The sequence below is a fragment of the Myotis nattereri genome (assembly GCF_964212035.1).
Source record: "Myotis nattereri genome assembly, chromosome: 8".
Taxonomy (NCBI): Eukaryota; Metazoa; Chordata; class Mammalia; order Chiroptera; family Vespertilionidae; genus Myotis; species Myotis nattereri.
In genome coordinates this window covers 13015391-13220201 of record NC_138083.1, presented here as the reverse complement: position 1 = coordinate 13220201, position 204811 = coordinate 13015391, and the positions used below count along the sequence as shown (strand labels likewise).

The 204811-nt window shown below is 48.8% G+C and overlaps 3 protein-coding genes across 5 annotated transcripts; 1 reads left to right on the top strand and 2 right to left on the bottom strand.

Moving 5' to 3' along the window:
* The first annotated feature begins 1268 nt into the window (after positions 1 to 1268).
* LOC308523104 (somatomedin-B and thrombospondin type-1 domain-containing protein-like) lies at positions 1269 to 24504 on the top strand. The gene is made up of 5 exons (XM_081096779.1): positions 1269 to 1559; positions 13437 to 13631; positions 16912 to 16990; positions 19580 to 19756; positions 24022 to 24504. Exons 1-5 carry the CDS (start codon positions 1316 to 1318, stop codon positions 24137 to 24139), a joined length of 813 nt encoding a protein of 270 aa, XP_080952905.1. The 5' UTR covers positions 1269 to 1315; the 3' UTR covers positions 24140 to 24504.
* On the bottom strand, positions 22990 to 133836 carry KCNB1 (potassium voltage-gated channel subfamily B member 1). Of its 2 annotated transcripts, XM_081096775.1 has the most exons (4): positions 133167 to 133836; positions 49034 to 51450; positions 29044 to 29369; positions 22990 to 23411 (listed from the first exon to the last, which is right to left on the bottom strand). In XM_081096775.1, exons 1-2 carry the CDS (start codon positions 133731 to 133733, stop codon positions 49450 to 49452), a joined length of 2568 nt encoding a protein of 855 aa, XP_080952901.1. In that variant the 5' UTR covers positions 133734 to 133836; the 3' UTR covers positions 22990 to 23411; positions 29044 to 29369; positions 49034 to 49449. The 2 variants fall into 2 exon arrangements, with proteins under 2 accessions (XP_080952901.1, XP_080952902.1); XM_081096776.1 differs by lacking the exon at positions 29044 to 29369 and having other exon boundaries at positions 23187 to 23411.
* Positions 133837 to 150274: 16438 nt separating this feature from the next.
* PTGIS (prostaglandin I2 synthase) lies at positions 150275 to 189545 on the bottom strand (the record flags this gene model as incomplete). 2 transcript variants are annotated; one of them, XM_081096930.1, is made up of 10 exons in its annotated part: positions 150275 to 150419; positions 158080 to 158231; positions 158660 to 158841; positions 160718 to 160886; positions 166121 to 166302; positions 170983 to 171134; positions 174860 to 175003; positions 176969 to 177147; positions 178864 to 178987; positions 189472 to 189545. In XM_081096930.1, 10 exons carry the CDS (start codon positions 189543 to 189545, stop codon positions 150275 to 150277), a joined length of 1503 nt encoding a protein of 500 aa, XP_080953056.1. The 2 variants fall into 2 exon arrangements, with proteins under 2 accessions (XP_080953056.1, XP_080953057.1); XM_081096931.1 differs by having other exon boundaries at positions 174860 to 174988.
* Between the last annotated feature and the right edge of the window lie 15266 nt (positions 189546 to 204811).

The window sequence follows — 204811 nt, the reverse complement described above, 5'->3', positions numbered from 1 at the left end:
ATTTGTGTACCTTCTTTGGTAAGGTGTCTGTTTAGGCCTTTGGCCCATTGTTTAATTGGAGTGCTTGTTTTCCTGTTGATTTTCAAGAGTTCTTTGTATAATTTGGGTAAAAGTCCATCATCAGATGTGTTTTTTGCAAATACTATTTCCCAGTCTGAGGCTTGTCTTCTCATTCTCTTGAGTGATGTAGGTTTGTAACAGATAAATCCTTTGAATTAAAAAAATTAGTTCATTTGTGGAGAAATATTCAGAAAATGACATTCAAGGTGATAGGAATACAGCAAAAAATGAAGGTATATGAAAGGAACTCAGCTTTGATTAATACTTATGCCGCAACCAGAGCCTGGTACATAGCTTGGCTCCCAGGCTCCTTACCTGGCAATTATTATGGCTATTATTATTATTTTAACTAGAGGCCCAGTGCACAGTGGGGGGGGGGGGCAGGGCTCAGCCTGGCCTGCACCCTCTTGCAATCCAGGACCCCTTGGGGGATGTCCGACTGCTGGTTAGGCCCAATCCGGAAGAGTGGGATTGGGCTTAAACCAGCAGTCGGACATCCCTCTTGCAATCTGGGATCACTGTCTCCTAACCGCTCACCTGCCTGCCTACCTGATTGCCCCTAACCACTTGCCTACCTGCCTCATCACCCCTAACCCCTCTGCCTGCCTGCCTGATTGCCCCTAACTGCCTCTGCCTCAGCCACTGCTGTGGCTTTGTCTGGAAGGACGTCTGGAAGGTCATTTGGCTGTCTGGTCTAATTAGCTTATTATGCTTTTATTATTATAGACTAGAGGCCCAATGCACAAAATTCGTGCAAGAGTAGGCCTTTCTTCCCCCGGCTGCCAGCACCAGCTTCCCTCTGGCACCCGGGATCTGGGCTTCCCTTGTAGCCCTGGCTTCCTCTGGAAGGACATTGGTCTAATTAGCATATTATGCTTTTATTAATATAGGTAATATTGGTACCTATTACTGGTGTTATTGCTATTATAATTGTGGTATAGTGACTACTACTGTTATTATTGTTATAACAATAGATTGTTGTTTTATATTATTATTTATTGTTCTGATGAACCTCTGTGTCACCTCAATTTCCCTGGAACCTGGGGAAACCCTGCAAATTTGTTGCGATGATTCTCACCATTATCTTGACATTCCACCTCCACTAGCTGTGCAGAGTTTGGGTGGGAGGAACGGCGGTGGATATCAGTTCCGTGACAGGTAGGGGAGGGGTCGGGCGGGGAGCCTCCGCCCCAATACGGGGCGGGACGCTACGGTCGGTCCCCCTCGGGGTCCGCCCCCCAGTCTGCGCTCAGCGATGGCCCCTCGCGAAGCAGATCGGACCCTGCCCCTGGCACTCGCCCTGGCCGCAGTGGCCGCGGTGTCCTGGGCGAGAGGGCCGCCTGACGCACGGGGGCCGGGGCAGGGCTGCTCGGCGCTGGGCCGCTGCTGCCCCGGCCGTGACCTGACCTGCGCAGCCCGCGGGCCCCCGCGCTGCTTCTGCGACCAGGCGTGCGGCGCGGCGCGGGACTGCTGCGCGGACTACTCGCGGGCCTGCCCAGGTGCGCCCGGCGCGTTGCGGAGCGGGGCTCGGGGGTGCGGCGGGGGACAGAAGGGTGCCGATCACGCAGGGTTCTGGGCCTGGAGGTGCGCGCGGAGAAAGTTGCGCGAGGCATGGACCAGGGCGCGTGAGTCTCGGGGGGGCAGAATGGAGGGGGATGCTTGGAGAGTTGAGGGGTGTTCCAGAGAAGGGGGTGCAAGGACTACGCGCCGGATTTGGAAGGGGCTCGAGGGTGGGGGGCTCATGGAAGAGGCGCGCCGGCCAGGGCACCGGTGCGAGACGGACACTGAACGGAAATAGGCGAGTTGGGGACATGGAGGGGTGCGAGGTGGGAGAGGGCGCTGGGGTTGGGGTAGGGTGCCAGATTTAGCAAATAAAAATACCAGATGCCCAGTTAAACCTGAATTTCGGATAAACAACCAATACGTTTTTTTAAGTATAAGTACGTCCTATATATTGCACAGGCCACACTTTTAAAAGCCATTGATTATATTTTTCTGAAATTCAAATCCAACTGGGCGTCCGGTGTTTTATCTGGCAACCCTAAAGGGGTGGGAGTGGGGAGGAAGAGACGTGGGGCCTGGAGGGGTGCAAGGGAGGATTGGGTGCACGAGCTGCATTGCAGACATGGGGGGGAAGGTGTCACAGGGCAAATGGAGAGGGTGTTGAGAAGGCCGAGGGCTGGGTGAACCCCGAGGGCCGGAAGAACTGGGGGTGGGTGGGGGGAGGAGCAGGCTAAACCTTGGTTGGGCCAGCCGAGGTGGAGGTGACGCCTCCCTGTGGTCCTGGTGCTGGGAGTGGCCAAGGGACCACGGTCTAGGCATTTCCTGTAAAGACCCCGCCTGCGTAGTACCCACCCGGCTCTGAAATCAGGGGCTGATTTGTTGAGTTACTAGTGGGGAGGAGTCTGTCTTCTCTAAATCCCAGGTGTAAGTTTTTCACACCCACTGGAGACAAAAATCTACCTTCTGTAAAGTGGATATGACCCAATTTTGTCAGGCGATATAGCAACTGGACCCTTCTATCCTGAGACATCAGTGGTCCTTCAGGAATTTACATGGAAAAGAATTTACATTTAAAATGTAAGAATTTACAAAAAAAAAAAAAAAATCCTCACCTGAGGATATTTTTTCCCAATGATTTCCAGAGAGAGTGGAAGTGAGGGAGGCGGGGAGAGAGAGAGAAACATCAATGTGCCACATCAATTGGTTGCCTCCCCCCTGTACCCCGAATGAGCTGGGAAATCTGCAACTGAGGTACACGCCCTTGACCCAGAATTGAGCCCCTGACCTTTCTGTCAGTGGGCTGATGCTCTATCCACTGAGCCAAACCAGCCAGGGCAAGACTTTACAATTTTTAAAAACTCAAAATTGAAGGCACCCAACATTTATTGATCATTTACCATGTCTGTGCCCAAGAGCTAAGCTGGGTGTCTCATCAAACCTGCTTACTTTCTCACAGCACTCTGGGGCCCCTGCATATAATAATGTTCCCATTCAGCAGATGAGAAAAGCTGGGCTTGGAGAGGAGAAAGCTTTGGCCAGCCAAGGTATTCCAGCAGGTTTTGAACCTGGTCTGATCCTGTGTCTTCTACCATCCTGTGTCTGCTTCCTACAAGTTTGAGTGGCTAATGGTGGAAAGTCAGGCAACAGTGAGAGGAAGAAGTAATTTGGGGTGTTGTATCTCCCAAGTCATAGCAAATGAGACTCCCCCAGAATAAACTTGCAGAAGGACTGCCTTGGAAACACTTTTGTACTTGTCTGCTTTCTGTACAGAGTGCATGGGGTCATTCAGAGTGGGGCTGCCCCCATAGGGGCTCCCCTGCCTTAGCCCAGGGGTGGGGGACCCAGGAAGGAGACAGGCAGAGGGATCAGTGATACTTTCCCACGGTCTGACCCTTGTCCACAGTATCCCATGGTGTTATCAGTTCCCCAGCATTTTCCATTTTATAAAGAGCTTGGGCTGGTGGGCCCAGGAGCCTCAAAGCGTTGAGTCTCTCTTTGTTTTGCTCCTTTGGGAAGGTGTCAAAAAGGCAGCAGACCTAGGATCTGCCCGCTTGTCTGGGCTGGGTGGAGCCAAGGTCTTATAAATAGATCAGGAACAAGTTCAGTTTTCTACCTCCCAGAGGAGCAGGACGGGAGGGGACATGGTGACCAGTTAGTTAGGAGTCAAGGGATGGGGAGAAGTATGTTTTTTTATGAGTGATTCAGGGGGTAACGTTGACTGACTTCAGTAACTGATTGTAGTAGAAAGAGATATTAAGGATGACTTAAAAAAACACACCCTAACAATTACTGAGTACTTTTTTTTTGACTTTTTTTTTATTAAATCTTTATTGTTCAGATTATTACATTTGTTCCTCCTTTTTCCCCCCCATAACTCCCCTCCTTCCAGTTCCCACCCCACCCTCCACCCTCACTCCCCACCCACTGTCCTCATCCATAGGTGCACGATTTTTGTCCAGTCTCTTCCTGCATCTTCCACACCCCTTTCCCCCCAAGAATAGTCAGTCCATTCCCTTTCTATGTCCCTGACTCTATTATAATCAACAGTTCATTCTGTTCATCAAATTATTTATTCGCTTGATTCTTAGATTCACTTGTCGATAGATGCATATTTGTTGTTCATAATTTGTATCTTTACCTTTTTCTTCTTCTTCCTCTTCTTAAAGGATACCTTTCAGCATTTCATATAATGCTGGTTTGGTGGTGATGAACTCCTTTAGCTTTTCCTTATCTGTGAAGCTCTTTATCTGACCTTCAATTCTGAATGATAGCTTTGCTGGATAAAGTAGTCTTGGTTGTAGGTTCTTGGCATTCATCACTTTGAATATTTCTTGCCACTCCCTTCTGGCCTGCAAAGTTTCTGTTGAGAAATCAGCTGATAGTCATATGGGTATTCCCTTGTAGGTAACTGAGTTTCTTTCTCTTGCTGCTTTTAAGATTCTCTCTTTGTCTTTTGCTCTTGGCATTTTTTTTTTAATTTTTTTTTATTTTTTTTAATATTTTTTTATTGATTAAGATATTACATATGTGTACCCTCTACCCCCCCCCCCCCCCGCTCATCCCCTCACCCCCCCCCGTTGTCCGTGTCCATTGGTTAGGCCTATATGCTTGCATATAAGTCCTTTGGTTGATCCTTCCCCCTTGCCCCCACCCTCCCCTACCTTCCCTCCAAGGCCCAACAGTCCAATCAAAGCCTCTCCGTCTCTGGATCAGTCCTTGTTCATCAGTTTATGTTGTTCATTATATTCCACAAATAAGTGAGATCTTGTGGTATTTATCCGCTCTCCAGTTCCATCGATGCTGTGGCAAATGGTAAGAGTTCCTTTTTCTTCTTCCTCTTCTTAAAGAGTACCTTTCAGCATTTCATATAATGCTGGTTTGGTGGTGATGAACTCCTTTAGCTTTTTCTTATCCGTGAAGCTCTTTATCTGACCTTCCATTCTGAATGATAGCTTTGCTGGATAAAGTAATCTTGGTTGCAGGTTCTTGCTATTCATCTCTTTGAATATTTCTTGCCACTCTCTTCTGGCCTGCATGGTTTCTGTTGAGAAATCAGCTGACAGTCGGATGGGTACTCCCTTGTAGGTAACTGACTGTCTTTCTCTTGCTGCTTTTAAGATTCTCTCTTTATCTTTTGCTCTTGGCATCTTAATTATGATGTGTCTTGGTGTGGTCCTCTTTGGATTCCTTTTGTTTGGGGTTCTCTGCGCTTCCTGGACTTGTAAGTCCATTTCTTTCACCAGGTAGGGGAAGTTTTCTGTCATTATTTCTTCAAAAAGGTTTTCAATATCTTGCCCTCTCTCTCCTTCTGGTACCCCTATAATTCTGATGTTGGTACGCTTGAAGTTGTCCCAGAGGTTCCTTACACTATCTTCATATTTTTTGAATCTCTTTTCTTTTTTCTTTTTCGGTTGGGTATTTTTTGTTTCTTTGTATTTCAAATCTTTGACTTGATTCTTGGGATCCTCTTGTCTGCTGTTGGATCTCTGTAAATTATTCTTTATTTCAGTCAGTGTATGCTTAATTTCTAGTTGGTCCTTTTTCATGTCCTCCATGGTCTCACTATACTCCTTGAGGGATTCATTAAATTTATCGGCGGTTTCCATAAAATTCTTGACAAACCTTATAAACGTGGCCTTGAACTCTATATCCAGTCGTCTGTCCTCCTCCGTTTCTGCCAATTGTGACCTGTTTCTTTGTCTCCGCATTTTGGCTGCTTCCCTGTGTTGATAGAGTGGCCCTGTGCGCCAGGTGTCCTGTAGGGCCCAGTGGCTCAGCCTCCCCAGTTACCTGGGGTGGACACTCTTGGTGCACTCTTGGTGCCTTGGTTGTTGTAGGATCACTGGGAGGAATTGACCTCCAGGCCAATTGGCTGTGGGAAGCAGCTGTGTCTGAAGTGGGAGAATGGTCCCCCTCTGACCACTGGGTACAGTGGCTCCTGGATCTAAGGAGGTGCTAATTCAGCCCTTGCCTGAGGCCACACAGCCGGAGCCGCCACGAAGAGGCTCAGCTGTGAAGTAATGCAAGCCGCTGCGGGGCCTTGGGCCTTCTCTTGGAAGTTCCGGGTCTGCTTGGCTGGGCTGTAGTTAGGTACATTCACATGCAAAAGCCTCTGCCGCAGCCTGAGTGGGGCGGGGTCTCAGGGAGTCAAAAGTGCGGGGAAAGAAGCTATGGCTGATTCTCCGCGCCCGGAATCGCGCGTCTCAGTGTCCCGGTAACGGCTGCAAGCACCTCTGAGGGGAATCCGCCCTCAAGTTCGCCCGCTGCCGCCTGACGGAGCAGCCTCTCCCCGTATGAGTCCTGGGTCCCCAGAGACTTCCCAGAACCGGAGTTCAGAGCAGTCGGGAGCTTGTGATTCAAAAAGACAGCCGTGTCCTCAGGTGCCACCCCCTTTCCGCGCGCGCGAGCCGCCGCCGTACCTCTGCACTCAGCCTCTGCAGCTCCTCTGGCTCTCAGCGTGCTTTTCTTTTCTTCTAGTTGTAGAAATTACACTCAGCCAGCCTTCCTGTTGTTCTGGGCGGTGTTTGCTCCGTCCTTTGGGATATTTCTCAATTGTTGTGGGAGGCGACTATTTCCCGGTGTTTATCTATGCCGCCATCTTAGTTTCTCCCTGCTCTTGGCATTTTAATTATGATGTGTCTTGGTGTGGTCCTCTTTGGATTCCTTTTGTTTGGGGTTCTCTGCGCTTCCTGGAGTTGTAAGTCTATTTCTTTCACCAGCTAGGGGAAGTTTTCTGTCATTATTTCTTCAAATAGGTTTTCAATATCTTGCTCTCTCTCATCTTCTGGCACCCCTATAATTCTGATGTTGGTACGTTTGAAGCTGTCCCAGAGGCTCCTTACACTATCTTTGTATTTTCGGATTCTTTTTTCATTTTGCTTTTCCGGTTGGGTGTTTTTTGCTTCTTCGCATTTCGAATCTTTGACTTGATTCTTGCGCTCCTCTGGTCTGCTGTTGGGAGTCTGTGTAGTATTCTTTATTTTAGTCAGTGTATGCTTAATTTCTAGTTGGTTCTTTATCATAACATCGAGGGTCTCATTAGATTTCTTGTAGATCTCATTAAGTTTATCAGCGGCTTCTAGACAGTTCTTGAGAGACCTTAAAAGTGTGGTTCTGAACTCTATATCTTCCATTGACAATTTTGTCCTGTTTCTTTGTCTCCGCATTTTTTTTTATGCTTTCTTGGTGCACCCCCTAGTGGTCTTTGTGCGCAGTCTTGTTGTAGTTAAGCCTTGATTGTTGTAGTTAATACTGGGGGGATTTGACCTCCAGGCCAACTGGCTGTGAGAGTCAGCTGTGTCTGCAGTGGGAAAACTTCTGTCCTCTGGGGAGGTGCTAATCTAGCCTTTGCCTGAGGCTATCCGGCAAATGGCTCTGTGCAGGGCTTGGGCGGGGCGGGTCGCATGGGTTCAACAGGGCGGGCGGAGGGAGCAGTTATGGCTGCTCTCAGTCCCGTCCCCAGAGGCTGTGCCTCTCAGAGTCCCAGCAACTGCTGCAAACCTCGGAGAGAAAGCTGCCCTGGCGTTCTGACTGATGCCAGACAGTCCCGCTTCTTCCATTTGAGTCTGGGTCCCTAGAGACTCGCCCAGAACTGGAGCTCAGGGCCTGAGCCTCCCTCCCGATTGAAACAGACAACCGCGCCCTCAGCCACCAGCCCGTTCCACGCGCATACCTCCGCACCTTTGTATTTTCCACACTGCGCCTCCTCTGAGTCTCGGTATGCTGTTCTCTTTCCTTCTAATTGAAGAATTTCCCCTCAGCCAGCTTTCCTGTGGTTCTGGGTGATGTCCGTTTCGTCTTTTAGTTGTATTTGTGAAGTGGTTGTGCGGGGCAGCATTCTCCGGTGTTTACCTATACTGCCATCTTGGTTCCTTACTGAGTACTTACCAAGTGCCAGGGAGGTACTAGGTGTGTGTGTGTGTGTGTGTGTGTGTGTGTGTGTGTGTGATTTGAGATAAAGAGGAAGGGAGAGAGACATCAATTTGTTGTCCCACTTATGTATGAATTCATTGGTTGATTCTTGTGTGTGCCCTGACCAGGAATCAAATCCACAAACTTAGCATAACAGGATGATGCTCTTACCAACTGAGCTACCCAGCCAGGGCTTAAGTGCTTTAAATAAATTGGCTCCTTTAAACCTCACAAGAACCCTATGGAATAGTGTTTTCATGTCCATTTTACAGATGAGGAACTGAGGCACACCGAGGTAGTGACCTGCTCAGAGTTGCATAGCTATTAAGCAGCAGATCTTGGATTTGAAACCCAGTAGTCTGGCTCCAGACCACAACACTATATGGTTGCTCAGTAGGGGGAGGGAGACTTGAGCCTATAGGTGGAAGAGGAGCACCGGACATTGCCCACATTCAGTTCAGTCACACCGCTGGCCATCTGCTGTGTGCCCAGCTCAGCTAGAAGCCATGGGGCTGGGAAGATGGGGCTCTGACCCCCCTCAAGCTTATATTTTGAGAAGACGGAGTAGCCGTGAAAGAATTTTAATCAGAGCAAGATAGCAAGATGAGGCTTGGAAAGAATCAGTGAGGATGGGATGGAGGCAAGGAGAGGGTGGAGCTGGAGTGACAAGTAAGGCCTTAAAGGATGGACATCATTGCTTCCTATTTTCCAAGTTCATTACCAAATGTTTTCATGTATTTTATATCCTTTAATTCTCACTTGAGCCCTGTAAGCATCAATGTCCCCATTTACGCATTTATGTATCCATTGCCCTAGTCATTACTCTAAGGTTTGGCATAATTCAAATTGACTTAAGTTAACAAGGGAATTGATTGGCTCAGGTAACTAAGAAACAGTTCATGGATTCTGGTTTCAGGCATGGCTGGATCCAGGGATTCTGAGGATATCATCAGGGCTCTATCTCTCTCCACCTTTCAGCTCTGCTTCTGATAGCTTCATTCTCAGGCAGGCTGTCACCAAATGGTAGCAAAGGTAGTACCCAGTAGCTCTGAACTGGTGTCCCTAGTAGAATGAGAGCTTTCTTTCCCCATTTGTTCCAACCAAAATCCTAGGATGGTTTTCATGGGCCCAGTTTGGGTTATATGCTCATCCTTGATTCATTCACTGAGCAGAGGAGAAGGAATATGTCAATTGGCCATGTTTGTCTCACAGACGCACTAAAGGAATAAGGGATGAGGTCACTCTATTCAAACCATGTGGACTGAGAGTGGGGAGGATTGGTTCTTCCAAAGAAAACGGAGGCATTGTTACCAGAAGGTGGCAGTAAGGGGGCTGGGAGGGTAGAAATGACAGCTGCCTGCCACTGAGCTATGAGAGACTGTACATTTAAAGGAACTCGAAGTAAACTGGTGCTGGGACACTAAATAGAAGGAGGGAGTGAATGACCGAGGGCGTGTTGCAGGAACAACTTAAATTTTTTTTAAAAAATATATTTTATTGAGTTTTTACAGAGAGGAAGGGAGAGAGATAGAGAGTTAGAAACATCGATGAGAGAGAAACATCGATCAGCTGCCTCCTGCACATCTACTGGGGATGTGCCCGCAACCCAGGTACATGTCCTTGACCGGAATCGAACCTGGGACCTTTCAGTCCGCAAGCCGACACTCTATCCACTGAGCCAAACCGGTTTCGGCTAGGAACAACTTAAATTTTAGCCACTAGGCTTGGGGGTCTTTATGATCCACTATAAAAAACAAAACAAAAAAAAACCAAAAAAAACTTTTGTGAACCAGGTCAATAGGATATCGGAATCACTCAAGGAGTTCAGGTGACAGGTCAGAGCTGCATTCCAGAAAAATCCTTTTGGTAGACAGTGAGGAGGATGGACAGTCAGGGGGCTGGGCAGTGAGGTTCAGAGAAGAAGGTGGGGTTTGGATTGTGCAGAAGGGCATTTCCTGATGTTAGAGTGGGGGCAGAGGGATCCAAGGGGACTGTGGGAAACTCGGTCTGGCTCCAGCAGGCTCAGCTGGCACGATGTTATCTGGGTCCCTAGGGTGGGATGAGCAGCCTTTAAAGCTCCCACCTCCTCTGCCCCCTCTTTTTTAGCTACACTGATAAGCTAGAATTTCTCCTTTACTCAGAAAAAGGTGGGATGGTCTTTGCTTTGAGAAACACCGCCATCTGGTGGTATTTGTTACAATGCCAACCTGTGGTCATATTTCCTTTGTTGTTGCTGAGGCAAGCGTTGCTCATTCAGTATTCATTCACTCATGATTTACTGGGTCCCTATGTGCCAGTGACTGTGCTTGGTGTTGGGATTCAGCAAGGAACAAGGACTGAGCTTCCGTGGAGCCAACACGAGTGGCAGAGGCTGACAAGCCATGAATAATCACATGAATGTACTGAGTTGCAACCCTAGGTCTAGGTGAGGTGCGATGACAGTTCCCTGGGGATGTCACATGAGCATGCTGCTTGGTGACTTCACAGATGCCAACCACATGGAAAGAAGTGTAGGGTGGCATTTGCCTAATTTTCTGCAAATCTCTCATCTGCCTGACAGGCAGGGTAGGGCAGGGCAGGGCAGAGAATCATGGTGGGACTTTGGTACTCCCCTTTGATTCCTATAATAGTCATCAAAGCCCTGTATGCTATCACTGCCTTCTCCGTCTCTGACATCACTTCCTACACTCTCTCTCCTGCTGCAGCCACACTGGCTGGCCTCCTCACTATCTCTGCAGCATGCAACCTTGACCCTGCCCCAGGGCCTTTGCACTGCCCATTTCCTCTGCCTAGAATCCCTCTCCCTTACCCCCCACCCCCACCCCCCACCCCCCAGGTACCTACACAGTTCCCTCTATCAACTCCTCAGATGTTCTTTGTCTTGGAGGCCTGCCTCCTTTGACCCCTTCATCTAAAACAGTTTCTCATCATCTCACCCCTGCCGTTCTTATTCTGCTTTCTTGTTTCTCAGAGAACAGATCACTAGTTGAAATTACATCATAGGTTGTATTGTTTATTGCCTGTTTCTCCTGCAGAATGTCAGCTCCTCCAGGGAAGGGGCATTTTTTGCTTTGCTCATCTGTGTTCCTGTCAACCAGCTCAGTGCTTGGCACACAGTAGGCCCTAAATAGTTGCCAAACAAATGTATAAAGATCACCGTTTTTCTGAGCACTTACAGTCTCCTCAGTGCCTTGCATTCATCATTGCACCAGACCTGTGAGCCTGCAGTTCGCATCCAGGTTTGTCTAACTCCAATTCCTTGGCTTGATTTAGATATGCTGCCCCCTTAAGCTCCAGTTGCCTCTTCTGTGAGATGGTTTGACAATAGTACAAATACGTATAGGGAATCGGGGCCCTGGCAAGTGACAGATGGCATGCCCAGAATAATGAAGTGGAAGAGAATTTGATAAGGGCTCTATTCACAATGGGCTACAGGAGGAAATGGTGTTATGGGAGCCTGGTGGGAGCAGGATTCATGGCTGAAGGCGCCCCCTCACCAGGAGCCAGGCTGAGTCAAGGGGTGGGGGTGGGGGGGGCAACAAACACCTGGGCAGCACTCTCCTTCCTACCAGCACCGCCCTGCGCTGCAGTCCGGTGGCATCTGGGGTCAGGGAGCCTCTGTGATGCACAGGCTTCCCAGAGGGTACAGGACAAAGGGGGCCCGAGAACACACCATCTCCTAAGGCTGTTGTAAGGGTTACACGTGACTGCCTGGCTCAGCACCAGTGACATCATTGATGTCATTATCAGGTGCATGATGAAGCAATCATGATTGTTAGGTTGCCACGCTTGATTTTCTCCCTGCCTCCCTACTTCTCCCCTCCTACCTCTCTCATCCCTCCCTTCTCCCTCCTCCCTCCTCCCTCCTCCCTCCCTCCTTCCTCTGAGCATTTCAGCTCTGCTAAAAGTGGAGATCTGTGCAAGGCTACATGTCTTCCTGAGGTGCCAGAAGCAGCACTGTGTTTCCAACACAATAACCTCATTCCCTCAGTTCAAGGGTGTACTTTGTCTCACATTTTCATGTTGCCGAACTAGGACATGTCTCAGAGCTGGTGAGGGCTTTTCATGAGCACCCACCTGTCTTTCTGTTCACCACTGTGTCTCCTGACTCACAGTAGTTGCTCGGTAAATATTTGTGGAATGAGTGAATTAAGTTTGACGGTAGGAGCCCCCTGTGTGTGCATGAGTGTGTGTGTGTGCATGACTGTGTGTGGTGTGTGTGAGGCTTGGGACTCACCGCATCCGACTGGCCCCTGACCTGGAGCTTCTTGCTCTGCATGGCACCGCCACCTGCCGCCTCCATCCCAGAAGGCAGATTGAGTCTCGTTTGACATCAGCTGTACTTTGGGCGACTGGAAACTTTTGCTGTGTGTGAATGACAGCAAAGCATCTCAAGTATTGATTTGGGAGTTACAAGTAAATTTTAGCAAATAGGCAAATTCACAAATACAGAATCTTTAAATAATGAGGATCAACGTAGATATCTATAATAATAAAAGCATAATATGCTAATTAGATTGGACGTCCTTCCGGATGACCTTCCGGACAAAGTCGTGGTGGTGAGGGCTGAGGCAGAGGCAGCTGCCACTGCGGAGGGGGCCGAGATCCTTGCACGGATTTCATGCACTGGGCCTCTAGTGTTGCATATAATGCCTGTGGGAATGCTTAAACGTTGTGTAGCACTGTTTTGCAGGTTTTAAACTGTGTGTACATATGTCACCAGAAGCAACCTCTGTAAGAGTCTTCTTTCCACTCCATGCTGTTGCTGTAGCTGAGGCTCATGTTGCTGCAGCAGAGGATTAGCTGTACTTACCGAGCACTTGCTATGTGCCAGAAGCATGTGCTGTGTATGTTGTATCCAGTTGAATCTTCAAGGCCTCCCTATTAGGTGAATATTCTTTTTATTTCTATTTGACAGGAAGAAACTGAGGCACAGAGAGGTGAAATCAGTTGTTTTCAGTGCTTAAGAAATGTTTACTGCCCTGCCTGGTTTGGCTCAGTGGATTAGAGCATCAGCCTACAGACTGAAGGGTCCCGGGTTCAATTCTGGTCAAGGGCACACGCCTGGGTTGCAGGCTCAATCCCCAGTAGGAGGCGGCCAGTTAATGATTCTCTCTCATCATTGATGTTTCTATCTCTCTCTCCCTCTTCCTTCCTCTCTGAAGTCAATAAAAAATATTAAAAAAAGAGAAATGTTTACTGAAGGAATGAGTGGCAAGAACAACTTAAATGATCACCAGAAGGATGATGGATGAATAAAACATGGGAATGTTAAGTTTAGGTAGATGTATAAACGGTTATTATAGAGAAACTTTTGAGGAAGACATGGGCTTAGGGTTGCAGGAGTCCTAGTGCTCTGCATGGTGTTTTTGAGGGTTTGGCTTGTGGGAAGGTGGAGATCTGGCCACAGGCCAGCCCAAAGCCGTGCAAGTTGCCCCTGGAGACTCTACCTTCTCTTCCAGCTGTCTCCTGCATTGTGGCAGAGTGGAGTGGCTGGAGTCGCTGTGCCAAACCCTGTCAGGTCTCCTACCGTGTCCGCAGGAGGCATGTCCTGCAGGAGCCAAGGAATGGGGGTGCTCCCTGCCCCCATTTGGAAGAGCAGGCTGGCTGCGTGGAGTACCGGAGCCACCAGGGAGTGGAGTGCCAGCAGTCCTTGTGTGAGTTGGGTGGCCACCAGGGGACTGTCAGATCCTGTGTGGGGTCCAAGTTTGGGGTAAGACTTTGCCTTCCTTTTGCCCTGATCCCCTCTTCTCACTTTGTGGACAAGGTAAGAAGCTCTGATTTCCTCTGGGTATCTCGTCTTCTACTCATCTCCCAGTGTGAATCATCAGGACTTTGTATGCACATGATGGGAAACCCAACTTAAACTGACCTGAGCAAAAATGTGTGGCTCCCATGGACACAGACGATAGGGTGGTGAAGGCCTGGGGTGGGGGTAGGAGCAGGCTGGGAGAGATCAACAGTGAGGAAAAAGGGGACATATGTAATACTTCCAACAATAAAGGTTAAAACACACACACACACACACCAAAAAAGGTGTGGCTCATGTAACTAAAATTCCAGGGGATGGATTCATGGCTGGATCCAGGAGCGCAAGCAATGTGGCCAGGACTCTCCGTTTCTCAGTTCAGTTTTCCTTCGAGTTGGCCTCATTCTCAGGCCAGCTGGGGATGGTCTTTGATAGCTCCAGGCTTACCTCCAACCTAACAGCTGGAAGAAAAGGTCTCTTTCCTCATAGTTTCAGCAAATGTCCTGGGATGATATCTTATTGGCTTGACCTGGGTCATGTATCCACTGCTGAACTAATCAATATGCCCAGAGCGATAGAGTACACTGATTGGCCAAGCCTGGGCATGTGCTCCCTTTGATGCTGGGAGGGGGGTCAGTCTTATTTGAGTGAGATTAGGGGAGGGGTATTCTCCAAAGGAAAATTGGGTTGAATGATGCAGGGCAGGCACAACTACAGAAGTTAGCTACATTGCACACCTGGACAAAAGTTTTTATGCCGCTACAAAAAAATACGTGATGCCGGTTTTGTAGCTGAAGAAAGTGACTGAGAAAGTACAGCGGTTTTCCTGAAGGAGTAGAAGAGCAGGCAGCAGGGCTCCATGCTGCAGCCTGGTGGGGAGAGGCCATTCTACAACTACATCACAAACTTTACCCTGGTGTCCCCCCTCCTGCTTTCAATTCTCCAATAGTGACCCAGTGCCCTTAGAGTAAAACCCAAGTGCCTCATCATGGCCTGTAAGCTCTTGCCTCCTGTAACCTCATCTCTAAGCGCCCCTGCCCACATTTTATTTTATTTTTTTAAAAATATTTTTATTGATTTCAGAGAGGAAAGGAGAGGGAGAGAGAGAGAATCATTGATTGGCTGCCTCCTGCATACCCCATATTGGGGAATCGAGCCCACAACCCGGGCATGTGCCCTGACCGGGAATCAAACCGTGACTTCCTTGTTCATAGGTCGATGCTCAACCACTGAGCCACGCCTGCTGGCGTCCCACCCCCGCCCACATTTTAAAGGCTCATTCTGATCATCGTGGGGATAGTGGGTCAGGGGGCAGCAGGGAGGCCAAGGAAGAGGTGACTGTAGTGGTGCATACAAGAGAGGATGGTGGCTGGACCGGGTGGTGGCAATGGGATGATGGCAGTGGCAATGTCATTCCTTTTGCCTAAAATCCTTCTCCCTCTCCCCTGTCACCCGAATCTAATCTTGCCCCGCCTATTATTTCCTGCCCAGATGTCAGTTTCCTAGGAAAGCCTACCTGACTGCCCCTACTATGTACCAAGCACTTTGCCACATTCCTTGACTCTGTGAGGCCAATGATACTATTCTCATTTTTTAGAGTGGAAACCAAGGCTCATGGAGACACAAAACGTGCCCAAGATACATTGCTCACCATAAATCATCTTACATAATTCTGACAATAACTCTATGATATAGGTCAGTGATGGCGAACCTATGACACCCATGTCAGAGGTGACACGCGAACTCATTTTTTTGGTTGATTTTTCTTTGTTAAATGGCATTTAAATATATAAAATAAATATCAAAAATATACATCTTTGTTTTACTATGGTTGCAAATATCAAAAAATTTCTATATGTGACACGGCACCAGGGTTTTTCAAAATGCTGACACGCCGAGCTCAAAAGGTTCGCCATCACTGATATAGGTACTAGTATTCCCATTTTGCTGTTGAGGAGAAGGGCTCAGCAGGTGCAGTCACTTGACCAAGATCACTCAGCTATAAGAGGCAGAGCTGGGACTAGAACTGGGCTTCTCTGGGGCTTTCCTCACTTCCTTAGGCTGCACCAAAAGGAGCACCATGGATGTTTAAAGAGAGGAAGGGATTTCATACTAAGTGTTATGGCAAAGACCAAGCCCACAAAGGGTGTCTATGGCAGCAGCAGGAGAGGGGCTTGGGCTGCCCCTGTGTGGGCCTTTTCTAGGTCACTAGCATTAGTTCAACACCAAACATTAAAAAATTATTTTTATTGATTTTAGAAAGGAAGGGAGAGGGAGAGAAACATTAATGATGAGAGAGAATCATTGGTCAGCTGCCTCTTGCACACCCCTCTATGGGGATGGAGCCTGCAACTCAGGAATCAAACCATGACCTCCTGGTTCATAGGTTGAGGCTCAACCATTGAGCCACACCAGCCGGGCAATACCAACTCTTTGATTCAGCTCCATCACTCAGGGAATGGGGAGGAGTAGGGACTTCCTTTGGACTTGTTATTTTCCTAATGAATCACCAACCTCTCTTTTTCTGTGTTTTCTGTCTGTTCTAGAAAGGAAGAGACTTGGAAGTTGGCCCAACAAAATAACGTATTAATTCATTTACCTATCCATCCCTCTGTACCTCCTTTCTTCCATCCTTACATCTCCCCATCCATCCATCCATCCATCCATCCATCCATCCATCCATGTGTCCAGTTTTCCATCCATTTATTTTATTCATTCATCTCTCTATCTGTCATCTCCTCATCCATCTTCTTTGCATTCATCATCTCTGTCTTCTTTCTATCCCTTCTTCCCATTTATTTACTCATCATCTATCCATTCTTCCTTTCTTCCATCATTTTAGACATCCATCCATCCATCCATGCATCCATCCATCCAACCATCCATCTAACCAGTTTTTAATTCTTTTATCTGCTTTTTTACTCACTCATATATTTATAAAAATCATTCATTTGAAAAACTTTTGAGACCCCCCATGCAACTCACTGTGCTAGGCCCTGAGTCTCAGAAATAAATATGATCCTTCCTCCAGCATCACATAAAGGGTACTAGTGGGGACCACTTATCCAGTTTCAGGATCCCATAGTCTCCTTAGGGCTGCCTTATAAATGACTCAGAAGCTAGGAGAACCTACCTCAGCTTCCTGTGGCCGTGCTGAGTTACCTAACTGTTTTCTCCTTGGCCCACAGTCCCTGCTCTGATAACCACAGGCAGATACGGGAAAGAACGGAAAAAGCAAAGTGTCCCCAAGGGGCAGGAGATATTAGGGTAAGTTGAAGCAAATGAACCCAAAGTCAAACTAAACTTTGTGCACATTTTCATCATGTCTTTCTCTTACCTTGCCTCCCATTTCTTGTCCTGTTACTTTTGTAAGTTCATTAACATGCTTTTGAAGTCCTTAATAACTGGTCTCCATTAAAATTAATTAATTCACTCACTCAATGTTTATTGAGTGCCCATTATATGAAAGGCACTGTGATAGGCCTTGGGGCTATAGCAAGGAGCGAAAAAGGACAGGCATTACTTGTCTTCATGGAGTGGGCAGTCTAGTTGGAGGAGACAGACAAGAAACAAATAGCATGTCAATGGTGCTAAGTCCTATGCAGAGAAATAAGGCAGGGAAGAGGGTGGGAGTGCCAGTGGCCTCCTCACTGAGGAGACACTTGAACTAAGATCTGGAGAAGGCTTTCTAGAGGAAGAGCAGGTCTGCAAAAGGGACCAGAAAGTGCAAAGGTCCCTGGGCAGGGCATGCCTGGTGTGTTCAGGATCAGCCAGACCAGTGCGGCTGGAATGCAGGGAGAATGAGAGTGTAGGAAATAAGGTCAGAAATAGATCTCACTGGGCCTATCGGCTGTGGTGAGAAGCTGGACACTTTCTCATGAGACGGGAGTCATGGGAAGATTTTGAGCAGAGGAGTGACATGATCTCCCTTGAGTTTCCACAGGATCCCTTTGAATGATATTTGGAGAGAGGCAAGAAGGGAATCAGGGATCAATAGGGAGGCTATTGCAATGGTCTAGGCCAGTGGTCGGCAAACTCATTAGTCAACAGAGCCAAATATCAACAGTACAACGATTGAAATTTCTTTTGAGAGCCAAATTTTTTAAACTTAAACTATATAGGTAGGTACATTGTTATTAACTTAATTAGGGTACTCCTAAGGCTTAGGAAGAGCCGCACTCAAGGGGCTAAAGAGCCGCATGTGGCTCGTGAGCCGCAATTTGCCGACCACGGGTCTAGGCGAGAGAGGAATGTGGGTTGGACCAGGGTGATAGCCCTGTACCTTGTGAAGAGTTAATTGCAGGGACTGGAGGCAGGCCAGTGGGCTGGGGATGGTGGTGATGAGGTCAAGCTTCAGGATACTGCCTGGCACATGGCAGGTACTCAACAAATATCAATGGAAAGAATAAGGTCTGAACAAAAGCAGTGTCAATGGAGAGAGAGGGGGAGCTATATTAGTTAGGATTCCTTTTGTTGCAGGTGACAGAAGGCTCACGCTGGCTCAAGTGGAAAGGGGTATCGTTGGTTTATATAACTGGGAAGGAAGTTTTGAAATAGTGTTACTTCAATTATGAGGTCAAATAGTGTTGTCAGGACTCACTCTCGTATTCATTCTCTCTCTCTCTAATATTCTCCATGCAGTGGCCAGTGTGGGAACCAGCAGCCCAACATCCTCCCAGCTTAGCAATGCCAGGTCCCTTCCTCCAGTCTTAGTGTGTTATTTCTGGAGGAGAATTTGATTGGTCCTGCTTGAATCCAGCCCATCCTTGAACCAATCACTGTGGCCCGGAGGATGGGAACTCTGATTGGTCAGCTTTAATCATCTGCCCAGGCTAGTGGCAGGTGTGGGCAGCCAGGACCAGCCACCCAGATTGGTTGCCCCTCCACGATCAAATAGGGTGAGGGCAAGAGTTCCCCAAATAAACCACAAAAAGGGAAGAGAAAGTGTATTGGGAAGACAGAAGTTTCATTGATCACAGGCTTCTGGTAAGGAACAGATTCCTGAAGAGTTCTGGGGGCAGCTCAGAGAGGAAGGGACAGGTTTGGGGCTGTCCTAGGAGGAAACTGTCTCCTGCTGAGGCTTCCCAAAGGCTGCAGCCACCAGGGGGCAGTAGCCCCACACAGTCACCCCTGAGTCCTTAATAAGCTGCATCTCCTCCAGCAGGGGGTGCCATTTACTGCCATTTGTAGAAAAGTTGGGTAGAGGTAAAATTCTGGCAAATTGGCTCTTCAAATACCCCATCATGGGAAGTTTCTCTTTTAAATAATTCTCATGGAATCTCTTCTATAAAATAGGATCCGTTGTGAAATGAAATGGAGTGGTTAGGAGCGTCAATTTAGGCTTTTGGGGTTTATCGATGGTTCCATTTTAGGCGCAACCTCTTATTAGCTGTGACTGTAGACAACTTAACTCTCTGATCCTGTTTCCTATTCTGTAAACTGGGGCAACACCTACCTCACAGGAGTTCCTTATTGGAGCAAATGATTCATTCAGCACAGTTTTATTGAGCCAGTACTGTTCTAAGAGTTGGACACTATGGTGAACAGAACAAGCAGAAATTCCTGCCTTTTGGGGCTGACATTCTAGTGAGGAGACAGATGAGAAATGAACCATATAGTCTTTGGATGCAGTGCTTGGAAGAGGGCCTGACCATGGCCCTCAAGGAGGCTAACTTAAAAGCGCAGGAGCCACGCCTCTTGTTGAATGCAACCTGTTTTTGCAGATTGCGTTGACCCAAAGGTTACTATACCAGAGAGAAATTGTATCAGCCTGGGCCTGCATAGGGCCAGGTGCACTGGAGGTGCTCCATAAACGCTCACAGGTGCCTGGGATGGTGTCTCCCTGTGTGGCTGCAGGTACTGTGTCCAGTTCCAGCTGGGACCCATTCCAGGGAGCTGCCGGCAGGTGAGGGCACCCCATGCCCAGTGGACGAAGTATCTGACCCAGGGCCACCTGGTCTGTGTCAGGTGTGAGTGGCCTGCCCAGGATGCCAGGAGCCGACGTTGCCACGGGGACGGCGGCGGGGCCAGAGAGTGAGCAGTGGGACTGGGGCGTGGGAAGTGTGACTGCAGAGCCCAGGGCGTCTCTGCTCCGTGAGGGGTGATGGTGCCACAGGAGCCAGATGCTGCTGCCTGGTCAGGGCGGGGCCCTGGAAGGTCCTGGTCTCAGTGTCTGAGGAGGAGCAGCCCCTGCCACTTCCAGTTATGTGACCCAGGGCAAATCTCATCACCTTTCTGAACTCCAATTTCCTGAAAATGCAGATCGTAAGATGCACTCCCCATGGAGCAAAGGTGAAGGTTAAGCAAGATTGTGCAAGCCAAGGACTTAGCATATCTCCTGGCACCCAGAAAGAGCTCAAGAAAAGAGAGCTGGTATTATTGTGGAATCCTCAAAATTCCCTCGAAAGGCAAGTTTGGTGACTCTCATATTATAGATGAGGAAACCAAGGCTCAGAGAGGCAGTGTGCTGTAGCCAAGGCCACAAAGAAGGATTTGACCTAGACTTGGACGATATCAGTCCCCGCAACCGCTCCCCACAAGAACAGGTGTCTCAGGAAGCACTTAGCGTACTAATTATAATAGCAGCTAACATTTATTGAATGTTTACTATGTGCTGAGCATTATTCTAAGCTCTTTATATTCATTCATTCATTCATTCAATAAATATTTGTTGAGCGCTTACCATTGAGCGTGTGCCAGGCAATGTTTGGGGCACTGGGGAGGTGCAGTGAACAAGGCAGATGCGGTCCCTTCTCTTATGGAGACAACATTTTGCTGTGAGGAAACAGACGTCAGGCAGGTAAATTTGTCATTCGTCAGATGGGACACGTGTTAGGAAAAGAAAGCAGAATGAGAAGGAAGTTCTGGGGGTTGTTGCTTTTCAAGGAAGGTGACACTGAGGAGGTGACATTTGAACAGAGATCTGAAGGAAAGGAGGGAGGGAGCCATGTGGATATTTGGGGGAAGGTGTTCCAGGCAGAGGGAACAGCAAGGGTAAAGGCCCTGAGGTGGGAGTGAGACGCCACTGTGGCCTGGATGGAGTGAGAGAGGGGGAGCATGTTTGGAAGTAAGGGCACATTAACACACAATATGCCATTGAAACATTCCAAGAACCCAAAATGGATGCTTTTGGGATCCTTGGGTGCAAAGAGATGTGCAAGGTCACACACCTAGCCAGTAGTCAAACTGGGATTTAAACGTATACGGTTCAGATCCCTGAGCCAAGTTCTAGACTGTTTCCCTGGACAGTGCTTTTCTGGTGCAGAGATTATTATACTTACTGTAGGAATGAGAGCACCCTCTGGGGTCTGTTTGTCCAGGGAGTTCTCCCATTTCAAAGAGAATTTCTTTCCTTTTAAAATTGAGCAGCCCCACTCACTGCAGACCTAGAGCAGGGAATGCCAGTGACAAATAGGGTGTTACAGACAGACGTACGTGAACAAGAGGCACTGAGATGGCACAGATCCAGGCTCAAACCTCATCTCTGGCCCTTATTCGCTGCGTGACTCTGGGCCAGCCCTCCACCTGAACTTGACAGTCCCCACCACTTGAGTTGTGGGAAGGATCCCCTGCCCTTTGCACAGCACCTGGCCCCTCATAGAAGCGGAAGCTGCTATTGTCATGTCTAACATAAAATGGATGTAATACGTACTTTGTGAAAATGAGATGTAATGGATATAATGAACTTGGCACATAGTAGGTGCCCAATAACTAAATGGCAAAGAATACTATCACATTCTAAAGAGGCCCACTCTGCCCACCCCACTCTGATCGCTCTCCCACTTAGACCTGAGATTCTACCACTGGAGATGTGTTCTTTGGGCTAGACGCTCACTTCTGAGAGCCTTGGTTTATTCACCGATCTTTGGGTAAGCCTTTCTAGCCCTAACACTCAGATTAATCCCCAATTTCTCCTTTTGGATGCAAATATTTCAGGATGTGGGACATGGCACTCTGGTGAGGCTGAGATAAGGGTCACAGAACCTTGACTCCACCAGGAAGGGGCAGGGATGGAAAGCAGAGCCAGGGCTGTGCCAGGGAGAGCTGCCTCTCTCCATTCCCACCATACCCAGGCTCACAACAGGTGATGGAAGGTCTGATTGGGGCATGAGCTCACCAGGCAGGACTGGCAGAGGAGGAGGATCAAAGTGAGGACAGAGGGGAGCTGTCAGCTGGATTCTTTGTGTGGGCAGCTGGCGAGGGCAGGCTTGCAAAGGGCCAGGGCCGGGAGGGATTAGCCTGTCAGTTGGGGATTTTTAGGAGGGTTTATTTAGCCTGAGAAGTGTCTCTGAGTTTTGGACAAGCAGGAGGAACACTTGCCATAGTCACGCACCTGTGGTGTGCTGGGCACCAGGTAGGTGCTTTACACCATTCAGGCCCCCAAGCCCTTTAGAGACAAGAGACATTAGCTCCATTTTGTATCATGAGGATGACAACAATCCTTATATACTATCATTTGTGAAGCCCCTACTGTGTGCCAGGCACTGTGCTTAGAAGCTTAGGACAGTGCCCAACACTTATAATAAGCACTTGATCAGTAGTTATTACTATTATCATTATTTTGCCTTTTTTAAAATTACTTTTAAAATATATATATTTTATTGATTTTTTACAGAGAGGAAGGGAGATAGTTAGAAACATCGATGAGAGAGAAACATCGATCAGCTGCCTCCTGCACACCTCGTACTGGGGATGTGCCTGCAACCAAGGTACATGCCCTTGACCGGAATCGAACCTGGGACCTTTCAGTCCACAGGCCGACGCTCTACCCACTGAGTCAAACTGGCTACAGCTATTTTGCATTTTTAAAAAGATTTGAATTATGCCTACAGAGAATTGGCTAAAACATATATGAACAGGTTAATAAATGTTTAGAAAGGAGACACATGTGGGTAGTCACCACCCAGGCAAGGAACAGAACCTGGCCAGCCCCCCAGCCCCCCACACTGCTCCTAACCATAAAGGAAACCACTGTCCCGACTTTCATGGCAAATCATTGTACAGTTCTCTTAATAGCTCTACTCGGTGCAGATCCCTAAACACTATGGTTTAATCTTGCTTTCCCCCCAAAGTTTAAATACGTGAAATAATGCAGGCGTGTGCCTTTTGGAATCGGCTCCTTTAGCTCGCTATGAGGTTTGTAAGGTTCATCCATGTGGCTGACTTATAATAGCAGTAGAGCTTTCATTCTTATAGCTGACATGGTTAGTTATTATTGTCAATCATTTTTTTTAATCCGCACCAAGGATATTTTTCCATTGATTTTTAGAGAGAGTGGAAGGGAGGGAGAGAGACAGAGAGAAACATTGATGTGAGAGAGACACATCAATTGGTTGCCTCCTGCATGCACCCTGACCAGGGCCAGGGATTGAGCCTGCAACCGAGGTATGTGCCCTTGACCGGAATCAAACCTGGAACCCTTCAGTCTGCAGGCCAACACTCTATCCACTGAGCAAAACAGGCTAAGGCTGTCATGATCATTTTTATTTTCTCTGCACACAGCATCACACAGAACCTTCCAAAACTTCAGAGAGGCGGAGATTATGGATATCTCTTGTCTGTTGAAGAGATGGTAGAGACTCCTAGGAGCTGGGTCATGACACTCCTTGATTCCATGGCGCACGTGTGTGTGTGTGTGTGTGTGTGTGTGTGTTTTAATCCTCACCCAAGGAAATGTCTTTCTTTGACTCTAGAGAGAGGAGAGAGAGGGAGGGAGAGGGAGAGAGAGAAACATCAATTGGTTGCCTCACACATGTGCCCCAACCGGAGATTAAACCCATAACCCGGGTATGTGCCTTGACTGGGAATCGAACTTGTGACCCTTAGGTGCATGGGATGGCACTCTAACCACTTAGCACACTAGCCAGGGCAGAGCCTGTGTTCTTAATGACTCCACTGTGTTGAAAAGGGTCACAGGGAGGTTAAGCAACTTTCCTGGTTTGCCACCTCCCCGTACTTTAAGAAGTGAGTCTGGATTGCCCACGTGGCCTCTGGGGTGGGCACTGCGGCCGGCTCAGGGCCATTTTCCATCAGCCACAGTAGACATAGTGCCCAGTGCCTGCCCACTTTTAGGATCCAAGAAAATTTAAAACATTTAAAATTTCTTTTAAAACCAGAAGAAAAAGGATATAATAATCATGAAATGTAATAATGAATCTAGCCTGGATTATGTTCATCTTTATATAATGCTGCTGTAAACTATGACTTGAAATATTTTCTGCATGGAGGAAGGGGCCCACACAGCAAACGCCCTGGAGCCTAGAGATTCAATGCCACTGAGCCAAGCCCGTCTCTTGCAGGAACCAGCTGTTGCTGTGGCAAGCGGCCGGCCACCCCCGGTGCCGAGGGACGTGGGAGAGGCTTGGGCAGCTCCCGGACTGTTCCTGCCCAGAGGTCCATAACCTCATCTTCATCTAGCGTCTCGGCCCCATAACTGCCAAGACCCCTCCTTTCCAAGGCCTCCCAGGGAGCCTCCCGTCCCAGAGCTTGGGATCCACAGGGTCAGGGAGTGGGGAGGAGCCTGCAAATATGAGACTGAAGGAATAAGCCTTGTCCTTATGTTGACACTTATGTTATGAAAATAGCTTTATGTTTCTACTCAGTGCCAACTAGTCAGAGCCTTGCGAACATCTCCCCTTAGTTCCTGGCTCCCCAAATGTCCTCTCCCACACACACACTGGTGGCTTTTGCCCTGTCCTTCTCACCTGTACACTTACTTTTAACGGACTCTCCTCTCCTCCCCATTTTTTCCATTTAAATAAATTTATTTTAAAAGGCAGCTTAAATACGTGTGTTTAAAGAGGAATGTTCTATCAAGCTAGAAATGAAAATAAATAATAGTAGTCAACATTTATTAAGTGTCTACAGAGTGCCAAGCGCTGTTCTGGCTCTTTTCACATATTGACTCGTTGGACCCTGAGTTAGGTGCAATTATATCTCCATTTTACATGTGAGGAAAGGGAGGCACAGAGAGGTTAGACCACTTGCCCGAGATCGTCCAGTTCGTGAGTGGCACAGTGGGGATTTGAAACCCATGAGCTACATCTACTGCTAAGATTCCCTACACTAGTAGTACGTCAGCACCGTGAGGGCAGGGTTTTGGTCTGTCTTGTTTCCTGCACTGTCCCCTGTGCCTAGAACAGTGTCTGGCATGAAATAATGTTCAATACATATTTGTTGAATAAATGAACAAATAGATGAATGATCAGTTGCTATAATTAGAAGACAATTAGAAAAATGAACATAATGGAAACTAAACAAGTATGGCTAGGTATTGTTGCCTGTTCAAGGAGCTGAGCATAAAACCTGCTCTCTTCTTGTTCAAACAAGAAATTTGCGTGCGTGTGAGAGATAGTAAGGACCCCCTGGTATCTAATGGAGACTTGGATCCCTGACAAATTAGAAGAGTTACAAGACTTGAAAGGGGACTAATTTTCTCCTCTTGGGAGTCAACTGTTATATATAACTAGAGGCTCAGTGCATGAAATTTGTGTGTGGGGCGTGGGGAATCCCTCAGCCCAGCCTGCACCCTCTCGCAATCTGGGACCCCTCGGGGGATGTTAGATTGCTGGTTTAGGCCTGATTGGGCCTAAATCGGCAGTTGGACATCCCTCTCTCAATCTGGGACCACTGGCTCCTAACTGCTGGCCTGCCTGCCTGCCTGATCGCCCCTAACCACTTGCCTGCCTCATTGCCCCTAACCACTCGCCTGCCTGCCTCATTGCCCCTAACCACTCTGCCTGCCTGCCTGATCATCCCTAACTGCTTGCCTGCCTGCCTGATTGCCCCTAACTGCCTCTGCCTCAGCCCTGCCACTGTGGCTTCATCCGGAAGGATGTCTGGAAGATCGTTTGGCTGTCTGGTCTAATTAGCATATTATCCTTTTATTATTGTAGATTCTTTATTGTTGAAAGCATTACATATGCCCACCCTTTTCCCCCATGACCCCCTCCAGCCCACTCCTGTCTATTAATATAGATTTTAACAGCTTTATTGAGATACAATTTATATACCATACCATTTACTCATTTAAAGGGTACCGTTCAGTCCCTTGTTAGTATATTCCATGCTGTTGTAAACCATCTTGTAGTCTACTATTTAATGTCCCACCTTGGGCTGGTGTAAGACCATCTCAGATCGAGTTTTCCACTTGCCACTTGGGGAAGCACCACGGTAGTGGACACAGAGCTTTCGGGGAGTCGTGACTCCCGTACCTGGCTAGGGGTGTGCCGGCTCAGTTTCCCCTCTCAGTTTGGGAGACAGGCCGTTGGACCCAGGAGCACAGAGAATGGAGTTGGGGGGAAGGGTGTATCTTTCAGCTGTCCTGGAGGCTGGGCAGGAACTGGCCCAAATGTTGTTGCCTTTCCATCCTCCTTCCCGAACCAGGACTCTGGGTGCTTCCGGGAATCACTGTCTGTTCCCTCTCTCTGAGAGTGAATGAGTCACTGGGTAAGCTTTTCAGCAGCATCTGTGTATGCTGGTTTGGGGCGAGATGCTGGGGCGTGGAGAGGAGAGAGGTGCAGACAGCCAGGAGGCCAGCGAGTGGCTGCCCAACTCACATCCAGGCCAGGTTCTCGGGGAGCCAGCTCTCCCTGTCTCTGTACCTTCACTTGTTTTGGCTATAGGAGGCCGTTTTATGTGGAAATCATTTTATCTGTGTTTGTGCTATCTTCCCAAGCAGATTGTAAGAGCCTGAACTACCCAGGCTCTGTCGCGTATACTTTTTAGAGTCCTTCATAGCTACCATTTTTTCACCCCTAAACAGTGATACCTGTCTTAGTCCCTCAATGACCCTATAAGGTAGGTGATCTTTCCCCCATTTACAGATAGGGAAATGGAGGCTCAGGAAAGTCCTGTGACCTGCATGAGCTGTTGTGATTAGAAAACGCTGAAGCTGGGATTGGAACTGGACTCCAAAGCATGTGCTCTTGGCTGAGCAGGAAAGCAGAGGCTGTGGTGGGAACAGTTAGGGCCCCGCATTCTAGCTTAACGGACCCACGCTATGGCTTAGGAATGCATGGCCTTCGCAAACCCCGAGTTTGAACTTGGGACCGGACATCCAGCCTCCTGTTCTTGCCCATCCTGGCAGGATACAGCCTGTGATGATGGGAGAAGAGGGCTCTGAGGAGGTTTCTCTGTACATCTCCATCTATAATTGGCTCCAAATGAAATGATCTCATCCCTGAACACTGAGAAGGGGGGGGGGGGGGTAGGGTGAGGAAACAGCTCCCTGGCAACATCTGACATAGTCTGTGACTAACCCATTTCCCTGTAGGAGAGTGAGAAGAGTGCGAGGGTCCATTCTCTCAAAGACCGTGTAAAAGTTTGGGGAAAAAATAGTGTTGATAATAGACTGTAGAGGCTCCAGCTTTTTGGGCTTTTATGAGGCCCAAGGCATTTCTCCATTCCATCCAAACCAGGTATCTTCTTACTGTTGCTCACAAGTCAACTTGACCACCTGTCACTCATGTCAAACCCTGGCTGGGAGGAGGTGAGCACGGCCAATGAATTCATCCAGCGACTTATCTTGATGGAGTTCTGTGGCCAGCTGAAGCTCATTTAAATGCCCATACATTAATTTTGAAAGACGAGCTCCTAATCAACTTTTAAAAAGCTTGTCACAGCACCATCTGCTTGGCGTTTGTCACTATTGCATTACATAAGAGGAAAGACATTTTTAAAGAATGCGGCTGCATTTAGTAATTGGATCGCTGGAGAGGAGCCAAGCCGGGGTGGATGGCACCGCGATTCAGAAATACCATAGGCCCTTCTCGGGGCGTGGCGGCCTCCCCAAGTTCCACACGGTCGGGTCGGTCGTGGCAGAGACCTGAATGCAACCCAGTTTGGGAGACAGGCCTGGATGCCTGCCTTTCCTCTTGTCTTTCTCTCCCTCTTGTCTCTCTCTCCCTCTCTTATTTTACCCCCATTCCCATTTATTGTCCCTCATCCCTGCCACCTCAGATAATTCTATCAAGTACCAAATGCTTTCACTTCCCTCAGCCCCAATGTCCTCATCTGGAAAATGGGAATAATAGGATAATGCTGCTGCGAGGTTTAAATGTGTTTAGTACACACAATGGCAGCACATAGTGAATGCTTGATAATTGTTTCCTATTTTCACATAAAGCCATGCCTGACACCTTGTAGGTGTCATGTCCGTTTTGTCTCAACAAGTATTTAGGATTACCGAGAGGCAGGACTGGCTCCATGGGTGTGCAGCCCGGGCAGTTGTTTGGTATAATGCTTCGCAGCCACTGTCTTTAAATTCTTAATAATTTTTGAACAAGGGGCTCCAAGTTTTCATTCTGTAGCCGGTCCCGCCTAGACATCTAGAATGATGCTGATTTATTGGATTGCCTGATGTTTAAATTAAACAACTGAGTCCACGTTTTAAAGTCAGGAGAGTTCGTATAAAACTCTGGCGTATTTGGGAACATTGGAACATCTTGCCACAGTGGGTCCACGTTTCCAGGCGCTGCCACTGAGGGGCCGGAGCTGGGTTGCGGTGCCCCCTACATAAGGCACGAGCTTCAGCCCAGCACGCCTAAGAGGCTTTGAACCGAGTCCCCTTGCTCATTTACAGGGCACTGGCATGGCGGTTGGGGTCATGGCTTTGCCATATATGTTTTCAGCTTTGCCAGTCAATAGTATTTGACCTTGAGCAAGTAGCTCTTTGCCTTAGTTTTTCACCTGTGAGATGGAAATGATGATGGTAATAGTAACCTCTCTTTCACATGTAAAGATTAGGCTGGTTAATATATGTGAAGGATCTAGGGAATATATTATTATTATTATTATTATTATTTTTAAAACATATTTTATTGATTTTTTACAGAGAGGAAGGGAGAGGGACAGAGAGCTAGAAACATCCATGAGAGAGAAACATCGATCAGCTGCCTCCTGCACACCCCCTACTGGGGATGTGCCCGCAACCAAGGTACATGCCCTTGACCGGAATGGAACCTGGGACTCCTCAGTCCATAGGCCCACCCTCTAGCCACTGAGCCAAACTGGTCAGGGCGGGAATATATTATTAATATTAAAAATTATTTTTTGTTAGTCCTCACTCGAAGATATTTTTTCATTGATTTTTAGGAAGAGAAGAGAGAGGGAAAGACAGAGAGAAACTTCCAGTGAGAGAAACACATCGATTGGTTGCCTCCTGCACGAATCCGGGCCAGGGAGGAGCCTGCAGCCAAGGTACGTGTCCTTGAGCGGAATCAAACCCAGGACCCTTTGGTCTGCAGGCTGACACTCTATCCACTGAGCCAAACTGGCTAGGGCTAGAACATATATTATTATTGCTAGTTTTTTACTCTCACCTGGTGCAGAAGGTCAGGCCCAAGTCTGAGAGCTGCCCCTCCAGGAGCTGGAAGCTGGACCTGCAGCGGCCGGTTATGAGGTCACTTCCTCCTGCCGTCTTAAGCAACATCCCTTGTCAATGTTCACTCTCTCCACCTGCAGTGTTTGCGTTCATAAGTGGTTCAACTTGGGCTTTCTGCAGCCTTCCCCCTAGCTCCAGCAGTGGGCATGTAACCCAGGTGGCCCAATCAACACAGTCCATCCCTTGGGCTGTAGAGATTGGTTATGGGATGAACATATGATCCAAGTGGGTCCAATCAGAGTGAATCCTGGGACTTTTGCTGCCCTGTTGGAAAAAAAAAAGAAGCTCTCTTTGAACCAAGATTTCTAACTGTAATAATGCCATTTCCCTGGAGCTCCTAGTGAGGTCTACTATGTGGAGAGAGAGGAAAAAAACACACGAACAACTGAGCCCTTATGACATCTTTGGAGCCCCCGGATCTAACCATACCTGAACCATTACCCTAAGACTTCTAAGTTCTAAGAGGTTACATTTTCCCTCCCTTTAAAAAAACACACAACGGTTTGAGAGAGCATCTGAAATGCTGTGCTTGGGATCTTTACATGTTCTCTCCTGTAATTCAGATATAAACCCTGTGGAGGAGGGGCTATGATTATAAAGGAATGGCGCCTCAGGGAGGTAAGTGGCTTGCCCAAGGTCACACAGCAGGTCAGTAGCTGGTGCTTGGACTTGAACCCAGGTTTCTTTGACTCCAGAGCCTTTCTTCTATTCCACATTCTCTGAGTTCTGGACAAGAAGGTCTGGTGGTAAAAGACAAAAGACCTGAGTCCCATTTTGGCCACTATTTTGCTGTGTGATTTTGATCAAGGAATTACTCCAATATAAGCCTCCGTTTCCCCCATCTTGAAAATGGGGAAAAGAGTATTGCCTACCCCCTCAGGTTGTCGTGAGGGTTAAATGAGATAACCAATGTAAGTCAAGTGCTTAGAACAGGGCTGTGCATTTAACAGTGAACACGAACTGTTATTTATCAAGGCTCTTGTTTTTGAGGGAAGAAAGGGGGTCTGAGGACCTTACCCTCAGCCTGCAGCCGGCGTGCTCCCTGCCTCCCTGTGGGTCATAGGCTGCAGCAGCCTTGGGTGGCGCCTCCATCCATCTCCTGCCAGATGCACAGATCTGGCTCACTTACCCAGGAAGAAGGCACTTAAGGAGCCGCTTCTCCAGTTTCTCTTTTAATTTTCATTACATAAATTTCACATTTCCCGGAATAGAGATCTTGAACGGCTGGACTAATTTGGAAATCAAGTCAGCAAAGGGCTTCATTTATATTAATGGGGTCTTGAGTCTGGCTGGCTTGCAAGGAGGCGGAGACATGGATGGATGGATGGTAGTGATCCAGGCTGAGCTGCTCCAGGCTGAGTGCGGACCCTGCCTTAAATGAGCAGGTGCCTCCAGATTTAGGCTGGGACCATTCTCATTGTATGGGAGGCTCTGGGATGTAAGGACTATGTTGCTCCCTGGCTTAAACTCGCCAATGGCTGAGCGCTGCTCTCTGAGAAAACTCCACATTGTTCACCCTGCTTGACAAGGTGCCGTGTGATGGACTTCTGCTGATCTCTCCCACCTCCTACTCACCACTCCCCTCCTCGCTCATCCCTCTCCAACTAACCAGGTGTCCCGAGAATATTCCTGTCTCAGGGCCTATGCACTTGCGGTGCCTTCTGCCTGAAAGTCTGCTCTCCCAACTCTTCCTGTGGTTAGCTTCTCCCTGTCAATCAGACCTTGTCTCACAATCACCACCTCTGGGAGGCCTTCCCTGACTGCCCACTAGAGTAACACTCCCCAACCCTCTTATATCACCACCCATTTCATTTTCTCCATAGTTCCCCAGCAAAAGCCTATGTCTTCCTGCTTACTTAGCTGCCTATATATTTCTTGGCTGTGTCCCCTGTGAGAATATAAACCCCATGAGAGCATAAACCAGGTCTCATTCACCTTTGTCTCCCTAAGACCTGGCTGGGTGTTTGGAAACACAGAGAAGACAAGGTTGTTGCCTGCATGGAGCTCACAGTCTGGTACAGAGAGGGACAAGCCTCTAACTAACATTTATTTTTAATAAATAAGCATTTATTAAATGCTTATTAACATTTAGGGACTGTGACAAGGACTTTACAAGAGACGACACGTTTAATCCTCACTGTAGTTCTCGGAACTATTGTTACCAGTTCCAGTGATTAAGGCACAGGGACGTGAAATAACTTGCCCAAGGTCACGGAGCTAGAAAGTAGAGGAGCCAGGATTTGAATCCAGGCTGTCTGGTTCTCATATCTGCTGGGTTGACTAGATCACCTAAGTCATGGGGAGTTAGAGCCTGGTGATAGAAGAGGCTCCGAGGCTGTGGGAACCCAGAAGAAACACCTGATCTTGCTTTTGATGGGGGGAAGGGGTCGGCAAAACCTCTGCAGTGCCTCAGCTGTGTCTAGAATTATTTATTTCTAACTTTGCATTACAGCTGAAGAATTTTTAATATCTTCACATTATCCACGGTTAAAACTTTAAGTCATGCATATCATTCCAGCAAGAGGCAGTGCTATTCATCATTGTTGGGCAATAGCATGCTTGCAATTTTGATGTTCTCCCTAATGCTGCCAGGAACCAGTCCGTAAACTTAGTGGAGTAATGAAATGCTTCAGAACTCGGGCTCCGGACCTGAGTTCAAATCCCAGCTCCTCCCCTTGGCTCCCAGGGTTCTACATGCCTGGGACAAGGAGCATCCCCAAAGTCACAAAGGTGGTTAGATAAGTGATAACTAGAAGGCCCTGTCCCCTTTCACCCTCCATGCCTTGGTGCCAGGTGGGACCCAGGCTCCCCAGCTCAGCAGGTTCTTGGAAATTAGGTTGCTTTAAGAAAATAAAGAACTGTGATATTTCAACAAGGAACTAGTAACAACAGCTGCCTCTGGAGAAGGAAACTGGGTGGCTGGTAGACTGAGTGAGAGGGATATTTTCCTTGCAGATCTTTTCATACCTTTCCAGTTGGTACCATATGGAATTATTATCTAGTAAATAAACATTGAAAAAAAGCTTAAAAGAAGGAAATGCATTCTTTCTGCATATCTATCTGTGGACTAAGCTTTATAGAATGTATTCATTCTCTTTATTCACCTCAACGTCATGCGGAGTAGTTATTGTTGCCCCTGCCTGGCAAAAAGGACGCTGAGGCTCAGACAGAGGCAGCGACTTGCCCGAGGTCACATGGCGAATTACTGCCAGATCTGAAACTCCAGCCCAGGCCTCCTGACCTTCTGCTGAGGGAGCCTCCACTCACCAGGTGCCTCTTCCTTCATCAGGGGAAGCCATGTTGAGGTGTGGATGGAGGGGCAGTGACACCATTGCACTCATGTCATGTGATCTGGGTTCAAATCCCGGTCTGTCACTTGCCTGTTGTGTGACTTTAGGTAAATCATTAAACCTCTGGGAACTCACTTCGGTGGTAGCAGGGCTCAAAGATGAATCCCAATGATTTTCGTCCCCAAAATTCACTCCCTTGTATCGTCCCTTCTGCAGTGAATAGGGCTGACCTGTGTGACCAGTAAAATGTTGCAGAAGCGACAGTGAGTGTGTGACTTCCAAGGTTGGGTCATAAAAAGACAGAGTGACAATAGAATACGATTCCACCTTGAAAAGGAAGAGGATTCTGACACAGACTACCACATGGTGAACTTAGAGGACATTATGCTGAGTGAAATAAGTTAGTCACAAGAAGACTGTAGGACTCCACTGACATGAGGTAGCTCAAATAGTCAAATTTATAGAGACAGAGGATAGAATGGTGGTTGCCAGAGGACACGGGGAGAGGGGAGTGAGGAGTTATTGTTCAATGGGTACAGAATTTCAGTTTTGCAAGTTGAAATTCCTGGAGATGACTGGTGGTAATGGCTGCACAACAATATGAGTCTATTTAATATCTGAACTGTACACTTAACATGGCTAGAGATGGTAATGTTTGGGTTATGTGTGTTTTTCCATAATAAAAAGAATTGGGGGATAAAGACATTGCAGCTTCTGTCTTTCTCTGGGATCACTCACTCTGGGGGAAGCCCTCAGCGATATTGGGAGAACACTCAAGAAACGCCGCGAAGGTTTCCTGGGAAGAACTGAGGCCACAAGCCAACAGCTTCACATCAGCCTCCGGCCATGTGAGGGAGCCACCTTGGGAGCAGATCACCAAGCCCCAGTCAAGTCTCAGATGGCAGTAGCCCTGGCCAACATCCTGACGGTCTCTCCTCAGAGAACCATGCAGCTAAGTCACCCCTGAATTCCTGAGCCGCAGAAACTGTTAGGTAATAAATGCTTCTTGTCTTAAGCCACTAAGTGTTGGGGTAGTTTGTTATGCGGCAATAGATATTTAAGATAAGAATGATGACAATTTCATAGTTGCTGTTGATGATAAATTCATGATGGTACCCGTAATGATAATTCCATAGGTTTTATTACATAGGGTCGCTGTTAAGAATTAATTAGCAGATACATGCGAGGTGCCCGGAACTGTACCTGGGACACAAAATGCTAACTAGTATGATTTTATGTTCCATGATTTCTGGCGTTGTGAGAAGGGCATCCTGGACGATAATTCTCCATTAAGGAACAGATGTAGGCACCAGGCCGCAGTGGGAATAATAATGATGGTAACATTGAGAGCTTCCACAATTGAGCTCTCACTGAATACCAAGGCTTGGGCTAAATATTTTATATCTTTTCACTGAAACCCTCCAGCAGTCCTTTGAAGTAGATGATACTATTTTCCCATTTTACAGACTAGACAACCAAGGATCAGAGAGGGAAAATGGCTTGCCCTAGGTCACACAGCAAGGAAGTACTGTAGCCAGAATTTGGCCTCAGATACTTCAGACACCAATGTTTTTTTTCTGAACCACTCGATTGAGCTGCAGTTTGAAACCCCCGCCCCAAAGCCCACCTTCCCCTTTAGTAATTTCCTCTTGATTACACAGGACTCAGTGCCAACAATCTGACAGACAAAGAATTTGTTCCCTCAACCTCCCATCTACAGTGTGTCAGGCCTCCTTCCCCTTTGGAGACCAGAAAGTAGATTCCCTTAGACCCGTGGTCGGCAAACTGCAGCTCGCGAGCCACATGCAGCTCTTTGGCCCCTTGAGGGTGGCTCTTCCTAAGCCTTAGGAATACCCTAATTAAGTTAATAACAATGTACCTACCTATATAGTTTAAGTTTAAAAAATTTGGCTCTCAATTGTTGTACTGTTGATATTTGGCTCTGTTGACTAATGAGTTTGCCGACCACTGCCTTAGACCTTTTGTTTTTTGGTTCCAATATCCTTTCCCAGACTCTCTCCTTGGATATCCAGGATTGGGAATAAGAAGAACACACATACAGAAAAACTCAAAAATATCTGCCTGGCCTAAATTCCCCACAGCGCCTCATCAGAGGCAGTTTAATTAGCCCCAAACCTTTGCAGCCTGGCACCTCCAGACATGCCGCCAGCTGGCTCCGCACACACAGCTCTCCTAATATTTGCTGTGGGACATGTGGTCATCGGGAGGGGCATGTTCCCAGACAGGCGATGAGCTCAGGACATGAGCATCGCTACACCTGCTCCTCTCCCCAAGGAGGGTGGAAATAATTGTGTAGCCACTGACAACACAGCCTTTTTTGAACTTGGATCCTGTGTGTTGGCAGAAGGGCAGACAGGGGCCCAGAGGGAAGGACAAGGATGTTTGCACCTGCAGTGTGGCAGTGGCTGTGCTGGGCCTGCCTTCCCAGATATTTCTAACCACGAGTTGCAGGAAAGTATTTTAGCATCATGACCTGTAAAACACACACACACACACACACACACACACACACACACACACACACACACACACTTGAAATGAAAGTTTCATAAGTCTATACTCACCTTTATTGTGAGCAATGCATCCTGATCTATTCATTCTGGTCTAGTTTGTCTAAATTATTCATTGATTAAAAGAGTGCTATGACCCATGAAATAGATTTCAAAGTTTCTTAATGCAGGGATCTGGGTCTGTGAACTTGGGTGGGTCTGAATTCTAACTGAAATGTAGTCTTTCCTTCAGTTATGAATATAGGCAACAAATCATGGTAGTATTAGCAGTACTTGTGACATTGTCACTAATAAAAATCATAGATTATAGCTGTTGTAGATATCTCAAAGTAGCATTTGTGCTCTTCACTAGCTTGAAATGATGGTTACTATACCTACTACTAGATCTTGTTATTATATCCACTGTTAGATCTTGTTATTTTGATAATAACATATTGTTATATCACATATTTAAAAACATTTTGATAATTGAATTTCAATAGTATATGGTTCCTTTGTAAACCTATGTATTTTGTTTTATGCAATTAAAATTATTATTCTGAGAATGGGGTCTGTGGGATTCATTCAACTGCCCCTGGGATCCATAGCACATGAAATTCTCAATAAATGTTGTGGAAAGAAGGAAGGCATGAAGGAGGGGAAATGAAGAAAGAGAAGAAAGGAAAGAAGGAAGGAAGGAAGGGGAAATAAAGGAGGGAAAATGTTTTAATTTATCTCAGAATTGCAATACTTACCCACTGCTGACATATAGGTGCCAGTATGCGTTGAGTGAATGATTATTGCAGCTTTATAGTTAAGTCTTGAAGCCGGATAATGTCAGTTCTCCAACTTGGTTCTTTTTCAATATTGTGTCATCTAGTCAGGATCTTTTACTTCTCCATATAGATTTTCTTTTCTTTTAGCAATAATTGTGCCTCGGATAAACCTCATTGGCTATGATACTGCCACTGTGCAAAGCTCTCCATATAAATTTTAGAATCAGTTGGTTGATACCCACAAAATAACTTGCTGGGATTTTGACTGACATTGCATGGAATCCATAGGTCAAGTTGGGAACAACTGACATTTTGACAATATCAAGTATTCATATTTATAAACATGGAAAATCTCTCCATTTATTTAGTTCTTTAATTTTATTCATCATACTTTTGTAGTTTTCCTCATATAGAGTTTATATATACTTATTGGATTTACACCTATTTAATTTTTTGGTGTGCTAATGTAAATAGTATTGTGTTTTTTAAATTTCAAATTTCACTTGTTTATGATTGATATGTAGGAAAGAGGTTGACTTTTGTATATTAATCTTAACAAGTTCTCCCCCCCGCCCCTTGCTGCTTTCAGAATTCTCTTTGTCTTTAATTTTAAGCTGTTTTGTTATCATGTGTATTGGAGAAGATCTCTGTGGGTCAAATCTATTTGGAAGCCTATAAACTTCATTAACTTAGATGTCTATACCTCTCCCCAGATTTGGGAGTTCTTAGCCACATTTCTTTAAATAAGCTTTCTGCCCTTTCTCCTTCTCTTTTCCTTCTGGGACTCCCATAATGCATAAATTGTTTCATTTATGATATTCCATAATTTACATAGGCTTTCTTCACTCGTTTTCATTAGTTTTTCGTTGCTCTCCTCTGACTGGATATTTTCAAATGACCTGTCTTTGAGTTCAGAAATTCTTTCTCTGGATTATTTAAGTCTCCTGTTTATGCTCTCCATTGCATTTTTCATTTCATTGATTGTGTTCGTTAGCTCCAGAATTCTGTTTAGTTCTTTTTTTATGATTTCTATCTCCTTGTATTGTTTTCTAGATTTTGTTGATTTGTCTTTCTGTGTTTTCTTATAACTCACTGAGCTTCCTTAAAACAGTAATTTTGAATTATTTATCAGGAAATTATAGATCTCCATATCTTTTGGGTCAGTTACATGAAAATTATTATGTTTCTTGATTTTTTTGTTTTGTTCCTTAAGGTCTTGCATTGCTGTCCAGATTTGAAGAAGCAGTCGCCTTTGGGGAAAAAAATACCTTTACCTACCAGCCCCACTAAGGATTCAGAGGCTTTCCTAGACCTTGTCTATGGAAGCAACAGCCCACATTTCTTGTTACCTTTGGGAGGAAGGGGAGGTTCTTAAGATTAAGGTTCTTAAGATTCTTTAAAAATTTTTTTTTTAAAATTGATTTCAGAGAGAGGAAGGGAGAGGGTGAGAGAGATAGAAACATCAATGATGAGAGAGAATCATCGATCGCTGCCTCCTGCACACCCCCTACTGGGAATTGAGCCTGCAACCCCAGGCATGTGCTCCAACTGGGAATCAAACCATGACCTCCTGGTTCATAGGTCAATGCTCAACCACTGAGCCACACTGGCCGGGTGGTTCTTAAGATTATTTGCCTTCTCTCAATTATGCAAAGCCAGGTAGGGTGCTGACAGCCGCCCATTTGCTTTCCTTTGGGCAATGCTGACTGCTCAAGTCTGTGTGCTTTTTCAATCCTGTACAGTGAGGCCAGCTTTTTGTGTGAGCTCCCTAGTCATCTGCAAAGACTTGCACTTACCTCCCATGATGTGTGTGTGTGCGTGTATGTGTGTGTGTGTGTGTGTGTGGTGCATATAGCATTGCGTCTTATTTTTTGATCCACTCTGACAATCTTGTCTTTTAATTGGTATGTTTAGAACATTGACATTCAAAGTAATTATTGCATATTGGATTAATATCTGCTATATTTGTTACTGCTTTTTATTTGTTGCCTTTGTTTTTTGTTCCTATTTTTTGCCTTCTATTCTTTTTCTGCTTCTTGTGGTTTTAATTGAGCATTTTATGATTCAATTTTTCCCTCCTTTCTTAGCAAATTAATTATACTTTTCTAAACACCATTTTAATGGTTGCTTTAGTGTTTGCAATATACATTTACAACTAATATAAGTCCACCTTCAAATAATACCATACCATTTCATGGGTAGTATTAGTACCTAATAAAAACAAAAGAATCCTAATTTCTCCTTCTTGTCCTTTGTATCATTTCTGTCACTCACTTCACTTATATATAGCATACATAAACATATATACATTACATACATAAGATATACACATAAGCATACAAAATCAAATACATTGTTGGTATTATTATGGACAAATTGTTATTTGTTTGAGCAATTAAGAATAAGAAAAAGAAAAGTTTTTATTTTACCATCATTTATTTCTTCTTTATGATCTTCTCTTTTTAAAATGTAGATCCAAGTTTCTGACCTGTATCATTGTCTTTCTCTCTAAAGAACTTCTTTTAACATTCTTTGCAAGGCAGGTGTACTGGCAACAAATTCCTTCAATTTTTGTTTATCTGAAAAAGTTTTTATTTCTCTTTCACTTTTGAAGGATAATTTTTCAGGGTACAGAATTCTAGGTTGGTGGTTTTTTTCTTCCTCTCAACAGTTTAAGTATCTTACTTCATTGTCTTCTTGCTTGCATAATTTTTGAGAAGGCAAATAATTCTTATCTTTGTTTCTCTGTCATTGACCTGTTTTTTCCTCTGGTTTCTTCCAGGTCAAGATTTTTTTCTTATCTTTGATTTTTCTGTAGTTTGACTTGTAATATGCCTCAGTACAGTTTTTTGGTATTTATCTGAGCTTCCTGGATCTGTGGCTTGGTGCCTGGCATTACTTTGCTGAAATTCTCAGTTATTATGGTATCAAATATTTCTGTTGTTCTTTTCTCTCTTCTGTTTCTTGTGTTCCCATTATGCTTATGTTTTCTAGTTGTTCCACAGTCCTTGAATATTCTGGTGTGTGTGTTTTTTTCAGTCTTTGTTCTCTTTGCTTTTCAGTTTTTGAATGCATGTTCTATCGGAGGGAGAAATTTACATTCTATTGGAGGGAGATCAATAATAAACAAAATAAATAAATACAATATAGTGTGTCAGAAGGTGGTGAGTATTATGGAGAATAATAAAGCAGAGGAGGGGAAAGATTGTGAGACTTTTGTGTATATGTGTATGTTGTGTATGTGTGTGTGTGGGGGGAGGTTGTTATTATAAACAGGATTGTCAGCTAAAGGGGTTGCTGAGATTACACCTGAAGGAGGTGATGGAGTGAGCCATGTGGCTAGTCTGGAAAAGATGCTCCAGGCAGAGGGGATGGCCGGAGGAAAGGCCCTGTGGTGGCAGTATGCTCGGTGCATTGGAAAGTGGACTGGTGGCCAATATGTCTGAAGGGGAGTCAGGGAAGTAAAGAGTTGTAGGACAGGAGGTCAGAGAGGGTAGAAGAGTCTGGGATGGGGGGCTGGAAAGGGTTGCGTTAGGTGAGCCCACATGGGCATGTTTGAGGAACAGTGAGGAGGACAGTGACGATGGAGCAGAACACCCTCAGGGGGGAGCAGGGGGAGGTGAAAGCAAAGGGACAGGCAGGAGCCTAGGGATAAATGGCCTTGCAGACCATGCCAAGGACTTTGGATTTTATTCAACATGTGACGGGAAGCCTTTGGAAGGCTTTAATGGTGAAGTGATATAATCAGAGTGACAGGTTGATAGAATCCCTCTGGCCACTGTGTTGAGAAGAGCCTGAAAGGGATCATGGGTGGAAACAGTGAGCCTGATCTGGAGGCTGCTGCGATCATTAGGCAATAGAGAGTGATGGCATGGCCCAGAGCTGTGGCAGCGGAGGGGCAAGAAATGCAGATTCCAGATTTATTTTGAAGGCAGAACCCATAGGAACCACTGACAGGCCATTCATTTCAGCCCTGTTTGTTATACCAAAGTTTGGCAGCAACCTGAACGTTCAGCTTGAGGAGATTAGCGATTACTGTGTACAAGAGAACAAGGAAGCTCTTTGTGTACTGACACAGGATGATTTTCAAGATACACAGTATGAAATGAGGAAAGCAAAGTGCAGAGCACATACATATGGTACGTTGCTGTTTGGGTGGGGTAAAATAAAGAAAAACAAACACACACGCACATTCATAGTCCTTGGATATTCTGTTCTGTTCCCCTCCACCCTCCGAGTCTTCACTTTTTAGTTTCTGAATTTATGCTCTATTAGAGGGAGGTGAATAATCAATAAAATAAATAGATAAAATATATTGTTTCAGAGGTGGTAAGTGCCACGGAGAACAATGAAGCAGAGAAGGGGATGGACTGTAAGAGTTGTGTGTGTGGCTCCTATAGGCGTTGTGAGACATCTTTACGTGAGAGCGATACTAAAGCCAAGAATACCCAGGTATCACTGACATGAGAGCCAAATAACCAGAATTTGGACTTCGGTCCACGAGCACAGCATGGGGGTGGGTTACCACTCTTTGCACATTGGGATTACAAGGCAGTGACATTTTCATACTCTATCTTTCAGGTGAAGAGAAACAGCCAGGGCTGCCCCTCCAAGTCCCCCAATTCAGCCTCCCCTGCATACCTGCACACCTCTCCCTTCCCGTGCCCCCTAAGCAAAATAAAACAAACACCACCAAGCTTGTTTTCTCCATACCTCTTTATTGAACTCTGCAGACTTCATTAAGGGACCATTTGCTTAGAAATTCTTAAACATTTGGACATATTTTACAAGACAGGACAGCAGCTGGAGGTCACAATTTCATCTCATCACATGCATAAAAAGAAATTGATTGTTGTTTGTTGTTTGTTTTCCTCACGAGCGTGTGTGTGTGTGTGTGTGTGTGTGTGTGTGTGTGTGTGTAACGCTCATTTCACCTTTACAGGAAGGACTAGAGACGTCAACTGACCAGAGATGAACAGGACCTAAGAACACGACCCCAGAAAAGAGCTAAGGACATTGGTCATTTATGGCTAATGTGATTGGCTTGTCCCCCATCATGGGCGGGGCGATCAGAATGGCTTTGCTGGCATAAAAGCCTCAACCTCACAGGGTTCCTGGGAGAGACAGAGGGTCTTAGCTAATGGAACCGGGCACATGCTACCATGGGGGCATTGGGGCTCAGAACAAAGGAAATCCCTTGGCTCTAAAAGCTGGAGGAAAGGCCGGCCTTCTCTTCCAGCTGGACTCCCCTGGCTCAGGGAATGCAATCCAGTTTCCAGATGTCAGCTCCCATATTCCTGCCCCTAGCAAGTCTCAGACCCTTGGCTTTGCCCATTGGAAAACCACTCTGTGGTCTTCCTATGGGCTATGTGTGAGCTAAACTAGAGCATGAGGTTGAAAATACAGAGTAAGAGAGTAGGAAAGGAGGCTGGGGCTGCCCCAAATGATCCCCTGGAAGTGTAGCTCTGAAAAGGCCAAGGTCCTTAGGGCAGACAAGTGTCAAATTTGGACATCATCTTGGTCCCCAATTGAGTCAAAGAACAGATGCTGTTGGTGGGGCTGCTATAGGTTTTAATGGGAGAGGCCTCCCATTTCTCCTTCCTTCCCAGTTAGTACTACGTCAAGCCAGGTAAGAACTAATAAACCCCTCTATTCACTCACACATTCACTCATCATTCATTCACTCAGAAGTTAATCATTTACACATTTACTCAAACACAGAAGTTGAGAGACCACTGTGTGCTAAGGGCATACATCGGGGGGTAACCCTGAGTTCTTGGTGCAGAAAATGGTGTCCCCAGCTCTTGACCTTGGGTTAAAGCCAGGATAGGTCTGGGGAGCAAAAGGCCAGCTGCCAGCTCAGCAGCTGCTGATGTTCCTTTTCCCCACCTAGCAGGCACACCAAGGTCAGAGGTCAAGGTCATTTAAGAGAGAGCCCAAAGCCCTAGTAAAGACCAGGGGCCATGAGCCAAGCCATGGAAAGGTCCAAGTGTCTTGAGCATCTTCTCCTGTGCTTCCTGCCTGGTTTTCCAAACCTGGATTAGCTCAGGGAGGCAAGTCGGGTGGGGAGATGCATGCATAACTCTTGAGAGCATCCTAATGGGACAGAATTGGGAGTTTCCTTCCTTTTTCAAGACTATAATGTCATGGCAGACACTAACTTGAGTTATTCCTCAGGACAGAGCCTCAGAGGGGGATCTTAGAAATTGGCAGCTGCTCGGTCTATCCGTTCAAACATATCCTGCCTGATCTCATGATAAAACAACCTGAGACTGCCTGCACTGGGGGTCACCCTGAGGATGAAGCTCCACTTCCTCGAAACTCACCAAATAGAAATTAAGGGGGACTTTCAAACCTCTTTGTCAAATGTTCTCCTTGAGAAATGCAGCATCCAGAACTTGGGAAGGGGCTACAGATGTGGGAGATGGCATTCTGCCTGGAGGCAGCAGCAGCTTTGTCTTGCTGTAAAACTGGGTACAGGCGCCTCTCTGTTTTGGCTCTTCTGGATTTAACTTCATTGGGTGGGGACTTTCAGAAGATTTGAATAGACTTGACTGGGGCTGGTGAACACACAATAAAATATGCAGATGACGTATTATAGAATTATACACCTGAAACCTATATAATTTTATTAAGTGTATCACCCCAATAAATTCAATGGAATAAAAAACCCCAAAGGATTTGAATGGGATTTCCTATTTTATTTGCCAGGGGAATAAAGCCCTTTTGGAATAATGCCATTTGCTATTGCCTGGGCTGTTTGTTCATTAGGCAGGTGGCTAGTGGGTAAAAGATAATTGTGTCTTTTGTACCTAAATCCTCAGGTCTCTTAGGGCATAGAGTCTGGGCAGAAGGACAAGCACCGCGAGACAGCCAGCCAGAGATGGGGGATGATACCATGAGTATTATCCCACCCTGTGTGCTAGGGCACTGGGGATGGGTTGGATGGGTGGTCAACAGGGTCATTGAAATTGTCCAAGGTACGGAGAATGGGGAACAGGGTGTCTATCCTGTGCCACCTAGAACTCCCTCTGAGAGCTCCAAATTCTAACATTTGAGTTCCTGCTAACAGTGCTCCTTGCCTTTGCCTTGGTGGCTTGAGTCTGTGCCCCGATGTTCAAACCACCAAACACCTACACACACACACACACACACACACACACACACACACACACACACACACCAGGAGAGAAAGAGAGAGAGAGAGAGAGAGAGAGAGAGAGAGAGAGAGAGAGAGAATTTCCCTGGTTGTTTAGTCCAGTTGCTATGCAATGCTAGGGTCCCCCTGCAATACCCATTTTGTACATCATCTAGCCTCTCTTTAAACACTATGGTGTCACGATGGTCATTACCCAACATGGCATTCGAGTTCCATGGTTAGCAGCCCCACCCATTAGAAGTGCTTTCTTACTTTGAGCTGAAATCGACCACCCTGTCCTTCTCATGCAAGAGAACATTTCAGAGATCTGCATGCAGCCATCCTGCAGGCAGGTAATTTCTTGTCCAGGTGAACTGCCCCACTCCACCCCATCCTGGCCAGCCTTCAGATTTTTTCAGAATCTTTGCAGGGAGGAATGAAGAGTTAGAGTTAGAGGTGAAGATGAGGGGCTGCTCCATTAACAGAGCCCCTTCCAAATCCATTTCTTCAAGTTGGAATTTTGGGGTATTCCCAAGAAATTCCAGGTTAAGACAAAATCCGGGATAGTGAATGGATACCCAAACTATACAGCCTTTTTCTACATGAAAATGGCCACAAGCAAGGGTGTTTGCTTATTTGGACATCAAACCTAGCACATTAATGGGAAAACAACTTCCTTTTTGTTCTTGTGCAGAAGTTTTAACAAATCTCTGTTTTGTTTGGCTTTGGTTCAAACCAGGTTACCAGGAATTTGAGGGGGTGGGGGGTGGGAAAACTGTGATTAGGGTCTTGGTTCAAAAGAATATATTCACACTTGGATTAGTTTCCTCTTGGGGTTGTTCCAAAGGGGATCATTCACTGGCATCTGGGGGTCCTGATTTGGCTCAGATTTCTATTTGGGCAGAGGTGAGAGCCCTGAAGCTGACATGAGGTGGAGGTGGTGGTGGTGGTGGTGGTGGTGGTGGTGGGGGATGGTGGGGGGTGGAGTGGGGATATGAAAATCTAAATGATTACAAATTGGAGATTATCTGAGCTTTCTTCATCTTCCTGCATGAGTTGATAGATGGAAAAAAACCACTTTTTGCTGAAGATCCTGCTTCGTGAGCTGTCCTCTGCCAACCCAATGCTGGAAGCCACCTGGTGGAATTAATTATCAGGACAGTCCAGAAACTCCCTGAGGCCTAGTTGAGTGGAAGCTGCCTTTGCCATCAATCTCTGGCTCTATGAAGCCAGCAGCTGGAAAGGGAAGGGGAGATGAGATGGCAGATTCTGGGGACATGTCTTCTTGGGGTTTGGCTGCAAGCCTGTCTGGCCACTGTTTTTTTTGTTGAGGCTGCTGGCAATGGATTGAGAAGAAGAACTGATAAAAAGTTGATGAGATCTAAAGCCTAGCATGTTCTCTGAGGTTCTCAAGAACCAGAAAATGCTCTGTCCTTTGGATCCAATTGATGTTACAGGGAGCAGGGCACTAGACATGGCAACAGACCAGCCAGGAGGGGCTTGTGTGTGTTCTGGGTCTCAGAAATGCCTGTGGGAAGTTTGCTTACATGAGATTTTTTTGGTTCTGAAATCTTTGCAGATGAGAAAACCCAGTCCCCTCAGATCCCCAAAGGTGTGTAGGAATCAACTAAACCAGCCCACATCCCATCCTGATTTTGAGGGTCATCTGCTCTCAATCGTGCATCTGTGCCCTGGATTCTTAAGAACAACGAATAGGAGAAACACACAGACAGAATGAAGACAGTGTCAACAGACTCTAGGCTTAGTGCCAGGAAATGCCTGTATGAGGAAGTCAGACCCTAAAGTCTTTCCCCACCCCCAGAAAAATCAGAATTGAAAGAAAAGAAAAAGCAGTCCAAGGGACAATGGGAGTAAATGAAAAAGGCCAGAAAATATCAGCTACGATAATGACCAACCACAAACCTGCTAAAATGTTATTCTATATTACAAATGAAATTAGACTCCATGGCCCTATTATAAATTCGCTAAAAGTACATATATTTATCTGAACAGAAAAATGGACTACTCTGAGATGCGTGGACAACCTGTGATGTAGCCCTACACATCAGATACTTCTAGAGCCAGAAAAATGGCAACAGAAAATGCAGAGGTAACTCCTATTTCTGGGTGTAGCCAGGGCTGCTTTGGGTCACTCTGGCTGAGTGAACGATTTGGATGCTGTCCCATAGGCCGAGGGAGGCGAGGGACGTTCAGCTCATGGCTGGAGGCTCTTTGCTGTGCTGCTGGGGACTCCAGTGAGCCCCTTCTTCCTCCTGCCAGCTTCGCAGCCACAGAACAAGTCCTTTCCCAAAGGATCTTGGAGGCGGTTCACCATGTTCTCATTTGATTCAAAGTTCCTTGATTGGAGGCTGAAGCCTGGGACTAGTTGCTAGAGAAATAAGGAAAGGAGAGAACTAGAGACCTGGCTTTCGTGACCCTGGTCCCTGGTGAATTTTGAATTTCCCCTTGCCCATGGATTAGAGTCTAATGGTCGGCAGTGGTCGGCAAACTCATTAGTCAACAGAGCCAAATATCAACAGTACAACGATTGAAATTTCTTTTGAGAGCCAAATTTTTTAAACTTAAACTATATAGGTAGGTACATTGTTATTAACTTAATTAGGGTACTCCTAAGGCTTAGGAAGAGCCACACTCAAGGGGCCAAAGAGCTGCATGTGGCTCGCGAGCTGCTGTTTGCCGACCACGGATTAGACACTCCAGCCGTAACATGGAGCAAGACAGAAATATACAATAGTTACAAACATCAACAATACATTACAGCTTTCCTTAAGAGAATACTGTCATGTTTTTTCTCCTTAGAAAGGTGGATCTTATTAGGAGAAAGGGCAGAAATGAGGCTACGGTTACCAAGACACGGTGGAAGAGAGTTTGGGAATCAGTTTGAAGACGTCTATATTGCCAGCAATTCTCAGGGATGAGCCAGGTGGATTGAAAGGAAATGGCCTCCTCAGGATCTTGCCCGCCCCCTTCCCCGCCCCATCTCTTTCTTCGTTCTTGATCCCCAGTGCCTTTAGAGAAAGGGGCTTCCCGGAAACAAATGTTCTCTCCTCTTTTTTCTTTCCCCATTAAGTGTGCTTAAGATAAAATTCCTAAAGAAGGCACCGAGAAATCTACTGCACCAAAGTCCTGTTGTTTTTCTTTACCCTAAGAGAGAAAGAGGTTGCCCACCTCGTTCCCCTGGTCGCAGACTCTCCCCTGTTGATTGGGATGCACAGCTACCTGGTCCCTAGCCCTTTCTGATCATGGTGGAAGTTGGAAGTCAAGTTCAACTGGGTTCTGGAGAAGTTTCACGGAGTTCACCAAAAGGACCAGGCTTCCATCCACCTCCAGCCCCTCGTTTCATTTCTTTGGGTTGATTTGTTTTTTCTCCCCGCTTTCATTGGCTCAGTAATGGGTAGGACTTGGACCACCAAGATAAAGTGGTACCTGCTTCCAAAACTATTGCTTCCCTGTCCTCCATCAAGACCCGTCGATCAAGGTTAGCTTCTTAGTGGAGATTCTTAGGAAGATTTCCTAGTGCATGTACACAGGTACAGGTAGAATGTACACATATTAAAAATCTCAGTATGTTCCTTTCTGGCAGGTGGGGGCCTGGGTAAACTCACAGCACTTTATTGTGAATCGGACCCAGGGTAAAAGCTATATATATATTCCCATGATACATCCACAAGTAAAAGAAAAAAAAACAGAACACAATACTTTCTAAGCATAGTATATGCTGAGTTTCAATTAATTTGTTTCTATAAGAACTCTATAGGACTCTGGCTGTTCAGCCTGAATAGGTAGGTTCTTCATGATACTTCTGAATTCGTCCTTCAAAAGTGACTCAATAAAATGCTACTTTAAGGTCAGACAAAACACACGAGGAAGGAAGGGCTAGGTCCTGTGTGACCACACAAGGCAGAAAGGGCCTTTGGTTACAAGGAGAGTTGCACCAATTGGTTATTAGTTTTTTGTGGTTTTTTTTTTTGTTTTTGTTTTTTTTTAAATAGGAAGAAAGAATTTCCAATCTGTACACTTCTCGTCTGCTTTAACCAACAAATGAAATGCCTTGGTTTGAAGAAAGGGTGGTAAGTTCCTTCCCACTATATATGGCTATATTTAAACATGTTTACTTTCCTGATATGTAAAATAGACTATATTATTATTAATTTTTACACATAGCATCAGCTCTAAAAATATCTGAATCAGAAATCACAACTATTTACTTTTATCAAAAAGCATTTGTTTGTTTTCCCTGAATTTTCACATTTGTGCTGATGGCGGACGTAGATGGTGATGAAAACAAAGAAGAGACACGTGAGATGGTCCAGGGAGGACTGCTCCACGGCCATTCCTCAACAGGCCTCCAGCCCACACTGAGATCTCGGCAAAGCCCCCCGGGAGCGCTGCTGCTTCCTCTCTCTGGTATATCATCCAGAACAGGATGACCTCATTCTCTCTTTGTCCCTTAAGTCCCTTTGCATTTGCCGCCAGAGTACTCTGAAGATACTTCGGAAGAGTCAAGATACTCCGGCCCGCATTTTCTTTGTCAACGCAGCAAAGAACAGGACTGTCCCCTCGTGGAGAGATCCACAGTCCTTGGAGATGCTGAGAAGCAGTGTGAACCAGGCGCATATTCGGCAAAGAATACACATTTTTAAGGGCAGTAGGATGACCCCCTGTCATCATATCTGTGACAGGTGGCCCAACCTCATGCCACTGTGAGGAGAGCAGGCAGAACGACTCTGTGATATCTGTATACTGACAGGTGGATCGTGCCGTTGTAATAACAGGCAGATCAATAAACATCGTATGAAGGACAGCTAAACAACACCATGTTTCATTCCATCAGGAAGACGTATGCCTGTCACAGTTGATGACTGACAGATATACACGATTGTATTTGGGACATCATCCATCAGAACTGTATTAAGAGAACAACATCAGTCCATTGCATTAAAAACGGGCAGGTCCATAACATGTTATCTTTACTGACGGATGGGCCTACAGCATGGTATCACGCTAACCAGTGGCTCAACCCAGTGTTACTGAACCAAGGAACAGCCAGCAACACCATGCTGTCAGACTGAAATCAAGTAGACCAATGTCAGAGCATCAAACGAGGACAGGAACACCAACACCAAGAAACACACTAGAACTTATTGCTTTTGTCTGTACTGGCTGCATTGATGGCTGCGGAAAGGAGCTGAGCTTTTAATACAGACAGTGACACTGAAAACACACCGACAGCTGGTTGACAAGAAAACACCCAATGCCCAACCGTCTACCGTCTTCTTCTGAGATGCTCCTGTTTTCTATACACGTAGGTATAGAAGGGCCAGATACCCTTCTTTGCAATAGGGCTAAGGGGAAGCTTCAGAGGGGCAGGAAGGCGCCTGCAGACTCTGAAATGGCAGACAGCAATACCAGCACAATATCACCCACTGTGGTGGGACACAGGCATATAGCAACAACCCAACTAGAATCCCAAAAAGTGGCCCACGGGAAATAGTGCTTCTTTTAAAGTGCAAGATGGTGATGCTGTCCCTGGTAGAATCTATTTTTGAAAAACATAAAGTGCTTTTTATTTAAACTTTTTAAAAAACTTGAATACCACAGGAAACAAAAAAAGAATTTCTATTATAGTAGATGCTTTCCCGGCCGCAGCAGGAAGTATTCAAAAGTCTGAACAGGGCATTTCAATTGGGGACTTTTTTTTTTCCCCCTTTCATTGTTGCAGGTTAAAAAAAAAATCAGATTTTATTCTGTTCTCCAGTAACATACAGTCTCTTGGAATAAGCTATTTCTTTTGCATATTTGACACTTGCATATCTTTTGAGCCTACACTAGTGATGTACAGAAAATGCTTTCCCTCTACAACCCTAAAGCAATGCTCAGAGTTCATACTGTTGGCTGAGTGCCTGCCTCTGAGCCCTTCCCAGATTGCCAGGGGGCAATTAGAATGGAGTACAAGTAGTACAACTCAACCTGATGATGGCTCAAAATAAAATCTCAAGTACTACGAAATACTGAAGTCAATGAAGACATTTGAGTATGGGTTTTGCGCTGGGATTGTGGCTTATGGTGCAGAGATTTCTCCATGACACAAGCATTCTCTGTAGCCTCTAACAGTGGGATCCATCCAGGAGGTGATGGACAGGGGTTCCTAGAGGTGGCCAGGCAACACCCAATACCAAATTAGTCAACTCACTTTTTCAATATCAGCCACGTGTTCCAGCATCCTTCTCCAGCCAAGGCCAGGAGGGACCAAGATGTTGCTTTCAAAGGCTGATGGATAGCCATGAGAGAAGCATGGGGAGTAGGTGGCCTTGGTTATGTCTAGAATGTGGTAGTGGTGGCTGTGAGTTCTGCTCATGTCATCTCCCAAAGAGGGCAGTGGAGTTGTTACAAGGAGGTGCCATATTCTATGGCTTGGCCAACTTCATTCCAATAGACCTGCTGTGACTCTCAAGGTGTTAGGGAGCTTTCTTTGGAGTCTCTCGTCTTTCTGGGGACTTTGCAGAGCCTTTCTGCTTCAGAGTTCATGCAGAAAAGCTATGTGGCAGGTAAGCTGAGCGGCACTCCTCTTTCGACCTCACCACAAGTCTCTCCCTCATGTGGGGTAGTTCAGATGCTCTGATCCCGTGTGCTTCCATGGGCTCCTCCCCCAGGCAACACACGAACATCGGGGGAGATGTGGTTCTCAAGTTTGTACTTTTCCTGACCACTGGGGGCTTTTCCAGTCAATGCTTCTGTAGAGTAAATACAGTTCTGCCTTAAGAACTTAGGAGAGGTGGGTAAGGGGGAACTTTCAAAGTGGTTCTTCTCTGATCTTGTCCCAACACTGAACTTGGGACTGGTACTCCCATGAAGGCTCTTGGGAGGGCTAGAGTCCACACTGTACAGCACCTGTCCCTCATCATCTGTGTCTGCATCAATGTACTGGTGGATACCTGCTTCAAAGTTGAATGCTATTGCTGTGTGTTTCTCGGGCGACCGGGAGGGTGTCCTAGCACTTGCTGTGGTGTAGATGGAGGACTCTGGACTCAGCAAAGGCCTGTCCAGGAGTGTGGCACACTCCAGTCCAGCGACAGCAGCTGCAGCAGCCCCCCGGTTCCTGAGAGGGTCATGGTACATCCCCAGAACAGGGACTAATGGACTGGGTTCGCCTTCCACGAAGTTAACTTTAAGTGCTCGGAGCTTCAAGGGGTTGTTGGTCTTCATGGTAGCCTTGGGGCTCTCAATGAGGAAAGTAGAGTGATGACTGGCAGCAGGGCTGGGGTTGGCCTCCACAAACCTACCACCACTGGCACCCAGAGCTCCCTGCCAGCCTATCTCTGGGGCCAAGCTGCCCCCAGTCTTGCTGGGGAGCGACATCAAAGGGCTGTGGGAGAATCTGGTAGCTTCAGGGAAGTCTGTGGCACAGCTAATGAAGCTATCAATGCTCGACATGCTTCTCATGTCTATCACCCCTTCTGTACGAGTGGGCAGAGGAGCTATGGGGCTGGGGATACTCTCCATTTCAAGTTCTTCCTTTGGTTTGCTGTGTGTTGCTGACTGCTTGGTATTGAGGATGGGCTGGGATTGGGTCTTGGCCATCTTATTATACATGTCTTCCAACTGCTGGACATTCAGGTGTTGAGGACTAGAAGATGATCTGGCCTTCTCAGGGGATCCTTGCTCCTTGGTTTCAAAGGACTTACTTGAACTAGTTTCAGATAGTGTCCTCTTTGGCCATTTCCATTTGTTGGGTGACAAGTGGTTATCTTGTACTTTGTCCTTATTCTCTCCATTTTTCTCAACCACGATGTCCATTATCTCGATGCTCCGCGCAAAAGCGTCTTTCATGTTCATGGACACAATGCTGCCATTCCTCTTGGCTCTCTCCAGAGCCTCTCTACGCTTGATTGCTTTCTCCTGCCTCTTCTGCTCCTTGTAGAACTCAGAGAAGTTGTTGACAATGATGGGGATGGGAAGAGCAATCACCAGGACCCCTGCGATGCAGCAGAGCCCCCCCACAATTTTCCCCAGGAGAGTCTTGGGGTAGATGTCTCCATATCCAACTGTAGTCATGGTAATAGTAGCCCACCAGAAAGAGGCTGGGATGCTTTTGAACTTGGTGTCCTCCTCATCTTTCTCTGCAAAGAAGACAAGGCTGGAGAAGATCATGATGCCCATGGCGAGGAAGAGAATGAGCAAGCCCAGCTCATTGTAGCTCCGCCGCAGGGTGAAGCCCAAGGACTGGAGGCCAGTGGAGTGGCGTGCGAGCTTAAGGATGCGGAGAATACGCATGATGCGGAAGATCTGGACCACGCGGCGAACATTCTGGAACTGAAGCACACTCTTGTTGGATTCAGTGAGGAAGATGGTAACATAATACGGTAGGATGGCCAACAAGTCAATGGCGTTGAGTGGACCCTTGAAGAATTTCCACTTCTTGGGCGAGGAGAGGAACCGCAGCAGGTACTCCATGGTGAACCACGCAATGCACACAGCCTCCACATGGGCCAGCTGGGGGTTGTCTGTGGACTGGCCAAACTCATCAACGCCCTGCAGCTCTGGCAGCGTGTTGAGTGACAGGGCAATGGTGGAGAGGACGATGAACATTATGGAGATTATGGCAAGGATCTGTGAGGAGAAGAGAGCGGGATTTAGTTATCAACCACCAGTGGGATGATCACTCTAATACCCTGAGTCTGCAGAGGGCTCCTCAACATTCAGGAGCATTTCACATTTCACTAGTCACTTAATAACTGGAGGGTTGAGCTAAAAAGATGATTTATTCAAATCCATTTATTGTACAGATGTAGAAATTGGCTTGGAGAATTGAAATGATTTAAAGCTAATTATCTAACCCAGGGGTTGGCAATTTTTTTCTATGAAGGGCCAGATAATAAATATTTTAGGCTTTGAAGTCCATGAATTCTTTGTTGCAACTACTCAACTCTGCAGTTGAAGCATGGAGGCAGCCTTAGATAATACATAAATGAACATGTGTAGATGTGTTTCAATAAAACTATTGACAAAAAGAGGCAGTGAACTGAATTGGACTTGTGGGCCATAGTTTGCAGACTGGTGAGCTAGAACAGTGGTTCACCACTACTATGAGGTGGGGGCTGCGGTTCTCAACCTGTGGGTCGCGACCCCTTTGGGGGTCGAATGACCTTTTCACAGGGGTCGCCTAAGACTATTGGAAAACACATATATAATTACATATTGTTTTTGTGATTAATTACTATGCTTTAATTATGTTCAATTGTAACAATGAAATTGGGGGTCACCACAACATGAGGAACTGTATTTAAAGGGCCAGAAGGTTGAGAACCACAGCTATAGACCCTTTTGCTACACACAATCGCCTGATTTTGCAGGTTATTTCCAGGCAGGCAGGGACATCTTGGCTCCAATGTTATTAACTCCCAATTGGGACTATGAACTTTTTGAGGATAAGGGTCACGGCTTAATTACCTTTGAGTCCCTGGATCAAGAAGAGGTTTTGGCCCAGAGAAAGGGCTTATTGGACATTCGTTGAAACTAATGGAACCTAGGCCAGTGTGTACTTTATGCAGAAATGCAAGCAGATATAATACATTGCTCTCAGGGTCTTCTTCAAAACTACAAATCCAGCCGAAACTGGTTTGGCTCAGTGGATACAGCGTCGGCCTGCGGGCTGAAAGGTCCCAGGTTTGATTCCGGTCAAGGGCATGTACCTGGGTTGCGGGCATATCCCCAGTAGGAGATGTGCAGGAGGCAGATGATCGATGTTTCTCTCTCATCGATGTTTCTAACTCTCTTTCTCCCTTCCTCTCTGTAAAAATATCAATAAAATATATTTTAAAAAAAACCTACAAATCCAATCCCATCATCTCATTACTTCTCTGCTTACCAAGTTTCCAGGACATTTCAGGAGAAAATCCAAAGCCCCTAAACTTGTCTATCAGCCCCTCCCCTCTGTCCTGTTCTAAGGGACTGCCCCTCTCCTTCAGCTGCCCCTGCTGAAGGGCTGGTCTGGTCACTATGCTTGTACAATTTGATCCTGCCGCCCTAGCTGGTTTGGCTCAGTGGATAGAGCATTGGCCAGTGGACTAAAGGGTCCTGGGTTAGATTCCAGTCAAGGGCACAGGTTGTGGGCTTGATCCCCAGTGGGGGGCGTGCAGGAGGCAGCGGATCAATGATTCTCATCATTGATGTTTCTATCTCTCCCTTCCTCTCTGAAATAAAAATATTAAAAGCAAAAAACAAAGGAAACAATTTGATCCTGCCTGTTGCCGACTGGCCCAGACATGGATAGGAAGTCCAGGCTGGGATCAGCCAGCCCACCATTGAAAATCTGAGCTCGGGGACCAAGGGGATGAATGGTGAGTCTCTGAGTGAAATGGTCAAGTACTATCTAGGCTTCAACCAGCTTCTTGATAAGCCCAGGCTCCAAGCAAGTGTGTCCCAAGTGTCAGGGGACAGAGAAGATATAAAAAAAATCAAAGAAAGCTGACCCTTTGCAGGAAGCCTGAGAATAAAGGGAAGGGGCAGAGAGAAGGAGCAGTGAGGACACGGGAGGTTGGAGAGAGGATGTAAAGGGCAGCAGTTAAGAGCTTGGGCTCTGGTGTCAGAATACTTTGGATTCAAGTCCCAGCTCTGCTACTTTCTTACCTTGAGCCAGTTATTTAACCTCTTGAAGCCTCAGTTTCCTCATCTGCAAAATGGGATGATAATAACAATATCTACCTCAGAGAGCTGCTGTGAAGATTAAATGTGTCCACACACCCAGCACACTAAGGACAGCTTCCAGCAGAACACAGTGCGTGTAGAACACAGTGAGTGTCTGATACATGCCAGCTATCATCCTGGGGGAATATCTCAGCCCACCCTCCCCATCAGCCCTCTAGGTGGCCCAGCTAGTCTCTGCTTCCTGCTCTTCGGGAACCGCCTGCTGTATCCTGTAGGGAAACACCGTTGCTGTTTGGATGAGTGTGAGAGGCTTCTCTCCCCTGTAATGAATCCCCAGTCAGGACACGGCTGTCAGGTCCCTCTGCATTTGACTCCGACCCCTCTCTTTGGCCTCGCCTCCCACAGGTACTCAATCTTCACGCTTCCCTAGCCACATGCGCCTGTTGGTCTATTCTGCATGTCTGTGCTTCTTCCTCTCTGTCCAGTGAACTGTAATCCACCTTTTAAAACCCAGCCCATGTGTCCTGTACCCGCCCCTCAGAAGTCATGCCTACGTTCCCCAGGCAGGCTGGCCACGCCATCCTCTGGACTCCCCTATTATTCTGTCTTACCATGGGGTGCATATCACACATATCCCATTCCCGGGGAGGTGTGCATCCATCACTGCCCAGTATCTGTGAGCTTTGGGGGGACAGGGATTGGTTCTGAGGCTTAACTCTGCACACCCAGCACCTAGCCCAGGGATTGACACCCGCAGGCACTCCCAAGTGTTTGTCATCTGCTGCTCAAGGTCACAGAGCTGCAAGTAGGAGGGCCAGGACCAGCATTCAATTTTCAACGCGGCCACTATTTATTGATCATGTGCTATGTGTGAGGCACTGGGATACCACAGGCAGCAAGAGAGCTCTGGTGCCAGCTCAGAATAGGAATGTTTCCTCAATCTCAGTTGCTCTACCAATATCTTGATTTTCTTTTCTTTTTTTTTCTTCCCCCTAGTGGTGTTTTCAAAGAAAGCTCGAGTTTTATTTTCTTGATTTATAGTCATTGAACAAGAAAAATTCTGCAATCATTTTATAAAATAAAATATCCGACATGCACAAAAGTAGATCTAATTTGTACATATTTACGTGCCATAATCAAATGAGCACCTATGAAGCCACCACCCAAGTTAAGAAACAGAGCACGTGACAATAACACGGACCCTTCCTGTGTCCGTCTCCACCCCAGAGATGACCAGCACTTTTTCTCACCCCTTGCTTTTCTGGATAGAGTTTAATACACATGTATACACGCCCAGTCAAATGATGGTTTCATTTTGCTTAGGTTTTTTTTAAAAAAAATGTATTTTTATTGATTTCAGAGAGGAATGGAGAGGGAGAGAGAAATAGAAACATCAATGATAGGAGGGAATCATCGATCAGCTGCCTCCCGCAAGCCTCCTACTGGGGATTGAGCCGGTAACCTGGGCATGTGCCCCTGACCGGAATCGAACCCGGGACCCTTCAGTCCGCAGGCCGACACTCTACCCACTGAGCCAAACCGGCTAGGGCTCGTTTTGCTTAGTTTTGACATCATATTGTATGTGCTCTTTTGCTACCTGTACTACTTTTTCCTGGATAGTAATAAAATAAATAAATAAATAAATAAATAATAAAATAAAATAAACAAACCCACTCACCTTCTTTGTTTTATTTTACCCTCATCCTAAGAAATAAACTTCTGCTTTTGCATGTTAGAAATATATGTATTAAATATTCATTAAAATAAATATGTGATCATTGGAAAAAACCATTTTGGCAGCACACTTTGGAAACTACTGTGTTGGGGTTAGGAGCGTCACCCTGGACCTGGAATCCAGCTTTGCCTTTTGTGGGCGAGGTGGCCTCGGGCACCGAGACTTCCCTCCCCTCAGTTTCCTTATTGGTAAAATGGGAGACATACCAGTGGATGATCTTGACCTTCAGGGGACATTTGGCAAATTCTGCAGAAATTTTGATTGTCACAACTTGGAGGAGGGACAGCTAGAAGGCGGAGGCCAGGGATGCTGTTAAATGTCCTCTAATGCACGGGACAGCCCCACAATGAAGAATGAGCCAGTCCCCAAGTCAATAGTACCGAGGTTGAGAAACCCTGAGATGTAACGATAGTCAGGCCCGCAGGAGTTGTAGAGTGGGGGAAAGGAGACTGTGCATGTAAAGCTACTAACTAGCTCAGGTCTAGCCAGGCACAGAGCGGGTCTGACCTTATGAGGCAGCCAGCCAGAGCCTTGGGCTGAGCCCCAAGGTGGCTGCTGCAGCCTCTGACTCCAGCCAGGAGGGAGCCAGCAGGAGAAGGAGTAGATCCCTGGGGAGTCTGTTCCTTTAAGAGCTGGGAGGTCCCTTCTAACCCAGTTTCTAAGCACAGACAACTCTAGGAAAGGCTCACATAATTGAAGTCTGCCAACAGACCCATAAATTATGCACCCAGCTATTGTGTAGTCCTTAGGCCTGCTATTCGAAGGCAGGTACCCCCTTTGTACCTGAGAATGTGCCCTCCCCTCCCCTCCCCTCCCTTCCTTTCAGCCCAGGAAAGAAGAAAAGGCGGGCACAGGCCCTGCTGGCTCCTGGAAGTGGATGCCTGCTGCTCAGGGTTGGGTTGGGAGGGTCTGAGCTCACCAGGCCCCCTTTCCTGTGTGTGTGAAAGTATCAAATAAAATGTGCAACAATGCAGCCTGAAGGGCTCCCCTCACCCACCCCTCCCAACCCTGCCCTTACGGTTGGGACCCACCAGAGCCAGGGCCACACTTCCTGGCTGGAGAACTTCCTGATATGAGTTAAACCCTCTGTGCCACTGTTTCCTCATCTGTAAGGTGCGGGTGTATGTCAGTGCAGGGCTGCGATAAGAATTCAATGAGCTCATCAGGCTCTTAGATCAGCTTTTATTAGTCCACAGGCTTACACTTATTTATAAGCTGCTTTGGGACCTGAGCTTGAGTCCTGGCACTATTATTTCGGGCTGTGTGGCCTTGGACAAGACACTTCCCCTCTCTGAGTCTCCATTCCCTTATCTCTAAAATGGAGATGCAAGTAACCAGGCACTTATCACATAACGGTCACTTACTATATGTTATTAAATTAAATTACTATTCAGGTAATTCATTGTTGCCTCCACTACCCAACCCCAGACAGGTTGCTGTCGGAGGTCCAGGACTAGGTCTGTGGGCCCGAGGGCCCGGCTAAGGCAGTAGACATCCTACAAAAAGCCTCAAACCCAAATGCACAGTGTGGCTCCGGTCCCTGAGATGGGTCTCGGCAGTGGGGGAGCAGCCAGAACCCTGAGTCCTCTCAGCCTGAGCTCAGGCTCCTGACCAGGGCTCTGCATTTCCAGCCTTGCTTTCCTGGGATCGGAGCCCAATCAGGTTTGGGCAGGACTCCAGGAACCCGGGGAACAGAGGCAGGAGCCAGGACCAGGGACTTGGAGGCCATCCCTGAATTCCCTCCCTGAGAGGAGGCTCTGGATCACGGAGCCCACTTGTCTGCACCGAATGGGTGAGTGGCCTTTGGTGTTCTGGGAAAAGAGATCTGGGAGAAGCCAGGCCCTCTGCATCCTAACCGTCAGCTCTGGGGTTGATCACAGGGATGTCCACCTTTGGCTCCAGCAGTCAGCACAGACTGTTTATCATTTCTCTGCTTACTCCCCTGCCCGTCCCGGAATGTGGATGAGGCACAGAATGTCCATGCAGAAAAGGGCCCAGGCTCATCTCTGGAAGATGGGAGGACTCAAGCAGAGAAGCGAAGGGACTCGTTCATGGTCACACCGCCCACTGGGGTCCAGTCTGTACAATGACACTAGATGTTCTGGTGAGCTGAGAGCTGCATCTAGAGCTCAAGGATTGCAAACTGCTTTTCATGCACATGCATGTGCATGGCAGCATTAGTCATAATAGCCCCCACAGTGAAATCGCCCCAGATGTCTATCAACTGAAGATTAGAAAAACAAATTGTGCTATATCCATATCATACAACAGCATATTATTCATCCATAAAAAAGGAAAGAAGTACTGATACTTGACAACATTATGCTAAGTGAAAGAAGCCAGACATAAAAGGCCGCATGCTATATGATTCCACTTGATAAAATGTCCAGATAAAGCAAATATGTTAGAGATAGAAAGTGGTTTCCAGGGTGGGGATAGGACTAACAGTTAATGGGCATGATAAAAAGATCCTAAAACTGATTTAGGGGGATGGTTGCACAACTTGGCAAATTTACTAAAGAATTAACTTGCACACTGGAAATGGGTGAACTGTATGATGTGTATAATAAGCCTCACTAAAGCTATATAGAAACTTGCTTTCCATAAAGAGTATCCCCTTCCTTTTAAACCTCACAACCACACTGATAGGTCACAGGAGAGAAGCAGAAATCTGAGCAAGCCACAGCCCTGCTCTAAACCCTGCAGTGACTCCCATGCTCTTGGAGAAAGTTCTGATTCATAGCACTTACTACGTGCTATGCTTGTTGCTGGGGATGCAGCATGGATAAGAAAGAGTTTCCCTGGACTCAAGGAGCTGGTAGGGAGAGGCAGACCCAAAACCCATAAACCAATAAAGGAGCAAGATGATGTTGAACAGCATTATGTGCTACATGTCATTGAGTAAAACAAACCAGGGGGATCAATAAAGGAGCATTGGGGTGTCCACATGAGGTTGGGTGGTCAGGGCAGGCCTCTCTCAGGAGGTGCCCTGGTTGCTGAGACTTGAGGATGAGGAGTGTGTTGTTCAAAGATCTGAGCAGTCCAGACAAAGGTCCTGATGTGGGAATAAGGCTGGCATATCAAGCAACAGAAAGGTGCTCAGTGTGGGTGGGAGCTGAGCCAGCAAAGGGGAAAGTAGGAGGAGATGAGGTCGGAGAGACAGGAGGGCCTGATGAGGCAGGAGAAAGAAATTTGGATTTTACATTAAGATCACCTTTCTTCTCTCTCTCTCTCTCTCCAGGCCATTTCCCACTGCATATTTCATACTGAATCCCAGCAAAACCACTGACATTTCCTAAGCCATGCAACCAGGGTTGCTCACTCCTCCAGATCCTTGTCCATGCTGTTCCCTCTGCTTAGCGTGCCCTTCCTCCCCGCTTCTCCTGGATGATTCGTACACCCTGTTCAGGCCTCAGCACAGAGGCCCTTTGCTCCAGTGAGCTCTCTCTCACTCCCAGACCTAGGTTGGGTACGTCCATCCTCTGGACACCCACAGTCCCCAAGCTTCTGCCATCACAGCACTGATCTTGTCGAGCTGAATTTTTCTCCCCCGTGTCCCGCACAGAATGTCAGCTCCCTGAGGCCCAGCCATGCACGGCTGCATCTCCAGCTCTCCAAAGCCTGGCACAGAATAGGTGCCCCCCAAAATAGCTGATAAACAAATGAACAAGCAGGTGAACGAAATGGAGGCTCAGAGAATGAAGTCATTTTCCAGGGTCACACAACTTGTAAGCAGGACTCCCTCTCAGGTCTGTGGGTCTCCCAAGATGGTTTCAAGGACACAGGAGGAGGCGGCTTCTGGCTACCAACCCTTTTTTTCTCCTTTTATGGTGCTTCCGCTTCCCCCAGCTTTAAGGGGGGAGGGGGAATTACAGCCAGGGAGTTTTAATTATAAGGGTCACTGGCATAGATCCGATTAAGGGGATTGGGAGCAGGCTGACAGTGTTTCCCCTCACCTGCGATGAGAAATTGGAGTCAGGAGCCTGCAGGGGGCACTGCTGGGCAGAAAGGGACAGGAATTCAGGGATCTGTGTGCCTGAACGACAGGAAGAGGCCTTGGGGTGAGCCAGGCAATAGTGGCCTTCATCATGAGAGGGCAACCAAGTCACAAAGGGGGAAAGAAGGTGTGGTGGCGTTCCTGGGGGCTTCCCAGACGTTATAAACCAGAGGCCCCGGGGCTGAGAAAGTTATTTTTACTTATTTGCCCCACTTGGGAGATTTCACATGAAAAATTCCAGATTTTCAGATTTCCTTGGAAAATCAGATGATGTGTGTACACTCAACCTCACTCCAGGTGGCAGCCATTGGCTGGAGCCGAAGAGCCAGCCGCCCTGGGCACAGCTCCCTAGCTTGCCACAGGCCCTTTTTACTCTTCTATCTGTCAGGTCTCTGCAGGCACTGGGCTTGCAACCCTGGACTGGGGCAACTCTGAAGACAGCAAACATTCATTGACCTGCTACAGTAGATGAAGAACTTTCTAGACAAGATCTGCATCTATCTGCACAAACCAGGAACCCAGGGCTCACACTTCACACCTCATCACCCAAGGTGACCTGACTCTTTCTAACAAGCTCTGGGTTGGGCAACCTCGTCCTAACTGGTCAATTAAGTTCCCAGGAGCCTTGCTAAAGCAGGAATTCTGGGAGCTGGTGATGCTGCAACCTCTTGCCCATCTGAGGATAATGCTTCTGGTGATGGTGTGGGACCTGACTTTGGTCCCTGCAGAGGGAGGAGGTGATATGGAGAAATGGGGGTGGGGAATGTTCTTTCCTGTCTGAGTGATCACCAATTTCTCATATTAGCTGAGGGCATGAGGAGCTGAGGAAGGGACTGTGTCTGAACAGTGATGAATGGCATGAGTCCATCCCTGCTGTGGAGAGCAGTGTATTGAATCAAAAATTAGGAGCATAGGAAATGTTAGGCAAGGACAGTGCCCCCGGGTTCTGCTAAGCCAACAGCTGAGTCTGGCAGGATGGGGAGTGGGCAGTGTAGTCTCTGCAAGCTTGGCCAAGGTGGCCGAGGTTGCTAAAGGAAGCTAAATATGTCAGTCTGGATGCTGGAATTGGGTACCACTTTGGCTAACATCAGAATGATGGCTCTGTCAATGGTCATTCCTGACAACAGCCAGACTTGCTGGTTCATGTCCAATATACATTTAGAAAGAGACATTGGAGTGGCTTAACAATGTTGCTTCTCACACAGCATTTTTGTCTCACTAGAGATTCCTATTGAGGTGAAATGGATACGTGGATGATTGAGAGACCTACTTTCTAATTCTGACTGGACATCCTTAGAGAAGTATCTTCACATCTCTGGGCTTTCTCATGCAATAGCCACGGAGTCTGTTAGGTTTCTAGCACAGTTCCCTTCCAAGTGGTGACTCAGGGATCCAGTGGCTCTATCATCTTAGTATGTGGCCACCCCCCTTATCGTGGCAGGGGAAGGGACAGCATGGAGAACTCACATGTGCATGTGCCCAGAAGTGATAACTGTTACTCCCTCCTCTGACAGTGAGGTTTATGATCTATACCCTGGCTCCCTTACGGGGAAGTGATAAGTGCTCTGAAACCTCAAAAATGCTTCATGATTGGCTGAGGAGATGGTCTCCAACGTGGGTATGTGCACATCTGATGCGCTGGGGTGCAGAGGGAAATTACTGGCATTTGATAAATGAGTTCTGGAGTCCGCTGGACAACATTGTACTGAGAGCCAACAGTACTGCACTGTATACTAAATATTTTGTTGAGAGGGCAGATCTCATGTTAAGAGTTTTTCCCACAATAAAGTAAAAAATAAACATAAAAAACTGGGATAGATTTAAAAATAAAGTAAAAAGCACTTGAGGCAGACAAAATAGCAAGAAATCACTAGCATGTCTACTTTTTAACATTAAAAAATAAAAATAAAAAGAAATCAAGTTTTAGTGGCATTGAATCCATGAATCAACATTGCTGACTGCTCACCCTCTCTATCAGACTTCTCAGGGGAAGCAGAAGTGCCCCAAAGAAGGTGGGGGTGCCTCAACTCCATGGGTTGGCGAGGGAACTCTGGCATCTTCATCTTCGCCTGCAGCAATGCAGCTTGCACGCCTGCCTGGTGTGGAAGAGCCTTGGGCTGAGGCTTTTAAGAGTGGGTGTGAGGTCTCCACACTCTTTCTTCCTCTCCCCCAACAACAAGGAGCAACTAAAATCAGTGCCCTTTTTGGTTAGGACCATTTGGGTTGGGTTTCTGATCCTTGCAAATAAAAAGTGACCCGGCTAACAGAATTTTCATCTTCATTTTACAGGCCAGGTAACTAAAACTCATAGAGGGAAAATGACTTGCCCAAGGTTCACACAGCCAGAAAGCAGCCAAATCTCACTGAGCTGTAACACAGAAGGTACCTGGCATCTAATAGGTCCTCAATAAATGCCAGTTCCCTTCCTCCACAGACCAAGGAAAGGCAGAGTGGAGAACTGGAAGAGACATACCATGGGGAACCCCTCTGAGCTCCAAGCTGCTGGTCAGATTCCAGATTCCATCTGGAACCCTCCAAATCGTGCTGGGGTCTGGTAGGAGTGAGAACCAAAGCTTAGGAGTTGGCAAACAAATGGAATCAGCTGCCAGGATGTCAGTGTCTGAACAAAATCCTTGAGGATCCCACTCCCTCCAAAATATAACATCTGAGGGTCCTGGCTGCAAATCAAGGTTTCCAGGGAAGGGCCCGAAGTCCCAGCATTCCTTAGAGACTTACGCTTAGTAGGAGCTTGTACAAACAATGATCTCAGCATTGCCTAGGATTCTGCAGTCATTTGAGCTTTTCAAAGCTCCTACACTTTGAGGCTGGACGGAAAGCGTTTAGCCTGCAAACTCTGATGTTGGACAGAGCTGGTTGCAATCTTGGCTCTTGCCAGCTGGGTGACCTCTGGTCCATTCTTAGCCTCTCTGAGCCTTGGTTTGCCCTGGTGTGAAATGGGCAAGACTGGAGAAGAAATCAGACAAAGGTAGAAGCTCTTATCGCAGAGTCTGTAAGCTCTTTAGCTCTGTGGCTACCCAAGTGAGTTCTACCTGAGCCTCAGTTTCCTCATCTGTAAAATGGAGGTCAGAAAAGTCCCTGCCACACTAGCATCTGTGAGGCAGCAATGAAATTATGGGTGGAATAGGCGTACTCCAAGGACTGCCACTTGGTGCCAGTGAAGGGTGAGTGGCCGTGACAAGTGGCCACCCAGAGGCCACCCAGCCAACTGGAGGGTTCCAGGACCCATGAACGGATTTTTCTTTTTTTTTTGGCCCATGCAGTGAATTAGTTGCCAACATGTATCTCCCCTACGGATCCAGATTTCCAGCTTCTCAAAAAGAATCCGAAGCTCTGGCTACTGTGGGCCTATGTTCCTCTGTGACAGCGTCCTGGGCTGGAGCTGGGCACCAGCTCATCCAGGCCTGTGCTGTGAAAATCTTGCACGTGTGTTGTTTACGAGGCCTGCTTGGCCTCTGCAGGAATCTGGGTTTGCGAGCCTAGGAATAAATCATCAGAAGCGTGGCCAGTGATGAGGGAAAAGATTAAATCCTGCCAGGGGAACAGTCATGGGTTCCTTAGGGAATGCTGGGCCTGCAGCTGGGTCCACGGGGTGCTCTGAACGAGGGATGTGGGATGGAATCCTGTCTGCTCTAGCCCCTTACCCATCCGTGTTGTGGCCTGCTCTTCCTGGTCTACAGGAAAGCCACTTAGTTTCTTCCTTAAAGCCCCTATCTGCTTCCCCCGACTCCCAGCCCCACTTTCAGACCTCTCTGAAGCCTCCATTCTTTCTCTACTCCCCACTCAGCCAATTAAACAAAAACGATGGGATAAGAAACAATAGGGTGAGGAGGACTGACTACTTTAGTCTGCTGAGGCCTCTCTGAGGAGGTGTTTGAATGGAGATTTGAGGGATGCAAAAGAGCTGATTGTAGGAAGATCTGGGGACAGGGAGTTCCAGGAAGAGGTAATAGCAGGTGCAAAGGCCCTGAGGCAGAGAAGAGATTAACATGCAAGAGGAAGAGAAAGGAGAAAGGTATACCAGGGGCTGAAAGGAAGCAAGGGATACTAGAGATGAACTCAAAGAGAGAAGTGAGGAAGGCTTTAAAGACCTGATAGACGTTTTTGTTCTGAGAACCGTACTAGCCAAAGAGGGCTTCTCAGCTGGCTAGTGACATGACCTAATGTAGGTTTTAAGATCCTCCAGCTGCATTTGGTAACAGCCTGTAGGGAATAGAAGCAGAAATCTTGTTGGGCCTGGACAAGACAGGCTTGGTGTCTACAATAATCCCGGCTAAGCAGCCGGATGTGTAAGGATGTGTAATCCGAGGCCTGAGCGGCCTGTCTTGCCGGCTTTATCTTGACCTTGGCTGGGATGACCCAAGTGCCCCAAGGCCACCCAGAGCTGAGACCCTCCCCATAGTTAGGGACAGAGGCCAAAGGGAGCTCTCCTCTGAGGGCAGAGGGTGGCAGGCTCACCCAGGCCTCCCCTACCCTCTACCTCTTCCAGTTTGGGGAGTGCATCTCTGCACCCTGCCCCCATCCCCACACCTCTGCCCTAGAGTCCTCCTGATGGGGGCCATGCTGTACAAAAGCACTGTGTCAGGGAATGGAAGGGATTTAATCTTTCATTTAGCAAACATTTGTGAATTACAGCAGTGACCAAGACAGACCTTGTCCTTAGGAAACTGGCATTTGGGTGGGGGAAGCATTTATAAAATGAGGGACTATACTAGTAAGTTGAGGTACTACAAAGGCAAGAAAAGGGGCTAAGGAGTTAGAGAGTGACTGGGTGTAGAGGGGTAGGGTTTCTCTGAGGAGGTGACATCTGAGCTGAGAACTGAAGAAGGATCCAGCAATAGGCCGATCAGGAGAGGGGCATCTAGGACAGTGGTTCCCAACCTTTTTTTGGCCATGCCCCACCTAAACATCTCTAAAATCCTGATGCTCCCCCTCCTTCCATGACATATAATTCTTTTTTAAAAATTTAATATATTTTATTGATTTTACAGGGAGGAAGGGAGAAGGATAGAGAGTTAGAAACATCAATGAGAGAAAAACATTGATCAGCTGCCTCCTGCATGCCCCCACTGGGGATGAGCCCACAACCAAGGTACATGCCCTTGACCAGAATCAAACTCAGGATGCTTCAGTCTGCAGGCCGATGCTCTATCCACTGAGCCAAACCCGTTAGAGACCATATAATTCTTATTATTCAAAAAGTGAACTCCTATTCATGTGGAGGAAGCCTAAAAGGCCATTAACTTGGTTTAAACAAGCTCTCAAAGAATATGGCATCCATGAAAGAGAAAAATAAAAGAACAAAAGGAGCCCTGACCAGTTTGGCTCAGTGGCTGGAGCGTCGGCCTGCGGACTGAAGGGTCCCAGGTTCGATTCCAGTCAAGGGCATGTACCTTGGTTGTGAGCACATCCCCAGTAGGTGGTGTGCAGGAGGCAGCTGATCGGTGTTTCTCTCTCATTGATGTTTCTGGCTCTCTATCCCTCTCTCTTCCTCTCTGTAGAAAAATCAATGGAATATATTAAAAAACAAAAACAAAAAAACACACACAAAAAACGAAAGGACAGTTGAAGTACTGAGGAAGAAATCACTAAGAATTTTTTTTTTTAAAAAAAGAAGTGATATGAAAAAATAGCAAATGAAGTTTCAAAACACAATAGAGAACTGAAAATAAATATGTCACTATATATTTATATACTGTATATGAGGCCCCTAGAACCATAAGAAATGCAAAAAATTCACTGATAATAACTCATTCTTGAATTGCCCCCCTTAACAATCAAATTGCCCTCCTATGGGACCTGTGCCCCATGTTGGGAACCACTGATCTAGGAGAAGGATGAGATTCTAATCTTCACAAATCCCCAGTTGGCACTATTACTTCCATTAATTGAGCACTTATTTTGTGCCAGGCCCTGTTCTAAGCAATAAGCTGTTTATACTCAAAACAATCCATTTTTGTCATTCCATTTAATAGATGAGCCACAGGAAGTTAATTACTTCATCCAAGGCCACACAGCTAGCAAGTAAGAGATTTAAATGCAGGTCTGCTCTATCCTCCGATTTACAGTGGGGCCTTGACTTACGAGTTTAATTCGTTCCATGATGGAGCTCGTAACTCAAAATACTCGTATGTTAAATCACTGTGACGTTTGCTGCGCCAACTAGCGGTGGGGTATCTGAAGCTGGCTTGTAACCCGAATTTTAGCTCACAACTCAACTCAAAGCAAAAAATCAGCTGAGAGACGGCTCATATCTCGAAAAACTTGTTAGTCGGGACTCTCGTAAGTCAAGGCCCCACTGTATATGGGCTGTTTCTATCCTCAGAGCCAGGGAGGAGAAAAATTAATTGTTGAGCACTTACCTTTGACTTCTGTCATCGTTACCTGGCCTTACCTCTGAAGGCCACCCACTGGTCCCCTGCCATGCACACCTCTATCTTCCTCTTCTGAAAACACCACTCTGTCCACCTCCAGATCTGGGAGTGGCCATGTGACTCAGGCTGTTCCAATCAGCACATTCCAACCCTCCTTGTGAAAGTGATTGGCTAAGGGGTGAGCATGTGACACAAAAATGGGCCAATGAGAATGAGTCCTGGGACTCTGGCTGTAACTATTTGGGAGGAGGAACTGTCCTTTGAGTGGGACTCTCCAGAAGCCCAGAGAGCTTACTTGAGAATGAAGCCCACTCAGGGGGAGCCAGAGACAAAAGTTGGAGAGAGACTGAGTTGCAATGACAAGTCCTAACAATATGGTTCAAGGGCATGTGTATCTGGGCCAGAAGCCAGAGCTACTTCTGGACTTTCCAATTGCATGAGCCAATAAATCATCCTCCCTTTCTGTTCTAGCTTAAGCCAATTTGAATTGGATTTCCGTCACTTGCAACTGAAACCAGAATACTTTTTTCCTCCTGGAATGCCCTCCCTGCTCTTCTTTCCTGCTACCAACAGTATTATTCTTTCTATCACCATGAATATAACCACCACTGCCATCACCAATGCCATAACTACTTTCATCAATAGTCCTAGTACCACTGCCAGTAATAACACCATCATCGCCGCTGTGAACACAATGACCATTACCGCTCCTAGGATTGATGGCGGTACTACTGCTATTACCTCTATTAATGTCCCACTGTCCATTTGTAAACCTCTCCCCAGTTTACAACTTCACCATCCATGCTGGGTATTGTGAGTGCCATTGTAGGGAAAGTAAGTTTACAAAGGTGACAGAATCTGCCTACAGCCATAGGCAATGCGACTCAGACTTTTATTCATTCATTCACTCACTCACATGCTCATCCCTTTATTAAAGAAATGTCATTGACTGCCCTCTGTGTGAGGACAGGCTCCACTAGACGCTGGGATGCAGGGGTGAACACAGGCCTAGTTCCTGCCCTCACTGAGCTGCCAGTCCCATGGGCTCCAGGACATACCAAGGAGCCTCTCTCACAGGCCACAGAGGAAGCCTGGCCAGGATCATTCCCTCCTCCCCAGGGGTCTGACACTATAGCCCAGTTGGCAGGCAGAATTGGACTGTGGATTTTCCCTCTTATCTGAGCTGCCTTGGGCAACAGACTCAGCCTCTGAACTTTTCTCCCCAGCAGATAGTGAATTCCTTGTGTGGGGAGGGTGAGGGGAGGGAATCCTGCTTTTACTTCTGTCTGGGCGGATAGTAGGAACTCAGTAAATGCTTATTAATGCATTGTTTTTCAGAGGCAGAACTACACATCCTTCTTTCCACCCATGTACCTACCTTTCCATCCATCCATTTATCCAACATCTATTCAATTTCTTTCTTTCACCTATCTTCCATTCTTGTATTCCCCAAAATGCAAGCATCACCCATCTTCGTCCCTCTCTCTCCTTTCTTCCTCCCATCTATCCACCTACTCAACTTTCAATCTGTCCGTTCTTCCACTTTCCTTCTCTCCTTCTCTTCCCTCCTCTCTCCCTTCATTCTTTCCTCCTTCCACTCTTTCTTCACTTTTAATTCATCCATCTTCCATCCACTTATCCAGCATCAAACATCCTTTAGTTTTCTAAACAAATCCATCCATCCATCCATCCATCCATCCATCCATCCATCCATCCATCCAATGCATCCATCCATCCATCCATCCATCCTTTTCTCTCCCTTCATTTCCTGTATTTGTCTTTGTTTCCATCTTTCTTTTAATGAATTATTTACTCATCCTTTCAGCATGTCAGGCCTGGTATCAGCTGCTATGGATAAAGGGTTCACCACCTGACCCCTTTCTCAGAAAAAACACATTCAAACCAGACCAGGGCTGCTCAGGCCCAGGCCCCTTTCCCTGTCCCTATAGTCTTTTTCCTGAACCCTCCAAGGCACCTCAGCTCTCATTAAGGCATTTTTTTTCTTGCCTATGTTTGGAATCTTCCCTGGAGTTCTAGCCCATGGGCCAGGCAGAAACTATATATACAACCACCTTTTCTGGCTCTTTGTACAGCTGTTCTCAACCCGTCTTCAGAGAACACAGCCCTGGGCAGGGCCAAATTGCTGCACAGCTCTGTACAAAAACTACAATCCTCCTTGAGCATCTATTGTGTACTGGCGTAATGGGGGATGTTCCGGAAAAGATGATCTTCAATTTCTGAATCTTAAGGTCCCGTCTGGGTTCACCCCTTTCCTTTCACCCATGCTGGGGGAGGAAGCTGGGAAAGGGGAGCAACTAACCAAAGTCACTAAGCCAGTCTGTGGCAGAACCAGGACTGGATTTAGGGTCTCCTGACCTGGTCTTTCTGTCCCATGCCTGTCTCCCCCCATCTGCCAGTTCTCCTTGGGCAGTGAAGGAGGATTCCAGCCTCCAGGTTTTTGCTCCTGCTATGCTTCTTTCCAGCCCCCTTCTCCAGAAGGTTAACATTTTCCTGGCTCTTAGCAATTTGCAAAAGAGCTTGCAAGATGGAACAAACAGCTAAAACCTTGATTCTCTCAGCCGATTTTTGAGACACTCTGAGTTACTACAAGACTTGTCTTCCCTGAAGACCCAGCCCCAATCCCATTCTTCCTTTTAAAACTCTTCTTTCCGGGTTTCCTGAGCGGTGCTTGGTCCCCCCGTTACAGCCAGCCGGGGCTTGAACACTCAGCCTCCTTACAAACCATGATTTGTAGGCAAACAACTGAAGCCAGCCGCGTGTATATTTCCAGGAGGGGTGCTGGGCCACCTCTCACCAACTCCTGGAGGAAATAGAGGTGGCCCAAGGGTGGCCTAATTTTCCAGTTTCTCAAGACAAACGGAAGTCTATTTTGTGTGTGCGCGCGCGACATCTCCCAAATTGTTAATGTTGGCAATTAATTAAAATATGTAAATGCAGTTCAGTTCAATCAATACACATTAGCAGGCGGGATCTGCTCCCTTTCTCCCTCACAAGCTCATCTGGTAGCTGGGTGCCTCTTCCCCCACAGATTGCCACTGAGAGCCGCTCCAAGAAGAGCGTGTTGCTTTGAATACAAACGACATAATAACAGTAGCAGCTAGCAGGAACCGGACATCCAAACATGCGAACCACCCCTGTGAGAGGCTGGTATTGTCATTTTACAGATGAAGAAAACAAGAGCCTCAGAGAGGTTAAGGAACATGGCTAAGGTCACACAGCTAAGAGACAACCTGCATTTGAGCCCCGGTCTGTGTGACTCCAAAACTGTGATCTAGCCCCATGGAGGTGGCACTACCCCGTAGGAGGCATTTGGAAATGTGAAGGCGGACAGGTGTTGCTGATGGTTACAGTGATGGGGTGGGGGTGCTACTGGCGTTGAGTGGGTGGGAACCAGGGGTGAGGGGAACATCCTGAGATGCCCGAACAGTCCTGCATCATGAAGTCTTATCTAGCCCCCAATGCCAATAGTGCCCCCAGTTTTCTCTCTTCCCCCACAACGGAAGCCATTATTGAGTGCCAGCTGTATGCCAGGAATTTTAGCTTTAAAAGCCTGATAAGGTAGGTACTGTTAGTACCCCCATTTTATAGATGAGACAACTGAAGCTTGGAGCAGGGGGGTGGGAGGTTATATGACACCGGCAGCAGGGCCCAGACTAGGATGAAAAAATGTTAGGGTGCAAAGTTTAAGGGAATTCTAAAAAAACTCAGTAATCATGCAATGTTTTAGAAAATCATGCAAAACAATCCATGATGAACAAAATGTCTAAATCTTCCATAAAGACAGGATCTGCCATGTGGCGCTATAGTAGAGTCTGAGGGAAAAGGAGAAATTACTAATACTGATCCCGGATCTTTGTGCCCTAGCGGAGTGCCTCACCGGCCTCACCTTAGTCCTGGCGCTCTATGGCAGAGCCAGGGTTGGAACCCAAGACCATACTAAGTGTACCTTACTCCTTGTCACTAGCCTCAGTAAGATGGGGAGTGGGGGTCAGGCCTTGATTGTGACTGGTTAAATCATAGGCCCCGAAAAACCGCGATTTGTGAGGCAGAAGACAGGCCTTTAATTAGAGTCAGGCGGGTGGGTGGTGGCGAATGCTAAGTCCCCTTACAGGTGCTGTATTTATGAACCCGCTGGCTTGCTCACACGTTCTGGAGGCCTCTTTAGAAACCTGTTTGTAAAAAATTGGGTAAACAGTTATTTCTACCCTGAGAGAAGGAAAAGGACTTTGGAGCAGGGCGGCTGTAACAAAGGTGGGCTCTGGGGGCTTCGGATCTGGCATAAACCCCAGCCTTGCCACTGACCGGCTGTGTGGCCTTGGGCCAGTCGCACCCCTCTCTGAGCCTGTTTCCTCATCTGCAACGTGGAGATGAGAAGACCTACCTTGTAGGTGGCAAGGAAGACTAGAAATAACACAGAAGGCACACACCCCTTAGGGGTTTGGTTCCAAGAATAACCACGTGAGATGAACACTCATCGTTTACTTTTGAAAATCCCTACCTTTCAACTGTGAGCACCTGAAACTTGGCAGTTCAACAGGCCAGAGGCAATCTGATTTATTTCAGATGTGATCTCCCTCTAGGAGGCCGGGAAGTACATGTCTACTGAGGGGGGTGGTAGGGAAAGATGAAAGAGTGAAGGAGTAAGTAGAGAATGTTTCTCTTTCTCTTCAAGCACGAAAAATTCAGTTCTCGTGAATTAGACGTTGGATAAAGTAACCCTGTTCTTTTTTTTTAATAAATTTTTTTCTTTATTGATTAAGGTATTATGTATGTGTCCTTATTCCCCCATTGCTCCCCCCACCTTATGCCCTCACCCCCCTGGTATCTATGTCCATTGAAGAAACCCTGTTCTTGCTAAAAGTCTGTGACATCTCAACAAGATCATTCTGGTTCTGGTTCTAAGAAACCATCGGCAGGGGTTCCAGACCTCCCGTGCTGCCTGCTTCCGGCCTTAATCGCACATGGGAGCTGGTTAATATCCCCAGAGTGAGTCTGGACTGGCTGAGAATTTAGAGTGGATCCAGCCAGGGGCTGCGGGCTTCCTTGGGAGTCTTTAGTAAGGCTGGTTCAGATTGGTCAGGAGATCATTTGTGCTGGTCTTGCCTCTTTACTTCCAAGGATAACAACCAAGGATGTGCACAACTGGATAAAAAGACCAGCCACTCTGGGGTGTGCCAGGACCCTGATGATGGCCATGTAAGTAAACAACCATCAGGCCGAGAATGGAAAGCTCAACAGCTGTCAAGCATGGTCCTGTACTCAGAGGCTGGCTGTGGGCTGGAGGTTGGGTGCAGTGGTTCTCAGCAGGGTGATGCTGCCCACAAGGACATGTACTGGAAATCTGTGAGGAGGTGGCAAGGATGGGAGAGGACGCCTCAGGCACTGAGTGGGCAGAGGCCAGCATACCAGGCAACATGCCAGGCGACCTCTAATGCAGGAGACAGTGCTGCTTATAATTCCCCAAACCTCCACTCTGACTCCGTTTGACATATAAACACACCAAACATCTTCTGCCAAAGCTTTAACATCCCCTGAACTTTCCTGAAATGTAACCATTGTATAAAGTTCCGTTCAGAGCTTCACCAAGACTTATTCACCACGCCGGGAGAAATCAGGCAGCTGATGGCAATGTGCCTGTGGTAGCAGCTCTCAACACACCTGGAGCTCTCTGTGTTGGCCACGGTCACACGCATGATGCTTCTATGTATAGTGTGAGCACTGGACACCTTCATGGTGTTTTCCCGTGTCATTGTCAGGACCAGGCATTTACATACTGAAATGCCTACAAGGTTAGTATAGATTACTTTCCTTGTAATTCTTTCTAGTACAGTTAGGACATTCTATTGGTTTTGGGGGAAGTTATATTCGTATATTACCTACGGATACGAATTTCATTTTAGGGAAGCAGGTGGTGACAGCAATTAACAAAGTATTTGTTATCTCGAAAAGGGGCTTAGGGTTTGGGGGTAGAGAACGGTTACCCTGAATGGTGTGTGTGTTTATACATCTCACCCACTCAGGGCTGCCTTCCTTGAGCCTCTCCTCCCTCCCTCCCTGTTTGGGCCACATCTCTCTGCTTAAGTTTTCGGAGCATTTGCACCTTTTCTTTGCAGAACGGATTAGAACCAAAATGCAGGGTCTGGCTAAGGGTGAGAGTGAACACCTTCCTAAATTTTGTGCTCTGGGCACCTCACTCGCCTCACCCTCTTCCTGGCCCTGCCAACATGATTTTAGATATTTGTATAATTAGCTGTAATGCCTGTCTCTGCTCCAATGCGGGGGTTCCAGCAGGGACCACTCTGCTGTATTCAGTGCTCTACCTACAGCACCCTGCATGATACCCAATGCATTGTGGTCACTGGTTGAATGAAGGGCTGTATATTTCATATATCCTATATAATAAAAGCCTAATATGCTAAGTATCCAGTCGTTTGGTCATCCGTTCAACCAAAGTGTAATATGCTAATAATATGCTCAGGCAGCTCAACTGCTCATGACATGCACTGACCACCAGGGGGTAGATGCTCTGACCGGTAGGTTAGCTTGCTGCTAGGGTCCGGCTGATCGGGACTGAGCAAGATGAGCCAAACACGCCCTGGAGCCCTCCTACGGTCCCTCCCCGGCCCCAATCGTGCACTGGTGGGGTCCCTTGGCCTGGCTTGTGCCCTCTCATGATCCAGGCTGAGGGACCTCCTCCCCATCCCCCAGTGCACGAATTTTGTGCACCAGGCCTCTAGTATGAAAATAACAATTAACACATTTTAACTTTATAGCAAGTTTAAAAATTATCAGTCCTAGGCCTGGGCCAGGTCTGCAAAAGCTAGTAGCAGAAAGACAAGCAAATTATTGCAAAGTAGAGTGAGGTGGACAAAAGGTGAGGAGTGAGCCCAATGCCTGGAGAAACCAGGGTGCAGGGGAAAGGGAAGACTTCCGGCAGGAGGGACCACTTGAGTCATGGGGGAGACCAGTTTGCCAGGCAGCCACTGGCCATCCAGTCTAACCCCTTACCTACAGGGTGTCCAAAAAATGTATACACCCTTTAAAAGCTGATAGCTCAATTTTGAAAATAAAACATATTTTAATAAACACTGCCTTTATAATTATTCAAAGTGTGTGTATACTTTTTGGGGGTCACCTGAGACATAGATGGGGAAACTGAGGCTGATTCTAGGTTCAGCTCTGCCATGTTTATCGTGTCACATCATATTGGCCGTCTTTCTTCTTCTTAGGGCCGCAGTCTCTCCATCTGTACAATCAATGACCTCTAGGACAGCCTGACCTTCCAGGACAGAGGTCTCCAACTGGCGACTCTCAGACTGAATGCCACCTGCTGATGATCATTACCTGCCTGATGCCAGGACATGTTTGAGCTGATCACCTATGTCTGAGCCCTGCATGAGGGCTAAAGACTTTGTAAATTAGATGCCAACAGTTTAGGTTACACCTAGAAACACTGGTTATCAACCAGGGGCAATCCTACCCCAGGGGACATTTGGCTAAGTCTGGAGAAAGTTTAGGTTGTCATACCAGGAATGGGTGAGGGTTGGGGTAGGGTTTGCTACTGGCGTCCAGAGGGCAGAGGGCAGGATTGCTGCTAAACATCCCACAGGGCACAGGAGAACACCCACAACAAGGAATCCTCCTGCCTGAAATGCAATAGTGCCAAGGCTGAGATGCCCACCAGAAAAATGAAGTCCTATTTCTGGGCAACACCGGCTCCTGGGAAGGTCCCACAGGATCCTGATGTCTTTGTATTTGGTAATTAATTACCAGCATTTCCACTGTTGTCTGGAACTGTTCTCTGATTGTTCTTTCTCCATGCTTTCTTCCTGTGAGGCCTGGGCTCCCTGCTGGCCTCAAGTGCAGGCCTTGCCTCTCGTCTCTGATTCAAACCTCAAAGCACCCTGGACATACTCCCTGCCTATAAACCCCTCTTTTCCACAGGGGCAAATAGAAGCACAGAGAGTGTCATTGGCTTGACCGAATCACACAGCAAAGGAAGTGCTGGAGCTGGAATTTGAACTCAGATACCCTGACCCCCAGCTTGCTCTTTGACACTTTATTTCTGACAATTGACTTCCCTTGGGGTTCAAGTGTTCTGTGTCCTCTCTGCTCACTGCTCTCTATGCCTTTCTGGTTAGGACCAAGCTCTAAAGTTACACTGGAAACAGAAACAGAAGATTCTTTGAATTCCCTGCCTTGGAGATGTGCTGAGGCTTTGAGTTAGATCTCAGAAGGACTTCCTGACAGTGGCATGTTCGGGTGGAATGGAGGAGTGGCATGAATGGTGGGGACTCAGGTGGCAGCACAACACAGGGCTGAGCAAACAGGCTCTGGAGTCAGACCTGGGTTCCAGAGTTTGATTTCAGCCCAGACCTAGGACAAATTCCTTCCCCGCTCAGAGTCTGTTTTTCATCTGGGCCTTGGAGAGACACAGATGTGGCATTTTCCCCAGAGCCACCTGAGGCAGTGGGGCACGTGTGTATGGAGTAGGGGGGAAGGGGCAGGCAGTGAACCAGAAGACCCTGGGTTCAAATCTCAGCTCTGCGACTTACCCTGCTGGGTGACTTTTATTGAGAGAGAGAGAAAGAAGAAACACTTTTCATATTGTTTAAGCCACTGCTATTTGGGTCTCTATCACAACAGCCAAATCTATATCCTAAATGATTCTGAGAATGATGGGGGGCATACTAAGTAGGGTGATCAATAATGGCCTTTGTGAGAGGAGATGTTTGAGCTAAGATCTGACTGTGAGAGGAGTGTAAGGCAGAGACCACCCAGGCAGAGACCAGAAAGTGCAAAGGCCCTGGGGTAGGAGGACCTCCCACCCCCACCCCAGGGTTCCCATAGTTTCAGGGCACATCCCACCAACAGGCTGTGCTATGATTATCCTTAGGGTTCTCATCCTGTGGCTTGATTTCTCTGAGTCTTAGTGTTCTCATCTGAGAAGTGGGATAAGAACTGTACTTTCTTGATAGGGCTTTCATGAGGATTGGTTGAGTTAATACATATAAGGTTTTTAGGATGGTGCCTGGTGCATAATGGGTGCTCAATAAACGATGAATCTGTTCCCTGTCTTCACCGAAAAAGAGTTGGCCTCTTAACTGTATGCTTCCCAAAGTCAGAGGGGAGACTCGCTGATGACTTAATGTGCAAGAACAGCTTTCTCAGATGGAAATTCTCTCTCTCACACACCTCCCTCATCTCTCTTTTTCAATTCTGTCCATCATCCATCCTTTCATCCACCCATCCATCATCCATCTACTTAGCTACCATCTCTCTGTCTATCCATCCATCATCCATTCATCCACCCACTTGTCCATCTATCATTCATATATCTATCCACATAACTACCTGCTCATCCATCTGTCCATCCACCAATCCACCTATCTCTCTCTCCATCCATCCATCCATCCATCCATCCATCCATCCATCCATTACCCATTTATCTATTCAGTTGTTCATCTATTATTCATCTATCCATCCATCCACATATCCACCCAACCATGAACATATCCACCCACTCATCTACCAGTCCACTCACTCATCTACCTGTCTATCTATCCATCCATCCATCCATCCATCCATCCAGACAGCAATCATTTATGGAAATACTGTGCCAGATTCTGGGGATGCAGAAGCTAAATAAATCCAATCTATGCCCTTGAAGAGCCCAAGTCCCTCAGGCAGGGTAAGTACCTAAGTTGCCTTATAAAACATGACAGAGTATAGAGTTTGAACACCCCCTCTGCCACTTCTCTCATAAGACCTTGAGATAGTGATTTCACCTCCCTCAACTTTTACTTCCTATCAGTAAAACAAGGGTGATAACCTTTACCCCCAAAGATTAGATGAAATAAGGAAGATAAATTACCTTTTACCAGGCTTGGCACATGGTAGGCATTCAAAATATGGTTCTTATTATTCTAGTGGAAACGAGGGAAGGTTTCTTGGAGGCTTCCAGCCTTGACATAAAAGGAGGGAACAGCCCTAGCTGGTTTGGCTCAGTGGATAGAGTGTTGGTCTGAGGACTGAAGGGTCTCAGGTTTGATTCCCATCAAGTGCACATGCCCGGGCTGTGGGCTCAATCCCCAGCAGGGGGTGTGCAGGAGGCAGCCGATCAATGATTCTCTCTCATCATTGATGTTTCTACCTCTCTCTCCCTCTCCTTTCCTCTTTGAAATCAATAAAAATATATTTTTTTTTTAAAAAAAGAGGGAGTAAATATGGACATGTGAGGGTAGAAGAGGGGAGGGGAGTTCTAGGCAGAGGGCGCAGGAATAGCAAAGTCAGGGAAATTCAGGCTCATGGAGGGGCCAGTGGCAGAGGGATGCTCTGGTTCCCTCCCTCGGTGTTCTTGGGCAGCTGGGGCCAGAGAACTACAAAAGACAGGGGGTGGGATAGGATCTGAGTGGTGAGGACCTGCGGCCCAGGTGACCCAGATAGCCACAGGCAGACAGAACTGGGTCATGGGCATTAATCTCTGCCACACGACAGGCTCCCCTCCACCCACCATCTGGGCTGGTGGGGCCTGGCTGGGTGGGAGGAGGCTTGTTTTGACACTTGGCTGTTCCATGGGCTCTCAAACTTAACAAGGTCAAGTGGAGCTCTTGATCCCCTACCACCTGTTTCTAACTGGGTTCTTCCTGTTTTGGCAAATGCCACCTCCGTCCTCCCAGATCCTCAAGCCACAAACCTGAGAGCCTTCCTCGGCTGCTGTCTGCCCATCAGCAGATCCCCTGGGCTCTGCCCTCAAAACAGGTCCAGTCTGACCACTTTCCCCACTTCCACCGCCACACCCTTGTCCAGGCCACTGACACATCCCGTAGGACGACTGCAGTGGCCCACTCACGGGTCTCTTTCTTCTCACCCTTCAGGTGTCAGCTCAGGTGTCACCTCCACAGGGAAGCGGTCACTTCCCTAAGCCTTCCTGACCACCTTGGATTGAAGGACGCGCCTTCAGGGCTCTCAAAGCACCTGGTCCTTTCTTTCTTGATAGATTCACTGTAGGTTCTAGAATGCAGGTTCTATGAGGGGACAGGAATTGTGTCTGTCTTGATCCCTTATGTATCTCCAGTTCCCTGGAACACAGTAGGTGCTCAATAAATGTGTGTTGGATGAATGCATCCACAAGGCCTTTCCCAGTGGAGAAGATGAGGAGGCTTCTCAGAATCTGAATCACAGACTCATGGGAGTATTTTTGAAACATGTGAACGGTGAGCCTCCTAAAGATCATCATCGCCGCCCTAACTGGTTTGGCTCAGTGGATAGAGCGTCGGCCTGCGGACTGAAGGGTCCCGGGTTCGATTCTGGTCAAGGGCATGTACCTTGGTTGCGGGCACATCCCCAGTGGGGAGTGTGCAGGAGGCAGCTGATTGATGTTTCTCTCTCATTGATGTTTCTAATTCTCTATCCCTCCCCCTTCCTCTCTGTAAAAAATCAATAAAATATATTTTAAAAAAATAAATAAAGATCATCGCCACCATGCCCATTGTACAGATGTGAAATCTGAGGCCCAGAGAGGGGAAGGAACCACCCCTCAGGTACATAGCCCTGCCTGCAGTTGCGGGACCGTGGCTGGAACCCAGGCCTCTCAGCCAGGGCTTCTTCTCGGTCATGGCCTCACGGAATCCTCCTGATAGTCCGGGCAGCTTGCAGACCCTGACACACTGGCTGGGCCTCCTCACAACTGGTGCCAGACACCCCATCTTCCCCTGCCTCATTGGGGGTCTCTTCCAGATTTGTTGGCTTCTATAAGACCCAATAGGAAGCAGAAAAACCACAGCCTTCTGCCCTCTGAGGTTTCCCTTGTAACTGCTGGAGGGGGTGGGGGTGCAGCTAGCAAGGCAAGATGGGGAGTTTGTGCTGCCTCTGAGGTCACAGCTAAGGGTGGCCTATCCCCAGAGCCCTTGCCCAGGCTCTGTCCTATGTCCTGCCTCCTGCAGATTCTAGATGGCAGGGTGGGTGGTACTCAGGCCAGATCAAGACAATGCACCTCAGTTGGGTGGAGTGGCCTTGGAACAACCTTTCTCTGAGCCTCAGTCTCCCTCTGTGTAAAACGGGTTGAAACCATTGACAGGGAAGTAAGGAATCTTTCTTGCTTCCATTAGAAAATACCGGCAACCACAGTTTGAGCACCTACTGTATGATCTCTTCTAAGCGCTTTTATTGTAGCTCTCAAGCCTTTCAGAAGCGTTGCCAGAGATACAACCCAGAGAGCACACTCCCCTGAAGTAAATGCCCACGACTCATATCCTTATCATGATGACCACTCGGGCGTTTTGTTCTTGTTTTCTCAATGGTGGCTGGGACCCAATAAATTGATTTTATGACCTTCAGTTTGAAAAGCAACTGTGTTAACGCACTTAAACCTCACAAAACCCTACAAGAGAGAAACTATTAATACCCCCACTTTATAGATCAGGAAAGGGCTTCTGAGAATAATGGAGCAGAGAGGCCGAGCCAGACCTCAAACCCGTATCAAACCCGTAACTGGTGTGCTCCATGCCCCTTTAAGGGCTCTGTGGGTAAGCAGGGCCCCTTCCTGGGATGGGGCCATGGAAACCTTTCCACGATCCCCTGGCAACTCATTTGGTTTCCCTAAGCAAGATGTCAGGTTAGTAAAACAGATCCCAGAGTTTAATTAAAATAATGATCTGCGCCAGAGGAAGGGCGCCAGGGCCAGCCAGAAGGGGGAAGATTAATTACAGTTTTGCTAGAGGGAGAGGGGGAGAGAAGGTGAGCGAGTGTGAGAGATTATGGTAAGAGAGAAGAGAAAGGAAGGAAAAAAGAGGAAAGAAAGAAAGAGAGGGAGAGAGCGTGTGTGTGTGTGTGTGTGTGTGTGTGTGTGTGTGTAAGTGAGGGAGGGAGGGAGGGAGACGGGGAGGAGGAAAAGGGTAGCAATAGCAAAGGAGGAGGGAGAGAAAGGGCAAGGGGGAGAGAAGAGACAGAGAGAGCCTGTCTCACCTGAGAAAAGCAATAATGTTTTGATTAGGCTGTGTTCCACAATGGCCTCCTCCACCCTCCCTTACCCAAGATCCTTTCTACAAGATCCGATCTTGTCACCCTCTGCTTTAGAGCCTTCTATGGCTCCCTAGTGCCTTCAGAATAAACCCAGACTCCATACTGTGGCTCCCAAGGATCTGTCTCCCGCCACACCCTCCCCTCCTCTCTCTTTCCCACACTCCTCACCTCCCCCAGCCCCAGTTCCCTCTCCCCCTCTCCACACCAGGCTGTTCCTATGGGCCACAGGAGGGCTATGCTCTCTTGGCAATCATCGGGTCTGTGCTAACTCCAGCTTCTCTTTCAAGGTTTCTTTAAATATCACTTGCAGGCAGGCACCAGGCTGACCCTGACTGGCAACACCCCCTTCCTGAGTGCATGGTTCAGGGGAGGAGACGACAACACACAAGAAAACCAATCAAAGGAGAGAGGATTTAAGGCAGGGATTGGCGTCAGGTGGGACAGCAAGCAACCAACCTGTCTGAGCACCTGGTGTGTGCCAGGCCCTGCTCAGAATGCTGTGTGCATTTAGCTGTCTCATCTTGCTCCAGCCCTGAAGGTGGGAGCCTTCACTGCCTGCCCCCCTGTGAGTGGCCAAGCAGGCTGCCTGCAGCTTAGGAGGGCAGAGCCGGTTCCGCTTGGGGAATCTGGCTTTTGTTTTGATTTTTAAAATTTTTTAAAAAGTTGATTTCAGAGAGGAAGGGAGAGGGAGAGAAAGGTAGAAACATCAATGACGAGAGAGAATCATTGATCAGCTGCCTTCTGCATACCCCCTAATGGGGAGCAAGCCTGCAACCTGGGCATGTGCCCATGACCAGAATCAAACTGGGACCTTTCAGTCCCCAGGCTGATGCTCTATCCACTGAGCCAAACTGGCTAGGGTGAATCTGGCTTTTGAAACCACCAGGCTTCATGGTGGCTCTAAACAGCGGGGGTGAGTGGGTAGGTGGGTGGGGGCAAGGAGGGAGAGAGAGCTGGATATTTGGTGGCCCGAGAAGGTAATCTTTGAGCTGAGACAGACAGGGGGCTGGCCATGCAAAGATGAAGGAAGGATGAGTTGGCTGAAGCAGTGGGATATTCTGAGCCCGGCCCCACCTCAGCCCCCACAAGTTTCCATCCTTCCTAAAATGTGCTTGGCCCAGGCCAGCCTGAGTGTTGGGAAGGGCCAGGGCCAAGTCCACTGAAGGCCTTTGACAGGGTGCTGTGCGGTTTCCTCTCTGTGGGTGACCTGGGGAAAAGTCTAGGGGACCCAAGAGGGGAGGGGCCACCAGTCTTTCCAGCAACCAGAGGTCAGGAGAGGGCCATGCCTGTCTCTTGGAATATCATGTCTTTTCAGTTGTCATAGATGTGGCTTCATTCATTCGCTCCCTCCTGCCTCCTCATAGCCCACTTGCCCCTCTGAAGGCCTCTTTAACCTCATCTCCTACTACTCGCCCGCTCACATGTTCCACTCCAGGCGCTCTCCCAATATACGGAGCTAAGTTCTGCTTCAGGGCCTTTGCACTGCAGTGCCCTCTGCCTGGAATGTTCTTCTCACTCTGTGATGCTGTTATTAATGAAGCCTCAGCTTCAGGAAGTGGTTGGGGTGGGAAAAGGAGGGGTCATTATGTCCTCACAATCCTTCAGGGTCTTAAGTAGAGTTTTCAATATATAAGTGTAAGGTTGGTTAATCACTATATCATTGTTTACTAGATAAAAAAAAAATGTGGAAACAACTTCAGTGTCCATCATCAGGGGAGAAATTAAATCAACAGTGGGTCAGCCACACAGTGGAATACTATGCAGGTGTCAAAAAGATGGAGGGCATTCAATATGCACGGACAGGGAGTAATCCTTGAGGAATGCTGATGAGAACAACATGTGTAAACCAGCTCCCATTTCAATAAAACAAAGAAAAAAGAATATACACATATACGAATCTGGATTTCCTTATGTGTGGATAAATGATTTTTGGAAGACATTGGTAACAGTGGCTGACTCTGGGGAGTAGGACTGAGGACAAGGGTGGGAGAAGGACATGTCACTGTGTGCCTTTTTGAACATTTTGACTTTCATACTAAGAAAACATATCACCTATTCAAAAAACTGACATTCTAATATTTTTAGAACTTTGGCCTTATCTCTAAATGGGTTACGTACGTACACAAACAGGGACACCATGGTAGCGATGAGAAAAAACTGCATTTTCAAACCATGCTACCCTTGCACCCCATCCCAGACTCACTCCTAAGAAATACCACAAATTTAAAATATAAATACATAAGTAAACAAAACAAATTCTGTGGTTATCTTGTGAGCCTCACACTTCCATTGCATTGTATTTTCATGCAGGTGGGTCCAAAGCATGAATTTGTTGAACTCGGTATTCTAAATGTACCGCAACTTTAGGAATGCCTCGTTTCTTTGGAAAACAAATTGATATTCCAGGAGTCTCAAAAAATAGAAGTCTCTCAGGCTTCTCTTGGCCTGCGGGGACCCTGTCTCAGCTCTCCGTGGGGAGAGAGCAGGCAGGCTCAGAATACAGGAGCAGTAAACTCACGGTCCCACATTTAGCCTCTCCTGGGGGACCGGGACAAGTTCACCAGGGTGCAGAGGCAGGGTTAGGCCTGCCCCAGGGGAACGTGGCTCCTGGTGAATGTGGGTAAGAGGGAATTCCCAGCCTGTAAGGCTGGTCTTGCTACAAACTGGCGGGGGAGTGAGGGATGGGGGGGGGGGGGGTTGGGGGGACGACTGTCGTTTTCTGTCTCTTTTGGGAACAGCCCCTCCCAGGGCCGAGCTAGATGCTCCACCCGCACTGTCTAACTCCAGAGCCCAGGCTTTTTGGCCACGGCATCAGAGTGAGAGATGTTGATTTAGCCACAGCTGTGGCCTGACTCAAACCAAGGTCAAAGTTTCCCAACAGCCTGTGTGATGGTAGAAATGACCAAATGGCACTACTAATAAGGTATCTGAATTTAATCCATCTGTGAGCGTCACCCTTCGCTGTCTTCAGAGCTGTGTGCCCAGCCTGCATCGCACTTGATTCTCACGACCACCCTGGAGGCAGCAGGGTTGGTTTCTTAATTCCTATTTTACAGACAGGGGAGCTGAGATTCAGAGTGGGGCAGGGGCGTGTCTAAGGTCACAGCTGGGAGTGTTACCCGGGGTCAGGGTCTCCAGTTCAGAGCTCCCTCTGAGACACCACCTGGGGGAAAAGGATGGGCCTAGCTCAATGCCTCAGTCCCTAAGGCAGTGATGGCGAACCTATGACACGCGTGTCAGAGGTGACACGCGAACTCATTTTTTTGGTTGATTTTTCTTTGTGAAATGGCATTTAAACATATATAAAATAAATATCAAAAATATAAGTCTTTGTTTTACTATGGTTGCAAATATCAAAAAATTTCTATATGTGACACGGCACCAGAGTTAAGTTAGGATTTTTCAAAATGCTGACACGCCGAGCTCAAAAGGTTCGCCATCACTGCCCTAGGGCTTGGATGGGAGAGACCCCTTCTCACCAAACTGGCCGAGTGCTGGCCAGATGCCTTCAGTCCAGACCATCTTGCTGAGCCTGGTGGTGGGGGAGGCATGTTGAGCCTCCAGTGACAGGGAATCTCAGAATAGCTAATGGATCAGCAAGACTTGCCAGATCTGTCTCCAGGGTGTGTCTGTAACAGGCCCACCTCTCACCAGCCCCAAAGAGATCCCCTGGTCCAGGCCACCATCCCCTTCAGCCTAGATCACTGCAATTACCTCCTCACTATCTTCCTGCTTCTGCCCTGGTTTTCTACCATAAATCACAGTTCATTTTCCACATTCATCCAGAGGGGTCCTGTTAGAGCCTAAGCCACATCATTTCATTCTTCTTTGCTTGACCCTCCACCCCCATGTCTCCCAATACACTCAGAACAAAGGCCAAAGTCCTAACAATGGCCCACAAGGCCTTGCATGGCCTGGCCTCTCCTTACCTCTCTGACCTCTCTCGCCTCACTGACTCCAGTCCAGCCACACTGACATTCTTGCTGCTCCTGGAGCATACCAGGCACTCCTCAACCTCAGGGCCTTTGCACTTGCTGTTCCCTCTGCCACCCACATACATGCCCATCTCCTTTCTTCACATCTTTCAGGTCTCTGCTCAGGTGCCACGTGCCTGGAAGTTTTCCCTAACCCCTTTATTTCAACCTCCCATCGATACCTGTCCCCTTACTCCTGACGTATTATATCTATGCAATGCTAGTATATATTTAATTGTGTCTTATTGTTTGTTCATTGTTCTTTTCTCCTTCTAGAATGCAAACTTCATGAGCTATGAGTGCGGGGGGATCTTGATCCTTTTTCTGGATGGCTGTATCTCAGCACTTAGCAAGGGCCTGGTGTATAACAGATACTAAATGAAGACGTTAAAGGAACAAACAAGTAAATTCCAGGTCTTCACACAGACTCCTCCACACTCCTCCTGGACCAGCAGGCTCTGAAATGCCTCGCGGGTCTTTCTCTCCAAGAATGCAAACCCAACTTCCTCCTGGGGTTGGGCAGTTTCTCTGCTGGCTGCGTGTCCAAGTCACTGCAGTGACAGTACCCGACAGGATGCTTTGTGACTGGAGGCAAAGTACACTCTATTTCCTCAAGGCCGTCAAGCAAACACAGTGAGAACTTTTTAGAGCTTAATTTAAAATTTATAGAGTGACATCTTGCCCCCAATGCAGCTACAAGGAAGCAGAGAGGAACCAGGGTGATTTCCTTGTAAATAACAAATGAGATTTTATGCAAAGTTGGCTTCCCTTAGGTTGGCTCCCGTTTCAGAAAACCATTAGTATGCAGAAAGTAATTATTCATAATGATAGTCACCATTAACTGAGCAGCTATTAGGGGCAAGGCACTGTGTGGAGTACACTAGGTACACTGCCTACTTACGCCTCACAATATCCTTGAACAGTGTCTCTGCCTCAGGAAAGGACAGCGGGGCTCAGAGAAATAAAAAATGCCTTGCTTGATGTCCCACAGCCACTAAGAGGAGAAGTCGATATTCAAACCCTGGCTTTCTCACCCTGAATCCAAGAAAAGAGCCTCAAAGAACACTGGCACTGGCAATTTGCTGCTAAGACAGCCATGCAGACAAGCACAGGCCCGCTGGCCAGGGCCGGGAACGAATAAGGATTCCAGGTCATCCAGACACAAAGGTGGTTAGTCATGCCGTGCCCTGAGCCCAGGCTGGGGTTACAGGGCACCGCTGGTGTATGCCTGGAAGACGCTGGGGGAGCTGGCCATGTGCGCTGAGAGCTGCGGTGAAAGGTGAGGGAAGATGTGCTTGGAAGGGCCGTCTCTGGATTCCATTAAAGCAGGTGCCTAGGGGCCTAGACAGCCACATGCTCACTGTCCTGCTGACTCCCTCGTGGGTCTCCCCAATTCTGAGGTGACATCACAACCCAAGGCTGGGCAAAAAGACCCAGATTTCCTTTTTTTTAAAAAATATATTTTATTTCTTTTTTACAGAGAGGAAGGGAGAGAGATAGAGAGATAGAAACATCGATGAGAGAGAAACATCGATCAGCTGCCTCCTGCACATCCCCCACTGGGGATGTGCCCGCAACCAAGGTACATGCCCTCGACCGGAATCGAACCCAGGACCCTTCAGTCCGCAGGCCGACGCTCCATCCACTGAGCCAAACCGGTTTCGGCAAGAGCCAGATTTCCAAGTACACAGCCCCTCAGGGGTGAGGGGCAGGGACGTGAGGGGCGTAGAGAAAACAGGGTCGGGACCTGCTTCACACTTGGCCCACGAGGCAAAATGAAATTTGGGCCAAAGCAACTCTGGCCAACATAAAGTGGTAAGAGTATCTCATCATGGGTCGGGCCCTTTAATAGTCCCGTGAAGCATTTTCGTCCAAAACCTCCTGACCTGCTGACATGCCATGAACTTGACAGCCATGTGAGTCTTAAAACATCACCCCCACATTCTTCACCACTCCTCCATCAAGAAGGGAGGTGTACGTCCCTTCCTCTTGAATTTTGGTTCTGTAATTACTTGTTCCATGGACCACAGCTGAAGTGATGTGGTGCCAGTTTCTGGACCCAAACCTTGAGAAATTGGCATCTTTCACTTCCTGTTTCTTGGTATGACCACTCTTGGAACCCAGCCACCATGCTGTGAGGAAGCTCAAGCTACCAGGAACCACCCTCTGGCCGTGCGAGTGAGTCCCAGTCGAGCTGCCCCAGTGGACGCCATGTGTGGAGCAGAAATGAACCAGTCCCACCCACCTCTGAACATGTTGCAAATTCCTGAATGAATAAAGATTTGTTTCAAGCTGCTAAATTTTAGGGGCGGCTTGTTCCACAGCGTTAGGTGACATTCCCAACTTGGAAGGAAGTTCCTGGGTCTTTCAGGAACCCCAAGGCCAGATGGAGGACTTTAATAACAATAGAGGCCCAGTTATTTGAAGGAGGGCTCATAAGCCAGCACGGAACACTTCATCTGCCGGCTTCTCCCCGTCTCTCTGCAGTCTCATCAATAACGAGAGCTAAGAATAGCCTTGGACTCTTCGCTATTTGAGATAGAATCCTGTGTTAACCAAACACACCTCCAGGTCCTCCGTGGTCAAGGGTGAAGGTGGCTGAGGTAGAGAAGAGATGTTTTTTTCTTTAATTCGGGATTTTATATATTTTTCATGGAACATGGAGTTATCTGAGAGCTACAGTCCTCTTTGGAATGCCGAAGGAAATAAGGCCATTGTGTAGGGAAGCACAGAAACGTTCCTTGTGTCTCTTTTATTGACTGCGTGGTGCTGCCATGGGGATGGAACTGGGAAGAGGTCAGGGAAGTTCAGCTTATAAAATCTTCGTCAACATCTCTCTTTCTGGGGCTTGGACTGCCTCCAGGGAAGTAGTTTGCCTGCTTTTCATGGAAGTGGGTTTGTCATGTGATTTTAAAAGTCACTAAAACTCCACCTGCCAAACGGCCCCTCTCTTTTATTTTAAGTTAGCTACAAGTCCCCAAAGGGCCATGACGCTAGGACAAGGCTCAGGCGTGCCAACAGCAGACCTGAGCAGGGAGACTCAATGCCTGCTCTGTAATGGGCAGCTGTTATCAGCATCATCGTGGAAAATACTCTCAGGAACCCGGTGAAGGTGACTGGGTACAAGCTGTGTCTAGCCAAATAGTGGAATACTACTCAGCAACAAAAAAGGAACGAACTACTAATAAATGCTACACATCGGAGGAACCTTCCCAAACATCATGCTAAGTGAGGGAAGCCAGACGCAGAGGGCCACCTATTGCACGATTCCATTTCCATGAAATGTCCAGAAGAAGCAAAGCCATAGACAGAAAGGAGGCTAGTGGTTGCCTGGGCCCAGGGGTGGGATGGGGAGTGACAGCAAGTTGGCATAAGGTTTCTCCTCGAAATGTCCTGAAACTGGACCTAGAGATGGCTGCATAATTCTGTAAATTTACTATAAATTATTAAATTGTACACCTTAGATGAATGAATTTTAGGGTATGTAAATCATTCCCTGCTAGTGCTGTTTTATTTTTTATTTTTTGTCAACACTCACTGGAGAATATTTTTCCATTGATTTTTAGAGAGAGTAGAAGGGAGGGGGAGAGACACACAGAGAGAAACATCAATGTGTCTCACATCGATTGGTTGCCTCCCACACATACCCGGATGGGATCAAGCCTGCAACCGAGGTATATGCCCTTGACCGGAATCGAACCCGGGCCCTTCAGTGGGAAGGCAAATGCTTTATCCTCTGAGCCAAACTGGCTAGGGCTGTTGTTTTGTTTTTAAAAAAGAAGCCAGGGAAGGCAGAGGGAGGAGATGGGGTTGAGGCTGGGGGTTGTTAAGGAGATAAAAGAGTATGAACTGGTCAGAAGGGATAGAAGCTATGATTTTTACACCTAATTGGAGTTCATAATGCCTCTGACGTCCTACTAGTCAAAAAGAGATTATATTATGAGAGGAATGAAAGCTGAGAATAACAATGATAACTGCTAGCACTTATTAAGTGTTTATTCTATGCCAGGCACTGTACGAAGAACTTTCCATGTATGAATTCATTTGCTCCTCCCAATTCTCCACGGGTCTCTCAATGCCTGCATATCTTCTGAGCAAGAGACACTAAGAGCTTTGAAATCGACTATCTTCTCAGGGATGTCTGTACAGCAAACAGCCTGGGGAGGTAAAGAGTTTCTCCCTTCGGGGCAGAGGGCAGAGTTGTTTCCCCAACCAGTTTAATAAAAATATATATAAAAAAAATCAAGTCTCTCTGTGGGGCAAAGGCTGGGCAGGTGTGCCAGCAGTACTTCTTGTAAGACCGGAGTGTTTCCTAAGCGTGGGGATCTTCAGCTGTGACTAACTTAGGGGGTGCCACATCCATCTGGGCCATTTGCAGTGCTCCCATGGAACTTGGGGGCAAAGAGAACTGATGTGAACACGAAGCTCATGTTGTCTGCGTGCTGCAATAAAGTCCTTTGTCTCTGACCCACAAGTCTCCTGTCTTCTGCCAGCGTCCATGAAACAGGGGCACGCTGGCTCGTTAGCTTCCAAGCAAAGTAAAATCTCAGACCCTCCACAGTGGTTGACAGCTGACACTGACATCAGCCCCGTTTTTCAGATGAGCACACTGAGTCCCAGAGAATTGAAACTTCCTGTTTAAGGTCACACAGCCAGCAAGTGACAGAGCTGGGATCAAAACCCAGGCAGTCTGGGAAAGGCAAGAGAGAGGAGGTAATAGCTAGAAGTGATGGGAGCTGAAGGCTCCAAAGATACACAGGTAGTGCCTCTCAGCCTCCCAACTCCACCCTCCCACCCCCCCGCTACCCCCCCCCCGCCCCCGCCCCCGTCCCCCCCCCCCCCCCCCCCGCCATGCTGCCTGTCCCCACATCCGGCTGCTGGGGCTGAGCAGCCAATTTTGGATGGCCGAGATATATTTAACGGTGAGTCACCCTCCCCCCCCAGCAATCAGCGTGGCAGGCTCCGGAGGATGCAGGAGTATCTCTGGGAATCCATGCCTGAGGGGTCACCATGGCAACCCCACCCAACTTGCTTGCCAGCAGCTGGGATGCCAGCACCTGAATCAAAGCAGAAAATACTCTCATAGGCCAAGTGTAGCTGAGGACAGGAGCAGGCCTGCCACATGCCACCCCAGAGGGTTCACCAGAGGTTGCTGCGGGGGTCATGAGGACTCCATGATAAGGACGTCTTGGGGGTGCACTGCTGCGCTCAGAGTCCCGCATGGAGGCCTGGCGTCGCTGGCTTGCTGGGAAGAGGGTACTCGAGTTGATGGGTATTTTGGTGAGCACCATCTCTTTGTGGTACAGAAATCTAAAAGGGAGTAAGCTGGTTTGCTGGTCTCTCTCATAAGGACCTGCTCTCACAAAGAACCCCTCTCCATCTGAGGCTTCTAACCAAGTACCATTATAACAGCTAAGACTGATGGCAACATGGGATGTTAACCACAGACCTATCTTTCAGAATAATTCTCAGGACTTCAGAGCCTAGGACCAATCTGCCACACCCACACACCCACACCAAATAGAAATACTGCGGTGAAAGCAGTTTGGAATCCATCCATCCATCCATCCATCCATCCATCCATCCATCTATCCATCCAATCACTCATTCATGCCTGTCCTCTTAACTGTTCATTCTGAATTAAATTCAGGGTCCCACAGGCCCTATATAGATCTGGACTTGGTTATCTCTCTATCCTCATCGCCTTCCACTCTCTCCCTCTCCTACTCCACCCTAGCCCACTAGCCTTGCTGTTGTTTCTCCAACATACCAGGAGCTTTTCTGCTCCAGGGCCTTTGTACTGGTTCCTCTACCTGCTTGAAAAGTTCTTGCCCCCAGACAGCCATAGCCTGACTCCCTGACTCCCTTTAAGCTTTTGCACAAGTCTCATCTCTTCAGAGAGATATTATCATGACCACCCTAGGAGAAGGCACCTAATGTAGCCTCAGCAATAAGGCCAAATACATATATTCGTTCTTCTGATTGTAACCAGGAGAGAGAAACTGAACATTTGTCACCTGTAAACTGAACCTGGTCCACAGATAGGTTTTGTTTGGGCTAAACAGTGTTTCGAAAAAACTGAATTAGTTGCCAACGTTTATCAAATGTGGGAGACTTCATTTTAAAACCCCAATTTTCAACCTCTCTGAAAACACCGGAAGATCAAGCTATACGTTCCTGCATATGTAACAGCGACTGGCCAAAGGCTGAGCAGCGGCCAGCCCTTTAGACAGGTCACACGCACTCCTGTCTGCCAGGGGCCTTCTCATTCACTCATGTGCCCACAAACAGCCGCTGGCGTCCTTGGGCTTGCAGTCCAAGTCCCTAATCTGAAGTCTCTAAGGGTCTTTGGTTTGGGAGGAAGGGAGTGGAACATAGCATTTTTTTTTCTTTCATCAGTTAGAATTGCGTTTCTAGACTAATCCAGGCACTCCAGGTGAAAGCGCTGGGTAAGCGAAGGCCCAGAGGCATGACGATGGAGGGCAAGTTCTAGGACTGCTGACAAGGAGTCTGGAGTGGGAAGAGGCCAGCAAAGTCATTTGGGGCCAGAACCTGGAGGGCCTTGAATGCCTGGCTCAGTCACTTGAACGTCTCCGGAAGGTAATGGGGAGCCACAGGTGATTCTGGAGCAAGGAAAGGGACATGATCAGAGTGAGCAGGGATGTGGGGAAGGGAGAGTGATAATCATTCTGGATATCAAGCCCGGAGTGCATACGGGGATGACAGGGGTGGTGTCTTCCACCGACACCCTCGGCTCCCAGCTCCTTCCTCTGGCTGTTTTATAATAACAGTGTTTTCAGTACAGACATTCTGGGCCCCCTGCTGTGGATCACTCAGCTACCCTTCCAGAGACAAAACAAAAAGCGGTGTTTTTCCATGTCTATTTTAGGCTGCTGCCTACCTCTTTGTTCTTCTCGAGGAACACACACTCCCAGGAGGCCCCTTTCTCAGCTGTGGCCCGGAGCCGGGCCTGGACCACCAGACTGGGTTCCATTATGGGAAAGAACCAGCAGATGTAATGGAATCATGCCAATTAGGCCGGGAGCTGCATGGGATGCTGGTGTCAGTAAGTCCCAGAGATGAGGAGGGCGGGGGCGGGGGGGAAGGAGGGAGGAGAAGGTAGCTCAACCCAGTCCACATGCTTGCCCCGACGGACCATCTTTGATTATTCTGAGCGGCCAGGAAGAGCTCACCTTTGTTGTCCCCTGAAGATGCTGCCTGGAATTTGGGAGTCTTTACTGTATGGTACATTTATGCCCATTTTACTGATGGGCTGGGAAGAGAAATAGGGACTCTTCCGCACCTGGGTGGACCCAGGCCACCTATTTTACAGGTGGTAAAACTGAGGCCTGGAAAGGAAACACGGTGTGCTCTAGATTATAGAGCAGTTGGCCACATCTGTTACTGAAATAGAGGACTGTAAAATCTCAAAGGGCATGTATTCTGTCTGCCTTGGTCAAACTCTGTCCCTATCACATAACAGTATCCGGCAAATAGAGGCTTTTGATAAATATACTTTGGATGAATAAATAACATTTCTACAGCTTTTTTCAGCTTCTACAAAGAATTCTCACACATATTCCCTCATTTTGACCGTCACGATTATCTTGCAAGTCAGGAATGAGGTTTGTCCTCATTTTCCAGGTGAGTAAACGGAGGTTCAGAGCGGTTTAGTTGTCTACCTGAGACCATAAAGCCTGAAAGTGACAGAGGTGGGATTTGAATCCACAACATCATACTGTGGGCTGGGCATCCCTTACAATTTCCAGGTTGAGGAAGAGACCTTGGAAATGCCCCGATATGTATGAGGTAAAAGCCTTGGTCCCAAGGACAACTCTGACCTGAATTATGCTACATAGTCTGGGGGGAAGAGGGAGACCAAGGGAGCAGTTGCCATACGATCCACCAATTCCACACCTAGGTGTCTACCCAAGAGAGTGGAAAGCTGTATCCACACAAAAACGTGTACATGACTGTCCATAGCAGCAGCCTGCATAACAGTCAGAAAGTAGAAAGAACCCATATGTCCATCAACTGACGAAGGATAAACAGAACATTGTCTATCCAGACAATGGAATATTATTCATCCATAAAAAGGAACGAAGTATTGGCACATGCTTTACAACATGGACGAACCTTGAAAACATTATGCTAAGTGAAAGGAGCCAGACACAAAAGGCCATGTACTGTACGATTCCATTTCCTAGGAAATGTCCAGAAAAGGCAAATCTATAGACAGAAAGTAGATTAGCGGTTGCCAAGGGCTGAGGGAAAGTGGCAACGGAAAGTGACTGCTAATAGGTATGTGTTTCTTTTTGGGGTGATAAAAATATTCTAAATTTAGATTGTGGGGATGGCCACACCGCTCTGTGAACAGACTAAAAACTACTCAATTATACATTTTAAATGGGCGAATTTTATGCCATGCAAATTATCTGCCAACCAAATCATTTTTATAAAAACCAAGAGTAGCATTTCCATGACAACGGATTTTTAGAAGGGGGAATACACAAATGAGAAAATGTCCCTAGCATGGGCAGCCCCATGCTGTCTTCCTGATGTCTCAGGAAGGATTTCAAGATGGGATTTCAACCTTGAGCCCGAAGGATTTAACTGAAGGCTGGTTCCGAGAGAGCTGAGAATCTGTAGGACACCTTCTCCAGGCAGCCCTCCCAGATATCCCAACCAGAGATGAGAAAAAGAACCCTGTGTGATGACTGTTACTATTTGGGATACATGTGCTCTGCTTGGTAGTATCACACCCCCATTATCCAGGCAAAGAAATGGAGGCTCAGAGAGGGGAAATGATATGCCCAAGGTCACATAGCCAGTGTGGGGCACTCTCAGTTACATCATAATACCTGGGACTCGCCCAGACTGGGACCTGTGCCACTTGCCAGTCAAATTCTTCGGTCTCTGTAGGCCTTGGTTTATCCAATCTATCCTATCCTTCCTATCTAATAAAGAGGGAACATGCTAATTGACTGTCACACCCTCACAAAGATGGTAGCACACACAGCCAATAAAGAAGGAATATGCTAATTGACTGCTACGCCCTCAAAGATGGCAGTGCCCATAGCCACAAGATGGTGGTGCCCAGTCCACTCAGCCCTGCCCCAGGCAGGTCTGGCCGCTTCGTGCGCCTGCCTCTGGAGTTCCCCAGTCCCCTCAGCCCCCCAGCCACCCAGGGACAGCCTGAGGTGCTGGTAAGCCTTGGATGGCAGCTGCCCAGCTGCCCAGGGCCACCCGAGGCACAGGTAACCAGGGCCAGCTGAGGCTTGCACTGCTGGCAGTGGCAGCAGTAGAGGTGTGATGGAGCATCACCTTTCCCTGATCCTTGGGTCTCCTCCCACCCTTGAGGGCTCCCGGACTGTGAGAGGGGGCAGGTCGGGCTGAGGGACCCCCCCCCCCCCTCCAGTGCATGAATTTTCATGCACCGGGCCTCTAGCCTATACCATAAAATCCCAGCTCACTCCCCTTCACTGTCCTGGAGAGAGGCGTGAGCCAGAGATCTCCCCACCCTCTGATATGACGATTCTCTGCATTTCACTTGAACAAGCCAAATGTCTTTTCTCAGGGCCCCACCTGCCCAGGGATTCTAGGCTAGATCTGTGTTTTCTCGATGCCATCTTTCTAAAATGCGGCATAGCTGCTCATGCATTGTGGGTTGTGCAGCCACTTTTCCAATAACTCTGATGTTGGGGTTCAAGAAAGGAGACAAAGTTGCTGTTTTGTGAAGCATCTGCATGAGGCAATTTCATAGGCTTTCTTTCCTCAGTGCTAATGAGATGCTCTTCAGGGGCCCTCACTTTACCTCTGAGACTTTAGGTTCAGCTTTGGAGTCTGCAGGCCTGAGAAAAATTTCCCACCCAAGTCCAGAGGAAGAACTGCTAATACACACCCTTTCATGTCTCACCCATCCATCTTTCCATTCATTCACCCATTCATCTATTCATCCCTCCCTTCCTCCACCCATCCAGCCATTCATTTCCCCATTTACTTAATTCAACAAATGTATGTGGCAGGCACTGTGTTAGTCAGTGAGTACAGTGGAAGAAAAGATAAAACAAGCTCCATGTTCTCATGAAGCTCAGTCTAGTGGAGGAAGACAGGCCTTAGTAGACACACAAAATATCAACATACATTGGGACGAGTGCCACCAAAGTAAAGTTCAGAATAATGAGGGGGACCTGATTTCTACTGAGGAATAGGGAGAGCTCTCTGGGGAAGTTGATATGTGAGATAAGGTCTGAAATATAATCTATCAGTGAGGAATGTCCTTGGTTCAAGAAGTAGAAAATGCTGAGTAAAAATGGCTCAAACAAACAGGATTTATTAACCCACATAACAAAAAGTCCTAAGATGAGGTTACCCCATCACTGAGGGACTCAACAATATCAAGGACCAAGTTCTCTACCATTTGCTCCTACCCTCAGAGGATTAGCTCCATTTCTAGCCTGGCTCACCTCATGGACCCAAGATTGCTGCCATTGCTCCAGCCATCACATGAAGACATGACCACAGCCAACAATCGGAGAAAAATCCTTCTATCTTCCTATCATTTTCAGATAGAGGAAAACCTTCCCAGAAACCCTCCAGCAGACTTGATGGAAGGCATCCCACATCTACACCTAAACCATACAAGCAAAAGAAATGGGGCCACCATGATTGCCTCAAACCAGCAGGTCTTACCCAAGGGTAATTTTTCCCTCCAGGGAACAATTGGAGACATTTTTGGTTGTAATAATTGTGTGTGTGTGTGTGTGTGTGCTTGCGCGTGCAGGCTCACTATTGGCATTTACAAATAGAGGACAGGGATGCTGCTAAACATCCTACAGTGTACAGGGCAGCCACCATGACACAGATTTATCCAGATGTCAACAGTGCCAAGGTTGAGAAACTGCCTTAGACCAATCAGAACCAAATCCTGAGTCACGGGGACACCAGGCAGAAGGGCATGGGGAATTGGTGAGGGAAGGTTTCCTAGAAGCTACGACAGCTCAGCTGAGTCTAGGAAGATGGACATTGGCCAAACCAATCCAGGTGATGAGTCAAACCTAGCATCTGTCCGTGTGAATAAGCAGAAATGCAGACAACCCCCTCCACCGTTCTTGCCTCTTCCCGGGGGATGTAAGCCCAGGTGGGCAGGGACCTCACGTCCCGCTCAGTGCTCCGTCCTCATTCCCGGTTCAGGGCCTGTCACAGTGGTTGCTCAACATGCTGTGGTTAAAGAATAAATGAACGAAGCGGAGGAGACCTGCTCTTGACGGTGAAAACCCAACCCTGGACATTCCTAGGTGTCACACAGAGTGACTGCTATGGACAGCACAGGAGGGGCAGTCAGGCAGCCTAGCGAGATCCCAGAAAACAGTTCCATTCCGTCATGGTACAGACGGGGACACCAAGGCACAGAGAAGGCAAGACCATAGCCCAAGGTCACGCCTTCACTTGGGGCGCAGATGCACGCCAGAACCACTGCGACCCTTTCCTCACCCAGCATCAACACCAACAGGTCGGTCTGGATGGTCGCACAGACACATGATCCGCTGACCCCAGTTTCTAGCTCCTAAAGCCAAGTCTATTTTGGGAATTTGGGTACCTCCCACCTCCCATCTCCCTACAAATTTGTCCACCTCACGACCCCAAAAGGATGCTGAGTGGGGCCACTATTTTGTCAGGGATGTGCCCTGCTCAGCTTGCGCAACGGCCACCAACTGGCCAACCAGAATGGCCGGCCCATGAACATGGTTTGTTTGCCCCACAGGGTCCTTTAAAAATGTATTATTTGCCTTCTCTGCGAATCGTAAAAGTAATTGGGATAGTGCGCCTAGGATCCATATTTCCCACTTCTCTTAGGTGATCAGAAGGATTGGCAGCACGGCAGCCATTTCCTGGAGCTGGGCAGCGGCTGCCGCTTTAGTTAGGAAACATGTGCTCCATTCCACCCGCTGCCCTCCTGGCACGTCTCTCACGGACGGGCAGGCCTGGCCCCGAGAGGCATTCTGACACTGCCACCCAGCCCCAGCTGATGGGCACGCATGAGTAGGCGAGGCCATACGGGACCCGAGGCAGGACATATTCCCCTCTCTTGGTGGCCATGGGAACACACTGCCGTTTGCAACACATCTCCACCTGAAAGCAAGAGATGGCAAGTACATCTCTCCTCTCAGCTCAGACAACTTCAGCTCCCGGTGCCCCTAAAGCCTAAAGCCAGAAGGGGGAGGGGTGTGATCTGGGCCCCAAATGCAGATGCTCCCAAACATCCCCATTTGTTCAATCAACCCAGAGATGGGGCGTTGGGAGGGGCTGGTTTAGGTTCTATCTTATATAAAAAGACCAGAACATGTTTGATTAGGGACAGAGGAAGGCGTGGGCGTCTGAGACGGCTCTGTTTCTGGGCAAACGCTCACATTCCCCGGTGCCTCCCTCCCCTTCACTTCCTCTGGGCACCTTGAAGCTCAAAGCATCCATCTTCCCTCAGCCACGACCCCAGGACTCGCCAATCCCTTGGAGTCCCTAATGCATCCGGCCTGTTTCTAGGCTCCTTACAGGATCAGAAGGAAATAAGGGAATGAAATGAGAGACTCAGCCAGAAATAAGGAAATGCCCCACGCACCACTTGCCTTTGAAATGAAGAAGCTGAAACCCAGAACAGCGGCGGAAATCGAAAACCTCATTGAGAAAAGAGGCACACAGAGGCGTGAGTGCCGATTAGCACCCAGGCCCCCTCCTGGGAGTGTCATCCATAAATATTAACGGCCATAATCATCTGGTATTAGTCATAATGCCTTGGAAATTAAGGTCATTTTACTGGGAGTAAATAGCTGTGTTAATGGCAGCAAAAGGTAACTGTGGCTGGCTGCCTGCCAGGTGTGGCCTGCCAGGTGATGGCATAAATCAGAAGAGACAGGTGCAATCTGTGGAGTGGGGCAGCAGCATCTAGGGCAGGCGGGGCGAGGGGGCAGGGGTGTGGCCGACCCTCTCATTGTCTGCAGTCCCCCATGCAGGGCCCTGGGGCAGATCTGCTCCTACAGGGAACTGCGGCCCCAAGTGTGCAAACAGGGCAAACGGGGGGGGGGGGGGCGTGGGGAGGGGGCCTAAGGGCGGAGGGCCCACCCTTTCTCATTGCAGCCTTGATGTCTGCGCTATAAATCCAGCCCCTTCTTTTCTTCTCTCTTCCCCTCCTCTCTTCAGCTCCTCTCTCTGCCCCTCCTCCTGCCAGGAGACAGAGCCTGGGGCTCACAAGAATTCAGGGTCCCCTCCCCAGTGTTCTCATTTCTTTTATAATTAGAAGGATAAAAAAAAATGAACTTTTAGACTGCAGAAAATGTTTTCATATGCACCATGAATACACTCATCTTTATTTCATGCAGCTTAAATGATAAGGCTTGATTTTTTTTTTTTTTTTTTTTTTTATGGAGAAAAGCAAAAGAGCCTGCAGCCCACAAAATTCATAACGCGCCCTGCTTTCTGCTGCCTCCTCTTCTCCCACTCCTCCTTCCCTTCTCCTTCCCTCTCCTTCTCCCCTTTCTCTAGATCCTCCCCTCCTCCCACCAACCTTGGGATCTTAGGTAATCAGCATTGCCTGCTGGGGTCTCAGTTTCATCCCGTGCATAATGGGCTAACAGTAATAATAATAACAATAACGATTAAGTGAAATGACACAGAGAGGTGTTCAGCAGCATTAATCCCCTTCCTTTCTAGGAGGTTCTGGTATCCTGCGAGTCAGAGGCGTGACTTAACTGAAAACCTCAGGGACAGAGTCCTTGGTAAATGCCTGCTCCCCCCTCCCCCCTGTTAAATGCACCATCAGGCCCTCTCTGTTCCTACTTCCCGGGCATTCCGTTCCTCTAAGGGTAAATGCTTTCCTTGACCCTCTGAGGAAACTCACAAGACACTTGATTAGACTAGATAGAATAAATAATGCCTCTAAATTCCAGAGAAAGACAGTATCCATTACGGTTGGCTCGAGCAAAAGAGGGGGGCCTCCCAGCTCCCTGTCAACCAGGACCGGATGCAAAATGTGCAGAACCTGGTGCCAAAGGAACCCGCGGGGCCCCTTGTTTAGACATTATTCTGAATTTCAAGACAGTGGCAGCAGAGGATTAAGCAAAGGGTGGAGCCCTTCTGAGCACGGAGCCCGAGCTACTGCACGGCTTGGGCGCCCGTGACAGACCCCCTTCCAGCCAGCACAGAGCTCCAGGCCTGTGGGTGGGCCAGTGGGTGAGGCAGTGGGAGGAGCTGGGGGAGGGGAGGTGACGGAAATGATGCTGACTCTCATTACCCAGCTCCACTGTTGCCTAGCACAGTACCTGGCACACAGTAGGAACCCAACGAGTTCACTCACGCACGGTTCACTTGCTCACTCCTCTCAGTGCTGGGCCCACAATGTCAGATGAGACCTGTCCCTCCCAGCGGGCGGGCGGGCGGGGGACATCTGGCCTAGACTTGCCACCTGGGGGGTGGGCTGAGACTGTCTCCCTGGGGTCTGTGCCCTGGATCCTCTCCCTCCTCCACTTTCCCGCACACGGAATGATCCCTGCTTCCAAGTGATGCTGGCTGTAAGCACCACCCGCCAATCGCAAACGTCATAGGCCAGGGGTCAAAATAAAATAAAAATAATTGTCAAGGCAATAAAACCCCAAATTTTTCAAGCACATACAGCATGCTATTCTAAGTACTTGATACATCTTAGCCTACTTTAATGCTCACACCCACCTTCCCAAGTGGCGGCATTAATCCAGTTCCATTCCAAGGGGCTCGTCCCAAAGGATTATCCCCATTTGATGGCACGTGAGGAAACCAAGGCACAGAGAGGCAGTGTTGTATGTCCAGGTCACACAACCAGAAAGTGGCAGCCACAGGCTTCAATGGAGACGGATGTTGGACCAGGCAGGGAGGGGAAAGGGGCGGGCTTACTGCCTCTTTCCAGCCTCTAAGCAGGATGCCCACAGGCCCCCGGGAGATGTCTTTTCTTGGGAGCGGGGCAGAGAACATGAGGAGAGCATGGCCCCTGAGGGAGCACTGGGCTGGGAGTCCTGAGACCTGTTACAATCTGGGCTCCACCACTATGTCAACCTGAAAGGTCACTCTCCCTGATGGGCACTCCCCCGCCCCACCCCTTGCAACTTTGCTGACACAGTTATACCCTCGGTTCACTCACTCCGCACCAACCCTCGGGCCTCCCTACTGTTTCTAGAATCTACCAAGCTCATTCTCACCCCAGGACCTTTGCACTTGCTGTCACACCTGGAGAGCCCTCGGCAGCTGTTCCCATGGCTCCTTATTTTTCTGGTTTAAATTCAAGGACCAAGGAGCATGTGTGTGAGGGGAACATGATCTGTCTTCCCTGTGACACAGAGGCCTTCACTGACCACCTCGGCTGGTGATATATGGAAAGCGCTTCATAAAGCCCCTGACACTCGGTAAACATATGGAAGTGTCTAGTCCTATTATCATCATCTCAATTAAAGCCCCTCTACCTGTCACTCAGCTCTTCTGTCCTCTCTTTTTCCTCCCTGCACTTATCCCTCCCTGAAGTTATCTTACATGCTTGTCTGCTTGTGTGCCCTCTGTCTCTCCCATCAGAGGGTGAGCGCATTGGGCTGGGCTTTGGTCTTGGTCACAGAGTTAGCACAGGGCTCAGCTGGTGTCTCGAGGCTGGGGAATTACCTCTCTGAGCCTTTCTTCACCTGTAGAAAGGAGGAAACAGCCCTGCAAAGGCTAAGGGGCAGATAGAAGGACGGGAGACCCTGCCAGGGTTCTGAGCTGTTGACAAGGGCACCGCAGTGATGCCATGGTTCCTAGAGCTTAGCCCAAAACGTGGGCTACTGCTGTGGGTCAGCAGCCCCGGCTCAGCCCAGCCTGTCAGGACTTGGAGCCCACCGGGGCTTTTCACACCCAGCTGGCCACTGGCTGCCTGCGTCAGCCTAGGGGAGGCCTGGCCGTCTGGCCTGACCCAGAAGGCTCCAGCTTCAGACGGCATCCTGGGGCTCACCTGGATGAACCTTAGCCTGGAGGGCGGGGGAGGGGGCTCAGCCACACAGACCGCTGTATGGACCCTCACCGCACAGCACATCACTGATTCGCTGCCCCCCACCCCCACGGTCATGGCAGGTAACTGGTGGAACTGGGATTCGAACCAGCATCTGTCCGATGTCAAAGCTGTGCTTGTAAACACTTACATGCCACTGCTTCCCAGGCAGGCTGGATTCCAGAGGTTCTCCGCCAGGAGGGTGAGGACTCTGACCTGGCCTGTGCCTGAGAAGGGCCTTTGGGTGGAGCTGCGCAAAGACCCATGTATGTCCTAGGCTGGCTTCCAGCTCAGATCTGCCACTGCCTTGCTGTGTGAGCGAGTCCTGCCCCCTCTCTGGGCCTCAGTTTCCCCATCTGTAACATGAACACCTTGGAGTAGTTGGCCTCTAAGACCCTTTAACACTCAACTGAAAAATCCCTGAGCCCGAGGATCTCCAAGGAGCTGCTTTTTTCAGCCCCCAAATGGTAACTGTCTTCTGAGCAAGTTTTCCTCCATTCCTGACCAACCAGAGGTCAGCAGCATCCAGAGGTTCTATTTCCATCTGAAGACTAGGCCACGCTCCCTGGGGGAGGCAGGGCTGTGGGAGCAGGGAGCAGGCTGGCTGTCCCGTGTTCCCGGCAGAGCACATCATCTTCCAGCTCTTGCTGCCACCCGGTTCTCAGGGCAATGATTCCAATTATGGTTTCATATACTGAGAGCTTACATAGATCAAGCACTTGCCAAAGCTTTACAAATATAATATATACAAATCTGGAAGAAAGGGACTACTCTTAGCCCCAGACTATCTATATATATAAAAGCCTAACCGACCATTACAACCAGTTGACCAGTCGCTATGATGCACACTGACCACCAGGGGGCAGACGCTCAATGCAGGAGCTGCCCCCTGGTGGTTAGTGAGCTCCCACAGCCAACCTCCCATGGTGGGCCACCAACCTCCTGCGGGTCCGTCCCCCTCTTCCCCTCTTCCCCACTGGACTGGGCGAGATGGCCCCAATCACCGGCCAGGCCGAGGGACCCCATCTGTACATGAATTTGTGCACTGGGCCTCTAGTTACAGATAAGAAGACAGAGGCACAGAGAGGTTAAGCAACTTGATAAGGTCACTCAGCCAGTAAGCAGCAGGCCGAGCTTGGCCCCAGGAAGTCTGGTGTCAGAGTATGCTCATAACATGAGGTTTCTTCACCACAGCACTATTGACTTTTTGGACTGGATAATTCTTTGTTGTGGGGGACTGTCCTTTGCCTTACAGCAGCGGTTCTCAACCTGTGGGTCACGATCCCTTTGGCGGTCGAACGAACCTTTCACAGGGGTCGCCTAAGACCATCCTGCATATCAGATATTTACATTACGATTCATAACAGTAGCAACATTACAGTTATGAAGTAGCAACGAAAATAATTGTACGGTTGGGTCACAACATGAGGAACTGTATTTAAAGGGCCAGAAGGTTGAGAACCACTGCCTTATAGGATGTTTAGCAGGCTTCTACCTACTAGATGTCAGCAGCATCCATCCCTCTGGGTATGACAACCAAAAATGTCCCCAACATTGCCAAGTGTCCCTTGGGGGTCAATATCACCCCTGGCTGAGAACCACTGCCGTAACCACAGCTCTGGAGGAATGGATCCTGGGTCCATCCGGGAATTCTACCCTCTTGAGCCAGTGGAGGCTCCTGGGAGGCATTGCCAAAGGCCAAGGAAACCCTGCCAGAGGACCATGCCCTGTGCAGCTGATGGAAGTGGTGCAGGCAGCCTCTCTGAGGCTGGTGATGAGAAGACAAGGAGGGGCACTGGTAGGCAGGAGAGAAAACCTTTGGGTGGGGGAGTGGGTTTGGAGGTCAGCTGTGTGACCTTGGGCAAGTTCCTTGACCTCTCTGAGATGCAGTCTTCTCGGCCAAAATCAGAGATAACTACTTGCAGAGTTGAGGTGTGAAGTTTAAGTAAGAGATTGTCATGACAAGTGAGAAAAAATGAAAACCAGAAACTGCCTCAATACAGGGCCTACTTAAATAAATCTTGGTACGTCCATGGCACGGAAGATTATGCAGCCATTAAAACAAATGAGGTAAATGTATTTTTGCTGATGTGAAAAGATCTCTAAGATGTATTAATTTATTAACAGTTAAGAAGCAAGGTACAGAACAGTATGTATGGTATAATCTGTTTGAACTTTCAACACATCCTTATTAAAGACCTAGTACTTGCCAGGCACTGTTCTAAGTGGTAGGAATACAGCAGTGGAAAAAAACAGACAAAAATCCCTATTTCCACGGATCTGGTGGGATGGGAATATGAATGTACAAAACACATGAAGATTTCATAAGGATCTTCTAAGAGAGTGGTTTCTTCTGAGCCTGGAGAGGTGGGGGTGAGCTTCAATCTTTCCATGGTATACCCTTCCGTATTGTTTGCGTTAGTCTTTCCTGTGTGCATGGATTCATTTTAATGATCAGTTTTGAAAAGAATGAATAAAAAAATTAGAGGGACGGCAAAGCCAGTGCCTGGCCTGCTATAAAGGGTTGCTTTTATTATGATCGTGTGTTCAGTAACTGTTTCTTGAGCACCTACTATGTGTAGGTACCGTGCTGACTGCTGGGGACACAGTGGTGAGCAGGAAAGATAAAAATCTTGCCTTCCGGGAGTGGACACTCTAGTTGGGGGGACACAGCGATTAGAGGAGTAACTACAAGGATCATTAGTGTTGCAGTGGTGACGTCCATGGGGTTACGGAGCCATCAGGACCTAAGAGAGGGGAGGCCTACACATTTGGGGAAATTGGCTAGAGATCAGGAGCCTGGGCTCCAGCTCTCTCTCGCTGACATGACTTCCACCCTGGGCTGTTCACAGGGTGTGAGCCTTGCATCTCTCTGGGGCTCATAAGAAAGAACAGCTAAAAGTTGATTGAGAACTTTCAAGCAACCAGGCACTCTGTAAGCACTTTACATAGTTTAGCTTATTTAATGCTCACAACAAGTAAGCACTCTTGTTTCTTGTGTAAACATTCCCCATTCTACAGAAAAATAAGCTAAGGCACAGAGAGAATGGGTAACTCACCCAGGGTCACACTGCTTCTGAGTGGCAGAAGAGCAGAATTGAAACCAGGTAGTCTGCCCCAATCCCACACTTGTAACTACTGCCTTTTACGACTTTCTTATTTTTCTCCTCCTCCCTGCCTCCATGCCCTCCCCCAGACATGAGGATGGCCTGGTCCTGCCTCTAGTATAGCGGTTCTCAATCTGTGGGTCGCGACCCCTTTGGCGGTCGAACGACCCTTTCACAGGGGTCGCCCAAGACCATCCTGCATATCAGATATTTACATTACGATTCACAACAGTAGCAACATTACAGTGATGAAGTAGCAACGAAAATAATTTTATGGTTGGGTCACAACATGAGGAATTGTATTTAAAGGGCCAGAAGGTTGAGAACTACTGCTCTAATAGAACATCAAGAACTGGAGAATAACCCTCCGCACCCTCACCTGTCCCACGGACTCACAAGGCACCTTGGCTTTGCCCTCAGAACCCAGGTAGAAGAGAAATAAGGATGGACAGGAACTCCCAGTGGCATACTGGTCCCTCTGCCTGTCTGTCCTGTAGGTATAAGGACCTGAGTTGACTCTTAGAGACCCAAGGATCCAGGTGAATCTAACTCCAGCCCCTGAATGAGGCCTGACCTGGGTCACAAACCGAGTCCTAATCTTGGTCACACTGAATCCTGACTCTGGCCACAGATTCCATCATGACCCTGGTCTTCGTCTAAACCCTGAGCTTGGTCACAGTCTGAGCCCTGGTCCTGGTCACAGACCTGGTCCTAGGCTGGGCCATGACCAGGTACAAAGTGAGCTTGGTCTCAGACCAAGTCCTGATCCTTGTCACGAATAAGCCCTAACCCTCACTAAACACTGATCCCTGATCCCAGCCACAGGTTAACCATAGCCTTGGTGAGCCATGGCCTTAAACCTGGTTACATACTGAGCTTCACACTGGCCTCAGATACATTTCCAAATGCTGTTGCCTACTGTCCAGGGGTCTGAAGAACTAAGAATGTCCTCTTCCCAGCTCCCCCAGAGAGGTAGGGGCCAGTCATTCCCTGCACCTGTGCAAACACTGTCTAGTCTGCCATCTCCCAGGGCCTATCAGGGGGACCTGGAGAGCCCTAAGAAAGAGCAGGAAGGCACGATTTAGACAGAGCTAACTTCTTGGGAGGCCCCTTTCCAAATAGAAGGCTCTCACCTCCTATTTCTCCTCCCCCAACTCGGTCTCCCATGTTCATACACATGTTTATCCTGAAATAAACTCATCAGCAGAATTCTGTCTTTAAGAAAGGGAGTTCAGACAGCAGCCCACCCAGGAGCTGGGCAGAATTCTATTAACAGGAAGAAGTGCCACAGCAAGCAAGGACTGTGCCCTCTCCCTCCCTGCAAAACATTCCTCACTCTCCCCTGGCGGGGTGCGTGGAGTTCCTGAGGTGGAGGCAGCTGACAAAAGGAGCCTGTCTTTCCAGCAGCGGCCGGCAGGCCCTGTGCCCTCAGACCTGGGAAGCAGCCCCAGGACCTGAACAAGGCTATAAAGATTTGAAAAGGGTCCCCAAGGTGCTCCAAGGGGGGGCAGAGCCCTGGCAGGGCTTGTCATGTTTGGAGAATGTCATGTGACCTCCTTGAGGAATAATGTCGCCTCCTGAAGACCCCTGGGGGTTCCCTGCAAATGGGGGCAAGGGATGGGGTGAGGAACATACTTCTGTCATCCCCTCCCCCCCCCCCCCCCCCGAGTGCAAACATTTTAAATCAAGGAGACTGAGCAGAAGCTGTTTCCACCCAGCTCCTCTCCTTCCTCTGGAAGGAACAGGACCTGAGTCCCTCTGGGCCCAGGGGAGGGGCATGAAGGGGAGGAGGGGAGCATTGCTGAGGCTGGTGGCGGGGGGGGGGGGGGGGCAGGTTCCAGAAGTGTGTCATTTAGCCCTACCACTACCTGGGACAGCCTGTGAACTACGTCCTCAGTGGGGAGTCAAGAGTCAAATATGAGAGAGAGAGAGAGAGAGAGAGAGAGAGAGAGAGAGAGAGAGAGATATGAGATGAGATGAGATGAGATGAGATGAGATGAGATGAGATGAGATGAGATGAGATGAGATGAGATATCCATCAGTTGCCCTTCCCACACTCACCCCAATGGGAATGGAACCCACAACCTGGGTATGTGCCATCACAGGAAATCAAACTTGCCGCCTTTGGTGCACAGGACGAAGCTCAAATCAACTGAGCCCCACTGGCCAGGGCTGAGTAAAGAATTTTAGATTGGAAAAAAAAAAAAAGAGTCAAATATGCAGTGAGCTAGTCAGTAGGACATGAAAGTGGGAAAAACAGCCTGTCCTCCTGTCAGTCAGACAGAGACAGGCAGATGGTCAGTCAGTCACTCATGCACTTGATCAGGCACATGGTCAGCCAGCCAGGCAGACAGAGGGATGGTAAGTCAGTCCGTCGGACAAGGAGATGGGCAGATAGATCTTTCGTCATCATCTATTGTCAGATACAACAAGCAGCCAGAAGGACAGACAGGTAGACAACAGGCTGTCTGTCAGCCATCTTGTCAATCAGACATGGAGACAGCTAGCCAGGCAGACCAGGAGTTGGAGAGACAGTCTCAGTCATTCATCTAATCACAGCCAGCCAAACACCCTGGAAAACGGATAGCCAAACAGACTGTCAGCCAGGCAGACAGACATGGAGACAGGCAGATCATCCATCAGTCACTCAGCACTGGGTCAGACCACAGGCTGACAGACTGACAAATATGGTCAGTCAGTCAGATACTCCGAAAGGCATTTAAACAAGGAAATGGACAGAAGGGCAATTGTTATGCATCTAATTACAGTAAGTCCTTCCTTAACATCGTCAATAGGTACTTGGAAACTTTAACTTTAAGCAAAATGAAACCGATTTGACCACAGGCTAATTGATAGAAACAAGAGTAAGTTTCTAGGGCACATTTCTGGTCACAGAAACATCACCAAACTTCTACATAAAGGCCCCCAAACACTTCTAATGTTAAACACTGAAGTAAATGTGAGCTATACATACATTTAAGAAAGGTTAATAGCCCTAGACAGTTTGGCTCAGCGAATAGAGGGTCGGGCTGTGGACTGAAGGGTCCCAGGTTCGATTCCGGCCAAGGGCACATGCCTGGGTTGCAGGCTTGATCCCCAGTAGGGGGCGCGCAGGAGGCAGCTGATCAATGATTCTCTCTCATCACTGATGTTTCTATCTCTCTCTCCCTCTCCCTTCCTCTCTGAAATCAACAAAGAAATATAACAAAAAGAAAAAAAAGAAAGGTTAATAAAAACTAGTAAGAGAATTCCTTTCCAACCCACTTATTCCAGTCCAGGGTTGGGGGTGGTGAGCCAATCCTGGCAGCTCAGGGTGTAAGGCAAGACCCTCCCTGGACAGGCAGCCCTTCCATCACAGGCACTCACACACTCACTCAGACGGGGACAACGTAGACACGCCAGTTCATCTCAGGTGCACACCTCTGGGATGTGGGAGGAATATGGAGTCCCTGGAGAAAACTCACAAAGACACGGGGAGACCATGCAAACTCTACAGACAGTGGCCCTGGCTGGGAACTTATTTTTCCCCTCAACAATGTTATAACGAAACAACGTTGAACAAAATGATGGTGTTTAAGGACCTGCTGGAGTTAGTTATGACAGCCAGCCGGACAGGCAGGCAGAAAGGCAGTCAGTCAGTCATCCATTTACTCAGTCAGAGCTCTGATAATGTATTCGGACAGGGAGCCAGTTTTGCGTCTACCTAGTCTGATGTCCAGCCAGACACAGAGACAAACAGTTGATCACCCATTCAGTCAGACAGGTCAGTTTGACACCTAGGTGGACAGAAACACACAGTCATTCATCCCGCGATCGACCATCCAGTTGGTTAGACAGTGATGTAGGCATGTAATCAGTTTATTAGATGGACCATCAAGAAGGCAGGCAGCCAGTCCCTCAGACACTCGCCTGTCATCAGGAGGACAAATCAGACAGACACTGTCAGTCAGACCCCTGGCCAGTGACTCAGCTGGTCATTACGATGACATCCAGGCTGAGTCGAGTTATAACTGGACCCTGTGGGGGATGTTGGAAGATGGGACAGGTGGTCTGAACACTCCTCTCAAGACCCCGGCACAGCCTCCTCAGGGTCAGTGAAAGCTTCCAGAAGACGAGGGAGGAGGACCAGGCGCAACAGGCAAGAACAAAGTATTCCAGGTGGGCTAGCAGCCTATCCCCCCGCCAGGATTTGGGGCAATTCTCCTGCTTGGGTCTCCCCTTGGCCTAACCCCAGTCCTCTTTTAGATATGAGGTTGGGATCCACCTCCTGATCCTCACCGCGCCCTGCCCCATCCCAGGAGCCACGCACTCTCCCTCTGCAGCACCTGGAACGGCCTGAGAACACCCACAGGGCTAGAGAAGGGGCCGGTGTGTTTGGGGGTGTGGTGTGTGGAGTTTAAGTTGGGCCCCCTCCTTTCTCCAGGCTCTGCCAAGTTCTCCCTACCTCCCTCCTCCCCTGGAGCTGGGGGTTGGGAGGCCCTCCTAGGCCACTTCCCATTTTGGGAATTGGGCTGAGAACTATGCAAGGAGACAGAAATAATTCCTTTTTCGAGCCTGGCCAGGACCATCGCAGCCCAAACATTGGCACAAAACCAGTGCTGAGGAGGGGCCGTGGACGGGGCAGCTGGGGGCAGGGCTGAGCCCTGGGGCCCAGGCAGACAAAGACCTGGGTGTCTGCAGAAAACTTCCTCACCCAGCCCCAGGGCTGGACACCAGGAACCTCTAAGACTGAGAAGTTTCCATTGGGGAGCTGCCAGGCCAGAAAATGGTGGGGGTGGGGGTGGGGGTGGGGGTGGGGAGTGGGGAACAAGATGCAGAAAGAAAGAACAAGAGAGAAGTCGCAAAGGCCCACCAGCAAAGGCAGCTTGAAAAATAGACCATTTCTGGAAGTCAAGAAGGGATCTTTGATAGCCACTGACTGCATGCCCCTCCCCCCACCGCCCCCCCACCCCTCGCGCATGCTATGGGCAAACAGGCTGTCTGCAAAGTGGGGGCAGACCCACTGATCACTCCAGTAAGAGAGAGTGGTTGGGAAGCACTTGGCACACAGAAGGTGCATACTACATGCAAGTGTCCTGCTCGCACCCCTCCTAGTGTATGACCCTGGGTCAGCCACTCCAGCTCGCTCAGCCTCACATTTCACATCTGTAAAATGGGAACAATGACACCACCAACTTCTCAGGGTGGCTACGAGGACTAAATGACATGACGGTGTAGAAAATCTCGCACATAACAGATACGCAATGCATTTTAGTCCTTGCTCCTTTCTTTTCCTTCTCAAAGCATCATTATTATTATTTTAGAGGGGTCTTATGGCAAACCAGCCAAAGGCAGATCTCAGTCCACATCTAAGTGACACCCATCTGGAACCAGCCTCTTCTCTCTGAGCCTCAGTCTCCCCCTGTGTAAAATCATAGTGAAGACAAGAGGGGTTGTCCCCGAGAGCCCTTTCGTCATTGTCATCACCAGAGACCATCTGACTGCATCATCCTTCCCAGAATGCATTTCCCTGCCCGCTCTCTCCCTGGTCTGCTGGGGATCGCTACGGTCTTGAGGAAGCTGACTCCACCCCTGCCCCAATCAGCACATTGCATCCCCAGGATAAACACACTGCATCCACTAGACACAGAGATTGCTCAGAGTGGGCCATGTGACATAAACTAACCCATGAGATAGACTTCTGAGACTTTTGCTGGACCGGTGGGAGTTCTGTTTTCCTCTGGATGACATGGTATGCAAATGTGAAGCCTCGAGGTGCCTTTGGAGTTCCCATGAGGGAAGCCAGCCAAAGAGTCAAACTGACTCACAGAGAAGGGCATAGCAGAGTGAATCCCAGACATCACCAAGCCATCACGACACTTCCCCCCACTTCCAGTCACACCTCACTGGGACTTTTCAGTTATACCATCCAGTAAATGCCCTTCATTGTCTATACCAGTTTGATTTGACTTTCTGTTTCTTGCATTCCGATGCACCTTGCAGACATATCTCCTTTATCAAAGACTTTTTTTTCCTTTTTGGTTAATCCTCACCAGAGGATATTTTTTCCACTGATTTCTAGAGAGAGTGGAAGGGAGGGGGAGGTGAAGGGGAAACAGAGAGAGAGGGGGAAACATCGATATGAGAGAGACATATTGATTAGTTGCCTCCCACTCGAGCCCCAACCAGGCCGGGGATTGAACCTGCAACCCAGGTATGTGCCCCTGACTGGCAATCGAACACACGACACTTGGTGCATGGGCTGATACTCGAACCACTAAGCCAGTGGTTCTCAACCATGGCTGCACATTAGAATCACCTGAGAATCTTTTTAAAATCCTGATTTCTGGGCCTCATCCTCCGGAAATTCTGTTTCTTTGTTATGGGGTGGGGCCACATTAGTAACAAAGAAACAGAATTTCCGGAAGATGAGGCCCAGAAATCAGGATTTTAAAAAGATTCCCAGGTGATTCTAATGTGCAGCCAAGGTTGAGAACCACTGCATTAAGCAATACCAGCCAGGGCTCATGGTATTCATTTTTAAATATATTTTATTGATTTTTCACAGAGAGGAAGGGAGAGGGATAGAGAGTTAGAAACATCGATGAGAGAGAAACATCGATCAGCTGCCTCCTGCACACCTCCTACTGGGGATGTGCCCGCAACCAAGGTACATGCCCTTGGCCAGAATCGAACCTGGGACCCTTCAGTCTGCAGGCCGACGCTCTATCCACTGAGCCAGACCGGTTAGGGCTCATGGTATTCATTTTTATTGATTGATTGATTGATTTGTTTGTTTATTTTATTTTATTTTTTTCACGGTATTCATTTTTTTCTAAATTTTTTTTAAAATACATTTTATTGATTTTCTACAGAGAGGAAGGGAGAGAGATAGAGAGCCAGAAACATTGATGAGAGAGAAACATCGATCAGCTGCCTCCTGCACATCTCCCACTGGGGATGTGCCCACAACCCAGGTACATGCCCTTGACCGGAATCGAACCCGGGACCCTTCAGTCCGCAGGCCGACGCTCTATCCACTGAGCCAAACCGGCTTCGGCTCATGGTATTCATTTTTAAACTTGTCTTTCATTTGAGGTGATCAACTCAAATTGGCTTGTGGGGACCATCCACATTTTAAAACGGAAAAGTCCCTTGTCCAGGGAACTGCCTCAGTACTAGGCAAAAAAGGACAGGGACGGTCGGTCACCCTACTTCAATTTCTGTGTATCAGATATTACTCTTCTATTAATGGCAGGTTCCTTTGAAAAGAAACTTTAAAAGTGATCTTAGTGTAAGGGAAAATACAAAGACAATAATGGGACCTTTAATGAAAGGAAATGGCCAGAAACCATGAAAGCTGCAGGTGAGTGCCAGAGGGCGTTGGGAGAAACACAATGCCTCCCCATTTGAAAACCCAAGCTCAGTCTCTGGGTCCATGGCCGACTGGCTGTTTGACCCTGGATAAGCTGCTCGCCCTCTCTGAGCCTCTGCATCCTCCCCAGCTCACAAGGCAGCAGAGAAGACAGAGGCAGGGGTGGCAGGGGCAGGCAGGCTCTGCTCATACCCTTAAATTGTGAGCTCCGCCTGGGACAAAGCCTGCAGCCAACAGCAGCTCACAAATCCCCAGGGAGGCCCGTCATGCCCCGCTGTGCTTGGCTGATGGGGCCATGTCTGCAAATTAGCCTCCACTCAGCCTGGACGCCCTTTAGAGATGCTAATTGCCCTGTGCCAATGAGTCCCCACTCCTCCCTGGCACAGACGGCTGGCTGTCGATCCCCTGCCATTATTGTCTGATAATAGCGCTTGATTTGGCTACACAGACCAGGGCTCCAGCATGCAATTAGCATCTAGCTACGGCACAATGCGTGGAGTGCTGTTCATTGATGCTTGTGTACCTAGCACCCAGGCGCCGGCAGGCATCTATTCTTGTAGACACATCTGTAGACACATGTGCACCCTCATGCATGCCGCGTAGGTCCCTAAGTGTGGAAATGAGTCAGTGTACCTGTGCATGCATGCCCTATAAGCCACTAAGCGCCTGCACAGAAAGACCCCAAGACAGGTACACGCAGAACCGTTTACATGCATGTACAAACATGTATGCAACGTAGGTTGCTATGAGGATTAAACGACAGATGCCTGTAGGTACCTGGGACACTCCCCCCGCCCCAATATTCTCTTACCTACCAAGGTATAATTTACACATAATAAAGTGCACACGTTGTAGCCCTAGCTGGTTTGGCTTAGTGGATAGAGCATCAGCCCACAGACTGGAGGGTCCTGGGTTCGATTCTGGTCAAGGGCATGTGCCTAGGCTGCCAGCTCCATCCCCGGCCCTGCATGGGGCGCATGCAGAGGTAACCAATTGATATGTCTCTCTCTGTCACTCCCCTTCCCTTCCACTCTCTCTAGAAATCAATGGAAAAATATACTCACATGAGGTGTGAGGATTAACAACAAAAACAAACAAACAAAAATGCGCAAGTGTTAAGTGTTCAGGGCAATGCCTTTTGATAAACGGATACACCTGTGTAACCGCCACCCTAACTAAGGTATAGAACATTTCCCTCACCCAGAAACTTCCCTCAGGCCCCCTTCCAGTCAATTATCTCCAAAGGTTCTGATTTCTCTCACCACAGTTTAGTTTTGCCTGCTCCTGAAGATCATGTAAGTGGAATCATACAGTATGTTCTTCTCACCGACTATTATGCATGCTCAGACGCGTGCAAGCAAGCATGTGCAGCCACACATACGTGATTTGTGTGCTGGGAGCTCATGGACACAGCCATGTATATACTCAGAAAGGGGTTTTTCCAAGCTGCAGATCCCTAGGCCTCGTCTGTAGCTCAGCTTAGCCTCTCTAGTCCAGGTGGTTAAGGGAGGTTAGGGCGCTCCTGGCACTGGGTCCAGACCAGGGGGAGACTCCTTCAACATCTCCTCAGCCCTTCCCTTGGACTGATCACGCACTATATGCCAGGCACCGTCCTCATCCACTCCATCCTCCCAGCAACCTTAGAACTTAGATACAGTTATGACCCTTCTCTTATGGGTAAGGCACCTGAGGCACAGAGAGGTCCAGCCACTTGTCTAAGGTCACACAGCAGAAGAAGCGGCGGAGCTGGATTTGAACTCACTCCGGCTCCAGAGCCTTAACTTGCCACCATTACAGTCAGTATCCCTCCTCATGGTGAGACTATGAGGCTTATTGTCAAGTCCATGCCCTGGCACACAGCAGGTGATTAATAAATGTTAGATATGGCAACTCCCAAGGACATTTGCATCCACTGCTTCTGTGATGCCTCAGAACAATCCCTTTTGCGAATGAGGAGACTGAGGCTCCATCAGTGGCGAAGAATCCTGGTCCTCTAACTCTAAATCCCACCCTCTCTCTATTCTCCCCACTAGGGCTATCCTGTGCCACGAGAGAGATTCTGTTGTTCACTGCTTTGTCCCCAGCACCTGGGAGAGTGCCTGGCCCATACTCAGTACTCAGTGCGTATTTTCCCAGTGAATGGGAACAGCAGGGAGCTGGAAGGGATCGTTCAGCCCAAAGCCCCCCTTTACAGTTGGGGGACCTGAGACCTAGGGAGGGGCTGTGACTTGACCAAGGTCACACTGCTCAGCACCACTGAACCTATCCTTTCCCCCTGCCTGGCTCCCCCTCTCTACTTCCTGTCCTGAGCAGGCTGAAAGAGTTTGGAGCCCCAAAGGCACTCTCAAAGGCCACGTTAGTGGGAAGCTGGCGTGGAGCCTCTCCCAACTTCATTACGCCGTCCAAGGTCGGCGCGGGAGAATGCCAAGAGAAACCTCAGAAAATGCCGGGGGGTGGGGAAAGCAAACAAGGCCCGGCTTGCCAGAGCTTTCGCACCGGGGCTGGGGAGCGTTCCTGGCACGGAGGGCCGGGCCAGCCTTTAAAAGCCCTTTCAAACAAAGCCTTGGACTGCAGCCCACTCGGGCCATGTCCCCACCAAGTCAGCAGAAGAAGCAAAACCCTTGAGCCCAGGGGGACGGTGGAGCGTGGTCAGGGATAGTCCACCCGGAAGATGGAGGGAATGAGAGGAGGGGGGGCTGCTGGGCGGGGCAGACTGCCCTGGACTGGGCCACTCTTAGCCGTGGGTCCCTGGCACTTGGACACGGTGTAAGTTTCCAACAATAACCACTTCCGTGGGGTGGGTGTCCCTAGAAGCAGAGCCTGGGATGAGGATTCTCACGCACAGACTCATTGAGGAAGTACCTGTAGGAGACAGTCAGGCAGGGAAGCAAGTTCAAGTCTCAGCAGGAAGTGAGCTTCGGCCTGACCCAGCGGGAACCCAGGCCCGTGAGCTGGGACCTGCACAGTTGATCTCATCTTAAGAAGGCTGTACCCCGACTCAGTGAGTCATTGGCTACAGGCTGCCTGGGGTGAGGAGGGAGCTGTAGTAGGTGGCAGTCCCTGTAAAGGAGATGGGGGTGAGGCACCCACCACAGTGACTGCACCCTTATTGCATTAACTCATCATTATCTAAACCAGTGGTTCTCAACCTTGGCTGCACATTTAGAATCACCTGGGAATCTTTTTAAAATCCTGATTTCTGGGCCTCATCCTCCGGAAATTCTGTTTCTTTGTTACTAATGTTGTGGCCCCACCCCACAACAAAGAAACAGAATTTCCAGAGGATGGGGCCCAGAAATCAGGATTTTAAAAAGACTCCCAGGTGATTCTAATGTGCAGCCAAGCTTGAGAACCACTGCCTTAGAACAAAGATGAGGGAGAAAACTAAACTGAACTGAGTTTAAGTTTCCACCACCCTCCACTGAAGGCCATTGAATCTGGTGTTTGAACAATAACAACAGCAACAAAAATAAATTAAATAAAAAGGCGCTGTCCCACATCTGGGCTCGCGGAGGGCAAGTTCAATCTCTCCCCCTTGCAGACCTCTGGAGCCTGGGAGACACCGAGGATAGTGTGTCAGAACTGGAGCTCAGCCTCTGCGAGCTGTCCTGCCCGCTGGGGAGGACTCGCCGAGGACAGACAGGAGGGGCCTGGCTGGAGGATCACGCTGGGCCGATGAAGTTACAAGGTGAAGAAAGACAAAGCGGCCTGGCCAGGCCTCGGGGGAAGCCCCGGACGGGCCATGGAGGATGGCAAGATCTGATCTCGGGGGAAGGTGGTGGGGCAGAGCAGGTGTGGTGGGGAGAGGGTTCTGGGGAAGGGGAAGGCCTGGTCTGCAGCCCCCACCCCAGCTTTGAAAAGCACCAGACCTTCCAGCCCCGAGCAGGGCCACGCCTCACTTCTACCCACGGGAAGCTAAGGGCCCCTCACCTGGGCCCAGGACTCTACAGTGAACAAAAACACGTACTACTCAGCATGTTGAGGTGGGTGAGTCAAGGACTAAATTCCACAGGTGGGGGAACTGAGGCTGAGAGAGGTGCAGGGACTTGCTTCATGGATAAATGTTCATTAGTGTGCCCGGCACTGGTTCAGGTGCTGGGGTCCCTTAGTAAACAGGACAGAAGCCCCTCCACATGGAGCTTACCTTCAAGTGTGCCAGGCGTGGGGTGGGAGGAAGGTAACAATTGTTATGGGGAAAAACAAAGCAGGGGAAGGAGAAAGTGCAGGGGGTGGGAGCTGCCACTTAAAGATGGACCGTGAGAGGCAGAAGAACAGCAGCTTTGGAGTTAAGCAGGTTCTGCGTTGGAATCCCAGCGCAGCCATGTACTCACAGCAGAGCTTTGGGCAAAGGACTCGCCTTTCTGAGCCTCGGTTTCCTCACCTGTAAGGAGGCTGGGTCTCTGGATAAGAGGCTTTCGTGATGGACACCAGGGCATAGGTGCTCTGCTTTGGAATTGTACTTCGAGGCCCACCTGCGTCAGAATCACCTGAGATCCCTGGGCTGGTCCTGGGCTGCCTCTAGAGACGTTGATTCTGTCCTCTGAAGGGCAGGCCTCCTGGGGTTTGAGAGCCCATGGCCCAGGGCTTGGGTGTGGAGTTAAGGAGCCTGTGGCTGCTCCTTGATGAGGACCTACAGGTCCCCCAGGGGGGAAATGGCCTCAAAGATTACACAGCCCAGCAATGTGCTCCCGTTATGCAGACAAGGAACCTGACGGCCGGAGGAGCTGACTTATGAAGCTGAGGGACTTGTCTGAGGCCACACAGCTGGTACACAGCGGAGCTGGGTCTGGGACATTGACAGGTGGATGGAGAGGTAACAGTCAGTTCAAGTAACAAGCAGTCGGACCCCAGAGAGTTGGAGGAGGATCAGGGTGAGAGTTGAATTTCATCCCTGGAATCGAATCCCTCTGGATGGGAGATGGATGCATGTTTTCTTCCCATTGGAGAGTGTTAAATGACCCTCCCCGGACTCCTGCTCGGTTAATTTTTAAGAAATGGAGACACCCTGGCCAGCCCAGGCCCCCCCACCCCAGTCTCCCCGAGAGCCCCTTCCTGCCGCTCAGTGGCCTTGCCGAACCCCTGTGTGTGCCAATGTGGGGCACACGCCACTGGTACTAGATGCATTGAAATCTGAATTTCTCACCCTCACTGCACAGTGGAATCGCCCTGGGAGCTTTGAAAAATACCAACCCCTGGGTCCCACGCCTGGAGATTCTGATTTAATTGGTCTGGGAGGTGGCCTGGCATTAAAACTTTTAAAGATTCTCAGGCGATTCTCTTGTGTAGCCAAGATTGGTTTCGCTTACAGGGACAAGACGTCAAGTCACACGGATTCAGACTGAGAAGGTGCCAGCCTTTCCAATTTTCCTTCCAACCTTCAGGATCCCTAAAGGGGAAAGTCCCAGGCTGAAGCTAATGGGATTTTAACACTTCTCAAAAAAACATACATCTCCTCTTTTAACCGACGGAGAGCAGGTGTCAGGCTCCAGCATCTGGCTAGAATTTCATAATATGATTCCAATCCCTCCTGAGGTCAAATTTCCTCTTAAAACACCTTGATTTAAGCAAAATACACGAATTAATTTAAAGAATATTAACCAAGTCCCTATTTTAGGTATTTTCCTTGGGTTCCGTGGCGATCTATGACCCAAGCTGGTCCCCACACTTGTGTCCTCCTCTGCCAACAGAGATTGGTTCAGAGATGAGCGCTTGACCCAAGTGTGTCCAATCAGAGCCAATCCTGGGACTTTTGCTGGGAAAGCCAGGAATGAGAGCCTGGCTGGAACAGCCAGGATGGAGTCTGGAGACAATGTCAGCTCAGAGAGGGGATGTGGCCTGTCTGAGAACATAGACCCTAGAGTTGGAGCTGGGATTTAACCATGTCCACCTGCGCCCAAAGGTAGTGCAACTTCTAAGTAAATCTGGTAAATTCTCTGGGATCCTTCGTTTTAGAAGCTCCCTCAGAATTTGTTTCCTAGTTTAGAGTCGTCATATGGTGTTTGCTTAAGGAAAATTCAATAGCGTCCTATAAAATAAAAACCAAGTAGGTATCTTTAAACATCTGATAGAAGGCACTATAGTCATCGTCCAGCACACTGTGAGCACCGGAGGAGAAAGACACTTGGCTGTAAAAAAATGTGGTGTCCTCGTTCCTTTCAGACTGGGATGTTAAGAACCTTCTGGTTCGAGTTTCAGCTAGACATTCCAGACTATCTAATCCACTCCTCACTGAAAAAAAGTGTGATGTTAGCTTTCTGCCAACTGTGACTAGCCTCTGAATTCATTCATCCGTCCATTCATTCAACAGGATTTTGTGGAGTGCTTTCACAGAGGTAGGCACAGAACACAGCAGACGAGGCCTGCCATCTGGGAGCTCACAGTCCACTTGGGTGGGGAAAAGGCAGGCAGTAATCAGATAATCACTTAGATGGATGTGACTTTATAATGGAAACAAGGGCCATCCAAGATAGGCACATAGAACTTTGAAAACCATAAGTGGGGATCTGATCCATTCAGAAATCAGAGAAAGCTTCCCAGGGGAGGTGACATTCCCTGTGGGAGCTTCAGGATGAGTAGACAATACTGGGTGAAGAAGAGAGGAAAAGCATTCCAGGCACAGGGAACAGCATGTGCAAATGCCTGAGGCAGGAAGGACTTTAGTAAGTATGAGATGAGTGTGGCTGCACTCAGAAAGCCAGAGGGTTGTGGTAGGAGATGAAGTCAGAGAGGTGGGAGGCCTGGCCTCATGGAGCCTTGCAGGCTACTGGGAGGAGGTTTACCCTTTTCCTCCAATCCATTTACAGAGAATTGGGGAAATCTGAGAGCTATCACAAAACATTCACACAATTGGGATTGTTGAAAACTTGAGGAGTTTGGGTTCGTTAAGGGGAAGAGGGAGAACAGCAAAAGGAGGAAGGCCAGAGTCTAAGAATAAAAGGAAGAAGCAAGTGAGGGGAATGGTACAGAGAGGAGAGAAGAGAGGTGTGCCGGTTCGGGCCTGAGCTCGGGAGGTAACAGCCTGGCTTCAAACACCGCCTCCCAGCTCTTAGCTGTATCCTTGCATGTGTTACTCGACCTCTCTGGGGCTCAGTTTCCTCACCTGTAAAATGGGGATTATAACAGTACCTTCCTCATAGGGCAGTGGTTCTCAACCTTGGCTGCACATTAGAATCACCTGAGGATTTTAAAAAGGTTCCCAGGTGATTCTAATGTGCAGCCAAGGTTGAGAACCACTGTCATGGGGCGATGTGAGGGCTAAATGAGTTAATAACCCCTGTAGAGTGATGTACGAGTGTTAGCTGTGTGGGTGTCATCAGAGAGATAGGCTGGGTTGTGCCCTCTAAGCTCTCAGAGTCCTCAGGGAGGCCCCAGGCTCAGCCTGGACAATTCGAGGGTGAGCAGTGACTGAGGGGATAGAGGACCCCTCTAGTATGGGACAAGCTTTGGAGGGTGGCTAAGAAATCTCCCTGGGGGACCCAAACTCTTCCTCCCTTGAGTGAGAATGTTTCGTATCTGGGTGGGGGGCCAGGTTCTGCATTTTTTCTGAGTGAAAAGGAAGGGGCTCTGACCACCTCCCTCATAACGAGCCTCCAGTTCAGGGAAGATTATCCCCAAAGTAATGAATTTTGGGATCCAAAAGCAGTGACGAAATGCCCATCATAAGGGGAATGACATCAAGTTTGGGAACTCAAGGGAAGGGTATTTAAGCAGAGGCCTAAAAGATGAGTTAAGAGGCAAAGGGGGCCAGGAAAGGGATGCAAGATTGTGCTAGTCAACATAGCATGTGCAAAGGCCCTGAGATGAGGCCCAGAATGGTATCCTGGGGAGCTGAGAAAGGAGATAGGAACCATACGATGTGTGTATACTATGAAGATGGGTGGTAGTTCTTACAGGCCCTTAGCGGCCAGATAAGGATTTTGGAAGTTATCCTGACAGCAATTAGAAGCCCTGGGAGGATTAATGCGCCTCCCCACTGCTGCTTCCCCTCACCCCCATCCAAAAACTGTATAGATATTGTGGATGAGATCGGAGGTGGGCTCTGCATGGAGTGATTTCACCATATCTAAAGAGCAACATTCATTCTTTCATTCATTCATTCATTCATTTATTCAACACATTTTTATTTGGTAACTACTATATGCTAGGCACCGTTTTAGCAGTGGGAAGATAGAAGTAAAACCTGATGGGACTTGTAATGTAGTGGGATAAGTCAGACAAGAGCCAGATAAACGTATAATATACAAGGTGGCGAAAAGGACTAAGAGCCCTGGCTGGGTAGCTCAGTCAGTTAGAGCGTCATCCTGATAAGCCAAGATTTCCAGGTTGGGGGTTCAATCCCTGGTCAGAGCACATACAAGAGTCAGCCAATGAATGCATAAATAAGTAGAACAGCAAATCAGTGTTTCTCTCTCTTCCTTCCTCTCTCTCTAAAACCAATCCATCATTAAAAATAAAAATAAAAGAGGAAGAAAAGGGCTATGGAAGAAAATAAAGGAAGGCAAACAAAGGTTGGGGGAAGCAGGTGCTATAGCCATTTACTAGGGGATGGGACCCAGCACATTGTCCCTGCCACCCCCCCCTTTCAGTGAGGACCCATTACTTGCACCACTGTAAGTAGAGTTAAGAGATGATTTTCAGCACTTCTCTACCCTGTGATCAATGAAGCTCCCCGGTTGGCACCAGCCATGCTTCTGTTGCAACCGCAATGACCAGCGAACGGTTCCACTTCCCCACCCGTCGCTGCCAGCCACACATCTCCCAGGTTGCGTAGCCACAAGCCCTTGGCACTCCGTTCTGACTCTTGCCTAACACCGTTGCCTTTTTCTGGAAAAGAGGGAGGTGAGATTATCGAGGTGCCCCCCAAGGCTTGGCAGGGCTGCTTCCCTGGGCCTGCTCCAGGCTAGCCATAAACAAAGAAAATGGATTTAAACAAAGTTGACAACAGGTTCAGGGGTCTTTGGCAGGGGTACGGAAGGGAGCCATCTTTCAGCTGCCTTCCGGAGGATCATGTCACCTCTACGGGCACCTCCCAAGTAGATAGGTGTCAGAAACAATAAGGAAAAGAGGTATCAGTAAAAGAACCCCGCTGGCTAAACAGAGGTCTGGGGACCTTCCTTGGTTCATTTCTTCAGAAACTGCTGCCAGAAGTTGTGGATGATGAAGCGTTAATGATACATAAGGGACAAGACCCACAACATAACCATCTGGGAACCAGAGTTCTGCCTCCAAACATCAGTGTTCCAAGTGTGCCTGCCAGGATTCCGAGCGCGAGCACCACTGAAGTGTCCTGACCTTGAACCTCAGAATTCCGACTCTGAACATGAGTTCCAACCTGGAACATCAGCATTCCGACCTTGCCCGCTAGAGTTTCGGTCACGAGCAGCAAAGCTCTGGACACACACTCCTGGCGTCCAATTACGGATTTGAGGATTCTGACAGTAGATGGCAGGCTTCTGACCTTGAACCCCAGACCTTGAGTTGTGACCTTGAATGGTGGTGCTCCAACAATGAATATCAGAGCAGTGATCTTGAGTGGCAGAATTCCAAACCTGAACACCAGAATTCCAATCCTGGGCACCCTAATCTCTAGACTTTCTCGATGCCCCAGCTCTCCAGCCTGAATTTGTGGAGCTGACGTCACAGGGACATAAAGTTCAATTCTACACAATAAACTCCACCACAGGCCCACGGCCCCTAGAAATAAGCCAGATGCTCAGATGATAATCACGAGGAGGAGGATCAAAATAACAATAAAAATAATACCTGCTTACGTTTGTTGCACGTCAGGCACTTTGCTGAGCACTTTGCATGCTTTTATGTTATTCATTCCTCTGGACAAGCCCCGGGGGTTTATTATTCCCATCGGGCCGATGAGGAACCAGAGGCTCAGAGCCAGTCCGTTTTGCTGACTCGATATCCAGTGCTTTTTCTAACCATGACAGCGGCTTTTCCTTCCTGCTCGGGTTGAGGCTGGGCAGGGGCACGATGGGCTCTATTAGCAGATAAGTTAAGGATTTGCCATGAATTTCCCTGACTTGTGTTGGCATCCACCAGGAGTGAGCTGCCTTGGGTTTTGAAGCCAAGTCCCAGCTGGGTGTGACAGTCATTCACTCAACAAACACTTGTCACCCTGTGCTGTGCTTGACGCCAGGAGTTAGGAGAGAGTGGGGCCAAGCTCTACTCTCTTCATCTCCCCCTTCCAGATAGGAGGGCCTCAGAGGCAAGAAACGAACCTTCTCCCATTGCTAGCCATTCAAAGCTTCTGTGCTTTCAGGGGTCAAAAAGGGGAGCTCCATGGGCTGAATGTGGTCCCCAGATATGTTTCTTTTGGCCCACTCAAATGCTTTAATTTTTTTGGTTTTTGTTGTTAATCCTCACCTGAGGATATATTTTTCCCCATTGATTTTTAGAGAGAGTGGAAGGGAGGGAAGGAGGTGGGGAGAGAGAGTAGAGAGAGGAATATTGATGTGACAGAGACCCAGCGATTAGTTGCCTCCCGCATGTGCCCCGACCAGGACTGGGATCAACCCTGTAACCCAGGTATGTGCCCCTGACTGGGAATCAAACCTGTGACCCTTCGGTGCTCGGGCTGACGCTCTAACCATTGATCACACTGGCCAGGGCTCAAACGCTTTCATTTTAAAAAAATATTTGCCAACATTGACGTTTGGATGTCTCATCTGAAAATTAAAATTTCTGGCTGGACTCAGAAAAGAACCCAGCCTAGAGCCGAACAGCAGCTGCCTCTTTAAACGGGCGCACATGGCCCTGTTCACCACAGTCCCCACCACTTTCTGCTGCCTCCTGACACTGAGGCTGAGTGTTAACTGGCTCCATGGAACTTGCCTTCCCACAGTTCTCCTGTCCAACTGCTCCACTTGTTCACACCACTACCGGGCCCCTGGGGCCAGCTGAGTGTGAGGGCCCTGCTCTGGCCTCCGCGTCCCTAGGCAGGAGTTTGAGGAGGCACTTTTCCCTTCACAGGTTCTCCAGGACCGAGGAGCCTTCTGCTCCCACCTAGGCCTCCTGAGTCGCTCTTCCCAGAGGGGAGGGCCGGCTTCATGGGGTGCAACCTGCATAGTCACTGCAGGGCCCTGTGCTCAGAAGGGCCCCACTTGACTTAATACTCGGCTGTCTCCACAAATTTTTAAACAAGGGGCTGCATTTTCATTTTGCACTGCACCCCACAACTTCTATAGCCGGCCCTGCGGTGGATCACTCAGTACGAGGGGCACAAAGCACACACACCACACCCACATACACACACACCACATATACCACACAAACCCCCCTGACACACACACCACACACGACACACACCACACACATGACACATACCACATACACCATACATATCACACACACCACACATACACATGACATGACACACACACACCACACACAACACACATCCTATATAATAAAAGCCTAGTATCTAATTGTCTGGTTGTCTGGTGACTGGTCGACTGACTGTTCAACCAGTCAAAGCATAATACAGTAGGTCCTTGGGTTACGTCGGAGATCCGTTCCTATGGCGTGTCGAAACGCGATTTCGCTCTAAGTCGGAACCCACCTACATAAGCATCTACGTCACTCACCTGGAGCACATACGCAGCAGTACGTAATGAAGTGAAACAGTAAAAAAATTTAAAAGATAACAATTCCTTACCTTTACTTGTGGTAAATAAATAATAAAAAACATAAAACATAAACAAATGGGAGATGGCAACGTAACCACAAAACAAGTCCGAAGTAAGCCAAGGACTGCCTGTATGCTAATGATATGCTAAGGCTGCTCAACTGTTCCCTATGACATGCACTGACCACCAGGGGGCAGACAGTAGACTGGTCGACCAGTTGCTAAGACGTGCACTGACCACCAGGGGGTAGATGCTCTGACCACCAGGTAGGTTAGCTTGCTGCTGGGGTCTGGTCCATCAGGACTGAGGGAGATGGGCAGGACACGCCCTGGAGCCCTCCCACAGTCCTTCCCCACCCAGATCATGCAGTGATGGGGTCCCTGGCCTGGCCTGCGCCCTCTCGCAATCTAATCCGACACTCCTCGGGGGATGTCGTAGAGCCGGGTTTCGGCCGGATCCCGCAGGCCACTCCCCTCAGGAGGACGCCAGGGCTCACAGCTGGTGAGCACTGCTGTGGTAGCGTGCAGGCCTCTCCCAATTGGGACTCGTTGAGTGTGAGCCCGCTGCAGGTGCAGTGGGGCGGAGATGAGTGAGAGCGGCAGGTAGGAGCTGCAGGCGGTGTTGGACTGCGGGTTTTGGCCTGATCCCCGCAGGCCACCCAGGGGGACCCCACCCATGCAGGAATTCATGCACTGGGCCTCCAGTATAACATATACCACATACATACACACAAATAACACACACCACACACATACCATACACACACAACACATTACCCCCCCCCCTCCCCAACATACACAACACACACAATACACACACACCATGGACTACTCAATCTGTCCGAAGACCACCTCTATGGATTGGCCTGCTCTCCGGTCATAAGGCCAGTAAGGGTGTACATTTTTATACAAGGGCTGGGAGCGTGGACGCAGAAGCCTGGAGGGAGGGAGAAGGGACTAGGGGACTTGGCTTGGGTTGCATTTGTACAGAGCTTTATGGGGGTGTGATGGAGACTGGGCAGAAACTTGGGGAGTGTCTAAGCCCCCCACCCTCCAGTCACTCCTTGACACAGACATTGCATGAAGAATGAGTGAGCAAGGTGTCATCAGAGGCTGGATTAAGGTGAGGTTTGGGATACATGCTCTTTCCTCTCTCCCTCTTGAGAAAAGGAAGGGAGAAGGAAGACTAGCAAACATCTGTGCTCGGCCACACAATGATGGCCACTCCGGCTCAGGTGAGTGTCCTTGTCTTTCTTGCTTGGCAAAGTTACCATGCCCATTTTCCAGCTCAGGAAACTGAGGCCCAGAGAGATGAGGGGTCTGTCTCCTAGCTCCTATGTGGCAGTGTTGGGATTATAAACCCTGGTCTCCAGAGTTCCAAATCGGAGTTCTTTCCACTTATACCAGGACGATGGCATGAGAGAGGAGGGAAAGCACTGGTGAAGAGAAAGGGAAGGATGCCTGCCCCAAGGGGGCCTAATCTCGAAATAAACCAGAGATAGTGTATCACAGAAAGAGCGTGAACACCACCAGGTCCAAACTGATTATTCAATGTCAGGGAAGGCCCTTCTGAAGAGGTAACAAATGAGCTGAGATTTGAGGGATGAGAAGGGGCAGCTGGCATGGCAAGATATGGAGCCAGAGGCCCAGAGAGGTTAAGTGATTTGCACAGGGTCACACAGCTAGCCTTCCCTTCCTCCCTCAGTCCTCTAATCCCTCTGACAAAGCCCCTCCTCTGCATCAGGCGCCCCCCCCCCCCCCCCCCCCGGCGACTTTGGAATTTAGGTCTGCAAACTATTCCTGTCAATGCTGTTGTTACCAAAAACAGCCTTAGCAAATAGGTAAATGAATGTGGCAGATGTAACAATAAAACGTGATCTATAAACCAGTCAGCCCACCCACCCTGCTTTAGAGCACAGGAATAAATAAGATACAGTCCTAGACTTTGAGAACATCCTGCTGTAGTTGGGGAGATAAAAAAAAAAAAAGTTGGGAAGAAAGTCAAATACAAGAGGGAGCGTGCTTAATGGTGCAGGAGAGGTGGAAACAGAATTTGTAGAAGAAAGATAATTTCTGCAGCTCAGGAAGGAAAAAAATTAAGTTCAGGTTCTTAGAAAGGGCTGCCTACACTGAGAGGCCCTCTTGGACCATGCCCTGTTATTTGCCATCAAAACACCTTGCTTGCTTCCTTCAAGCATACACATTACACTGTGTGGTTATTCTTTCATTTAATTTTGTACTTGTTTAAGGTCTAACTTCCTCCAGTAGGCTATTCGCTACATAATGGCTGTGGATTATATTTTGCCACCTTACATTTATTCTCCCCTCCCTTGGAAACAGTACTTCACTTTTTCTCTGGGGAAGCACCTCGTTCCCATTCTCAGTTTCATCCCAGCTCCAGCTATTGACATGTGATTCCTATCTGGCTAAGTGATTGGCTCAGGGATGGGCCAATGAAAATGAGCCCAGGGATTTTGTTAAAACTTTTGGGAAAGAGACTTGCTTTTTTTTCTGCCCAGGATGGAAGTCTGAAGACTATCTTTCCAGCCATGTTGCCTTGCTGAGAAGCCACCACCGAGAAGAAGAGAGCTTAGAGATATTGGAAACCAAGTCTTGATGACCTATTTAAGCGCCTGGATTCAGCCCTACCTAAACCCTTACCTAAGCAAGGACTTATCCATTGTATTTGTTTTGCTTAAGTCCATTTGAGCTTCATTTTTGTCACCTGCAACCAAAAGAATCCTAACTAATAGATACACAAGCGATTCTCATGCACCCAGCACAGATCCTGGCATCCTATATAAAAACCCTAATATGCAAATCGACCAAACAACAGAACAACCCGGCAAATGACTGGTTGCTCTGATGTCCACTGACCACCAGGGGGAAGACGCTCAACGCAGGCCCCCACTGGTGGCAGTGGTGGTGGTGGTGGTGGGGTCGGTGAGCAGGTGGTGCCAGGCCAGCCAAGGCCGGTGCCAGCGGGGGCCCCTCCACCCCCGATTGCCCCGCTGGTCACTCTGCAGATTGGCCCTGATCGCCAACCAGGCCTAGCGACCATACCCGTGCATGAATTTCATGCACTGGGCCTCTAGCAAAGCAATAAATGTTTATCATACAAAGAACAGATGGCATGCACACAGACCCATATAAAGTTATACAGATCAGAGAAGCCTAGAAAGGAAGCTAACTTTGAAAGCAAAAGGATTGTCCCAGGAATAGGAGAGGGAGTGACTGAATCAAATTGCAGTCCGTATTTCAAGGAACAAATAAAGGATGTGTAAACTTACCCAAGGCATAGGAGATAAAAGAAAATTGATCCATTCAAAGAGACAGTGGGAACTCCAGGCATGATAAGCAAATGGAAGGCTGGTTCAACGTTATCCTCTTATCTCTGCCTTTCTTTCTGCTTCTCATATGCCCCGACAGGGCAATCATGGGCTGCCGCTTTGGTACAATTGGGTCTGCAAGGCCTCTAAGAGGCAGTGCTGGCCAAGGTCCAGGGCCTCAAGGGTCATAGAGGCCTTGGAGAGACTCCGGGAAGGGCCCTAGGTAGCAATTAGGGAAATGTGGTAGCTTATTTTTAGAATCCGTTTGATTCCAGGTCCATTACCTGGCGGATGTGAGTGATGGTGTGGAATTGGCAAATGTAACATTATTCTCTCAAAGACAGTGCCTGCCTGCCAGGCCATGGTGGGCAGTTATGGTGGAGAACAGCCTTGCCTTGCTGCAGAGTAAAATGGAGGGAGCACCTCAAGGGTGGGAGGGGGCACCTCAGGGGCCTCATTTAATCCTGTTTCCTTGCTGTGAATGGAAGGCAGGAGGTCACCTCTTCCTGGCCTAGGAAGTGTGGAGATAGTAGTGGGCAGGTATAGACAAGGAAGGTAGGAGGGAAAGGAGGGGTACCCTGGGGAGACTCTTGCCTTGTAAGGGAGACCCCTCTGATCAATGGTCGTAAGATCATGCACATTTTCCCGTTTACTCACTCAACAAATGCTTACTACCACTTAACTACAATAGCAACAACAACACTGTTCACTTGCAGTGAACATTTGCTAAGTGGCAGGCACTACTCTGAGTGCTTCAGATAAAATTGGCTGTTGAGAGTGTCCCCGAAATCATGGATCAGGAAATTGATCAGAGAAGTTAAGTCACTCACGTTCGGGCACACACCTCAAAAGCACTGAGCTGACATTTGAACCCGTGCAGTCAGGTTTCAGAGCCTGCTCTCTGAAGCTCTCTGGTCTCTCTGAGGGTCAGTCCTGGCATCCACGGAACAAACCATGAGCTAGTCTTCACAGTGTTTTGTGCAAAGAAGGTCGGAACATCAGTTTTCCAGGGCACAGAGGAGGGAGCGGTCGGTGCTGCCAGAAGGTGGTGTGGGTGGTAGAGGGAGGGAGAAGCCGGGCCTTGAAAGGTGGGAAGAGAGAGGCTGCGGGCAGACAAGGGGAAGAAGAAGGTGCAAGGTAGAGGAATCAGCTTGGGCCGAGGTATGGAGCAGGACTGGGGAAGGATGGAGTATTTGGGGAATGCCAGAGGTGGGTATGGTGGGAGCAGACCGTACAGGGAAGAGAGGATGGGAGGAGGTGATGGTGGCGATGTTGGCTGGGGCCTTGAAGGTCAGGCTGAGGAGTTTGGACTTTATCCTGGGGGCAGTGAGAATCCTGGGAGGATTGGTAGAAGGGGATGATTGACATGAACAGATTACACGTGAGGAAGATGGCTCTGGTTCCCTGCAGAGGATGGACTGGAAGGGGATGGCTGAAGGCAGGGTGGCCAGGGCAGAGGCTCAGTGCTCAATGGAAAGGCCCAAGTCCAACAGAACAGACAAGGTCATCCTCTCATCTTACCTCCCTAACTCCTCCGTTGGCTTACTCTGCCCTCAGCATATTAGCCACTTGGTGGTGTCTTGACTGCCCCAGACACGCCCCAGGGCCTTAGCACATGCTGGTTTTTTTTCTACCGGGAACACTCTTCTCCCAATAGTCCACATGCCCCCTCTCTCCCTTCCTGCAGGTCTCGGCTTAATTGTCACATTTTGGGGGCGCCTTTCCTGACCACCCTGGTTAAACCCCTCACCTGCTGACCTTTCTCCATGGCACCTATCACCAAACAAAACAGGACACTTTTATTTGATATTGTCATTTCATCCATAAATACTTCAGTGTATATCTCTAAAAGATAAATATTTTTAAACATAATCACGTGAGCATTATCACATCTAAAAATAGCATTAATTCCTCAATCACATCAAATATCCAGCTAGCATTCATCTTCCCTGTCTCATGATTTCTTTTTCACAGTTGCCTTGCTCCAGTCAGTATCTGTACTTGTTTATCTTGTGAGTGGTCTCACTCTCTCCCCTACGGAAATATCAGTGCCATTAGGGCTGGGATCTTTGTTTTATTCTCTGCCATGTCCCCAGCACCTAGCCCAGGGCTTGACACACAGTAGGTGCTCCATAAATCTTACTGAATGAATGAACACATCCAAATAAGAGTTTTATATTTTTTCGGCCTTACATTTAGGTCATTGACCTATTTTGAGTTAATTTTTTGTATGTGGTGTGAGGTAAGGGTCCAACTTCATTCTTTTGCACGTGGACATCAAGTTTCCCAGCACCATTTGCTGCCCTGGGTGACTCTGACTGACAGGGAGGGAGAAGGAAGGGAAGGCCGGTCACCTCTGACTCTCAGAGGGAGAGGGGCCCTAAGGTGGTGAAGGTCAGAGGCCCTGACACACAGGTCTTTGGTTAGCTCCCCCAGAACGAAATCCTAAGACAGGGATCCACGTACAGGTGGCTTATGTGGGAAGTGATCCCAGAAAACACTGGGAGAGGAGAGAATATGTGAGACGCAGAAAGGAAAGAGGCCGAACCAGGTGTACTTTCAAGCCAGGAGCCACTGTGGACACCTGAGGCTTAATTCTGAGGAACTCCGGGGGCCAGTGTAGACTATGCACCTGGAGGTACACCCCATCCGGGGCGAGGGAGGGCGGGTGTCTATGTACCTTCTCCCATCAGTCGGCAGCTGAGGGCTAGTCTGCGTGGGCCATTAACTACTTGTCTTCACTGGACTCCACTAGCCAGAGGTCGCTTCTAAGCAAAGAAGTGTAGGGCCTGGAAGCTGGCAGTTGGGCAGTGGCATTGAAATGGTGAGGGTCTAAAGGACACGGGTGGGACACTGAACACATCTCTTCTCTCACAGTCTTGCCCCAACTGCCCATGTGACTTTGAGCGAGTTACGTAACCTCACCTTACAATGAGCCTGTATCATTTTATAAGAATAATACATTTTTGAAAGCAGCTTATGTATCCAGCAGGATTGTTAGGAGGATTGAGACAATAACAATTGAAAACACCACCACCACCACCAACAAAAATACCCCTAACAGTTATTAAGGGCTTTCTATGTGTCAAACTCTATTTGAAGTGTTCTGCATACATTATTAACTCATTCAATCCTGGTAGCAATTCAATGAGGCAGGCGCTGCTGTTGGGCCCATTTTATGAGTAAAGGAACCGGGGCTCAGGGAGGAGCAGTAGTTTGCCCAAATCACATGGTATTAGTAAAAGCCAAACTTTGAATTTGGGTAATCCAGCTCTAAAATCGGGGCTCCTGTTCATAATGCTATCAGGCATAGAGGTACACGAAGTGCTGGGGATGGAGTTGGTGCTTAATGCGTGCTTGTTCTCTTTCAGTTAATTAAATGTTGGCCAAGCTGCTCCTTTGGGCACCACTTTTTCTCTCCTAAGCGTTTCCACATTCTCTAGCCTATCAGAGACTTTCAAAACTCCCGAAGACCAGCTGCCAAGGTCTCGCATCCTGGAGGAATGGAAAGATCCCTGAGCCTCGATGAGGGTAGCAGTGGGGTCAGACAGGTCTAGAAATGGTCCCCGATCTTTTAACAACTTGGTGTGTGACCCAGGCAAGCCCTTGAAGCATCCTCCATGTTTCCCTTTATCAAATCGGGATACTGGATTTATGAAGCATGGCGTCCACACTTCTCATGCACTATCATACTTCGTCCTCCGGGCAACCCTGTGAGGTGGGTTTTCACATCGTCTTCATTTATAGATTAGGAAATGGAAGCCCTGGGAAGGGAAGTGTCCTGCCCAAAGTCCAGGGCTAGGAAATGGCAGGGCTGGGATTCAAACCCAGGTCTGTGTGTCCCCACAGCACATCGTCTCCCAGGAATACGTACAAGTATCGAGAATGACTGACCCGGGGCCAGCAAGAGCCCCAGCTGGACGATGGATGGCGCTGGGAAACCCCATGAATCTGAGCTGGTTTCCCTCCTTTTTCTTGAGGAGTATGCACAGGTCCCCCTGGTTCAGGTCAAGGAAGCAGCAGCATCACACTAGAGGCGTGGGATCCTGACAGGGCAGGCAGTGACCCCGCAATCAATAACACCGCCACCGGAGATGTTACCGACCAGGGATGTAGCTAGGATAGAGCATTTCAGTGTGACACTAATACTCTCCACCGTCACTTACTGAATGCTAACCGTGGGCTGGGCACTGGGCTAAGATCTTCATGCAGATTATCTCCTAATGGCGCCACATGGTGGGCGCCATTTCCCAGATGCGGAAACTGAGGCTCGGAGGAGAGGAATTTGCACAAGGTCACATTTCCTGGCAGGATGGAGCTGAGAAATGAGCCACACCTACTGGACTCCACAGAGCGGATGCTTCATCAAGTCTGCAGTGGGTGAAATACTGACCCCTGTCCCTGAAAAAGAACACTTCCTCTTTTGAATATAATAACAACAACAATTCACAATAATAAAGTACTTTCCATTTGCAAATTACATTTACATCTGGAATCTCACTGAATCATCAAAAGAGCCCGAAGACATGGGCCACCGTTCAGCAGATGAGCTCACTGAAGCTCAGAGAGCGTGAACGGTTCCAGGATTAAGAAACACTGGCCTGGGAACCAGACCACCCTGGGTCCAAACTCGGGCTGTGCCATTTCCGTTCCTTCCACAAATATTTCCTGGGCACTTGGCTGTGTGAGCTCCCACAAGTGACTTCACCTCTCAGCGCCTCCATTTATTTCCTCTTTGTAAGAGTCTTAACACCACTCATCAATCCATTCTCTTCCTCGGCTGACAATGTCAGACACTTGCTTTCCCAGGCTTCCCTGTAGCTAGCCTGAGCACGTGACCTGATCCTGGCCAATGGGATTTAAGGAGGCTTTTGGGAAAGGCTGATCTCTCAAGGAAAAACGGGGCACACAGGATGAAACGCCCCACTTTATTGGTTGGATATGATGTGCCAACATTTGAAGGCTGGAACTGGGTAGCCATTTTGGGATATGAGGCCTCAAGCCTGAGGACCAAGCCACTTGCAGGAGTTGGAGGAGCCGAAAGATGAAAAGAACCTAGAATCCTGATGGCACCATGGAGCCATTTCTCCGAAACCAGCTCCTTTGAAACTTGCTGTTATGTGACAGGATGCATCTTCCTCCTTCTAGAAGCCACTATGAGTTTTCTATGCTGTTACTTGCAGCCCAAGCAGTCAGACTATCTGGGTTGTCGAAGGGATTTCAACGAGCGAGTGGATGTAAAGTTCCACTAGTCAGAGCCTGGCACAATAAGCAGCAGCTACTCTGGAAATGAAGGAATCACCGTAGGGCTCGATCCCTGAGACTGTTCCAGGGAACACAGACACTGCGGATTAGTTCCCGCTCTCTCCTGCCGAGAGGAGCCTGTGGAGTTTTCCGAGAAAGCAGAAACCCAGGGGTGGCCCCGCACCGAAACCCTGTCACTCTGTTGGGGCTGACCCCACTTCTAAACAAGAATCAATCACACTGCCTTTTGCCTAATGGATTTTGATTTTCACTCCCCTGACAGCGAAGGCTAAGGCCTGTGCTTTGGTTGGTCTCTGCGTTGCCAGAACATCCCATCAATTATTAACAGCGCCAGCTCAGCCTCCCAGTACTGCTATCAGAAGGAAAGGGTTTGCCGCAGCTCAGCCCACTCAGCCATGGAGAAAGGTCCCACCTCCTAGGTGCTAGGTACTGTGAGAAAGTGTGGCAAACACGACTTCCATGATGACCCTGTAAGGTGGGCTTTTTATCTCCATTTTACAGGTGGGAGGCTGGGGCTTGGAGAGCTGAGGAACTTGCCAGAGGCCAGAAACTGGGGAGGGTGCTGGAGTGGGCCTGGACCCCGGTCTGTTCTTGCTCTTACACATTGGGGTAGGGCCGTTTCTGAATCTCAGAGGGTAAAAAGGAGGACCGCCCAGAAATGCTCCTCCATTTTACCCTCTCCTTCTGTGGCTTCTGAGAAGTTCCCACAGGCCTTGCTGTCGGACAAGCATGGCATCCAAATTGGGGGGGGTGAATGGGAGTGAAGGGAGCACAGGGAACTGGGTTGCAGGTGGGCAGTGAGGGAGGAATGACAGATTCCCAAACCCTGAGACACAGTGACTGACTGATTGCTTGATTCATTCATTTATTCTGCATTTAGTTATTTGAGTTCCTCTGTGCCAGGCACCATGATGGGTGCTGGGAGCAGGGCAGTAAACACAACTCATGGCGTTTACTCTCTTGTGTGGGAGACACAGAGAAACAAAAGGAAGCAGATACCATTTCCGATGGTGCTTGAAGCCTATGCAGGAGAGACACTGCGTGATATGACAGAGACTGCGGGGAAGGAGGCTGTTTATAACGGCTCAGGAAAGGCCTTTCTGAGGAGACATTTGGGCAGGGCCTGCTTAAATGAGGCAGGAGGAGAAGTGGCTGGCCATGAGACAATCCGAGAAAGAGCAATCCAGGCAGCAGGAACAGCAAGTGCAAAGGTCCTGAGGTAGGATAAAGCCTGACTGGGATAGGGAACAGCAAGGAGTCCAGTAGGGCCGGAGCAAGTGAACTGAAGGAGAACAGAAGGAATGAGCTTGGAGAGGTCAAGGGCCTGGATTCAGGAGGGTCTGGTATGTCGTGGTGAAGGTTTGGATTTAATTCTGAGTGTGAGGGGAAACCTCTGGAGGATTTTGAGCAGATGAATCATGTGAGCCCATTTACATTTTGAAAAGCTCACTCTAGCTGCTGTGTGGGCAGTGGATGGCAAGGGCAAAAGTGGAAGCAGGCAGACTGGGGAGGAGGCTACGGCACTTATTCATTATGGAAAGAACCGGGTTTTTACAATGACACTTGAGTTTGAATTTCTGACTACTTCTGTGTGATGTTAGACCAGTTGCTTAACCCCTCTGAGCCTCCCTGTTTGAGAAAGGTGGGGTAATCATAGAGAACTGGCATAAGGACTAATGGTGTTGTTACACTTCTTACACGGTAGGTGTTTGATCAATGGCAGGCAGGATTTCTATCCTGACAGCCAATGAGCTTGCCTGCCTTCCCATTTCAGTTCTGGCCATCCATCTGCCGGGCATGTGTGCCGGCTGAGCCTGGGATCACAGCGAGGTCACAAAGCTATCCCTGTGAGCAGGTTAACCCAACGGGGAGATGAGGCTGTTTCTCCCCAAACAGTGTCTTCTGCAAGCCTGAGCTTCCCTGTCTTGCTGTCAGATGCCAACCTAAACACTGCCTTTTGCCTGCTTCTTCTCTGTGAGGGTGACCCTCCCCTCCCCTGCCTCTTACTCTCGTGTCTTAGGGACACAGGGAGGAGGGAGAGTCGTGTCTGGGCCTAAACAGCATGTGGAGGGCAGAAACCCGTGTCAGGCCTGGAAATAGCAAAATAAGTCTCTTGATCCTAAGCCGGTTAAGGGTGAGTGACTGTCTTAAGAAGGAGGCTTTTTGGACACGAAACCTGGGGCAGTCTTATGACCAGAGGCAGCCTACATCCTCAGAAGAGGAAAGCAGGCCTAGGAATCTCTGTCCTCTTTAGGGTTGACAGGGAAGAGGGAACACCTACACGCTTCCCTCCACTTCCCTCCCAGCCACACCCCCCTGCAGCCCCTCTCAGAGGCCTCTCCTCAGATAGTCAGATCTGGGCAAAGTACCCCACAGGGCTCCCTTCAGACTTGGCCCTGCAGGTGAGCCTTACTGGGGAGCTGACTGAGCCAGGGGGATTCCATAATGAGCGGCCAGGCTGGATGAAGGGAGCCCTAGCTCATACATCATGGCTGGCGTGTAGACTTCCTCCCTTTTTGCCATGAATACATTGACCTATCCCCCTCTCTCCCCCCCACTTTTGGCCCTGCTCTCAGGTCTCAGATGGCGAGCTATGCTCAACACATCTTTTCCGAGTTGGTCTTCTTGGATTTTGGCATCAACACCTCTCTTTTCTGGGCTCCCCCGGGCCCCAAATGAACGTCGTTATAGCACTGAACATACTGTGTTGTCATTTGTTCTGACATCCAGCACGTTGGCCACATGAAGACAGGCCCTATCTCTCCAAGACAGCTCTGAATCCCAGCCTGACACAGGGAAGTTGCTCCCGTCCTGGCCTGGCCCCCACCCAAAGCCTCTCTCAGTCCCTCACACCTGGCAGCACACAGGACTGCCTGGCCCACCAGTGTCATCGGTTTCATCCCTGCCTCCTTCTTCGGCATTATTTTTCACGCTGCCTCATTTTTCTCTCCTATTTTGAAATTTACATTCTCTTCCAACAGCCAGAGCATCTTTACAAGCTGCATCAAACCCTTCGTGGAATAAACTCACCACATAAATAAAGAGCAAACCAGTGGCAACCCTTTGCCCACAAGCGTCCTCAGCCAACGGCATGCGTCACGCACGCACACACCAACCCACCCCTCAGAGTCCCTCTGCCTCATTTTTCTTACTTATGTTAAAACGGCCTGACGGAATCTCAGTGTCCTCCAAGCAAGTCTGTAAGCTGCTTTCATTCCCTCCTTGGGGGCAATGTGGGGTTATAAATACAGGGATAAGTATTGAAATTGCAGGGTGGCACCCCCTCTGGCCTGAGTCTGGGGCTTCCCGAGGGAGCATTCTGTAGAATGGACCAAACTCAAGTCTGCTCCTCCCCAGCAAGGCTCCACTGCTTCTCTGGGCTCTCTTCCTCCTTTGCCGTGTCCATCCTCTTGCTGTGGGCTTTCAGAAATCTCTGTAAATCCTTTTCTCCAACAAAGTCAGGATATAAAGTATTGAATAATAAAAGGAGGGGGTGCCCTGGCCCCATGTGGCTTGGAGGATAGAGCCGCGGCCCTCAAACGGAAGGGCCCCTCTCTTTCTCTCCCTCCTTCCCTCCCTCTCTCCCTTCCACTCTCTCTAAAAATCAATGGGAAAAAAATCCTCCAGTGAGGATTAACAACAACAACAAAGATGGGGGACCAGTACCCATCAGGAACAGTCTGCAGAGGCTAGCCTCGCTTCCAAGGCCTAGGCTACAGCCCCTCCTCCTTCAGAGTCCCCCAGCGTGGTCATCAGTCTGGGGACACAAGCAGAACCCCCCAGCCCAGCAGCCCCCAGGTCCCACGCTTACCTTGGCAGCCACCGAGGAATTGGGCTTCTCCAGCAGGTCCCAGAGCTTCTTCCTCTTCTCCGCACAGCACGTGTTATCGAACTCCTCGCCCTCCCGCTCTCGTAGGGTCTCGGCCTCACGTTTGAGCTCCTCGTTCATCTGCTCCTTCTTCTGGTGGTAGCGAGCCTGGCAGCAGGACTCCAGGTAGATTTCATCGATGCCCCAGTAGTCAAGCTCTTGGCTGAAGCTGAGCGCACACATCTCCTCCATCATGTGCAGCCGACCCGTGCGGTAAAAGTTGAGGATGGAGGTGAAGGCGCCCGGGTGGCGGTCGAAGAAGTATTCGTTGTCCTCGAGGCTGTAGTCGTCGCACACTTCGAGCAGCGAGTCGTGGGTGTTGCAGTCGCGGAGCTTGCCCAGCCGCGTGCGGGGCAGGCGGTCCAGGGTGCGCCAGAGCACCTCGTGCGCCAGGCCCCCGACGTTGAGGCGGACTCGCCGCGAGCACGCCTTGCTGCGCACGATCTCCATGGGCTCGGGCGGCAGCGAACTGGTGGAGCGGGAGCCATGCTTCGTCATGCCCGCCGGCATCGCTGGTCCGGCCGCCCCCGCCCCCCCTGCCCCCCCAGGCCGCTGTCACTGGACCGCAAGGCCGGCCGCTGCGGGGGAGGGGGGCAGGGAGCACTATGGGCTGTTGGGGGTGCAGGAGACCACGCAGGCGCGCGTCACGGCCGTCTTCTCACCTCCATCCCGACGACGGCTGCGAGGCAGAAAGCGCACGAAGGTCAGCAAACAGGGTACAGGGCGCGGCCCCTCCCCACCTTTCCAGCGGGTTCACAGCGGGCCTTGACCTTCTTGGTGCATAAGCGGCTCAGGGAGGGTAGAAAGGCTGGGCGCTGTCCCTCCCGCTGGTGCTGAAGCCCGCCCCACCCCACGGATGGAGGGAGGGGCCGCACTTCGGAGCTGGGAGAGGGCCCCCAAGAGGAGCCCCAGGGACCCGGGAGGCCACACCCGGGTTTCTGCTGCTCAGGCCCAACCCGGCCGCCCGGGAGCTGTCCGCCCCCTCGAGTGCTGAAACTCGATTTTCTTTGGGTATCCCCGTCGAGTGGGGAACCTGGCCCCAAAATGGGGAGGGGAGCTGCACGAAAAACTTTTTTTTTTTTTTAAAAGACCTCATCTTTTCCTTGTCCTATTCCGAGATAATTAAGATCTGAGGGCTAGGGGGATGGCACTAGATTTGCTTTTTCGAAACCTTAAAAGATTTTGGGGAATTCTGTGGGGGTTCAGGTGCCCACTTGTCGGAGGTCGTAACAGACAGGATGGTCACAACAGCGTCGCTGTCCTGGAGCGACCCCTCTCCCCAAGTCATGGAAGCATCTCTTGAGGTCGCTCCGGCGACGAGAAGAGATCCGAAGGCGCAAAGCCAAGCTCTGCGCGGGTTCCCACCCCTCCCTCCGTGCCCCCTAACCCACAGCAGGAGGGGCGCGCAGAGTCCTGGGGGGCCACCTGCTCCGTCTTCCCCTTGCTCCTTCCCTGCCCCCTTCTCCTCCTCTTCCTCTTCCTCCTCCCCCCCCTCCCCCTCCTCCTCGCTCCTCTCCTGCGATGGCTTTTTATAACTCCGGGTTCTGCGCTTTTCCCGGGGCTTAGAAGGGAAGGGGTGGGGGAGGTGGGAGGCGGGGAAAAGAGCTGAATTTTCTGGCCTTTTAAAAACGTGCCTCTTCCTATCGCGCACTGGTGATTTCGGGGGCTCCTCTGAGCCCCCAGCAGTGAGGCTCACGCCCTCTCCCCTCGCCCCGGAATGAGATCTTGTGTCTCTCCAGGCCCCAGCCCTTGCCCGCCCCGGAGCCTAGGTAGACCAACAGGCCGAGCCGCGCGGCAGGCGAGTCCCCGACTAGTGCCCCTTGCGCTCTCGCCGCTGGCCGCACGCCCCAACACTCACCTCCAGGGAGGCCGCCTCCAGGGGCCAGGGACCAAGCATCGTCCCGGTCGCCCGGCCGCCCCGGCCCGCGGGCAACGGCGGACCCGGGGCCGGGCTGGGCCCAGCTTACGCCGGCCGGGCTGGGGACGCGCCGGGGCTGCGGGCGCTGCGAAGCCGAGCGCGCTCTCGGAGGCTGGGGGCGCAGGCGGACGCCACAGACGCGGGTGGCAGGACAGCGTTCGGGCGGCGCCTCCTGTACCGCCACCTTCTCCTCCTCCTCCTGCTGCTCTCGCGGCGGCGGTGGCGGCGGCGACGGCTGCTTGGGCGAGATCAACAAGTCCGGGCTGAGCTTCGGCTCCGCGCTCGCTGCGATTCTGTCCCGCACTTCAGAGCGCCCAGAGTTCCGCACCGAGGCGGGACGGCGCCACCTGCGGGTAGCGAGCGTGAACGCCGTTTAACTCCTGCTTGCCCGAGTCAGCCTGCTGGGGAGGTTGTGGGCCGGCTGGGGGTTTGGTCAGTCCTAACCTTTCCACCTGGGCTGTCTCCACTGCCTCCGGGCAATCCCGCCTTCTTTAGTCCTGTCCACATCGTGACCTGAGGGCCCGCTGTGCGCTAGCCACTAGGATAAGCGTCTGAGACACAGCTGTGAGCCCGGCACAGAAGCTTGGCTCTCGCGGAGCTGGCTGGAGACAGACCCAGAACAAAGTCAAAGAACATTTCAGAGGACAGTAAGCGTTTGAGGGAATAATAAGGCAAAGGAGAGAGATAGAGGCGGGGGCTGCAATTTTAAATAGCCCTCGCTTTCCTGAGTTTCTATTCTAGATTCTAAAATCTAATTCTAGAATGGATTCTAGTGGGGAAATGTGGACGATGAATACGTCAACGAATATGCAATGTGGCAGTTGGCGATAACTGCTAAGAAGAAAAATAAAGCAAGGTGAGGGGAAGAGAGAGTGAGGTGTGAGCTAGTTTATATAGTTCATTCATTCATTCATTCATTCATTCATGTTATATTGGATGGCTCCCTGTGTGCCAGGTCCTGTGGCGGACTCAGTAAAAAAACAAACAAACAAACAAAAAACACCTTCCCCTTGAGCGCCCAGTCCGATGGGGGAGACAGAATCGATCAAGTAATCCCCAGAAGTGAATATAGAACCAAGGACTTACCTGGAGAGGTCAGCAAGGCGTCCCTAAGGATGCCATAGTTATCCTCCTCCCCCACCACTTACCCATTTATTCTTTCAAATACATATTTACTGCATGATAAGTAATTAGGCCCTGAGATACAATAGAGAGCCCGTTGCTCTGGAGGAGAAAAGCTGTGAATAAGCCCCCAGCTCCCAGGGTAAGATCCTTCCCCTCTGTATCCCTTCATTTCTAAATTTAAAGGGACTTGTTTCCATAGAGTTGAACATAACATTGTTATATATTTTTTAATCTGTTCACGTCTCATTACCTTCATTATCATGACCCTTGTCCAAGGTTCCATCATCCTTGTGGGCAGAGGCTGGGGGTGTGGCTAGATTTCCTCCAATACATAGATAGCACAGACCTCCATAATAAAGAATTCTCCAATCCTGAATGTCAATAGTGCCAAGGTTGAGAAACCCTGGTTTAATTTGACAGAAGGCAAAGGTATGTCCTGCTCTGGAAATGCTATTCCTTCAACCAATAGTGAACACCTACTATGTGCCAAGCACTACTCTAGACACTGGAGATACAGTGAAAATATAAACGGCAGTTCCTATGACACATGGACTTACATCCTGGTGGGGAATACAGTTAATAAATAATGGGATAAATAAACCAGTCATTCAGATTCTGATAAATGCCATGAAGAAAGCAAACAGGAGGAAGTGATAGAGCAGCGGTTCTCAACCTGTGGGTCGCGACCCCTTTGGGGGTCGAAAGACCCTTTCACAGGGGTCGCCTAAGACCATAGGAAAACACATATGTAATTACATATTGTTTTGTGATTAATCACTATGCTTTAATTATGTTCAATTTCTAACAATGAAATTGGGGGTCACCACAACATGAGGAACTGTATTAAAGGGTAGGAAGGTAGAGAACCACTGTGATAGAGCATGCCTGAGACAAGTGTCAGCAACTTTAGATAGGGTAATCGGGCGGGAAGGCTGCCTGGAGGAGGTGATACATCTCAGCTGAGAACCTCAGGGCAGGGAGAAGACAACTGTGTGAAGTTCCGAGCAAGGGGATACAGACAAGGGAGCCAGAAAGAGCAAAAGCTCTAAGGTGGACAAGAGCTTGGGAAGGGATGTTAGAGGGTGGACAGGACCAAACCGTGTAGAGCTTCATTGGGATTTTGTAAAAAAGGTTAAGGAATGAGTCTGAGCTTAGAATGCACAATGGGAAGCCAGAATAACGTTTTAAGCAGAAAAGTCCCATCTGCTGATCTCTGTCTTGAAGTGATTCTTCTAGCTGCTGTGGGCATTAAGGAATGTTGGGGGACAAAAGCTGGTAGCAGGAAGACCTAGCATGAGGTTTCTGCAATTGCCCAGGCTAGAGGTAATAGGGCTTGGACTGGGATGATGGTGGTGAGGATGGCTGGGCAATTTCCCAGCCACACGGCTCTGACAGGGGCGATTCCTCAGTAAAGGCTAGGGCTAGATATTCGATGCCATTCAGATTCTTCCCACTGGGTGGCCTGACTCCTGCAAAGTCTGGCTCCAGATTCAGAGAAAGAACATCTGGATGCACCTGGAAGTGCAGACAATGGGAACAGCTCTTGCACTTTCCAGCAAACAGCTCTATTGCTACAACCTGTCCATTCATTTACTTAACAAGGATTCAGAGCAAACTTACTCAGGACTTAGTGGCTCAGAAAGCAAGCATTCTGATGTCATTACTTACATGCAGAATGACCTTGGGCAAATAATCTAATCTTCCTGGGCCTCAATTTTTCTCTCTGTAAAATGTGGATGGGAATAAAGAGAGTCCCTGCCTTATAGAGTTATTATGAGGAATTTATAGAAAGCATTTACTCATTGCTAGCTCTTAACTGATAAACTGTAGGTTACCCAAGGGCAGGAGCTGGTCTGTCTTGCTCATCTCAAGTAACAGAATACTTAACTAATTGGGGCTTAAAGAATAAAGATATTTAGTTATTTCACATTAAGATTTCAGAGAAGGGTGGTATGAGAGTTGATTTAGCAGCTCTGTTATTAAGGACCCAAATTTCTTCCACCTTTTGCTCTGTCTTTTACAATAAATTGTATCCCCGGCTCTTTATCTCAGTCACGAAATAGCTGCCACCACTCCTTGCATTAATCTCTGTAAAATTGTATTCAAAGGCAAAAAGAACAAGATGGCCAAGGTGGCCAAAACTAATTTTCCTGTCATGCTTCTCTTTTTTTTTTATAATCTCTCCACTCACTGCCAAATTTCCTACCATGGGTCACATGGCCACTCCTAGATCAAAAGGAACAGGATTCACCCTGCTACATTCATTACTGCCCTTACAAAACAGAAGTTTGTTTAACCAGAAAGAAGTGAAGATTGAAGTAGAGTTGGCAACCAACAGTGTCTGTCTCACTGTTCTTATAGTGCCCAACATAATGCCCAGTATGCAGTAACTGCTCAATAAATATTTGTTGAATGAATAAGTAAGTCCTCTTACATGAGAGCATATAAGAAACTTATGAATAAGACATACCTCTGACCTCAGGAATATCTGATCCTATTGGTGGGGGTGGTGACAAGTTATATAGAAATAAAATTGGCAAAAATCTCTCTTATTTCCCTCACCCTGCCTCCAAGTCCTTAATGAGGAGACCGCTGAGATGGTTCACAGCCCCAAGTCAGCTAAACTGATGTTTGTGTATATCTTTAAAAGAAAAAGAGAGAAAGAAAGAAAGAAAGAAAGAAAGAAAGAAAGAAAGAAAGAAAGAGAAAGAAAGAGAGAGAGAGAGGGAGGGAGGGAGGGAGGAAGGGAGGAAGGAAGGAAGGAAGGAAGGAAGGAAGGAAGGAAGGAAGGAAGGGAGAAAGGAAGGAAGGAAGGGAGGGAGGAAGGAAGGAAGGGAGGGAGGGAGGGAGGGAGGGAGGGAGGGAGGGAGGAAGGAAGGAAGAAAGGAAGGAAGGAAGGAAGGAAGGGAGAAAGGGAGAAAGGAAGGAAGGAAGGAAGGGAGGAAGGAAGGAAGGAAGGAAGGGGGAAATGGCTAGTGTGTAAGCAGTGTTCCAGTCTTCTGGGCAATCCTGTATGCCAGATAGCAGAGGTCATGAGCTGATTATTTGTGGACTTCTGTTGTTTGGTCATCATGATATATATATATTTTTTAATTTTGAGCCAAGATTTAACTATCAGAGGAGTTTACATAAAAATCTGGATTTCTGGCTTCTCTTAAAAAATTGGAGGAACTAATTAACACTGGGATCGCATTCCTGTGTGACATGGAAATTGACTGCTACAGAGTGGTGACTGCCCTTGAGCCACAGCTGCCCCCTATAGGCAGGATGTGAACTGCAGTTTGCTGCAGTCTCTACCTCTTCCTAATGTTTCTCCTTCAGGGCACTTTTCTCATTTATGTTACTTGCTGGTCTTGGTATACATTTAAGTCTGTGCTCCTTGCATACAAAAACCAAAGAAGTCCAGAGATTGTCTCTTTCCTCTCTCTGGTTCCTCAAGCTCTGCACAGTGTCTAATTTAGAGTTTTTATTTTCTAAATGAAGACTATAAGTTAGCCCTAGCCAGTTTGGCTCAGTGGATTGAGCGTTGGCCTGCGGACGGAAGGGTCCTGGATTTGATTCCAGTCAAGGGCATGTACCTCGGTTGCAGACTTGATCCCGGCCCCAACGGTGTATGTGTGAGAGGCAACCAATCAATGTGTCTCTCTCACATTGATGTTTGTGTCTCTCCCCTGCCTTCCATTCTCTCTAAAAGTCATTGGAAAAATATCCTTGGGTTGGATTAACAACAGCAAGATTATAAGTTATTTAATAGCAACCAGTATTCATTTTTTAAAATTTTCTGTCATCATAACTGGAGAGACTGCCTAGGAATACAGCCAATATGGTGGAAAGCAAAGCCCAGAGATTGAAACAATGTCACTAGGGCTTTTGGATCCAGACATACCTGAAGGTGATCCCCTCTGGATTTTCCAGGCATGTGAGCTAGTAAAAACCCCTTTTACCTAAGCCATATTGGGCTACAATTTTGTCATTTATGTCCCAAAGAGCACAACTGATATAATTTTCTCTCTACTAACCAGAAGTATACCATCTCCTTATAATGTGCTTATAAGAAATAAGGCAAACACACAGCAACAACAATAACAACAACAACAACTTACAAGAAACAGAGGAAAGAAAGTAATAAAACTCAGAAGGTTCTATAGAGAAGGGGTCCTGCAATAAGAGTTCAAGTACAACCATTTCATTTTACAGATGAGAAAACTAAAAAGCTCATCAAGGGGAACAGCATCCCAGTGGTCTACCAGGGAGTGGGCAGCCAACTACCAGCACCAGGTCATAAACCTTCTTCTGCTCAGGCCCCTTGGACTTCCCGCTGAGAAGTGCTGAGACTTTTCTCTGAGGCTGAGAGAGGTCAACTTGGCACCATTCATCCATGTAAATACAAGTGAATCCCCCTCTAATTTGTGCTGGCAAGGGATGTGTCCATTTGAAATCAGATTTTTTCTTGGACTCCATAACTCCAGCCATCACTTATTTATAATCCCACTGAGTGTCCTACTCAGGTTTCTTGGCACTGAGCAAGACTAATTAATCCCCACTTCCTTCTCCATGAACCCCTGGGGGGAAATAATTGCTTTATGAGGGTGGTTATGGGGGTACCCAAAGGCTCAAGGGAAATCATTGACATCTCTGAGTGGATGTCATTCAGGACGACTGCTCTTTGCTGTGGCCTTGCCCAAAGTCCCAGCAGCCCCAGGGGTTTTTCCATCAGTTTGGACTCCAGTCTTTTTGCCCATCTCTCTTTTGTCACACCCAATAATAATCATCATAATCGTGGGGGAAATGGTGTTAATGATTGCATCTACCTCCTAGGGTTGCAGGAGGGATGAATGAGATAATGCATGTGATGTGCTTAGCACCATGCCTAACATCAGTAAGCACACATAAATATAACAGTAGTAGCAATATTTTCAAACAGTAATTGCAGCTCACATTGATTGAGCAGTGAGTATATATCAGGCACTGTACTAAATGCTTTGCATGTTTCTGATGTCACTTAAAATTCTTTCTAGTGTTCTTACCCTTGGGATGAATATTCTAATATAAGGAAAACCTGTTAACTGTTGGATGATACTTGAGTGGTCAGATGTCTGATTTAATGCCTGTTCTATGCTAGCCTGATTGTCTTTATCAAACCCTTGGTTTCCTGGCCCAGGTTTCTGGTAAATAGGCGAGCCTGGTTTTCTGGCCAACCTAAATATTTATCCATTCTTTCCATCTTTTGCTCAGCACCTACCTATAAACCCAACCATCCATTCATCCATCCATATACTCAGCCTCCAAACTATCCAATTACACACCCACCCACTCATCCATTGATCCATGTACTCACCCACTCACTTCTCTTTCTTTTTATTTATTAACATATTCTAACCACTATCCATTTTTCTACCCATTCATTCACCCACCTACTATTTCTCCATCCATCTATCCATCCATACATCATTTGTCTTTCCACCCACCCATCTACCCATTCATCCCCCATCCACCCACCCACCCACCTATATATCCAATCACCTACCCACTTACACACGCATCCATCCTCCCACACAAATGCATCTGTCTATCTACTCATTCATCCACCTACCCATCATTCATTCATCTCAAATATTCATGCATATATCCACCACTCACTCACCTACCCACCTATCTATGCACCCACCTACCTACTCTTCCACCCACCCTTTTATCTACCCACTTACTTGACCATCTCCACCCATCAATCACCTAACATTTTAGAATTTTTACTACATGTAATATTCTGTGCTAAGCCCTGAAATGGTCTCTTGGGCTCTCTTCCTGGGAGGAAATGGGGTGCCAACAGAGGGTCCCCACAGAGGGAAATAGAGAAATCTGCATGTAGTTTGTTGAGCCCTTTTGTGGCCTGGACTTTGCCAAATGTATTAACTTCCAGGGTTAGTGGCCAAACAATGATGAAATGCAGGTGAAGATGGAATGAGGCACAGGCTTCCAGCAGAGCAATTAGAGGTAAACTAATATGTCTTCCTCACAGAGGAGCCTAGGAACTCCAAGATGCGATGGAAAAGGAGCGAGTCAGCAAAAGAAGGAAATCAAAGCCACAGAGATCAAGAGCTAATTAACTGATTCTCCTAGGATGATATTTCATTAAAATCCAGCTCTTCAGTCTTTGGGGACTGATGTCTCTCCTACCTCCTCTCCATCGCCCTTGTCCATCTCTTCCTGATCTCATCTGTTTCCTCTCTGACCTCCCTCCCCCAGTTTTATCCTTCTTCTAATCCAACCTCACCCAGGCTACCAGGACGAACCTTTAATGATACAAGTGTGACTCCTGCTACACTGCAAGAAAGACCATGTGGGGAAGCCACATGGAGAGTGAGAAGCCCTGAAATGACACAGAAAGAGAGAGCAACTCAGCCATCTCAGTGTCCCAGCTGAGCACAGCTTGTTAGTCACCCCTACCAAGGCACCATCTTTGAGGTCAGCCTCCCTGACATCTGACTGCAGCTACCTGAGAGCCACCCCAAGTAAGACCAGAAGAACCATCCAGCTAAATCCCTGCTAACCCACAAAACCATGAGAAATTAAAAAGTAATTTCATTTTAAGCCCCTACATTTTGGGGTTGTTTGTTACACAGCTATAGATAACTGATACAGCTTCTTTGCTCATGCTATTTCCATTGCTTAGAATCCTTCTCTGACCCAACCATAATTTTTCCCACGCAGGGAATTTCTACTCACCTTTCAAAACCCAAATCCTGTGTCACTTTTTCTGCCTCTCCATGGTCTGATTCAGATTCTCTTTCCTCTGGGAAACTCTATTATGAGGCTAACTTAGGATATTCATTTTCCATCTCATTCATTGGTTGTGAATGGCAATATAAATCATTTAAAGCTCACAGAATCTTATGAGAGAGATGTTATTATTATCCATTATCCCTATCTTACAGGTGGAAAGGCTGGGGCACAAAGAGATGCTCCAAATCACCTTGGTACTAAGTGACTCAGCAGAGATTCAAACCAGGCAGAGCCCAGGCAAACCACCATGGTATATGGCCTCTAATTAGAGTCTAAACAGTAATGGCACTTATTACCCCATTTAACACAGAATCCAGACACAAGTGATTCCAGATCTGTCACAGGAGCAGCTCAGCGATCTCGGGATTCTTGGTTATTTCTCTGAGATTTTCTTATCCTCATGATCACAAGATAGTTGCCATGGCCTCCCTCTCACACGATAACTCCAACATAGGGAGGAAGGATGAGCTTCTCCCACATTTGTGAAGCTCCCCACAGACTTCCTGGACCATCTCATTGGTACTGAGTTACATGACCACCATTAGCCCAATCACTGGCAAAAGGTGCCTGGCACCTATAATTGGATCGGCCTCAGGTTTTGATTTGGAGGTTGGCCCTATGTCCGCTGAGCTCATGGCTGCCTATATCTGAAGCGTTATTTTAGCAAGGAGGTTGGGAGTTTGGCTCTTGGCCAGGAAATCAGCATTTTCCCCACAGTGGTCAGCATTAAGAACACCTGAAATAAACGCACACGGAGACTCTGTTCATTGCAAGAATCCACTTTCCCAGGTTTGCAACATGGGTACATTGGCCTTGTCTCTCCCAGGCTACACGGAAGTCCTAGGGGAGGTTCCCAGGGTGAGAGGATAGCACACTGTCTTTGGGGAGCAATCTCTCTCCTACCTTGGTCATCACCCTCCTTTCCTGCAGACACACCCCTCTGATCATGTATCAAGTGGCCATGATTCCCAAACACCAGTGCATTAAAGGTGTTTGTTCACTGGTCCACCATGGAATGAGAAAAATAAGGATGCTGGAATGAGATTCTTATAAAGCTAAATTGATTCCATTTAAAGGAAAGCTGTTGTTGACTTCCCTACTTAAACTCTCTGATGGCTTCCGGAGGCACTTAAAGGCCAGGCTGCCGCCATGGCTGCGGAGCGTGCTCCAGGCACAGCTCTTTTCATATCTCACTCGGCCCGGCCTCCCGGGCAGCCTCATTGTTTCTCAAATACACCAAGCCCTTTGCCTCTTTAGGGCCTCTGCATTTGCTATTTGTTTTCCCTGGAAAGTTCTTGTACTAGTTCTTTACAAGGTTGGCTACTTTTCATTCAAACCTCAGCTCATCTGCCACCTCCTTGGAGAGAGATCTGCCCTGACCATCTCCAAAGCCATGACCATCTCCATCTCCGTGTCACCACCACATTCCACTGTGCTGTTTGCTTGCCTTCAGAGCCCTCTCGGTACCTGACATTGTGTTTTTGTTGACTTGCTTCTGAGATAAGTTGTCTCTTCTGCCTGAAAGTAAAATCTACAAGGGCAGAGGCCTCCCTGGACTGTCGCAGTCTCCTTTTTGCCTGTCTCCCTACCTCCTGCCTGTCCCCCTACAGCCCATTATTCTCACCTGCACAGTGAGAGGGATCCTGCTGGATTCAAGTCAGATCATGTCTCTCCTCTACCCAGAACCCTCCACAGCTCCTAGCCACACTAGCCTCCTTTTAACTGCCTGAGCTCTTCCTAGCTCAGGGCCTTTGCATTTGTTGTTCCATCTTTCTGGAATATTCTTCCCTCACATGCCCATATGGTTTGCTCCGCTCACTTCCTTCTAGTCTCTGTTCAAAGATCACTTTAGAGAGGCCTGCCCTGCTCACCCTACTTAGAGTTGTAATTCACCACCCCATTTCCCTCTTTATTCTTCTCTATGGTACTTATCATCAAGGCATACGTATTACCTAGACTATTGTTGTCTCCCCCAGGAGAATATCACTCCATGAGGATGGATTTTGGGGGGCTGTTTTAGTCACTGCTGGGTCTCCATTGCCTAGAACAATTCCTAGCACATGTGAAGTGCTTAAATATTTACTTTTAAAAAATATATAGCCGAAACCGGTTTGGCTCAGTGGATAGAGCGTTGGCCTGCGGACTGAAAGGCCCCAGGTTCGATTCTGGTCAAGGGCATGTACCTTGGTTGCGGGCACATCCCCAGTGGGGAGTGTGCAGGAGGCAGCTGGTCGATGTTTCTCTCTCATTGATGTTTCTAACTCTCTATCTCTCTCCTTTCCTCTCTGTAAAAACTCAATAAAATATATATATAAAATATATATATATATAACAATTTTATAAAATTCACCCATTCAAAGTGTACAAGTTAATGGTTTTTAATAAATTCACAGAATTGTGGAACCCTCACCACAGTCTTAGAACACTTCATCATCCCCCAAAAGAAATCCCATCCCCATTAGTAGTCTGCTCATCTCCCAGTGCCTGGTACAGTGCCCCTCTGGAAAGACTACATTTCCCAGTCTCCTGTGTAGCAAGAAGTGTCATGTGACTAAGTTCTGGCCAATGGGAAGCAAGCAGATTTTCTCTTCTTTGTTCCTTGCTCATTCTTGCTGTCTGGAATGTGAACAGAAGGGCCAGAGCTCACGCAGCAATACTGGACCCTAAGGTGGAAACCACTGGTTAACAGATACTGGAGGGACCAGAAGGAAGGGGTCTGGTGGGTGTGGAGGTGCCACACCACCTCTGGTCTCCTGTGTCTGCGTGACAGAGAAATGTCTGCTGTACTGAAGGTAATGTTTTAATGTGAAAATGTTGCTGTTACTTGACATGTCTGTCACTCACAGCCAAATCCAATCTCAATAAATGTGTCTCCATGGCCCCCCTCACGATGAGGAAACTGATGTGAGGGACATTAACCGAGGGACATTATTTTTTACCCAAACATTTGGAAGAAAAACAATGTTCTCTTTTTTATTTTTCTCAAATCTAATTCATTTCACTTTTTTTTAAATGCTAGGATTTATATATATATTTTTTATTGATTTCAGAGAGGAAGGGAGAGGGGGAAACATCAATGATGAGTCATTGATCTGCTGCTTCCTGCACGCCCCCTACTGGGGATTGAGCCCGCAAACCCAGCATGTGCTCTTGACCGGAATCCAACCCAGGACCCTTCAATTGGCAGGCCAACACTCTATCCATTGAGCCAAACCAGCTAGGGCCCTTCTTTAAAAAAAAAAAAAAAAAAAAATTAAATAAATGCCTACATACACTGACGGGTAAAGAACATCCAGTGAATTTTTGAGATATTCTTTTGTTTTGGGGTTGTGAGCCTCCACCCCAAGTCCTCTGTGGCTACTCTGTCCTGTGCCACCAGGAGGATCGGTGATGGGAAGGTCCTGAGCTCGGTCTCAGGAGGCAGAGAGGCCCGCACGTGAATCCCACATCTACTATTTATTAGTCATGTGATCTTGGGCAAGCCACTTCCCCTCTCTGACCCTCGACTTCTTCCCCTGTACAAATGGAAATAATAATACACACCGGAGGGTAGCTGGAGGTATGACTTGATTCTAAGGTGCTTTGTGCTCCCTTCCTAGAAGCTAACTCTGCCATTCCGGACACAGCCGCCCTCATTCTGAATCACACTCAGAGGCAGTTTCACAAACAAGGATGGTTTAATATATTTCAGCATGTTTCCATTCAACAGTATTATATGAAAATAGAATTCTTTACTTAAACAGCAAGGCACGAAACACTGTTTATTTAAAAATACACATCAACATCAATGAATCTGGCAAGACACTTCAGCTCTCAACCGAAGAATGGGCAGGTGGGTGTCACCAGCTCAGTGTGCTCGGCCACTGATGGTAGGAGACCCTGGGAGGCACTCGGGCCAGGTGTACTGCACAGGTGACCCTCGTGGTGAGACGCTTTCTCCCTTCTCTGTCCTTTTCTCCCAGTGATGGTCAGGGAGGAAGTCTTGGGTGGTGCTGACCTGACTTTAATGCCACTCAAATACTTGCTTGTCTCACTTTGCAACAGAGAAGTGACAGATCTCAAGCCCTGAGCCTCAGCCACACCAGCATGGAGACCCCCTTCCATCGAATTTATTTTTCACAGTCACTTTCTATTCTTGACAACGAGTGATATATGTTGTCCATTACCGGCAGCAATAAAAAAAAAAAAAGTTACCTTTTCAAACAACTATAAGTTTTAAAAAAAATGAGTCTGTTTCAAGGAAAATATCTGGTAAACAACAATATAAAATATAGCCAAAAAATAATGATAATGATGTTAAGAAACACTTCAGTAGGTCAACCTAAGACTGTTTCTAACATATGTCCTGCAATTTTGTGATTCTAAAGCAAGGAACGAAGAAATACAATGACAACTGGGTACCTTCCTAGATAATCTGTAGCCAGGAGCTAACCCACTCATCTCTCGCTCTTCTTTATATTTTTTAAAAGAAAAAGAAAAATAAAGATTAAAACAAGGGAAGGCTTAAATCATTGTCTCCTAAGCTGTACTTCAGTATCTCTGGTACCAGCTGGAGCTGCCTGGTGGGAGATTTGTCTCTTCCTAATGATTGTGGCTTCAAGGAGGTGCACCACCTTTAAAGAAAATTGGCCTTTTTTAAAAAACAAAAACAAAACATAGGTGAGAATCTAGTCTCAGTGACAAAGCGTCCCTGATTTGGAAGAGGGGAGTCACAAGGGCTTTCCCCCACCAGGGTAGCAGCCTCACAGAGAGATCTTCCTGCTATTTCTGCTGGCCTTCTTCCTTCCCTTCCAAACTAGGATGAGGCAGCTGAGGGTTGCCGTGGAAACCGGCTCCATCCTCCCACAGGAGGCTGCCAGGCCTGATTTCCTGCGGAGTTAAGAAGCAGGCGGCAGCAGGGGTCACCCAGGCATGAAGATGGGTTTCCCTGGGGATATCCTGCCTCTTGCCAATCACAGTATCTGTCTGGGAATCCTGGGGGCGCCTGGAGGCTGAGGGCCAGGGAAGCCCCCAAGCCCCCCAGTGCTGCTCTAAGAGACTAGCTCCCGACACATTCGGAAATCTCAGGCCCTCTCTTCTCTTTCAGCTAAAGCTAAAGTAACTTAGCTCTCTGTGTGTGTGTGTGTGTGTGTGTGTGTTTGTGTGTGTGTGTGTCTGCATCTCATGAGATGCACCCGGCCATGCATGCCTCTGGCTCTGATGCCAAACAGAACTGTACCTCCATCATCCCCTTGAGCCCAAGGAATGCATTTGCCATTGGGACAATAAGTCTGTTTGCTGAATTCTACTAGCTTATGAGCTGTGTGACCCTGGCAGTCACCTCACCCCTCTGAACCTGTTTCCTCATCTATAAAAAGGTGTCACCATCCCCTCTTTGCAGAGATGATGTGAGAAATAGAAATACGATGTCCATTGTGCCTGTCACAGACATTTAGAGAGTTCTCAATAAACAGAATCTAATATTAACAATGCTCACCATCATATTAAAGGTTTCTAGGCAATTTTTTCTCTTTGAGCTCCTCTTCCCCACATCCCCAAACTGATGCAAAGGCAAGTTTTCATCACTGATCTGTTTGTTGGAAGGGTGGTGAACACAGGAAGATGGACCATTGGCCTAAGAACCCGTCAGCAGGTTCCTACCACCTCCTAAAAGATCACTTCTAAGAGTTAGAACAGGGTTCTCAAGCTCCAAGGCCTTCATGGGCCAGGAGGTACAAGGAATGGAGAAGCAGAAAGAAAAAATTCCACCAAGGAGAAACCCTGGTGACCCAGAGCACACGTCCCAGAAAAGGGAGGTGGCTGCTTCTCAACTCTGGCCAGTGGTTGCCCTTGGGAATAAGGGCCCAGTTTTTCCAAGTTTTCAAGAGAAGCTGGACATTCTGAATCGACTCTCCCAAAGATGATATGGAAACAACTTATATATAAAACAGGTCTGCAGACTGCATCATGCCCACAGCTGGAGTTCCTGAGCTAGACTGGAGGAAACCAAAGCCTCCTCTGTTTTTGCCTTGCCCAGTCCAAGGAGCCTGGCTGCTTCCTTCCATCAGGACGTCCTGTGGGGCCTGTGACTTCCTTATTCCCGACTTCATTCTCAGCATTAACAAGGCTTGTCCCATCTGGAGCCCGTAACCCTGGAACAGCGAGCTCCACTGCTCCAAGCCCAGTGGCCAGAGCCGTGGTTCTCAGCCTTCTGGCCCTTTAAATGCAGCTCCTCATGTGTGACCCAACCACAACATTATTTTCGTTGCTACTTCATCACTGTCATGTTGCTTCTGTTATGAATCGTCATGTAAATATCTGATATGCAGGATGGTCTTAGGCGACCCCTGTGAAAGGGTCATTCGACCGCCAAAGGGGTCGCGACCCACAGGTTGATGACCGCTGGTCTAGAGGGTGCTCACGATCTGAACCGTGGATGCATCAGCTTCGGAAACCCTCCTGCACTTTCTCAAGAATCTTGTGAATGGAGAGATGAGGGAACCAGAAACAGGTCTAAGGACTCCTTTGGCTTCAGCTAATTTAAGAATAATTTGGGGCCCTAACCGGTTTGGCTCAATGGATAGAGCATCGGCCTGCGGACTGAAAGGTCCCAGGTTCGATTCTGGTCAAGGGCATGTACCTGGGTTGCGGGCACATCCCCAGTAGGAGGTGTGTAGGAGGCAGCTGATTGATGTTTCTCTCTCATAGATGTTTCTAAACTCTCTGTCCCTCTCCCTTCCTCTCTGTAAAAAAAATCAATAAAATATATTTTAAAAAAAGGTTTAGCAGATTAAAAAAAAGAGAAGAATAATTTGGGGACCAGCTTATTTCAAGGGACACACTGCTAGGTCTAAAATGGCCTTTTTAAGGCCAGCATCTGCTTTGAGTGGTTAAGGCCTCAACCACACCATTGTCAAGGGCTTGGACAGTGGCCCCTCTGGGAGTTGGGGCACAGCAGTCGGGACTCCTAGTCTGCTCTGTTTGCCCTAACTTTTGTGGGTGTCATAAGGTGAGAGGAGCAAGGTGAGCCAGGCACAGAAAGAGTCTCATTTTGGTCTAAACCTTCCTCTCTCAGCTTCCTTTCTTCCCTCTTCCCCCAACCAGCCTTCCCGGTAAAAAGCAGTAAAATGCTGAAGCTGATACTGTTGGGTGTTCGAAGCTGTGCACCCAGGCCAGATGTGGACACAGAAAGTTGGGCGATCCAGGTGCAGGCTGGGTGGGGGCAAGCGTGTGGAGACCGGTCTGTTCACGGCCGGATGCGGTAACGGATGGGCACATCGTGTTCTGGCTGCATCAGCCCGAAGCCGTACCTGCTGAGGTCAAATTCAGGGATCTCCACGTTGGGGTTGACCAGCTCCAGGTCAAAGTGCGCCAGCACAAGAAACACGAATCTGCAGAGAGATGGCATGGAAGGTGTGAAGAAGAGGGAACATGGAGGGCTTGTTCAAAATAAGGCAGGAGAGATTCATAGAGATATATGGACGGCATATGTAAACAAATGTACTTGCCACCTCCCACAACCACATCAAAATTACAACTAAAATCCGGAACAACCATCATTCAGAACCACCTGAAATCTGGCTGAATGGAAGTCCTGCAACTAGAGAAGTAAAGAAGAAAGCACATTGAGACTGGTAGGAGGGATGGAGGCTTAGAACAGGCTGGTCCGACACCCACGTGTGGTGATTTTTTAATCAGGAGGGATATCTCTAAGACAGCGGTTCTCAACCTTGGCTGCACATTAGAATCACCTGGGAATCTTTTTAAAATCCTGATTTCTGGGCCTCATCCTCTGGAAATTCTGTTTCTTTGTTACTAATGTTGTGGCCCCACCCCATCACCAAGAAACAGAATTTCCGGAGGATGGGGCCCAGAAATCAGGATTTTAAAAAGATTCCCAGGTGATTCTACTGTGCAGCCAAGGTTGAGAACCACTTCTCTAAGGCCTCCCATAAGAAGCAAGGGATCCCAGCCCCACATTAGACTCTCAGCCCAGGGTTCTGGAGCTAGGAAGAGAAGTCCCCATAACTTCAGGCTATAAAACCAGCAGGGATTGTGGCTGAGTGACACAGAGGCTGTTGGAGTCCCAGGTGTTCCTCTTAAAGGACCTGCCCATGAACTTACAGGATTTCGCTTCCTCTGAGCTTCAGGTGGTGGCTTTGGGGGAATCCAGAGACATACGGGTGGGGGTTGGGGGGGAACTGGACTGTGGCATTGGGGTAGAAACTCAGGGGCAGCTTTCTCCCAGACAGGGATGCTCACAAGGGTCATTGTTCCTGTGCTGGAACCTCCCCCAACACAGAGCTGACTGGCAGCCATATCTGAGTTTCTATCAGCATGGCCCACAGTTTGCTCTGCCCTGGTGATTCCCTGAGACCCCATCCAATTTTCACCCCCACCAAGCTGTTTATAGCAGCTTTTCACTGGCCTGTCCTGGTTCAGGCGTCAGACTTTGCTAAAATCTCTCAAAAAAGTAGCAGCTGGCATCAGTGTGCCCCAAACCTACCAATAAAAGGCCCAAGACCTGGCACTAGCACCAGCCTGCCTTCCTTCACAGCTGGGCCTCATCTGGCACTTCCTAGTCCAATACAAGTAGCAGCCATCTGCAGATCTCTCTGTAGCTCCTGCCAGATGGCCGCAAGCAGTGGCTGCTGACTTTGCTCCTCCTGGAAGGCCCCAGAGCCAGTGCACCTGGTGATAGCTTCAGAGCATACCAGATTACAACGCTACCATTTCACACGTGACACACTCAAGGGAAAGACTCAGTGAACACCAAAGCCCCACTGAAGCAAGTCCTGCTCCATAAGGATGTCTCCTGCAAAGCAGCTCTTCCACTGTAGACACAGCTGGTCCTCACAGCCAACTGGCCTGGAGGTCAATTCTTCCCAGTGACGCCAACAGCAACCAAGGCTCAACTACAAGACTGTGCACACAGCCCACACAGAGGCACACTTAGAGTGCCCAGCTCAGGTGACTGAGGAGACTGAGCCACTGGGCCTTCAGGACACCCTACCAATTCCAGGAGACATAACAGCTCTACCTAATACACAGAAACAAACCCAGGGAAGCAGCCAAAATGCAGAGACAAAGAAATGTGTTACAGATGAAAAAAAATGGAAGCAAGCAAACTACTAGATACAGCGTTCAAAACAGTGGTTATAAGGTTACACAAGGGTCTTAATGAGAACTTCAAGGGACTTAATGAGAGCTTCAAAAAAATAAATGAGAGCGCAAAGGGACTTAGTGAGACTTTCAAGAATCATAGCGAGAATGTCAAAGACATGAAAAAGGACCAGTCAGAAATTAAGCATACACTAACTGAAGTAAAGAATAATTTACAGGGATCCAACAGTAGAGCAGAGGATTCCAAGAATCAAATCAACGATTTGGAATATGAGGAAGCAAAAAAAACACCCAATCAGAAGAGAGAGGGAAAAAAAGAATCCAAAAATATGAATATAGTGTAAGGAGCCTCTGGGACAACTTCAAACATACCAACATTTGCATTATGGGGGTATCAGAAGGAGATGAGAGAAAGCAAGATATTGAAAACTTATTTGAAGAAACAATGACAGAAAACTTCCCCTACCTGGTGAAAGAAATAGACTACAAGTCCAGGAAGTGCAGAGAATCATAAAAAAGAGGAACCCAAGAGGCCCACACCAAGACACATCATAATTAAAATGCCAAGGTTTAAAGATAAGAGAGAATCTTAAAAGCAGCAAGAGAAAAGCAGTTAGTTACCTACAAGGGTACACCCATATGACTGTCAGCTGATTTCTCAACAGAAACTTTGCAGGCCAGAAAGGAGTGGCAAGAAATACTCAAAGTGAAGAATAGCAAGGACCTACAACCAAGATTTCTCTACCCAGCAAAGCTATCATTTAGAATTGAAGGTCAGATAAAGAGCTTCACAGACAAGAAAAAGCTAAAGGAGTCCATCACCACCAAACCAATATTACATGAAATGTTGAAGGGTATTCTTTAAGTAGAAGAAGAAGAAAAAAAGATAAAAAATGTGAACAATAAAATGGCAATAAATACATATCTATCAACAATTGAATCTAAAAATCAAAATAAACGAACAAGAAATATAATGAACAAAATAAACTGATGAATACAATAGAATCAGAGGCAGGGAAACATGGAACAAAATGATGAATCTCAGAGGGAAGGGGGGATGAAGGGGTGGGAAGAGATTAACCAAAGATCTTATATGTATACCAGAGGCCCCATGCACGAAATTCGTGCAAGGGGCTTGGCCCTCGTAGCCTTGGCTGGCTCTCACAGCCCCTGGCTTTGTCCGGAAGGTCATCCGGAAGGATGTCCAGAAGGTCATTTGGCTATTCGGCCTAATTAGCATATTAGCTCTTTATTATATAGGATAGGCATTACCTATGGACACAGACAATAGGGTGGTGAAGGCCTGGGGTGGGGTGGGAACCAGGTGGAGGAGGGCAATGGGGGGTAAGGGAAAGGAGACATCTGTAATACTCTCAACAATAAAGATTTAAAAAATAAAAAAAGATATATCTACCCCTATGTTCATTGCAGCATTATTCACGGTGACCAAGACGTGGAAACAACCAACAACTGAAGTGTCTTTCAATAGATAATTGGATAAAGAAGATGTGGTACATATGGATATACAATGGAATACTACTCAGCCATCAGAAAAGATAAAATACTGCTATTTGCAACAACATGGATGGATCTTTAAAATATTATGTAAGTGAAATAAGTCATACAGAAAGTCAAGAACCATATGATGTCACCTCTATGTGAGATATAAAACTGAAAGCAACGAATGAACAAACATGACAAACAGAAACTCACAAACACAGACAACAGTAGGGCGGTTGCCAGAGGGAAGGAGTTTGGCGGGAGGTAGGAAAGGGTAAAGGGGGCCAAGTACATGGTGACAGAAGACGACCTGACTTGGAGAGAACACACAATGCAGTATACAGATGATGTATCATAGAACTGTACCCCTGAAACCTATATCATTCTATTAACCAATGCCACCCCAATAAATTTAATAAAATTAAAAATAACAAACAGAAAAGGAATAAGGGAGGAGAGCAACGGCCTCCTCCGGAGTCTGCCCCCAACTCTGACTTTGGGAAAAGTGAGAAAAGGAGAGTGAGAGAGCAGGAGCTCCTACATGTGTGCCACCCTGTGGGCATACATCAGGCGGGCCCATGCACTAGCATGGCTGCCAGGCGTGAGCAGAAGTGACCTGTGTGTCAGCTTCACACCAAAGCGTTTCAGAGCAGGTGCTGCACTCCAGCTTCCCTTGGGTCTGGAGGTGTGTGGGCCTCGCGTTGAGATGGAAAGAGCTGAGTCTCTGCATGGAGGGGAGGAGACCCCCAAACCCACGGCCGACTTTGTGTGAGTGGGAACTAAGCTTTGTTGTCACAGCTGCTGAGACTGGGGGGTTGGGGGGGGGTCGTTTGGTTCAGCAGCATAGCCCAGCTTCCTCTGATCAGTATGAACAGCGACTCCTCTGACTCCCCCCACACGCTCACCCTCCCTCCCAAATACCTGGAAGTCCTCACCTTCTGCTCTGGTCAAGGCTGCTGCTAAATCACAGGCTGCCTCTGTGAGATCGCACACAGGCACCCCTCCCTCAAGACGCTTAACTGTGTCTGTGGGGAAACTGTCGAAAGGAACAAACTTGCCCTAATCGGTTTGGCTCAGTGGATAGAGTGTCAGCCTGTGGACTCAAGTGTCCCAGGTTAGATTCTGGTCAAGGGCATGTACCTTGGTTGCGGGCACATCCCCAGTAGGGAGTGTGCAGGAGGCAGCTGATCGATGTTTCTCTCTCATCGATGTTTCTAACTCTCTATCCCTCTCCCTTCCTCTCTGTAAAAAATCAATAAAATATATTAAAAAAAAAAAAAAGGAACCAACTTTGCAAAAAAGTACTCTTTACTGCCATCTTCTGGAAAACTGTCCTAGTAAGTACACAAACCATGTTTTTGATGTCATCAGTGTGCCCATAAATGTGGTGGCAGCCCTGCCTTATGTCAACTGCTTCCTGCCCACCTGCCTTATCTTACTCAGCACCACCCTGTCAGTGAGGGTGAGCACTGGGTCTTCAGCTCCTCTGCCCCCCACCATCCCCCCACTGAGACCCAGGTGCCCAAGGTGGACTGAGCACACGGCAAGGATTCTCTAATCTTACTGAATGAACGATAAGAGGGAAGACAAAGACAGAGCAAAGTCAAGCTCTGGATGGAAGAGCTGGATACAGAACTTGTCTCTCCTCGTAAGGGTGTGGGGCCCTTGTCAAGTTTCTCGGTTTCCCCATCTGGTCAAAGAAGGTCAAAAAAGTGGGATGTATGAAGTCTGGTCGGTGTGGCTCAGTGGTTGAGCGTCAACCTATGAACCAGGAAGTCACGGTTTGATTCCCAACCAGGGCACATGCCCGGGTTGTGGGCTCAATCCCTCTGTGCAGGAGGCAGCCGATCAATGATTCTCTCTCATCATTGATGTTTCTAGCTCTCTCTCCCTCTCCCTTCCTCTCTGAAATAATAAAAAGATACATATTTTTAAAGTGGGATGTATCCCTTCCAGCTCTGAAGCTGTAGGATGCTGGAGGGTGAGTTTATACAGGGTAGGGGTCCCGTATCCACACCTGGAGTTGGATCCTGGTACCTCCACTCACCAGGTGTGTGACCTGGCAAATGATTTGACCTCAGTGTTAGACTGACACCTACCTAGCAGGCTGTCATGATGATTAAGTGAGATAAAAATAACAACCACTTAGCTAATTTATTGAAGCACTACATGCCAGACACCGTGCTAAACATTTAGTGTCCTAATATGATCTCTATCTGTCCGAAAGCTTTAGGAGGTAGGAGCTACAGCAGGTCCTGCTATAACACTTGTTTTGAACACCTGACTTTGTTCCAATGTGATTGACATATTAGGGCACGAGTGAAGCTTAATGCAAATTTCACATTAGCTTATGTGCAATTTTATCTGTGAGAAACACAAGGAGAATGCAAAACCTGCACCCAGCTGAGCTGAGCTGAGCTGAGCTGAGCAAGAATTTACAACACACACACACACACACACACACACACACCTAAACTCTATCCTCCCTTGACCCCAGCTCACGGTGCGTGCATGTGCGTACGTGCACATGTGTGTGTGTTATGTGCCCCACCACTCATATCAAATGTCCAATTTCAGATACCCCTCCTTCCACTCCTCACAGTAGCTCACAGCTGCCATCCCACCCACGGTCCACTTCCACAGTGAACTTCAGGTCGTTTTAAGAGTGAAGTGCCGTATTTTCTGTAGCACTTGGGTATTTCTTAGCCATTTAACACGTGTAAACCTCTGCTGCCATTTTCCCTAGGTTCTTATCTTTTTCTCATTGTGTCACGGGTGAGGTTTTTGGCCCCATTGTTCCCACAATCCCTGTGGTTTTTAATGCGTGATTTCTCACGGCACAGTGATTTTGGGGAACACTCATGAACAGAACCAGCTGTTTTATGATCTCCATTTTACTGTTAGATAAAACTGTGGCAGAGAGGTTAGTGTTAAATGCCCATTCACTTAGCATAATACCGACCCGGTAACAATAGTGCGATTAGTAATTACGATAGTAACTAACATTTATTAGGTGCTCACAATGAGCCAGGCAGTGGGTTAAGTGTTTAGAAAGATCTCATTCCTCTGTCCTGACACCTCTGGGATGCAGTATGACCAGTGTTAGAAATATGCCTCTGATTTATCTTCATAGAAAAGAAACAGCATGTGGCCAGGCAGCGGCTGAATTTCCCGAGAGCAAACAGGATGTGGGGGTGGGGAGAGAGGATGAGAGCTGTACCTGTGGCTGATACACACGTCCTAGGAAGATTCCCCTAGACCAGTGGCCGGCAAACTCATTAGTCAACAGAGCCAAATAGCAACAGTACAATGACTGAAATTTCTTTTGAGAGCCAAATTTTTTAAACTTAAACTATATAGGTAGGTACATTGTTATTAACTTAATTAGGGTGCTCCTAAGGCTTAGGAAGAGCCACACTCAAGGGGCCAAAGAGCCGCATGTGGCTCGCGAGTGTGGCCACGAAGTTTCAATCGCACTGTACATGTGCGCCCGCACGTGGTATTTTGTGGAAGAGCCACACTCAAGGGGCCGCAGTTTGCCAACCACTGCCCTAGGCAAAGAGAGGTGGAGGCAACTAGAGAAGGCCCAGCCATTTTTTAAAATAACCCAATGGGAGACAGCAAGACCTAGGTGACCTATTAGGAAATAGGTGATGAGACAGTACTCAGCCAATGAGGAACCGGAGGAGGGTCTAAGTAAATAGGCTATGTCTTCTGCCCCACGTGTGATCCTGTAAAATGAGTGCCCGCTCTTAAGAGCGCTATTTTAAAGTCTCACTTTTGCCATGCTTCTGTTTCCCAGTCCATCATTGAAATTCGGCCAGGTGAGCCATTTCTCACACCAGTATCCCAATTTTATAGTTGAGAAAAATAAGAGCACAGAAGGTCACCCAGCTTACACTGACTACGGGGCTGGACAGAAGGACTGGGTGGATATCCTAACCCCTGGCCCAATCTGTTTGTGACCTGGGGGCCAAGGCTTTTGGGGTCAAGGGAAGAGAATGAAGAGGCATTAAAATAACCAAAGGGCAGGGTGACCCTTGGCCAGTTCCGCCGAGGTTCTGAGCAGTACAGCGGCTGCAGACAGACGGCCACGGTCAGCTGCACAAGATGTCCAGTGTCTGGTATTCTGGGTGTTTGGTATCTGGGCATAGGCTCAGGGGGAAGGACCTGTTGCCAGATCTGATTATTTCAAAAGGAATCAGAAAGCTGGCTTTTTACGTGAGCTCTTCTGATTCTTAAAAGTTAGCACATATTCTAAAAACACAAGTAAGATTTGTGGGCAAGACATGGCTCGTGGATGTCGTTTGAAGTCTCTTCCTTAAACCCTTCTCCTGGCTTAGCTTCTCGGTCTCCAGAGAGGAAGGTGTGTGCCAACCAGATAGAGCAGGAGCCTCCCCTTGCCCAGCCCCCCGTCCCCAAACTCACTGTTTCATGCTGCTGATGGCGTAACCCCTCCCCAGGCACTGATTGTGCCCAGCACCCCAGGGCATGCTGTAATTCTTCAGTCGCTTCCCATCCTTGTAAAAGTCCTTCTTCTCTGATCCATCAGCGTTCAGGAATCGGTTGTACTTAAAAACCTGCGACAGGAAGAAGGTCCATTTCTGACTCCACCCCCATACATGCATGCATGAAAACAAGCTACGAGCATGTTCACCGCAGGCTTGTTTATAAGAGGAAATAACTGGAAACAACATAAGGGGCAATTAATGGAAGATTGGTTAAAAAATTATGGCAGCTATTTATTGATTTATATATTTTTATTGATTTCAGAGAGAAAGGGAGAGGAAGAGAGAGAGATAGAAACATCAATGATGAGAGAGAATCATTGATTGGCTGCCTCCTGCACGCCCCACACTGGGATCTAACCCACAACCCAGGCATGTGCCTTGACCAGGAATCGAACGGTGACAAGGTCACACAGCAAAAAGCAGAGCGAGGATGCCGCTCAGATCTGGCTGGTCCCGAAGCCACTTTCTCCCCACGGTCTCTATAACATGGCATTTACCTCGGGGTCTGTGTAAATCTCTGGGTCCTTCTGGGGACTCAGGAATGGAAAGAGGAGGAGGCGGTCGCCGCGTCGCAGGGAGAATTCCCGCCCATCTGCCATGGGGATGGCCATGTCCGCCACAACCTCTCGGGTGATGAAGGGCGCAGCCGTGAGTCTGAGGGTCTCACTCAGCACACTCTCTGCACGGGGCAGGTACAAGGAAGAGTCAGCAGCCGTCCTCTACCCATTTAAATGCCACCCCCTAGGACATGTTGTAGCATCAAGACATTTACAGAGGAAGGTGAGGAGGTTCAGAAAGGGAGCATGACTTGCCCACAGTCAGGCCGAAAAGGCAAGTTCATGAGGTGTTATTGCTATGGTCCCTCAGAGATCTTAGACTTGAGGATTTGGGTCTAATCCCAAGAGAGGCAATGAGGGGAGGTGGGGACCAGAGAGATATCAGAGAAGACTAGGGAGAGAGCAGGACCATCAGTATTGGTTGTTTCTGCCTGCCCAGCATACAGTCAGTCCCTTTCTGGAAACAGTACCCTGGTTTTCCTCTGAGGACCACCCCTCTCCCACTCTCAGGGGTTGGTGCCGGGAGCCGGTCCATCCTTGCTGTTTCAAAGGACCTGGCATATATGGCATACTGTTCTTCAAATGTTTGCTCACCTTCTTGGCACTATGTGTTTTAACCAAGGTCTCTGAGAAAGGTTGTTTCCCCAGGTAGGGATTTTCCCCTGAAGTTAGGGAGGGAATAAAACCTCTTAACTAAGTGCCAGGCGGGTAATTAATCACTTTAACTACGAACAATCATGCTTAAGCTACATAATCTTTAGTCCCTGGAATGGAGATAAGAAACGCCCTAACCTTTGTAATAGAGATTGATAGGATTGAATCAACTGGTATAAATACAGATGTAACAAGACAGCAAGACACAGAAGAAGAGAGAACGAAGAGAGACAGAACCTAGGCACAGAACCTACACAGAACGTTCTCTAGAGACAGAAGAACTTCACTGGAGAGAACATGGCAAAAGATCCTGGACAGAAACTGGCCTCAGAACCTAGAGACAGAACCTAGCGAGAGAACATGGCAAAAGATCCTGGACTGAACCTGACTACAGAAATTGGCAAGAGAACCTGACTAGAACCTGGTGACTGAACCTGGCTGGAGAACCTGGACAGAACCTGGCTGGAGAACCTAGAGAGGGAACATGGCTACAGAACCTGACTGGAGAACCTGGAGAACCTGGCTGGAGAACCCAGCAAGAGACCATGGACACAGAACCTGGCTGGAGATCCTAAGCAGAACCTCTCTGGAGATCCAGACCAGAACTTGGCTGGAGATCCTGGCTAGGCTGCTGATCAACTGAACGCTGCCTCTGTGTCATTCCTTCTTCGCCGACTCCGTCTACGCCTTTGGGAACCCCTGGACCCGCTGGGGTTGGACCCCAGCAGGTTGGACTGTTGATTCCACTCCCAACTGCTGGGATTGGGCTGTGTGTGGCCAATCAGAGCATATTTCCAACCCTCTGAACCCTATGATTGGTTCAAGATGGGCATATGACCCAAAGAGAGCCAATGAGACACATTCCTGGGACTTTGGGTAGGAATGCTGCAGAGAGGCATGTGCTCACAGGGCAAGAACACGTCAGCTTGGAGCTTCTGGTGGCCCTCTTGCCAGCCTGAGACTGGAGCCAACCCAGCAGAAAACAAGGCTGAGAGATGGAGAAAGACGGAATCCTGAGGGCATTGTTGGAGCACCTGGATCCACCTGTACCTGAAGCTAAATACTTCTGGACTATTTAGTTTATTGCCCCAAATAAAGTCCTCTTTGTGCTCCAGCCAGTTTAAGTTAGGTTTCCTGCCATTTGCAACCTAAAACCTCCCACTGAGCCTATGCATAGCTGAGACTGAGGCATGGAGATGCCAAGTCTAAGAAGACAGGAGGCTCAGGGGGACCTTAGGTCAGAGGACACTGATGGACCCTGGACGACGGGAGCTCATGTGGGGGAGACCCGAGGGGGCCATGATGACCCAGCCTGGGGCTGTCTGAAGGGTCTGGCCATCTCACCGAGCACAGGCATGTTGTCTAAAACCTTCTGTGGGAGGGTGGTCATCTGTGAGACAGGCTGCTCTGCTCGAGAGAGGACATGCTCGAGTTCTTCACGGACGGCAGCCAGGGCCTCGGGATTCTTGAGGAGGAAGAGCAGAAGCCAGAAGGCAGCTGGACCCATGTTCCCCTGCAATGAGAAGAGCCCCAGTTGTACCATCGAGACAGCAAACCTGGGGTGTAAGCTGAATGGTCTATGCCATGGACACAGCCCTGGTCAAGGGGCAGGGGTCAGGAGGCCTGTGTTCCCACCCCTGCCAAACATCTAGGCATGACCTTTGTCTATCTTCACCTCAGGACAGGGCCAAGAACTGGAGTGTGGTTTGGCATAGCCCAATGGCTACTTCCAGGCTATTTCTGGCATCCCTGACCTTGAGCAAGATCACTGATATGAGGTCACAGAGGTAATTTTCATAGCTAATCAGCAAAATAAAAAAAGAAGCATCAATAGTAGTAATGGAGTGTGTTAATTAAGATTACTGTTGACATCTGAGGCTGGTGGCATCCCTGTGACTGCACTTCGTTTCATTAAAGAGGCAGAGTGTATTTCCCCACTCCTTGAATTTGGGGCTCAGTCATGTGACTTGCTCTGCCCAATAGAATGAGGCAGAATCAACAGAACAGCAGCTGTAGGCCTAGGCCTTTAGAGACCTTTTGTGTTTCCACCTGCCTGCCTCGCCCACTGGTCCCAAGAGGAGGATGGGAGACACATGGAATAAAGCTGAGCCCAGTCAAGACCAGCTGATGCCCAGCAGGCCCACAGGCATGTGAGTTAAGTAAGGGTGCAGCAAACATACAATATCTGAATATTTGCTTTCAAATATGTGGGTATTGTGTACATATAAAGCGAAGTAGCAATGATCAATGATGATTATGAAAGCTATTAATGGCTTGAAAAAATATTTAAAACTTCTCAATAGCTAAATAATTAGGAAAATGGATGGAATTTCTTGCTCTAAGACTTTAGCTTTGGCTGAACATTTTGATACTCATGTGTGCAGCATGTATTGGCTACAATGTGCATGGGGTACCCTTAAATGAGGCATGGGTGAATACCAACTAACCTCACTTGGGGGGAAGATCTTTGTGTACCATAAATGACTGTCCTATCCAATCTTTAGTAACAATGGAATATTAAACAGTCACTAAATGTCATGTTTGCCCAGTAATTCTATTACAGACTTAGTTGCATGTGGACAAAAAGCTGTTTGCACAGGGATATTTACCATGGTGCTGATGTAACAGCAAGATTGGAAGCAACCTCAGTGTCTATCAATAGGAGATCAATGAGATCAATGGTGATCATCCCAACAGGAAGTCGTTGCAAAGAAGCCGGCTCTGTGGGTACCAATAGGACTATAGGCAAGGCTCCCGGAAGCAAGCAAACAGCGAGATGCACACGGTGTGCGTGTTTAAAGGGGACGTATGCGAAGCAGCACAGACCGGCTCGGGAAGGAGGCTCAGATAACTGGCAGCCGAGGTTGCCTCTGGGACAGCAGCTGGGAGGATGGGAGGGGAGGGAGGGGGGAAACTGGCTTTTCACTGTGTATGATTTTTACAGGGGTCTGCAAGGACGCGGAGAAATGTCCACGACACAATGTTAGGGCAAATTAAAAGCGGGACTAAAAAACTACATGATCTTAACCACAGAAAAAAGACACACAAAAAAGGCAGTAAACAAAGGCACCAAAGCATCAGCGACGGTGAAACGGATGTTCTGTCCTTTTCTTTAGCTGCCGTGATGATTTCAGTGCCAAGGAGGTACCCTGTTCCCTTATTCAGTTCCCCCACTAAGGACACACCATTGTCACACCTTCCGCTGAACAGGAAAACTAAGAACTCCCTCGTCCAGTGACGGCGAACCTATGACACGCGTGCCAGAGGTGACACGCGAACTCACTTTTTTGGCTGATTTTTCTTTGTTAAATGGCATTTAAATATATAAAATATAAGTCTTTGTTTTACTATGGCGGCAAATACCAAAAAATTTCTCTATGTGACACGGCACCAGAGTTAAGTTAGGGTTTTTCAAAATGCGGACACGCCGAGCTCAAAAGGTTCGCCATCACTGGCCTAGTCCCTGCCCACTGCCCAGCGTGTAGGAGAGGCCCCATGGTATTTGTCGACTGAACATCTGTGTTCCTTTGGGCTGGGGCCTGCAAGTCAGCTTGGATGGAAGGTGGGCTGGCAGAGCCCTGACTGGGACCAGGCAGAGTTTGGTTCAAATCCCAGCTCCCCACTCCCTGTCACTCCAGACAAGTCACTCTCTCCTCTGGGCCTCCGGACTTCCCTTCTGCTCCAATAGCAGCAGGCCCACTGAGCCTGGATGCCAGCGGCCACAGAACAGGTGCTCAGAGAGGCTCCTCCCTCCCGCGGGCCCCTCCTCCAGGCTGGAGAACAAGTGGGGACCTGGGACTTTCCCTGAGGTTTCCTCCCGCACCTCAGGTCCAGCGGAGACAAGCAAGGTCAGTTGCTGTCCATCACTCAAAAAGCCAGGGGAATGCAGGCAATAAATAATTCAGCTTCGGGTTAACTCAGCGCCGAGGCCACTTCCGTTTGCCAGGATGGTCAGATGGGGGCCACGGCTCATTCGTTCCAAAGCAGGAGTGGAACACCAGGCTGCGCAGTTACCTCTGCTTTCAGGAAGAAGCTGTGGCAAGTTGGGGAGGTGACAAAGACCACCCTCCACCCGCCTGCACAGACGCGTGTGAGTGCGCGAGTGTGGGTGCACACGCGAAGTGTGCTCAGACAATCATGAGAGATTCTGAACTCGCTGCCCATTCACCCAGGAGGTCACTTGTAGTCTAGCATCATTCCCTCCCACTGAAGACAAAGTCCAAGGCCCAGAGCTGAGGGGAGCCTGGGCCCTGCTGGGGTTCTCCTCCTCTGCCCACCCCAACTCACACCCCTTTAGATCGGGCCTCTTCCCCTGCCTGGACTTGGGCCTCAGGCCACCGGCTTCTCCTATAGGTCCCTGGGTGCAGGCATTTCCCACTGACCCCTCCATCAGCCTGATTCCAGGCTTTGGGGTTCTGGACTCAGGGAGCTTTTGCGAGATGATGTCTGTAAAGTACTCAACAGGCTGGCTGGCACATGGCATGTGGTAAAGTGTTTGAGAGCTTCTGAAATAGCAATCGCAGCTACCATTTCTCAACCCCTTGGAATACTTTCCATCCTGGCCTCTGGGTGGCGCTCCATCCCGGTCCCGCCCCCTGGCCACTCCTCCTCAGTCTCCTTTGCCGGCTCCCCCTCATCTTCTCCATCCCAAACTGGAGAGGCCCAGAGCCTGGTCCCCCTCCCCATCCAACGTCACCCTCAGTGATCCCCAGGCCAGTCGTTTCAACAACAGGCCTACGCTGACAACTCCCAAATGAATGTCACAGCCCAGACCTTAACCCTGAACCCCAGACTCTTTAATTTAGGTGTCACCCCACCCCCCACCATTCTCCATCTCAAACTCAGCACACTCAAGACCTACTTCCTGATTTTCTCCCCCAAAACTTGTTCTTTCTACCACCTACCTCACCTGTTAATGGCAACTTCATTCTTCCCACCACTCAGGCCCAAACCTGGAGCCATCCTTGATTAGACCCACCCCCAATGTCCCAGCCAACAGCAAATCCCATTGGCTCTACCTTGAAATACATCCAGAATCCAATCACGCTTCCCCTGCACTCTGGTCTAACATCATCCTCTCCTGCCTGGATATTGCAGTGGCCTCCGCTCTGGTCTCCCTGCCTTCGCTTCCTCCAACTACAGTTTTCTCAGCAATGCAACCAGAATGACTCCCTGAAAGCAGAAGACAGACCATGTTGCTCCTCAGCTCAGAGCCTGCAAGGTGTTCCCATCTCAGAGTAAAAGCCAAAGTCCTCCCTATGGCCTACAGGGCCCTGAGTGGTCTGGCACCTTCATCCCCACCTCAGGGCCTTTGCACGTGCAGTCCCCCCTGCCTGGATGTCCTCATTCTATTATAGCTACATGACTCGCTTCCCCACTTCCTTCGAGTTTCCGCTCAGGTGTTACCTTCTTGGTGAGGCCTTTCTTGACCATCTTATATAGAGTAGGCCCTCCTCATTCTCCTCTGCTAATCCCTTCCCCAGTTTTATTGGTTCTCCACAGAATTCATTCCCTCTAGTACATTTTACCTACTTTTTATTAACAGTCTGTCTTCTCCCACCAGAATGTCAGCTCTATAATGGCAGGAATCTTGGTTCTGCTCACTGCTCTACCCCCAGCTTCTAGAAGGGTGCCTGGCACACAGCGGGACCTCACTGAATATTTGTGGAACACGTTTATTGAGCTCTAGTTACCGGCCAAGCAGTTACAGGTCTCACATGTATCACTCCCTCATCACGATCTTGAGGAAGGTACTGTCATCTCCCTCTTAAGGAGTAAACCCAGGCACCAAGGGTTAAGCAGCTCGCCTGCCAGGAAGTGGCAGGTCAGTCACAGAGCCTGTGCCTGAAACCACTGGGCTACACAGTGCCTCGCCCCTGCTCTCCAGACCTGTGTTTTCGAAGGGTCTTCCCCCGTGCCTGAATTTTGGATGCTGCCATAACTCACCCTCAGAGGATGTCCTGTCCCCAACTCCTGCCAGTTTTCCCGGCCCTGATGGAAGCTGTTCCCCGGACCGCCTGTCACTCAAGGCCAGCGTCCAGTTCTGCTGACAGAGGTCATTTCCACAAGGGATTCTGGGAATAGTTTGTAGCTCCAATCTCTGCCCATAAATATGTTATTAGGCACTAATGGGGCCCCCACCTCTTGCCAGCCTCTGCCTCCAAGGACGGTTAATGGCTCTGAGACAAAACTAAAAATAACTTGCAAGTCGATGGGATAGGAATTACCCAGAAATGTCAGCCTGTGCAACTGTCATCGCTGAGGTGGGGCCAAGAGAAGGGGGGGGGGGGGGCTCTGGGGTTGGGGGAGGGCAGGAGCCAGGCTCTCTCTCACCCCAATACCTGTTCCATTACTAAACGCACTGGTGCTGTGTTCCTTTGGTTTCCAGAATCTTTCCACATCCTCATCACTCCCATGGCCCCCACCTGGTCCTGCCACCATGGTCTCCCTGCAGGTCCTCGCTCCTCAGGTCCTGTCCTCCTTCGCTCAGAACCTCCCAGGGCTCCCAACTCACCCAGAGGAAAACCCAATTCTTTACCTACCAGGATCCATAGGACCTTTGTGATCTTGTCCCTCAGTCCACTCCCACTCCTCACTCTGCTTCGTGAATGATCATGTTCATGATACTGTTTCACAGTTAGAGAGTCAGGGAGCTGGTACACACTCACTAAGGCATACCTATACAAACTCATAGATACACAACCACACATGCACACCTGCGTGCCCCCGCTCGCATGCCACGCCCACCTGTGTGGCCCAGAGCTGCAGCACCAGAGCCCGTGCCTGCATCTCCTCCGACACACCCATCTCCTGCAGGTGCAGCAGGTAACTCTCCAGCCAGGTGCTCCTCTGGGCCCGGGTGGCCAGCCTGACTGGGGACAACAGCTTCCACAGGCGACCTTTGACTTTGCACACGTGGTCCTTGTCCCCTGCAGGGAGAGAGCGCAGGGGGTGGATATTACAGATCCGCCCCCAGCCCAGGGCCACCCAGCCCTGACTTCCCATGAGGCCAAGGGTCTTCTGGGTGGCACTGCATGGGGGTGGAGAGTTCCTGTGGGAAAGTGGCTACAGGGAAGCCCTTTAAATGTTGACTTATTGTTTATCTCACCCGCAGCGAACAGGAGCAACGGGCCTTGTCTGTTTGATTTACCTCTGTGTCCCGAGCACCTGGCTCATGGTAACTCAATAAATATGTGTTAAACGAACGGTGGTTCTTGACACAGCAGGGGAACGAACATGAAACACCAAGCCGCATTCCCCAGACTCAGCACAGCTTCATTCGGAGACATCGCAAACAAGCTAACTGCCGTCAAGAGGGGACAGTTTGGTCTGAGGTCTCAAATTTAACTACCTCCAGGGAAGGCAGGTAAAATAAAGGAGGGAGGAGGGCCAGGCAGGCGCGGTGGGGAACAGGGGACCAGGGGCAGCCTCTGCTCAGCTCCACCACCAGAGCCCCGCCCCCTACTCCCCTCCGCCCCTGCCCCCTGGCCAATTGGTCCCTAGCAGGGAGTTTAGATTACAGAAGAAGCTGAAAATCCAGGTGCTCATGTGCAATCTTTTTATGTTTTTTACGGTCAGCATATAAACAAGAAGTTTTTAATCACTGTGCAGGTCACATGAGCATCTCGAAAAGTCAACTTTGGCTCACAAATCACTCATTTGCATCCCTATCAAATAAACAATGGTGCGTTGTGTTCTAGTTTATAAAGTGGGCCCACAAGGGCAGACTGTTGAGGGAATAAAGACAGGTGCTTACGATTTAAATATTCTGTTAATGCTACAAGGTGCTATATTTACATATATTTGCACAAGTATAAGATTTGGTTTTTCCAAAATCGCCCCTTGGAAGATGGAAGTTGCTTTGGATTGCTACGAAATTCCAAAGTTCTAGGAACTCTCTCTGAGGCACAAAGCAGTGTAAGAAGATCCATCCAGTGAGTGGCTCTGAGCAGGCTGCATGCACAGGTGTTTAAAAGGGTGTTCAATGTAGGCTAACCTTATTTTTGTAAGTATATTAGTTACATTTTCAAATAACAGGCAGTGAGCCCAATTGTTCATCTGGAATACACTGTTTTCTTGGGCACTGGAGAATCGCTTGGGAGCTTTTAAATCTCATGCCCAGGTCCCACCATAGACCAGTCTTGTCAGAATCGCTGGGGGTGGGCCCGCGCCTGCGGAGATTTGAAACAGGTGAGTGCAGGGTGCAGGAAGCTTGCAGCCACCTCAATGGATGCTGGTTCTGGATGCATGTGGGGGTCATCTGAGGAAATAGTTCAAAAAAGCAGGCACAGAAATTTAACACAGATTTAGAAATGGGTGGCATTCTTTGAGGTTGGACAGCACAATTGCAAACCTTGAATGTCACTGTAAACACTGCTTTTAAGGATGACTTTACAAAGCCACACAGTGGGAAAAGACAACAGAAGAGGAGAAAATATTTGCAAATCATCTCTCTATAGGGATCTAGTACCCAGAATATATTTAAAAAATTCCTGCAACTCAACAACAACAAAAACCCAAACAATACCAATTCCAAAAATGGACCAAGAACTTGAATAGACATTTCTCCAAGGAGAAGCAGGTTCGAATCCCAGACCTCCCACGCTGTGTGGAATTGGTTGAGGCCCTGTCTATCTCTGGATCTCGATCTTTCCATCCGTAAAAAGAGGGTCCTAGGCTTAAGTGCCTCTCAAGTTTTCCCTCAAAAGTGCCTCTGCCCCTTAGGGAGACAGGCCTTCAAAGTCTGCATTTTCCCTTTAACATGAATTGGGTTTTTGTATTAGATTCTCTGATTCTTTAATATAAAAATGCCTCTCTCCCCCCCCCAAAAAAAAATTCAAATAAAATAGCACCCCTCCCCAATAATCCAGTGAAATGAATGTTCTAGAAAGGAACATTTTGCTTAGCTTAGGGCTCTGTTTAACTGCCCCTTGCCCCCACTGCCCTCCTGTAAGAGAAATACCAGACTCAATGGAGTAAAGTCCCCAAGAGGGTCAATTTTCTTTTAAAACATATTTATATTTTTTAAAAGCAGAGGAATAATGCATGCACATGGTAAAAAATAATAATAATAAAAAAAGAGAAATTCTAAAAGTTCAAATGTGTATACTATAAAAGTTTCTCTCCATCCCATCTCAGCCTTCCCAGAATAAAAAATCTATACCTCTTCTCACATTTTTAGAAAACATGAATGTCAACTAAACTTATTGTGGTAATCATTTCACAAAATATGTAGGTCAAGTCATGCAATACACCCTAAACAAACACGGTTCTGGTTGTCAATCATATCTCAATAAAGCTGAAGAAAGGCAAAAAGCACAATATACCCGCTGTCCCGCGCCTTTGTCATAATAGTGGGTTCAGTCCTCCAGCAGCACATGCAGTTCACCCTTTCTGTTCTATGGTCCCATGGTTTTCCTTTATGTGAATGAATAACTTATTTCATCAGCCCCTGCTGGTGGACATTTAGGTTGTTTCTAGCATTTGCCGTCACAAGCAACATGGCAATGAATATCTTGTTCTGTCTGTAGACAAGTGCGAGCATGTCTGTGGAATAAGTCCTAGCAGTGGGAGTTCAGGATTAAAAGCATGTGCATTTTATATTGTGATAGGGACAGGTTTGCCCCACAGCCTCCAGCCTGGAGCTGAGAAACCTTTCCCAATGTTGCCACCTGCTGCCTATACTGGAAAATGCAGCCTTCCTATAACCAACTCCTCCCCTCCCCCCCGCCCTCCGCTGCTCCCAGAATGAAGAAGGGGTGGGTCCCCTCTGCATCTATCCAGACTCCATGGAGGTCAGCGTGGCGGCAGGGCTATGGAGAAACCACCCTTCCCTGGAGAAGCAGTGGGCACTGGGATGTCAGATTCTTTATGCTCAGCATTTTGCAGGCTGACCAAGTTTCCATTTTGCTGGCTCTGCCACCTGTCAGCTGTGTGTCTACGACAAGGGACCTCTCTGAGCCTCAATTTCCGTACCTGCAAATGGGTATAATGGTACCAAACTCCCAACACTGATGGCAGGAGTCAATAAGATAAGGATTTGCCTCTAAAGAGATGTTTAGAGACATGAACAGGCAATTCAGGGAGGAAAAGCAATTGGCTGGTGAAACACAAAAACATGTTTCATCTCAGTCAACAGGAAAATGCCTAGAAAGCCAGATGCCCTTTCCTACCCATCAGATTGTCAAGGATTTAAAGGATGACAAGTGCATGTTGACAAAGTTGTGGGAAAACCTAAGTTAAAACAAACTGCCCATCAGATTAGCAAACACGTGGAAAGACTGATAACATCTGGTGGACTCCTTCCCTTTGGGTAGGCGTAGAAATTGCTCCATCTTTTGGAGATGATGTGATACTCACTAATAACTATTTTAATGGATATGCCCTTTGACCTGACAATCCCACTTCCAGGAAACTATCATCGAGAAATAAAATCACCAGATGGCAGAAGAGATATCAGTACAATGAAATACTGTAATTAACACACGCACACTCACACACACACACACACACACACACACACACGGAAACAATTATAACAACCCACTAGAGCAGTGGTTCTCAACCTTGGCTGCACATTAGAATCACCTGGGAATCTTTTTAAAATCCTGATTTCTGGGCCCCATCCTCTGGAAATTCTGTTTCTTTGTTACTAATGTTGTGGCCCCACCCCATAACAAAGAAACAGAATTTCCGGAGGGTGAGGCCCAGAAATCAGGATTTTAAAAAGATTCCCAGGTGATTCTAATGGGCAGCCAAGGTTGAGAACCACTGCGTAAGGTCTGGAAATGTGTCTGTATTTTTTTAATGTTAATTTTATATCTTTCTATTTTGCTGGATTCTTCTTCTTCTTTTGTTGTTTTGTTTGTTGGTTGGTTGGTTTGTTTTGCTTCAGTTTGTTTTATCATGGATTTTCTGAGGTTTTCCAGATACAGTGTCTGCTCATTTGCAAATAGGGATAGTTTTACTTCTTATATTGGTAACTGACTTCTCTTATCTACTTTCATTGGCTAAAACCTAGAAGATGCTTGTATTGACGAGGGAAATATATCTGTATTGTTAGGTTAAAAAGACGAGTTGCAAATAATGGGCATAATCCCTTTTTGTAAATACACACACACTCCAGATATGTATATCTGTCTCTGTTTGCAAAATAAAACGTTCCTACACAACACTGGGAAGGGATATAAATCACCATGTTAAAGTTGATTCCTAGGAAGTTGGGCTTGGAAGAGTGAATATTATTACTTTTTACTGTTTATATCTATGAGTTGTTAACCAGAGAATGTTTCTTCATTTAAACAATCTAATGTGTTAAAGTTTGGTTTCTAACAATATATAAATAAAGGAAATGAAGTGATGCGCTGTTCTGAGCACTGAGTGAGATAATGCTTATTTTACCTGGTACCTAGTACATAGCGCTAAGAAATAACAGTGTTTGTTTTTTTATTATTATCATTACCTCAGCCAGTCCTGATAGCCACCTTCTGGGAAGGTCTTGCTCTTCTCCCCACCTTACAGGTGAGATCCTCCCTCCACCGTGAGCTTGGATTCCCCCTCTGGGTCCCTCAGTCTGCCCCACCACCCACCAGGGTCCCCACCGTGCTTACCCACGGACAGGGAGCCACGCGCCAGTTTGGGGAGCAGCAGGTCGAGCTGGCGGAAGGTGTGGAAGACGTCGGCTGAGTGGGCACGGTCCTGGGCCTGGCTCTGCTGGGTACGTGGCAGGGCCTCGACTCCGTACAGAGTCAGGTAGCCAGCTCTGGGGGCAGCAAACAGCAGATCAGGGGTCCTCCTTGGTCACCCCCGGCCAAACCCTCCCACAGCAGCCTCCAAGCTTTTCTTCATTCATACACCCAAAGAGCACCTTCTTTTCCTACTAAAGGGTGTCCCAAAATTCACGCAAGATTTGAATTTAATGGTGCTCGCTATTATGACATGATAATCCAGTTTTTTGTGCCTAAATTGCAAGATATGGATGTGGACGACATGTGGTTTCAACAAGACGGTGCCACATGCCATACAGCCTGAGAAACAATTCAATTATTGCGTGAGTCATTTCCTGGTCGTGTAATTTCCCATTTTGGTGATCAGAATTGGCCGCCCAGATCATGCGATTTAAAGCCGTTGGACTTTTTTCTTCGAGGTTTTTTGAAGTCTAAGGTTTATGCCAACAAGCCCATGACCACCCACGCCTTGAAGGAGGAAATTGAGCGCTGTATCAACGAAATTCAGCCACATTTATGCAAAACGGTCATGGAAAATTTCAACAAAAGAGTGCGTATGTGCCAGCAAAGCCATGGAGGCCATTTACCCGATATGCTATTCCATACATAACTCTATACTGTATACTTTATGAATCAATGAAAAATTTACAATTTTTAATTATGAACCTGTGTTTTCTATCAAAATTACTTCTTGCGTGAATTTTTGGACACCCTTTATATGCCCGACTGTTCTAGGCCAGGGAGTCACTGTGAACAGACAAAACCCTCAAGTCCTCATAGAGCGGACACTCTAGGACAGGGGACAGACAATAGGAAGAGAAATGAGTGAACAAGTAATATGTCAGCTGGCACTCAGAGGTATATGGGGCTCACCATTAAGCTGAAACCTGAAGGCTGGGATCAGCAGCCAGGAAAGTGCAGAGGGAGGGGGTCCGAGGCAGAGGGAACAGTGGGTGCCAACGACCCAAGGCAGGAAGGAGATGGGAGTGTTGAGGAGCAGCAAGGAGGCTGGTGAGGCCACAGCAGAGTGAGTGAGGGGGACCATGAGGCACGATGGAGCCACAGACCAGGAGAGGGAGGCAGGGCAGGCTCCCTGGGGAGGCAGGGTCTGATGAGCAGGGGGACGAAGAGGGGTCAGGGGTTCAGGCAGAGCACACAGCCTGGGCACAGGCCCGGAGCTGAGGGAGCAACTCAGCCTGGTCAGAGCTGCCAGGTGTCACTGGTCCGGGCTCTAGAGCTGGAGTGTGAGGGGTCAGGGGTGGGAGCTAGCTGGTCATGCAGGGCGGGGGTGGAGGCTGCAACCAGGAGAAGGAGGCTGGGCTTGACCTGAGGAGTCTGACAGGAGAAGGACAGGGATGTACTTGTGGAGAAAAGATGAGCCACGGGAGCACGTGTGCGCCCTCGCGCATATATACATGTACACACACACACACACACACAAACCCTCACACTCATACACACATATACCTCACACAACCTACACACCTATACCACAGACATACACACAAATACACACACATGCCTGTAGGAACGTGCCCTGAGGAAACGTTTGCACCACCCACCACTCTGAATGCTCCAGGAGCCCAGCCCCAGGCCCAGGCCCACTGGCCTCAGACCTGGGAGGAAAGCCACAGGTTTTCACTTTTCCACTTGGTGGGAGGGGCAGGCCGCGGCCTCTGCAGAGAGACACGACTAAAGCCCAGTGCTCCCCCTCGAGCTCCTCCTAGTCCCTGGGCCTCCCAGGAGAGGGGTTTTCCTGAGAAGGAGAGGGTGGATGCAGGAATGAGGGAGGCTGGGGGCTGAGAGAGAGGCCTGTCTAGCCCAGACTCTGCCCCTTATCTGCACAGTGCCGGCACATAGTAGGCCCCCAATGAATGGTCACTGGATGGATGAATGGATGGATGGTTGGATGGGAGGAAGGGCAGGTGGATGGGTAGACGAACAGACAGGAGGGTGGGTGGGTGAATGGATGGATAGTTAGAACTTAATGCTGACAACACTGATCTCAGGAGACTATTACAGGATCATCGGGCTACCGTCCCCCTTTGCCCTGCATCCTTCCACCTCCCTTCGTCCAGACTCGGCCTCCATGTGGCAGAGATGGGGGGCTCATGACCTGCTCACCCCACTGAGTAAGAGAAGATAATCCTCCCCCAGAACGAGCTCCTCCCAGACTCCAACCCGCTGGCCTGCTCGTGCCTCCGCATCAGCCAGAAGGAATTCTCTCCCTTCTCCCCCAAACCCGTGAGGCCCTGGCCTCTTCCCAGACCAGTGCCCTGTTTCCTAGGGCAGGGGCTGTAAAGGGCAGCTTGCACACTGGATTCAGTCCCAAACGGGTTTTGTTTGGTCAACAGAGTTTTCCTAAAAACAAACTAAATATATATTTAAACTTTTGAGAAAATTCACACAAAATCTGGATTTCCCCCTCATCTCAATTTGAAAAAGGGCAGAATCTGGCCCCCAAACCCCAGTCCAGCCTGGCAGCCCCAGGCAGGAGTTGAGTCATGGCCTCCCCTTTAAGACAGCAATGAGCTGGCAGGGTCAGGCGGTCCTCACCAGGCCTGTGGTCCCCGTGACACTGCAGTTTAACACCTGTCGCCATTTGTCATCCCACTTGCACGGGGGCTTTTCTTAAAGCAGAGAGCCTTCTCCCTGCACATATATTTCTACCAAAATAGGCAATAAAAAAACAGACACATCAAGAAGGCCAAAAGGTTTCACACGGTGGGAGTGAGGGCCCTTCCTAAGGTACCTCCACAGCAAAATAACACCTTACCTGGCTGAAGACACGTAATAATTAAATGTGTGAAAATATACATAACCTATAGGTGGCGCTAGGAGCTGTAGAGAAAAAGTTGGAATGGGGCGAGGTAACAACAGAGGGTCATATTAAATGGGATGTCAGACACAGCTTCTCTGAAGGAGGTGACACTTAAGATGAGACTTGAATGAAGTGAGGTGGGAGCCATGCAGATACGCAGGGAACAACATTCTCGGGCAAGGGAACAGAAACTTCAAGGCCTCGAGGTTACAGTATGCTTGGCCTGTTCAAGGGGCAGCAAAGAGGCCGGTGAGATGACAGGGAAGGGAGCAATGGGGACAGCAGTAGGGGACGAGAGCAGGAGGGGTGGGGGATGATCATGCAGGATCCTATAGGCCAGGGTAAGAGCTTAGATGTGACTCTGAGTGAGGCAGGGCCCTGCATAGGAAGATGTAAGGGGTGGCATCTCATGGTTTGGGGCCATGTGAACCTCCATATGAGTGTCCGTCATCCAACTCATCCATCCCTTTCTATTTCAGGGGCTCTAGATGGTGATGAAAAGGCCCTAGGCTGCCAGGCAAGGAGGTAGGCGCTCCAGCCCAGGCCTTGGGTCCTACAGATACAGGGGTTCACTTACATCTGACCCCCAAACTGTGCCTGCTGTTACCATGGGCCTACACAGACCCAGCTGCCACCACATCATCTCTCCCCTCCCGTGTACCCCCAGGTCACAGCTTCCTCTCTGACTTCTTTGCCCACACAAGGACACAGGGAGGCAGAGGCCAGGAGACCTGGGCATTGCTTTGCTGTGAACTTGCTGGGTGGTTTCAGCTGCCCCTTTCTGGACCAGTTTGCTCCACAGTGACAGGGTGGACCAAACCAGCATTGCTCAGACCAGTCGCAGCCCTTGATGGTGTCTGCACCGCTCCAGGGAAAATGCGGATCCTTACACACCAAAGATCACAGTTGAGAGTGTAGGAGAGGGGCTGCCGGGTGCACCTGAGCAGGAAGCTGTAGGATAAATCGAGGAGACCCATCTCATGCCAGCCACTGCCCGCTTCTGTGGCGTCGCCCAGCAGGACAGTGCGCAGGTTGGTGTACATGGCATCCGTGAGCGCCTGCAGGTCTCTGTGGAGGAGAGTCCTGAGGCAGGGAACAAAGAAATGAGAGTGCAGATTCCTAAAGGTAATATCCGCACACGGGTACCTCCCTCCTCCAACCTCAGGGTCCCAGGGCTCCAGGTCCTTGTGGGCAATGGGGGCTTTTGGAAGATTGGCTTAAACGAGATGATATTATTACCACCATGATTAACAATGCCGACCAATACTATTTACTGTGCTAAGCAATGATCTCATTTCTTCTTTTGATAACTCTAGGGATAATAGTGACTATTATGATACCCATTTTACAGGCAGAGGAACTCAGGGACATGGAGGGAAGTGACTTGCCCAAAGTCACCCGACCAGCAAGTGATACAGCTGGGATTGAAACCCTGACCTGCCCAATTCCAGAGTGTGAACTCCTAACCACCACAGTCCCTCCTCGGGGCACATAAACTTGGATAAGGACCACTTTAGACTGAGTAAACCCCTAGGCTCTTGGATATCTCTAGAGTGGAAAACTCCAGAGGGGTTCCATGAACTTTCAGGTAATAAGAGCTTTTGGATGTTCAAGTTGGAACATTGTTGGAATGACAGTAGACATGACCCATGTGAGATGATGGGTGTAAAGGGCTTAAGAGAGAACACCTGGCACATCACAAGTGCTCAATAAACAGGGGCCTGCGATTGACCTTGTTTCCCCGACCCCATTCCAGACCCTAATCCTCGACAGAGAAAGTAGCCTTCAACAGATGTGGCAGCCACACCCAGAAGACATCATGCCAACTTGTGAGAAATTCCCAGAAACTCTTGGGGGCAGACACTGGAGGAAACTGGGGTCCTTTCAGGGGAGGAGGGCAGGATGCAGTGAACTGTGGACTCCTGTTGCTAATGAACTCTCATGGTTCCCCTGGAATGGTGGGACCCGGGACTCGCAGGCTCAGGAAGACTCCTAGCAGCTGTCACACAAAGCCAAGGTCAGACAGGGCATTGCTTCTCATCAGTGTTCACTCGTACGGCTGGCCTCTCCTCCGCTTTAGCCATCTTGCAAAACCCAGCCTTCTAGACACTTTACCAGGAGGTTACTCTTCCTGGAGACACATCACTAAAGAGTGCCATCAGACTGCGTGACTCTTTAGGGAGGGGTGCAGAGTCTAATTTCCTCAGTATGGTGGGTGGAGGAGAATGGGCTGTGGAACCTGGAGACTGGGGTTCAAATCTCAGCTCTGCCACTTACTGCAGGAGGCTTTGGGCACGTCACTTCTCTGAGCCTCAGACTCCTTATCTGTAAAATGAGAATAAAAGCACCCACCTCTAGAGGCTGTTGCACACGTATGAAAGCGTGCCTATCCAACACCTGGCATGTGCTAGGTGTCCTCAGGTGGTGGTTAGCATCACTTTGCACCCCCTGCATCTAGGATGGCGAGCAGCGCTTAGCTGGTCCTCGGATGTTTGCAGAATGAATACTGAATAACTGCGCTCACGTGCCCCCTTGTTGATGGAAGTATTCCTTATGTTTCAGGACCCGCACCGTGTCCTAGCTGTGTGACCCCGGGCAAGTCACTTCGCTGAGCCCCCGTGTCCTCATCTATAAAATGGGGCTGTAAGTTACTCCCCCTTCAGCATGGTGAAGACCAGTGAGATCATGCAAGATGCCTGACGCAGGATGCGGACTCAGAAATATTAGCCACCCCACCCATCTCTCTTCATCTTACAGACGTGGAAACAGAGGCTCAGAGAGGGGGAGTGACTTGTCCAAAGTCCCAAGGCTAGGAAGGGGTCGAGCTGGGATTTGAATCTAGATCTGACTGATCCAAACCCTGGTCGCCTTCTCCTCAAATCAGAGCTGTCTCCTAAGATGTAGGAGTTGTTTTTTTTTCTTTTGTTTCTGTTTATTTTCTCAAAACAGAATGTCTTTACGGGACACCTGTTGTGGAGACAAGCGGGTGGAAACAGATCACCCCCCCCCCCCCCGGCCCACGCGCAGGTACCGTCTTTGACCACTCACGGCTTCATCTTGGCCTTTTCATCGCTGGGGTTGTAGTGTGGAAGCTGCACATCAAAAATCCTCTCCATGAGGAAGACAGCGTAGGCGTGGAAATCCAGCTTGGTGCGCGACTCCCACACCACGGAGTCGTAGGAGTGAGGGTCCAGGAGGACGGTGACGTACCTGCCCCCCACCAGCACCTGGGAAGTTGGCAGGTTACAGTGAGTGCCTCTATGAACAGCAGCAGTGCTCAGGAATGAAGGGCTTACCCTGTGCCGAGCACTGGCCCCCTTCGGTACTTAACGGACAATGGTCTTTCATCTACACTCACGAACACCCTGGGAGGTAGAGACCATCATTCACCAATTTACAGCTGAAAGTGAGGCTTAGAGAAGGCACGTAACGTGCCCAAGGTCACACAGCTGAGAAGTGGCAGAGCTAGAGTTGGAATTCTGTATTTTTTTTTTGAACCAAAGGTTGTTCTCTTAACCACCTCACTCTTAAGCACGGGCCATAATTATCTTGGTTATTGTCCTGTCTCCAGCAGACAGGAGGGAGTCTGCCCACAGAAGACAGCAGATGGATGTGTGTGCATCATAGACAGAAGGGTGGATAAATGGATGGATTGATGGATGGATGGATGGATGGATGGATGAATAGACAGAAGGATATTGATGGGTAAATGCTAGCGAATAGATTATAAACGGGTGGATAGATAGATAGATAGATAGATAGATAGATAGATGGACAAATGAATGATGGAATGAAATAAGGAAGGAAGAGAGGAGTGAGGGAGGGAGGAAGGAAGGACATACGGATGCTGTTGGGTAAATGCTAGTGATGTGCAAGCAAGACCCACTTCTTTGCGAGGCTAAGCTCCCAGAAAGAAAGGAAACAGCACTGGAGAGCTCTAATTCTGCAGAAACAAAGGTAAGGGCGTTTCCCCTCAAATGTCTATGCGGGGGTCACACAATTCTAAATTGCCTTGGCCCTATTTTCAAAGTATGGTCTGGAGTCACATTAATGAAACTCCCTTATAAGACACAGGCCAATATCTAAGAAAATAATGCTACTGGTGGGGGAATAAATGGTAAGACAGATCACTGAATATTGGATGGAAAGATGGATAGGTGGATGGAAGTTGGTTGGAAACTAAATGTCTGGATGAATGTTGGGTACATGTGTGGCAGGATGCTAAGTGGATATTGGGTAAACGGATTGAAGGATGAATGTTGGATGAAGAGAAGAAGTTGGAAGGACACATGGAAGGTCGATGGATGGGTGATGGTTGTTTGGAGGTTGAATGGATGCATAGATGAAGATATAAATAGATGTATATGGAATGGATAAATAAAAGAATGTTGGGTGAATAGCGGCAGATGGATGGAAACACAGGTAGATAAGTGGAAGAATGGAAGTTAGTGGAAATTGAATATACAAGTGAAAGTTGGCTGAATGTTAGAGAGGTATACTAGTATAGGAAAATGGATGGATGGGTGGATAGATGGAGGTTTAATGGAAATGGAATATGTGAATGAGTGTTGGGTGGCTATTAGTATGGAAGGGTGCTACTTAGGTACTGGGTAGACAGGCAGAAGAGATGTCATATTGATGGGTGGCTGCTGGATAGGTGAAGTTGAATGAATGGATAGAAGTCGGTTAGATTGATGTACAAGTATGGCTAGACATTGAATGACTGGATAGCTCAATGTTGGGAAGATACTGGAGGGATAACGAAGGGAAGGATGTTAGATAATCATTGGGTGTACAGTGGAGAGACATATGGATAGGAAGTTGGTGGGACCACTGGATGCTGAATGAGTGAGTTAGGATATGGATGGATGTTGGAGGAATCAGTAATCATCAGGCATGACAGGACCAGCTGCTCATCCCCTTCCCTCCCAAGAGATACTTACAGTAAAGATATCCCCATGCTTCTCCTTCATCCTGGTGAGGAAGCTGGCAGCATCTTTTCCAAACTCCAAGGCGTAGCCCAACCAGGGGATACTGCCCAGGTCCAGGGGAGGTTCGCCAGGCCGCCTGCAGAAACCACAGTGCATATCGCCGTTTGATAATGCAGGGAAGAGGGTCAAGTGTGTAGGGCATGGGGTTTGATGTTAACTGGAAAGGGTAAGGCAGGCTTCCCTGAGGAGACATTTGACCAAAGGCCTGAAGGTGGTGAGAGAGGGAGCCACACGGACATCTGGAAGAGGAGCCTCCAGCTAGAAAGAGCAAGCACAGAGGCCCTGAAGTTAGATCCCGCCTGGTGTGTTCATAGCAGTGCAGAGGCCAGTGTGGCTGGATTGGACGGAGCAAGGAAAAGGAGCAGAGGCTGAGGCCAGACCGGGCAGGGCCCTGTGGGCAGCTGTGAGGACGTTAGCTCTGTCTCAGTCAGGTGGGCGCCATGGGGCTTTGAAGAAGAGTAGGGACACGATCTGGCTTAGTCTCAGGAACCTTTGGTTGCTGAGTAGAGAACGGACTGTAGGGGGATGCGAGCAGAAGCTGGGGGACCAGGTGATGGAGGAGGTCATCTCTCTAAGAGTGAGAGAGCTTTCCAGAACCCAGTACCATAAGGGTACAGAAGTCTCTGACTGAGCCAGCATGGACCAGGGTTTTGGTCATCTCACACTCCCTGTCATGCCCACAGAGAAAGGATGAGACCGGAGGGCACAGCTGGGTGGGAGAAGGCAGTAGAAGGAAGGGCCTCATCGGCTGACCCCTGGCTGCCCCTTGCCAGCTCAGCATGAGTTATCTCAGGTGGCCCGAGGCCAGGCCCATGGCCTGTGGGGATGTCCCAGGGGTACATGCTAGCTCAGGCTGGGGGTGGGAAGGTTGGGTTTGTGATAGTCAGATCAGAATCATCTCTCAGAGCAGAGCAACTCCTCTGAGAGTTTAATAACAGTTGCAGCTCACTGTGATAGACAGAATTCTAAGATGACCTATCCCTTGTATAAACTCCTCCCCTTGAGTGGGGGGTAGGCGGTACAGCTGACTTTAAGGAAGAACAATTCTCCTTAGTGGCCGGACCTAATCAGGCGGACACAGGGCTTCCAGAGGCAGGGATCTTCCTGACAAAAGAGACGCGGAGATGGGAGAGACGGTTGCTGGCTTTGAAGATGGGAGGGGCCCCCTGGCAAGGAATGGAGGTGGTCTCTAGGAGCGATGAGTGGACCTTATCTGACTGCAAACAAGGAAATGGGGGCTTCAGTCCCACAACTACAAGGACCTGAATTCACCCCGATTCTTCCCCGGATACTCCCGACAGGAAGGCAGCCTCACCTGCACCTTCATTTCAGCCTCGTAACTGAGCAGAGAACCCAGCTACACCATGCTTGGCTTCTGGCCTGCCAGACTGGGAGCTAACAACTGGTGCTGTTTTAAGCTAAGTGAGTAATAATTTGTAACGCAGCACAAGATAAAAACGAATCCGTTCAAACTTACATTGTACCCGCACTGGGCACTGCCCTTGGCTAAGCACTTAGTGGGTATTACGTGGTATATGAGCACTCATCCTGTCCTCCCCACCACCCTCTGAGAGAGGGGCTGTCAGTTAAGGAGACGTGTATCATGATCACAAAAGGAGCCTCGCAATGGTGTAGAGCCGGTGTTCAGAGTGGACCCCTTGGAGGTCTCTACACCAAGGCTAGGACCCGTGGTGTCGTCTTTGAATGATCAGAACCACAGGGCTGCAGAAAGCTCCCGGTCTGCTGAATGAGTGAGTCATCCCAACTCTTCTTTTCACTGTGGATTCATTCATTCCTTCACCAAATTTTAACTGTGAAGCAGGCGCCATTTGGGGTGCTGGAGACACAGCAGTGTACAGGGCAGACAAGGTCCCTGACCTCATTGGGCATACGTACTAGTAAGGAGAGAGAGGAGAGGAGAGGAGAGGAGAGGAGAGGAGAGGAGAGGAGAGGAGAGGAGAGGAGAGGAAAAAACCAACAAACATTTCAGAGTGAGGAGTGTGGTAAGAAAATAAAGAAGATACCACTCAACAATGAAAAGAAAAATAACCCAGTTTAAAAATGCACAAGGGATCTGAATGGACAGTTTGCCAAAGAAGAGACACAAATGGCCAGTGAGTACATGAGAAGAAGCTCAGTATCATTAGTCATTGGGGAAAATGTAAATCAAAACCACCGTGCGGTACTTCACACCCACTGAGATGAGCCTCATTTTTTAAAAAAAGGGAACGTGAATGTGCAGGAGAAACGGAAATATGCATATATTTCTGGTGGGAATGTAAAATGGTGCAGCTGCTTTGGAAACCAGTCTGGCAGTTCCTTGAAAGGTTAGACAGAGTTACTAGGTGACCCCGCCACATACCCCCCAAAGAATTTAAAACCTGTGCTCACACATGAACTTACACACCATGGTTCATAGTAGCATTGTTCAGAACAGCCAAAAAGTGGAGCCAACCCAAATGTCCACTGACCGATGAATGGATAAACAAACTGTGGTGTGCTCGTGCCGGGGAACATATCCAGCCATAAAAGGGAATGAAGCACTAAATCATCTATAATGTGGCAGAACCTCCAGGCCGCTGTGCTAAGTGAAAGAAGCCAGACACGAAAGGCCACACATTGCGTGACTCTATTTCTATGGGACGTCCAGAAAAGGTAAATCAATAGAAATATAGACAGTGGTTGCCCAGGGCTGAGGGGAGGAGGGAATGAAGAATGACTTCTAATGGGTGCAGTGTTTCTTTTTGGAGTGATGAAGATACTGGGGAATTAGGTAGTGGTGATAGTTGCACAACCCTGTGAATATCCTAAAAACCACTGAATTGTGTATCTTAAAAGGGTTAATTTTATAGTATGTGTATTATATCTCATTAAAGGGGGGGGAAATAAGAAGGGTGATATGAGTGAGGGGGCTAGTTTAGAGAAGGTGGTCAGGGAGGGCCTCTCCAAGGAGGTACCATGTGAGCCAAGACCCAAGGACGAGAAGAAAGCACAATGGAAGAGAGGAGACAAAAGCAGAGGGAACAGCAAGTGCAAAGGCCCTGGGGTAGGAACAGACTTGGTGAGGTTGTCATGATAACAGGAGCCAGTGTGGCTGGAGTAGAGAACGTAGGGGTGAGAGGTAGGAGGTGATGTTGGAGATGACCTGTGCACCATGAGGCCCCGAAAGCCCAGGAGAGAGTGAGATGGGGATCCTCCGGAGGGCTTGAAGTGGGAGCTGAGAAGCGATAAGATTATGCTTTTACAAGGTTGCAACAGAGAGGCAGCAGGGAGATGTGTTAGGAGCCTGCTGTGATCATCCTGGAGAGCAATGATGGTGGAAGCGTAGGCCACAGTCCCCAGTGAGCCAGCCCGAGCATCCGACTCCCCGACTTCCAGAAGTCCAGGGGAGCACCAACTTCTCTGCATCCTCCTTCCCCGCTCTCCATCTTCCGCCACCATGGCCTCCTGCCCCCTCAGTCTGGCTGTCCTCCAATGGAACCCATGGGACAGGTGGTGAATGGAGAGAATGGTCAGGTTTGAGAGCTGGAGTTGGGGAGATATGGGAGCAGAATCAGAGCTGAGGTTTGAGGGCCCTGGGAAGTGCCTCGCCCAGTCACCTCCTCCTCTCTCCCTGGCCCCTCTCTGCCTCTGAGCCCATCACTGAGGAGACTTGCAAAGTCGCAGGTTCGAATCTCTAAGGGGGCACCAGGGAGACACCAGGACCTTCCCTCTCCCCTAGTCATTTTGTGAGCCCCTGAGTCAAGGCCACTTCTCCAAAAGGCTCCATTTAAAGGTAAGATGTCACACTGACAGAGCCCAGGGTTGGAGTAACTTGCTAGCTCAGTGCGCACCAGCCCAGAGAGATGGGCACGGGAACAGCAGTGTTTTGCACAAAAAGCAGGAGGGCATGGCGGTTATGAGCCCAACTTTAGCACCACACTTTCTGGTTTCAAATCCCAGCCATGCTCTCGCTGGCTGTGTGACTTTGCTTCTCCGTGCCTCAGTTTCCTCATCTGAAAAATGGAGCGACAACACTACTCACCACATCAGGCTGTGATGCAGATGAAGGGAGTTACAGAAAGAACAGTGAGTGCCTGGTACCTCGTAACCTGGGAGCAGGTGGGTGGGTCTGAGAAGCAGGACCAATTAGACTCCCAGGCGCCATTTATTGAGTAACAACAATATGTCAGGTGTATGCATTTTCCAAAGGTCTCCTTGCTTGGCTATTACTTAATGAGCCCTGGCTGTGTCAACCTCTGAGGAAGGAATTATTACTATCAAGCCCATTTCACAGCAAGTGAAACTGAGGCAGAGGGGCGGAGTCACTGCAGAGGATCCGAGTTTCTAACCCAGGCAGGTCTGGCTGTAGAGATGCTACCCTGACCTCGAGTCACCCCAAGTGGGCATTTGCATCCCCACTTTGCAGATGAGGAAACTGAGTCACAGAGAAGTTTCAGAAACCTGCCCAAATGCAGGGCCTGAGATTGTCTCCCTAAGACCTCTTTGGGGTTGCGGGTGGGGCTGGGGCTTCCTTTATCAACCTTTATCCCCTTTATCTGGGCAGCAGCCCCCCAGCGAGCCAGGTGCTATTTCCGGCAGCTTTCATCTTTCCCCAGAAAAGCCCTAGGAGGTGCAGACAAAGGCAGGAAGCTGGGAGCCCAGGCATCTGACCCCTGTGGCCAAGGACTCTCCAGCCCACAGCCCTCAATCTAACTCACATTCCAGCGTGACTCAGGCTGGCCAGCAGGGGTGAAGGAGGCTCTATTTTGGGTCTGCAGTCGCTAGCCTCTCTGACACTCTCCCTTTTTTCAGGCACTGCCAGCCAGGCCCCGGAGGGGGTGGGGGAGCGGGGAGCAGGCAGGATGCAGGGTTGACCCTGTCATCCCCAGCTCCTGCCCACATAGCGGATTGTGGCCCGCCTCAGACACCAGGGCACCTTGTCTGATTCTCCCCTGGAGTTTTAATTCCCACTGTGTGGGGTCCTCCAACAACTGCCCATTCCTCACTTACAGACCCTCCTGCCAACCTCTCCAATCCACCACCTGCCCTTTCTCTCTCCACTCAGCCTCTTTGCAAATCAGGGGAGAGGGTCAAGGATGCATCTCACCCAACTTTGTGTCTCTTAAGGTGGCACTAGTTATTGACAACAGCGCCTGGCCCTGAGTAGGTGCTTAATAAATGTGTCAGATGAATGCATTGTGCATAGTTCGTGCTCAATGAGCAGTTGCTAAGAGGGTTAAGGGAGCTAGCGCAGGTTAAGCACCGTACAGATAATCTATGTTCTCGCTTGCCCAGAGCAGAGGCTGTGCCATTTTGCTGTGCAATGTTGGTGGATTGCCTGACCTCTCTGTCCAGTAGTTTCAACTCAGTTCAGGGCCTCAGGCTCTGGGAGGATTTGATGGAAGAACAGAAGGGGGCTGGTTGCTGCCCGGCCGGGTTGAAACAATCTGAGCTACCGTTTAAACTGCTTCACCCATTCTTTCTCCAAGGCTCACCTGTAGGCATTCTGCCACTAACGGAGGGCCTCCCCAACCCTCTTTCACTCCACCCTCTCTCCTTGCCTCCCACTGTTTAGAAAGAGCATGTGGCCATCTTGCTCTAGTTTTGTTTTCCTGTCTTGTAATAGTCACAGATTCAGAGAACTGTTTCTCAACATAAGAAAAAACAGCAGAGCAAGTATAGTGACAAATACAACAGCTGCATGTTGGAGAGGCACTAGGGAGTGGTGGGGACTGTGGCCACCAGTAATAGAGAGGCTCCTCCTACTGAGTCCCAGGCAAGTGTTGTTAGATCTTCCAATTTCTAATAAGAAGCTGGAAATCTGGAGGGGTTTTTTTTTGTGTGTGTGGAGTCCCCCAATTCTCTCCCCTTGTGCTGCGGAACACACCAGACCTACCTGGCACTGAATCCAGCCATGGACCACCAGTTGGTGACCTCTGGTTAGTACATGTTGGAAGGAGACAGAGTTATTTGTTCCTAGAAACTCCATATTCTGCAAAGGCCCAGATCAGCCCTTGAACCACCAGGAACCCTGGCCTGATGCCATTTGTGGCCTCGGGCCCCCCAGAAAAGGGGCTTCCCACCCAGGAGACCTTTCCCAAGGCTCCCGGTGACAGGCACACAAGCCCAAAGAGGAAGAGACGCACTCAGCCTGGGGAAGTGGCTCGGGCATGAGAGACCAGCTACATGAGCCAGCTCAGAACACAGATGGAAAAACTGGGGCCGAGAAAGCAAGGTTTCTGATGCTCACATGGCAGGCCATAGCCTCAATGGGCACAACAAGCAGATTCCTAACTCCCAGCTTACCACCTCTCCCAGGAAGAAGCACTCACAGTTGCCAAGCTGGGCTTAAAATTCTTGCCATAATTGCAGAAATTTGAATTAGGACTTGGAACTAGATGACATTAAGAATTATTTTTTAGCCCAGCCGGCATGGCTCAGTGGTTAAGTGTCAACCTATGAACCAGCAGGTCATGGTTTGATTCCTGGTCAGGGCACATGCTGGGGCTGCGGGCTTGATCCCCAGTGTGGGATGTGCAGGAGGCAGCTGATCAATGATTCTCGCATCATTGATGTTTCTATTTCTCTCTCTCTCTCCCTTCCTCTCTAAAATCAATAAAAAAAAAATATTTTTTAAAAAAAATAGTTTTTAGCCCTGGCCAGTATGGCTCAGTTGTTTGGGCATCATCCTGTGAATGGAAAGGTTGCTGGTTTAATTCCTGGACAAGGCATATGCCTGGATTTTGGGCTTGATCCTCGGTCGGGGGCATGCAGTAGGCAGCCAATCAATGTTTTGCTCTCACATCAATGTTTCTCTCTCTCTCTCTTTCTCTCTCTCTAAAAATCAATAAAATATATTTTTAAAAAGAATTATATTTTTTATATTCTCAAGATAACAGAATTGTGATTGTCATTGTTTCTTTGACATGCATACTGAAATATTTAGTGGTAAGATATTATGATATCTATAATTTTTTAAAAATCTTAGAAAACAACAAAAAAATTTTTAAAAAAAGAATTTAAAAAAAAATCTTGACAACTGTCAAATCAAGGCGATGACTGTGCTAGACTGGGAGCCTAGATCTTCCAATTAAGAGTGAGGGACAGGTCACATGCATCAGGAATAAAAGTGTGCGTGTGCTCCCTGACCATGTGTGTGCGCACCCTCCTGCAGGAGGAAAGATGTTTGCTTGCTGTTGGCTCTCGAGTATGCTTTGTATTCTACCAGGACCCCTGATTTTGGGGGCTCGCCTTATTTCTAAGGATTTCATGTAACCCCTATCTTCCCCTTTGATTCTGATGCATAAAATAAGGTGCAAAACTGCCATTTTCTGGAGCATTTTCTCAATCCATTGAGATTTTGCTTCCTGGCAATTGCTGTCAATTTGGCTTGAATAAACGCATAAAATTCTTACAGGTTTGAATGTTTAATTAAGTCGACAGATGCTAAGATGGTCCTTGTGATGACAAACTCTGTCTTTTGAACACACTAAATTTTCCTCCCATTAAAAAAAAATATATATCAAGGTGATGGGTACAGGGGTTTCTTATACAATGCTTTCTATTTTTTTGTATAGTTGAAATTTTTCATAAGTAAAATTTTTTAAACTTTATAAAGAACAAAGCCACAGGTAAAGACAGAGTTGCTGACTGACTGAAGCAGTGCTTTTTTTCTTTTTACTGGGAAAAGCATACACGTTGGAACCGGCTAAATGTGGAATGTAATTTCTGTATGACCTTACAAAGGCCACTTACCCTTTCTAAGCCTGGGCTGTAAGACGGGGTTATGAGCGTTACTGAGAGGGTCGGGCAGGAGAAAGAACAGACAAGGGAACTGCAGGGCCTTGCTTGTTTGACACCATCTGCACAGCACCAGCATCATCTGCCTCTTTTCCAGCACTTGGTCACTTATGCTTTCTTAAGCATCTTCTGGTCATAGCTGCGTCTCTTACTATCTTAACACCGTGTGGTTCTAAGACTTTTGAGCATTCAGATCACAAATATAATGTATGCAAAGAGTGAGAATTCATTTTTCCTGGGAATTAAACTTTCATGCAGCCCAGATTTTTAATCCAGGCAGACCTTGGGCAAGTTGCTTGGCCTCTCTGAGCCCCAGGTTCCTCCTCTGTAAAATGAGGTAACAAGAGTGCTCCTCATCAATTCAGGAGGAGGAAGTGAGATTGGGGGCTTGAATTGGGGTCCCCATGGGTCCATGCAACTGTCTTCCAGCTGTCAGTGATCCCCATACCCATACTTTCCCCTAATACCCACTATGGAACCTCCTAAGCCACCCATAGATATAAAAGTGAACAACTTACCTTCAAAGATACATTAGCTCTCTGGGTTTAGCAAGAATCAACTAAAATAATGTTTAATTGGCATTCCCGCTAACCCAGCAATTCCACTCTCAGCTACTGTTATCATCATCATCTCCACTTTAAAGATTGGGAAACTGAGGCAGAGTGGTTATTCAACTTGTTCTTATTCCTAGAAGCTGGAAATGTCCATATACTGAGTACCCAGGGCACTGAGCACCCTGCCTCCCAGACTCCATGCATTTTTTATTGATTTCAGAGAGGAAGGGAGAGGGAGAGAGAGAAACATCAATGATGAGAGACAATCATTGATTGGCTGCCTCCTGCACAGCCCCCACCGGGGATCGAGCCCACAACCTGGGCATGTGCCCTGACCAGGAATCGAACCCATGACCTCCTATTTCCTAAGTCATTGCTCAATCACTGAGCCATGCCGGCCAGGCAACTCCATGTATTTATATGGTGGCCCCCATCGCCCCAGAGAAAAGCACAGACCAGGAATCTCCACAGGAAAACCACAGCACATTGTCTGAAATAGCGAAAGCACTGGAAACAACCTAAAACTCCATCAATAGGGGCAGGAATAAAAAGGCGAAAAGAAGCCTGCCACTATTCATACTATGGAAGCCTATACAGAAAATCAGAAGAATGAATTAGCTCTCCACGTAGCAGCACGGAGGGATGTCACAACTAAAATCTGGAGTGGAAAAAGCCAACATCGAGTCTGAAAACACCTCTCCATGGCGTCTCCGAAAAGCCTGACAACTCAGGGGAAATAATTCATTTCATCACAGGGAAATTTATTTGTTGTCTTTTTCTTTTTCTTTTTCTTTCCAGGCAAATGATTGAATACATGGTTTTCAATTTCACTTAAAAAGGTGTCTGGTTGTTGAAGAAAAATATTGTGAACTTATTTTTTGGAAATTCAACTAACATTACTGTTTAAAAAATAAAAAGTTTCCAGAAAAATTTTGGAAATTTTCAGATACTCCAGTTTAAACACACACACACACACACACACACACACACACACACAGGCATGCAAGCACTTACACTGGCTGTATTGTTTAAGGTTCACGTCTGTGTGTGAGAGAGTAATTGTAAAAACAGCAGAGGAAGGAGATCGGAGAGATATGACACCCTGGATTAGCTCTTGGAATAGAAAGAAGACATTCATGGAAAAACTGATGAAATTCAAATAAAGCCTAACAGACCAGAGTTGGTTTTTAGTTTTGACAAATATACATTTATAACAAAAACTCTTAACAGGAGCGGAAACTGGGTGAGGGGCATTTTGAGAACGCGCTGTACTCCCTTTGCAACTTTTCTGTAACCGTAACGCTAGTCTACAATGAAAAGTGTGCTCTCAAAAGATCTGGAAGGCTGCCCCAGTCGGATCCGCAGGAGAGTCCAGAATTGTCGGAAGGGTGGTGAGAAGGGCTCATCCCTAACGGAATATTTGTTTTAAGTCAAAGGCATCCCGCTCTTCCGTGTGCAATTCCAATGAACCTGGAAAATGTTTTAGAGAAAGAGAGACCTACTGCCACCTCCCTGATGTGAAGTGTATCTGAATGAGTTCTACTTTTTCTCTTGAGCCGCAGATTCTCAGTGGGACCGGACAGCCTCTGGGCCAGGAACCTCAGGGGCGGGGAGCCCCGTTTCTGCCCTGGCCGAGGGGAGTACCCGCCTAGCCAGCGCCACCTGTGAATCCAGTGGAAGGTGGTTTCGGGGCTGGTCAGAGGGCATCCCCCAGGGCCTCTTCCCCCCGCAGCCTCAGTTCTCCCATCGGGGACGGGGAGGAGAAGGCCCGCAGGGCTGCCGAGAGCAAGGCTGGGGTCGACCCCAAGGAGGTGCTGGACCCAGGCGGCAGCTGAGCGCGGGAGCGGGGCCACACCAGCCGTCGGCGCACCCTTCCTCGGCCCGGAGACCTGGGTCCCCACCTGCAATCCCACCGCAGGTCCCGGCCGGTCCCCACACCTTCCTGCGCGCCCTCCCCGCTTCCCGGCGCCGGCGGAGAGGCCCGGCCCCTCCCGGGACACGCGCGGGAGCCCTGGTGCCGGGCGCCGGGACTCCCACCTCCGAGCGGCTCGCCCGGGGCGGGGGCGCGGGTGGCAGTGGGCACGGGGGCCGGGGCTCCGGCCGGGGCCTGCCGCCGGCTCCGCGACCCCCAGCTGCAGCCGGGCCGGAGCCGGGACGCCCCTTTGTCTGGCCGGGCCGGCGGGGCTGGGCCGGGGGGCCGGGCGGGCGGGCGAGGGGTACTCACCGCGTGCGCCGGCGGGTCAGCAGCAGCAGCAGCAGCAGCGCGGCCAGGAGGCCGAGCAGGACGGCCCAGGACATGGCCCGGCCGGCGACCCCGGTGCCTCTCGCGGCCGCGGCGCCCTCCGACCAGCTTCTGGCCGGGCCTTTAGGCGGCGCAGGGTGGGGGGCGGGGGGAGCTCCTGGAGACCCCTCCCCTCAGCTCGGTCCGAGACAGGCCCACCCCTGGGCCAGGAAAGTGGGGGGAGTGGAAAATGTGGGGTGGAGGGAAGGGGAGCTGCGGGTTGGAGAGGAAGGAGGGGGCGTGGTGGGGCGGGAGGGCGATGGAAAGAGAGGATGCAAGGAGGGAGAAACTATGCGAGGGAGGAAGGGGTGGGGATGCGGAGATGGGGGCGGGAGGGTGACTGGTGGGAGGGGAAGGAGGGGCTTCCACCCGCCACCCCACCCAGGCGGGAGCTGGAGACTTGATTTCTACGCTGTGGGTGGGGTTGGGCGGGATGCTACCTCCCTCAACCCCCCACCCGTGTTACCTGCAGAACTCCAGGGCAGCGGTTCGCAACCTGTGGGTCGCGACCATCGGCAAACACATATAGCATATCAGATATTTACATTACGATTCATAACAGTAGCAAAATTACAGTTACGAAGTAGCAACGAAAATAGTTTTATGGTTGGGGGTCAGCACAACATGAGGAACTGTATTAAAGGGTCGCGGCATTAGGAAGGTTGAGAACCACTGCTCCAGGGAGGGGGTCCCAGAGCCACTGGGAACCCGGCTGTCAGGGGCAGACCCGTGAGGGGACAGCACCCAGACTGGACGGGGGCAGAGCAGGGGCTCAGGGCGTGGTGTCAGGATTACCTGGTGGTTAAGGTGCCAGCCCCCAGGTGCAGGCGGCTCAGCAGGAGCCCACCCCTGGGTGCTGGTGAGAAACTGGGCTCACAGGGGTGGGGATGGGGGGGCAGAGGGGGAGAGAAGCCTGGCTTCACTCTGTTGTAATGTACCCCGCGAATCACACAAGGATACCTCAAGAAGTCGAATTAAGGAGACACATTTATTTCAAATCCGGGACTACAAATCTCGTAGTGATAAGATGGCCGCAACACCAGATGTGTATAGGCAAAAATCACAAAGGTATTGATTACATCTCGGGGTTTGGAATGAAAAACCTGGTTTGCAAAAAAGCAGTTGGTTACAGAAGCTGGATTGAGCCGATCAGTTATCTACAAAGATTAATTATAGTTTCGGGTCTTGGGACCACTGAGTCGACAGGAACACATTATCTGGAGCCATCGGGTCCTGGACCACTGAGTCAACGGAAACACATTATCTGGAGCCACTGAGGCAATTTAGAGTAGTTGTGCAGTCCTGGCCTCAGGTACAGAGGAATGTGGTTTCTAAAACCAGTATGACCACAACCAATGGGGTATTCAAATGACAATCAATAGGGTATTCAATCAAATGGGATGATTTATATAATTCAGAAAATCAAAATAACTTTTCTATTATTTTAGCAAGCAAATAATGACAGAAGCCAAGTCAGCAGGGTTAAAATATTAAACAGCAATTCCCACCCAAGCATGGTTGCCACCATGCTTCAACTCCAGGTTTGCTGCAGGCTCACCACTCCCTAAACCCGCAGCCCCGTTTTCACCCCCAATCCTTGCACAGGTAACTACCCTCTGAGGCCAGTTACTTACCTGAGGCCAGACGGGTCAGAGTTGGACTTCGCTCAGAGGCTGTGTGAGGAAGGGAGAACTGGTCAGTAGCAGGGATTTGCAAACACTGAATGCTTGGCTCAGGTAAGTTCCGTGAGACTGGGGGAAGTGTGGAGTAGGACCAGAGGCCTGGTTTACCGCTCACGGCTGGGTGAACTTAGGCAGGTTTCATTTCTTCTCCCCAACAGCCCTCTGAGGAGCTGCTAATCCTCCCCAGCCTTCTGGCTTCAGCGTTCATCTCTCCACATGTTCCCACAGTAGTCAGACGGGCCCTGCTAGAACCTAAGACAGATCCTGTCGCTGAATCCCACTCAGAACCATCCATGGCGCCACCTCTCAGAGCACAGCCCTACAAGGTCCCACAAGGACTAGTATGATCTGCATCCTTCCACCTTTACCTCCCTGACATCACGTCTCCCCCCCGACCCCCCACTCTCACCCTCACCCACTCTGCTCCAGCCACACTCACCTCTCATCCTTCCTAACTCATGCCCACCACAGGGCCTTTGCACTTGCTCTTCTTTCTGCCTGAATGCTCTTCTGTTGGAGACTTGTACAGCTGGCTCTTCCCATTACATCCCTCATTCCTCTGCCTCTGCTGGACTGTCACCTCCTCAGAGAAGCCCTCCATGACCATCTGGTCCAAAGAAGTCACACCATCACTCTCTGTTGCCTTAACCTGTGTGGGGTGTTTCTTTTCTGTACTTAACATTTCCTGCTATCACAATAAGGATTCATTTATTTGCCTGTTTAATGTTGGCTGTCAAGGCAGCTGGATGACTCTCATGTGGCCTCAGTGGATCCAGGACATCAAAAAGGAAAAGGAGTTTCCGGAGCCTCTTGTTTATTTGTCTAGCTTCTCTGCTGATGAAGCCAACAGTCCTAAAAAGGCCACAGAACAGGCCTGGAGGTTTTCTTCAAATTTGGGCCCCAGGGGCGACCTCCTGGCAGTGGGGTTCACAGCCCAGCTCAGCTGTCCGCTCCACCTCTCTGGGCCTCAGTGCCTCATCAGTGAATGGAGTTGGGATGAAGAGTAAAGGACCTGATTCAGGTGAAACAGCTGGCTGTCAGAGTGCCTCGCATACAGTGAGCATTAGTGCAGTGGTTCTCCACCTTGGCTGCACAGTAGAATCACCTGGGAATCTTTTTAAAATCCTGATTTCTGGGCCCCATCCTCCAGAAATTCTGTTTCTTTGTTATGGGGTGGGGCCACAACATTAGTAACAAAGAAACAGAATTTCCGGAGGATGGGGCCCAGAAATCAGGATTTTAAAAAGATTCCCAGGTGATTCTACTGTGCAGCCAAGGTGGAGAACCCCTGCATTAGTGAAAGGTAATGCTGTCAGTGCTTATGCCAGTTCAGACTCTCGCTTTAGGTGTGATCCAGGTCTGGTCTCAGCTTTGTCATCTGAAAAAATGGGATTTTTCAGGACTGTGGTGAGGACTGAATTGAATGGCGAGAGAATGAAGTCACCCAGTCTGGGACTGGCACGCTGTAGGTGCTCAATAAATGTTGGCTCTTCTATCCCACACCCCTGGCTTATGTGTAGACCAGGGTCCCAAATAGCAGGCCCTTCCCCCCCCCCCCCCCCCCGCATAACCCAGAGGCAAAACTCCCCCAGGAAAGGAGGCCAGCTGCTCAAACACCAGTGAGAGAACATTTTGGGGCCCCTGGCTTGTCCTTGCTAACAGAACCGGATTTTGTTCAGGAATCGGGCAGGTGTTTAGAAAAGTGGTCCCATCCCCCTCCCAGGAAATGAACCACCATTGGTCTGAGCGAGCCAGGGAAATCCCTCTTTGTTAGGGATTGGTCCGGGGGTGGCCGCAGGGGCGCCTTTTCCCTCCTCATTTCCCTCCTCATTTCCCTCCTCTTTTTTGGGTGCTGTTGTGTGAAGATGTGATGGTGGGGGGATTAGGAGGGAAAGCAAGGAGAATTGCAAAATAGAGCTGTAGAATAACCCTCCCTGGAACCACCTATTTCTAGACTTCTTGTTTAATGAGATAACCAAGTAAAGACACCATGAGTCAGACTTTCTCTTCCATGCAGCCAAAAGCATTCTTAGCTAAGATGACCTTCCAGTTGGGGCTGTGGCGAAGACTATGTGAGGTAATAAAGAATGTATCTGAAACTCCTCTCGCAGCACCAGTCCATGGTGATCATTCAAAATGTTGCTTCATCTTATTATTTTTGATCATTTTTTTAATAGCTCAGGCCTTCTACGTGTATCAGGCTAATGGGGCACCCAGCTCTCTTCGCTCCAGCATCTTGCAGGAGCAGGCAGGCTCTGGAAAGTAGCAGAGACTCCAATCTGCCCTGACCCATGAGGACTGGCCCATGAGGACTGACAGGGCCCTGCCTGGGGCAGGACTGGTACATCCTCAGGAATGAAGACGGGCGACAGCGATCCCCAGCCCATGGTGAAAAGACTGGAACAGCCAAGGCCGGAGAGCCACATTCAAGCCCCAACCTTGCCACGCGTTAGCCACATGACCCTCAGCAAGTTGCTTTACCTTATCTGCCCAGTGGGCACACCTTAGCCTTCCTCAGGGAAGCGAGGGAAGTGAAGCCCACAGTCAGGGAAGTCCCTCTTCTGTCCGGCTGCACGAGGGGCTGCCACCTACGGACGGTCATCCGGACCTTCCCCTGTGGGAGTCTCCGTGTGTCCAGATGTGCACTGTCCAGTAAGAGACAAGACATCTGGCTGGGTCAGGAGGGTAATGTCAAGACCCAACTCCTTCAGAACGGGGGGGCTTTGACTGGGAAAGGGCATCCCTTCCCACCACCCCTGCTCCTCTCTTCCCAGAACCAGGTCTGGTTCGTATCTGCATCCGAAAGGCCACAAACAAATTATGTCAGGAAAGGAAAATATTATGTGTGCTGCCTCCTTCAAGGCTGAAAACTAGCTCAGGGAGGGGCTGTTTTCAATATTTTTTTTAATTGCAGCTCTAACGTAGTTGGCAACTTAGGCCATTTGAAACCCTTTTTGCATATTAACCCATCTAATCTGCCCAAGGCCCCATAAAATGAGTATTATTATTATTCCCAATCTTCAGATGGTAAAACCAAGGCCCAGAGAGGCTCAGTAACTTGGCCAAAGTGACAGAGTACTTCCTCCGATGGGCTAGAGCAGTGGTCGGCAAACTCATTAGTCAACAGAGCCAAGTATCAACAGTACAACGATTGAAATTTCTTTTGAGAGCCAAATTTTTTAAACTTAAACTATATAGGTAGGTACATTGTTATTAACTTAATTAGGGTGCTCCTTAGGCTTAGGAAGAGCCACACTCAAGGGGCCAAAGAGCCGCCTGTGGCTCGTGAGCCGCAGTTTGCCGACCACGGGGCTAGAGCATGGAAGTTCAGTGCCCTCTCAGGACGGGCCAATTTCCCCCGCTGTGGTGCGAACACCCTGGGCCTTCCCACCTCCACCTTACTCAAGCTGTTTACCTGCCTGGAAGCCTGCACCCCTTCTTCCTTTTGGTTTATCCAAATCTGTTATGGAAAAGTATGTTAGTCCAGGTCCTCAGCCAAGATGAGATGAAATATATGAGAAATTTATTGGGGGAAATGCTAGGGAGGAAAATAAAGGGGGGGGCAGAGGAGGCTGGGAGGAAGGGGAGGAAGGGAGGAAGGAAGGAAGGAAGGAAGGAAGGAAGGAAGGAAGGAAGGAAGGGGTGTAGCCTTCCGTGTAGTTCTAAGAAAGTCCAGCAAGGCGAGTGGCAGTCCTGGAGCCTCCAGAGGAGCCCTGTGTCTCCGGGGATGGACCTCTCCCTCTGTGGCTGACTGGGAGCAGGCCCTGGGAAGTCCTCCATTCTGAGGACTAAATACAGCAGCAAATGAAAGTATCTGTTCCATTTTTGGTGCTTTTTGGATAGAATCTATTGTTACATCCTCCGTGACCGTTCTCCAGTTCTTCCTGGGTGGGGGCAGTGGGTACAGATCAGGGTGATACAGCTTCCCCTGCACGGACCCCTGCCCAGCCCGGCTGAGATGTGACCTACAGACCAGTCAGAGCCAGCTTCATGGACACGCAGCCTGGGCACCAGCGCGGGGCCCCACGCTCACGAGGGCCCCACACTTGGTGTCATGCTCCGCTCTCGTCATCTTGAAATTCTTAATGATTTTTGAACAAGGGCTTCACGTGTTCATGCTGCACTGAGCCCCACAAATCATATAACTGATCCTCGCCAGCGTTCCCTTCACTTTCTCGGTGAGGTTCCTCTACATGGGTCGCACATTACAGTTTTCCAAGTCCTGCCTTACACTCTAGTGCAGTGAGGGTGAACCTTTTGAGCTCGGCGTGTCAGCATTTTGAAAAGCCCTAACTTAACTCTGGTGCTGTGTCACATATAGAAATTTTTTTATATTTGCAACCATAGTAAAACAAAGGTTTATATTTTTTATATTTATTTTATATATTTAAATGCCATTTAACAAAGAAAAATCAACCAAAAAATGAGTTCACGTGTCACCTCTGACACGCGTGTCATAGGTTCGCCATCACTGCTCTAGTGCCTATCATTTGACTCTCACGCCTGCTTTAGAAGTGGTAGTTGTCACCCTGGCATCAAGCAGAGTTCTTAGATGCCGAGCAGCAGAAGCCAACCCTGGCTAATTTAAGCAAAAAAGGCAAGTAACGGGGTATTGGAAGGAGAAGTTGACCAGCTGGGACTTGGAAAGGACAAGTGCAGGTCACCTCCCAGGAATGAGAAGTCAGGACCAAGGGCAGGGGAGCAAGAGCCAAAGGGCAGGGTCTTCACGGCCCCAACTGTTCCCCAGCTTGGCCTTAATTCTCCTTAAGTTTCTGGTTCTCCCAAGAGAGAATCCGGTTGGCTGAATTAAGATCATGCGTCCACCACTGACCTTAATGGACAGCCAAACAAGCAGGGAGAGCAGCTCCCGAAAGAGGATCAGAAAGTGGGGCCGGCAGGTTGGACGTTGGGCAGGGATGGCCGCAAGCCCATTTTACAGATGAGAAAAGGGAAGCACAGAGGGGGACAGGGATCGGCGAGGACACAGAGCCAGGGACGGTGGAGTCTGGGCTTCACCCAGAGGCCCCAGCCGCCTCTCCCCTCGGGGGCTCCAGGCCGGCGGGGGAACAGGAGGGCACTGTGCTCCCAGCAGGAATGAATGGCTGGCTCCTGGGGATGTGCTGGGACCCAGATGAGGCCTCCCCCAGCCCAGAAAGGGCCTCAGACTGAGTCTTATTCAGGGGTTGAGGCCTTCTCCTCTCCCTCCCCCTGCAGTGAACAGACCCCCCTTCAAACCCAGCCCGCCCCTGAGCTCCAGCGCTACGTTTTTTTTAAGTGTGTGTGTGTGGGGGGGGGGGGCCAGGGGGGGATTTTTCCAATATGTAAAACACTCGCACGGACCAAAGAAAACATGTCCTGGTGAGAGGCAGCCTGAGGATGGCTAGCTCCTTTGTACACACCAAAACCAAGGCCCTATTTACACAGACGCCAGTAGGGCTGCTAATGTCCTCTCTTTGACTTTGGCTATGCAACGAAAAGTAAGCCTTTCATCTTTTGCATTCTCCAGAGAGGTCATCTAGAGCAATGATTAGGAGTGAGGATTTTCTGGAGCCAGAATGCCTGGGTTCAAATCCCGGCTCTGCCACTTACAGTGTGACCTTAGGCAAGTCACTTAACCTCTCTGGGCCTCAGTTTCCCCTGGGCAGGGGCCAGGGGGGGGGGGGAGGGCACATGTAACCAGTGTCTGGCATATAATAAATATCATCAAAGGCTCAGCTCCTGTCCTCTGTGCATGGTCTGATCTTTTCATGGGCTTCATGTAGCAAGAAATACCAAATCTTAAGCCAGGCTAATAATTTAAACTGTTTGTTCAGGGGAGAGCAGCTTTGCCCAGGTATGGCAGGGACAAGGGTTTCCCTCCCCCGTCTGCTTGTCTCCTAGATTGCATTTGCCTGTGCCCGGGGTCTTGTCCAGCATCTAGAAGGGTTCAGGAATCTAGAGAAGGGCTGCGTGTAAATTATTAAAGAGTCTAGAGACGAAACATAATTTTGAAAGGCATTTTGGGGAACCAGAGAAGACGTAGCTAAAGGAACCAAGTTCTGCTGTCTCTCTGGACCCCTTGCTTTTTATTAACACAAATTGTCCTAAAACAAGGTAGATATACATATCAAAGGCAAGGTTTAGTATACAGAATCCACTGTCAGATTGGGGGAACGGCCTATGGCTGTTCAGGTGTTTGGCCAGTAGGAGGCAGTAACATGTAGATTAAAATGCCCTCAGCTGTCTGGCAGCAAGCAATCATCTATGCAAATCTTTAGGTGTGGGGAAATACCCTTAGCTACTTCCAGCAGGCAGTCCTCAAAGTTCCATCAACCTTTTGATGAAACTTCTTGCATTTATGACATGCTGGAATTAGCTTCCGGCATGCCTGCACCCCATCTTGGCCACAGGGAAACTGAGTTCCAAGGAGAAAGACTGAGGTTCCAAATGCCATTTGAGTGCTCCCTCTGCTTTAAGCACATGCAGGTGCATGAGCTCCTGGAATCCTTACAACTGGGGCAGGAGGAGTCGTGACTCCCTTAACCAATGACGGGGAGCTCGCAAGCAATGCCGGTGGCATGGTGGCATGAGATCCAGGATGTCCCACTCTGAACCTGAAAGGAAAGACTCTCTCTCTCTCTCCCTCTCTCTCTCTCTCACAAAGTGTTCAGTATGAGAGCCATTCATCTACAAGTAATAGTTAAGATGATTATTGCTGCTGGTGATAGGAACTCAACTAAAATTGGCTCTTAAAAATTGGGGTCTTAAAAAAAAAGTTATTGGCTCTAGCAGGGCAAGTCCAGGGGTCGAATCCTGGCTTCAAGGAGCTGGGAGAAATGCAGCTTCGGGTACAGCAGGATCCAGGAACTCCAAGGATGTTGTTGGGATTCGTTTCACTCCATCTCTCACCTCTGCTTTCCTCTGTGTTGGCTTCCCCCTCAGGCAGCCTCTCCTGTGTTGTGTAAGATGGCTCTGAGCAGCCCTGACATCCTGCCAGCTTGGCAGCTCCAGTCAAAGGAGAATATCTTTGTCAGTAATCTTAGTGAAAGTCTGAGGTTGACTCAGGCTGGCCTTATTCAGGTCAGATGCAATTCCCTTTACTCATCCTGGAGCCACATGGGATGCTCATTGGGTTAGACCTGGGTCTCCTGTCCATTTATAGAGGTGGAGGTGGGGATGGAGATAGTTCCACTGTCTTGATCCTCTAATTCAGTGGTTCTCAACCTTGGCTGCACATTAGAATCACCTGGGAATCTTTTTAAAATCCTGATTTCTGGGCCTCATCCTCCAGAAATTCTGTTTCTTTGTTATGGGGTGGGGCCACAACAAAGGTTGAGAACCACTGCTCTAATTAATGAACTCCCTGGACCAAAGCCCTTCACATGTTCCGAATCTGGACTGGCCTTGAGACTCCCTCCTGCCGATGGAATGCAGGGAAGCGATGCTGTGCCTGTTCCCGGCGTAGGCCTCAAGAGTCCTTGCACTTTCTGCTCTCTCTCTCTTTTGGACCCTGCAGACCCATCAACAGAACAAGCCAGGGCTAATCTCCCAGGGGATGAGTAACCACAGGAGAGACAGGTGCTTCCGAAAACAAGAGACGGGTCCTATTACCAGACGGGCAGGATGAATCTTAGGCGCATCTATTGCTCTGTGGTGAGCAACCCCATTTTGCAACAGGAAACTGGTAAGTGAGGGAGAGATGAATCTGGACCTTGGTCTATTCTATCCAGTCTCCCAGAACAACTAAAAATGCTAAGCGATAAACCCTGACTTGTGGAGCATGGACACAGATGTTATCATGCACCTGGGATGAGACAGTCATGACAGTGGAATGATTTTAACTGAGTTTCCTGGCAGCTGAGATAAGAAGGGAAATGTACTGAGTTGCATCAGCCTGTTCACCTGATATTTAAAGAAAAAGAGAAGGCGGAGGGGAGAAAGGAAAAGAGGCGATATTATAAGCTTGTATAGAGACAAGTGATTTTCCTGGCCTTGACTCCAAGCGAGGGCTCCTGACACAAGGAAGCGAACAAAAAAGTGGTGCTGCGCGCTTCACTCTCCATGAACCCCGACGGCAGCCTGTGAACGCAAGCACTTCTGGGGGGAAATCAGATAACGAGGCTCCTTTCCCTTTCCCTTGCCCTCTTCTTTCCCTCCCTTCCTTCCATTCTTGTTAACAACATAGATGTTTATTTCTGTCTCTAGTGTAACAATTCCAAGGGCTGATCCAGGGCTGGTGGGACGCCTCAGCCATTCCCACTAGGCAGCCTCAGCCTCTGGGTACAAGGCAGCCACTCCAGTTCCTGCCTTCACACCGGCCTCCCAGCCAACAGGAAGGTCGGGGAAAGCAAGGGTTTGCTTCTGGGTGGTCATACTGACCATCTCGCAGGAGAAGGACTGACAGGAGCCAAAGGAACAGAAGTAAGGCACATCTGTAACGCTGAGAATTAATAGGCTGCCAAGGTCCAACCTGCCTCGACCATTTACTTACTTCTGTGTTAGTTTCCTGTGGCTGCCACACATTACCACAAACTTGGCGGCTTACAACAACAGAAACCTAGTCTTGCACAGTTCCGGAGGCCAGGTCAACATCAGCTTCGCTGGACCAGAAGCGAGATGTTGGTGGGGCCACGCTTCCCCTGGAAGCTCTAGGGGGGAATCACTCCTTGCCCCTTCCCCCTCCTGGAGGCGGCCAGCGTTCCTTTGTTTGTTGCCACATCACTGCAGTCCCTGGCTCTGTCTTCACCTCACCTCCTCCTCTTCTGTGTGTCTGTCTTCCTCTTAGAAGAATAAATATGGTGGCATTTCTTTTTATTTTATTTTTTAGTTATTATTATTTTTTCATCTTTACTGTTGAAAGTATTACACATGTCCCCTTTATTTCCCTATTCACCCCTTCTAGCCTACCCCTGCACCCCCTCCCACACACACACACACTATTGTCTGTGTCCATGGGTTATCCATATACGCATACAAGTTCTTTGGTTAATCTCTTCCCACCCACCCACCCTCACCTGCAAGTGGTGGCTTTAGGCCCCACAGGATAACGTCCTCATCTCAAAATCCTTGATGTGATCACATCTGCAGAGACTTTGCCACATACGGTGACGTTTGCTGGCCCCAGGGAGGAGGACCTGACATCTCAGGGGTCCACCGTCTAGCCCACTGCGCTAGCTGTGCCACCTTGGGCAAGTGTCCTGACCTCACTGTGCCTCCGTTTCCTTGCTGTCAAATGACAGCAGCCATCTTGTCAGGCTCTCAGGAGGAATCAACCAATCAATTACAGGAAGCACTTAACACGGTGACAAGCACATGAAAAGAGCTTCGTGTTCGCTTTGAATCTGATCAAGACTCTTTGGCTGTGACAGCATCCGCACCAGGACGGCTCCCTGCTCTGTCCTCTCAGCACGGTCTCCGGCCCCTGCCACGGGGACCACGCAGAGTAGGTGTCCAGTACATAGGTGATGCTCCCGGCCACGGCCTGGCTGGGTGGCTTTAGGGAAGTTGTCTCTCCTCGCTGGGCCCGGTTCCCCCTGCCCCCGTGAAAAGCTTCCAGCGGGGAAAGTGCGTTTCTCCGTCTGGAAGGGCGCGTCCCTGCTGGGGAGAGGGTTCAGGGATCCGGGGCCGGCTGCAGCTGCTTTCTCTCTGAGTCACTAGATTTCTCCATTTAAGGCCAAGTGTCTAAATATTATGAGCAAGCTGGCTGGAGATAAGGTGGGGAAACACTGATTTGGCCAAAGCAAGTGCAGCCAAGGCACTGGCCGGACTTCCCTGGAACTTTTCAGCAGCATAACTTAGCGCCTAGCACCTGCCAGGAGGTGGGGGGGCCCTGAGTCTGGCGGAGGGGGGGGGTGAAAGCCTGCTCCGACATCGCTGGTCCCAGAGCCAGCATCGAGCCAAATCCTCCAGTGGAGAAACTGAGGCCCCCAAAGAGCGAGACCTGCAGGCCAAATACAAGGTATCCCCCCCAAAATGTATTCACACAATGTCTGTAGATTCTATTACATTTGAAAATGAGACGTGTTTTTGTAAGCACTGCCTTTATAATCACTCAAAGTGTGAGTAGTTATTTTGGGGGACACCCTATACTTATGCTGTGAGCTCTCTTTTCCTTCCCGTGTGGGCAAAGGGAAGCTTAGAGATGGGTTAACGAGATGTGGAGGGAGAGAATCCAGGGGAAGAGCCAGGCCAGAGACCAGGGGTCAGAGGTCAGGAGAAAGTCTGAGCCTGGGTGGTCCGTCACCACAGCCTGACATCCAAAGCCATCCCCTCGGACCCGGTGGCAACACAGTCATCTCCCTCGGGGAGGCATGGAACTCAAAAGTGGTTTTGCTTTCTCGAGAGACGTGGAATAAAATGCTAGGCTGCTTTTGCCCTTTGAAGCATGGGAGTTGGAGGTAAGAGGATAATCGAGTAAAAAAAAATCTTGCCCAGAGAAGAAACCACTTTTCTAGGCTCAAAAGTACTTTGTTTACACAGATGGTTGCTGTCAGAGGCCTGACTCTGAGCCGCTCGGACGGACAGCGGAGCGGTGACGGAGGGGCCCCTGGGCGAGCCGAGCAAAGTCAGGGCCCTGCCGGTGTAAGCCGCAGCGACCTCGGCTCGCCGTCAGGAATGACGGCCCAGGAGGGGCTCTTCTCCCTCGCCCGGTCCAACGGCGTTACTGCTGACCGTCCTGGAAGTGTCTGAAGCGCCACCTCTGACCTCTGACCTCGGGGCTTGCACATCTTGGTGGGGCAATTCATTGCCTGGCGCCTTACGCGTGTTTTGGGGAGGAAACAGGCACCCCGGGGCTGGCAGGTGACAGCACGAGGCTGTGTGTGCTCAGGCACGGCGTGCGCTCGCGTTTTCTCTTCCTTCTTTGTTCTTCCAAAAGCGGGAAGTGTTGGCCGGTATTTGAGAGGCATGGAAACAGAGAGAAGCAGCAGCTCAGCCCACGCTTCTCTCTTGTAGGATAAGAACATGTTTCTAAACCAGGACTGGGTCTTCTCGATCCATTCTGTGCGTCGGAAACACCGGGGAGTCCTGTTCACGCAGTGGCTGGGGTGGGGCCGAGCTCCTGCTTTCCCAGCATATGCCTCCAGGCAACGCTTCCCTGCAGGTCTGGGACCACATCTGGAGTCACCAGGCCTTAGCACGTGGCTTGGTGCTTGAGGTCACTGCCGTTGGCAAGGCTTATCAGGGTTGGCCAAGCCTGCCCCGCATGCCCCTGCCGTTAGGCCTTCGCTCCTGCTGTGCCGGCCACCACACACACACACACACACACACACACACACACACACACACACACACACACACACTGTCTCTGCTAAGCCTCTCCCTGAGCTCCCTGCCTCCTCAGAGAGAAGGCACCTCCTCCAGCGGGGTTTGGTCCACTTACCGATTCAGGGACGGTCAGAGCTAAAAGGATCTTTGAGAGAATCTCGTTCAACTCTCTTCAGCATTCCCAGGTACTTTTGTGGCAAGAGCTAAAATCCTAGCTCAACCCAGCTGAAGGAATAAAATAAAATAAAATAAAATAAAATAACCTTAGCCAGTTTGGCTCAGTGGATAGAGCTTCAGACCAAAGGGTCCTGGGTTCAATTCCTGTCAAGGGCATGTACCTTGGCTGCAGGCTCCTCCCAGGCCTGAGCGTTGGTCGGGGAGCATGCAGGAGGCAACCAATCGATGTGTCTCTCTCACATCAATGTTTCTCTCTGTCTTTCCCTCTCTCCTCCACTCTCTCTAAAAATCAATGGGAAAATATCCTTGAGTGAGGATCAACAACAACAACAACAAAACAAAACCCACAAAAAATAAATGATTGGCTCATGTAAATGAACATCCAGACATATTTATTGAAGCGATGTTTGCAATAATAAAAATCCAGAAACAATCCTCATTTCAACGAGGAGGGACTGGCTGAGCAAACTGTGGTTGGTTCATGTTCTGGAATGCACTCTGCTGATAAAAAGGATGGGAGGGCTGCTACGCTGACACGAGGAAGCTCCAAGAAGTATTACTAAGAGAGGAAAGCAAGCACGGAATGATATATACCATCTGTTTCAAAACACACCATTTTTTCTATAAGTCTGTATAGCTGCGTGAGGCTCCGTAGGCTGAGGCAGGCTTGCTCAACCAGGGCTCTGTTGAATGTGGAGCAGGAGAGTCAATTCCTGTCATGGGGCCGCTGTGTGCTTTGTAGAATGCTTCTCAGCGCCCCTGCCTTCCACCTGTTAGATGCCAATAGCACCACTCCCCCAGGGGTGACAACCAAAAGGTCACCCGACATCGCCACATGTGGCCTGGGAGCAAAGTCACCCTGTTTTAGAGCCACTGGAATAAGATCTGGAAGCGCCCGTTTCACAGACAAGATCAGTTCCCTCTGGGAGGATAGAAATGGAGGTTTTACATTCATGACCCATTCATTCATTCACCTATTTCATACATATTTATTAAGCACCTACTATGTGCCAGACACTGTGCTAGACACTAGGGATGCATGGGGGTGGGGGGTGGGGGGACAAAAATCTCTGCCTGTGTGGATCTGACATTCTCATGGGGGCGCCAGACAAGAAACAAGTAAGGCATCCGCACACCAGATGTTGCTGAGTGCTAAGGACAAAAGTAAGGCAGGGGAGGGCCCGGGAGGGAGGCTGGGGCCGAAATAGTGTTTGAATTTCTTAGAAGGAGAGTCTATCCATGTGCTATTTGAGTGGTTTTAACATTCTTTAGGGGCTGGGTGGGCTGAGCTGTCCCAGCCTGGCTCCCTGTAGCTGGGACAGCCCTCACCAGGCTGCACGCTGGGGCCCAGGCAGCAGCTGGTCCTGAAATCTCCCTGCTTTCCCTAAATCCCCTCAGTTTCCAAAAATAAACTCCTTGTCAGACACCCTCAGTCACACATCCGACAGCTGGCCGGCCGGCCACGTGCACAGTGCTCATGCATGCGCCCTCCTCTGCCCCTGTGATCCCTCTAGCTCATTGTCAAAGGAGGCTCATAACTTCTAACACATCACTGTCACAACAATAATGATGGCGGTCCAGGCCCTGGGTGCGGGCCCCTGCCACCACTCTGGCTTCGTCTATTCCCACGGTCCCCTCCCTTACTAGCACCCGCACTGACTTCTTTCTGCTCCTGAGCATTCAAGCTTGGCCCTGCCGTAGCCACTCCGTCCACATCCCAGGCTCTCTCTCTGCTCTATAGGAAAAAGTCATCAGATCTAAAATGGACTCTTTCGTTTCTGACCTCTGACTTGGGTTACTCCTGCCTCCGTTCCCCCTGCCCTGGGGTAGCCGACTGAGAAGGGTCCCAAGACCAACTGTGAGGTGGCAAGGACTTGGGTCTGGAGGTGCCCGGCCCTGTTTGAACCTGGCTCTTTCCCGACCAGCTAGCTGTTCAATGAGCCTCAGCTTTCCCACCCGGAATGAAACGACATCGTAGCTGCCTTCCAGGCGTCTGAGCAGCGTGGGGTCAGAATGTGTCAACGTGGCTGGACTCTGGTGCCCAGTCTTTCAACCAAACACAGCACAGGTGGGGTTGCTGTGAAGGTGTGATTGACACCTACGGTCTTCTTGACGATGCACAGGAGGTGGTCCTGGGTCACCTGGGGGGGCCTGATCCAATCAGTTGAAAGGTTGTCAGA

What these genes read in the sequence shown, in the direction of transcription:
- LOC308523104 (XM_081096779.1), top strand. Translation starts at nt 1,316, where the DNA reads ATGGCCCCTCGCGAAGCAGATCGGACCCTGCCCCTGGCACTCGCCCTG. An exon ending in GGAGTGCCAGCAGTCCTTGT is followed by an intron (nt 13,632 to 16,911) that starts GTGAGTTGGGTG and finishes CTTGGCCCACAG; the next exon opens with TCCCTGCTCTGATAACCACA. An exon ending in GACGGCGGCGGGGCCAGAGA is followed by an intron (nt 19,757 to 24,021) that starts GTGAGCAGTGGG and finishes CGTCTCTTGCAG; the next exon opens with GAACCAGCTGTTGCTGTGGC.
- KCNB1 (XM_081096775.1), bottom strand. Translation starts at nt 133,733, where the DNA reads ATGCCGGCGGGCATGACGAAGCATGGCTCCCGCTCCACCAGTTCGCTG. An exon ending in ATTCCTCGGTGGCTGCCAAG is followed by an intron (nt 51,451 to 133,166) that starts GTAAGCGTGGGA and finishes TTCTCCTCACAG; the next exon opens with ATCCTTGCCATAATCTCCAT.